The sequence below is a fragment of the Macaca nemestrina genome, chromosome 12, assembly GCF_043159975.1.
Source record: "Macaca nemestrina isolate mMacNem1 chromosome 12, mMacNem.hap1, whole genome shotgun sequence".
NCBI lineage: Eukaryota > Metazoa > Chordata > Mammalia > Primates > Cercopithecidae > Macaca > Macaca nemestrina.
The window spans coordinates 13,106,587-13,373,766 of record NC_092136.1 but is presented as its reverse complement, the minus strand read 5'-3'; the positions used below and the strand labels follow the sequence as shown (position 1 = coordinate 13,373,766).

General features: G+C 49.3%; 11 protein-coding genes and 5 long non-coding RNA genes across 21 annotated transcripts; 9 read left to right on the top strand and 7 right to left on the bottom strand.

Annotated features, from left to right (window-relative positions):
- The first annotated feature begins 15,319 nt into the window (after positions 1–15,319).
- LOC105464634 (membrane spanning 4-domains A8) lies at positions 15,320–30,935 on the top strand. Its single transcript, XM_011712667.3, has 7 exons — positions 15,320–15,567; positions 16,980–17,199; positions 19,462–19,584; positions 23,021–23,080; positions 24,789–24,920; positions 30,155–30,268; positions 30,442–30,935. The coding sequence occupies exons 2-7, from the start codon at positions 16,981–16,983 to the stop codon at positions 30,544–30,546; spliced, it is 753 nt and encodes a 250-aa protein (XP_011710969.1). The 5' UTR covers positions 15,320–15,567; position 16,980; the 3' UTR covers positions 30,547–30,935.
- Positions 30,936–49,574: 18,639 nt separating this feature from the next.
- On the top strand, positions 49,575–63,521 carry LOC105464635 (membrane spanning 4-domains A18). The gene is made up of 6 exons (XM_011712669.3): positions 49,575–50,045; positions 53,489–53,602; positions 56,610–56,666; positions 58,495–58,590; positions 60,642–60,755; positions 63,258–63,521. The coding sequence occupies exons 1-6, from the start codon at positions 49,575–49,577 to the stop codon at positions 63,519–63,521; spliced, it is 1,116 nt and encodes a 371-aa protein (XP_011710971.1).
- Positions 63,522–76,275: 12,754 nt separating this feature from the next.
- LOC105464636 (membrane spanning 4-domains A15) lies at positions 76,276–95,689 on the top strand. The gene is given in 8 exon segments (XM_011712670.3): positions 76,276–76,409; positions 82,836–83,088; positions 86,707–86,829; positions 90,135–90,191; positions 92,209–92,301; positions 92,654–92,767; positions 94,553–94,642; positions 94,645–95,689. Coding segments are annotated over 7 exon segments (723 nt in total). The 5' UTR covers positions 76,276–76,409; positions 82,836–82,863; the 3' UTR covers positions 94,666–95,689.
- On the bottom strand, positions 92,660–124,582 carry LOC105464638 (uncharacterized). The gene is made up of 4 exons (XR_011610537.1): positions 124,032–124,582; positions 111,334–111,522; positions 94,164–94,306; positions 92,660–92,748 (listed from the first exon to the last, which is right to left on the bottom strand). It is a non-coding gene; the product is annotated as an uncharacterized lncRNA (long non-coding RNA).
- Positions 109,102–119,088, top strand: LOC105464637 (membrane spanning 4-domains A10). Its single transcript, XM_011712672.2, has 7 exons — positions 109,102–109,527; positions 109,985–110,104; positions 111,280–111,336; positions 112,901–113,032; positions 114,477–114,587; positions 117,352–117,470; positions 118,778–119,088. The coding sequence occupies exons 1-7, from the start codon at positions 109,348–109,350 to the stop codon at positions 118,857–118,859; spliced, it is 801 nt and encodes a 266-aa protein (XP_011710974.2). The 5' UTR covers positions 109,102–109,347; the 3' UTR covers positions 118,860–119,088.
- Positions 124,583–127,280: 2,698 nt separating the features above from the next.
- LOC139357314 (uncharacterized) lies at positions 127,281–130,834 on the top strand. Its single transcript, XR_011610282.1, has 3 exons — positions 127,281–127,548; positions 129,591–129,704; positions 130,276–130,834. It is a non-coding gene; the product is annotated as an uncharacterized lncRNA (long non-coding RNA).
- A 2,811-nt stretch (positions 130,835–133,645) lies between these two features.
- Positions 133,646–144,017, bottom strand: LOC105464642 (uncharacterized). Of its 2 annotated transcripts, none has more exons than XR_011610535.1 (4): positions 143,986–144,017; positions 137,737–137,888; positions 136,755–136,939; positions 133,646–135,701 (listed from the first exon to the last, which is right to left on the bottom strand). It is a non-coding gene; the product is annotated as an uncharacterized lncRNA (long non-coding RNA). The 2 variants fall into 2 exon arrangements; XR_976902.2 differs by lacking the exon at positions 143,986–144,017 and adding an exon at positions 138,995–140,176.
- On the bottom strand, positions 141,566–143,914 carry LOC139357438 (uncharacterized). The gene is made up of 3 exons (XR_011610536.1): positions 143,081–143,914; positions 142,768–142,976; positions 141,566–141,786 (listed from the first exon to the last, which is right to left on the bottom strand). It is a non-coding gene; the product is annotated as an uncharacterized lncRNA (long non-coding RNA).
- A 12-nt stretch (positions 144,018–144,029) lies between the features above and the next one.
- Positions 144,030–154,422, top strand: LOC105464641 (coiled-coil domain containing 86). Its single transcript, XM_011712680.3, has 4 exons — positions 144,030–144,873; positions 149,935–150,064; positions 151,983–152,057; positions 152,248–154,422. Exons 1-4 carry the CDS (start codon positions 144,116–144,118, stop codon positions 152,365–152,367), a joined length of 1,083 nt encoding a protein of 360 aa, XP_011710982.2. The 5' UTR covers positions 144,030–144,115; the 3' UTR covers positions 152,368–154,422.
- Positions 154,423–154,479: 57 nt separating this feature from the next.
- LOC105464640 (prostaglandin D2 receptor 2) lies at positions 154,480–183,613 on the bottom strand. Of its 2 annotated transcripts, none has more exons than XM_011712679.2 (2): positions 183,040–183,613; positions 154,480–155,776 (listed from the first exon to the last, which is right to left on the bottom strand). In XM_011712679.2, exon 2 carries the CDS (start codon positions 155,765–155,767, stop codon positions 154,577–154,579), a length of 1,191 nt encoding a protein of 396 aa, XP_011710981.1. In that variant the 5' UTR covers positions 155,768–155,776; positions 183,040–183,613; the 3' UTR covers positions 154,480–154,576. The 2 variants fall into 2 exon arrangements, with proteins under 2 accessions (XP_011710981.1, XP_011710979.1); XM_011712677.3 differs by lacking the exon at positions 183,040–183,613 and adding an exon at positions 157,900–157,996.
- On the top strand, positions 167,698–178,329 carry LOC105464639 (zona pellucida glycoprotein 1). 3 transcript variants are annotated; one of them, XM_011712674.2, is made up of 14 exons: positions 167,698–168,007; positions 168,980–169,482; positions 169,594–169,782; positions 171,186–171,307; positions 171,556–171,919; positions 172,403–172,546; positions 173,031–173,218; positions 173,289–173,386; positions 175,228–175,355; positions 175,441–175,630; positions 175,698–175,839; positions 177,359–177,440; positions 177,555–177,674; positions 177,940–178,141. In XM_011712674.2, the coding sequence occupies exons 3-14, from the start codon at positions 169,728–169,730 to the stop codon at positions 178,086–178,088; spliced, it is 1,782 nt and encodes a 593-aa protein (XP_011710976.2). In that variant the 5' UTR covers positions 167,698–168,007; positions 168,980–169,482; positions 169,594–169,727; the 3' UTR covers positions 178,089–178,141. The 3 variants fall into 3 exon arrangements, with proteins under 3 accessions (XP_011710976.2, XP_011710978.2, XP_070930636.1); XM_011712676.2 differs by lacking the exon at positions 167,698–168,007 and having other exon boundaries at positions 169,277–169,482; positions 177,940–178,329; XM_071074535.1 differs by lacking the exons at positions 167,698–168,007; positions 168,980–169,482 and having other exon boundaries at positions 169,548–169,782; positions 177,940–178,144.
- A 4,895-nt stretch (positions 183,614–188,508) lies between the features above and the next one.
- On the bottom strand, positions 188,509–204,307 carry LOC105464643 (pre-mRNA processing factor 19). The gene is made up of 16 exons (XM_011712681.2): positions 204,081–204,307; positions 201,470–201,619; positions 201,217–201,293; positions 200,494–200,635; positions 200,337–200,410; positions 200,158–200,220; positions 199,260–199,301; positions 199,056–199,130; positions 198,615–198,690; positions 198,343–198,452; positions 196,918–197,073; positions 196,595–196,664; positions 196,277–196,362; positions 195,838–196,008; positions 195,581–195,686; positions 188,509–189,039 (listed from the first exon to the last, which is right to left on the bottom strand). The coding sequence occupies exons 1-16, from the start codon at positions 204,097–204,099 to the stop codon at positions 188,942–188,944; spliced, it is 1,515 nt and encodes a 504-aa protein (XP_011710983.1). The 5' UTR covers positions 204,100–204,307; the 3' UTR covers positions 188,509–188,941.
- Positions 204,308–210,923: 6,616 nt separating this feature from the next.
- Positions 210,924–212,117, bottom strand: LOC105464645 (uncharacterized). Its single transcript, XR_003014102.2, has 2 exons — positions 211,983–212,117; positions 210,924–211,205 (listed from the first exon to the last, which is right to left on the bottom strand). It is a non-coding gene; the product is annotated as an uncharacterized lncRNA (long non-coding RNA).
- A 104-nt stretch (positions 212,118–212,221) lies between these two features.
- On the top strand, positions 212,222–221,842 carry LOC105464644 (transmembrane protein 109). The gene is made up of 4 exons (XM_011712682.3): positions 212,222–212,355; positions 218,091–218,335; positions 219,287–219,389; positions 220,173–221,842. The coding sequence occupies exons 2-4, from the start codon at positions 218,099–218,101 to the stop codon at positions 220,562–220,564; spliced, it is 732 nt and encodes a 243-aa protein (XP_011710984.1). The 5' UTR covers positions 212,222–212,355; positions 218,091–218,098; the 3' UTR covers positions 220,565–221,842.
- Positions 221,843–222,816: 974 nt separating this feature from the next.
- Positions 222,817–235,703, top strand: LOC105464647 (transmembrane protein 132A). 2 transcript variants are annotated; one of them, XM_011712685.2, is made up of 11 exons: positions 222,817–223,081; positions 225,563–225,777; positions 225,999–226,217; positions 227,170–227,501; positions 229,058–229,207; positions 230,235–230,430; positions 230,527–230,670; positions 232,100–232,302; positions 233,035–233,311; positions 233,797–233,988; positions 234,407–235,703. In XM_011712685.2, exons 1-11 carry the CDS (start codon positions 222,982–222,984, stop codon positions 235,448–235,450), a joined length of 3,072 nt encoding a protein of 1,023 aa, XP_011710987.2. In that variant the 5' UTR covers positions 222,817–222,981; the 3' UTR covers positions 235,451–235,703. The 2 variants fall into 2 exon arrangements, with proteins under 2 accessions (XP_011710987.2, XP_070930634.1); XM_071074533.1 differs by lacking the exon at positions 233,797–233,988 and having other exon boundaries at positions 222,876–223,081.
- On the bottom strand, positions 235,628–250,272 carry LOC105464646 (solute carrier family 15 member 3). Its single transcript, XM_011712683.3, has 8 exons — positions 248,947–250,272; positions 244,997–245,286; positions 242,186–242,333; positions 240,549–240,659; positions 239,633–239,801; positions 238,014–238,172; positions 236,412–236,567; positions 235,628–235,917 (listed from the first exon to the last, which is right to left on the bottom strand). Exons 1-8 carry the CDS (start codon positions 249,502–249,504, stop codon positions 235,763–235,765), a joined length of 1,746 nt encoding a protein of 581 aa, XP_011710985.2. The 5' UTR covers positions 249,505–250,272; the 3' UTR covers positions 235,628–235,762.
- Between the last annotated feature and the right edge of the window lie 16,908 nt (positions 250,273–267,180).

Sequence of the window (267,180 nt, the reverse complement as noted above, 5' to 3'; positions counted from 1 at the left end):
GTAACCAAATTACCAAAGAAGCTACTAATGCCTAGGAGAGAGCTTCTCAGAATTGAGTGGCTCTTAACTGGCCAGTAAAAGCTTCCACATACTTGCCTAGGTTAGGAATATAATCCACAGAAAGAGAACTATATTCTGACATGCAAGCTCATTTAATTTCATTTAATTTTAAAAAAATAAACGTTGTTTTTATATGTATAAAATTTGTCATTTTATAGGTGTATTTTAAATGTGCATATTTTAATTTATCATAATTGTATAATTTATATGCATATTTTAAATATGCGTATTTTGTAACAATAATTTTTAAAGTCTCTGCTGTGAACATTACATATTGAATGTATATATTTGGGTTGCCTGTTGTTTTTCAGTCTTACTCGGATGTTATCTCCAGGAGTCCACCATACAATTTCTCCAGAGCCTCTGTTACAACTACCTTCTTCCAATCCATCCTTGATACACTTTCAAAGATAACAGCACCCAAGATCATGTTAAGTACTAGAGACTGAACATATATCTCAACAGATAGTGGGATCTGTCATAGTTCAAACTTTGTATGGGATACTTTTCTATTTCCCCATTCCATGAAATAACAAAAGAAATTAACACTGTATTTGCCTCGGTTAATTATGAGACTATTTCTCATTTTGTCTACTTCAGCACTCTGTTATTGGCCTCAGCCTGTTCTGCCTACACAGATTAACATTATATCCTCCTTTCTCCTGTATTAGATGAATAAGTTTGTTCTTTCTCTTATTCTGTTCTTTATTATTTATAATAGTAATTCCCACTAATACCTCTGCTTTTTATATATTTTTTGTATATATGACTTCTGATCTTTTTCTCTTACAAAGTATTATTATAAAAATGTACAGGCATCAAATTATTATGTATTCAGTATATTCAGGTCTGAAATTTTATATAATAAAATGGATATTTTATAATAAATTTACTTGCCCTTTATATTACAGTTAAGCATTATATTGATCTCTTAAATTATGTAGATCTTACTATTTGTGGTTTGTATCTCAGGAGATGAAAAATATTAACTCTACACTTATTTTACTGAGAAATTTTTAAACCACCTAGATTTTGACTAAAAGTCTTAGTACAGACTTCTAATTACATCCAATGTGAAATAACTGATATCAGATTTACTGAAACCAGCTACGAAAACTGGAGAAAATGCATAAAACATCAATTTTTAGGCACTGTACAAAAACCAACAGAAGGTTTCCATTCTTTGGAAATGAGGAAGCATAGAAGGTGAGGCCCCACATTCACCCAGACTTCCCTTTGGAAACATCTTCCAGGCCATGCGGTAGGAAAGCAGAACCCAAATAGTTACAGTGGTCTTGCTGGATGGAAGCAGAGATTAAGTTTGAAACTGCTAAAGTAGCTGGAATTTGATGAGCATACCTACAGAGATAGGGAAGCTATGGAACAGATACCTCAGAAGTTTACAAAGAAATTTTCCTTAGGTCCTTAGCTGAATCCTGGCCATATCCTTTAATACAACTTCAGAAGGCCTAACAGAAAGTAAATTCGTGGCCGGGCGTGGTGGCTCACGCCTGTAATCACAGCACTTTGGGAGGGAGGCCGAAGAGGGCAGATCACTTGAGGTCAAGGGATTGAGACCAGCCTGGCCAACATGGAAACCCCGTCTCTACTAAAAACACAAAATTGACTCGGCCTGGTGGTGGGCGCCTGTAGTCCCAGCTACTCACGTGGCTGAGGCAGGACAATCTCTTGAAACAGGAGGTGGAGGTTGCAGTGAGCCGAGATCCTGCCACTGCAGCACAGCCTGGGCAACAGAGTGAGACCCTGTCTTGAAAAAAAAAAAAAAAAAAAAGGAAGTAAATTCCAGGGAGACTGAGAGCTGAGCATAGATTCTTGATCCTACACAATGTGGTGAGTGGTGAAGTGCAGGCGCGGCCGAAAGAGAGAAACCTTCTCGATCGTCCCTGACATTCAAAGGATACTCCAGAGATGCTACAGCTTCTAATGACAAACGATGAACTAGGGGTACACGCTATACCTTGGAATAAGAAAAAAGGAGAAAAAGACCTACCCTAACAAAGCCTAAAATCAGGATGCAAGATGATCTGCAGAAATTGGATGGCTCGTGTGCCTCCTCCAAGGAGAGGAAAGAGAATAGTACACAGATCCTCCCATTTTGAACAGATCATCTAGGAAAGAACACTTGGATGCACCAGAGAACAGACGAGAAACACCAGCAGTAAGAAAGGACATGGTGTGAGGAAGCTTGCCCAGCCAGTAACCGACCGAGACCCAAGAGAGGCTCCCGGACCTAGGGAAACAGGAAGAGAGAAATCCCTAGAACTCCAAAATGGGCTTTTATGATCTTGGCTATGGGAGAAAGCCTGTAGTGGATTCACTACAGCATCAGGCCTGGCATATGGAGCTTCCTAAAGATTGCACAGAGATGTTGCCCCAGAAAGGGAACCCACACAGACTCCCACAAGCTTCAGCACCCAGAGCAGCCTCAGCTGGGAGCCATTTTGAGAGCCTGGATACTGGGGATCTACAGACCCAGCTGCTGCCACTGAGCAGCTCCAAGGAGGGCGAGGGAAGAACAGGTGCTCCTACGCACCAATGGGAGGGTACCTGCCGCCCTGCTATGGGCTGCAGTTGAAACTGAGACATAAATGAGCCACGTTCCCCACAGCTTCTTGCTCACACTGCTTGCCTGGGAGATGCCCCACCCTCTCTGGTCTTAACCCCAAGGCACCATCTTAAGAGTTGAATGCTGGACTGTGCCCCGCCCTTGGGCTGAGGTTAAACTAACACAATTACAGCTGCTGCCTAGCCAAGGAGTGACGGAGAAACCAGGCTGTCTCATGCAAATGGAGGACAACACCCACTGATCTGCAACAGGCTGCTGTGAGACTGAGAGGTGAGGGGATGACACTCCCCACAGCTTCTTACACATGCTTCTTGCCTAGGAGGCACCCCACCCTCCCTGGCCACAGGCCCAAGGTGCCATTTTGAGAGTTTAATGCTGGGCTATGCCCCATGGTCAGGCCAAATTCAAGTTGACATGGCTGCAGCTACTCCCTGGTCAAGGAGGGATAGGGCAGCCAGGCTTTCCGATGCATACCTAGGATAATATTCAATGCCCGGCCACAGGCTGCTGCGAGACCAACACTCAAGTGAACCACACTTCTCACAGAGTCTGGCCCATACTGTTTGCCTGAGAAGGGCCTGACCCTCTCTGGTCACAAGCCCACAGCTGGCACCATTTTGAGAGTTTAACACTAAGCTGTGCCCCACCCTTGGGCCAAGGTCAAGGTGATACAACAGCAGTCGCCAGCCAACTGAGAGAGAGACAAGGAAGACTAAGGTCTCCAAAGAACACTTAGGACAGTACCCACTGCCCTGCTACAGGCAGCTGTGGGACTAGGGAATAAACCACCCAATCCACTGCAGCTTCCAGCAACACCAACACAGATGGCACGGGTCCCTGTGGTTTCCTCCACCACTGCTACTGCCATTACCCACAGCACACCAGCTTCCCAGGGGCCTGAGACTCCACCCACACACCAGGCCCACTGCTCCCACTGCCCACTTTTAAGCAGCTTGGAGGCCCAAGAATGAGCCCAGTAGGACCACTAACACAAGGGCCAGTATAAGCTACTCTGGAGCCTTAAAACAGGCTCACTCACCCCACTGCTGCCACTACTAGGGCCCAAAGACTGGCTCCGTTGGTGTATTAGTTTGTTCTCACACTGCTATAGAGAAATACCTGATGGCCAGGCACAGTGGCTCATGCCTATAATCCCAGCACTTTGCGAGGCTGAAGCGGACAGATCACTTGAGGCCAGGGGTTCAAGACCAGCCTGGACAACATGGTGAAACCTCATCTCTACTAAAATACAAAAATTAGATGGGCGTGATGGTGCACACCTGTAATTCCAGCTACGTGGGAGGCTGAGGCACAATAATCGCTTGAACCTGGAAGACAGAGGCTGCAGTGAGCTGAGATCACACAACTGCACTCCCACCTGGGTGACAGAGTGAGCCCCTATCTCAAAAAAAGAAAAGAAAAAGAAAAAAAGAAAGACCTGAGACTGGGTAATTTATAAAGAAAATAGGTTTAATTGCCTGGTGGTTCCACAGACTATACAGGAAGCATGGCAGCATATGCTTCTGTGGAGGCCTCAGGGAGCTTTTCCTCATGGCAGAAGGCAACGTGGGAGCAGGCATCTTATATGGTAGGAGCAGGACTGAGACAGAGGGGGGTGGTGCCCCACACTTTTAAACAACCAGATATCACAAAACTCACTCACTATTGTGACACAGTACCAAGGAGAAAATCTGCTCCCATGATTCAATTGCCTCTCACCAGGCCCCACCTCCAACACTAGGGATTACAATTCAACATGAGATTTGGGCAGGGACACAGACCAAAACCATATCAGTTGGCATCTAAGTCCCCAGCTAAAAGTCACCACAACTTTAACTAATAACTGTACCATAAGTCGCCAAGGCAATCACAGAGACCACTGACTATGTATACTGCAAAAGAAGTCATACAAAGATCACATTACTGCCAGCACATAAAATCAAAGTCGAAGTATCTTAATCAACAACATGTACACATCCTCAGAAGAAAAAAAAATCCCCTACCAAAGCAATTTCAAAAAACTGAAACAAGCAACTGCTACACTAGATGCAAAGATATCAATGGAAAAACACAGGAAGCATGAAAAAGCAGGGAAATTGGGCACCATCAAAGGACCATAATTGTCCAGCAACAGATTCCAATAAAAATGAATTCCTTGAAATGCCAGATAAATAATTTAAAATATTGATTTTTAAAGAAGCTTAATGAGATGCAAAGGATATCTGAAAATTAGGCCAGACATAGTGTCTCGTGCCTGTAATCCCACTGTAATCCCAGCACTTTGGAAGGCCACAGCAGGCAGATCACTTGAGGCCAGGAGTTCAAGATTAGCCTGGGCACCATGCTGAAACCTTGTCTCTACTAAAAGTAAAAGAAAATTGTAAACTAATACAAGAAAATCAGTAAACCAATTCAGAAAATGAAAGAAAATAAAATCTCAGTACCTGAAGACATGTCTTTTGAAACAATTCAGCCAGACAAAACTAAGGAAAAAAGAATTATGAAGGATAAAAAAGCCTTCAAGATATCTGAGATGATATAAAACAACCAAACTTAAAAATGATCAGTACACCCAAGGGGGAAGAGAGATCCAAAAGTTTAGAAATGGCCAGGTGTAATGGCTCACATCTGTAATTCCAGCAATTTGGGAGGCCAAAGTGGGAGGACTGCTTGAGATCAAGAGCTTGAGATGAGCCTAGGCAAGAAAACAAGACTCTGCCTTTACAAAAAAATTTTTTTAATTAGCAAGGCATGGTGGCTCATGTCTGACATCCAGGCTACTCGGGGGGCTAAGGTGGGAGGATTGCTTGATCCCAGGAGTTTGAGGTTGCAATGGGCCATGATTGTGCCACTGCTGTCCAACCTGGGTGACAGAGTGAGCTCTTGTCTCAAAAACAAAACAAAAGCTTAGAAAACATATTTGAGGAAATAATCAATAAAAATGTCCCAAGAATAGCAAGAGAGTTAGACATACAGATACAGGAAGTCCAGTGGTACCCAGGCAAAAACATTGCAAAAGGATATCACCATGGCAATATTATATTCAGAATATCTAAAGTCAATGAGAAAGAAATAATTTGGACAGTAACAATACAAAAGTTTCTAGTCACCTATAAAGAAAACTCCATTAGACTAACAGTAGACTTTTCAGCAGAAATCTTACAGGCCAGAAGAGAATGGAATAGTATTTTCAAAGTGCTTAAAGAAAAGAACTGTCAGCCAAGAATTTTGTGTCCTGCCAAAATAGGCTTCGTAAATAAAGTCCTCTCCAGGCAAGCAAACACTGAGGGAATTTGTCACCCCTACAAATGGTCACCCTACAGGAAATGCTCAAAGGGGTCTTAAATATGGAAATGAAAGGTCAATATTCATCATCATTAAAACACATGGAAATATAAAACTTACAGTTTGTATGAAACAATCACACAAAAGAGGAAAAGAATGGAATCAAATGGCAACATGACAAAATTTTACTAAACCACAAAGACAAAAAGACAGAAACAAAGAATCTATAAAACAACTTGAAATCAATCAACAATATGATAGGAATAAAGCTTCACATATCAATATTAACCTCGAAAGTAAATGGACTAAATGCTCCACTGAAAAGATGCAGATTGGCAGAATGGGTTTTAAAAATAATCCAAGTACATGCTGCCTACAAGAAACTCACCTTACCCATAAAAACACATAAAGGTTGAAAGTAAAGAGGTGGAAAAGATATTTCAAGCAAACAGAAATAAAAGCCAGCAGGAGTAGTTATACTTATGTCAGATAAAATAGACTTTAAGTCAAAAACAGTAAGAAAGAACAAAGAAGGGCATTATATAATGATAAAGTGATCAATTCAGCAAGAAGATGTAACAATCCTAAATATATATGCACCCAACATTGGAGCATCCAAATTTACAAAACGAATATTACCACAGAAAACCAAATACCACATGTTCTTACTTATAAGTGGGAGCCAAATGATGAAAACTCATCAACACAAATGGAACAATAGACACTGAGATCTATTTGAGCATGAAGGGTGGGAGGAGGAAAAGAAGCAGAAACGTAACTATTGGGTATGGGGCTTAATACCTAGGTGATGAAATAATCTGTACAACGAACCCCATGACATAAGTTTACCTATGTAATAAACCTTCACATGTACGCCCAAACCTAAAAAAAAACACACACACAAATATTACTAGACCTAAAGAAAGAGAAAGACAACACCACGCTAACAGTGGGGGACTTAACCACCCCACTTGCAGAACTAGACAGATCATAGGGAGAAAAAATTAACAAAGAAACATTGGACTTAAATTGGACTTTAGACCAAATGGACTTAACAGGTTTTTATGCACTGGTGTAATCTTGGCTCACTGCAACCTCCACTTCCTGGGTTCAAGAGATTCTCCTGCCTCAGCCTCCCAAGTAGCTGGAACTACAGGCATGCACCACCATGACCAGCTATTTTTTGTATTTTTAGTAGAGACAGGGTTTCAGCATGTTGGTCAGGCTGGTCTCGAACTCCTGACCTCAGATGATCCACCCTCCTCGGCCACCCAAAGTGCTGGGATTACAGGCATAAGTCAGTGCACCTGGCCCAGAATGTGCATTATTTTTATCAGCACATGGACCATTCCCCAAGATAGACTACATGTTAGGCCACAAAACTAGCCTTAAGAGATTTTTAAAAATTGAAATCATATCAACTATCTTCTCAGATGACAATGCAATAAAGCTGAAAATCCATACCAAGAGAAATTTCAGAAAGTATACAAATACATGGAAATTAAACAGCATACTCCTGAACAATCACTGGGTCAATGAAGAAATTAAGACAGAAATTTAAATTTTTTGTGAAATGAAAAGAAAAACACATCATACCAAAACCTGTGGGATACAATGAAAGTAGTTCTATGAGGGAAGTTTATAGCATTAAATGCCTACATCAAAAAAAGCAGAAAGATGACAAATTAACAGCTTAACATTGTACCTCAAGGACGTAGAGAAACAAGGAGAAATCAAACCCAAAATTGGCAGGAAAAAAAAAAAAAGGATCAAGGCAGGTCTAAATAAATCAGAAACGAAAAAAGAATACAAAGGATCAACGAAATGAAAAGTTTGTTCTTTGAAAAGATAAAATTGATGAACCACTAGCTAAACTAATAAGAGGGAGAGAAGATTCAAATAAACACAATCAGAATTGAAAATGGGGACATTACAATTGATACCACAGGAATACAAAAGGCTCTGGCATAAGCATTTGGGTGCCTACTTGGGAAGTGACCCAAGACTCACTGTGAAAACAATGGAAAAGTGATACAAGAAAGTCAATGGGCTATGTATTAATGAATGACTTCTGTTATGGGGAACTGGTGCTCAATGCTGTTGGGGACTTTCTAAGAGACGGATGAAACACACTTCAAAATTATCTGTCTTAGGGGACAGAGAAGCTAGGCTAGTTATCCAGCGTATGCACATTACGCTGGTTAAGAAAAATTCTTGCAGTATTAAATTCCCAGTACCTATGGCCTGCCCATACGTATGTATCCTCAAAAAAGAAAGGAGTTATCCATAGATGTGGAGACTGGCTGAAGATGGGGCATCAGTAGCATTTGCTGCAGAGTTTGCTGGGAGTTTGAGACTGCAGTGAGCTATGATCACATCACTGCACTCTAACTTGAGCAAGACTCTGTCTTAAGACCTCCAGAGTGGATCAAGGGAATATAGACGCTGCATCAACAGCATTTGCTGCAGTAGGTTTGGACAATAATAATCTCCTTGTTATGTCTCTGGTCCCTTCTAGAAAGTTGGCACCATTTCTATAAACTCAATTAAAAGGTGGCAAATTTCACCTTCTACAATATCTGGTTAAACCTAGTCCCGAATAGCCCATGTGCACTAGGGCTTCGCCACCTACATGTCCTCATTCAGATGCCTCTTATTATTTCTGTCAGTACAATTTGGTTCATGTTACTTGTCTTTACAAAAAGCTATTGACTTACTTTATAGAGTTAGAACAATGCTAAAGTCCATTTGGAAAAACAAACATGCAAAAATAGCCATAAAATATAATGAAAAAGGAATAATTACATGGGAGACTAACTCTACAAGACATTAAAGTACACTGTAAAGCCTCTATAATTAAAACACTGTTGAAATAACACATGAAGAGACAAACAGACCAATAGAAAGGAAGAGAAAGAACAAAATTAGAACCAAATGCATATAGAAATTTAGGCTGTGACAGAGGTGGCATTTCAAATGCCACTGGAGACAAGATGGACTATTTAGTAAATTGCCCTGGGGCAACAAGGTAGACTTTTGGAAAAATATCAAATCAGACCCATATCTCACAGCATTCACAAAAAAATACATTTTACATATATTAAGAATCAAAATGTAAAAAGTAAAACGATACAAGTATTAGAAGAAAACACAGTTAAATTCCTATTTAATCTTAGTGTTAAGAAAGGCTTTCAAACAATGACTCAAATTCATAGGTAATAAAATGTAGGGACCAGCCCTATAGGGTCTGTGGGTTTTTCTCCCCATGTGCAGAGATGAGAGATTGTAGAAATAAAGACACAGACAAAGAGATAAAAGAAAAGACAGCTGGGCCCGGGGGACCACTACCACCAAGATGCAGAGACCGGTAGTGGCCCCGAATGCCAGGCTACGCTGTTATTTATTGGATACAAGACAAGGGGGCAGGGTAAGGAGTGTGAGCCATCTCCAATGATAGGTAAAGTCACATGGGTCACGTGTCCACTGGACAGGGGGCCCTTCCCTGTTTGGCAGCCAAGGCGGAGAGAGAGAGAGGAGAGACAGCTTACGCCATCATTTCTGCACTTCAGAGACTTTTAATACCTTCACTAATTCTGCTACTGCTATCTAGAAGGCAGAGCCAGGTGTACAGGATGGAACATGAAAGTGGACCAGGAGCGTGACCGCTGAAGCACAGCATCACAGGGAGACGGTTAGGCCACCAGATAACTGCAGGCAGGCCTGACTCATGTCAGGCCCTCCACAAGAGGTGGTGGAGTGCAGTCTTCTCTAAACTCCCTTTCCCGGTCTGCTAAGTAGCGGGTGCTTTTCCTTGGCACTGACGCTAGCGCTAGACCACGGTCTGCTTAGTAGTGGGCGCCTTCTAAGACCATTACTGGCATTACTGCTAGACCGAGGAGCCCTCTGGTGGCCCTGTTCGGGCATAACACAAGGCTCACACTCTCATCTTATGGTCACTTCTCACCATGTCCCCTCAGCTCATATCCCTGTATGGCCTGGTTTTTTTCTAGGTTATGATTGTAGAGCGAGGATTATTATAATATTGGAATAAAGAGTAATTACTACAAACTAATGATTAATGATATTTATATATAATCATATCTATGATCTATATCTAGTATAACTCTTGTTATTTTTATTAACTAGGATCACCATTGCCATCATTGCTTGTCGTTGAGTTTGGACTTGTCTTCGGACTCCTTGGAGGCATCTGCAGACTAAAAGTAGACAACATAAGCATACCAATATTAATAATGCCAGTGACAACAATGATCCTCCAAGGGGTTTGATCCGTTTAAAGGGATTAAGATCAGATAATTCTTTAGTTATCCTTTCAAAAGTATCTGAGCCAGGAACAGTGGATAAATGAGCCTGTGAAGCCTCAAAAATTTGTGGCTTAAGTTTTGAAATATCTAAGGTTAAGTTATCATCCCAGGCTTTTAAATGTCCTTTTCCCAGCTATGTTGATCTTTATTATAAGCATAAGGCATTATGCAGTAATCAGAAGTATTCTAATCACACTGTAATTGCATACAGTGTTCCAAATTCATAACTCTATCTCCCAGCCATATTACACTTTGACAGAGATCATTAATTTGATTAGCTAATTTTTGATCAACTTGAGTCTGAGAATTCCAAAGTCTGGAGGAGTTTTTCTGCCGTGCTTTAACATATTGAGCAGTTTGAACAGAATTGTGGATCGCAACTCCAGTGGTTGCTGCCGTTGCAGTAACCGCAATTAGACCTGCAATGACTGCAATAAGAGTAAAAATAAATCTCTATTTTTTTTTTAGGATACCTTCAAGAACTTCATTGACTGTGTGTGTGGAGGGGGAAGACTCCCATGGACGATGTAAAGAAACTGGTATCCATACCTCCTCCCTAGCCCTTACCAAGAGAATACTTGTGGAATTAAAAGTAGCATCAATGCATGTGAACAGCTTACAATTATCACGTTCTATAGTTTGTGTATTGGGAATGATAATTATATTTCCAACCAACAGCATGTAAGGGGGTTTGACACAGCTCCTGATAGGTATCACCTGTTCAGACATCAAGGTAATGTTGAATGGTGTTTTGGTATTAGTGGGAGAGAGTTGATAGGTAGCGTTCCATATCTTTATTCCTGTCATAACTGCAGCTAATTTCCATAATTCAGGATGTTCTGGGGTAACAATGGGATGAATCATTTTTGGTCTAGGAGGAACAATGCCTGCATCCATCCATTTGAATGGGTAAGGAGACACCCATTCTCTCAACCTGTAGGACTGCCATCCGTCATCTACATATTGTAACAAATAATTTAACTCTGAACATGTCGTATTTTGGCCGGAGCAATCCCGCCAATAATGCTTTGGAGCCCAATCAATAACAATACCCATAGCTAGGCTTTGGAACACTACAGCCTTGGGAGCATTACAATCATTCCATAAAATTGAATTCACTAGAAAAGGTCCCTTTGTAGGTTCCTTTGGGCAGTCTGGCAGTCCTTTTGTTTTATTGCTGTTAGTAGGGACAGAAACCCACCATTCCTCATGTGGATTAAGTTTAACAGTCAGAAGTTGAAAAGAATTGCAACTGAACACATTATGTACTTGATAAGAATCATTTGTAAAGGACAGTACTGTCCACATCCAATTCTGATAAAAATAAGCTGAACAACCAGGTGACATCCCAATGCATAGTGCTGGATATTTATAGCCAATTGACAGATTAAAGTGCATACCTTCTTCTTTTGGTTGAACTGGAAACCTATCATCATTAGGGACCAGCATGAATGCACTACTATTAGTGTAAACTTCGACTGAGGAGTCCATCCAGGAGACAGACCGAATTAAAGGGGGAAAAGGAACATATGCCCAGTAGGTATAATTTTGAGTTGCCCCAACTAGTGGTATACTCACTGCTGCACTACCATAAAGGCAGCCAGAATTATATTACCCATCATTTTGGGGATTCCTTTTTCTTTTAACAATTTTTCTGTTCGATGGGATAAGACCTTTATTTGACCCCATGTTGGTGGAGTTGAACGAGTGGTGTTGTAGGTCACACAGCGAGATTTTGTCTCAGTGTCGAGGTCATGACGTTTATGTGTCAGGCGGCGAAACTTGCTCTTTGGTTTCTGAGGGGTCTTTGCCTTTTGTTTCTGGGAGCGTTTTATCTTTGGAGTTATGGTGCGATTTCAGTTGTCAGGAGGGAACCCACACGGGCTGTTGTCCTATTCTTTGAGGTAAGACTTTCCAATGGTAATGTGCTGCAGGAGTGATGTTGCTAAGGGTTGGAAATGTGAAAGCAAATTTTTCAAAGTCCTGAGGGGACAGAGGAGTGTCAAAGAAGCAGTCTTTAAGGTCAATGATGATCAGTGGCCAATACTCAGGAATCATAGTGGGGGAGGGCAAACCGGGTTGTAATGTCCCCATAGGTTGAAGGACAGTGTTTACTGCCCTGAGATCAGTGAGCATTCTCCACTTACCAGACTTCTTTTGGATAACAAAGACAGGTGAATTTCAGGGAGAAAAAGAGGGTTTGATATGTCCCAATTTTAACTGTTCAAGAACCAAAATATGAAGTGCCTCCAGCTTACTTTTTGGGAGCGGCCACTGATCTACCCAAACCAGTTTCTGAGTTTTCCAAGTCAAAGGGATGGGATCTGGAGGCCTGATAGCGACCACTTCTAAAAAGAATAACCAAGTCCTGTAGAATCTGATTTATGGGTAGGTATAATAGGCTCGGTGATGCCTTGTGCTGATTTTCCTAAGCCCATACCTTGAACAAATCCCATTTTGGTCATAATGTCTTTACTCTGCTGACTGTAATTGCCTTGTGGAAAAGAAATCTGTGCCCCTCCATTGATATAAAAGATCTCTTCCCCATAGGTCAACAGGAATGGGTGTAATGAGGGGGCAAATAGTTCCAATCTGTCCTTCAGGGCCCATGTTATGTAAAATTGTGGAACTTTCATAGACTTCTGAAGCCTGACACACGCTCCTTTGGCCAGTGTCGGGGCCATTGATGTAAAGTGATAATAGAAACATCAGCACCTGTATCAATCATTCCCTCAAACTTCCTCCCTCGAATATGCATGGAGCACATAGGAAAAGTGTCAGAAATTTTGCTGGCCCAATAAGCTGCTTTGCCTTGATAATCTGTGCCACCAAAACCTCCGTTTCTCATACAACAACTGGATCCTAAAGGAATGTAAGGGAGTATCAGAAGTTGAGCAATGCACTCCCCAGCTGCCGCATTCCAAGGGACTGCAGAGCTAATGACAATATGAATTTCACCTGAATAGTCAGAATCAATTACACCATTATGTACTTGAACACCTTTTAAATTTAGACTTGAACGACCAGGTAGCAAACCGACACTGCCAGTCGGCAAGGGACCAAAAACACCTGTGGGAACTGCGGCTCTCCAGGCAACAGAGAAATATCTCTGGTACAACAGAGATCTACTGCTGCTGAGCCTGTGGTGGCAGGGGACAAGCATTGTACTGAGATTCGTGCTGGGGCTGAGCTGTTAGATCCCGTGGCACAAATTGCTGAAGTGGGAATTGGGTTGGAGGTTGAATGGATTGGACTAGGAAGGCACCCATCTGGCCGGACACCGGGGGCTGGGAGTTGAGGAATGCCCCGTTGTTTAGAGGGGCCTGGGGCTGGCGCCTCGTCCCGTTTCCCTGGTTGTTAAGAGACTGTAAAGGATTACCATCAATATCAAATCTCAAATGGCATTGAGCAGCCCAGTGATTTCCCTTTCGGCATCGTGGACATAAAGTAGAAGGTGGGATTTTTGTTGCTGAAAAATTTTGTTGTTGTTGTTGTTGGTGGTGGTGGTGGTGTTGAAAAGAACGGCGACCTGTACACCGGGAACAATTTCTTTTAGCATGTCCTGTCTGACCGCGTATAAAGCATTGGCCAGAGAATCGTCCGGGCATTCGAATAGAGGCCATGGCTTGTGCCATGATCATTGCTGTGTGCAGAGTTCCTCCCACCCCTTCACAGGCTTTAATGTAGGAGGTAAATATACCACCCCCCGGTGGAATTTTGCCTTTAATGGGGCAAATAGTTGCCTGACAATCTGGATTTGCTTGTTCATAAGCCATGAGTTCTACAACAAGTTGTTGGCAGTGGCTATCAGGGATAGCTTTCTCCGCTGCGTCTTGGGGACGGGCAATAAAGTCTAGGTAGGGTTCATGGTGTCCCTTTCTGACGGCCATAAAGGATGGGCATACTTTGCCATCCCAAGCATTTAAGCAACATTTTCGCAGTTGTTCAATAACCTCATCACTTAGGTATAGTTTGGTTTCGAATTGCAGCCCACTGACCCAGTCCCAGTAACTGGTCAGCTGTAACGTTAACAAGATGATTGGAGCCCTGATTAAGACGAATGCGTTCCTGGACAGCATCAACCCACCAAGTCCTGAATTGTAAATACTGGGATTTAGATAAGACTGACTTTGCTAAAATTTCCCAGGCATAGGGCACTAAATGTTTATCTTCTGCCAGGGCTTTTAATGTGGAAAGGACAAAAGGAGAGTTGGTGCCATATTGCTTTACTGATTCCTTGAAATCTTTGAGGAATTTAAACGAAAAACTTTCCCAAGTAGCAGGAAGTAGCTGAACCTGACCTGGATGTATGGGGTCAGGTTGAACTACTGCCTGAACGGCTGGAATACCAGGTACTGGCTGTGCCCCAGCGGCAGGCAGTAGTGGAGCCTGATTATTTCCCTGAGCAGCCTGATTGTCGGGCTGAGGGGCTTGATTATTAAGCTGTTGATCTTGATGAGCTGCAGGGTCAGCCGCTTGCTGAGCAGGATCAATGGGCTGTGGGTGATTTTGTGCCACTGGGGTGGTGGGTACTGGAGGTTGTAAAATTACAGGAAATTGCCAGGCTTCAGGATCACCATATTCCCTTGCCTGAGCTACAGCCCTCATAAGCGGAGTGTCATTTTCAGGAATGTATGTAACTTGTTGCTTATGAGCGGCAATGTTAGTGTTGGCAACAGCAGTAGCAGCTGGACCAGGAGCAGAAAAAAGGTTGGAATTTTGAATGGAGGAAGAGTTGAGAACTTGAAGGCCAGGATGAGACCAGATTACCTGCTGAGCTGGTCTTTCATGGGCCTGAAATCCAGGCTGCCATGGCAACTGCAGACCAGGCTTCAAGGGAACCTGAGGCTTCAAGAGAGCCCGATTTGTAGAAAAGGAACCAGGTTTCAAGGGAGCCTATGACTCCAAGGGAGTCCGATTAGCCAAAAGGAACCAGGCATGAGAAAACTAGGCTGTGGAGGGATAGGGTTGAGGGCCTCATTACTGGGCGAGAATTGTTATGTCATCCTGTCTCATGTTACAGCTAAATACAGCGCATCCTGGGTGCCCAGTTCATTCTGTGTCTCCCAGAGCAACCAGCCAACCATATTTCACTGTCTCATTAACCAAAACAGGAAATAAATATGAAGGAAACTGAGCTGTAAGCAGCACGTAACCTGGCCTGCATCCAGGAAATAGAGGACTTTGGATCCTTCTAACCCTACCACCCAACTGGTCCCAGTACATTCGTTCTCTCAGGAAAAACGCAAGGTCCCGACAGCAAAGAAAAGGGAATAGGATCAAGAGATACGTGGCTGCTGGCAGAGCAAGGTGAGTCTGCTTAATCTAGTGGTTGGTAACTGGGAATTGGTGATAAGGTTTTTCTACCAAATGATACTTATGGCAAACCAGTGTGGGTGAAGGATAGGCAGAGTGTATTGTACTAGCTTTATTGGGTCTGCTCCAAGAGAAAGAAAGACAAAGACGGGAAATGGAGGGGGACGGGAGAAACAAAAAGAAAAAGAATTTTTTTTTTTTTTTTTTTTTTTTTTTTTTTTTTTTTTTTGAGACGGAGTCTCGCTCTGTCGCCCAGGCTGGAGTGCAGTGGCGCGATCTCGGCTCACTGCAAGCTCCGCCTCCCGGGTTCACGCCATTCTCCTGCCTCAGCCTCCCGAGTAGCTGGGACTACAGGCGCCCACAACCGCGCCCGGCTAATTTTTTGTATTTTTAGTAGAGACGGGGTTTCACCGTGGTCTCGATCTCCTGACCTTGTGATCCGCCCGCCTCGGCCTCCCAAAGTGCTGGGATTACAGGCGTGAGCCACCGCGCCCGGCCCAGAAAAAGAATTTTTTAAACCACATCAGAATTTCTAAGTAGCCTAGAAAATTGAGCAGTAGAAGCCACCCAATGAACATACACTGCCTTGGCAATGGGGCTTCCCTTGAGGAGGATAATCTCCATTTAATTAATATTGACATAACTGGGACCTTGGAGGATTCTTGTCCACTCTCTCACCCCGTTTCCTTTTCCAGAAAATAAGAGAATTGAACTCGATGTTGTCCAAGAGATTTTCTAGTTCCGAAATTTTGCTTTCAGCCAGTACTAACATATGCAAAGCAGCACTCTAAACACTATGAGAGACCAGGCACAATAGTTCACGTCTGTAATCCCAGCACTTTGGGAGGCCAAGGTGAGCTGATCACCTGAGGTCAGGAGTTCGAGACAAGCTTAGCCAACAGGGTGAAACCCCATCTGTACTAAAAATATAAAAATTAGCCGGGTGTGGTGGCAGGCGCCTGTAATCCCAGCTACTCAGGAGGCTGAGGCAGGAGAATTGCTTGAACCCAGGAGGCGGAGGTCGCAGTGAGCCAAGCTCGTGCCACTGCACTCCAGCCTGGGTGACAGAGCGAGTCTCTGTCTCAAAAACAATAAAAAATAAAATAAACACTGCGAGAGACACAAAGATGGAAAAGATGGACCCCTTGCCCTCCGGTAGCCTTTACCCTCTTTGAGTCTTAGTTCTCTCATCTGTAAAACCGGGTGGGTAAGAGGATGAAAGGAAATGTATTTGTAAAGCACCTTTTAAGTGCCCTATAACTGATGTCTATTATTTGTAACGTGGGATTCATAAACTTGTAGAGGGTTAAGATGCTCCAATGAGCTAGAAGAAGTAAAAGTCCTCTTTAAATGTAAGTACAAGTCCATACGTGAGGGGCAAGTCTGTCGCATTTATTTTTTGGCAGCATGAATTCAATGACTTCAGCAGTTCCAGTGGCCAATTCTGTGTTGGTGGTGGCGCCCCACAATGGTTATCCTGCGACCCCAGGAATCATGTCTCAGGTGCCCCTGTATCCAAACAACCAGCCACAAGTCCATCTAGTTCCTGGGAACCCACCTGGTTTGATGTCGAATGTGAATAGGCAGCCTGTGCAGAAAACTTTGAAAGAAGGCAAAACCTTGGGGGTAAGTGGGATTTCCCTTTGCAGGCCACGGACTACACAGCTGGACTGACAGCAGAGGGGAAGGGAAGGCCTGGGAAATACACAAACACTACGTCTCGCAAGTGAGGCTGAGCTGATGGCGCCTTGCCAAACACAGGTCTCTTAGAAAGAAAGCTCAGCTGCACAACATCATGGGGGAGGCCTCTGTACAGGCCTTGTATTTTCTGATTTAGGCATTTTAGGAAAGAGAAAGAAAAGCAACAAAAAAGCAGTGTGCTTGAATGTTGATCCTGTTGCCAGGCTCCATGCCCAGCCCAGTGGCCTCAGAAGAAAGGAAAGGGGTCCCAGCAAGACCAAAGCAGACCACAAGGTGGAGTCAGAATCCAGTAAGATCGAATCAAATAGTTGCCCAACAGGAAACAAAGCAGGTTAGGCAATCAACAACATAAATGCTCACAGTAACCCCTGAAAGGCTGTCCTGCGCAGGACAAGGAAAGGCCCATTTCACTGTGTAGCCAAATGATGATGAGCATGAATTCGGATGCAGACTGCCCGAGCTCCGACCCTAGCACTACGGGAACATAAATTGATACAACCCTTAGGGAGGGAAATTTGTAACTGTCAAATTTGCAAAATATCCAATAATTCCATTACTGGAACTTCATCCTCCAGATATGCCTGTATCCACAAAAACTGTGATATGTATGAGCTTATTCATTGCAGCGTGGTTTGTGATAACAAAAAAATGGTAATATACCATCAATATGATACTGGTTAAGTCAGTATATTGTGCATCCAAAGAATAAAATGTAGTGGAGCTATAAAAAGCACAAGAAAGCTCTTTATGTAATGATAGGGACACACCCCGAGATATGGAGTTAGTGGAAGAAAGAAAGGGGCAGACACTGCGTATTATTTGCTGACATTTATGTGAATTTATGGAAATAATATATTTGTATTTGCTACCACGTGTGTAATATACAAACATACACAGATGTTCTTTCATTTACAATGGGATTATGTCCCAATGTACCCATCATAAATTTAAAATATCATAAGTCAAAAATACATTTAATACATGTAACCTACCAATCATCGTAGCTTAGACTCACCTACCTTAAACATATTCAGAACACTTAGGCTAGCCTACAGTTGGGCAAAAATCATCTAACACAAAGCCTATTTAATAATAAGTTATTGAATATCTAATGTAATTTATTGAATATTAGACTGAAAGTGAAAAGCAGAATGGTTGTATGGGTACTCCAAATACGGTTTCTACTGAATACATGTCACTTTCACACCAGAATAAAGTTGAAAACTCTTTGTTTTTTTGAGACAGAGTCTCACTCTGTCACCCAGGCTGGAGTGCAGTGGCACGATCTTGGCTCAGTGCAACCTCTGCCTCCTGGGTTTAAGCGATTCTCCTGCCTCAGCCTCCCAAGTAGCTGGAATTACAGGCACCTGCCATCATGCCTAGCTAATTTTTGTATTTTTATAGAGACAGGGTTTCACATGTTGGCCAGGCTGGTCTTGAACTCCTGACCTCAGGTGATCTGCCCATCTCAGCTTCCCAAAGTGCTGAGATTACAGGTGTGAGCCACTGCGCCTGGCCCACATGGCACTTTTTATAAGGATACCAGTCATATTGGATTAGAGACCCATTCTACTCCAGTGTGACCTCATCCTGGCTAATTACATCTGCAACAACCGTATTTCAAATAGAGTCACATTCTGAGGCACTCAGCGTTAGAATTTCAACATATGGATTTGGAAGAGGGTTGGGAGAGGGGAGCATAATTCAACACATAACAATATCCTAAAGAAATAAGAGATGAAGGCAAATTTTTACATACAAGAATGTTTATCACAATGTTACATATAATAGAAAAAAGTAAAAATAATCTTACCTGTCCAATAACTCTGTCTCAACTACTCCACAGACCATCCATAATGGGATCTGAGCAGCCCCGAAAAAGCATATGTTCCAAGAATACCATGAGGACACATTCATGATGAAATATTAAGTTAATAAAATTCAGGGCCATGTTGTGCTATCAAGGTATATATTCGAAAAGAATAATGGGAGAATACACCAAAATGTAAACAGTTGTTTTCTCCAGGCGGCGGGGAGATTATACGTAGTTTTTATTTCATTTTTGTATTTCCCATATTACTTTTTAGGCCATGAAAATAAAACACATATTAAAATTAAAAGTAGGCTCATAGGGGAGGCAGGACCCAGCCTCAGAAACAAGACTTCAGCTTGTGGCTCTCCTGACAGGCCATCCAGATCATCATCGGCCTGGCTCACATCGGCCTCGGCTCCATCATGGGGACAGTTCTCGTGGGGGACTACCTGTCTATTTCATTCTACGGAGGCTTTCCCTTCTGGGGAGGCTTGTGGGTGAGTAATGCAAGTACTCCTGCAGATGAGTCCCCAGAAGGTGCCAAGGCACTCAAGGCCACCTTGCCAAGTTGTGCAGCTGTGCCCTGCAGAAGGTTCCCAGCCACCCAAATGTGGGGGATAGGAATCCAGCCAGCCCTGGCCTTGTTCCACAAGTATATGAGTTTGATAGGGCCGCCCCAACAAAGTGTAGTACCACAAGTTGGGTGGCTTTAACAACAGAAATTTGTTATCTCACAGTTCTGGTAGTTGAAAGTCTGGCATGGAGATATTAGCAGAGCGGTTTCCCCTGAGGTCTCTCTCCTTGGTTTGCAGATGGTCTTCTCCCTGAGCCTTCCCACGGCCTTCCCTCCATGCCTGTGTCCTAGTCTCCTCTTCCTACAAGGACACCAGTCATATTGGATTAGGGTCCCCCCGATGACCTCATTTAACCTGAATTACAGTTTTAACAACCCTATCTCCAAACACAGTCACATTCTGAAGCACTACAGATTAGGGCTTCAACCTATGAAATTTGGTGGGAGATAGAGGGTGTGGACACAATTCAGCCCATAATATCAAACTACAACCCCGTAAGGTGACTTCCCCTCAAAAGGGATGTATTTTCTTTTTTCTTTTTTCTTTTTCTTTTTTTTTTTTTTTTTTTTTTTTGAGATGGTGTCTCATTCTGTTGCCCAAGCTGGAGTGCAGTGGTGCATTCTCGGCTCACTGCAATCTCCCCTTCCCGGGTTAAGCAATTCTCCTGCCTCAGCCTCCCTGGTAGCTGGGATTACAGGCGTGCGCCACCACGCCTGGCTAATTTTTGTATTTTTAGTAGAGACAAGATTTCACATTAGCCAGGCTGGTCTCAAACTCCTGACCTCAGGTTATCTGCCTGCCTCAGCCTCCCAAAGTGCTGGGATTACAGGTGTGAGCCACCGCACCTGGCCAAAAGGGATGTATTTTCTTAATTCACAAAGAAAACATCCATATGTAAAGAATACACTGGGAATAGCGCCTGGCGTTGTTGAACACAGGCCCACAAGCCTGAGCTCCAGGAGGAAAACACACAGCAAGAGTGAAGAGTGGCTTCCCAGCTGTAGCACAGCAAGGCTGTGAGTGTTTCAGCAGCAGGGTCTCAATCTAGATCTGCAGATGGGCTTTGGGTGCTCCATTTTGGCAAAATACCTAATATGTTAAAGGTGCATTATTTTTCTGGAAGGGTCCATAGCTTTCATCAGATTATCAGAGTGATCTGTGACTCCATAAAATGTTAAGAACTACAGTCCTTCCACGTCAGTTTATTACCTTTGTGGTTCCTTTGCAGTGTCCCCCTGCCCACACACACACATACACACACACACACACACACTCTCCTTCTTCCCTCTCCACCTTCCTTTCTCCTTTCTCTCCCTTCTATTACAGTCTTTCTCCTGACTCACACACCTACCTATGACACTAATGCAACTTTCCTCATAAATGGCACAACTCCAGAGTAACCTAGGTGCCAGTCCAAGTCACTCTACCTCGTAAGAGTTAAATAAAATAGCCTAGAGCTATCTCCATCCCCCACAGCCACACAAGGTCTGCAAATGAACAGGGCTCCTCTAGCGAGGCTCTGCACACACCCAAACTCAGAACTCAAGCCCCTTTTCCTTCCCATAACCACTCACAAGATACCTGTTCCTGTATCTCCGACCTTCGTGGAATGCGGGGCTGCGGAGAGGGCTAGCATCACGGCCACCCAGGCCTACCATTGAGCACACAATGCCTGCCACTGAGCACTGGATTCCAGCAAGTGCCGGTGAGCAGCAGGCAGTTGTCCTGACATCTCAAATGCCTCACTGACCACGCCCCCTCCCACCAGGCTGCTGCGTCCCTTCAGCCCTTGTGACTTTCCTCCTTTTGCTCTTCTGCAGGGCAGTTGTGCTCTTTGCTGCTTTCTTGATCCCAGGACTGTCTTTCTATTTCCCAAAGATCAATATCCTCTTCTGAAACAAAGGCCCATCTCCTCTGGCACCTCAGAAGGACTGAGAGGGACATCGAAAGTCCAGCCCTTCCTCCCCATCAAATCTCTACAAACAGAAGGGTGTGAACCTGAGATTTGTTTTTCCACTCATAGGAGAATATGGCCTTGGCCTTGGAAGGCAGAAGCTGCTGGAATAAGTTTTCATTGTAAATAACTATTTCCACTCTATGGCACATGCACCTGCCCTGGGTGGGAGGGAACATGGGTTGAGGGTTAGGAACATGGAGTCTGAAATCAAGCTGCCTGGATTTGATTCTCAAATGCATGTGCCATAGAGTGGAAACAGTTATTTACAACGAAAACTCTGCTGGATGATGTTGTGTGAGTTGCTTACAATCTCCAAGCCTTAGTCTCCTCGTTGATAAAATGGCAAGAGTAATAGTGCTTGATGGGCCACCATGTGGTTAAATGAGGCGAGGTTAAATAAGCACTTCGTGTGTTGGCAGGAGGGCGGTGATGGGTTGCTAGTCAGTATGCGGCTTCTTTTGGGAGTGATGCAAATGTTCTAACTTAGATTGTAGTGATGATTGCACAACTCTATAAATATACTAAAAATAATTGCATCATGTACTTTAAATGGGTGAATTACATGATATATGAATTATATGTCAATGAAGGCTTTTTGTAAAAAGAATTTTCTATAGTGCCTCACAAATGCTAGCTCCTATTAAATCATAGCTCACGCCCTCTCATACCACTGTTGCTAGCCCATTGGGCCAATGATGGCAAGCAATCCCATCAGCCACAGTGCCTGCAGAATACCAGTGTTGGATGAAATGCACACAGTCAACATCATCATCCTGTATTTGATGTTCAGCATTGTAGGAACACAACGTTTATCTGAGTAACTAAAAGTTATTTGTCCAGATATGCAGACAGGCAAGGATTGATTTCAGGCTTCTCTCTAAAAGCATCAGAGAAGACGCTGGTAACCCCTTCCTTCTTCCCTCCAGAGACACCAAACCTAACTGAATCTTGATATAAAGATTGGAAAACAATAGGGTGTACATGTGGGAAAATAAAATACAGGGAAATAATCCAACATTTATTGAGCATCTACTATATGCAAAGATATGCTAAATGCCAGATATAGGGCATAAGTTATCTCATGACAATGACTCTTGGGAAGAGCTAGAAATTTTTCTATTTTGAAGATGAGGAAATAAAGATTTAGAGAACTTAATAACTTACCTAAGGTCAAGAGTTTCTAGCTAGAATTTAAAACCAGGTTTGCTGGGTCCTAGAATATATATTTACCCCACCCCAGGGCCCTTTCACGCAGTACAGAACAGCTCATTTTTTCTGTTCCCCATGTTGAGCTGATGGTTCCAGCAAAGGTACCCACTGTGTGTGACCAGAATCACAGAAGCCTGGGGAAGGGCACCCTAGCCCCTGACCACTTTCTAAACCCACTCTGTTCTGCACCAGTTTATCATTTCAGGATCCCTCTCTGTGGCAGCAGAAAATCAGCCATATTCTTACTGCCTGGTAAGTTACACTCTGAGACCAGCTCTTCCAACTGGAGACTTACAGAATGGTGTCACAAGGGGGAAAACAAGGTCACATATGATTCCTCCCGCAGCCTTGCACCTACTATAACCAGACACAAGGTGCTCACATACATTTCTGCTCAGGCAGACTGGCCACAGGAGCCTAGCCCTGGAGTCACATGTAGAAAAGTCCCAAGAGGATGCAGAAGTGAGAAGGGGCAATACAGTCACCTTAGCTAAGGCATCAGAGTATGGAGAGCGGGAGAAAGAGAGAGGTAACAGCTTTCCTAAGAAACCCTGCCATGGAGAGGCACAGAGCTCCCAGGGGCCCAGGGCTGCCCTCTAGCAGAACAAGGAGCCAAGAATACCTCCAGTACACAGAGCAGGGCTCCGGGGATCTGAAGGAGGCTCAGTCACTTGCTTCCCTAAGGAATCCAGCCGACAGAGCTCTGATAATCAACACGGACAGAGCTTTGTGCTCCCCTAGTAACAGACCAAGAAAGTACCTTCATTTGTCTCACAAGCAGGGTGAGGGTACCCTTTATGAAGGGTAAAGGGACTCAAGGTGACCAGGTCCCTACAACCAGATGAGATCTATTTCAAAGTCTTCAAAAGAAAGCTCAAAATATCAAAGCATATCTTTCTGCACATGACCCAGAATCGTGGAGTATCTGAGCCTATCACAGCCTGAGACACTTGAGCTGAGGCTCTATTTATCCTATGGGACAAATAGGTCAAGTGTTTCCCAGAAACTATTCTTTTTTCTTTTCTTTTCTTTTCTTTTCTTTTCTTTTTTCTTTTTCTTTTTTTTTTTTTTTTTTTTTTTTTTTTTTTTTTTTGAGATGGAGTCTTGCTCTGTCCCCCAGGCTGGAGTGCAGTGGTTTAATCTCTACTCACTGCAGACGTCGCCTCCTGGGTTCAAGCTATTCTCCTGCCTCAGCCTCCTGAGTATCTGGGATTACAGGTGCACACCACCATGCCCAGCTAATTATTGTATTTTTTGATATTTTGGTAGAGATGAAGTTTCACCATTTTGGCCAGGCTGGTCTTAAACTCCTGACCTCAGGTGATCCGCCTGCCTTCGCCTCCCAAAGTGCTGGGATTACAGGTGTGAGCCACCACGTCCAGCCCCAAAGATTATTCTTGAGAACATTTCTCCCGTGCTATGCTCAATGAAGATAGTTAGATGAACTTGGGAAAATCTCCATGTATTGTCCTCTCTCTGAAAGATCTAAAAGATCTAAAATCCTCATTAAAGGCTCTGAGATCTAAAAGATCTGAAAGATCTAAAATCCTCATTAAAGGCTCTGAGATCTAAAATCCTCATTAAAGGCCCTGCCATGATGATCTGTTTACCTTTGCCCAACCCAACTATTTTCAAAGCTAACTTACCCCCAAAACCTTTCTTGCACAGAACACCTGTTTACTTGCAGTGGAAATAGGGTACCTGGGATTTGCATTAAGAAACATTTATTGATGAAAAGAGTTATGGAGATGGATGGTGGCAATAGTTTCAGAGCAGTGCCGATGTATTTAAAGCTACTGAACTGTAACACTTGAAAATGATTAGGATGTTAAATTTTACATTGCATATATTTTAACACAATTTTAGAAATGGGGGGGAAAGAGAAACACTTGTTGGGTCTCCATTCATCTCAGTTATAACGGTTTTTCTTGCCCACCCTGACCCTCTGTGTCTTCTTCAGCTGTCTGGCAGTTTGGGCTTGAACATCGTCAGTGCAATCTGCTCTGCAGTTGGAGTCATACTCTTCATCACAGATCTAAGTATTCCTCACCCATATGCCTATCCCAACTATTATTCTTACGCCTGGGGTGTGGTGAGTATCCCTCTCAACCAAAGATCCTCTAAGTTCTGAATTAGCTCCATTGAGAAAACTCCCAGAAAGGACCTGACAACCAAGCTTCCTCATTGAACATGGTAGGAAAAGGAGGTGCTTTCAGAATAGGAATAAAGTTTAAAGTCCTTGACCCATAGCTTTAAGCACATGACCTTTCTCAGTTTGGGTCTCCGCCTTTGTAAAACAATACCTACCTTGTGGCAGTGTTGAGAGAATGAAATGCAATTTTACAAAGAATACATATGTACCCACCAACCAGCACCTCTCCTCACATTCTCTGCCTTCTTGCCCATTACTATAAGCAAGAGGTTAGCAAACTTATTCTCTAAAGGACCAATAGTAAGCATTTAGGGTTCTGCAGGCCTACAGTCTCTGTCATGCAGCTATAGCTGCCTAATAGCAGCCACAGAAAACACTAAACAAATGAACATGTCTGTGTTCTGAGAAAACTTTATTTACAAAACAGGCAGCAGGCAGGATTTGACCCATGGATCATAATTCGCCAACCTCTACTACACACTAGCACTGTCCAATAGAAATATGCAAGCCACATATGTTATTTTAATTTTCTAGTTGCCACATTTAAAAGAGAGAGAGAGTGAAAGCAATGGGTGAAACTGATTTTAATAATCTGTTTTATTTAACCCCGTATATCCAAAATATTGTCATTTCAACGTGTAATCAGTATAAAAACTTGGTTCACTATTTTGCATTTGGGGAACTAAATCTTTGAAATCCAGTGTATATTTTGCACTTATGGCACATCTCGATTTGGGACCAGCTGCATCTCGAGTGTTTAAAAGCCAGATGGGAATTGTGGCTGCTGAATTGAACAGGGCAGCTACAGATGAGCTACCTGTGTCCCATGTAAATTCAATCCTCCATCTGCACAACTGAGTCCATCATCTCCTACCTGCTGAAGTTCTCCTCCCCTCTCCCTCACCCCATCTCTCCTCTACATCATCAGTCTTTCCCCCTTTACTGGGGCTTTTGCATCACATTAAGCATGCTTTTGTTTCTTAAAAAACAAACCAACCAACCTCCTCTTCGTTCTACTTCCTTTACCCGCTACCACTATATCTCTCTGACCCTCTTGGCAGACAAATTCTTAAAAGAATTGTCTACACTTAGTGACTCCAATCCTCTTCTCTCATATTCTCTCTGAACCTGCTCCAATTAGACTTTCAGCCTTGCTTCCCCCAAACACCTGCTCTTCTCCAAATCCCCACTGGGGTGATTGGTCCTTCTTCTCCGAGGGACTTTGCTTGACTTCCGGCCTCCACCCTCACTGGTTGCCCTCTTCTCTGTCTCCTCTGCTAGTTCTCTTTTTCCCAATCTCTTAGGCTTAATAATTGGTTCTCTGGTTTTCTCTCTCCATTCATTTGTCTATCTCATTTAGTCTGGCAACTTGCAACACCTTGTCTATGATAATTCTTCCAGAATACGTGGCTCCAGCCAAATCTTCTCCCCTACACAGCACTCTAGCATGTCCAATAGTCAACTCAACAGCTCAAAGTTCATACGTCCAAGTCTGATCTCCAGATTTCACTTCCCAAACCTTCTCTACTCAGTTTTCCTGATTCCAGTTGATGGTAACTCCATCCTTCCAGTTGCTCAGGACAAAACCTTGGAGTCATCATTGACCCTCTCTTTCTGTTACACCTCACAGCCAATCCCTCGGGCAATCCTGTTGGTTCTACTTTCAAAATGCATTCAGAATCCTGCCATTTTCCCCCAGCCCCTCTACTCCCACACTGGCCCGAGCCACCGCATCTCTCATCTAGTCATGAAAACAGCCTCCTAACTGCTCCCCTTCTCCTACTCTGGCCTCACTGCCGCTGTTGATAGCATGGTCACCAGAGGGATCCTTTGGAGACATAAGATCACATCACTTCTCTGCTGGCATCTTACTCAGAAAAAAAGTCAGTGTCCTTCCAGCAGCCTAAGATGCTGGCCCTCTGGTGCCCCCAGACCCAGGCTCTGCTGCCATCCTCTGGCTCTGCTGCTGAACCATGGGAACCTCCTTGATGTTTTCTCCAACACTCCAGGCATGTTTCCACCTTCAGGCCTGGAATGTTCCCTTTGACTGGGGCACTCTTCCCTCAGATGTTCCCACAGCTTCCTCCGTCCCTTCCTCACCTCCTTCAGATCACTACTCTGCAACCACCTTCCCAATGAGGCCCACCTTAAGAACCCAACACCCACACTCTCCCAGTAACCCGCTTCCCTTCCCCTCATCTATCTTTCCTGTAGTCTATACATCTAACACCCTCTGCAACTGACTTATTTACTACATTTCATGCTTACTGCCTGTCCCTAGAATGAGCTTCTTAAGGACAGGGATGTATTCTGTTTCACTCACTGTCATACCTCAAATACCTAGAACTGTGCCTGGCACACGGTTGACACTCCATAAGCATTTGTCAAGGAATAAATGAATGTGCCAGCTGTGATGCATACTCAGTAAACATCAACAGCCATTAACTGTTGTTTATATTCGATCGGATCTTTTTATCTGCAGGAGACGTAAAGACTTATCTTTCCAAGATTCTTAGGCAAAGCCCCTCCCTAGAGACCCTATGGACCAAGTCCATGTCATTTATCAAAAGTACCTTGAGTCTCTCCCCTCCCAGAAACATTTTATGACTCCCAGATACTGTAGGATTAAAGTCCAAATTCCTCAGCCAGGTATTTGCCCTCTCTGGGGGATCTGGCTCTGTCTCACTGTGCCCTACAGTTCACCTCCCTTCGACTCTCTCACTCACCCTGAACCCCAGCTACTCCCATCCACTGGGAGAGGCAGCCACACCAAGTATGTGGGAATTTTCCTGCTGGGAAAGAACCAATCAGGGAGGCATGGACTGCCCAATACAAGAAATTAAGAAGCAAATGCTGGTGGAGGAACTAAGGGAAAGGAAGATGGGAGAAGAGTTTAGGAAAGACTAACCCCAAGCAGCATAGCTATTTGCCCTGGATTAGAGGGAGCAGCAATTTTTGATTCAGAAAACTTGGCTTTTAATCTTTGTTCTGCCAATGATTGATCTTGGAATGAGAACTCGCCCCATGCCCACCACCCATTCCAACTTCAAGCCTCAATCATCCTATCTGAATGTGGAGGGTCGGGCTGCATCCGAGCTTTACAAATAATGACCCAAGGAATGGAGAGGCTCCAGGGTTTCAACAGCAGGAATTATTTTTCATCAAATAACAAATATCTCAGATGCTTGAGGGACCCCTTTTCCATGATAGATTTTATGTGTAAAAAAATTTTATTTAAAAAAAATTGAAGAGGACCAGCATATTTTGCCCGGGCCATTCTACTCTAAGTCTCTGTGATCCGTTGACTTGGACATCATTATCCTGCCCTCCCCTTTTCTTGGGACAACTGCCTCTACCCTCACCCTCTCTAAATCCCTTCATGAGAATGAACCTCTCACTCCTCAGTGCCCTGAGATATCTTTTTGCTGTTCTGTAGCTCTTACCCCATCTGATGTGAATTATAATTATCATCTGCATCTGTTTTCCTACTAGCTTGTGCCTCCCAGGATGCATTTCTTAGCAGCTTCTACCAAACCACTTGCTAAATAGAGAGGAAGGAGAAGAAAAGGGTCTAAGGAGAGGCCTCTCCAAAAGAGAGAATTCTCCAAGCATCTGGCTGTCACCAATACTGTTTTTAAAAGTCATAATTGAGATAATTGAGGCTGGGCGTGGTGGCTCACACCTGTAATCCCAGCACTTTGGGAGACCGAGGCAGGTGGATCACTTGAGCTCAGGAGTTCAAGACCAGCCTGGGCAACGTGGCAAAACCCCATCTATACAAAATATACAAAAATTAGCCAGGCATGGTAGCGTCTGCCTGTAATCCCAGCTACTTGGGAGGCTGAGGCACGAGAATCACTTGAACCCAGGAGGTGGAGCTCACAATGCTGAGCTCATGCCACTGCTCTCCAACCTGAGTGGTAGAGCGACACTCTGTCTCAAAAAAATTTAAAAATCATAATTAAGAGGCATTTATTTTGTACTTACTGCATGCCATCCACCTTCACTATGAAATATTCTCATGACACATAATTGAAACCCAAATGGCAATGGGAGTCATTCCTGGACCTTTTAGATTGAAACTCTCTTCCTAGACACTCTGGGCCGGGCGCGGTGGCTCAAGCCTGTAATCCCAGCACTTTGGGAGGCCGAGACGGGCGGATAACGAGGTCAGGAGATCGAGACCATCCTGGCTAACACGGTGAAACCCCGTCTCTACTAAAAAATACAAAAAACTAGCCGGGCGAGGTGGCAGGCGCCTGTAGTCCCAGCTACTCGGGAGGCTGAGGCAGGAGAATGGCGTGAACCCGGGAGGCAGAGCTTGCAGTGAGCTGAGATCCGGCCACTGAACTCCAGCCTGGGCGACAGAGCGAGACTCCGTCTCAAAAAAAAAGAAAAAAAAAAAAAAAAGACACTCTGGAAGGCCCCATTCTCCTGGGTATTCTTGGGTAACAGCAAGTGAGGTTTTTTTTTCTCCTGGTTACCTCCTGCTATGGTTAAATTACTTCAGTTTGGGGATCCTTTCACTGACTCTCCTTCCCAAGCCAGAGAAACAGCCCCAATTCCTCCCCTCCACAAAACACCACTGTCACAGTCAAGAAAGTCTTCTCAGACGCTGACTTTTTCCCAAAGGTTCAGAGGGATGGTGGAGGTTTACCTCAGAGCCCAGCAAACCACCGATTACTGAAGATTAGACATCCTTGCTTTGAGAAGTCTTCATTTTTCACAGGAAAAATTCATTTTCCTGTGGCCTCCCCCGTCCCACTACGGTGTTCTGCTCCTTTTTCCTCTAACCATCTCCCTGTTCTCTCTGTGGCTTGTCCATACCCTCCAATTCCTATCCACGGCCTCCCCAGAGCAGTGTCACTGCTCCCCTGTCTGACTCCAGAGCACGCCCTCAGGTCTCCACACCCGAAGCAAACTCTCAAGGGGCTTCCCTAAACATGGTCATCCCTTTTCTCAGAGGAATACTACCAAGTAAATGTTGCAATAACAATTCTTTTACTCCCACACTTGATCCTTACAAAAACCCGGTGGGAAATTTCCCCCCGTGAGTCTGAGAGAGGATAGGGGACTTCCACAAAGCCATAGAGAGTCCATGGCAGGGCCCCAGTGAGAGGTCAGTTCGGACCCCAGTCCAGTGCTCCTGTCCTCCCCATCTGCTCTGCCTCCAGAACCCTGGATTGGCGATTTCTGGCGTGCTGCTGGTCTTCTGCCTCCTGGAGTTTGGCATTGCATGCACATCTTCCCACTTTGGCTGCCAGTTGGTCTGCTGTCAATCAAGCAATGTGAGTCCCAGGGCTCCTCAGTGGGTGGAACGATGCCCCCAAAAAGGTGGAGACAAGGGAGCGCTTTGTGCTTTCCACTGCCTGCTCAGGAGCAGGAGTAGTTCCTCGGTGCCCGAGGCCTTTGGCACATGCCCGTCCTTCTTAGCATGCCCCCGTGTGCCTGTGTTTTCCAGGTGAGTGTCATGTATCCAAACGTCTATGCAGCAAACCCAGTGGTCATCCCAGAACCAGTGACCTCACCACCAAGTTATTCCAGTGAGTTCCAAGCAAACAAGTAAAGCTACAGATTCTGGAAGCATCTTTCACTGGGACCAAAAGAAGTCCTCCTCCCTTTCTGGGCTTCCATAACCCAGGTCGTTCCTGTTCTGACAGCTGAGGAAATGTCTCTCCCACTCTTCGTACTCTCACCTTCATTCTTCAATCAGTCTAGTAAATCATGCTGTTTCTCTATCAAGAAGAAGACAGAGATTTTAAATGGATGTTAACGAAGAGGGCCTCCCTAGGGCGCATGCACCTGCACATATGCGGGCATCCAGCCTGGGGCCTTGGCACACACACATTCATGTGCTCTGCTGCATGTGAGCTTGTGGGTTAGAGGAACAAATATCTAGACATTTAATCTTCACTCTTTCAATTGTGCATTCATTTAATAAATAGATACTGAGCATTCAATGTGTTCAAGGCTCTCTTCATGGCAGGAGGGGGCTGGACATTGACATGACACAGTCTTGGACCTCAAGGCACTTCTGACCTCAGGAGAGAGGACACCAGGACATCCGGGGAGCAATTTTCACTCACAAAGGGCAACATGGGGGAGAGGCAGAAGGAGTACAGAGTGAAGTATGATTTATTCTGGCTGTGATGCAGAAAGGAAGGAATGAGGAGAGCAGAGGACAGGTCTGGTTGGGGGAGCAACATCTGAATGCAGCACTAAAGGACAGTGAGGATTTTCAGTGTAATAAGGGACCACATGGTTTGGGAGGCCTTTGGAGAGAATGATCTGTCCTTTTAGATTCTGTTACCAATAATGCAACCAAATTCACAAATGTGCAAGAATGTAGAAGGAATCTTCCAGAGACATAAGGCCAGGACATCATTATCCATAAAAGGACTAATTCCAAAGAGAAATGGCTGTGTCATTATGGTTACCACTTCTGCATTTACAGTGGCAACAGCATCTAAAAGGACTAATCCTTTCAGCAGATGACTCACTCTCTCCAAAGGTCTCCCAAACAGCATGGTCCCTCATTACACTGAAAATCCCTCACTATCCTTTAATGACCCACTTAGATGTTGCTTCCTGAACCAGGCAAAATTTAAATATTGTTGTGTATGATAACCGATGGGCATCCAAGAAGTTGCATTCTGAGGGGTTAGAGCAATCATCTCTAAAGTCCAGGTGTTGTCAAGCTTTCCTTAGCTGCAGAAGCACTGCAAGAATTTGTTTGTTTGTTGTTTGTTTTGATTACTAAATACAAAATGTGATTTTGCTCTTGTAAATAACTTTGTTCTTGGGGTTATCTAAGAAGCTTCTTCTAAATGGCATGCAGTTAGAGATCTGTCACCTGTACACTTGCATCTTCTCATCTTCTCTGATCAGGGATCCTTCTGATGCCCATCAGCTAGCCAGGAACAGGAGAGTTTTCATTTGCTAGAACTAAATGGGCCTTAGGAATTACAGACCTCCCGAAAAATTGATTTCTCAAGTGAAATATGAGGCATGTAATATCCTGGTTCTAGATCAGTCCTTCACATATCTGTTTTGTAAGCCATGAGATTAGGACATTGAGCTCCCCAAAAGGGATCCATCTGTTTGCACCGTTCTTTGAGGGCTGGGTAAACAGAGCAAGCCTGCCCCTCTCACCACCTCCTTTCTTATTGCTGCCTCTTGCTGCCCCATCTAACTCCACACCTGCTTCTCATTCTACAGAACTCTACCCCTCAACCCTGACCCTCCATTCTGTTCTCAGAGCCTCCTTCCTGATATTTCTGACCTAGGAGTTAACTCAGATATTGCTAACATAGCTCACTTCCTACAGTGTAGGTCATCCCAGAGAAAGCATTTCTAACACATCTGGTGCCTTCTCCAGATGGGGGCACCTGACCCGCCCTCCTGAAGTCACCATGGGGCTTGTTGGAACAGATTCTTTCCTATCTTATCACCTACTATATTAGTCCTGTGTTCTAGGCCCTTGTCCCAGGGGGACCAATTGCCAACGTAGGGTGACAGCTCACTGCATAAAATGCTATGCATTCTCTGCACCACCCCACAAGCCCTCCATCCACAGGGCTCCATACCCTCCCTATCCACTCCATAACAATGGAACATAAAACCCAGAAAAGATCTCAGAGATCTGTGGCCCACCCAGCTATTTAACCATAGCACTGTGGTAGTGCAATGGTTTAAATCTGCCCTCCAAAACTCATGTTGCAATTTAATTGCCATTGTAATGCTATTTAAAGGTGGAGTCTTTAAAAGATGATTAGATCATAAGGCCTCTGCCCTCATGAATGGAGTAATGCCATTATTTTGGGAGTGGGTTAGTTATCACAGTTGTGGGCTCCTGATAGAAGGATAAATTTTGGCCCCGTCCTCTCTCCACCTCATGTGCTCATTTGCCCTTCAGCCATGTTATGATGCATCAAGGCCCTCAGCCAGATACTGGCACCATGCTCTTGGACTTCCCAGCCTCCAGAACTGTGAGAAATAAATTTCTTTTCTTTATGAATTACCCAGTCTCTGGTATTCTGTTATAGCAATGTAAAACAGACTAAGACAGGTAGAGATAGAAATTTGCCCAAGGTCATCAACCCAGTTAGAGGTATAGCCAGGTCCAGAACCAGAACTTCAGATGGCCAGTTCAGGACTCCTTGCAGAAGGAGGAGCATGTGGTTTTAAAAAAAAAAAAAAAAAAAAAAACCGGGTGATTAAGATTAAAACACTGTCTTCACTTCCTTAGCTTGAAATGACACAGGATCCTCTGGGTGCCACTTCACCAGTCAGAGACCTCCACAGCCAGCAGCACCTCTGCTAGAGTTTTGCTCCTGACTGCTGGGCTGGCTCCTCCCACTTGGCCCAGCAGGCTGTGCTCAGCTCATGCTACTGGCCTGGATCTCACACCCACCATGGGCAAGTTAGGCATGGAGCAGCAAGGGGTGTGTGAGCAAGTGAGCGAGAGTGGGGTCTGGCCATGGTACACCTGTGCTGGCTGCTGCGGTGGGGCAGGCAGCTCCAGGGGCCAGCACAGGCACAAGCTCTGTGCAAGGCTATAGCTGGACCAGGCATGTCTTAAGTGGCTTCCACCTTGAGCACTGGCATCTGGATGAGGGGAACGCATGGTGCCTGAACACTTAGAGATGCCAGCAACTGCAGAGCCCCAAGTGGGTGTTACAGTATGTCACAGCTCTGGCTCAGGGAGTACCAAGATCTGGGCTCCCAGAAGGGTCACAGCTCTTCTCTCATAATCCGGCGAATGAGAGCATGTCACCACCCAAAACTCGGCAGTCTGGCCAGAAACGTGTTTCAGCTTGGTTATTTTACAGCTTGTTTGATACTGCTGCCCTGCTCCAGCCCACAGCTCCTGGGCTGGCCTGGCCCTGCCCTGCCCTGCCATGTGGAGCAGCTGCCCAGTGCCAGTAAAGGGCAGGAGGGCTACAATGTTACAGCTCCTTTTGCAGCCGCCATTCCGTGGGTCCTGGGTTTTTGTCCTGTGTCCAGGAAGAATGAAGTTACATGGACAACCAGAGAGTGAGCAAGGTAGAGAAGAGTTTTACTGAGCAATAAAACAGCTCTTAGTGGAGAAGGGGCCAAAAGCAGGTAGCCCCTACCCAGAGGTGGGTAGTCCCATGTGGCTGAGTTCAGGGTTTTTATGGGCTCAGAATGGGTGAGTGCATGCTCATTGGTCCAGGGCAGGCCTGGAAAAAGCACCACTTGATTGGCTAAAAGGCATCAAGGAAGTTCTCACTCCAGGTCATGGACTTTACCTGGAACTGGCAGCCCAGTTTTCAGGCTTCAGGCTCTTTGGCTTGAGGGTCATGTTTCACTGAGGACCCACCCCTCTCTGCCTTGGAATTTGGCTACTTCCTGTGGCTATCAACACCACTCTCCACTGGCTTTCTCCCCCAATTTCCCATTCACCGAAGATACCATTCTCACGAAAGTCACCAATGCCCTTCATGTTCCCAAGCCCAGTAATTCTGTTTCCTACCTTACTGACATCTGCAGCGTTTGACCCAGCAAACCACTTCTTAGAACACTGTCTTCTGGTTCTGCTCTGGCTTCTCCAGGTGTCCTCTTCATTCTCCTGCATGAACAACTATTTTTCCTTTTGTGCCTCCAATATGGCACTGCCCTTGACCTGCTTCTCAGTCAATGTACTCAACCCTGTCTCTCGGAGCTCTTGTGAGGCTCCAATATGCTAGTAAGTGCATGGAAATGCTGCAGAGTGATTATATCAATCAAACCTAAGCCTCACCATCCTCCAGTTTTGGATTATTTATGAAGGAAGTCATGCTATTTTTTTGTGCAAGTTCAAGTGCCACTTCCACAGGGAAGCTAAGAGTCTTTATAAGATAGGGGAAAAAAAAAAACAAGTTGATGGTCCTATCTTAAGCTCAACGTGTGCAAGTTTCAATGTGTGTTTTTCCTAATCTCACATTCAGCATGTCTCACACTCAACAAAATGTGTGGGGATTTTTCCCACGCTGACCATTTCTCTGGTGGACATCAACTGGCTGTCCTATAATTCAATTCACTTCTGACATTATCTACCCAGAGTTAGCGTCAGATCTCACAGCTCAAGGGCTCAGTCCCACAAAACTGCCCCTACTTCAAATGCCAATCATGAGTCTGGATCACTGGAACTTCTGACCAACTGGCTATAAATTATTTTTTAAAAAAAAACCCACTCCCTCCTGGGTTTGACTGTGTTACAGCAGCTCACAGAACTCAGGAAAGCCTTTACTAACATTCACTTATTCATTATAAAGGATATTATAAAGGATACAGGTAAACAGCCAGATGGAAACATACATAGGGCAAGGCATGTGGGAAGGGACGTGGAGCTTCCATGATCTCTCCAGGCATACCACCTCCATGTGTTCAACAACCCAGGAGTTCTCCAAACTCTGTAGTTCAGAGTTTTTAGTGGAGGCTTTATCACATAGACATGTTGGATTATTAACTCAATTTCCAACCCCTCTTCCCTTCCCAGAGAATGGGAGTAGGGTTGAATGTTCCAAGCTTCTATCCATGACTTGGTTCTTCTAGTGACCAACTCGCATCCAGGAGCACAACAAGAGTCACCCAATAAGAACAAAGGTGCTCCTATCACCCAGGAAATTCCTAGGGATTAGGAGCTCTGTGTCAGGAACCAGAGTCAAAGATCAAATATTAGAACAAAAGATTGTCCTAGCACCCCTATTGCTTAGGAAATTGCAAGAGCTTTAGGAGCTCTGTGCCAGGAGTCAGGGGCAGAGAACACATATATACTATTATTGTAATACAGGTTCCCATAGTCAGAAGCATCCAGGGTAAAGCAGACCTGTAGTGGAGTGAGGTTGGGGTCACAACATGATCCACCACTGTTGACGCCGAGTGCAACCTGGAGGACTGTTTTTTAGTCTTGACTGAAAAAAATTCTGGTTTTTGTATTATGGCTAAAAAAAAAACAGAACTGTGCCTTTATGTTTCACAGTAGCCAATTCACACTTGCAGCGTTTATAGCTCTTTCCAACCTCCCTAAGAACATTGGCACATCACATTGGGAAGGTATGTTTACGCTTGGAAAGGTGCATTTCAATGTCATGGGTATGTCATGTCAAAGAAAGACACAAGATTCCCAGAGCCCCCAGTCCCAATACCATGCTGTGACCCACACAACCCTGACTTTCCCTTCCCAGGACTCTCTGGCCACAGTGTATAGCATTCATGTTGCTGCACTGGCTGCTGACGGTAATTTCAGTCTTCCGAGGTGCTGACACGATGTCTTCAACAGCTCCTAGCTCTCTGCCAGGGCCAGGATAAGGTATGGCACATAGCAACTACTCACTGAATATTTGCTAGAATAAAAAGTAGTCTCTTACTTCCAGAAGAGAAATCCCTACATATCCATGCCCTCAGTCATTTGGCAATATGAGGTGCCTACTGTGTGTCTGGTGTGGGGCATACAGCAGTGAATAAAACAGATGCAGTTGTTGTGCCCTCCTAGAGATTGCATGCCAGTGTGTGACAGGCAAGCTGCGTGTCACTTAAGTGAAGAAAAGTGAGATGAGGGAAATGAACAGGATGCTTGTGTAGATGTTATTGGGGAGGGGAAAAGTGGGACCTAGTTTTAGATGGGAAGGCCTCTCTAAATAAAGGCATTTAAATTGCAGTCTGGAGGATAAAGGCTAGCTAGCCACACCAGAAGTACAGTGAAAACCGTTCCAAGGGCCGGGCATGGTGGCTCACGCCTATAATCCTAACACTTCGGGAGGCCAAGGAGGGTGGATTGTTTGAGCCCAGGAGTTCAAAACCAGCCTGAGCAACACGGTGAAACCTCGTCTCTACAAAAAATACGAAAATTAGCCAGGTGTGGTGATGGGTGCATGTAGTCCTAGCTACTCAGTAGGCTGAGGCGGGAGGATCACCTGAGCCAGGGAGGTCAAGGCTGCAGGAAGCTGTGATTGTGCCACTGCACTCTCGGTAACAGAGTGAGACCCTGTCTCAAAAAATAATTAATAATAAAATAAAATAAGAAAACTGTTCCATGCTCTTGCACTGTGTAATCACATGACAGAGACCACACAGCTCACAAAGCCTAAAAACACTTTCTATCTGATGTGTTTTACAAAAAAACGTTTTCCAACCCTGGAGACTGATGATCACGATGACGATCAAGTCGCTGTCCTTGGTGTACCAGGATTGTGATGTCCCATGTCACTCGCTCACGGTGGGGATGAAATACCATGACCCACATCCCCTCCTGCCCTTGACACTCAGAGGCTCCCCTGGTGAAAGCAGTTAAGATGGACTCTGTGCCCACACGATCATGGTTCAGGGAGGTGGTACTCAGGACATAGGTGCTGAACATCTGGACTCGGAAGAGACAGTGGACACAAAGGGGCAGCTCAGGGAACATGGTTTGGAGCTGACCACCCTAGGGCTCATGGATGGACTGGATGGTATGGAGGAAGCTGAGAAAGAGGGGCAAATTGAGGATGAGTTTTCTGGCTCAGGTAACTGGGTCATGGTCCTTTACTGAGATGGAGAAGACTGAAATATAAAAACCAAGATTTTAGTAATATGTCCCTCAAGAACTTTGTGAAAGGAAAATATATCTTGGGACTCCAAAATCACTAAGCCAAGGGAAGAGTCAAGCTGCGAGCTGAGTCAGGCAAACCTGCATCTGTTTTATTCCTAAATAGGATAGCTACAAAGATTAAAAAGCTGGCCAGGTGCAGTGGCTCATGCCTATAATCCCAGCACTTTGGGAGGCTGAGGCAGGTGGATCACGAGGTCAGGAGATCGAGACCATCCTGGCTAACACAGTGAAACCCCATTTCTACTAAAAAAAATACAAAAAATTAGCCGGGTGTGGTGGCAGATGCCTGTAGTACCAGCTACTCTGGAGGCTGAGGCAGGAGAATGGCGTGAACCCAGGAGGTGGAGCTTGCAGTGAGCCGAGATCGCGCCACCGAGCTCCAGCCTGGGTGACAGAGCAAGACTCCATCTCAAAAAAAAAAAAAAAAAAAAGCTACATACCTCCCTCACAATTTGCCCACAAGGAAGTTCCTCTTGGACAAAGGATAAACAGAACTCAAAGTCATACCTCTGTTTACCTGAGACAAAAGCACATCTGATGGCTTCCTCTACCCTATTGTTTCACTAAGCCAGACTAAGGCATAAATGACTATTTCCTCTACTCTAAATTGTGTATTCAGTTAAAGGCTAATCAGAGACTCAGAAGAATGCAACCATTTGACTTGGCACAGTGGCTCACGCCTGTAATCCCAGCACTTTGGGAGGCCGAGGCAAGTAGATCACAAGGTCAGGAGTTCAAGAACAGTCTGGCCAACATGGTAAAACCCTGTCTCTACTAAAAATACAAAAATTAGCTGGGCATGGTGGCGAGTGCTTGTAGTCCCAGCTACTCAGGAGGCTGAGAGGCAGGAGAATTGCTTGAACTCGGGAGGCGGAGATTGCAGTGAGCAGAGATCATGCCACTGCACTCCAGCCTGAGTGACAGAACAAGACTCCATCTTGGAAAAAAAAAAAAAAAGAATACAACCATTTGTCTCTTATCTACCTACGACCTGGAAGCCCCTGCCTTGAGTCGTCCTGCCTTTCAGGACCAAACCAACGTATGTCTCACATGTATTGATTGATGTCTCCTGTACCCCTAAAATGAATAAAACCAAGCTGTGCCCTGACCACCTTGGGCACATGTCCTCAAGACCTTACCCTCAGAGGCTGTGTCATAGGCATGCCCTTAACCTTGGCAAAATAAACTTTCTAAATTGGTTGAGGCCTGTCTCAGATATTTTGGGTTCACAACTTGTAGTAACATAGAATTTCAGAGGTGGTCAGAAACTTAAAGATAACATACTCTAACCTCCATTTAGTGCTTGAGTATCCGCTATAATTTCCCCTGGATTTATATTATTAACATCACCTGGGAGCCTGTTAGACTTGCAAACTCTTTGGCCCCATCCCAGGCTTTCTGAATTAGCAAATCTGGGGACAGGATCCAGCAATCTGTTTCTGAACAAGCCTGCTGGATGTTTCTGCTGCACACTCTCAGGTTTGAGAACCACTGCTCTGCAGCTTCTTCTCAAATGACTGTTTTTCTCCTTTTGAGTACCTTCTAACATGACAGCGTATGTTCTGACGGTGTTTACAGAGGTATCCCATGCCATCTGTAGACGATTGTACCGAGAGGCTCTTCTTAAGAATGAACTATGTCAAAGCGGAATAAACTATGTCAAGTTTTCATGTGGGAGATTAAAAAAAAGAAAAAAGGCCGGGCGCGGTGGCTCAAGCCTGTAATCCCAGCACTTTGGGAGGCTGAGACGGGCGGATCATGAGGTCAGGAGATCGAGACCATCCTGGCTAACACGGTGAAACCCCGTCTCTACTAAAAATACAAGAAAATTAGCCGGGCGAGGTGGCGGGCGCCTGTAGTCCCAGCTACTCGGGAGGCTGAGGCAGGAGAATGGCGTGAACCCGGGAGGCGGAGCTTGCAGTGAGCCGAGATCGCGCCACTGCACTCCAGCCTGGGGCACAGAGCAAGACTCCGTCTCAAAAAAAAAAAGAGAAAAAAAAGACCTTTAGACTTGAGGAATCAGAGTATTAGATAAGACTCTGTCTCAGCCCATCCACTTGCTGCCAGTCTCTGGTAGGTTACGTCCCCCATATTCCCTTTGGTCAACCTTCTTCCCCTTCTCACCCCAGCAAGGCTAGTATCAGGTACACTTTTTATGTCTCATAAAGTTGAATCAACAACCAGGAATCAATAGAAACTATATAGGTACAGAGGGCAATAAAGGCAGAAGCAGCAACATTAGACTTCACCCAGGTAAGAGGGCAATAAAATGCCATAAAGGACAAACCAGCAGGCCAGTCCACAGACTGCCGGAAGCATCAGGCAATTGAAAACTCCCCACCTCCACTACTGAACGCTGCCTGTGTGCTGGCCACGGGGCTGGTAGTGCTCAATAAATGCCTGTCAAATGAACACAGTCTTATGAAAATGGAAGTAATTAACATTTATTGAGTCTTTAATGTCTAACAACTCATTCTGTTCAATGCCCTTTGATAAAAGAAAAACTTCAGCCGAATTAAATTTAAAGGAGTTTAACTGAGCAATGAACAATTCACGAATCAGGTAGCCCCCAGAATCACAGCAGATTCACAGAGACTCCATGAGGGCCTCGTGGTCAGAACAAACTTATAGACAAAAAGGAAACATGATGTACTGGAATTGGAAGTGAGACACAGAAACAGTGAGATTGGTTATAGCTCCGCTTTTGCCTTATTTGAAGGCAGCTTGAATACTCAGTGGTCTATGAATGGTTGAAGTATGGCCGCTGGGATTGGCCAATGCTCAGCTATTGTTACTGACGCATACTACTAAGTTAGGTTTTCAATTTTGTCTGACTATTAAGCTAGGTTACAATTCATCCACAAGGACTCAAATATAGAAGTACAGAGTCCTTCTCAGGCTATATTTAGTTTGCTTTAACACCTTTCAGCTGCATGATCTCATTTTGTATTGCAACAATACAGAGTAGCATTATCTATACTTTAGGAAACAGAAATATGAAAAATCTGGGGCTCAGAGAGGATAAGTAATTTGCCCAAGTCTGCACTGCTAGTAAATGATCGAGCTGGATTTTAATCCATGTCTCCTCACTCCAAATCCCATGCTCTTTTGCCACTGCAAAATGTATCTCTCACAGTTCTGGAGGCTGGGAAGTCCAAGACCAAAGTACCAGCAGATTTGGTGTCTGGTGAGGGGCTGCTTCCTGGTTCATAGGTAGCAGTGCTCTCACTATGTCCTCACATGGCAGAGGGGCCAAGGGAGCTCTCTGGAGTCTCTCTTTCATTATATAAAGCCACTAATCTTATTCATGAACCCCTCATGATCTAATCACCTCCCAAAAAAACCCACCTCCAAATATCATTACATTGAGGACTAGGTGTTAACATACGAATTTTAGGATGACAAAAACGTTTAATCTATAGCACAGAGTACAAAAAGCTTATTGATACAGCTTCAGATTCCACACTGCAAGTAATCTTTCGGGAACTAACACTTGATTTTGGTGTATCAGGGGTTCTCAAGAAGCGGGAAGAGGTGAATTTGGCAATGTCTGGATGTATTTTTTGTTACCACAACTGGAGTTGAGGGAAAGGGAGCTACTGGTATCTAGTGGGTAGAAGCCAAGGATAATGCTGAACATCCTACAGTGCACAGGACAGCCCCTTCATCAAAGAATTGTCTAGCCCAAAGTGGCAATAATGTTGAGGGCTGAGAAAGAAGACTGCCCGTAATTATCTGAAAAGGCTATTAAAATACTCACTTTTCCAACTACCTATCTGATTTTCTTCATATACTTCAACCAAAACAACATACCAAAACAAACAATATATAAGCAGATGAAAAACTCTAGCTCTCTTCCAGTAATCCAAACAGGAAAGAGGTGTACAAACCTGATAAGGTTCAGGTCACACAGCCACAAAATGTGGAGTTCTGGCATTGGTGAAAACAGCAGAAACAGGAAGGTCATGCTCACCTTTCCCCACCACTTCTTCCCTGAAGCAACTCATAAGACCCTAATTCGAAAAGCACCCTCCAGGCCTGGGGCGGTGGCTCATGCCTGTAATCCCAACATTCTTGGAGGCTGAGGCAGGAGGATCACCTGAGGCCAGGAGTTTGAGGCTGCAGTGAGCTATGATTGTACCACCAGACTACAGCCTAGATCACAGATTGGGAGCTCAAAAACAAAAACAAAAACAAGGTAGAAAAGAAAAGTACCCTCCCTACACCCAGAGGAAAGGAACATCCTTATCTCTGAATACATGTGGTTACAAAGTTACATTAAACAAATAGGCCTTGCTAATTTCACCCCAGTTTATTACCATTAAGTCATGGTTTTTTGTTTAATCATACTTCACAATTATTCACGTCCTCAACAAACCTAGCATAAAAAGTACACAAGTTTATCTCTTTCTTCAGGTCTTTATTTCCTTATGAAGGCCCTCACGTCAAGCAAAACTTACATTAAATAAATGTGTGTGCTTTTCTCTTGTTAATCTGTCTTTTGTCTTAAGGGCCTTGGCCACAAATGTAGTGATGGGTGAAGAAAAGGTATTGCTCCTCTCCTACGAACCTATGAAACAATACCATTCTTCTCACTCATTTTTTTTATTTTGGAAAATAGAATTATTTTTTATTTAAAAGTATTTATTTATGGTAATATGTAACAAATATTTTTATTTTAAAATAGATCAATAAATAATTTTAAGTATCTCCATTTCAATTTCTAATATAGTATAAATATCAACAAATTTAACCCACATAAACAAGTGTTCTTTGAGAGTCCTTAATAACTTTTAAAAATGCAAAGGACTCCTGAGACCAAAGAGTGTGGGTCCTGAGACCAGAGTTTATGCTGTTATTCTCCTCCTCAAAGCCCTGCAAGAGTTCCTAGCAACCACAGAATAAAGTTAAATTCCTAACCATGGCATTCAAGACCCTATTCAGCTGCACTTCAGACCCTCTTCCCACAGCGTCCAAATCCCAGTCATCCAACCTCTCTGTCAATGGCTCCTGCCTTGAACTCACCAAATTCAGTCATCCATTCACTCATTCATCAAACGCCAAGCACCTGCCTCTGCAGGTAAGAACCAGATCCCACCCCTTAGGAGCTCAGAGGCTCATAAGGAAGGATACACACATACACGGATAACAGTGGGGCAAGGATGCAGGAGAGGTTCGGACAAAATGCTATAGGAGCCTGTAATTCCAGCACTTTGGGAGGCCAAGGTGGGTGGATAATCTGAGGTCAGCCTGGCCGACATGGTGAAACCTGGTGTCTACCAAAAGCACAAAAATGAGTCTGGTGTGGCAGGCACCTGTAATCCCAGCTAACCTGTAATCCCAGCTACCTGGGAGGCTCAGGCAGGAGAATTGTTTGAACCTAGGAGGCGGAGGTTGCAGTGAACCGAGACTGTGCCACTGCACTCCAGCCTGGGTGACATGAGGCTGAATGAGGGTGAATGAGGCTCTGTCTCAAAAAAAAAAAAAAAGCCATGGGAGTTTGGAGTAGAATGCTGTCAAGGGACAAAGCACTTATTTTTTTCAAGTGGCAGCAGGTTTCCTTAGGGAATAACTGTTTTTGACTCTTTTGGTGTATGGGAAATGAAGCCCTCCTCCCATCCCAAGGAATGGCCAAGTTGGGGAGGGAAAAACAGAATTGTTCTGCACAATATTGCAGGGAGCGTCTGGAGATTCTGAGGGCAGCTCTGCAGGGGCCGGAGGACGAGGCCCTAGGATGGGAAGAAAAGGAAAGTGAGGAGAGGAAAAGGATGGAGCCTGGAAGCATGGAGGAAGTCCAAGGTCCTGGAGAAGAAAGGGTCCAGCTAAAGTTCTCTGTGACAGGAACGAGCAAGGGACTAAGATCAGAGACATCCAGCACTTGATTTTTAGTTCATTGCTCTGCTTTGGGGCATTGGCACCTTTCCCAACCCCTAAACTTTAGTAAAATTCTGCTACACAGAACCACTTCGTGTTTGAGTAAAGCTGTAGGAAAATCAAGGAAGAGGGAGTTTTCTAGCGCTGCCGTAACACAGGACCACAAACCGGGTGCTCTGTTAATGTAACGTACCGTCTCCCAGCTCTGGAGACTGGAAGTCTGAGATCAAGGTGTCAGCAGGGTGGGCTCCTTCTGGGGCTGTGGAGGACTCCATTCCTGGCCCCTCTCCAGGCTTCTGGTGGTCCGTGGGCATCTTGGGCACTCCTTGGCCTGTAGATGCATCACCCCAGAGTCTGCCTTCACGTTCATGCAGCCTTCTCCCTGTGTGCAAGTCTGTGCGACATTCCCTTTTTACAAAAACACCAGTCATAATAAATTAGGGCCCCTTTTAACCTCATTACTTTTGCCATGAAACTATCTCGGAATAAACTCACATTCTGAGATACTAGATAAGGGGTTAAGATTTCAGTCTATCTTTTTGGAGGTTCCCATTTCAACCCACAGCTGGAGCTGTGTTCCAGGACTGAGTTCATGTGGGGTGGACAAGCAGCTGTAAAAGGGGAGATGTGAGGGAGATCAGGAGCGTATAGGCAACTGAGCAAGGAAATTGACTACGTAAAGCATAATCTACATGAAAAACTCCTCCAACTTATTGGGAATGGAGCCACTATATATAGAATGGCGGCTTTAGCCAGTTCATGTAAACTAAAGGAAAGGGTGATTCTATAAGGCTGGAAAAAATTGGAGACACACACACACACACACACACACACACACACACAAACATCCCAGGCAGCTCACATTTGGGGCATTTGGGTTTCAAAGATACTTCGTTTGACTGGAAAGTTCAGGGAAGGCTTTGTGGAGGAAGAGTCTTCAGGATGAGTGTTGGAGGATGGGATGAATCTGAACATGCTCCCACGCCTCTGGTTCACACTCTTCTGGAATACACTGTGCCTTCTGTGCAGCTTTGATCCAATCCTTCTTTCGATGTCCAATTTGAGTTACATGTCCAGTTCCATGTCCAGCCACTCGGCAAACCTCCCAGGACCAGCCCAGCCCTTTGACACATCTCCCAACTACGTTATCACTGATGTTCTGACTGAATATTTGTTTGTTCTATCCATGCTTGTACTAGAATTATCCCAACAGGGGTTATATTCTGTCTCGTCAAATCCTTGCAAATTCTAGAGCACCTCTTATCCTAGCATACCACCCAGCGCACACACCAGACACTCAATAAATGCTCACTAATGGCTCATAAGAGAAATCTATTGGCTCATGAAATCTTAATGACCCACTTCTGGATTTCTCACTTTCTCAGAGAGAAAGTTTTGAAGAAGATCCCATGGAATCCTACTTTAGCTAAGGCCATAAATACTCTGAGGGGCAAATAAACTCAACATAGATGCCAGAGATCACGTATTGACTCCAAATGAAACTGCAAAGAGGACTTTGGAACTTGAAAGAGAAACCTAATTTGAGTTTATTTTCTAGATGATTAACATTAAATAGTGCCAATCCATCAGCTAGCACCGGTATTTCTAGATCAGGCTGCAGAAGCCCACAGAGCCTGAAGAAAGAGCATCCAAAGACTTCCCAGGACCACAAGGTAAGACTTCTGTGAATTCTTCTGCAAGACTGACAGAGCCTGGATAGCACCAGCAGAGACGTGGACCTAGGCAGTCCCTGGGAAGTGTCTCTTGGTAACCACAAGGAATCAGGGGTTCAGACATACAGTAGTGCCTTCCAGCAAGATAGCCGTGCAGCCACCCATCCTTGGAGGTGCTGGGAGTCTGGGAAGTAACTGAAGAGTCACAACAGAGAGCTCCTGTCTCTGCATGGACACAGCAATATTAAGATAGAAGGCTGGAGACTGTGAGGCCTCTTCTGGCGGTCCTGCTCCCTGAGCCCAGCTGTAGGCATTGTAGGCATACTGCGATTGGGTCTACTTAGGACCTCAGTCTAGAAGTGGTAGAACGGCTTCTGATGGAACCACTCTTTTTGTTTTGTTTTGTTTTGTTTTGTTCTGTCGCTGAGGCTGGAGTGCAGTGGCGCGATCTTAGCTCACTGCAAGCTCCACCTCCTGGGTTCACGCCATTCTCCTGCCTCAGCCTCCCTAGTAGCTGGGACTACAGGTGCCCGCCAACACGCCCGGCTAATTTTTTGTATTTTTTAGTAGAGACAGGGTTTCACTGTGTTAGCCAGGATGGTCTCGATCTCCTGACCTCGCTTCAGTCTCCCAAAGTGCTGGGATTACAGGCGGAACCACTCTCTTTGTTCCTGACATTTTCCTGACAGGAGGAAGAATCTCAGGGGTCCCAGGAGCATCCCTCACAAGGCCCAGCTGTTTGTGCCAATTGTCGGGTCTACAATTGTATTGTTTTTCATACATCGAAGAAGGAGTCCTGCTCTGGAAAAAAGGAAGAGTGAAATGATTCATCTTTTAATATCATGAAGCAGAGTATAACATTTAGCGCAGTATTCATTATGAAAATTGAAGGCAGGCAGACTTTCAATTCTTGTATTTCAAATCTCAACTTCAGCATTTCCTAGCTGTGTGATTATGGTCAAGGTACTTAACTTCTCTGAGCCTCAGATAGTTTGTCCAAAAAATAGTAATAATAATAATATATTGCTGGGGGAACCGCCTTATATCTATAGGGTTGTGAAGCATCCACATCCAAGAATGCTGTAGTTATTATTCTAAACCACCCTCCTGGGAAACCTGTTATTCTTCAAGAAAGCAAGGAATGCCAAGGTCTAAGGCAGATGTGGCTCACACTGCCTGCACGGCCTCCATTCATGCAGCTGAACATTCCACCGTCCCTTTGTCACTGGTAGAACATTTCTTCCGGGAAATGAAAACATAGTGAAATGTAAATAGCAGTCAGAAAAAGGTAAATTTGAGTCTCAGATCTATTCCTGTGGGTTGCATAATTGTAGGGAAGTTATTCCACTTTCAGAGCCTTGGTCTCCCTACTTTGCAAAGAGGCAGGTCAGATCAAAAGGAGTGAGAAGACAAGGGTTGAGTGCCTTAGCCGTCAGGTGACAGACCAGTGACAGTTATTTTTCCTATGGAAGAGTAGCATGGAAAGGGGCCTCAGAGATCAACTAGATTTTAAAATAAGGAAAAAGCTAGGAATTTCCTGAAGCTTTATATAACCAATATTTTGAACTGTTGGGATCCAAGGAAAGAGAAGTGAAACCACAAAAGAGAAGTGTACGGCATTTCTGCATGGAAGTGGTTCTCAAACTTCAGCAGCATGAGAATCACCTGGAGGGTGTGTTGAAACACAGATGGCTGATCCTTGCCCCTGGACTTTCTAGTAGTTCTGGGGAGGGGACCAAGAATTTGACTTTCCAACAAGTTCCCAGTGATACTGATACTGCTAGTCCAGAGACCATACTTTGAGATCCACTGCTATTAATACTAAATCAAAATAGTATGGGGTCAATTAGGAAAAATATTCAAAACAGTAGCCCTTCTCCTTTTTAAGATTGAGGTAACACTTATTATATTATATTTTATTTTATTTTTATTTTACTCTAAGTTCTGGGATACATGTGCAGAATGTGCAGGTTTGTTACATAGGTATACATGTGCCATGGTGGTTGGCTGCATCTATCAACCCATCATCTAGGTTTTAAGCCCCACATGCATTAGGTATTTGTCCTAATGCTCTCCCTCCCCTTGCTCCCCACCCTCTGACAGGCCCCAGTGTGTAATGTTCCCCTCCCTGTGTCCATGTGTTCTCATTGTTTTACTCCCGCTTATGTTTGGTTTTCTGTTCCTGTGTTAGTTTGCTGAGAATGATGGTTTCCAGCTACATCCACATCCCTGCAAAGGACATGAACTCATTCTTTTTTATGGCTGCAATGTGGTGTTCTATGGTGTACATGTGCCACGTTTTCTTTATCCAGTCTATTGTTGAGGGGCCTTTGGGCTGGTTCCAAGACTTTGCTAAACAATGGCCCTTCTCTTATGGGTGGTCTCTACCTTTCAACAAAGAACAAATGTTAACTGTTCCCTCTGTGCCAGGTTCCATGCTGGCAGTTTTCTCAATCTTCAAAACACCCTTTGGAGAAGGTGCCATTATTATGCACCTTTTATAGATAAGAAACTGAGAACATATGCAACTTGCTCAAGGTCGTACAACTAATAAATGAAGGAACTGAGAAGTGGACTTAGGGCTGTCTAAGGTCTTAACCCTGATACTGTCTTGCTTTTGAGTTTATTTTACAGATGATTAATCTTAAATAATGCCAATTCATCAGCTAGCACCAAACTCAAGATGACCATTGACAATTTGGAGTGTTTCTCTCACTCAGGATGCAGTTGGGACAGGGGGATCAATTTATGCTTGTGATCTAGAGAGGACAGAAAGCTTCCTGAGAACACACTTCTGGGGTCCTGCACACCTTATTTTGCGCCATAGGATTTGGTGTCTTGCCAGTAAGGAGTGTATAACTTAAGTAAAGGGATAAGCCCACCAGCCACAACAGTTAATAAGTACACGAGTAACCTTATCTCTCATCTGAATGGGATATCTTTCCATCTAATAATATCTATAATGTTCTGAGGGCTACATGCCTACCTCCTCCCATTGCACACTTGCTCACCAGCATAAAAAGAATTAAGCAAAGCTCTAAGTCCAGCGTATCAGTCTTTATCAAATTGGAACAATATCCCAGGTCTCCCTCCAAGTGATTCCCTTCTCAGCTTTTTCTAATGCTCAAGATTGAGTAGAAGCTGCAGGCTGTTAAGGGCTTGACACTATCATAATCTCTAGGACCCTGGACCATAATGGTTTAAACACAAGGAAAATACAGGAAAGTTTCTACGTGGTCCCAATCCCAACACCAACATGCACAAGACCCATGAAGAGATTGAAAGGGATGATCATTCCCAGGCCACTTGGTCCCTGGTTCCTCCTAGGATGTCAACAGCACCCAAGAAGCCTCGGAAAGGCAGTCTGTTTTTTCACCCTGGAACCAATTAATGTTGAGAAATCATACACGAAATACCTTAATTAAATTAAACCCATAAATGAGTTAACTAGTTATAGACTTCAAGGACAGAAGTACAGCTGAGGCAAATGAGAACCTAGAACAAAGAGTCAAAAGGACATCAAGGACCAAGGTAGTATCTGTGTGTGTGTGTATGTATGTGTGTGCGTCTGTGTGTGTATCTGTGTGTGTGTGTCTGTCTCTGTGTATCTGTCGTCCTCCCTCCTTCCCTCTGTCTCTCTGTCTCTCTCTCTCTGTATGTGTGTGTGTCTATGTCTGTGTGTCTGTCTTCCTCCCTCCTTCCCTCTGTGTGTGTGTGTCTGTCTGTCTATGTCTGTGTATCTGTCTTCCACCCTCCTTCCCTCTCTCTGTGTGTGTGTCTGTCTGTGTCTGTGTATCTGTCTTCCCTTCTCCTTCACTCTCGCTCTCTCTTTCTCTCCTTCCCCCTTCTCCTTTCCCTCTCTCTCTCCTTCTCTCCTCTTCTTTTATCTCTCCCTCTCCCAGTGCTTCTCAGCTTTATTCTCTTCACTCTGCTAACTGGTGTTCTCTGCTCCCCCTGCACAAACATAAATGTGACCCGTCCAGCTCTGCATAGCCTCCCATCCCACAGTAGTCCTTGGGTCCAATTCCAGATTCCCAGGAGAAAGAAGTTACCAGAGCGTTTGGGGTTAGTTGTTCACCCCCAGATCAATCAGCTGTTGCCAGAGCAGGGGGCAAGATGGGGAGGTAGCCTGTGCCCACTCAACAAACTCAAAGCATGTAGGTTAAAATGCCAACTGCAGGGGTCTAAGCAAAGCCACCACCCAGACTGTGAACGAAAGGTCTACAAGGAGCTAAGTAGCCTTGGGAAACTTAGTCTTGCAAATCCAAACCCATAAAAGGAAAACAGCATGTTCTTGCCAAGAAAGGCAAGAAGTTTATTTTGTCTGGTACCACGGTAGGTGATTCTTATTTTAATGAAGATGAAACTAAAGATAAGAATGAGATAAGATGCATTATTCATTTTGTCAAAAGAAGGAAATGCATCTTCTCATGTATTTTGCAGCAGTTGTGCACCATGACCGAACAGGCGATTGGAGCCAACAGTGTACCCGGCATTATTGCCCCAGGCAGTGTTCACATCATCCAGCCCAGCTACCCCGTGGCCTCTGGAAGTCATCTGCAACCTTCAGGGGTGACCACTTACCCAGTCTCACCAAAAGTAATCCAGTGTGATACAGGAAGAGCAAACTTACAGAATCTACTCGTGGTGAGCCAGAACCCAGTGGCAGGTGCACAGAGTCAACCCATTGGGTATCACCAACCGTATCCGGTGGGAACAGCCAGTTTGCAGACTGTGCCTGGAGTGATCCAATACACACAGGGAACAACGAATCTCCAGACACGGCCTGGAGACCCTCAGAATCCTCCAAATGCTAACCCTGGGCTGACACACACCTCAGACTCATCCCAGTGGAACACATCATTTGCATCATTTACTGCATTTAATCCCAAGAAATTCATAAATGAGGAGGTCAGAACATTAGGGGTAAGTGTGATTTCTCCTTCTCTCCGATTTGGGTCACTTCATAAGCCCACGTCTAGTGCTCTGGGATGAGGAAGGGAATGTGTTCAGAGGGTAAAGCGGAGATGGTGTGGGTGTGGGGGGTGGTTTCTAGAGGCTGGACCCAGCACAGTCACCCAGATGCCGGCCCCTCTCCCTTGTCTTCCTCCCACTCCCCAAGGAGACCCATGGTCTTTGGAGGAGGCCGAATAATCAGTGAACTTTCCCCCCTTGCCCAGTTATCTATCAGGGGCATGGGTCAGCAACAGTTCCACTGAAAACACCACCGAGCGGGGAGTCAGGCAGTCCAGGTCTCAGGCCAGCTAGATTTGCTGAGTGGCCTTGCAGACATCTCTTCCTCGCTCTGGGTCCTCATTTCGTCATCTTTAGAATAAGAAGATTCAGCTTTCTTAAATTCCTTCCAGCCCCGAGGTTTTGTGATTTCCTTTTCAATCAAGGGGGCCCCTGCCTCTTTCCTGCCTCCTCCAGTTTCATTTAGCACCTTGCAAAACTCAGTTCAATTCTGTTTTTGAGGCAGAAGCCAGATCCCACTGGATGCCCGACCAACTCCTAGTATGGAGACTGGCATGTCACAGATGCCCATACTCTATGCACTCATCCATTCAACACGGCAGACACCCTGCAAGGAGCTGGAGACTCCGAGATAACCAAGACATGATCCATGAAGACCAAGGAGGGTCTTTGTTCATGGCGGCTGTCGTAATTACAATTCCTTCTGGCAATTGCCGTGAGACATGCATAAGTTATTGGGGGTGCCCAAAGAGCAAATTGTCTGGCTTCTTTGAGAAGTTACAAACTGCCTCCTGGAGGCAGGAAGACAAAGGCAGGTTCAGGAAGGGGACCCATTCCTCCTCATTTAACCCAGGATCCTTCAGGAGTAGACAAGTAGATTGTACCAGAAACAAGGCATTGTTTGCCTCCCAAACAAATCAAAATCAAATCCGGAACTAAATTCTATAAAACAGCGATCAGGAATAGAAATCCTGGTCATGAGCATCGAGTGAGATTATAAATGTGTGTGGAAATCCTCCAAAAGGTAAAGCTGGTCTATGATATTGCGTAGTAATTATCATCGTGTATTACAATGACTATCCTTATTATTAATTAATACTGGGTAAAGGCTTGTTAACTTTGACTCCCAATTATTCTAAGATATTTTGGAAGGATTTGAAAATTTGTCAAAACAGAATTAAGTCAGAGCAAATGTCTGGGGAACCTGGCCAAACAAAATGAAAAGCCAAAAAGCCAAAATGTGAGCTATCTTGAATCAATTATAATTTTGATTTGGGAAGGAAACCATGCCTGCCTCTTAGCCCTTTTCCCGTTTGCCCCAAGAATACTCACCAGCAGCACTTGCGGCTGCAGTATTTACCCCAAGATAACTTTGCCATGCAATATCTCCCTTTTATTATAACTTTCACATTGCTCTAGCATATCGACCTTGGAAACAAGAGACGTCATTCTATTTATAGCATTCTGGTTTTAGTAGTAGTATTCCCATTTACAAAATACAGTAATTCTCAATTGCTAAAAATGTCAAGTCCTGGAAAATGTAGCATTCCTACTCATGGTGTTAACATTGTTCTCGAACGGTTCTTGGCCAAAGATTCATTTGATGAATCCAATGTTTCCGAAGTAGACAATTTTGATGTTAGTTCTGTTTAGAAATCACTCGAAGAACCATTTTTATCATTTATTTTCACACTGAAAATCAGCCAGATTTGCTTCAGCCTCAAGAGTGTGTGTGTAAAATTAAATGAGTGTTGACAGCAAGTGGCACTATTTTTTTTTTCTAAATGGGAAAGGGGTTCATTAACATACTGATAAAGTGGGCCTATAGACAGAGTCAAGCATGTCGTCTTAGGAAGGGATGTTCGTATGAAACCCAGGTCTGTCACCAATTCATAGACTCATGGACCAGGAGGGCAGAGAGCCGCTGCCCTACACTGGTTATTTGATCCCTGAGGAAACTGAGGCCCAGAGAAGCCAGTGGTAAACCCTGTAGGAGCCCCAAATGAGAGGGGATTCATCCTGGATCAGGGATCAGAAAAAGAATCTCTCTGATTCCCTTAAGGTAAGGGTAGGATTTCAATAGGAGGAGAGTAAAGCAAGCAGATTTCAGACAGTGGCAACAGTGGAGGAAAAGCAAGGAGGAAGGGGGAAAAACACAGGACTTGCAGGAGACAGAGGATCTCCTGGTGTGTACATTGCCAAGGGGAACTGTGGGGACGTCATAGAGAAGGCCACAAAGAGAATATCGGTACTGGGAAGATGAATGGTGTCAGCAGAGGGCATTGAAACACCTACTGCATTCAGGGCGGGCGCGGTGGCTCATGCCTGTAATCCCAGCACTTTAGGAGGCCGAGGCGGGTGGATCACCAGGTCAGGAGATCGAGACCATCCTGGCTAACATGGTGAAACCCATCTCTACTAAAAATATTTTAAAAATTAGCTGGGCAGGGTGGCAGGCACATGTAGTCCCAGTTACTTGGGAGGCTGAGGCAGGAGATTCACATGAACGCGGCAGGCAGAGGTTGCAGTGAGCCGAGATCACACCATTGCACTCCAGCCTGGGTGACAGGGCGAGACTGACTCAAAAAAAAAAAGAAAAAGAAAGAAAGAAAGAAACGCCTACTGCATGCTAGGAACTGGGCTGCAAGTTTCATAGACACTTTTAATCTCCACCACAGCCCTACAAGCTGGATACTGTTACTACCCCCATCTTGCAAATACGTAGCCTCTCATAAACATGCTCTGGAGGCTGAAGCAAATCTGGCTGATTTTCAGAGTGAAAATAAAATATAAAGACCTTTCTTTGAGTTATTTCTAAACAGAACTGACACCGAATGGTCTGAATCGTCAGAATCGTCTATTTTGGAAAAATCGGATTCATCACATGAATTTTGGCCAACAACTGTTGGAGAACGATGCTCACATCACGCATAGGAATGCTACATTTTCTAGGATTTGACATTTTCGGTTTCCCTGCAAATAAGGAAACCCTGAGGCAGAGAGGATATTTGCTGGAGACCACACAGCCGGCCGGTGCTGCAGCCAGGACAGGAGTCCAAGCAGTTTTCAGCCACGACCCGGGCTCGGCCCGTGTCTCTGCACACTTGTGGGCTCAGTCTAAAGGAAAGACATTTCCTGCTCTGTTATAGGCGTCTTACCTTTCCTTTATGCCTGTGGTTTTCAGCCTGAGTGCAAATTTGCATCACCTGTGAAGTTTTTAAAACACACCCAGGCATGGACCCCACCCTCAGAGATTTGTATCCAGTTGGTCTGGGATGAGTCCCAACACCAGTCGCACCTGGGGTGATTCTAGGGCACAGCCAGGATGCAAAGCACAGCTCCGCAGCCCACAGGCCCCAGTTCTGCTCTCTCACAGTGACTTGTTCTCCCTGCAGGCCATCCAGATCCTCATCGGCTTGACGCACATGTTCTCTGCAATTAACCCTGTGCTGTATCACTATTTTTCTGTGACCTGGGTGTCAGGCTACCCGGTCTGGGGAGGATTATCCGTGAGTACAAGGCCATATGGTCTCCTTCCTGGGTCACCAGACTGGGACAAGAAGGAAGTGGAGGAAGAAGGAGCATGGAATCCCATTCCCAGTAATATGACTCCATAGACTAGAGCCAGCCTCCAACCTGCAGATACGGCAAAGGGTTGAAGATCCAACCACCCCTCCATCTCCCTGCCCCAGCAACACTCCCTCCCACCACCACCCTCCCCATCTCCCATACCCCCCACCCAGCCTCTAGGGAACTATTGGCCACAAAGACTCATTATTATGTGCTTCACCACTTCCACCCTCTCTAGGTTCTCTTTTATGAAATATTTATCTGATATGGCCAGGCAGGGTGGCTCACGTAGGTAATCCCAGCACTTTGGGAGCCCGAGATAGGTGAATTACTTGGGGTCAGGAGTTTGAGACCAGCCTAGGCAACATGGCAAGACTCCCCATCTCTACAAAAATACCAAAAATTAGCTGGGTGTGGTAGTGTGCGCTTCTAGTCCCAGCTACTTGGGATGCTGAGGTGGGAGGACTACCTGAGCCCAGGAGGTGCAGGATGCAGTGAGCCATGATCACACCACTGCACTCCAGCCTGGGTGACAGAGTGAGAGCCTGTCTCAAAGAAAAAAAAAAAGAAATATCTCGTATGTAACTCAGAGTACGTAAAGTTGTGTGCTATAGACAGCATCTACCCACCATATCAGTTATGGGAGCCAATTGTAAAACTTCCAGGAATTATGTAAAATGATTGTCAAACCATTTGGTAGCAGGAAGTTAGCCATGTTGGGTGTATATACAACATGGAAATCAACACGTGCTCCAAATCAGGGCCCTTTCCTGCACTGCTGCCACCTTATAAGGCAGATGTTAATCATTTACCAGCAGGCCATTGAGTGTATTTCATCTTGCAGAGCTTAAATATTAATAAACTGAACACCCACATGTACGCTTCCACTTAGATGAGGTCCCTAGGGTAGTCAAATTCATAAAGATAGAAAGCAGCATGGTGGTTGCCAGGGGCCGGGTAAGGGGGTAATGGGGAGTTAGTGTTTTATAGGGACAGAGTTTCAATTTGGGATGATAAAAGGAGTTCTTGGGGTGGCTGGTTGCACAACAATATGAATTTTCTTTTCTTTTTTTCTTTTTTTTTTTTTTTTTGAGACAGAGTCTCACTCTATTGCCCAGGCTGGAGTGCAGTGGTGCCATCTCAGCTCACTGCAACCTCCACCTCCCGGCTTCAAGCAATTCTCCTGTCTCAGCCTCCCTAGTAGCTGGGATTGCAGCCGTGCGCCACCAGGCCAGCCAAATTTTTTATATTTTTAGTAGAGACAGGGTTTCGCCATGTTGCCCAGCCTGGTCTTCAACTCCTGACCTCAGGTGATCTGCCCACCTTGGCTTCCTAAAGTGCTGGGATTACAGGCATGAGCCATCCCACCCAGCCTAACAATGTGAATTTTCTTGGTGTTAGTAAACTGAACACTTGAAGGGGTTTGAATGGTAAGTTTTAATTTGTGTGTATTTTACCACAATTAGAAATAATAAATTGAAGTTTTAAAAAATGAACACCTGTGTGTCCACCACCTAACTTAAAAAACAAAGCATCACTCACAGTTTTTAAATTTTTAAATCCCTATGAGTATCCTCTCTATGCCCCCGGAGGTAACCACTATTTTCAATTTAATGTTTTAATTCCCTTGTTTTTTTTTTTTTTCTTTTTCTTTTTTGAGATGGAGTCACTCTGTCGCCCAGGCTGAGATGCAGTGGCACAATCTTGGCTCACTGCAACCTCTGCCTCCTAGATTCAAGCGATTGTCCTGCCTCAGCCTCCTAACTGGGATTACAGGCATGCGCCACCACGCCCAGCTAATTTTTGTATTTTTAGTAGAGATGGGGTTTCACCATGTTAGCCAGGCTGGTCTCGAAGTCCTGGTCTCAAGATCCGCCCACCTTGGCCTTCCAAAGTGCTGGGATTACAGGCGTGAGCCACTGCGCCCGGCCTCCCTTGCTTTTCTTTATGGTCTGATCATATTTACCTATATGCCTAAGCAACGAGTGACTTGGCTTTGCGTGTTTACAAACGCACATATATGGAATAATTCTGTATCTGCGTGCAGCTGTCTCTTTTCCCCCACTAGGCATTTTGTTTGGGAGGAAGTGAGTTCCTTTGAGGGGCAGCTTCAAGAGAGCTGGCAAAACCCCTGAGTGCCCCTATTCTCCCCCATCAATAATCCCACCCTTGTTCTCTCACTTGAACTGCATGGCCCACTTGTGGATAGAGAGGGCCGGAATCATGATCTATGCCCATTTGCCAGACGAGGAGACTGAAGCTCAAGATCTTCCTCTTGCACTTTCTGGCTATGAGGATGACACCACCACATCCTCATAGCCAGAAAGTGCTGGAGCAACGTCCTGAGCCCAGGCCCCCTCAGTTCCGGGCTCTCATAACTGAACAGAGCTCTTACTGCTTCTGATGTTCATGTTTCCATCACCTGCCTAGCAGCATCAAGGGCTAAAGAGGACCCTCCAGCTGGGTCCAGAACCACAGCAGATGAGGCCACAGCCCAGGTCTCCTATCTCCCAGCCCCAAGGCCCCACCCACCACACTACTCAGCCCCTGGTTTTCCAAGCTCACAGTTGAGCATAGGGCAGCGTGAGGCCAAATGAGTAATAAATGCATTTGGGCGATGACATGTCCAGACAGTGGACTCAAGGAGAATCAGTCAAAAAGTAATAATAATGAGACTTACAGCATCCTGGGACAAAATTCAGGTTTTTAGGGGGAAGGAAGATGTTAGCCTAGACCCACAGGAGTTTGAGTATCATGGTATTTAGTATATTCGGTGCCTAACCATTGGGATAGTAAAAACGTTGGGAGGAAATAAACAGATTTACACATTTTGTGAAACAAGGTGCATAGAACAAAAGATTGAGAAATGTGTCTCTGGGTGGACAGCTGTCTTTTTTAACATGTTGCACAATTGGTCATTCTTTTTTTTCTTTTTTGTCTGCATAGTATATTATATCTGGATCCCTCTCAGTATGGGCTGCAAAGGATCCCAGTCCTTGTGTGGTGAGTCACAGTGCTGTCTTTGATGATTCCTGAGTGTTGGAATTTGACTCTCTACCATGGAAAAAGGGGACTCACAGTAGTGGTGTGGCCTGGCCCTGGCCCTGGCCCTGGGTACAGTGCGTTTCCAAACCTTATTCCAGTCAATCCCCACCACTCTATGAAGCTGTATTATCCCCATTTTTCAGAGGAGAAAACTGAGCAGCAGAGAGGTCAGGTGGCTTGTCTAAGATCACACAGTGAGTACATGGCCGAGCTGGGATTTGACTCCAGAGTTCTCTGATTCTGAAACTGTTCCTTTTTAACTATTGCATTTTACTATTGAAAAACTTAGCTCTTCAGGAAACTCGTGAGTATTTACATGCAGTGCCTTATGGGTGCTCTGAATTAAGCCAGGCGTGAGCCAAACAGAAATGGGTGTGCATTTCGGCCATCTCTTTAAGATATTTTCCACCATCCTCTTTGTGTGGACCTAGAAAAGTGAGAGCAATGCCTGCCTTGAACAATTTAAAGTCCCAGCCAAGAGCACAGGGCCCAGAATTCCCTTGTACCTTTGGAGCATTTATTCTCTGTCTCAGCATCCAGCAGAGTATCTGGTCATGTTTTGATGATTTTTGTTGCGGTCTCTAAGAAGCTTAGGGATAAATTTAGAGCTCCACAGTGGCTCTTCTCTCATCTCCTTCCTTCTCAGGTCCTCCTTCCCCTCTCTACTTTCTCTACATGGCTTGTCGTCTTTCTTCTGCCTTTTGATGGGAAAGCAGTGGGTCAGCTAGGGGCTGGGTGTCTAATGGAGGGTTTCCCAATTACCAATCTCCAGTCTACAAGGCAAACTCCTGTGGCCCCACGGTCTGCCTTGCTTCACCCCCTTTAGGAAGAGTGGAGTCCTCCAGACACCCCAGCATCAGCCAAGCTCACACCACCCCTTTGTATCCCAACAGAACTGGGAAGTTCCAGATCCCCTGGGAAGTCAAATGCTCTCCCCAAGGTGTCTGCTGACCCCTGGGGATCTCCTAGCCCTCTCTTGCTCTGACGTCTGACTTTCTATTGAAATCTCAACTTCCATTTCTACTTTATACATCTTACAGCTGTCCCGGCCTCAGCCCAAATGTAGAACACCGTCCCTTTCTCTTTCATCTTTCTCTGTCTTCATCCCCATAACCCTCTTAAAGGGAAGCAGCTTGAGTAGGGAATGGATAATGAAGCATTAGAGGATTTCAGCTCCTCAGCACCGAGCAGCAGACCCCTCAGAGTTGAACATGAGACTTTCCAGTTCCGAAAACCTTCCCCAGCCAATCCTGCCAGCATGCTGGCCCCAGCCTTCCACCACCGGGAGCAAGTCTCCCCGACTCCCTTCCCTCAATTCAAGCTTGGGATCTCTGCCCATGCCTTATCTCTTTCTGAATCTCATTGCCTACCCTCTGCTGCTCAGCAAGAAATTTTCCCAAACAAATCCAATCCCTGCCATAGAGGGACACTGCACATTGATTAAGGAATGATTTTGGGTGGAGATTTGGAGGAAAGAGAGGATCAGGTAAAAACAACTAACAAGTACTAGGCTTAATACTTGAGTGATGAAATAATCTCTACGACAAACCAACATGACACAAGTTTACCCATGAAACAAACCTGGACTTGTACCCCTGAACTTAAAATAAAAGTTTAAAAAAAAAAAAGCAATGATTTCTCAGGGTGGAGAATGCTTCTCCACCCTGCCTGGCCATTTCTTTTCTGCCCTGCCTTCTCTCTTCTCTGACTTCCCAAGAGTCCCCACAAGCCGGGTTTCAGACTCTTCACACTCAGCTCCCTGTCTCCTCTCCCTCCTCTCCTGCAGGTGAGCAGCAGCATCAGCTTGAACATCATCAGTTCATTATTCGCCCTTGCCGGGATCTTCATTATCATTACAGATCTGATCCTTTACCATGTGACGGTGAGTATTTGACTGCCAGGGCCCCGTGCTGCCAAAGGACCAAGAGGGCTTCTGAGGTTGCTTCCAGAGCAGAATGGAATTGCCCCAGAATTCCATCCTAGTATGACAACCACTACATCCATGAGCTATTTAACTATCACCAAAACCCTGTGCCCTCTGAGGTGGCTGTGATAAACCCCATTTCACAGTGAGGACGCTGAGACTCAGGGAGGTGTAGCCAGTTGACCCCTCCTCATACCTATCCTATTCTCTGCTTGGAGGTAGCAGGTGACCAGGTAAGTGGCCTACGCGGCTGCCACACCCAGACTCACAAGATCACCTGCCCCTAGGGGTCTCTCAAGGGATAGCCTTTCACACAAGCAGGAGGTGCTGATGCTAGTTCTGGTCTTTTGGTGGGGGGACCTCAAGATGCAGATGCAAAGACAAGGATTCAGGTGCAAGTCATGTATTTCAGAGGTTATTCTAGGAAACCTCTCTAGAGGAGGGAAGAAGTAAGACAAACAAGGGGAGAAAGTCACACTATAAACAAACGTATTATCCGGCAAGGACTCCTGGAGATGAGCCTGCCGGGGCCCTGGTAGCCAGGGAATGATATGCTCCTTAGCTACACCCTGTCCTGGAGTGAGGGAGCTGGGGTATTTATCCACCAACTCCCCTCAATCATTGATCAAAAACTGCCCCTGAGGGGCATCAATTCCCTAGTGCTTCCAGTCTGCCATGCTCATGGGCAGAGGAGTTTTGTGGCCAAAGAAAGCCCTCAGGTAAAGCCATGCAAATGAAAGTCAGGAAGCAGGCATGGAAATAAGGGAAGGACATCAGTAACACTGACACAGTACTTAAGGAGGCCTGAAGAACAAGATCGAGAGTAGCTAGCTCCACAGTTGGCTGCAATCTGATGCTCTCTTGGGACTAACCAAGTGGGCAATGGAAGGCTGGCAGGACACAGGGTCTTAAACCAGACGTGTCTACAGGAGTGAGGGCAGTCCCTAAGGGGAGCGCTCCCTGAAGGCCCCAGGAAGAAGCCTGATGCGCAGGGTGTAACTTGGTATCTAGGGGATGTGGCAGCAAGGTGCTGGCCTCTTGAGTCCAACACGATGCAACAGGATGTCCCAACAAGGGAGTGGATTGTGGTCATGTGGAACCAAGAGCACAACAGTTATAAATCCTAAAGATGGTCATTTGGCAATCAGGACCTCTGTCATCAAGGAGCATACTAGTTCAGTGTAGCACAAAGGCACTGGATTCCAACAGGCATTCCAAGCCCTGGGCTCCCCACCCTCTGCTCCAGAGAAAGAGTGTGTAGCAATGAGAGGAACTCCGTGACCCCCTCTCACCCTACTATGGGCAGGGACCAGGCCCAGAGCACACTGAGCTCTGTAGGGCCCCTTCAATCCTGCCTTAGCTTCTGTCTTGGCAGAATCCCTTGAAGCTCTGAGGACCCATCCCAACCTGTCAAGGGCAGTATGAGGCAGGGATACTGGAAGATGGCTGAGAAAGCCAGGAGCCAGGCAGAGCTAATGACCCTGACCTAGCTGGTGTCTATCTCCTTTCCAGGCAAGGAGTCCAGACCCTCACACACAAGTGCCTTTCCTAGCCAGTGCACTTGTTGAAATGTCTCAGTTTGGGTTCCTCCCAGAAGCAGACATTGATACAAGTAGTTTACCTGGGAGAGGAAGCAAACACCAACCTAAGGGGTAAAGGAGCTGGGGTATTTATACACCAAACCCTGACAGTCATGGAGAGAGGGCTGTTCTCAAGAGACACTCATTTCCTGGAACTTTGAGCCTGTGCAAACAGCAAAGTAGGCTCCAGAGGCCAGAGGGAGCCCTGAGGCAAAGGAATGTAGATGCTGGCAGTTGGAAGTCAGGCCAGTGACTAAGAGGGTAAGGCAAGGGCATATAAAATGGGTGACCCAAGCATCTGCTCCAAAGGGCCACATGTAGAGAGGGTCTCAGGCCTTCCAGGTGAGGTGTGTGGCATTCCAGATGTGGACTGTCACCTAGACCATCAACCCGAAGGACTAAAAGTCTTCCATTACTCCTTGCCTTTAGACGTATTCAAAGGCAATTTCTGGTGGTCTTCTCCCCTTTGCCCTCCTGGAGTTCATCCTCACTTGTGTGGTCTCACATTTTGGGTGCCAGGCTACCTGCTGCAAACAATTTGAGGTAAGCATTGGACTCTGTTCCAGCAATCAGAGTATGCTCTGGGGTTGGGCATGGGCTGTAGCAAGAAGTAACCAGAGATCTGGAGAAATGAGGCCTGAGAGAGGATAAGTTTTGCTGCATAGCAACCTACCCCAGAACTTAGTGACTTCTGGTTATTTAGCTCTATTTATTCTGTGCATCATCAGCTTGGGCTATGATCAGCAGGTAGCTCTTCTGTTGGCCTCAGATGAACTCACCCTTGTATCTTAGCTTGGGGATGGTTGGTTTCCAGGGACCTTCGTGAAATAGTTCACCTCTGCTCCACATGTTATCTCATCCTCCAGTGTGATCACCTGAGCTTCTTTGTGGGGAGCTGGATTCCAAGAGTAGCAAGACACAGCAAGCCCCTACAGGCAAGCACTTTAAGTCACTGCTTGCATCACATTTGCTAATGTCCCACTGGCCACAGTCAGTCACACGGCTGAACCCAGATTCCACAAGTGGAGCAACAGCTTTACCTCTTGATAAGAGAAGCTACAAAGTCACCCAGCAAAGGTTGATAAATATAAGGATTCATAACCAGTATTGCAGTCTACAATACTCTTTCCTCTGGCCACAAATTACTCACAGCTGTCCAAGATGCAAAGTATGCTCAGCCCATACTTTGGATGCCCAAATGTCCCATCTAATCATGGCATCAGGCTTGAAGTCTAGGATCCAAATCAGATCTAGACGTGATGGAGGATTTGGGTGTATTACTCTTCTTGACTCAGAAACCTATGAACTAAAAGCAAGTTCTGTCCCCATATATGCAACATACTTAAGTGACAGAAAAATAGGATACATAGAATTATGGTATTTCCCCACTCAATAAGGGAAAGAACAGAAGCACAAGATTGTCACTGCTCCATAATAATTCTGAAATCCTAAGGGACACATATTGTCTTGCCCTGGGGGCAGAGAATGTTTCTTGATTAGGAGTCAGTTTGACTCTCTGGAAGATTCTGCCCATTCCATTGTTCTCTATTGCTTCCTGAGAAGAGCTTTCTAATCCATTGTTCTCCAAGACCTTGACTCCACCCTCCGGACTCTTGACTCCACCCTCAGAAACATGTTTTCTTTTTTCATAAGAAAAGGCCTATATTTTCCATCTTGCTTTCTCAATCTGCTTCCCGTATTAAGAGTGATCCCCAAAGGTCTTTTTGCAGTTTGAGCAATTTCAGTCAGATTTGGTCCAAGTTGGTAATCCTGTTACTAATACAATTCCCTTAAAAACTCCAACGGTGTTTTATATATCAGATTATGGCTTTCACCATCTGACAAGAGCCACACCTGAGACTGTGTTCTAGACACACTTCTCACTCTAAATCTACCAATGTCTGTTTTGGGATTAGGCTTCTGTGAGACCAATACCTTAAGATTCTTAGAAGCATTTCTGTCTAGCTGAAAGGGTGTAATAAGCACTGATTAAGCCTTTCAAAGGTCTTAACAAAGGGCTGTGTAGACACATCCTTGTTTGATCTTTGTTCTTAGGCCTAGTTTTACTTTGAATGTTATTTATCCATTGAGGACCTTGGAAATTAGAGATAATCTTGTTTTCTAACTCATCAAGTCCTGGGCGCTCTACTTTGCCTCTAAATACCACTTGCAAACTACATAATTCCTTCTTTATCCTCTCACTTTCTCACAGTATTTTATCATATGCAGCCAGAAGCACCCAAATGACATTTTCAATATTCTGCCTGATTATCTCCTTAGCCAAATCCAAAAGTTATTAGATACATATTTTTGTCTTCTAAAGTACAACAGCACTCCACCACTACATAACATGGGAAAACATTTCTCCAGTCTGCTGTGGCACTTTCCTCTCCCCTTTTCCAGACTCCTCCAGCAGTGAGATCACCACTTTTCCAGCCTTTGCTAGAGGCTTACTCACAGCTTCTCCAGCCCTACCTGCTACCTAGTCCCAAACCCCATGCATGTGTTGAATTATTGTTATCTTACTTCTAGCTACCAATTTCTATGTCAATTAGCTTTTGCCCCATATCAAATAACCCCAAAACTTAATAGCTTACTCAACAACCACTTATTTAGCTCCTGATTCCCTGGGTTTGCTGGGCAGTTCTTCTGACCTCTGCTGGGCTTGCCATGGGTCTGCAGTCAGTTGGTGAGTTGCCCGGTGGCTGGATGATATTGGGCAGTCCCACATGGGTGTCTGGCTGTTTGCAAGCTGGCAATCAATAGGGACAACTGGGCCACTTGTCTTGCATTATCCAGAAGGCAGGCCACTCTTTATGTTCAGTGTTCCAAAGAGCAACAAGAGAAAGCAAGCTCCAATGGGCAGACACTTTACAGGTCACATCTATTGTTGTCCCCTTGACCAAAGAAAGTCACATGACCAAGCCCAGCATTAGGGAGAGAGGGTCTACCTAAGGGTATGGAAACAGGAGGGAGAAAAATCTGTGGCCATTTTTGTTGTTTACTACAGAGGAAGATAATGACCACATGTCCTTTGTCTTTCAGAATGTGACAGTGATTCCAACCGTATTCAGTTTCAACCAAGCCAATACCACCACCAGCCCTGTCAATGTTAATGCTGGTCCTGTCAGTGCTACTGCTGGTCCTGTCAATGCTACCATCGGCCCTGTCAATGTGACAACTGGCCCTGTTAACACTACCACTGGCCCTGCCAAAACTACCACCAGTTCTGTCAATGCTATCCACACCAACAATGTACCCCCTGAACCCTCATACCAAGAAATAGCTGATTTGCACAGAGATAGATGACATGGGATGCCTGTCTCAATGACAAGTGGAAACACTGCAGCAGTATCTTTCCTTCTCCCTGAAACTTCCATGACCATGACCCTAGCCTTGTTACCAGATTGAAATGAACAAGCATTTCCTCTCCTCTTCACTCCTAAGCTTCATTTTTGCTTGTTATTGATGTCTTTTTTTTTCATTCATAAATAATTTTCCTTTGGCCCTCAGTATCTTTTATCCTTGGCAAAATGCAGGGTGCATTTTGGTTCTATAGTTCCTGATGTATGCTCACTGTTGAAAAACCAGTTCTAAATCAGTGCCTCAGCCATGGAATTCTTGTAGGTCCAACTTTTACCCAGTCCCCAGCTCTAACTCTGACAGTTCTCCCCCACAGAGAAGGGGGAGCAATGTGGAGTGTGTTCGGTATTCCCAGGTATGGGGGTGGAGTTGACCTACAATTTCAACTAGACACCAAAAATACAACTCACAAAGGGAAAAAAAATCAATAAATTGGACTTAGAATTAAAAACAGTTGCTCTGTGAAAGAGCTTGCTAAGATAAAAAGTCACAGGCTGGGAGAAAATATTTGCAAATCATATATCTGACAAAGGATATGTTTCCACAATATATAAAGAACTCTCTAAACTCAACAGTATTAAAAAAAAAAACCTAATCACAAAATGGACAAAAGGCTTGAACAGAGGTTCTAACAAAGAGAATATAGGGTTGCAAATAGGCATATGAAAAGATGTTCAATGTCATTAGCCGTTAAGTACAATGAAATACCATTACACACCTATTAGAATGGCTGAAATTAAAAATGCTGATAATACCAAGTGCTGGTGAAAACAGAGCAACTGGAGGTCTCAGATGTAACTGGCACTGCTACTCCCGAAAACAACTTGGCTGATTATTATAAAGCAAAGTATACACTTACCATGTGACTCGGCAATCTTGCTCCTGGGTGTTTATCCTAGAGAAAATAAAACTTACTTCCACATGAAATGTGAATGGCAGCTTTGTTTGTAATAAACACAAACTGGGAACAACCTAAAAGTTCTTCACTGAATAAATAATGGAAAAGCAAACTGTGCTACATCCATACAATAGGATACTTCTCAGCAGTAAAAAGGAACAAGCTATTGATGCTGTGGGGGAAGCAAAACTTTACCTCTACCTGTCTTCATTTTCTTTTTGTTGTTATTGATGTCTTTTTTTTTTTCATTCATAATAATTTTCCTTTGGCTCTCGATATCTTTTAACCTGGCAAAGGGCAGGGTGCATTTTTGTTCCGTGCTTCCTGATGTGTGCTCACTGTTGAAAAACCGGTTCTAAACCAGTTCTAAATCAAGCTAAAATGGGTTTTCAGCTGCGACTGTTTAACAACAAGACAGGTTAACAAGAGAAACAAGTTTAATTAGCCCACGCAGCACACATCACCTGCGAAAAACCTCAAGGAAAAGTAACTCGGAGCGGTGACTTAGAATCTGCTTACATAGCATCTTCCCCAAAGAACAATGGATTTGTAGAGAAATGACAGGACAAAGGAAAGCAGTTTTGGGCTTCCAAAGGCAGGAAACGGTGGGAAGTTAAATACATGGAAAGAAACTAATGGAGTAAGGTTTGCTTACAGTTTCCTCTGGAGCCATTTCTGGGCTAGAGTCTAGAGTCTTCTCCAGCAAAGGAGAATTTATATCCTGCCTTTAGGCAGAAAAGGAAGAGGATAGAGGGAACTTCTCCTGCATTTGCTTCTTCTTAATTGCCTTCAGCTTGAAATACTTTTTATGTCAAAGAGACATATTTGGGGGTGACATAATCTGGTTTCCTTCAATACACACAACAATTTGGATTTCAAGGACATGACTGAAAACCCCAATCTCAAAGTATTGCATACTGCATGACTCCATGTATATAATATTCTCATAATGACAAAATTATAGCTTAAAAAGGAACGAATTAGAACATCAAGAATAATAGCAGTGGCCGGGCTCAGTGGTTCACGCTTGTAATCCCAGCACCTTGGGAGGCCAAGGGTGGGGGGGGGGTGGATCACCCAAGGTCAGGAGTTCGAAACCAGCCTGGCCAACGTGGTGAAACCTCGTCTCTACTAATAATACAAAAATTAGCTGGGTGTGGTGGTGTACGCCTGTAATTCCAGCTACTCGGAGGCTGAGGCAGAAGAATTGCTTGAACCCAGGAGAAGGAGGTTGCAGTGAGCTGAGATAGTGCCATTGCATTCCAGCATGGGTGACAAGAGTGAAACTGTCTCAAAAAAAAAAAAAAAAGAAGAAGAAGAAGAATAGCAATCACAATAATATAGCAACAACATCTGCAATGGATTGAAACACATGGCTCATCATGTTAGAAAAAAACAATCTGTGATCATCTTTGGAGATTGCTAGGGCGCACCTATTGTTTTAAAAACTTGTAAATAACAGGAAAGAATCGAGCATTCCAAAAAAACAAAAGCAAGGAAAGAATCACTCAGCCTATGGCAGCCAATCACCAAGGAAGATAAATAGGTTATCAGCTGGGATAGCACAGCAATGGGCAAGGAGAGGGTAGGGCTTAGTGCTGGGCTTAGAGTCTGGACATTTCCATTTTATCCTGCTGCTCCTGTTCTTAAATTTCAGCATGCCTTGCTTCGTCTGGGCCTACAAGGGTTGCTGATGTGAGCAATGATCAAGCCACCATAAAGAAATGGACTGTTGCACTTAGCTATTGCCACAAAAGTTCTGTAAAACCTCAGTGGCATCCCACAAGAAGCATTTATTTTTGCTCACGAGTCTATTGGTTGACTGGGCAGCCTTCCTGATCTGATCTGGGCTTGGCAGGACTCATCCATGTGCTTGTGTTCAGCTGAGGGTTAGCTAGGTGGCCCTGCTGACCTTGACTGCATATGTGGGGCCTCAGCGGGGACAACTGGGCCAGCCTGGCTGCACTCCATGTGTCTCGTCCTGTAGCAGGCTGGTCCAGGAGTAGTCCATGGTGGTTGCAGAGCTCCAAGGGAGAACAGAAGCAGCTCAGACCTGACACATGGCCACTTCTGCCTCCTTCTATTGGCAAAGGAAGCCACAAGGCAGCTCAGTTTCAAGATTTAGCAAAAGAGACTCCATCTCTAGCTGCAAGAGGTGTGGTGCTGGTTCAGCTGAGAGCTGGTCCAGCCATGGGCATCCAGACCATTCCCTGTGCCATCCTGAGTCCTCAGGTCCTGTGTCATCTCCCTGACTGTATTGAGGCATGAGGGGCAATTTTGGTGAGAACTTGAACCCAGAAACTGATGAACAAATTGCTCCACCTGCATGTGCCACTCCAATATCACTCCATGTGTACACTCACACTAACGTGTGCACAAACACACGTGCACACATTCACACACACGTATACACACACTCATGTGTACACACAGGCACATGGGTGCATACAGACTTACACGTGTGTGCACACTCACCCATGCGTGTTCTCACACACGTGTGTGCACAGGCACGTGTATGCACAATCACACATGTGTGACACACCTTACTCTCACATGCATGCACATACAACCACATGCTCATGTGCACACGCACATGTGCACACACACTCACCTACATGTGCACACACATTCACACTCACATCCTCACATGCATTTATGTGCACACACATTCACGCCCACCCTCACACATTCACACACCGCCACACACATCCACACACTCACACACTCACATCCACACACATTCACACACATCCACACTCACATGTGTTCACACACACATGTGTGCACATGCTCACACCCTCACACACACCCCTATGCTCCTGCCCTTGGGAAATTGTGGGCTCCCTGGCCTCCAATCTAACATTGGACAAGTCCAATTGAAGAAAGCCAGGTGGCCTCTGATTACTCAGTTTCCACCTCTCAGCGGCAGGAGGATGAAGGCCAGTGTGGATCCCCGTCCCAGCTCTGACGCTAACTGGGGGACCCCAGCAGGCAACTTGCCTCTCTTGGCCTCCGCTTCCCCTTCTGTAGATTGTAGGAAGGGATCCAGATGCTCTCCCTGGGCCCTTGTGGCGTGGCGGCCGATGATTCCACAAGCGGCTTCCTCCGCTCCCTCAGTTGGGCCACAGGACAGAGGCCTCTGAGCCAGGAGGGACCTGAGAACTTCCCAGAGGTGGCAGCTCGCAAGCAGAGTGGATTTCCAAGCCCCACGCGCATAAAAGGATTTCACATGAATGTGTGAACTCAGGAGAGTTGACTGCAGGAGAGCAGAGGCAGCCGGGAGCAAGCGGCGGCACAGCAGCGGTGGCAGCACGGTGAGTACCCTCCGCCCTTCTAGGGGGGCAGTCCAGGCCGCCCAGCCCCGAGGCGTAGCAGGGGAACTGGTGCAGGGGCACCTGGGATCCCCGGGAAAGGAAAGAAGTAGAGCTGCTCATCAGAGGAGGGTGCGGCCCTCCCCGTGCGTCTTATCCCCCACCTGGCACTAAGGGACTGGAGGGCTTCCGGGGCCCTCTGAACTCCTGGCCTCCCACCGACAGGGAACCACCAGCCCAGAGCCTATGGGCCCCATTGCACAGGTGAGTGGGGTAGAGGAGGGGCCTCTGTCTTCTCTCCTCAAAGCCAGCGGCTGAGAAGACTCAGGCATCCCCTAGAGACCCTCGGACCCTAACCATTCTCCCAGGGAAATGGAGTGCACGGCCTGGGCAGAAAGGTGATGCCTGCTCAGATGCAGGCACCTTGCAAGAAAAAGAGAGGGACCCGGCAGAGCTTCTTAGCTGGAAAGGCGCCGAGGGGCAAATTGTTTCACCTCTCATTTATAGATGAGGAAACGGAAGGCTGTCCCTGCACCTGGCCCTTAGTGAGGATGGAGAGCACAGTGGCATAGAGGAGAACCCGGCCAAGGGGCCAAGCTTGGGGAGTGGGAAGGGAGGGGAGGCCTGTGTCCACCATCGTGTGTTTGCATCTGTTGGCATCCTTTCTAGGCCTGTGGGGCAGGTCTAGGCTGTCCTGGAAGGGCTGAGATGGGAGGAACTCCGGCCCAGCCTCCTGGCTCTGGCATCCAGATAGATGCCATGGGGTCAGACTTAGACAGAAGGGGTGAATTCCTGCCTGATCCACAAAGTGGTGGGGCCACAGCAACCAATGGGCAAAGTAGATGGAGCATCTTCAGGAGCCTGGAGCACCCACCACCCTCACAGCCACCCATCTGGCAGAGGGGGAAACTGAGGCCCAGAGAGGCTAGGCAATTTGCCCAAAGTCATGCAGCTGGTTAAGCTCATTGAATAGTAGGGTGGATTCTTACCAAGCCGATCCCAAGGCCTATAGCTTAACCACTAAGCAAAACTGCCTCTTCTCGGACGTGCAGATGTGCAGGTCCTCCGCACCCAGATGTGCTCCTGTGAATTTTGTACAAGACACTTTCTCTTCCAGCCGGTAATGCCGCATTCCAGGCAGCAGCTGCAGTCCAAGAGCAAAGCTGCTTCTGGCTCCTCGTGAATAAAAGTGATAAACAGAGATGCTTACCAGACAAGTGCTGGCTGCTCAGGGCGGCTCAGCCTAGGACTCTGGGGCAGCCTGTCACTGAATATCCTGAGCTCAATTTCCTCATCCGCCAAATGGGAATACTAATAGTACCAACCTCATAAGGTTGTTAACAATAATAGAGGCTAAAAGGCATGGCATGCCTCCTGTGTACCAGGCACTGCGCTAGGCGCAAGTTTGGGTGTTAACTCTTTTAAAACTCACAGCAACCATAGAAGGCTGAAATTGGGGCAGTCCAGTGGCTTTTCTGACTGCACTCAGACAAGACAAAGAGCTGTGATCTAGTAATTAAAGTGTTCAATCTTGTGTTATGTCACGACCTGATTTGGGGCCCCTCTGTTCTCAGCTCAGGCACATGGCAGGTGAGAAAGGGTGTCTGGTGGGCTTCCTCTCCCTTTTCCCACCGGATTTCCCTCCTCCTCCCCGGCAGCTAACTGTGGTTTCTGCCCTCTCCAAGGCTGAATAATGGGGAAAGGGGGGAACGGGGTAGGAATGCGTACTTGCCTGATACTGTTGGAAGCTAGCGTCACCTCCCTGAGGCTGGCAGAGGAAACGCTGACTTCTCTGCAGGAGTTTTCATGGGTTCTATGGAGATGCCCCTCACACATGGGATCCCTCTTCCTGTGTACCCCCAAAAAAATTCCTCCCTCAACTCAGGAATCTGGCAGGTCCACTATGCAGGCTGTACATTGAAATCTCTCCCAGGAGTCTCCTTAAAGCCAGACTCTCTGCCTTGTCTTAAGATGAAGAAGGACGCATTCCCCTCCCCAATATACAGTGCTCAAATGATTCTGTAAGTGCTTTCCTAAAAGCCCCTCTCAATCCCCACTCCCAGCCCCATGGGGGAGGTGCAAAAGGCATCTAGCAGGTTCTTAGCCACCTGCTTTCTGCACGTCCCACTGGTCCGTCTACAGCACAGCTCACTTCATTACCTGGTCTCAGCTGAAACCTCCCTTTAATATCTCTGACAAATACATCAGCCTTCGAGGTCCACAGCCTGTCTCATCCTCCCACACTGCTATTTCTAGCCCTTGGTTTACTGGTCTGCAAAATGGGCTGAATAACACTTACCTTATAGGGCTACTGGATGGTTCTGTGGTCTCATACAGGTGACGGCTCTTTATAAACTGTGAGAGGACTGTGCCTAGGAGGGGCTGTTACTACCACTGCTCCTTCATTGGGTGATGACATGCGTTTTGGTGATGTCTGCGTATTTTCTGTGTCTCTGCTACAGGCAACTGGTCCTCTGGTGGGTACCTTGCAGATTCCTAGAGGCAGGGGACGGTGGCTTTCCCTCCTCCACCTGTCCGTCCCTGACACACATGCATTTGTGTTTTGGGGCATGCTGACTGATGGGTTAGTAAGAAAAAGAGAGTCCTCCTGGGTAGCACAGAGCCGGGGCATGGGCCAGGTAGCCTCTGGAATGTGGCGGATGGGTTAGTCCCTGGCCTCAGGGTGCAGAGGTGCTGGTGGTGGCTGCAGAGGGCTAGGAAGAGAGAGGAATTTGCAATCTCAGGAACTATGTGACGCTTTCATGCTCATGATTTCACTTAACCTGCCTGTTGACAGGCAGGTTATTTTTGTAGGTGTTTTCTCCTGAGGATCACAAGCTCTCCATTTTCTCAAATTTCTCACCACTTGCCCAGGAGAGATGTTGTTAATTACACATGTGCTCCCTTCTGGGGCTGTGCAGGCCCCGTCTGATCTGAAAGCCCAGGAAGAGCTCAGCTGAACCACATGGGGCTGGTCCTTCCCCACCCCAGAAGGTGCACAAACCTGCCCACACACCACTGTGGGTCTCAGACGCAGTGTTCACCTGTCCCTAGTGAAATGACAGCTATACGGGCAGAGTGGTGAGGGGCTCACCAAGTTAAAATTGTTTCATTTAGATGTTAAGGTTTTGTGTTTGTATCTTTTTCTTTTTTTCCTTTTTTTTTGAGATGGAGTCTCGCTCTATCGCCCAGGCTGGAGTGCAGTGGCACGATCTTGGCTCACCTCTGCCTCCTGGGTTCAAGCAATTCTCCTGTCTCAGCCTCCTGAGTAGCTGGGATTACAGGCATGTGCCACCACGCCCAGCTAATTTTTGTATTTTTAGTGGATATGGGGTTTGACCATGTTGGCCAGGATGGTCTCAATCTCTTGACCTCATGATCCACCCACCTCGGCCTCCTGAAGTCCTGGGATTACAGGCATGAGCCACCGCACTCAGCCTGTATCTTAAAATTATGTCCTTTCTACTTCTTTGGTGTTAAATATCTTTTCTAGATGATGGTGAAAACATGGATGACTTTTTGCACGAACTTACTTGGGGAAGTAGAAAACTGGCAGACTCGTTTGGTCCCAATTTGTTTATCATTTGCTGATCTGTGAACAACAAGCTTTTCAGAACCATTACTCCAGCAGTGAAGTTCAAACATTTGTTCCCTCATCTGACAAAGCCAGGACTCAAACCCAAAAGTATAGGAATTCCATAACGTCAGCGCTCTTCCTACTGAGAGATGGGAGTCTGGGTCCATTCCAGTTCTGCCACTGAGGTGCTGTGCAACTGGAAGGAAAATACTCGTCCTCTCTGAACTTCTGTTTTCTTATCTCTAAATCACACTTAATAATCCATGCCTGCCTCTCCCTTAGAGCGAGAAGTGGGCTGTAAATATTCATTATTACATCTGAGGAAGGGAAAGACCTGTGGGCAGGGTGGGCCCCCCCACCCCAAATTCTTCATCGTTCTGCCGTCTGTCTCTCTTGTCCAGTGTTCATGGACTCCCAGCCAAGGCGATCTTTAGCAATGTCCTCAGAAACTGTAGCGTCTCCTCAGATATGTCCATTCTGTGCTGCTATCACAGAATACTGGGTAATTTATAAAGATCAGAAATGTATGCCTCACAGCTCCAGAGGCTGAGACATCCAAGATCAAGGTGCCAGCAGGTTTTGTGTCTGGTGACAGCCCCATTGCTCACTTACTTCCTAGGTGGCGCCTTGTTGCGGCATCTTCCGTGGGGGACAAATGCTGTGTCTTCACATGGTGGAAGGTATAAGGGCAAAAAGACCTAAGCTAGTTCCCTCTCTCCCTTTTATAAAGCATGAATCTATTCATAAGGCAGAGCCCTCATGACTTAACCATTTTCCAGAAGGCCCCACCTCCTAATGCCATCATGATGGAGATTAAGTTTCAACATGAATTTTGGAGAGGACACATTCAAACCACAGAAGGTGGGGGAGGAGGAAGAGATTGAAGAAGAGAGAAAAAGGAAACAGAAGGAGTGTGGGGCAAGGGAGATGGGGACAGCAGGGGAGCAGGCTGAGGACCCTTGTTTCGGGTCCACGTTCTCCCTGATGATATCCCTGAGTTCCACAATCAGGAGCACTTCTCCCTCCCCACACCAAGCCTCCTCTCCCTTGCTAGTCTCTGAGAGCAGGACATCTAGCCTTAATTCATTCTTGCATTCCCAGCCCCGGAACTTGGTGCTCATAGTAAACACTCAACAATTGTTTGTCGGACTGAATTGCAAACTTCTCTTGCTCCGCCTACTAAACTCTAAGTCCTTTGAGGGCATGAACTTTGTGTTTCACTCCTGTATGTGTTCATTCCTGGAAAATATAACAATCAGGAGAAACAAAGCTATGCTGCTATAACAAACAGCCCAGTGGCTTAACACAACGAAGGTTTATTTCTTCCTTCTGTTCTGTCTCCTGGGGGCTCTGCTCACGCAGGGACCCAGATGAATAAGGCAGCCTCTGCCTGTAACACTGATAGTCACTGTGACAAAGGGAAAAAGAGTCCTGCAGAGTCACACGCTGACACCTAAATGCTCCACCCAGAAGCTATGCGTTTACTTCCACTCCCATTGGTTTAACCAAAACACGTCACATGGCCCTGCCAAACTTGAAGGCACCTAGAATGTAATGGCTGGAACAATGGGGAGATAACAGTTGTGTCTGGCACTGGAGGTGGCAATAGGCAGCACAGGTGCAGACTTTGGGGATGGCCAAACTTGGATTTGAATCCCAGCCCAGCCATTTCATGGCCATGTCACCTTGAGCAAGTCCTTTCACTGCCCTGAACTGAGGTGATCACATCTGTAAAACAAACTTACAGGAATTATCAAAGGACCATTGTGAGTATAAGAAATAACTTATTTGAAGTGCCTAGAAAGGAGTAAGTCCTCAAAAAATGTTTATGATAAGCTCTTATTAACCTGGCACCAGTACAGAAACAGTGTGGGGCTCTATCACTGTGAATTGATTTAGAAAGTTACAGAGAGGTCCAGGTGTGGTGGCTTACACCTGTAATCCCAGCACTTTTGGAGGCCAAGGTGGGTGGATCACCTGAGGTCAAGAGTTCAAGACCAGCCTGCCCAACATGGCCAAATCCTGTCTCTACTGAAAATACAAAAATTAGCTGGACGTGTTGGTGATGCCTATAGTCCCAGCTACTTGGGAGGCTAATATAGGAGAATTGCTTGAACCTGGGAGGTGGTGGTTATAGTGAGCCAAGATTGTACCATTGCACTCCAACCTGGGTGACAGAGCGAGACTCTGTCTCAAAACAAAAAAAAAAAGAACTTTCCAGAGAGGTGAGCGATGAGGTAGGATCATTAGCAACATCATCTTGAAACCCTCACCCAGAAGTGAGCCCCGACACATCCACAGCACCTCGCCAATTTCCAAGGACTTTCTCATCCATTTTTGACCCTCGCAATAAACTGAGGCATAGTGAACAGCCTTCAGTATCTTTATTTTATGGAAACATAGAGTAGCTCAGTGCCATTTCACATTTTGCCCAAATTCACAGCAAATAATCAAAATAAACAACTAGGCTAGGCAATCTTTAGCAATGTCCTTAGAAGCTATGTAGTCTTTCCAAATACGTCCATTTTGTGCTGCTATAACAGAACACCTGAGACTGGGCAATTTATAAAGAACACAAATTTACGCCTCATAGTTCTGGAGGTTGAGACACACAGTTGAAGCAATAGCTAAAATTTACTGAGAGTTTACTATGTGCCAGGCAGTGTTCTAAGAATGGGGTTGGCAAACTACAGCCTGCAGTTCAGACCTGGCTCACCATCTGTTTCTTAAATAAGTTTTTGTTTTGTTTTGTTTGAGACAAAGTCTCGCTCTGTCACTCAAGCTGGAGTTCAGGGGCACAGTCTCAGCTCCCTGCAACCTTGACCTCTGGGGCTCAAGAGATCCTCCCACCTCAGCCTCACAAGTAGCTGGGACATGCATGTGCCACCACACCTGGCTATTTTTTTTGTTTTTTTTTGTTTTTTTTTTTTTTGGTAGGGACGAGGTTTCACCATGTTGCCCAAGCTGGTCTCAAACTCCTGAGCTCAAGCAATCTGCCCACCTCAGCCTGCCAAAGTGCTGGGATTACAGGCATGAGCCACTGCACCCAGGCATAAATAAAGTTTTATTGGAACACAGTCACACCCGTTTGGGTATGTATTGCCTATGTCTGCTTTGCACTACAGTGGAAGAGTCACGTGGTTGCAACCAAAGTTATATGGTTCCCCAAAGCCCTAAATATTTCTATCTGATTCTTGACAGAAAAAGTTTGCCAACTTTGCTCTGAGTAGTTTTCGTGTCTACTAATAATCAGGTTAGTGTCAGATCCTGGAAATGCGAGACCCAATGGAGACGGTGCTATTTGGGAAGTCACAGCATAATCCCTCCGGAGATCTACTCTGACCTTCACGTGTTGGTCACACCTCCTAGGCTGAAGGGAGCCATGCTAGTAATCCCTGAAAAATGTCAAATGGCTTCCCCCACCCCTTTATCCTATCCATTAGATGGCACCCATCTAATGCCAGCAGATTTTTATCCTGTGTTTTCTCAACCACCTCCTTGGAGGTGCCTCCAGTCACTGAAAACCTTGCTCAAGAGCCTCTGTGTCCTTTTCCCTCTGTTCCTCTGCATTGGAACCAACGCTGTCCCTTGCCCACTTTGTCAACCAATATAGGTCAGACCTACCACAAAATAAATGGCACAGAGGCTTCCCGAAAGACACACGTATTTTGAACACAGAACAGTGAGGCTGAGCCCTTATCAGCCAAGAGCGCTTGCAGAGCCACAGAGAATCTGCTGCACAATCTGCAAGCTGGCGCTCTCCCAAACATGCACAGTAGCTGTCAGAGCACTGGGAAGCAATGCACATCCACGGTCCATTGTAAGTCACTGACTTAGATATGTTATATTTAACAAAACATCTCAGCCGCATCATGTTATAACAAGTCACGTTGTAAGGGATGGATTTTATCAAGTTGGTGTGTGTTCTTTCAGTCTAGTTTACACTAAACCCTGTGAGATTGGTACCAGTGGTATTATCCCCATTTCACAGGTAAGGAAACTGAGGCAGAGGGGTGACCCTCTTGCTCCCATGCCTCACAGTAACCAGAGGAGCCAGAATTCAAACCCTGGCTTCCATCTCAGACCCCTACACTGAACTGCTAAACTCCTCACCCACCCATGCCAACAAGAAGGATGACTGTTTTCGATTTCATTGTAAAATCTGGCAGATTCACCACTCTGTTGTTTCCTGGTAAGCTCGTCTCCTGACACCTGGGTAATGGGTGTTTTTTCCCAAAGTGTTTGCCCAGGCCAGCCACACCTAAAGTGTTGGGGTGCATGGCAACACAGTCAAGCTTATGTACATGGCATTTGAGGTCGGGACATGGAAAAATACGAGGCACTGTGTGCATGTTATTTGAGCATGAGAATGTAACTCCTTGGCCTTAAAAACAGGACAAGGAGTGAAGTGTGTAATAAGGAACGCTGAAAACGGCCCCCCAAGAATGCAGTTTGAGTGCTCTTACAAGGCCACAGGTGTCTCATGAGCCCACCTCAAAAAGCCGTCTAGTGGATGTTTGTGTTTTTTTTTTTTTTTTTTTTTTGAGACGGAGTCTCGCTCTGTCGCCCAGGCTGGAGTGCAGTGGCGCGATCTCGGCTCACTGCAAGCTCCGCCTCCCGGGTTCACGCCATTCTCCTGCCTCAGCCTCCCGAGTAGCTGGGACTACAGGCGCCCGCCCCTGCGCCCGGCTAATTTTTTCTATTTTTAGTAGAGACGGGGTTTCACCATGGTCTCGATCTCCTGACCTTGTGATCCGCCCACCTCGGCCTCCCAAAGTGCTGGGATTACAGGCGTGAGCCACTACGCCCGGCCGGATGTTTGTGTTTTAACAAGCCCTTTCAATAAACACTTGGCGGAGGGATCCTGGGGCAGACTCTCTCAGAAGAGCTGCCCCCACCCCGCCCCCAGCCCCGTTCAGCTGAAATTGTCTAAGAACCCATTCTTGGCGTTCACTGCAAGCTATAAGCTCTGAAAGTGCTGACACCGACGTGATCGCCTTGAAGTTACGCGTGAAGGAGGAAAACTCATCCATTTTCGGGGAATCCCGGTAAGGGACAGTCCTGACTCCCATCAGGAGGATGGGACCCACGCGTGAAATATCAGGGGTTGGGTTATCATGGGTCAAGAAATGACCAAAGAACAGAAAGTAAGTATTTTTTTAAAAACAGTGCAACAGCTACTTAAGGCTAACCAGTGCACTGTAGAGCCTGGAGCTCTACACACGCCTGTGATTTTAATTCGGCAGGAATGCCCTTGGTTTCCTGATCAAGGAACCTTAGAGAGTTACGGGAGCAGGTAGGTCACTGCCTGAAAAGAGGATATGAGCAAGGTCATTTTACTAAGGTTACTATTTTGACCACCTGGACCACCTGGTACACTGGATGTTGTATCCTCTTTATCTGCCAGATTGCGGTGGGTCAGACTGCCCATCTTCTCTGCCTGAAGGGAATTCAGGAGGTTTAAAGGAGAAGGAAGAACAGGAATCAGAACAGCGGGAGGCGGCCGAGGGCAGGGTGGATCCTCTCTCTACTTCATTCCCTTCCGTAGGGCACAAGGAGGATATTTTTTTCTAGTGATGAGCACGGACGGGAGCCTTTTCCTCCACCTATAGAAAAGCCATTGCCCTCCTTTCCTCCACCCTTAAAGGGACCTGCATTCATTGGCCCCGTTCAGGCAATGGTGCCTCCCATCCCCCTTGAGGAGACTGGAGGCTGCCCAAGAGATGGTTCTTGGATAAGACCTCCAGTCAGTGAATACCTATGTGGTCGGGTGGCCGTGTCCTCAACGCCGACTACTCGTCAAACTTCCTCAGTAGAGGGGTGCCTCCAAGAGGGACTTAGGACGGCAGACTCAGGCGCTTTTTGGCGCGTTCCCTGTTATTGTTCAAAACAAAAGGAGACGGCATGACAGTTTGCCTTTTACTGTCTTTAAAGAGTTAAAGGTGGCCGGGCGCGGTGGCTCAAGCCTGTAATCCCAGCACTTTTGGAGGCCGAGACGGGCGGATCACGAGGTCAGGAGATCGAGACCATCCTGGCTAACACGGTGAAACCCCGTCTCTACTAAAAAATACAAAAAACTAGCCGGGCGAGGTGGTGGGCGCCTGTCGTCCCAGCTACTCGGGAGGCTGAGGCAGGAGAATGGCGGGAACCCGGGAGGCGGAGCTTGCGGTGAGCCGAGATCCGGCCACTGCACTCCAGGCTGGGAGGAGCGAGACTCCGTCTCAAAAAATAAAAAAAAGTTAAAGGAAAGTATCCGTGAAAACAGTGTACATTCATCCTTTACGCAGGGGATGATTGAGGCTCTGGGAAATGGCTATAAGATGACTCCACATGATTGGAAAACTTGGGTGAAAGTTTTGGTTTCAGCTGCAGAATATACCGTGTGGGGGAGCGAGTACAGTGAGTTAGCCATGCAGCAGTCCTTGCAAAATCTGGATAATAATATCCCAATACAACTTGAGGTACTATCGGGAACAGGGCCTTTTGCTTCAGCCCAGGCTCAGGCTCAAGCAGATGGCCATTTATTTCCTCAATGCTCACAGCTAGCAATACAAACATTAAAAAAAAAAAAAAAACTATAAGACAATCCCAGGGTTCCTTTTTAACAGTTAAACGGGGTGCCACAGAAACATACATTAAATTATCAACCGATTGCAAGCAGCCATTGAAAAACAGGTACCCCATCCTAAAGCTACCAAACTTCTTATGTTACAATTGGCTTTTGAAAATGCACATAGGATTGTCAGACAGCAATAACTCCAGTCTAAGCCACTGCCACTGAAATCAGTGTGTTTATTAAAGTATACCAAAATATAGGCACTACAACTCATCTGACTCAAACTTTTGCTGCAGTGATGACCGGAGCCACATATTATAATTGTGGCCTAACCAGGCATATGGCAAAAATAACCCTGCTACTGTTTTCCTACCTCTAAGCAAAAAACAATTTCATACTCTTCTAGCTTGTGATCTTGACTGGCAAGTCACCGTAGCTGGCTTTATTGGTAATATCAGCTTCCATTTACCAGCCTCTAAGCTCCTGAACTTCTTACAAACTGTGCCTGTTAAATTTGTATCTATTGTTGTTTCTGAGCCCTTGCTTCATGCCACTACTGTCTTAACAGATGGTTTAGGAAAAACTGGAAGAGCAGCTATAGTGTGGCAAGATGCCACACAGAAATGGCAGCACAAAATCCAGGAACATTTTAAAACTACGCAACAGGCAGAGTTAGGTGCCCTGATATTGGCCTTACAAATTTTCCTTCCCAAGACATAAATATAGTTAGTGATTCCACTTATGTGGTGTGTAGTATTACTCATTTAGATCTTGCACATGTGAAGGGCATTACTAATGAACCCCTACTACCTTCATTTCTTGCAGTGTAAGAGCTCCTCTGTGCCCATCATTGTGGGAAAAAGAAAGATAGATCAGACTGTTACTGTGTCTACGTAGAAAATGAAGACAAAAGAAACTCCATTTTGAGCTGTACAAATAAAAACTGTTATGCTTTGAGATGCCATTAACCTGTAACTTTAGCCCCAACCCTGTGCTCACAGAAACGTGTGCTGTATTGAATCAAGGTTTAAGGGATTCAGGGCTGTGCAGGATGTGCCTTGTTAACAATGTGTTTGCAGACAGTATGCTGGGTAAAAGTCATCGCCATTCTCCATTCTCTGTTAACCAGGGACACGATGCGCTGTGGAAAGCCTCAGGGACCTCTGCCCAAGAAAGCCTGGGTATTGCCCAAGGCTTCCCCCCACTGAGACAGCCTGAGATATGGCCTCATGGGAATGGAAAGACCTTACCGTCCCCTAGCTCGACACCCATAAAGGGTCTGTGCTGAGGAGGGTTAGTGAAAGAGGAAGGCCTCTTTGCGGTTGAGATTAAGAGGAAGGCCTCTGTTTCCCGCGTGTCCCTGGGAATGGAACGTCTCGGTGTAAAGCCGACTATTCGTTCTATTCTGAGATAGGAGAAACCCGCCCTGTGGCTGGAGACGAGACATGCTGGCAGCAATACTGCTCTGTTGCTCTTTACTAACTGAGATGTTTGGGTAAGGAGAAACGTAAATCTAGCCTACCTGCACATCCGGGCACAGTACCTTCCCTTGAACTTATTTATGACGCAGATTCCTTTACTCACATGTTTTCCTGCTGACCTTATCCCCACCATCACCCTGTTCACCCTGTTCTCCCGCCACACTCCCTGTGCCGAGATAGTGAAAATAGTAATCAATAAATACTGAGGGAACTCAGAGACTGGTGCCGGTGCAGGTCCTCGCATGCTGAGTGTGCCGGTCCCCTGGGCCCACTGTTCTTTCTCTATACTTTGTGTCTTATTTCTTTTCTCAGTCTCTTGTCTCCACTAGACAAGAAATACCAACAGGAGTGGAGGGACTTCGATCATCACCTTCTTTACATCACATATATTCACTCTTATCCTGGCCTACCTGGTCCGTTATCAGCTAATGCTCGAGCTAATGCTCTGGTACAAACACAGATGTGGTTTGCAAACTCTCCTGCTTTTTTGTGAGTTCAAGCTGATCATGCTGGTTTTTTTCATCAGAATGCATGCAGTCTTAAACAACAGTTTCACTTAACACTTGCTCAAGCTCACATGATTATTAAAACTTATCCTGATTGCCAACGGCATTCTCTGCCCCCTTTTTCCTTAGGGCTTGGTGGCAACCCACGAGGTCTGGTGCCTAATGCTACCTGGCAAACTGATGTTACTCAGTATACACCCTTTGGACATTTTAAACCTCTCCACATTACTGTGGACACTTATATAGGCCTAACACATGCTACCCCCTAGGCCGGAGAAAAAAACTAAAGGTGCAATGGCTCATTTGTTTGAATCTATTATGACTCTAGGCCTTCCACAAACTCTAAAACTGATCATGGCCCCTGCTATCTTAGTGCTCACTTTGGCTATGCATTACAACTTTGGCAATAACATCAACATACAGTGCAAGACTGGGATTCTCTATAACTCAACTGGTCATCAAACTCTTAAAGTATGTCTTAATAAACAAAAAAGGGGGACTATGGGGCCCTCTTCTTGAGAACAGGACCTGTCGTTGGAGAATCAACCAACAATGATGATGATGACTCAGAAGGCACCTGACATTACCTGGGGACAGCTAAAGAATATGGATCAACAGGCAACTATCAGGCTTGCCGCCATAGAAGCCTCTGTAACTGCAGGGAATCAGTTTCTTATGTATCTGGCAGTAATTGGGAAAACTTCTGAGAAAGTAAGACAGACGTAGATGTTGGGGTGGCTGGTAATTCTTGTCCTTTGCCAAGTGGGATCAGCCCAAGAGCATGTTTACTGGAGTCATGTTCTAAGTCTCCCTATTTTTAATGTTATTTCATGGTGGGATGCTGACCCGCCTTTGTCATCTAATGATACTTCTTGGACAAGAGGTCAATGGATGCCCCCTAAAAGAAACAAGCTTTAAGCCCTGCTCATACCCACATTTGGAGATTAGGACTTCCTTTTTTTGAACGGGTTTTCTCACATGGTGAGTATATTACTAGTGGTGGCAACTATCCCCTCTCTTTCCATAATAATGTTACTGACACAGTTATGACTTGTACTACGCACCCTTATACACTTTTGTTTGGGCGAGGTATTCCTAACATAGAGCAGAATCCATCCTTTTATAGTACTAAAGTCTCTTCCAGTAGTTGGTATGCTGCATGCCTGTCTCATCGAAATGTTACATCGTTAAATATAACCTATGTCATGATCTTAAAATGGCATGCAGAATTTTGGCTGCCCATAAATTTAACCTGGAGCTGGGAAAGAGATTTGACCCTGTAGCTATTTAGAAAAGCACCGTCTCATACTCAGAAAAAAAACACTTCTGGCCACTTTAATTGCTTTTTTTAGTCTCAGCTATTATTATATTAGCAACTGCTGCTACTGCAGCTATTTTTCTAACAAAACCTATTCATACAGCTTCAGTGGTGAACCACATTTCAGAAACAGGTAAATATTCATAAAACTACTCTGTCTCGCCCGGAGGCTCTTAGAGCCACTGTTGAATGGCTGGGAGATCAGCAGCAGGCATTCATTACCCATCAAAATTTATATTGTAACTGGCAATATAATTCTATTTATGTCACACCTCTGCCGTATAATAGCTCCCAATATGCTTGGGAGAGAGTGAAAACAGCCACAAGAGGCTTATCACAACCATTCGTCTTCTCAAATCTCCACTCTTAAGTGTAAATTTAAAAAGCAACTTAAAAAATGGCCGCAGCAATTATAAACAAATACCCTTCAACAATTACAAAAAGGCTTTCAATAGTTAAACCCAAACACTTAGTTATCTGGGTTAAACATACGCATTTGGGTAATGGCCGCTATACTTATTCTTTCTTATATTTGTTTGCTAGGTATGTACAAATGGCTCTGTGCTGCCACTCAGCGCATCTGTAACCAAGAAAAAGCAGTAAAAGCTTACCTCTCGTTAAATAACCAACACACTCTAAAAATTAAAGACGGGGGAGATGTTGAGGGTGCACAGCAACATATCCAAGCTTATGTACATGGCATTTGAGGCCGGGGCACAGAAAAATACTGAGGCACTGTGTGTATGTTATTTGTGCATGAGAATGTAACTCCTTGCCCCTAAAAACAGGACAAGGATTGAGGTGTGTAATAAGGAACGCTGAAAACAGCCTCCTAAGAAGGCAGTTTGAGTGCTTTTCCAAGTCCACAGGTGTCTCATGACCCTCAAAAAGCCATCGAGTGGATGTTTGTGGTTTGACAAGCTCTTTCAGTAAATACTTGGCGGACAGATGCTGGGGTGGACTCTCTCAGACGAGCTGCTTCCCCACCAAGCCCCGCTCAGCTGGAACTGTCTAAGAACTCATTCTTGGCGTTCACTGCAAGCTATAAGCTCTGCATAAAGTTCCATATCTACACATATCTTGGCTACATCAATGGTAATTGCTTGGGTGGCCAAATAGAAACCTTCCCACAGCAGGTGGGAAGTTCCCACACCCAGGGGAATTATTGATACTAGCTCAATAGTCATGAGCTGAGAGGCAGGAAGTGGCGGTGCGTCCTGGTCTAGGGGAAGAAACCAGTGCTCTAGCTAAGCTCTACCTAGCACTAGCTGTGTGTCCTTAGGTAAGTCACTTGCCCTTTCTGGGAAAAGAAGGGCATTTAAATATACACTCCTCCAAGAGGAGCTTTCCACATAATATAGCTCGGAGATTAAGAGAAGGGCCTGTGAAACCAGAGAGACTGGAATTCAAGTCTCAGTCTTACCCCACCTAGAGGCCGTTGACCTCAGACATCCTTCGCTTCTCTGAGTCTCAGCTTCCCCAGCTTTGATAAGAACATTTGGGGCCATCCTCACAGGGCTGCAGTAAGCAAGGGCAGGTGGGCATGCTGCTTATCAACTGAAAAGCTTTATGCACATGTGGAACAATCATCATTACCATTGTTATCTCCCCAGCCTCTGTTTTCCAGGCTCTCTGAGCACGATGTCTACAGCTCCCACCAGCAATGGGGTGTTTGTCGTCATCCCGCCAAGCAATGCCAGTGGCCTCCGCCCACCTCCAGCCATTCTGCCCACATCCATGTGCCAACCTCCAGGGATTATGCAGTTTGAGGAGCCACCGCTGGGGGCACAGACACCAAGGGCCACACAGCCACCTGACTTACAGCCAGAGGAGACATTCCTGACAGGAGAGCCCAAAGTTTTAGGGGTAAGAACAGCCTCTCTGCACAACCTGAGGCAGGTAGTGAGTATCCCAGCACCGGAACATTCATGCATGTTTTGGAGAGGGGAAAAGGCAGTTAGCAAATACTTAGTAGTGACTCCAAGATTCAACCATGCACCAGGTAGACAAGCACCCTTCCCGCATAAAGCCCGCAGAGAGTAAACCAGTAAAGAAATGACTCAGAAACCTCCAAAGAGAAAAGTACGGTTGAAAAGGATGACTAGGACTAAGGGGAATACTAGCGAGGGTAGACAGAAACTTCTCTCCAGGGAGATGACATTTAAGCCAAAACTGGCTGTTAGATTGAAGCCAGCCAAGGGAATAGCTGGTGGAGGGGTTGGAGAGGGAGGGTTCACCAGGTAGAGAGAACAGCAGGTGCAAAGGCCTTGGGAATGAGTGTGGCTGTTAAAGGAAGAAGTGGAAGCTTGACATAGCTGGAACGTAATGAGCAAAGGAAAGGGGGAGATGAGATGGAGCGAACGTGGTAGATGAAAGTCAGCCCTGACAAAGCTGACAGTGCATGAAGGATTTCAATCTCAGATGGCCTTGAGCTATTGGTCTCGATAAAATACTGAAGGCATAAAATATCGGATAGAGATAGAAAGATACATACACACATTTGCACGTGTATATGTATACATGTACTGTTACAAAGAAAAACTTTAGGCCAGGCGCAGTGGCTCACGCCTGTAATCCCAGCATTTTGGGAGGCTGAGGTGGGCAGATCACAAAGTCAGGAGATCAAGACCATCCTGGCCAACATGGTGAAACCCCGTCTCTACTAGAAATACAAAAGTTAGCCAGGCGTGGAGCCGCGTGCCTGTAATCCCAGCTACAGGCACTGTAGGCACAGGAGGCTGAGGCAGGAGAATTGCTTGAACCCGAGGGGCGGTGGTTGCAGTGAGCTGAGATCGTGCTACAACACTCCAGCCTGGGCGACAGAGTGAGACTCCGTCTCAAAAAAAAAAAAAGAAAAAAGAAAAAGAAACAGAAAAGCTTTAAACAAATTAAATTTAACAGAGTTTATGTGAACTAAGAATAATTCAGCAATCTGGCAGCACTCAAAACCAGAAGAGGTTCAGAGAGTTCCATCCAGCTGTGTGAGCAATAAGCTCTTATAGGGCAAACACAGAAGTGAAGTGGAGAAATCTCCCCATCGGCTACAGCTAGGTGTCTGCCTTATTTGGGCATGATGTCATGAGGCGTTTGCCTTATTTGGGCACGGTCTGATCAGTTGGCTGAAGCTGTTTGTCATTAGCTGAAACCCAGCTATTTGTTACAAAAATATACTCCTAAGTTAGGTTTCAGTGCATCTGGTTGGGTTGCAGTTCGTTATGTAGGAAGTCAAATTATGGAGACAGGCTAATGGCCTCCTGCTATTTTAATTATACACACACATATGTAGATTCTTCAGTCTGTTCCTTGGCCTCAGTTTCTCCAGGTGGAAGATGAAAGCATAGATTAAGCAATGGTGATGATAATGAAAGTGAAGATGATAACAGCTCTTGCTTATGAAGCGTCTCTCAGAGGTGCACGTACTGTGCTGGGGACTTTGCATGCATCGTCTCGCCAGATTCTCAGCACCACCTTGTAAGAAGGGGATCATTGGTCCTATTGGACAGATTAGGAAACTGAGGTTTCTTAAGACTAAGTCATTTGCCCAAGGCCACATAGCTGATAAATGGCATCCTGCAAACTAAGGATGGCTGGCCCTAAAGTTCTGTTTTCAACGCCTCTGCTTTGTGGCATCCAGGACCTCTGGCTCAAACATGCTGGAATTCTACCCTAATAGCTGCACCACGTCCATTGGTGCGGTGGAGGGGCGGTACTGGACTGGGGGCACAGACACCAAGGACCGCACAGCCCCTGACTTGTGGCCCATGGAGACAGTGGACAAAGAGGGGATCAACAATTGCTGAAATTTCTAAACCAAAGCAGACCCTGGGGACCAGTGCTCTCCCCCTCCAAAAAAAAAAATATATATTGATGAGACAAACTGCTGAAAAGCACAAAAAAGTGGAAAATAGAAATAAGAGTTATGGAATGCCACCCACTGAGAATACCACTGCAGACTTAGCTGGCCTGCCGCCTCGTAGCTGGGACGCTTCGGGCAAGTTACTGAACATCTCTGAGCCTCAGTTTCCTCATCTCCAAAATTAGGATAATAATAACCTACCTCTGGCCGGGCACGGTGGCTCACGCCTGTAATCCCAGCACTTTGGGAGGCCGAAGTGGGTGAATCACCTGAGGTCAGGAGTTTGAGACCAGCCTGGCCAACATGGCGACATCCCGTTTCTACTAAAAATACAAAAATTAGCCAGGAGCAGTGGCAGGCGCCTGTCGTCCCCACTACTCAAGAGGCTGGAGAATCACTTGAACCTGGGAGGCAGAGGTTGCGGTGAGCCAAGATTGTGCCATTGCACTCCAGCCTGGGCAACAAGAGCGAAACTCCTCAAAAATAACAATAATGATAGTAATAACCTACCTCTTCTCATTAGGATTAAGTGAGACCACATCTGTAAAACCCCCAGCACAGTGCTTAGCATTGACAGGCATTCAATAAGCGGCAGCGGGTGTTTCCCAAGGCGTAATGGCAGTGACTGTGGTGGGCTACCCGCAGGGGAAAGGTCTACCAGGAAGGGGAGCCACGCTGGCGCCTTGGACGCCATGCCATGCTGTGCCCTGTGAGGACACTGAAAAGATGAAAGACAGGTCGCTGAAGAGAAAAAGAAACTGAAGAATCAGGGGCTCATGCCCATGGATATCCAAATTCTTGGCACTCATGTTAGAAAGAAATATGTATTCCACGTGACGCTGAGATGACAATTCTAGTTCTTCCCAGTCAGAACTGACATAAAAGGACCATGCTGGTTTGGGTAGTGGTGAGTACTGGTCACTGGAGTCCCCGTGGAAGTCCTGGAGCCGGGAGGGGCTCCTGGGCTCCCAGGGCTGGATTCCAGTGGTCTTCAACATCTCTTTCCACTCAGTTCCAGAATTCAATAGTCACCCAAAGCATTGCAATCTTTCTGCTATGTGGCAGACCTTACTAGAAGCTCACACTTGGGAAGACCATCCCACCTCTGAGCATAGACTAGTAGGATGCTGGTAAACCAACTCTTAGAGGGGAAAAAAAAAAAAAAAAAAATCCCAGTGGAGATTTCAGCAGGCTGAGAGGCAGGGCTGGGGCGATCAGTGATGGACACCGAAATAGAAAGATGCTGTTAGGAGAAGGTGCTCGCTGCAGGCTGAGGGGGTGCTGGGGAATGAGGATGGGCAAGGTGAGGCATGCGGTGCAGGGAATGTTGGCTCATCGAATGGGGTCCTAAGAAAGCCAGGTATAGCGACACGGCGATGCTTGAGATCCACGGATCAGAGCAGAAAGCAGGAGGCAGGCCGGCTGAGAGCTGGGCTTTGTGGGTCCGGTAGGCTGCGGGGAACTAGCTTTCTCCTTAAAAGTGTCTTTATTGGTTGCTGTAATAATGTCGCCTCTAAAGAACAGGATCTGAGTTTCTTTCCCAGTCGCCAACAAGCTAGAGGAGGGCGGGGCCGGCAGGGGGCGGTGTGGAACAGGGCCCGCAGCACTGAGCCTGGGGCTTCCCGCAGACGGTGCAGATCCTCGTGGGCCTCATCTACCTGGGCTTTGGCAGCGTGCTGCTCATGGTTCGCCGCGGGCATGTGGGCATGTTCTTCATCGAGGGCGGTGTCCCCTTCTGGGGAGGAGCCTGTGTGAGTGCTGGGGCCATGGAGAGGGAGGGTAGGGGGGATGCTGCCCAGGCTCACGTCTCCCCCATGAGCCCACCCCCACCATCCTCCTGGGCACAGCCTCTCCTAGGTGGGGGCCTGGAAGCACTTCCTAGAAGAACTAGTCTAAATCTAACTCCTTCCCCCAAACCCTCACCATAAACCTGAGCCTGACCCCACTCCTGCGGATGAAAAGCTCCCAGCAAACAGCCAGAGAAGCTGCCAAAAAGGACCGGAAAGGCCGGGGCACGGTGGCTCATGCCTGTAATCCCAGCACTTTGGGAGGCCCGCCAGATCACTTGAGGTCAGGAGTTGGAGATCAGCCTGACTAACATGGTGAAACCCCGTCTCTACTAAAAATACAAAAATTAGCCAGGCATGGTGGTGCACGCCTGTAATCCCAGCTACTTGGGAGGCTGAGGCAGGAGAATCACTTTAACCCGGGAGGGGGAGGTTGCAGTGAACTGAGATCTTGCCACTGCACTCCAGCCTGGGCAACAGAGCAAGACTCCATCTCAAAAAGAAAAAAAAAAAAAAAAAGGATGGCGGTCATCAGGGCTGGGTCCAAACCACCCATACTACCCAGATCCTAAGCCTCACCCCACATCTAAACCCCTCCTGCAGAAACCCTCTAGCTCCCTGAGCTGGGTCCCAGCCCTCCATGAGCCCCGCCGTCCCCTGGGAGTCCAACCAGCACTGAAGCCCCTGAGCCCATTCCTTTGACCTCCGTCTGGCCAAACTGGCCACTCACCCCTGCCGGACAACAGGCAGGTGAGTCCTTGTCATTGCCAACATTAAAGGGCACTTGAGTGTTTGCAGTGAACCCTGGTGTTTGCACCCCCATCAACACATCACCAGAGCCTCCAGCCACCCCAAGGAAGCACAGGCCTCAGGGTCAGACCAGCGGGGTCTGAGTCTCAGCTCCACCGCACGTTAAGGTGGAGTCCCTCGGGCATGTTGCTGAATCTCAAGATTCAACTTCCTCATCTAAAACTTGGGCTCATAGATCTGGCCCTGCCTACCCCATAGATTTGCAGAGGACATCAAGAGATAATGTGCATGGTGAGTGGATTACTAACCCTAAACTTCTGTACCAAATGGAGACTGTTGAGTGATTCCCTTTTTGGAGAGAAAGCCAGAGATTTGCATAAAGGGGGTCTCCATTGCGTGAGTGTTGGTTCCAGAACCAAAGCACAGCGACTTTCTTCCCCTGCCCAGGCTGCCTCCAGCAAGAGCACAGAATCCACCAGAATGGGGTTCAGGGAGGACAAAGTGGCTGACATATCACAACCAGATCAGGATGGTCACCTGGCCATGCTTGGGGACAAGCTCTGGCCCTTTGAAAAGTCCGTAGTGACCTGAAGGTGGAGGAAAATTTTGCAATCGTGAGAGTCCATGGGGAGACATCACAACAGGAAGAAACAAACGGGTCACTTTCCCCTCTGAGCCCCATTCCACCGAACTTTATCACAAATATGCCCAGTAAAGCTTCAAAAATGGGGGAAGGAACAAAAGCAAAAACTTGATTTTCGATCTCAGGAGACATCAGGGTCAGGAGTTCCTAGCAGGACATGTGTGAGCTCCAGCATTTAATCGTTGTGTTGGATCTTCACATCGCTGACATCTGGGGACCCCTGAAAGTACAGAGGTATTATGTGCATTTTTCTAGAAAGCAGGCTCATAGCTTTTCTTGGAGGCTCAAAGGAGTCCTTAGTTGAAAATTCCCAGAATTCCAGGATGGGGGAAGACTTGGTCCAGAAGGAAAGAGGCAGCCAGCAGGCATGCGCGTGCAGCCAGGCCTCCTTCTCTGTATGAACCTGGGCAAGTCACTGCCTGTCTCTGAGGCTTGACTTCCTCATCAATAAGACATGGTGCCTGTCTCTAGCCCAGAGAGGTGGATTCTAAATCCAGCTGTCCTCTTGACAACTCAGTATATCAAAATGAAACTCTTGATTCCTGCCATAGGCTTATCTCCAACCCTATTACTCCTATCATCTCCTCATCTCAGCAAATGGCACCTCCAGCCATCCAACTGCCAAAGCAAATCCTAAGGGTCATCCTAGAGTGTTTTCTTTCCCTGCTGCACATCCACTCCAGCGGCAGGTCCCGCTGGCTCGTCCCCCAGAGCGCAGCCTGAGTGTGTCCCCTTCTTCCCACCCCCATGGCCAGCATGTGGGTCTACACCTACTGGAGACCTGTAGTGACTCCCTTCTGGTCCTCTGTCTCCATGTCCCCGCAGGGCCTCCTCCACGCCCCGCTGACCCTGTGGTCTCCCCAGCATGGCAGCCGAGTGCCACCTGCAAATTGCAGACCTGCTAAGTTGCAGGCCCAGAGTGAGGTGGCACTGCTCAGCTCCACCCTCTCAGCTCAGCAGATGCAGGGCCAGCCCCATCTCAGTGTGTCAGGCGACTGCCAAGTACATAGGTGCCATGATGCAGGTTCCTGGGCTATCCTTATGGGCAGCTTCATGCCCGGCTGTTGTCATCCCAGTTCACAGAGACAACCCTGATCCAACCTCGAGTAGCCCCAGTGAGTGCTATGACTTCATCACAGCTCTTAACACCACTGTCTGTACTTTCTTCACTGTTTGCTAAGTGTCAGTCTTCCCCAGTTAGAATGTAAGCTCCATAAGGGCAGAGATCTGGTCTGCCTTATTCAACTCTGTTATGTTCCTGGCACATAACTGCCACTCAGAAAATGTTTGATTTTTTTGTTTTTTGTTTTGAGACAGAGTCTCACTCTGCCCCCCAGGCGGGAGTGCAGTGGCGTGATCTCAGCTCACTGCAACCTCTGCCTCCCAGGTTCAAGTGATTCTTGCTCCTCAGCCTCCTGAGTAGCTGGGATTACAGGTGCGCGCCACTATGCCCAGCTCATTTTTGTATTTTTAGTAGAGACTGGAGTTTCATCATGTTGGCCAGGCTGTTCTCAAACTCCTGACTTGAAGTGATCCTCCTGCCTCGGCCTCCCAAACTGCTGGGATTACAGGCGTGAGCCACCACATTCCGCCTCACTCAGTAAATGTTTGATGAGTGAGTGTTTGAAGGAACAATGCCTTCCCCACAAGGCCCTGATGATATGGCGTCAATGAAAACACTCACCTTGTAAGCCACAGCCCCAGTTCCCTGGACAGGGGACACCCCTACTGAGGGACCCCAAGGTGCCTGCCTGGCAGAGAAAGTGGCATCAGGAGGCTGTTCTCTCTCCCTGGCACCTCCCAACAGATCCCAAGCAGGGTGTGCCCTGCCCGGGGTCCTGGATGAGGCCTCACTGGGTCCCCTGTCCCCACACAGTTCATCATCTCCGGATCCCTCTCAGTGGCAGCCGAGAAGAACCACGCCAGCTGCCTGGTGAGTCTGAACAGGGGGACCCAGGGGCGGGGATGAGGCCACGGCTAAATCTCACTCTACCCTGCCCCTCCCATCCACTCACTCCTTCAGCTCATTCCCCAGCACTTCCGGGGAACCCGCTAAAGGCCAAGGGAGGAGCACCACCCAGGCAGACCAGACGCAGACCAGTCATGTACAGGAGAAGAAGACAGGGATACTCTCAATACACAAGCCGGAGTGGAAAGTGAGGTCCACGGATCACATGCTCATGGTCATTCCGAGAAAGGAAAGATGCTAGAAGATCTCCTGTAAGAGTCCTGCTGGGCCTTGCTGAGCAGAGAGGACTTAGAAATGCCACAGGGAAAGCTGGAGAATGCACGGAGGGGCGTGGGCGGGGTCGCCGCTGAAAACACGCATGGCTCCGTCCAATGAAAGCAAAGGTAGGGGAAGGAAAGTGGAAAGAAATTAGACGGAGAGATTTAATCCCATGATGGGGCTGGATCGTGGAAGGCTTGGTGCCTCCTGCAGGCGCTGGGAGCTGACGGAGGCTTTGAACAGGAGGGCGTGAGCTTTATGTCAGGCTCAGAGAACACAGCAGTGAAGATCATGAACACCGCAGCGAAGGCCGTGGCACTTACCTTTCAGTGCCTGGTAAGACGCCCATAAAGCACACTCACAAAGAAGGCAGTTGCCAAGCACGAAAAGTGCTGAAAGGAAGCAGGCAGGATAATTCTAAGCTCAGCTGGGACAGTCTGGGGTCCCTGAGCAGGGGTCACGGAACAGTTCAGAGGAGGACAACCACGGAAGAGCCCAGCCAGGAAATGCCATGGGCTCTGGACGGGGGACCGGAGTGCGGGACCATCACAGGCAAGGGGTGGGCCGAGAGGGAGAGGCCGAGGAGGTGACTCAAAGCCTAAATGCGAAGTTCAGGATTTATTTTAAGGACAACGAGAGACCACGGAGCCTTCAGCAGGGGATTCCTTGCCCTGTTTCCTTACTTGAGGTATCCCAGGTGCGGGGCAGAGAATGGATTGTGGAGGGGCGGGACTAGAAGGGAGGACTCTCCGGACCAAACTCAGGGTCCCCCAGGCCATGAGCTTCAGGACGACAAGACCTGACTTACTCTCTCCTGGACTCACAGCACTTTGCATAGTGCCTGGCATGCAGTAGGTGCTCAATAAAAGCTTTTGGCTTAATCAATGAATGGATTTCTTGTGAGGCTGTTCTGATCTCAATGACCTCCTGATTGCCATTTAAAAAGAAGAATCAGGAGTCTTTAAACCTGAAGAGGTCCTAGAGTCCCCAGTTCACCCACGAGTGTTTCCCCCTTTAATCCTGGGGCAGTTTAACCAGAAGGCTCCAGCTATGGGTCATGAGACCGTCAGGTTCTGGCTGCATGGGGATGCCTGGGTGACTGCCTGGACCACCCCGGGAGTCACTTCCTGCACGCTCTTCAGACCCTGGAGTCCCAGGCCTCTCAGCCCACCCAGACTTCAGACCTTCAGCTCCTGCCTCTCCTGTCTCCCCTGCCTGGTTCCCCACCAGTGTCTGCAGTGCGTGCCTCACTCCACCAGCCACTTCCTGGGACCTCATGGAAATGAACTCAGCCTCTCTCCCAACCAGGCCTCAGCGTCCACAGCAAAGGGCCTCACCCAACTCATGCCCCTGAACAGGCCTCAGCTGCAGCTGCTCCTGCAAGGCGCTGGGCCTGGGGGAGAGGGAGCCACAGTACAGGATAGGCCGAAGGCTGCAAACTCCACCCAGAGAGGTTGTAAAGGAGGTGCTGCCCTTCTCCCTAGCAGCTTCCAAGAAGACGAGAGAAGGAAAGAGAGACAAGACCTCCTCCCGAGGTCCCAGGGGAGGAGAATAGAAAAGGAGAGCCGTCAATGAGAACACAGCTGCGTGCAGGGAGGTGCGGCCAGTGCCTCCTTGGCTGTGGGAGGCGGCGTGCTGGGGGCTGGGCAGCTGAGCCACGGCCCCTGCCCTTTCTCCTTCTCTTTGCCTTTTCCCTCTGCTCCTGTCTCTCTGCTCTCTGCAGGTGAGGAGCAGCCTGGGTGCCAACATCCTCAGCGCTATGGCGGCCTTTGCTGGGACAGCCATTCTGCTCATGGATTTTGGTGTTACTAACTGGGTGCGTTGTCAGATGGTCCCCGGGATAGGAAAACTTGGAAAATGATGCAGCCATGTCCAGGAGGGCAGGGGGGTGAGAATTTGCAGTGCCAGGACGTTGGCAAGGCCTGCCAGTCCCTATAGACCCCACGAATCCATGGATCCTCTCAGCCTTCCCCAAGATGGGCATCAGAAGGAGCAAGGAGGCAGCCTGCAGGGTGAAGGGGAGGGTGCAGGACTGGCAGCAGGGGTACTGGCTCTAGGCACAGCTCTGCCCCCAACTAACTGTGTGACCTTGGGCAAGTGGTTCTCACTTGGGGGACCCCCTTCCTCTAGAACTCTGGACTCACCTTTTTGTGGGTTTTGGTCCCCAGGATGTGGACAGGGGTTATCTGGCCGTGCTTGCTATCTTCACCATCCTGGAGTTCTTCATCGCAGTCATTGCCACTCACTTCGGGTGCCAAGCCACCTGCGCCCAGGTCAACGCGGTGAGTACCCCCACCCCCACGTCCACTAAACCTGAGCCTCTGTGGAACACAGTTGGCTGGGAGCGCGCTCTGCCTCCAGCCCTCTCCCTCTGCCTCCAGCCCCCTCCCTCTGCCTCCAGCCCCTCCCTCTGCCTCCAGCCCTCTCCCTCTGCCTCCAGCCCCCTCCCTCTGCCTCCAGCCCCCTCCCTCTGCCTCCAGCCCCCTCCCTCTGCCTCCAGCCCCTCCCTCTGCCTCCAGCCCCTCCCTCTGCCTCCAGCCCCCTCCCTCTGCACTCTGGGAAGCAATATGAAGAGACAGCGCTAGCAGGGGTGTCCTATCCATGTCAGGCGGCCCAAAGAAGTATTTGGGCTGGGCACGGTGATGCATGCCCGTAACCCCAGCACTTTGAAAAATGAGATGTGAGGATCCCTTGAGCCCTGGAGTTTGAGACAAGCCTGGGCAACATAAAAAGATCCTATTGCTACAAAAAATATATATATTTTTTTTTTAATTAACCAGATGTGGTGGTATGCACCTGTACTCCTAGCTAGTTGGGAGGCTGAGACAGAAGGATCGCTTGAGCCCAGGAGGTTGAGGCTGCAGTGAGCTATGATCACACCACTGCCCTCCAGCCTGGGTGAGAGAGCGAGGCTGTCTCTAAAACCAAAACAAAACTAAAGACGTCTTCACAGGTCAGTGAAGACAAGACTGTTCTCCCAGTGGAACTGGGTGGCACCAGCACCCACAGGGCCACTGCTCTGTGCAGCCCTGCAGGGAGCCTTGCAGAACGGAAATCCTGGGCTGGTGGCATGGGGGCCGTGCTGCACCCAGAGGAGTGGGACTTTTTGGGGTTCCCAGGCCACATGGGAGACAGGGGCATCAGGGAGGGCAGCATGATGGAGATGGAAATTAAGCTTTGATTTCCAAAAAGAACGGAGAACAGTGATGACAGAAAGGGGCTGGAGTGAGTGTTCAAGGCAGGGAAACCGGATGGATCAAAGGCTGCCTTGGGCAGGCGAATGCAGGCCACAGGGTGGGGTGCTCTTTGCAGGTGCACGATGGGGTGCACTGAGGGTGAGGGGATCGAAGGTCTGAGCAGGGGAGTGAGCTGGTTCAGGGGAAATCAATCAAGAGGCTTTGTCCAGTGCCGGGAGGTGGAGAGGGTGGACAAGCAGGGGCTGGAGGCCAGGAAGCTGCAAGGAGGCTGGTGCCTTGGTGCAGGCAAGAGAGAGCGAAGTCCTGAACCAGGCCAGGGCAGTAGGGAGAGAAAGAACGGCAGAGCCGGGCGCGGTGGCTCACGTCTGTAATCCCAGCACTTTGGGAGGCTGAGGTGAGTGGATCATCTGAGGTCAGGGGTTCAAGACCAGCCTGGCCAACATGGTGAAACCCCGTCTCTACTAAAAATACAAAAAATTACCTGGGCATAGTGGTGGGCGCCTGTAATCCCAGCTACTCGGGAGGCCGAGGCAGGAGAATAGCTTTAACCCAGGAGGCGGAGGTTGCGGTGAGCCGCTATCGCGCCATTGCACTCCAGCCTGGGCAACAAGAGGGAAACTCCATCTCAAAAGAAAGAAAAAAAAGAACAGCAGAACGTTAGCGCCTGGAGAAATGGGACTTTTGTCTGTTTTGTTCACTGCTGTACTCCCAATGCCTGGATCATAGTTGGCCCCAGTAAATGTTGTTGGAAATATTTGCGGAATTCAGTACCAGGGCGCTGTTCTCAGATTACCCACAAGGGGGCACTATTGCGACACTACCCTGAAGCTCCAGCGTCCTCCGGGACGCTCAGTGCTGTTTTCTTTGCAGCCTGTGATCTTCCTGCCAAACGCCTTCAGCGCAGACTTCAACATCCCCAGCCCGGCAGCCTCTCCACCCCCTGCCTATGACAATGTGGCATATATGCCCAAGGAGTCGTCTGAGTAGCAGATGTGGCACCTGTGGGTGGAGTCCAGCCTTTTCCCTCTGGGCCCAGCCTCTCCCCACCCCCACGTTGTTCATCAGGGGCCAGCCCCATCCCAGCTGCCCTCCCTCACCACGTCCACACACACTCCGGCATCTGAGTGAAGCATGCCTAGGGACGTCTCTCCCACACTTTCCCCAGTGGTTTCTTTCTAAAAGACACCAAGCTGACGTCAGGGGTGTGCGTCCTTCAGCTCCCCGAGCCCCATCACCCTTCCAGGGGACACCCGCCTTGTGCATCTAAGCATTTCTCTGCTCACTGGGGAAATCCTGGCCTCATTGGAGACTCAGGTTCGAGGCCTGCCCCCGACCCTCAGGCCTCGGGGAGGTCATTAAATTCAGAGAGCCGGGAAACCTCCAGAATGGAAGAGTGTGACTCTGGCATTCCACAGAGGTGCAGATACCAGACCAAGGCCTCACAGCAGGGCAGTGGCCTGACCGCAGCTCTCCCGGCCCCAAAATCAGCTCTGTCCTTTGTCATCTGTTGCCACATCCGTGGACCTCAGATTTCCCATTTGGAAACTAGAATGCTGAACCAGATAAGGTTCACCAGGCCCTTCCAGCTCCCCAGGCTCCCTGAGGTCCTGGGTCTAGGCCAGGCATTGTCCCCCCGGTTCCTGGAAACCCTCATCTTCCTTGTCTGTAATATGAAGTCAGCATTGGCCCCGCCCCCACCACCATCTCCCAAGGTAGGGGAGGTTGCAGGGGAGAGCTGGCGCCAGCCCACTCCTGAGGCGCCATGACAGTCAGCATCGACAGGGGCATAGCAGTGGCAGTTCGGGACCTCCCTGTGCCTCTCAGCACTCCCTTCCCCACCCCCACAGCCCAAGGACAAGGCTACCACGGAAGGTTACCACGGGACCTGGGCTTCGTCTCCAGGGGACAAGGAGACACGTCAGCCTGGTGTTCACCAGCCCTGGTAGATGAGATGGCTTGTCTCATCCACACCACAGAAGGAAATAAACCATGTGGCTTAAATTTTGAGCTGGTCTTGTTGCAATGACTTTTTCTTTTTAACCTCAGGGGCTTCCAAGGGTCATCCACGTTTATCAGAGGAACTGGGTAACTGTCCCACTGTCACAAAAGGGCACCTCTGGGTGCCTCGCTCTGTGTAGTATAATCCTTACACTTACTCTGTCCCCATCTTAGTTCAGACAAACATGCATCCATATCCCTACTCCACAACTAAGGACACTGAAGCTTAAAGATGTTAATTTATATGCCCAAGGCCACCGAGCTAGTTAGGAGCAAAACTGGGATCCAAACCTAGTTCCATGTGACGTCACAGTCCGTGTTCTCACCACTTGGTCTCCCCTTAGTACAAACCTAAGTGCTTCCCACCAGCCCCTTTTCCTCCTTCCATTTCTTCATCCCAAAAACTAAGGCAGGGCTGCATTCCTCAACACACTCACTTCTTCACCCAACAAACTCCCACTCCTCATTTAAGACCCTATTTAAATGTTGCCCCTTCTGTGAAGTCTTCCCAAAGGAAGGGTGATCCACGAGGTGGCTCAGTGCTATGACCACACACTGGAGCGAGGGTGGGGCAAGGGAGGTGCCATTCAAGGGGGCATTCACTCAGGATCATGCCAGTGCAGAGTGGGGATAAGGGGTACAACAAGCTTTGGCTTTTACAATCAAGAAGGGAGAATCGAGGATTTAGAGCTTCGATTTGAAGATCATTAAGTACAGAGTTGGAGGAAATGTACTTGAAGATTTAGGACCAGTTTTCTTGCCATATAAAGGAGACTAGAGACATGTCAGAACCGAGGGGAGGAGTTGTGGGAGAGAGAGGCAGAAAAAGAGAGAAGTTAGCCCCAAGCTGGGGTTGCTGCCCTCTCTCCTCTGCTGATCAAATCCCTCAGGAAGTGTGTAGGCCAAAAACCACAGGTCCATTAAGAGGAATTAAAGACTACAAGGTCCCTAGAGATGTCCCATGTCCAGACAGCATGGAGCCGCACATAAAGATGGCCGGGGACTGTGCCTGGTGACACAATAGTCCTGCATTCCCACGTAGTATATGAGTCCAAGCATGAGAAAGCTCCATGTGTTTCCTGAGCTGGCCAGTGGCCAGATGTGCAATGTGGATTATGTGAAACTATAGCTTTATAACAAATATGAGCAGCAGATAAGAGCGGGGACAGTGGCCACCACTGAGAGACCAGCAAGGACAAACTACACCTCAGCAGAGGCCAGCAAGGACAGATGAGGACTGAGGGCTTATGGACTGGAAGTCATTGGAAGTGACTGAGTTATCCTGAATTGGCAAAATTAAGTTTTCTACCACTACTGGGAGTAAATGGGAGGTAGAGATATAATTTCTGTGAAAAAGAACGCAGAGAACTACAAAACGTTACTAAGAGAAATTAGCAAAGATCTAAGTCAATGAAACTATATCCCATGTTCATGAACTGAGACGCTCAAGTTTGTTAAAATGGCATTGATCTCCAAAATTTATCTATAAATTCAATATGATTCTTCAAAATTTTAGCAGTTTCTTTTGGGGAAACTGATAATTTAATTCTAAAATTCATATGGAAATTCAGAGGATCTTAAAAAACACAAGAAACCTTAAAGACAAAGTTGAAGGATTTAAACAATCTGATTTCAAGATTTACTACATAAGAATAATTAGGCAGCATAGTTTTAACACAAAAATAGACAAAAGACCAATGGAATAAAATAGAGAGCTCAGAAACAGACCCTCACATATAGTCCTTTTATCTATGACAAAGGCACTCATAATTAAGTGGATAAATGACATTCTTTTTCATCAATGGTACTGAAGCAATTAGAAATTGGCATAGAAAAAAAATGGACTTTAATTCCTACCTCACATAAAAATTAATTCAGGCTGAGTCACAGACCTAAATTTTATAACAAAGCAAGCTTCTAAGAGAAAACATAGGAAAATATTATTTGGGGATAAGCAAAGATTTACTAAACCAGAAATGCAAAAAACACTAACCATAAAAGACATAAAAACCATAAAAGAAATTGGAGTTTATTAAAAATTAAGAGTCTGTTTATCAAAAATCACACTATAAGTGTGAAAATGCAAAACATATACTGGGAGAAAATTTTGAAATACATCATATCTGACATAGGTCTCACGTGCAGAACATATAAATAACTCCTAAAAATAATAAGTAGACCAGGCACAGTGGCTCATGCCTGTAATCCCAGCACTTTGGGAGGCCAAGATGGCTGGATCACCTGAGGTCAGGAGTTCAAGACCAGCCTAGCCAACATGGTGAAACCTCATCTCTATTAAAACTACAAAAATTAACTGAGTGTGGTGGCGTGCACCTGTAATCCCAGCTACTTGGGAGGCTGAGGCAGAAGAAACACTTGAACCTGGGGGGACAGAGGCTGTAGGGAGTTGAGATTGTGCAACTGTGCTCCAGCCTGGGCAACAGAGTGAGCCTCTGTCTCAAAAAAAATAAATAAATAAAATTAAATAAATAAATACATAAAAGATGGAGAGCTAAATTTAAAATGGGCAAAGAACTTGAGCAGACATTTCACAAAACAGGATATAGAAATGGCCAATAAATGGCCGGGCGTGGTGGCTCACGCCTGTAATCCCAGCACTTTGGGAGGCCAAGATGGGCAGATCACAAGGTCAGGAGATCGAGACCATCCTGGCTAACACAGTGAAACGCCGTCTCCACTAAAAATACAAAAAATTAGCCAGGCATGGTGGCAGGCACCTGTAGTCCCAGCTACTCGGGAGGCTGAGGCAGGAGAATGGCGTGAACCCGGGAGGTGGAGCTTGCAGTGAGCCGAGATCGAGCCACTGCACTCCAGCCTGGGTGACAGAGCGAGACAACATCTCAAAAATAAATAAATTAAATTAAATAAGAAATGGCCAATAAATGTGCTCAACATCATTAGCCCTTAGAGAAATACAAATTAAAACTACAATGAGATATCACAACACACCAGAATGGCTAAAATTTAGAAGACTGACTATAGAAGTGTTGATTAGCTTAGGAAGCTAATCTTCTTATACATTGCTGGTGGGAGTAAAAATTGATACAACCACTTTGGGAAAAAATGTTTGGCAATATCTACTAAAGCCAAACATACACATTCAGTATAACCCAACAATTTTATTCCTGGATATAGACCCAACAGAAATGAGACATTTTTCATTATAAGACATGTACAGGAGATTTTGATGATAGCTTTATTCATCACAGGCAAAAACTTGAAACAGCTCAAATGTCCATCAACCATAGAGGTAAATAAACTGTTCTATATTCATTAAAAAGAAATAAATAAAAAGAACAAACTACCGATACATCTAACACATGGATAAATGTTGATGTGAAAGAAGACAGATATAAAAGGGCACATCCTGCATTATTCCACTGATAGGAATTTCAAGAATGGTTTAGATAAACTAATGGTAGTAGAAGTCAGCACAGTTGTTGACCCTTGGGAGCAGCAGGGGAGGGGAGTGTGAGGTCATCTCCTGGGGCAGTGCAGATCTCCATATCTTGATCTGAGTTATGGCTGCATGAATGTATACATAGATAAAAATTAACCAAATTGGACACACCTATGCACTTTACTATATGTTATTGCCTCCATTTTTTTTAAGTGGAAAAAAATAAATTGAAAAGTTACTATATTAGCTATCTATTTCTGCACAATAAATGACCACACACTTAATGACTTAAAACCACACACATATATATTACCTCACAGTGTCTGTGGTCAGATCCAGGTGCATCTTGGTCAGGTCCTCTGGTTAGGGCTTCACAAAGTTGCACTCAAGATGGTGGCTGGGGCCGGGCGCGGTGGCTCAAGCCTGTAATCCCAGCACTTTGGGAGGCCGAGATGGGTGGATCACGAGGTCAGGAGATCGAGACCATCCTGGCTAACACGTTGAAACCCGGTCTCTACTAAAAAAAATACAAAAAACTAGCCAGGCGACGTGGCGGGCGCCTGTAGTCCCAGCTACTCGGGAGGCTGAGGCAGGAGAATGGCGTAAACCCAGGAGGCGGAGCTTGCAGTGAGCTGAGATCCGGCCACTGCACTCCAGCCTGGGCGACAGAGCTGACTCCGTCTCAGAAAAAAAAAAAAAAAAAAAAAGATGGTGGCTGGGCTGCACTCTTATCTGGAGACTCAACTGGTGAAGAATCCACTTCCAAGCTCACTCAGGTTGATGGCAGAATTCATTTCCTTGAAACTCTGGGACTGAGGGCCATAACTTCTTTCTGAACGTCATTACCCTCAGCCCCTAGAGGCTGTGCTAAGCTCCTTGCCAAGGGAGCCTCATAACATGGACGTTTACTTCTTTGAAATCAGCTGGGACAATCCCTATAGCAAGTTGGCTAGCAGGATGAAGACTTATATAACAACATAATTATGGAAATACCATCCCATCACCTTTGCAATAGGCTACTGGTTAGAAGCAAATCACAAGTGCTACCCACACTCAAAGGGAAGGGTTACTGGGACCGCCTTAGAATTTGTCTGCCTTAGTTACAGTTCTGCTTATTTAAATTTGTAATTTTGAAAATGCAAATTCAATGTATTTAATTCTCTCCCAGATTAAAAAGCCCTATCTATACCCCCTAAAACCCTTCAGCTGCAGGTTAATTCTTCTCCTCTCCTTTATTTTCCTCACTGCCATTCAACCCATTGAAATCACTCTCTCTAAGGTTATTGCATTGACCTCGTCACCAAAATCAATGGACTTTTAAAAATCCTTGTTTTAATAATAGCTCTCTCCATTTCTTAAATATTGCCTACCCATAGACTTTCCTCCACGTACACGACGTACTATCTACACGATCTCATCCACCACTTCGGGTTCATTTAATCTTTTATTCAGCAAGTGTTGATTGTGTGTGTGCTGTGTAAGCTCTGGAGACACCAGACATTAACCAAGAGCCCCGTTTTCACAGAGCTCACATTTGCCATCTACCACCATCCTGACAGTTTTCAAATCACTATCTTCCACCCAGATCTCTTTTACTGAGACAGCCTCAGCATCTACTTCCTTGTCTCACCAAAAAGGAATTTACATCTTCTCTTCCAACTCAAGCCATTTCCCCTCCTGTGTTCCTGAGGTCAATTGATGCCCATATAAGACTTTGGGCCACCCAAGACTGAACCCAAGCATCATTCTTGGTTTCCACCCTCTCTAAGTCACACAGAATCATCCTCCACTTATTCTCCTTGCTCTGGTTTCTCAACTGAGTCCGCTGTCCTCATCCTCCTCCTTTGAACCACGCCACCCCTCACTTGCATCCGGCATCAGCCTCCTGCCACGTCCCCAGCTCTGAGCCTGCCCCATGCATCTCTTGACTAGATGACAGCCAGAGGGATTTTTCTAAAGTACAAAGTCATCATGTTACTGTTCTGCCTAAACTTATTCAGGCTCTCCTTTGCCCTTGGGCTAAAGTCCAAATGCTTTAGCAACGCTTACAAAGCCCTGGAGATGAGCAGCTCACCTCTCCCGCCCCATCCCTCCTCACCCTCCTCTTACACTTGATCCAGAGACATCCAGAGCCTCTGTGAGCTCCATCTGCCTGGAAGGCTGCTCTCTGCCTGCTTCCCACCCTCCTATTTGTCCTGTTTAGCTCCCAACCCCACTTCAGACCTTCATTTAGATACCACTTCCTCCAAGAAGCCTTATCTGGTCTCATCTCCCCAACCCCTTCTAGATTAGGGGACCTCCTCCAGGCTCTCACCACACGCACATCTCAGTATCACATCACTCACCCATCCACAGCACAGTTACGTGTCTCCCTGTTCATCTTATTCAATGGACTTCATATTCATTCCCTAGTGCTGTTGTAACAAATTACCATGAACTTAGTGGCTTAACATAACACTGACTTATGATTAGACAGTTCTGAGGTCAGAGGTCCTAAAATCCAGGTGTCAGCAGGGCTGAGTTCCTTCTGGAGGCTCCAGGGAGATCCCATTTCCTTGCCTTTTCCAGCTTCTAGAGGCCACCTGCCTTGCTTGGCTTGGGACCTTGGCCTCCACCTGCCAAGCTCTCCCACTAACTCTGACCCTCTTGCTTCCCACTTGGGAACACATTGGGCGCGCTGAGTAATCTCTCCCTACCAACAACTTTGACTTAATCACATCTGCAAAGCCCTTTTCACTGCATAAGGTAACATATTCACAGATTCTAGGGATGTGGACATTGTTGAGGTGCCATTGTTCTGACTACCACAAATCCGAGCTCCTCAAGGCCAGGGGCAGCCTTTTGCCCACTCCTGAATCCCCAGCATGTCGCACGGTACCTGGCCCAAGTAAGTGCTCATTAGCTGTTCTATCAATTAATGGGTCAGTTAATGAACAAGGGTATCGGGGCTGTCTTCTTAAACTCAGCAAAAAAGCACTGGTCCTGGGAAAACACTCACCCCATGTCTGAGAAGCTAAAGTCGTGGGTGATGAATGGGTGCAAGGCAACCAATGACAGTGATTATTGGCCTCACGTGTCTCAGCATTACAGTGGGCAGGTGAGTGCCTTCAGAAGAAACGGGTCTTTCCCAAAGCTACCAGCTCCTGCTCAGCCTGGCCCCTCACCCTCAGGAGAAGTCTGCATAGTCCAGCAGCAACGAGAGGGGCGAGTGGCCTCTCGCCTGATTGTGTGTGTGACATCGAAGTCTATACCACATGGAACATGCATGACAGCTGAGCACGAGCGACCCTGAAAGCACACAGCAACTAAAATAATTAGGCAAGGCCACTGACACATGTGAGGCACTGCTTTTAAGCATTTAACATATTCTAACTCATTTACCCTCCAGTAAGTTTATGAGTATTATTATGCCCATTTCACAGAGGGGAAAAACTGAGCTCCACTGAGGTCAAATAACTTGCCCAAGGTCACACAACTATTAAGTGGCAGAATCAAGATTGGAACTCAGGCATCCCAGATGCAGAGTCAGCTCTGAAGTGCTATGCTGTGCTCAGCAAGTCCAAGTCAGTAAGTCCCAGCATCAGGGATGATCTGCACAGCCACTTGGCTCTGCCTCGCGCTTCCCTGTCCACCCTCAGCATAGCAATGTGGAGAGAGAAACCAGATGGAAAAGGAAGAGTCCAAGGATCTGGGGGGTCACTGAATCTGGGGGTTACTGGATCTGTGGGTCACTGGATGTGGGAGTTGTGGGATCTAGGAGTTGTTGGATCTGAGGATCGCTGGATCTGGGAGTCGCTGGATCTTGGGGTCACAGGATCTGGGGGTCACTGGATCTGGGAGTAACTGGATCTGGGGGTTGAGGGATCTAGGGTCACGAGATCTGGGGGTCTCTGGATCTGGGGCTCACTGGAGCCCACTCCACACCTCCTCCACCAGAACAGCCTCACGGAAGACCTGCACGCTTCCCAGAGCGGCACTGTGCTCATGGAAAGATCAGGGCACAAGATGTGGCAACTGGTTCTGCCCGATGCGATTTGTGGGCCATGCCTGGATCCTAGATCCTGATTTGAACAAATCAAAAGTAACAAGACATTTGTGAGATGATCAGAAATTGGAGCTCTGACTAGTGATTTGATACTCAGTAAGTATAAAAACTAGATAAGAACAGGTTTTTCTGCCTCCTACGGTTAAACTTGTGCCCCACAACAGAGGTCCCCAACCCCCAGGCCATGGATCTATACCAGTCTGTGGCCTGTTAGGAACTGGGCCTGACAGCAGAAGGTGAGGGGCAGCAGGCGAGCATTACCTGCCGCCTGAGCTCCGCCTCCTGTCAGATCAGCCGCAGCAATAGATTCTCATAGCGGAGCGGACCCTATTGTGAATTGCACATGTGAGGGATCTAGGCGGTGCACTCATGAGAATCGAATGCCTGAGATCTGAGGTGAACTAATTTCATCCCAAAACCATCCCCCACCCCCATCCCGGCCCATGGACAAATTGTCTTGCACGAAAGGGGTCCTTGGTGCCAGAAAGGTTGGGGGTCACTGCTCTACAAAAGTAGTTTCTTTTTTTCCTTTTTGAGACAGGGTCACACAGCATCACCCAGACTGAGGCGCAGTGGTGTGACCACAGCTCACTGGACTCAAGAGATGCTCCCACCTCAGCCTCCCGAGCAGCTGGGACTATAGACATGGACCAAGACACCTGGCTCATTTTTTAATTTTTTAATTTTTGTAGAGATGAGGTCTCGCTATGTTGCCCAGGCTGGTCTTGAGCTGCTGGGCTCAAGTGATCCTCCCACTTTGGTCTCCCAAAGAGCTGGGATTGCAGGCATGAGCCACCGCCCAGCCCTTTAAAAGACTAGTTTTCAAATGTTCAGCAGAGCTCTGTGGGGCTGCTGGGTTAAACTCTGAGCGTAAATAGGCCTCGGTGAGTACCAGGACTCAGTTTTAATTTTTTCGTTCTGATCATGTGGTCACAGTTTTTTTTAAAGAGTCCATATCTTTTAGAGATAAATATGAAAATGCTTATAAATAAAATGGGAAGATGTCTGAGTTTTGCTTACTTTTGGGGGAGAATAAGATTGGCCAAGAGCTGCTGATGGGGGCTCTAGCTTGGGGATGGGCACCGGGGGTCATGGGACCATTCTCTCTACTTTTGTGAGTGCTTGAAATTTTCCAAAATTAAAAGAATTCTTTCAAAAGGTTCAACTTCTTACTCTACTCCCAGGATCTAAGGAGATTACAACCACCTTCACTCCATCAGTCCTGCTCTGAAAACAGATTAAATTATCAACATTTCCCTTGCCAAAGGATATTTGCAACTGTCGAGGACAGACATAAAGAACGGCACTAAGATTTTCACCTGCCGGGGCTTGGGGGAGGAGGAAAGACTTTGACAGCTTCCGTGCAACTGGGGCATGAAGCAGGGGGTGGGTCCAGGATGGAGAAGATCCAAAGTCTAACGTTGTAAAGATGTGCTGATTTCCCAGCGCTGTCTCTGGGGAGCTCTGGCAACACCAGAGGGCAAAGCACAGCTGAAAGCTCAGAGCTGCGGTCCCAGGCCCTGGGGTGAGTGGTCCCCCAATGGCAGGAACAGAGGGGAGTGATGTTGTGTCTCCATGTGGAGTTGGGGGGTTGCTCAGGTGTACGGACCTGGTCCCACTTTAAAGCCAGGGGACCGGCCTCTTATACCCTTAGCCAGTCAGTTGTTAGCTGTAAGGTTGGGGCGGTGTAATTTAAACTCCCAGAAGAGAGCGGATGTGAGCCTTTAGCAATAAACAATTATAGCAGCTGGAGAATGGATGGTCCTCCCAGCAGAGTGGATCTGGGAAGTAGCGGACACCATCGGCCTCTCCCCTGGGGAGCCCCATCCTGCTGCCAGTCACTGACCCTTAGAGCTAGAGGAGCCCCAGACACTTCTCTTGCAGTCTGGAAATGCATACACACAGAGGGACTAGTTCAAGAAGACAGAGGCCCAGAGAGGAGAAGGGACTTATCGAGGGCCACAAAGGGCCAGGACTAGAATCCAGATTCTTGACCCCATCCTTGGACGGAGGCCTCCGTTTCCTGCAGGTCTTCCAGCTGCTTGGGGGTGAACTCTGTTTACACCAGGCACACTGTCTGGAAGCACCAGGAGGAGCCTGGTTCAGTACGGTCATAGGAGGTTTTCTAACCGGCATTCACTGAAACACTGATCCTCGAAGGGACCCCACTCCCCAACACCAGCCTGCCTGTCACTCAGCACCTCTCAGTTCCTGCCTTTCTGTCCTTAACATGCATGCACACACATGCACACACATGCACGCACACACACACACACGCACGCACACACACACACACCCTGAGAGGCTCTCTCTGTCCTCTAGGGCTCCACTGCACAGTCTGATGAGGGTCACATTATTCGTGCCACGTTTCCTCTGCGTGCTCACCTCCCATGGACACATCTTACTCACTCCTGCCTCGGTCCCTGCAGCGTCCGGTGTAGAAACTCCATGAACAAATCCATGAATGACAGTGCTGGATCTCGGATCACCAGCTCAACACACTCAGCGCCTTTCTTCCCTCATGACCCCGTGCCCCCACCCCAGGGCCCCCAAGCCCTCATGGCTCTCTCCCTCTGTAAGCAGGATGGGGATGGAGGCAATAAACTCACCACCCCAGATGACAGGGACGGGGTGTATCGTGTCTTAACCGAGAACCCGACGAGGACAAGGTGGAGGCTTGCTGGTGGGATTCTAGACACACAACAGGCCAGTGGCGACTGTGGCTGACATTGATTGCTATATGCCAGGCCCTGTCTGTTGCAAGCATTGTTTCAGCTACTCCCCACCACCTACCCCCCAGGGACAGGCAGTGGCCCTCCCCATGAGAAGGTGAGGGAAGACTCAGATGCTGAGGTGTAAACAACCTGCCCACAGTCAAAGCTCCGGGGAGCAGAGCCAGGACTTTGCACAGGGCACCCGTTCTGGCCGACAACGTCCAGGGCTCATGGCCGGGCCCACTCTGCTGCTCTGCTGGGGGCTTCTGGAGGGTCCTACCCAGCTCTGTCCCTGTCCTACCTCCCCTCCCAGAACTGAAGGAACAACGAGAATACGTACGGGACCAAGGCATCGCGTGGCCCCGTGCAGAGCATGGTCCTGAGCTGGCTGAGGGCACTGGCGGGGGGCAGGGCAAGGCTAAAAAAGTTCTTCCATGCCCCCAAGCAGCCTGCTGCCTGCCCTCGTCTGTCAGCACACTGTCACCTCCTAGCAGCCCTGCACAGGTCCTGGAGGTGGGCCAGGACAGCAGGGAATAAGTGTTCTAAGGAATCAGAGTTCATGCTTTGTCTTGAAAAAGCAGACAAGAGAGTCAGAACAAACTTTTCCCCATGATGACTAAGGTCTGCCCTCTGCAACTCCTTCCTCTCCTGGTTGTATAAAATTCCTTGTAGCAGCTCCCTATTCCGTGAGACAAGCATTACATTAAAGTTGGAAGGGACCCTAGAGACCATCACTCAATTTCCATTCCCACTGTGATACGCACACGAGCAAATCACAAGCGGAGAAAAGGCCAAAAACCAGAGCCCAGGACCAGAAATTCAAACCTTCAAGGCCACTTTGCCCAAAAGCAGACCCCATAGAATACCAATTGCATAGAACCACCAGACTATGAGAAAAAAGATTCTATGGCCAGCCGAGTGCAGTGGCTCACGCCTGTAATCCCAGCACTTTGGGAGGCCAAGACAGGCAGATCACCTGCAGTCGGGAGTTTGAGACCAGCCTGACCAACGTGGAGAAACCCCGTCTCTATTAAAAATACAAAATTAGCTGGATGTGGTGGCACACCCCTGTAATCCCAGTTACTCGGGAGGCTGAGGCAGGAGAATCACTTGAACCCGGGAGGCGGAGATTGCGGTAAGCCAAGATTACACCACTGCCCTCCAGCCTGGGTGAAACTCCATCTCAAAAGTAAAAATAACAAATAATAAATAAATAAATAAATAAATAAAAAGATTCTATGGCCAATTAAGTTTGGGAAATGCCCTTAATACTAAGACAGGGTGTGCCACTTGTAGAAAATCTCAGCACCTTTCATATGAGAAAAAGGGTGAAGAGGATATCCATGGTTTCCCGAACTTATTTGACCATGGAACCCTTGGACTGCAGATCCATCAGGACCAATGTTCCATGGAATATACTTTGAGGAAGGTTATTCTGGATTCTTGAATCCAACACCCTAGTGGATATTTGACCCATTCCTGCTGCCACAGCTCTCACAAGTGAATGTCTAGGTGGAGGTGCAGCTCCAGTGCCCAGGCACTCACTCTCCCCGTGGACAACCAGTTCCATCTGAGGCAGCCCTACTAAGAAGCCTCTCTTCTCCTGTTCTTTGCAGCGGAGTCCAGGCCTGGGTCCAGGGATTGTCCTCCCAGGTATGCAGAGTCTAAGCGAAGCCGGTGGCTAATCTGGTTCAGGCCTCTGCCACCAGATACATCCCTTAGTCCAGCCAGCTGTGTCAGAAGGACTCCTGAAGGCTTGGGAGCTGACAGAGGGACAGTTCCCAAGCATAGCTGGGCAGAGTCATGAAGAGAGTCATGCAGCACTGTGTCTATGAGCTCAGCTTCTGAAGCCCATGAAAGAGGGACACCCTCTGCCCACTCGCCCCACTAAATCAGGGGTTGTCACTGCAGGCCCATGGAGATACCGATCAGGGGGTCCCACCCAGCAGCCCAGGCCCAGAGCACTGGTGATGGAGTAAGACCGCGCGTGGTTCCAATTCCAGGCACTTCCTCACTGTGTGACCATGGCCAAGGCAGGCAACCTCTCTGAACCTTGGTTTCCTCTTCTGTGCAGTGGTGCTGACTTCCTGAGTATTAAGGGAGGTTGCCCGGCAAAACTGCCGCCTGGCACAGCGCCCGGCAAACAGCGCTCACCCAACTGTGAGGCCCCATCTGGCTCTTTGGCTCTTGGTAATGTCCTTTCCTTTCCCCTCTACCCAATCCAGGATATAGTCACCTGGGCTATTTGTCCCTCCAGACTTCCCGAGGTTCTTTCCCTGCACCCCTGTGGAAAATGTGGATACTCAACGGAACTTCCTGGATCCACAAGTCAGACTTAAAAGTGAGAGGAATGCCCCTCCCTTTTCATTCATCCAGGAGAGAGTCTGAGACCAGCCCACTCTCTCTCAAGGATTTGTTCATTAGCCCCATCCCCATGGAGAAACCATCTCTGACCTCAGTCCCCACAAGCCAGCTCCCTTTCTTCCCTGCCCAGCTCTCCACTTTCTGGGACAGAAAGGCTACACTGGATTTTCTCACCAAGTCCCCAGGCAGCCCCCAAGCCCTCGTGCATCCCGCGGCATCAGTATACACAATACCGGGCTCTGTCTGCAGGTCGTGTGTCCAGCACCCTTCTAAGTTTTTTTCCAACTCCTTTCATGCCCATGAGAACATCCAGAACCTTCATTTTCAATTGTTGAGCCAACAGTGCATGAAGGACTTAAGCCCCAGGCTCTGGAGCCAGCCTGCCATGCTTCAAGTCCAAGTCACTTATTGGCTGTGTGACCATGGGCAAGTGGCTTAACCTTTCTGAGCCTCATCTGCAAAATGAGAGTGAGGACAGTATTTACCTCATAGGGTTGGAATGAGGACAAAATCAGGTAATGCATGTAGAAGGTTTATCTCAGTGCCTGGAGCAGGGAAAGTATTTGTAAATGCTAGCTTCGCTAATTATGGACTTCCTGACTCAGTGTTGGCTCATAAAAAGTCCTTGGTGGAAGACATTTTCTTCCCTTCTCTCCAGGAGGCATGGGTACTACCACAGGAGGTAGGACAATTATTTCCCACCTGCCTTCAGTCACTCATCTTGGACCAGTGGATGGAGACTGTTTACAAAGCCCCTCCATCAACCCGCACCTCCCGCACCTCCCAACTCTTCCAAACTGCAGTCTGGCCACTTTGGGTGAGCTGTGGTCTTCCACTGGTTGTGAAGTTTGCCTGGTCCTTGTTTTACTGCCCCAAAAGGAACTGTGTCTCTGCAACCCCAGAAAGGCTGTAAGCAGCAATTACTCCCATCCTCAGGGGCCAGATTATTCCAGGTCAAATCAAGACCAGGGATTGCTGGACAGGGCAATCACAGTTCTAGAAAGATCCAATCCTGTAAACAGAGGTGATTGGCAGAGGCTCACCCAGCCACAAGCCTCAAAAATGAGATGGGTTCTGATGGCCTTTCTCCCTGTCCTGCAGCCAGGACCCCCAACCAGCGTCAATGAAAGCAGAAGCCACAGTTATTCCCAGCCATTGTGCTAGGGGGCTCCCGTCACGGCAAGTCCTCAGCCCAGTCCAGCCCTGGCAGACAAGTCTACCCCAGAGCACAGCCCAGCCCAAGCTCCTGGCTCGTCGGCACAAGAAGTCCCAGAAGAGGAGCAGCCTTCTCAAGGAGCTGGGGGTGAGCATCCACTTCCCAGGGTCCCAGCAGTGGGAGGAAGAGGAGAGGGGGATATGAGGAGGATGCTGGGGGACGCCAAGAGGAGAAATGGAAAAGAGAAAGGCTCCAGCTTTCCTGCTGAACATTCATCTGAGCTGGAAAAGGCCTTGAGGATTGGAGAGAATCTGCCCACACCTATACTGCCTTGTGAGGTTCGGACAGGGCCCCGTCCTGGGGAGAATGGCAGGAGAAGGCTGCCAGCTCCAGGATACACAGCTCCCACCCATGGGGCCCTTGGCAGCTTCAGCTCTTTCTGCAGGAAATCCTGGGGAGTGGTCCTTCTTAGAGAGCCTGGGCTCTGGGATCCCTAAGAGGACGGAAGGGACTCAGCACAGCCAGTAGGTCCAGGGCACCAGTGGCCTCAATTAGAGCCAGCCACCGATGCCCTCACCCCAGCCATTCTTTCTTCCCTACCCAGGCCTTCCACATCACCATCGCTCTGCTGCACCTGGTCTTTGGGGGCTACCTGGCCTCTACAGTCAAGAGCCTTCACCTGGTGGTGCTGAAGTCTTGGTATCCATTCTGGGGGGCTGCCTCTGTGAGTAGAAGGCAAAACACAGACCGGGTATGGGAGTCTGCAAGGCAGGCCTGCAGGAGGCCCTGGCATTGGGGACAGGATGCAAGATGGGACAGAGACAGCTAATAGAAGTGCGGCAGAAACCAGGCCCTTTCTCCAGTGTTCCTATCTCTGCTTCTCTTATCTCAGTCACCATGGAAATAGCTCCTTCCAGGAAGCCCCTGTCAATTCTGAGTCCCAAGAGAGCATTCGGAGGCTATCCACTCTCCTATAATTGAATATGTGCATTTGGCAAAGAGGAGGGTGAGCAGGACCCAGGGACAGCTTCATTCTTCCCCGGCCTTCTGAGCAGCCAGGCTGCCCCTGGATCCAGCTACAGGTGCCCTGTTGGGGTTGGGCTACAAAAACACACAGGGTGTAAGGTGTGGCTCCTGTCCTCCCAAAGCCATCAGCCAGAATGGGAGATGACACTGGACCAGTGCATGTACCATTTCCCGGAAGCTCTACATTCCTTCAGGTCTCCAGAGAGCCCACCCCATTCCTGACTCCCAGGTGGAGTCCTGCCTATGTGCTAAGTCCAAGCTCCACGGCACTGTCTTGGGCAAGTATCCCAATCCACCTTTCACATCAGTCCCCTGTGCCCACTGCCCACAGGATGGGGCTTTCACTGCACAGGGATAGAACTTTCTACACATGCAGTGTTTATTCACCCTGTGCTCCCAGGGACTAGCCCATAGTAGGTGATCAGTGAACATTGGAAAGAAAGATTGCAGAGGTGCTCCCAGAGACCTTGGAAGCAAGAACTCATATCCTCCAAACTGCAAGATTCAGGAAAAGAGAAAGGGGTCGGGGTAGAGGGGATAGTGCCACTGATCCCAGAGGGACAGTTTGGGTTTGTAAAATGAGGGAAGCAGGAGGGGCTAAGAGGGAGTTCTAAGTGCAGGGCACAGCTTGGTCCAAGGTGTAGAGACAGGAGCAGGTACGGCGGTTTATGCACATTGGAAGACGTGAGGTGGGGCAGCGCCTGGGATGGGCCACATGGCAGGCAAGAGGAGCTCACTTTGCCGGAGGAATAGTATTCTCCGCCCCACTGGCTGCCAAGGGTTGATTTTCTTGGAGAATAGGGGTAGGGTGGGAATTTGTGGGTTTTGAGGAACCCCGGCTTCTCTCCTTTGACTTTCAAATCTGTCCTGCAGTTTCTCATTTCAGGGATCTTGGCGATAACAATGAAGAACTTTTCTAAAACTTACCTGGTGAGTGGGTGCACTGAGATCATTCTCTTCCATCCGAGCATGGGGGAACTTTGTTAAGGGCATCTGTGTGTAGGGGTGATTGTGAGGGTACTTCTCCAGGACTTGCTAAGAGCAGGCTCTTGCCTTCAGGACAACAGAGGATGTCCAAGCAGAAGGGTCCAGATGCAGACAGGCCGACAGATTTGGCTGTGGGAGGAAAGGAAGCACGATCTGAAGCTTCTCTCTTTCCAGTGCAGTGAAGCAGAGAAGGAAATGGCTCCCAGGCACCCTGATCCGTCCGTCTAGAACATAACTTTTCTTCCTCTCAAATCTCCTGAGTTTTAACATTAATCACCACATAGCCTGCAAGCCCTAGCCTCCAGCTGGATTTGCATCTACTTCTCCTCTCTAAGAGCCAGGCAGATGGAACTGTGGTCCTCCCTGTTCTGCCTGTGCTGGCCACTGCCCAAACACCTGCACACATGGCTCCCGTGTTTGACTTACTCCGGACCACTCAAGACAATCTGTATGTCTTGTCCTGCCGGAGGTCTTCTCTGACCTCCATGGCTGCCTTCCGTGCTCGCACACTCTGTGGACTTACCTGTCTCTGCCATACACTAAGTTCTGTGTGGGCAGAATGTGTCTGAGCATCTTGGTAGCCCAAGGTGGCCCAAGTAGGCACAGAGTAGACACCTAGCACAAGACTGGATGGGTGGAGGTGGATGGATGATGGAAGGAACATCCCTGCAAATCACAGCCCACACCCAGGTCTTCCCACCGCCCCTCCTTCTGCCCCCGAAGCCTGAGCCAGGTCTTTCCCTATTTGTGTCCCTCAGCCTGGCTAGGCTGTGGTTGCTTCCTGCTTTCTCAGAGGGCACAGAGAATAGAACGATGGTTGTTCATTTTACCCAGCAGAGGCAGGAGACGCTTGACAAAGATGTGCCCATTCCCCAGACCTCACCCTCCTGGGCTGAGCCCCTTTTAGAACCACAGGCCTCCTGCTTTGTATACCTGCGCATAAGGACACTCCTACTGTAAAGAAACCCATTCCAGTATGAAAGGCTACAGATTCCATACGTGCATAGTCTTTCCTCACTAGGATGCTTAACTGGAGAGGACGATGAATACAGGCATTTCAGGGACCATGGCAGGTGGGCAGAGAAAAGGGGCTGGCACTGGGATATGTGAGGATAGGGCACTTTCAGAGCTCCTCCTGCCCTTTCTGGTGGGGAAGGGGCTGGATGAGGGGTCACTTGTTTGTCGAATCCCTGACACTTGGCATAGCTGATGTAGGATGGTCGGGGCTGGCTTTGAGCGGGAGAAGGCAATGGGGCATCCTTTATTGCAAAGCTCTTGGATCTGAAGGCAGCTCTCAGGTTCTCCCAATTTGTCCCACAGAAGACAAGGGCCAGCTGGGCCCTCCTCAGTGGTCAGTGGCTCAGCTCCTGTGTGAGGGGCTGAGGGGCCAGTGACAGGCAGAGTCTCCCCTGAGGCTACAGAGGAAGCTACTGGCAAGCATCAGGGGAGGACCTAGCCCCAGGTCTCCACCCTTTGGACAGCTGTTACCTTTATTTTTCACCTATAGAAGATGTTGTGCCTCATGGCAAACCTCATCAGCCTCTTTTGTGTGCTGTCTGGCCTCTTCGTCATCACCAAGGATCTCTTTCTGGAGAGCCCATTTGAGTCCCCGATCTGGAGAATGTACCCCAACTCCACGGTGAGTACCCAGGCCTAGAGCATCCTCTGACTTCAGTGAAGGTGCTGCCTTGGGTTTGGCCAACAGGAGGTTTCTAGCTCACAGAAAGCCTCTTCTGGAGCCCAGGTGTGGGCCGCTGAGCCCTTGGCCAACCCATCTCTGTCCTTCCCAAGGTGTGGTGGAAAGGGGGGTGCTGGGCTGCCCACTGATCAGCATCACTGAATCCAAGTCCACTTTTATAGATGGGGAAATGGGGCCAGAGACGGGGAGGAGCCTGCCTGAGGTCAAGCAGCAACTTGGCCGCAAATCCAGGACCACAGCCTGAAACTGCTGATTTCCCAGCCAGGGCTCTAAGCATGGTGTCCCTGGTGGCCCCTGTGATCCGGGAGCCTCCCAGCAGCCTTGCAAAGCTGGCCAAGTCCACTTTGTTACCCTCAACTTCTGGGAGTGAACACTGAGGTCCAGAGAGGCTAGGTTAGTGGGTCTCGGACTCCAAGCCTGGTGCTCTTTTCACCATGCCACTGCTGCCTCTGAAGCAGAAGGCAGACTGCTGGGTGCCTCTGGGTCAGGCTCCAAGAATTATTTATTTATTTATTTATTTATTTATTTATTTATTTATTTAGAGACAGAGTCTCACTCTTATCATACAGGGTGGAGAGCAGTGGTGTGATCTCGGCTCACTATAACCTCCACCTCCCTGATTCAAGTGATTCTTCTGCCTCAGCCTCCCGAGTAGCTGGGATTACAGGCGTCCACCACCACACCCAGCTAATTTTTGTATTTTTAGTAGAGACGGGGTTTCACTATGTTGGCCAGGCTGGTCTCGAACTCCTGACCTCAAGTGATCCTCCCTCCTCAGCTTCCCAAAGTGCTGGGATTACAGGCCTGAGCCACCACACCCACAGGTGTTCTGACCATAGTGGTTTGCTATTCCTTATCTCCTCCCAGCACATACACACCCGTGCATACACATGCACATCACACGCAAGTGTGAGCATGCACGGACACACATGTGCGTGCGCACACACACACATACATATGCTTCCCCGTCAAATGCATGTGATACTAGATGTCTCTCAGCTGCACAGCTCTTCCCCTCCCCTGCTGTAAAATATGCTCCCTCACTCTGGGACTAGGTATCCCCATCTGTCAAGTAGGCTTAGATCAGACGACCCTAAGGCTACTTTCAGTCTTACCAGGGACCCATGAGATTCTCTAGCCGTCAAACATCAGGCCAATGCTCACCAAAGACCTGTAAGTGCCAGGCATTGAGTGTAGGGCAGTGACCAAGACAGACCCACTCCCCATCCCACAGAGACCCACCCTGCCCTCCCCACGCACACCTGCGAGCTGAAGCCCCAACTGCCTTCTGCTGTGGATCTGACCCCTGCCGGGCTAAGCCCACGTAATGGGTGCAGACACCCAGAAAGGTCTCGCCCTGCCTTCCATCCCTCTCCCCTCTCAGGTCCACATCCAGAGGCTGAAGCTGGCCTTGCTCTGCTTCACGGTCCTGGAGCTCTTCCTGCCAGTGCCCATAGCTGTCACAGCCTGGAGAGGGGACCGTCCATCTGCAAAGGTAAGACAAGGGTTTGTCTTCCCAGGAAGACCAAAAAAAAAAATGGGGGCACGAGGCAGCAGAGGGCTCAGAAAGGAAAGAAATGTGAAGGTTACAAGAGGAACGTGTTTCGTTCATTCCTCACTTTGCTGAACATTCATTAAGTGACAGCCCACAGTCTGGTAGGGGAGCCAAGGCATGGGGGCAAGAGAGGAGGCCAATCCAAGGAGAAGAAGGTGAGGCTGCCTGAGAGGAAACTCCGTGGGTGCCCAGAACAACAGGCTACTGTGCTACCAGCTCTGAAGGCCCTGGGGAAATTGCATCACAGAGGCCTGTGGTGACTGGGCAGGGTTCAGACCCACAGGCATAAATGGAAAAGGGACTTTCAGCAGAGCAACGACAGCACGAGCACTGGCTTGGAGACAGGACAGAGAAGGCCTAGGGAAGCTACAGTGTGTGTGGAGTTTGGCTGTGGTGGAAACAAGTGAGAGACAGAGTCATCAAAGATTGAGCATTTAAGGAATTCCAGGGACTCTGTTAAGCACTATATTGATGCATCAATCAATGCATCCATCAATGGATGGATGGATGGATGGATGGATGGATGGATGGATGGATGATGGATGGATGGATATAGACGTGCAGATATACAGATAAATATAGCTGTATTTAACTTTATCTTCTCAACAACCCTTTTTATTTTGAGACTGAGTCTCACTCTGTTGCCCAGGCTGGAGTACAGTGGCAAGATCTCAGTCCATTGCAACCTCCACCTCCCAGGTTCAAGCAATTCTCCCACCGCAGCCTCCCAAGTAGCTGGGACTACAGGCACGTGCCACCACATCTGGCTAATTTTTGTATTTTTTTAAGTATGGATGAGGTTTTGCCATGTTGGCCAGGCTGGTATCAAACTCCTGACCTCAAGTGATCTGCCAGCCTTGGCCTCCCAAAGTTCTGGGATTATGGGCATGACCCATTGTGCCCAGCCCTCAACAACGCTTTGAGGTACTTAAATTCCCATACTACAGACTAGCAAGCTGAGGTTCAGAGCGGTCACATCACTTCCCAAGGCAAAGCAGCCAATCAGGAAATCCAGGACTCAGCCTGAGCTATGTCTAACCCACAGTCTCGCCCTCATCTACCCACGGGGAAGGCAGAACGGCCGACTGGGGCTAGATATATTTTAAAATAGAAGGCAAGTCTCTCCTCACCCCAAAGATCCTCAGCAGTTCAGGGTAAGGATATTTTATAAAAGAAATCAATAAATAAAAAATAAAGACCCTGACCAGAAGTGATCTCCAAGGTTCATTTCTTTAAAGAAAAAAAAAATCATATTACAATCTCAACTTTAGAACACTATTTTTAAAAGTGCCAAATCCCCCATAATTCTGCAAGTTGGATGCTGATTTTCGTGTTAGTGACATCACACACCGAGTGTTCATGTAACGCATATATAAGTTGATGGCCTCTGAGTTTCATTTACATCAAGCAGAGAAGTTGTCTTTGTGAATTCCTGGCTGCCTGACAGGAAGTCTTCTCATTAAGACATCAGAAAGCCAGATGGTGGCCTTGAGTCACTGAGGCCAACCCCACTTTTAAGGATAGGGAAAACTGAGGCCCCACACCTAGCTGTAGCTATGAGCCGTAATTGTTCCTATTTATTGACCTTTGCTGTGTTCCAGGCACCATGCTAGTGCTGCAGGTGGCTGTATTCATTTTCTATTGATGTTGTTGTAAATTGTCACAAATTTGGTGGCTTAAAATGGCACCTATATTATCCTACAGTTCTGGAGGTCAGCAGTCTGAAATGAGTCTCAAGGGCTCAAATCAAGGTGTGTCACCAGGACTGCATCCCTTCCGGGGGCATCGAAAAGAATCTCTTTCCTTGTCTTTTCCAGCTTCTAGAGGCTGCCTGCATTCCTTGGCTTGGGCCCCTTCTTCCACCTTCAAAGCCAGCATCACAACACCCTCCAATAACCCTGTCTCCCTCTTCTACCTTTAAAGACCCTTGTCATCATACTGGGAGAATCTAGGAGAATCTCCCCATCTCAAGGCCAATTGGAAACCTTAATTCCATCTGCAGCCTTAATTCCTCTCTGCCATGTGACCAGAGATTAGAACATGGACGTCTTTTGTGGGCTGTGCTTCTGGCTGAGACCTCCTTGACTCTCACAGCCATTCTGGGAGGCAGGTTCTGCTTTTCCATTTTAAAGAGGAAAAAATGAAGCTTAGAAAAGTTAAGTGACTTCCCATGGTCTCAAGCCAGTAAGCAGCCATGCTAGTCTCCCAGTGGTCCCTGTGCCCTCCCCATCAGTAAGGACGGTGCCAGGGACAGGCTCTCCAACACTGAATTGGTGCCACCCTCACCGCGAATCGGGGATGGAGGCGTGGCAGGAATCACTGGTGGACACTTTTGGCATCAGACCTGCCCCTAGAGTGTATCCTGGCTAGAAGGGACTTGGGCCATTACCTGGCCCCGCCCCCCTCAGGAAGCCCAACAGGGTGAGTGACTTGTCCCTGGTCACCAGGACACTGGTAGCGGGACAGGAACCAGGGCCCCATCCACTGACTCCCATGTGGGCCTCCCCTTCTCCCTTTTCAAGAACAAGGAGAGTGGAGGGAGTCACACGTTGGTCTATGGAAGTCGCTTCCTCTCTCAAGCCTCAGTTTCCTCATTTTCATGGAGAACTTGAGTCTTCAGAAGTGAACTAGCAGAGAAGTGTTTCGGAAGCAGCCAGTCGCTCCACAGATGTGAGCAGCAGGGACGGTGACTTTTCTTTTGCAGAATGACGACGCATGCCTTGTTCCGAACCCACCATTGCATCTCACAGGCCTGCCGGTGGAGCCCCCGCCATCCTACCAGAGTGTGATTCAACAGGACACACAACACAAGCAGCCTCAGAGGTGAAGAGGTTTGGCCCCGGCTCCCCAGACCTTCAGAACCCACACGTGGCTCCTTCTCCCTGGCATGGAGAGAAACCAGTTCCCAAGGGAGCTGTGACGGGCAAGGGGCTAACAGTGCTGCAGCTAGAACTGCCTGGCCTGGGAGTGGTAGCCGAGGCAGCAATGGTCCTATATACTCAGGCACTAGAGGAACTCCCAGGACCCCCCAGGAACATCTCTGCACCTGACTTGGTTGACCAGAGCTACCTCAGCTGAACCTGGGCACAACCAGGACCCATCACCCTCCCTGCCAGCCTCCAGAGCAAACTCCTGGGCTTGCAGACCCCAGGTGCCCCCCATGCCCTCTGACCTCCCTTGTCTGCCTTCTCTGATCAATGGTGGATGCACAGGAGGATATAAGGGGAGCCAGGAAGGAAGGTCTCCAGAGCGGCACAGGCAGGGGCTTCCCTTGCCTCAACCTACTAAGAGGTCTCTGGGGGAGCCTGTGTATCTGAATCCCTGGATTTAGGATGAGGGCAGCTGGGAGTTGAGTCCCATAGAAACTGTATACAGTTCTTCCTTCTGAACAAGACCCTCTGCATGAATCTTTTTGCCTCCCTGGGCCTCAGTGTCTCCAACTGTAAAGTGGGGGTGGGAGGATGACATGATCCAGGAGTCTCCCAGCTTGAAAGCTCTGAGGTCAGGAGAATTCAAGATCCCAGTTGTGACATCGAGGTTGCCAGTAAAACTTCAGCCTCGGGATTTCAGACCTCCTTGTGCTAAGTAAATAATGTGAGGGAGCGACCTGCCTTCCTCATTTTCCAAATTTTGGTCATCTGAGGATAGTCTTCAGGAGTTTTGCTTATTTGTGAGCTGCAATGTATTCTGGGTTTTTTCCACACTGGTTCTTTTTTCTATATTATTTTAAAGGGGCACTTTGTAGCAGCAAGATACGGGAAATCAGTATCCTTCCATAAACAGAGGCGAACCCCAGAAATAACAAACACGTGAAATAAAACGCAATTTTCCCCTCCAACCCCATGGTCTCACCCACTGCTTCCCTTCCTCTTGCTAGCTCTGCCCCAGCCACCATGGCTTCCTTGAGGTTCCACAGGCACCCCAGGGACACCCCTGCCTCTGAGCCATCACCCTTGCCCTTCCTCCACCCGGACTCTCTTTCCCCACGTATTTGCAGAGCTCACTCTTTGAATCTTTACTGGGCCACCGACTCTGAGCCAAGTAAATGTTATTTAATCTCAATGTCATTTAATCCTCCCATCAATCTGTGACCTAGCTGCTGTTACTATTAACATCTCCATTTCATGCAGGATCAGAGAAGTTCAGCAAGTTTCCCCGGACATATGGGTAGTCACCGACGGAGCTGGGATCTGGACCCAGACTGCGAACTGAAGACCACTGCCTGACAATGCCCCAACTTGGTTGGAGCATAGCCTCCGCTCTCCTGAAGTTGCACTTTCACTGGGAAGATGAGATTTGTACATGCAAAAGACTAGTGCGATGGTCTGTACAGCAAAGTCAGCCCTCATAGCTCCTGGGAACCCTGTCCTCTCAGATAAGCCATTTCTTACCCAGTTGACAGCTCGATACATGTGGTAGCCCAGATTTTTGTTTTGTTTTGTTTTGTTTTGTTTTGTTTTGTTTTGTTTTGTTGAGATGGAGTCTTGCTCTGTTATCCGGGCTGGAGTGCAGTGGCACGATCTCAGCTCACTGTACCCTCCGCCTCCCTGGTTCAAGTGATTCTCCTGTCTCAGCCTCCCAAGTAGCTGGGACTACAGGTGCCCACCACCACACCCAGCTAATTTTTATATTTTTAGTAGAGACGGGTTGCACCATATTGGTCAGGCTGGTCCCAAACTCCTGACCTCAGGTGATCCACCTGCCTCGGCCTCTCAAAGTGCTGGGATTACAGGCGTGAGCCACCACGCCCGGCCTGGGACAGCTGTATCTTTAACACCTAATACTTGTTCTTCCTTCCTTTTACCAAGACAGCAAGCCCAGCGTGCAGCAGGCAATCATATAGAGCCAGAATTCCACAACACTGTTTTGTTCCCATTGGGTTTACTTTTATGTGTATCTTCCATTTATGGCAAGTGATACTGAATTTCTGTTTATGGTAGTGGTATCAAGTGCTCTAATATACATATGTAAGCTAAAACGGTGATAGTGGATATGGGGTTTTCTGAAGGAGTGATGAAAATGTTCTAATATTAATTGTAATGATGCTTGCATAAGTCTACCTATACTAAAAATCATTGATTTAAAAAAGAGGCCTTTTAAGGAAACATATTAAACAAATAATGACACAAAACACAAATGTTTTAGAGTCATGAACTTAGGCCAGGCGTGGTGGCTCACACCTGTAATCCCAGCACTTTGGGAGGCAGAGGTGCATGGATCACCTGAGGTCAGGAGTTCGAGACCAGCCTGGCCAACGTGGTGAAACCCCGTCTCTACTAAAAATACAAAATAATTAGCCGGGCGTGGTGGCACATGCCTATAATCCCAGCTACTCGGGAGGCCAAGGCAGGAGAATCACTTGAACCCAGGAGACAGAGGTTGCAATGAGCCAAGATCTTGCCATTGTACTCCAGCCTGGGCAATAAGAGTGAAACTCTGTCTCTATAAAAATAAATAAATAAAAATTAAAAAATAAAATCATAAAGTTAGATCTTGAAGGACTGAAGTCTAGAAAACAAAGAAAGTCGATAGAAGGGAAGTGGAAGGGTTTGCATTCTGCAGTTGAGATTAAAAGTTTACTGTAGCCCTTGAACCTAGAATTCTACTTCCTAATCTCGTTGAACTCTGGTGTTGGAAGAATCTTTGAGGATCATCTCACCAAACCCATCATGGAACAGATGGAGAAACTTGGCCCAGAAGGAGCTCACTGAAGTTACCTGGCAGACCTTTCATGGACATGAGGCTAGAACCCAGTCTTGAGCTATCGCTGCACTGCCCATGACATCCTTCCCCAGCCTGCCCCACCTGCTTTCCCAGGAGCCTTAGAGCAGAAACAAGGCCAACCCCTATCTGCATCTAGCACCTGAGTTCCTGGCTCCCAAATTTATCATCTCCCCTAGCCTATGAGATCAGTCTGCAAACTCTAATCCCAACCCCACCCCAGAAGCCTTAAAGAAACCCCAAAGTCACACCCTCTTCCTTCTCCGTCTCCATGACCTTAAGGCAGGTTAAGGAAGGCAGGACGGCATTGCACTCATTTATTCCTTCATTCATTCCACAGGTAAAGACTGAGTCCCTACAATGCTACGTCCAGGGGCAAACCACCATGAGCAAACCCCAGCCTCTCAGAGCTCAGACTGTGGTGGCGGAGGAAGGCACTAATCCAACGATTGCATCTGAGAACGTATAACTACCATAAAGGGAAATTGAGGGGCATTATGAGAGAATGTGATGGGGGACCTAATCTGGAATACAGGGCATGGCCAAAAGGAGAAGCTGTGTGAGAGGAGGCCTGCGGGTGTCTGAGCTGCCCTGCCCCTGACATTTCTTCTGCACAGAGACTTAGCTCTTCCCAGGCCAAAACCCTTAGCCTGCCCCTCACCACCCGATGGCTGTGATCACTTCCTCCCCACCTCCTCACTTCCTTCCACACAGTCTGATTGCCTTGCATCCGTTCGGGAGCAGATTGCCCCCGCCGTGGGTCAGGCCCCTGCCAGGTGCTGGACGCTCTTATCAGTTAGTGTCCCCCAGAGAAACAGAATCAGTGGGACATATAGACTAAGACTCATTGCAAGGAATTGGCTTCTACGACTGGGGGGGGCTGCAGGAGCAAGTGTACGATTGGCAGAGCAGGTGCTTGGGAAGGCAGAGAAGGAGGGACATCAGGAGAGGTGAAGACGTGTCCAGGCTGCTGGACAGAGAGCCCCCTGACCAGGTGAAGGCCAAGAGCTTCAGGCCTTAGGATCCCAGGGTCCTCCCAGCTCTCTATTCCTGAGTTCACTTGGAATTTGAGGCACGTTTTTGGTTTTTTGGTTTTGTGTTACTTTTTATTTTCCTTTTAATGTCTCTCACTTTTGCTTAGGGGAGGCAGCATGAGGCAGCGGGATGAACACTGGACAAGAGTCAGAAGCCATAGGTTCCAATACAATACAGGCCCAATTATTTATAGCCTCTCTGACCTGAGCCAACTGGAGGGTTGCTCCCGGGCCTCGTCACACAGGAGGCTTAGTAATTAAGCACAGGACCATGTGTGAAGACTCTAGGTAAGTGGTAACAAGCCATACAGACAGGTGTAGGCTGTGGAGTTGGTGGTGTTATTAACTAGCCTGGCAGACTGGAAGGGAATGACCTGGGAGACAAGGGGGAGATGCATCAGAAAGCAGGAAAAACCCAGGTTTTCTAGTCAGCTGTCTTGGATTCAGATCCCAGCTCCACTATTTATTAACTGTGTGATCCAAGCAAGTTACTTAACCTCTCTGGTCCTCAGTTTGTATAAGAGTGAAATGGAGATTGGGCATACCAAATTATAAATGGATGCTGGTAAGCATGAGGTTGTAGTGGTTGTCACCAGGTCCAAACTTCTTCCCTTACCTCTGTCTCATTAACTTACTTCCATTCCCCACAGCCTTCCAGCCCCAGGTAAGAACTTCAGCGTGTTTTAATGCATGTCGTGTTACAGGATGTTAGTGTGCACATATTTAACTTGTGTATATGGTATTGTTTTGTCTCATTTGGGTTCTGTTTTTCCCCCTCTCAGCCCTGTGTCTAAGATCCATCGTGTTGCTCTCTGTGGACATCCTGACCTTTGCTTTTAGCTGCTAAGAATTACACACAATCCATGTTTTACCAGTCACTCCTCCTGGTGACGTAGCTTCACTTTTCAGATGGGAAAACTGAGACCCAGGAAATGGGGATCTGCCTGCGAATGTTCCTCCTCCTCCTGGGACCCCGGTTATGTGTGCTGCAGGTGTCTGAAATGTCAAAAGCAAGACTCAGGCTCCAGCTCCCTCCAGGAGACTTGAGGCAGCCCAGCCCACAGTTCACCTGCCTTCTGAAGCCAGCTCTGACAGGGCAGCAGCAATCAGTGAGGGTCCCTCCTTCCGAAACCCCAGGGGTGCCACGGCAGAGCCCAGAGGAGACACCCTGGCAGGCTGAGACCCTGAGCAATGCCCATCCAGCAGAGAGGGGCTCTTTTTCCGGGGACAGCCAACCATCTTGGGAGTAAGTGGACCACCCAGTCTCCACAGACCCGCGCCCTTCCCAGGGCAGATCCCAAACAGCCACTCCCAATCCCAACAGTGATGCAGTCAGTAGAATTTACGGGGCCAAGGGTACATATCAGGGGAGGGATCGTGGAGCAGCAGGGAGGCCAGACAGATCTGCTCGGGTTTTCCTCCCTGGCCTCCAACTCTGAAAATTAGCAGCAAAGGGCTGGAGCTGCCACTGCCCAGGAAAGCATTGCTTGAATCCAAGATACGGAAGCAAACCTACGTCCCCCTTGCTAGTGTCCAGGAGCTGGGTTCCATCCCTCTAAGGCCACTTGGGTGAACAGGGAGCTTTCCTTTTCTGATGCCCCACCCCTGCACCAAGGCTCTTCTCACCGTAGTCGAGCGGGTCTTGGTCAATGGTGAGACCAGCACGTGAGGGCAACAGTCTGTGCCTGTCTCCCGCTGATGCCAATGTGGACAGCTGAGCGGAGAGCATGGGCCAAGCCAGGCACTGGAATCCTAGATCCTCTGCATGTGTGGCTCTGGGCCCCAGTTTCCAAAATGAGGTCTCATTTACCTTGCCATTGAGCACAAAGCAACGGGAGGAGCAGAGCCTGCTGGAAGACGCTACTCCCCTCGGGTGACAGTCAGAGAGGTGGAGTGTTGAGGGCGAGGTCAAAGTGCTGCTCTCAGGATCACAGAAGCCTTTTTGAAACAAATGACCACAAACTTCTGGGCTTCAGCCTAGGCTGAGTCAACCCTGTGCCCTGGAGGGAGAGGCTTGCATGTGCAGTATGGAGGCGTCGGGAACGTGGGCAGAGGCAGCCTCCGATCCCACTCTGAGACCCCAGCTTCCTCCCTAGAATGCCACGAGCAGGGCGCCGCTCCAGGCATGGGTGTGGTGAGAGCTAAATGACTCAGTGCACAGACTCGGGTGCACAGGGCAAGCTCAGTGCCCTCGGGGCCAGCACCTTGGAGATAACCAATGTGTTGGGCTGGATGCCTGAGATGGCCCTCACCCAAGCTTTCTAGCGTTCTGCAATCCTGCCATGCCCGGGGACGAGGAGACCTGGTTCCGCCCCTCCCTAGCTAGGGAAGTTGGCAAGGTTATCATTCTCTCCAGGCCTCTGTTTTCTTGGCTGCCAAGGAAGGAGGTGGATGGGGAGTTTGTCTAAGATCCTTATCGGCAGAGACATCTGCACAGAGATCTGCCCAGCCACTCAAGTCCCTGGGAGACACAGCCCCGCCCTAGAAGGCGCAAGGCTTTAGCTCTGCCTCCTCCCACCTCCACCCCCAGGCCCTGCAGATCATTATCAGCTGTGAGTGGGGTGCGGGGGGATGGGGGACGTGCATCCTGGCTGCCTCCTCGAGCTCCACCAAGTTCCCCACCACTTACCTGTACCTGCTGGCAGGAGTGCTCCTGAGGACCCTGGAGATCCCACTTGGTGGTGGCCCAGAGACAGGGAGGGCTGCAAAGACCGGGACTGCAGATCCTCCGTGCACCCTTGGGAGGGCGTTTGAGTCTGTGAAGTGGGAGTGAAGCGGCAGGGTGTGGAACTGTTCTGAGCTTGAGGGGGAAGCTCCAGGCCCACGCCGTGCAGGTGCCCACACAGGATTGGATGGCCCAGGGGAGGCACGGGGCTGCTGAGGCGGCCAGCTAAAGAGCTGAAGCTGGTTCACAGCATGTGGTGCGGGGAGTCGTGGCAAAGGGCCTCTGCCCCGATAGATGCAGCCAAGGAAGGAGAAAGGTGGTGTCCCTGGGGGCTTCTCCTAAGGGTAACACTCAAGTCAAGGGCTCAGCCACTACAGTGAAACAAAAGCCCCCAGGACTTGATTTCTAGTTCCAGATCTATCACTTAGCAGCCCTGTGACTTAGGCAGGTTGCCTCCTTCTCTCAGCCTTAGTTTCTCCATCTTCAAAATAAGAGACTGGCCCCTCCCACCTCCAAGCATGGGCCAGGGACCATCTTTGGCATCCACTGGGAGCTTATTAGAAATGCAGAGTCTCAGGCCAGGTCCAGTGGCTCAGGCCTGCAATCTCAGAGCTTTGGGAGGCTGAGGCGAGGCTCTCTTGAGGCCAGGAGTTTGAGACCACCTGAGCAATATAGCACAACCTTGTCTCTACTAAAAATAAAAAATGTTGATATGCAACAAGATATAAAAAAGGAAAAAAAATTAAAAAAGAAAAACTAGCTGGGTATGGTGGTACATACCTGTAGTCCCAGCTACTCAGGAGGCTGAGGCAGGAGGTTCACTTGAGCCCAGGAGTTGGAGGCTGCAGTGAGCTATGATGGTGCCACTGCATTCCAGCCAGGGCCAGAAAACAAGATCCAGATCCAGTTTCTTTTTTTTTTTTTTTTGAGACGGAGTCTCGCTCTGTCACCCAGGCTGGAGTGCAGTAGCCAGATCTCAGCTCACTGCAAGCTCCGCCTCCCAGGTTCACGCCATTCTCCTGCCTCAGCCTCCTGAGTAGCTGGGACTACAGGCGCCCGCCACCTCGCCCGGCTAGTTTTTTTTTTTTTGTATTTTTAGTAGAGACGGGGTTTCACCGTGTCAGCCAGGATGGTCTCGATCTCCTGACCTCGTGATCCGCCCATCTCGGCCTCCCAAAGTGCTGGGATTACAGGCTTGAGCCACCGCGCCTGGCAAGATCCAGTTTCTTAAAAAAAAAAAAAAATGCAGGCCAGGCACGGTGGCTCATGCCTGTAATCCCAGCACTTTGGGAGGCCGAGGTGGGTGGCATCACAAGGTCAAGAGATCAGGACTATCCCGGCCAACAATGGTGAAACCCCATCTCTACTAAAAATATAAAAATTAGCTGGGCGTGGTGACACACACCCGTAGTCCCAGCTACTCAGGAAGCTGAGGCAAAAGAATCACTTGAACCTGGGGGGCAGAGGTTGCAGTGAGATGAGATTGCGCCACTGCACTCCAGCCTGGAGACAGAGCAAGAGCAAGACTCCGTTTAAAATAATAATAATAATTAATTAATTAATTGAAAATAAATAAATACAAAAATGCAGAATTGGAGCCCCACAGTACATAGGCTGAGTCAGTCTGCAGCTTAACAACATCCCTAGGCTGCTCATGTCCTCTGTCAAGTTTGAAAAGTACTGGACCGGGTACCTAGGCATCTTTCGGGCATGCCCGGCTAATTTTTGTATTTTTAGTAGAGACAGGGCTTTGCCACGTTGGCCAGGCTGGTCTTAAACTCATGACCTCAGGTGATCCATCTGCCTCGGCCTCCCAACGTGCTGGGATTGCAGGCATGAGCCACCACGCCTGGCAGCTACCTAGGAATCTTTAGTGGTCCCCTTCCAAAATCCTATCTCACCAACCTATGCAGAGCCCAGTTGGGAGAGCTAGATGCCTTTCTCTGTTCCCATAAGCCCATTACTCCCTGGTGCATGGCCCACTGTGCCAAGCCATAAATGCCCATAGCAATCCTCCCCTGCGTGAGGGTTTCCAGGAGGCAGGTGCCCCTGGGCTCCCTGAGACCATCATTCCTGCCTCTCTGTGCAATTCTTCGTTTCAGGAGCAACCACCCTGGTCATCTCAGCAAACTGCAGTTCCCCGGGTGAGTTTCACAGGCATTGCTTCTGCCTCTGGGCATAGCTCATCCTGGAAGACCTTATATGAAAGTGGATGCTTGTGGAGCCTTTCCACAGGATGGTGGGTGAGTAGGGAGTGGGACTTTGTCTGCAATCCTACCCACTGGTGGGTCTGAGCTCCTGACCATCCTCCTGTCCTCTAGGAGCCTCCTGTATCTAACTTGAGTCTGGTTCTAGTCTCCTCTCCTTTACCACAGCTCCTCCATGCCTCTAATACAGCCTGGACCTCAGCAAGTCGCCCCTAATCTGACAGGTTGGATGCAGACCCAAATGGCATTAAATTTGCCGAACCTCCTGGTTAGGCCTCCAGAAAGGGGACTCCATCCCCGCCAGAGCCGTCTGTTTCGAGGAAACTAGAAACCTACGGCTGCTGTAACCAATTACCACACACTGGGTAGCTTAAAACAACAGAAACGTGGCTGGGCCTGGTGGCTCATGCCTGTAATCCCAGCACTTTGGGAGGCCAAGGCAGGTGGATCACTTGAGGTCAGGAGATCGAGACCAGCCTGGCCAACGTGGTGAAACCCCACCTCTACTAAAAATACAAAAATTAGCCAGGCGTGGTGGCAGGTGCCTGTAATCCCAGCTACATGGGAGACTGAGGCAGGAGAATTGCTTAAGCCTGGGAGGTGGAGGTTGCAGTGAGCTTAGATCGTGCCACTGCACTCCAGCCTGGGCAACAGTGAGACTCCGTCTAAAGAAAAAAGAGGAAACAGAAACATGATTCTGGAGGCTGGAAGCCCAAGGTCAAGGTGCTGGCAGGATCGCGTTCTCTCCGAAAGCTCTCAGGCAGAATCCTTTCTGGCTTCGTTCCAGCTTCCAGTGGTTGCTGGCAACTCTTGGTGTTCCTTGGCTCACAGACACATCCTGCCAGTCTCTGCCTCTGACATCAGGGGCTGTTCTCCCTGTGTCCCTTCGCTTATTCTAAGGACACCCAGTCATAATCCATTATGACCTCATCTTAACTCGATTACATCTGCAAAGACCCTATTTCCAAATAGATCCCATTCACAGATACCAGGGTTAAGACTTCAACATATCTTTTGGGGGGATACGGTTCAACCCACAAAAGATGGCAAATAGCTTTTCTATCGATGTGACCCTGGTGGGTTCTGAGGATTGAGGGATGTTGTCTGCCATGGGCTTGGCAGGAAGAAGTGGCCACACATATTGTTGTCTGTGCACCTGCAACAAATCCATCTCCTGTCTGTTAAGGCTGACGTAGCCTCTGTGGCCCATGGGCTCCAGCAGGTGGAGAAGAGATGCTCTCACCTTGGTCACTGGTTCCTGGCTCCTAGGGCAGGTCAGTGGTTCCTCCAGGATCAAAATCCTGCGAAGGAAGCCCACGATACAGAGGGCATGTGAACCAGCACCCTCCCCTTCCAGCTGGGTAGTAACACGGGCTCCCGTCTCCTTAGTAGATGAAAGTCGGCACAGTGCCGAACCTGGTCAGCTTATGTGTGCCGGCCTCTGTGCAGTGTGTGCCTTTGTGGTTGAGCTGGCTGCCGGCAGCAACTATACCCAGATGAGTGTCTCAGGCCCAGAGAACCAGCATCCACTCTTTGGGTACCATTTAATCCTAGAAACCACCACCAAGAGATGTCTTCTTATCCTCTATTGTCAAAGTGAAAATGGGGAGTGGGATTTATGTATTTATTTTTTAATACAGACAGAGCCTTGCTAAGTTGTTCATGCTGTTCCTCAAACTCCTGGGCTCCAGCGATCCTCCTGCCTCAGCCTCCTGAGTGGCTGGGACTCCAGGCAGGTACCATGACATCCAGTTTTGGGGAGTAGGGTTTAAGTGCTTTAGCAATTAGCTCCAGAGCCCCTGAGGCAGAACGCCACCAGGATCTGACAGTCCCCGCTGCTTCCCTCTGGACTAGTGTTTCCTATGTGAATGCTGATGTGGTGGCTCTTTAGGAGACCAAGGCAGGAGGATCACTTGAACCCAGGAGTTTGAGACTAGCCTGGGCAACATGGTGAGGCTCAATCTCAACAAAAAATATATTTTTAAAAAAATTAGCTGGGCATGGTGGTGCACGCCTGTAGTCCCAGCTACTTGGGAGACTGAAGGGGGAGGATTGCTTGAGCCCATGAGTTCGAGGCTGCAGTGAGCTATAATCATGCCACTGCACTCCAGGCTGGGCAACAGAGTGAGCCCCTGTTTTTAAAAAAATAACAATAGTTTGCATGGAGTAAGATATTCCAGCTCCTTGCCTCCTACCAAGGACGTTCCCCTCTAAGAACATAGAGGTCAAGGGGACATTAGGAAGACTGCCAACATAATGGTACCTAAGATTTATCAGTGAGCCCTGCCTTCTGGTGCCATTGAGGTCAGATCTTTTCAAAGACATTTGGTTATGTCATGAGGTTGCTACCAGGGACCTGGATTTGGCAAAAATGGGCTGGGAATACTTGGGGAGGACTTTCCTCTGCTCACATCCTAGGGAAAGAGAGGAAAGGAGGAACATTCTCTTCAGTTGGGTCTGACACACCATGCAGGGGCGAGGGACACACTGCCCACTGCTGCCCACATTCTGACCACTTCAGTGACCCAGCTGCCCCAGAGTCCCTGACCCTCCCCTGTAGCCTAGGGTCCCTGAACGGCCCCAAGACTCAACTTCCTGTCCGTGACCTCACATGTAACTGACCTTCACCCAGCCCCTCTCCGCGCTTTCCTTATCGGTAGAGGATAAATCATTCCTCCTAGGCCCCCATGACCCTAGTCTACTGTGTTCACCTTCCCCGGCTGTTCTCTCCTCCATCCATGCCTCTCCCTCTCCTCTGGCTCCAGAAACTGAAGTCCTGGAAACCCCGTGTCCCTCTCTGACTGGGGTCTCCCCTCTCTGCCCTTTCACAGCAACGATCTCCTATGGACTCCATCTCCTCCTCTCCCATCTCCACAGACCTTAAGCCCTCCTGAGGCAGCCGCCAGTAGCTTACTGCCAAATACATGCTTTTCCATGTATTTTCTTACTTGACCTTTCTGTACTTTTTTGCTGCTGGATGTCAGTCTGAATGGTTGACCGCATGGGTCTTGGAATTGGACGGGTCTGAATCCCAGCTCTCACTTACCAGCTGCGTGGCTTTGGACAAGTACCTCAATTTTTCTGAACCTCCATTTCATCTTCTGTGAAATGGGGCTAATCAGAGTACCTATCTAATTAGGCAACTAAGATTAAAATAAGCACATAACAGGTGCTTACTAGATGACAGGACACTCCCCTTCTAGCAAGTTTCCCTTCTTTTATCCATCTCCTTGGTCAGAGTCTGCAGACCGAGTCCAGGACTGGCTGGCCTATAAAACTGCCCAGTTTTTGCAGGTTTTGCACCCTGGTTTCGCAGGTACCCTGGAAGAGTCTCTCGGCGCTGCTGCTGTTCTTCACCATCCTGGAGCTAAGGCATCACCTTCTTGTCTACCTTCCTGGGCTTCCATGCCACCTTCTGCTACACCGGCTGGTGAGTGGGTTGGCAAGGTCTCTGCAGGACAGCCAGGCCCTCACTCGACCCCCAGAGCCTGGACGGGGGAGCCGAGGGAGGAGGGACAAGAGGGCTGTGTGGGGAGTGGAAGACAGAACCCCTCCTGCCCTCCTAAACCATCTGTACCGTGGCCGTGCTGAGTGAGCCCCACTTGGTCTACACTGGGGAGATGCTGTGCTGAGGGGTGTGTGAATACAGGGAGGTGGCTAGGGAAGAAGATGTTTACAAAAGCTTCTAGCTCAGCGCAAGGTGCCACTGGCTGGGGACAAGTGCGGCATGGCGCCGCCCGACGCTGGTGGTGGCAGCCGATGCTGCAGGAAGGAAGGGCAGCAGTGAGGCTTCTAGATCCCGGCTGACAACTATAGCCTTACATGCGCTGGGACGCGGTGGTTACAGCAGCTCCCTCCATCAAGGGGCTTCCACAAGCTCCTTCCCCTGACCCTCATGACAGGCCTGAGGGGGCAGGGAAGAGACTGACCCCATGTCACAGATGAGGAAACTAAGGCCCAGAGAACTAAGGTGACCTGGCTGAGATCACATTCATCCCCAGAATCCAGGTACGACTCCTGGGCAACCTTCTCCCCAGGGAAGACCACAGATACGAGAAGGACTCAGCCCAAAGCACAAGGTCTGGAGGCTCAGGTCACCGCCGCCTGGTCTGTGGAGGACTGTGGGCAGAGAGGAAAGCCTGGATCACCAGAGAAAGCAGGGAAGGAAAAACCTAAAGGGATCACGGGGTCACACGGGCTTCTTCTGGGTTGACTAAAGGCGAGTGGCCTTGGCCCTTCCTTCTCCTCCCGACTCCAGTACCTGAACCCAGCTCAGGAAGTTCCCACGGCCACAGCAGCCACTCCCGGGATCCACCCACACAGGCGTCACACCCCCCAGCCACGGCCTGCCCTCGAGGAATCTGCTGCTCCTGGGAGCTGAGCTCCTCCCAGCATCTGACCTCTGGGGCTCTGCGATCTTCCCCTTCTGCTGGCTGCAGGGTTGGCCCTCCCTTTGTAACACCCAGCCCCAGAGATCACTATCCCCACCCGTCATACATGCCCCAGCATGGCCGCATGGAGAAGGGTCTGCTCTTTCTGTCTAAGAAACATTCCTCAATGTCGCTGTTTTGCTATCAATAAAAAGTTGACATGTGGCTCAGGTCACATCCACCTGGATTTAATGACTAAAGTTGCATAGCTTGTCCGTGTGTGTGCACAGCAGGGACCCTAGGTGTCTCACATCCATATGTGTGGATGGACAAGTGGGCAGGAGTATCCCCCTGTTCCCAAACTTAACGGATTCGTTACTGGAAACCCTGCTGCTAAATGAGAAGCTATTAAATAAAAATATTTTCATGAATATGGCCGGGCACAGTGGCTCACCCTTATAATTCCAGCACTTTGGGAGACCGAGGCAGGCAGATCACTTAAAGTCAGGAGTTTGAGACCAACCTGGCCAACATGGTGAAACCTCGTCTCCACTAAAAATACACAAGTTAGTCAGGCATGGTGGTGTGCGCCTGTGATTCCAGCTATTCAGAAGGCTGAGGCACATGAATTGCTTGAACCCAGGAGGCAGAGGTTGCAGTGAGCCAAGATCGCACCACTGCATTCCAGCCTGGGTGATAAAGTGAGACTCTGTCTAAAAAAGAAATATATTTTCATGACTGCAAATGGGAAACGTTATGTATTCCATCCCAACCCAAGGTACCCAAGCAATTCTCAGAAAAATGTTCAATGCAGACAAGTGTATAGATAGTAAGCAATCTGAATGTATTCAGAAGTCCCCTCCGCATGAGGTTCCACTTTCTGTGATTTCTGTTATCCATGGCCCACCACAGCCCAAAAACAGCTGGCCGGGCGCAGTGACTCACTCCTGTAATCCCAGCACTTTGGGAGGCCAAAGCAGGTGGATGACCTGGGGTCAGGAATTCAAGACCAGCCTGGCTAACATGGCGAAACACCATCTTTACTAAAAATGTGAAAATTAGCCAGGCCTGGTGGCACGTGCCTGTAATCCCAGCTACTTGGGAGACTGAGGCATGAGAATCTCTTGAACCTGGGAGGCAGAGGCTGCAGTGAGCCGAGATCATGCCACTTCACTCCAGCCTGGGCAACAGAGCAAGACTCTGTCTCAAAAAAAAAAAAAAAAAAAGTTGAGTACAGTATATTTGGAAAGACCACATTCATATAACTTTTTTTTTTTAGATGGAGTGTCGCTCTGTCACCCAGACTGGAGTGCAGTGGTGTGATCTCGGCTCACTGCAACCTCCACTTCCCAGAGTCAGGTGCTTCTCCTGACTCAGACTCCCAAGGAGCTGGGATTACAGGCTTGTGCCACCACGCCTGGCTATTTTTTTTATTTTTAGTAGAGACGGGGTTTTGCTATGTTGACCAGGTTGATCGCAAACTCCTGAACCCAAGTGATCCGCCCACCTCGGCCTCCCAAAGTGATATAACTTTTATTACAGTATATTTTAATTCTATTATTTCTCATCTCTTACTGAACCTAACTTATAAATTAAACTTTATCATAGGTATGTACATGTTGGAAAGAACATAGTCTATGTATAGATGAGAAAACTGAGTCCCAGAAGACATGATGGCTAAGAGTGCCAACTCGGGGCCAGACCGTCTGGGTTTGACTCTTGAGTCTTTCCTTCCCTAGCTGTGTGATCTTAGGCAAATTTCTTAACCTTTCTGGACCTCCACTTCCTCAAATGTAAAATGGGGCTAATGCTAATTCCCACCTCACAGGATTGTGGTGAAGACTATCTGAGTTAATATATGTAAAGCTCTACCTTAGAATAGAGACTGCGTCTAGAAGACACTCTGAAAGTGCTGCCTTATTGAACACCTTGCCCAAGGCCTCACATTAGCAAATCGTATATCACTGATTCAGAAAGAAATGACATAACCCAGACACCTCGCCCTGGAGGAGCAGGAGGATTATCCAGCCACTGACAAACATTCAGAGAGCACCGCTTCCTGGTTCCCACCGCTGTCACATGACAGCCTATTGCAGAATGCATATCCCAGTAACTGGGAGACTCCAAAACAGTGACCGTATGTCCCTGTGGCATAGACCTAGTTTGCACCCAGTTTCCCATCTAGACAGATGTTCCTGTTTGGAGGATAAACCCTGGGAGAGTGGCTCTCTACACAGGCAGCTCCAGAGACTTGCAACATAAGGCCACCAGGTGGCAGTGAAGCATCGAGCATGGAACTTGAGCACCTGCTCTGGGCAAAGAATTCATGAATGCCCTGGCCAGGCAGATACCAGTCTCAGATATTTGCGGGCACCTGCTGAGGCTACTGGTACCAGCGGGGTCAGTTCCACTCAAGGCTGCATTTGGAAAGATATTTATCTGCAGAATGGAACAGAATTGGTCAAGGAGGGAACAGCCAGGAATGTCATGGTTCAGAGATACTAAGCTGGTAGCTTTGGGCTTCCATTGACACCTGCTCCTCCAGTTGTGGTTACCCTGAGCTCTCCTCACTCCAGGTGCTAATCATGGCCTTTGGGGCATTTCGAGATTATTCCACATGAATTCTTAGTCTTATGTCACCAACAGGATTGTGTGGCCTGCCACAGGTCCTGCTTGGAGGACAGATCAGAAACACTCGGGCGCCTGGGGGCAGACTAAAAATTTGGCACCCTTCCAAATTGATAATCAAATATGTTTCATTTCAACTGAGTGAGGATAGCAAGAAGTCATTTTCACATTAATAAAAATCATAACCCCCTTTCTTCATGTTCAAAATGGAGATGTATTACACACACCAACAGGAATTGTCAACAGGAATTGATTTTGGAATTGTCTTTCCCGATTCTTCCCTGACTCACAACTGGAAAGCATTGCTCACCCACTCTCCCTCATTTGTAAATAGCAGAAATTACTGCAGAAGCAATAACATGTCTTATTCTAGACACATTTATTGCTTGTTTTCAGGCGTTTGCGGTTACAGCGACAGTGTCTCACTTGGTTGCCCAGGCTGGTGTGCAGTGATGCAATCATCGCTCACCACAGCCTCAAACATGTAGGCTCAAGCAATCCTCCAATCTCAGCCTCCCCAGTAGCTGGGACTACAGGTGGACAACTTTTTAGGAGATATTTTTTAAGGCTTGCAGATATCTTCTTGGTAAACAGTTATTTGCAGTGCATTAATTGGTTTCAGAATTCAGGCTGCCCAGCCATGTCCACTGCCGGGGCTGCCAGCTGGCTGATCTCACAGCCAGGCTGGCCAGTGGATGCAGCAACTTGCAATGCACATTGCAGAAATACCCACACAGAGGTAGGCTGGTGCTGGGGAGGAGTAACTTTTCTTTCTACTTAGGGGCATTGTCTATTTTGGCAAAAGGGACGTCAGTTTCATTTCCACCAGCTACGTGAGAATCTGCAGGTGGAAACCTGAGTTAACAGGCAGCAGATTTCTGATGGATCCCTGTGGTTTCAGTGTTCCTCTGATTAGTGTATCAGGAAGCTGCCCACCTGCCCAACCCATTAATTCCCTTTAACTTGCCTCCTCCAGGAAGTCTTCTTTGACATTCTCTCACCCTTGGGGGCCTCAGCTGGTGAAACCCTATCAGTTTCACCACTGGACCTAGCTTGCCTTATTGGACTATCTGTATATAGATTCCAATCTTATCTCTCCCCAGCTGGACTCAACACAGTTTGAGGACAGCATCTACATCTTCCACTTTTTTGTGGTCCCTATGATAGCCAGCATATGCCAGGCAACAAAGGAAGGTTGACTCGAATCACTCCTTGAACAAACTCCTAAGTACGGACCTGACGTGCCCCTAATACTCATCATACCTTTCCTAATGATTCTTTTGTGTTCTCTATTTCAAGAAAAAGTGGGAACATTTAACTATTATTCTCCAGAAATTCCCACCACAATGTGAACTTGTCCTTATCCAGAAAGTAATTTCACATTATCATAACAACTAGAACATGGCAATGTTAGCAAAATTCTCTCCAGGAATCATTATCAAAGCGTTTGCCCACTTGATGTTTGTTTTGTAACCATTCATCTGACAATTATTTATTGAGCAATTACCAAGCACAAATGGTCCTCAACTTAAGATGGTTCAACTTAGGATTTTTCAACTTTGTGGTGGGCTTATTGGGAGGTAACCGCATCATAAGTTGAGGAGCAACTGTACTAGTTTGGGTTTTGGGGATATAGGAACAAACAAAATGGGGGAAAACTTATCACAGGGAACTGATATTCTAGTCAGTAGGAAATGGACTAGTAAAATATATTAACATATTGTCACTAAAGAACACGGAAGGGCTCACTGATCCAAATGGCCTCTGATGAAGCAATGGTGCTATGATGGGCATCGTCCCTACCAATCATATTTGCCCCAGTAAAGGGCGCAAAAATGACCATAAGACTTTCCCCCTTGAGAGAGATGCCTGCTTGTTAGCAAATAATTTCTGTACCAGTTGCTATATCACAAACCACCCCCAAAACTTTCTGGTGTAAAACAATCATGTTATCATGCTCATAGATTTTACAGCCCATAACTTGGACAAAGCAGAGCAGGAAGAGGTGATCTCTGCTCTATGATTTCTGGAGCCTCTGCTGGGAAGAATCCAAGTTGAGTGATCTGATGAGAGGGAGCTAGAATCATCTGGAAGCATCTTCACTCATGCCTGGCAGCTGATGCAGGCTGTCAGCCAGGACCTCAGCTGGGCTGTGAGCTAGAGCACCTTCACATGCCTCTCCATGTGGGATGACTTGGACTTCCTCACAACATGGTGGCTGAGTTCCAAGAGTTAGCATCTTGTCCATGAAAGCCCGGTGGAAGCTCACGACATTCTTATAATCTAGCCTCAGATGTCACATGGCATGCTGGGTGTGCAGTGGCTCATGCCTGTAATCTTGGCACTTCGGGAGGCTGAGGCAGGAGGATGGCTTGAGGCCAGGAGTTCAAGACCAGCTTAGGTAACATAGCAGGATCATAGCAGGACCTCTGCAAACAACAAACAAACAAAAAACAAACAAAAAAACAATAATAATAATTATCCAAGTGTGGCAGTGTCCACCTGTAGTCCCAGTTACTCAGGAGGCTAAGGCAGGAGGATCGCTTGAGCCCAGGATTTTGAGGCTACAGTGAGCTATGATCTAAGTAGGCTGGGCAACAGAGTAAGACTCTGTCTCTGCAAATAACATGAAGAAGTCACATGGCAACAGTCCTGCCATCCTTGTCCAGGGCAATCACAAAGATCCGTGCAGGTTTGAAGTGTAGACCCCACTACTGGAGGGAAGGGAGTATCTAGGTCACACGGTAAGAGCACATGGATAGGAGATACTTTTGAGGCCAACTTGGGAAAACGCAATGTTCTACACGACCTGTGTCTAATTTCCGAACAAGTGGGATATCTTCATCTACCCAGAGTCATCTTGAAAGCAGAGAGCAAAAACCACTCAAGCAGAAGATAATATCTGAGTGTTGCATAATCCTTGGTTTGGAGCAGAGAAGAAAACAGCAGCAGAACAACACTTCAGTTGATCAGCCCCTGCCCTGTAGAGCAGGTACTCGTAATGATCTGAAATTTCTGCCTTATTTTCAAAGAATAGAAAAATTAGGCCTGGGCTAGAGAGGAGACTCATTCTTGATTCAGGTCAAGTGCCTAAAACACAGAGGCAAAGCAGTGTGGGTGAAACTGTACACACTTTGGAAGCACAGTGCTAGATTTAAACCCTCACTGTGCCACTTACCAGCTGCCCGTCCCTGGGCAATTTCTCCACCTCTGAGAAACAGTGCGGCAATATTAACTTCCCCGTGAGGTTGCTGTGAGGATTAAATGGGGTCATATCTGCCAAAGCCTTTGTAGCTACCCTGGAAAGAATCTCAGAGAATTAAATGGGGTAATATCTGCCAAAGCCTTCGTAGCTACTCTGGAAAGAATCTCAATCATTTAAACTGCCAATGGAACTGATCCATTTTTATGATGTTTAATTCACTGCAATAAAATGTGTTCTCATCAAGACTGCGGACCACTCCTATGTCCGGAAAGCTTACCCTAAGTGACGTACCTTTCCATCGGTAAACGTGGGAATGGGCCTTTTTGGGGAAATGATCTGCTTGTTTCTATAACCGTCCTTTGAAAGAATGCGCCATGGCATCTGAGATCCAGAAGAACAAGCCTTGTTGATCCAGTGGGGTCCAGGAGTTGCTCCGTCCTTGGGGGGCTCACGTTCTGTTTGCTCCATGAGAACAGAGAAGGGAGACTGTTGACTCAGGGGAGGGCTTACCTCACCAACCTGGCACTGTATGAGCCCACTGAATCAGATTTGGGGCTGGTTTTGGTCACCACTAGAGTGTCAGAGAAACTCAGTGGTAGAGAAAGCAGAGATTTTCCCTATCACATGGTCAACAGAAACCAAGGAATCAAGAAAGCAGGACCCAAGCTGATCCATGCTTCTGGGAAGGTCTCATAATTTGCTCCCGGTATGCTCCTCCTTGGTCACCAAGGCAGGGTCTCCAGGGGTTACCACTGAGATGAAGCCATCATATTGATTGGAAGGGATGACCATTACTTAGGCAGATCTCCCACTGTGCAAGGTCACAGCTTTAGAGGAAATGAGAGAACAGGGAGGAGTGAACAGAGAGGAAGCCAAAGATTAGAGGAAATGAGAGAATAGGGAGAAGTGAACAGAGAGGAAGGGAGGGGAAGTGACTCACTATGAAACTGTGATTTTTCAGGTCTTAGGAACTGAGAGTCCATATGTATGGGATGTAAACATGTGTGCCTACCCATCTGTCTGCCTAAGCTCTTCTTCCACACACGGGAAGGAAGCCCACAGCTTTCACCCACTGGCAACATAATCACAAGGTCTATAGCTCTCCCATCTAAATGCAGCCCCATGAAGCTGAGATGGCTCATAGCCAGGGAATAGGGGCCAGATTCTGAGTTGAGAAGTCCTGAGTTCAAGTCCTGTGACTTAACATTTAGGTAACTTTCAACAAGTCAGGTAACTTCTCTGAGATACCATCTCCTCACCTGTAAAATAGGGGAATTAATCCTTGCTCAGCCTTCCTCAAAGGATAATTTTCAGATTCCGGTGTTTATTATCTGTGCCTCCAAGATCCCGTAAGATCCACAAAGGCAGGGACCATGATTGCCCTCTTCCCTGTTGGACCTCTTCGTGACACCTGTCATGAAGTAAACATTCAAAAAAGACTGGTGAATAAATGAACGATGGTATGGTGAACTCAGCCCCTGCCCTAGACAGAAGGCAAAGAAAGCTCTTCTTGCATTGCTCATTCCTTCCCACCAGATACTGCTCCTTAAAGTGTGGTCTGTGGACCAGCAGCAGCAGCAGCAGCACCTGAGAGCTTATTAGAAATGCAAATTCAGTCCTGGCATGGTGGCTCACACCTGTAATCCCAGCACTTTGGGAGGCCAAGGCGGGCGGATCACCTGAGGTCAGGAATTTGAACCCAGCGTGGCCAACATGGTGAAACCCCGTCCCTACCAAAATTACAAAAATTAGAATTAGCTGGCGTGGTGGTGCATGCCTGTAGTGCCAGCTACTTGGGAGGCTGAGGCAGAAGAATCGCTTAAACCCGGGAGGCAGAGGTTGCCGTGAGCCAAGATCACACCACTGCACTCCAGCCTGGGCGAGAGAGTGAGACTCCATCTCAAAAAAAAAAAAAAAGAAAGAAAGAAAGAAAGAAAGAAGAAATGCAAAATCATGAATCTTAATTTGGGGGTGTTGGAGCCCAGGAATCTGTGTTTTAACACACCCCCTCCATGATGCCAACATTCACTGAAGTTTGAAAAGCATTGCTGTTGGACACACTGGGGTGAGGTTAGAATGGGGTATGAGATGCCACGCCCCCTTCTTAAGTTAACTACTTTCCATCTGGTTCAGGTGTTCATTACCCAACCCACCCCACCTCTTCTTGGCCTGCCTTGGAAAGGCTGTGGAAGCTGGCAGGTGCCTGAGGAGGGCGAGGAGGTCTTGTCTCCTCTTCCCCCTCCCCATGGTGACCTGGGAGTAGCAGGTCTGGCCCCTTCCTGTTTCAGCAGAACCTGCAGATACTGTGAGAGGATCAGGAGATAAGCTCTGCTCTCCTCAGCCCTGAGCAGGGGCAGATACATGAGAGCTTTGCAAAGTGGGCCTCTCCCAGGCCAGGCAGCTTCTCTGTACCCTGGCAATGCCCTGTAGGGGCAGCTGGGAGGTCTCAAGCTGGGGTCCCAAGTACCATTTCATCCTCCCCCATCTTTTGGCCCCTCTACTGAGGTCTCTTCTCACCTCCTCTCAAGGACCTGAAACTGATAGTGAGCTGTTGGAAGCGTGCAGCACAGATGAGCCTCTGAGATAAGCACACACGATAAGAACTCACACAATCACCCTGGTCCTGTTCCATGTTCTCAGTGGCACCTGATTCAAGGTACCTAGAAGCAGCTCTTCACACGTGCAAAAGAGAAAGTGGGGGTAACTACTGAAGGAGGTGAGCTGGACTCCCAGAGAGGTAAAAACAAAATGCAGCAGGGACAGATGAAGAATCCTGCACTATCCAAGAAAGCCACAGTTCATGTCCAAGATCAGAGCAAGGAGGTGCTGGGAGCAAGGGAGCCGGACAGCCACGGGAACCAGACTGAGGGTTTCAATCAGATGTCCATGGGGTGGCTTGAATGCAATCTTGGCCACACTGATACAGATCATGGAGGAGGGAGGTGACAAATCCACTCAGCTGTCCATGGGGCAGTTAACCTTAGTGCCAGAAGGAGCTCTGGGCCCCACATTCTGGAAGCATTGTAGAGAACTGGTGTCTTTCCCAAAGACTTATCATGTTATGGGAGGAACGGGAGATGCTTAACCTGGATAAAAGACAATTCTGGAAAAGCTACAAGAAAACTGACTTCAAATATTTGAGAGAGCTCTGAGCGAAAGACAGAGCAGCTTGGATCCTTGCGGCACAAGGAAGATTAGCTGAGGCCCAATTGCACCTCCGTGCATCTGGGTCCTGCCTTCACTCCTGCCATGCTCAGCAACATCCTGGTTGCCAATGACACCCCAGACTGAGTCGGCCCCATGTCCCAGTCCTGGGCCTGGTGGAGGTAGAGGTTTAGGGCTTAGAGTCAAGAAGCCCTGAGCTCCGGACTTCACCCTGGACCCTCTCCTCGTGTCACCCTGGCCCTGAAGCGCAGCCTCTCTGGGAGTGGGATTTCCTGGTCAGTAAAATGAGGATGGTCACCCCAGCCCTGTCAGGTCATAATGAGGATCGATTCATTCAACAAACACATATCGAGCACTGCGCTCCTGCTGAACATCACCCTCCCGAACCGCAGGCTGGTCAGTAAAATCAAAAAAACAAAATGTGTTTGTTGAATTGGCCAGGCTGGTCTTGAACTCCCGGCATCCACTGATCCACCTGCCTCGACCTCCCAAAGTACTGGGATTACAGACGTGAGCCACCGCACCCAGCCTCTCAGTTTCTTTATCTGTAAAATGGGAGTAATACCAACTGCACCTGCCTCACAGGATTATTGGGAGAAGCATTAAGACATGGATTTGTACTTGCAGAGTGCTTGAAACAATGCATGGTAAGTGCTCAGTTAACGCTGCCGGTGACCGCCAGGGGCCCTTTCCCTGTCCTTCTCTCAGAGTTGGCTTCTGGAGAAACCCAGCCTGAAACACTGGGGCAAGCAGTGATTGGTCCAGGCATTGTTTCAAGCACTCTGCAAGTACACCACCACACCAGACTCTTCTGAAAACTTCAGGAGTCTCCTCTGGGCCTCTGCATACCACGTATAATGACAATGACAAACTGAGCTCAGGTGGGAGTAGGGGGTTCTGGGCCAGAGCCCACCTGATGCTGAGGCTGACAAAGTGCCTCCAAGTGTTTGGGGACCCACCCAAAGGCCTCCTCTAAAACACATCTCCCTCTCTCTGGTGAAAACCTGAGATCACCCTCTGAAGTATCTCAGGCAAGGCTAGGCGTTGAACAGAGAGCCTTGGGGACCCAGGTCCCTGACATCTGGGAACTGTCAGACCCTCTCAACCGCAGCACCCCTTAGCTGAGGGGAGGTCAATGACTCAGAGGAGAACACCTGATTCCTATCTTCCGTCCATCTGCCAGCGCTTGGTTTCCGTCAGTCAGCAGATCTCAGGTTACATAAAAAAGCTGGTATTGCTGATTTGGCACATTCTGCACGATGGTGTGTGCCAGGTGGTACCCAGCACCTCCCAGCACACAGACCAGGATCAGTGTGAGGAATAGGTGAGCAGGGCCCACGTGGGGGCAGCTGCAAGGCAGCTAAGCATGCCACCTCTGGAACCACAATCCTGGCTCCTGAATGTGTCGCTGTCTGATTTGGGGCAAGCACCTTAGCCTTCCCATGTCTGTTTCCTTGCCTGGGTAATAGACAGATTTACTGTTAAGAGTTGTGGCTCTGGAATCAGACAGTCTAGTATGGATTTTGCTTCCACCACTTATTTGTTGTGTGAACTTTACAAGTGTCTCAGCCTCTCTGTGCCTCAGTCTTTTCGTTTCTTTCTCTCTCTTTCTTTTTTTTTTTTTTTTTTTTTTTTGAGACAGAGTCTTGCTCTGTCGCCCAGCTTGGAGTGCAGTGGCATGATCTCAGTTCACTGCAACCTCTACCTCCCAGGTTCAAGCAATTCTCCTGCCTCAGCCTCCTGAGTAGCTGGGACTAGAGGTGCCTGCCACCACGCCCAGCTAATTTTTGTACTTTCAGTAGAGATGGGTTTTGGGATATTGGCCAGGCTGGTCTTGAACTCCTGGCCGCCAGTGATCCGCCTGCCTCGGCCTCCCAAAGTACTGGGATTACAGATGTGAGCCACCACACGCAGCCTCTCAGTTTCTTTATCTGTGAAATGGGAGTAATAACAACTGTACCTGCCTCACAGGATTGTTGGGAGAAGCATTAAGAAATGGATTTGTACTTGCAGAGTGCCTGAAACAACGCCTGGACCAATCATGGCCGGCACCAGTGTTTCGGGCTAGCTTTCTCCAGAAGCCAACTCTGAGAAGAGGATTAAGTACAATATTTGCCTCCTCTGAAAATGACCCCAGCAAGCATCTATAAGAAAATGGGGAAATGAGACAGGGATGAAGCCAAAAGAGGGTGCATGAGCAGGTTACCTTTGTGGGCAATACAAGTTCAATCCTGCTGGGGGACTCTGGGGGCTGCAGAGAAGCTCCTCAGTATCCTACCACCCAAAGGCAAGAAAGCTGGGATGTAGAAAGCGGCAATAAAAGCAAAGGAGCGGCCAGGCACAGTGGCTCATGCCTGTAATCCCAACACTTTGGGAGGCCGAGGCAGGAGGATCACTTGAGCCCAGGAGTTCAAGACCAGCCTGAGCAACACAGGGAGACCCCGTCTCTGCAAAATATAAAAATAGCCCGGCATAGTGGCATGAGCCTGTGGTGCCAGCTACTCAGGAGGCTCAGGAGGATTCCCTGGGGCCTCGGAGGTCAAGGCTGCAGTGAGCTGTGATTGTGCCACTGCACTCCAGCCTGGACAACAGAGCAAGACCCTGTCTCAAAAATAATAATTTTTAAAAGAAAGCAAAGGAGTGTAAGGGGACAGGGTCCCAACAGCAACCACCACACCAGGCTCTTCTGAAAATTTCAGGAGTCTACTCAAGGCCTCTGCACACCACGTATAATGACAATGACAAACTGAGCTCAGGTGGGAGTAGGGGGTTCTGGGCCAGAGCCCACCTGATGCTGAGGTTGACAAAGTGCCTCCAAATGTCAGGGGGACACCCAAAGGCCTCCTCTGAAAAACATCTCCCTCTCTCTGGTGAAAACCTGAGATCACTCTCTGAAGTATTTCAGGTTAGACTAGGATATGATCCAGTCGGCACTGGAGAGTGATCCCTCCAGCTGGGGACAAGAGCTTAGGAGGCAGGGCAAGCCTAGGGGGACTGGAGCAGGGCAGAGGGGCATACAGTCTCCTCCAGCACCCTGGCAATGCCTGCCAGGCTTGGTTCTGAGTGTCGGATCATTGGGATCTCTAGGCAGGGGCAGGGCATTTAAGGAACTGAACAGAACTCACTCCTCTGACAGTTGAGGGGTGGAAGAGCTGGGCGAGAAGGTGTCCCAGCTGCTTCTTCTGTGGACAGAGCTGCATGGCAGGGGAGGAGTAGCAAGGCAGGCGAAGTCCCCCTGCAGGGGTCTCCTTAGCTCGGGAACATGAGGAAGTTGAGGACACTCTGACTCCTGATATTCTTGGACAATTTCCCAGGCCCTCTCGCAAGCCCCCAGCTGGAGAAACAATGGAATGGTTTCAAAAGAAACCACTGGAATGTTGGACAGGGGCCCTGGGACCTCTAATAGCCAACCCCAGGCAGTCCCAATAATCACGCAACTGGGCCGCTTCCAAGATGTTCTTCCTAAGAAGCATGCTGTAAGAAAATCAAAGCCTCACTCCTAGGTCTCACAGGAAGGTCTACACAGCCCGACATTTCCCAATCCCATCTTCTCTAGGCCCTGGGAGGTCCAGAAGGCAACACCTGCTCACTGGTGAGGTCCCAAAGTGCTCAGTAAGCAAAGTACATTTACAGTTGAATAGCAAGGGAAGGGAGGGGAGGCGAGGCAGGTTGACACACGGGCAAAAACCACTGTCTGGGCTGAAAGGAAGATCAGAGATGATCCAACCTGTTTCTAGAACTGGGGCAGAAAAAGAGGGACGTGGGAGCGTACGCAGCTGGTCGAGGGCCCAGGTGAGCCACAGGACAAAGGTGCTGCATCTTATTGGTACCTCAGCTTCACTCATAGACGTTGAAAAGGCTGAAAAGGGAGAGCCATGGATTATATACGGAAGCACAGGACGGGAGAAGCAAGAGTGTGAACAATTAACACAGAAAAGACCGATCTTCCACCTCCACGACCCCCAGGTAGCATTCCCTCAGGCTGCTGGGAGGAGGACTCCGACAGGGTCATTTGGGATGCACGAAGCTAGTGCAAAAACAGGCCCAAGGAGGGCAGGACCCTGCCCAACTGCACCGGAGTTGGCCACAAAACTTCCATCGGGCCTTGCCTAAGGCTCCTCGGACCTTTTTTCAACTCTGTTCTCTCCCTGAAATGGGTCCTCCCACTTTCCCTTTCCTACGTGCTCGCTCTTCTTTCCCCAGGAAACTTTGCAAGAAAGGCAAAAGCGAATCCTAGAAAAAAGACTGGCTCATCAATCACTTAACGAAACCCGCGCGAATTGCGCATGCGCAAGCTGAGCCCCACCCCACCCCACTCCCAGTCCCGCCTCTGCATCCCTCACCAACACGGCCGCCTCAGCAACAGCCCCTCCTGCGCGTCACGGACGTGGCGACTCATGACGTCATAGGAAGGCGCCGGTTGTCGGCGGGGTCTGCACGTGTGCAGGGGTGTGGAAACTTACCCGCTAAGGCATGGATACACCGCTAAGGCGCAGCCGACGGCTGGGAGGCCTAAGGCCCGAATCCCCCGAGAGCCTCACCTCAGTTTCGCGGGTGAGACAGGCCCTTGTGGAGTTGCAGTCGAACCCAGAAGAAACGAGGGAGCCTGGGTCTCCTCCTAGTGTGCAGCAAGCTGGCCCGGGGTCCCCGGAAAGACCGCCGGAGACAAGCCCAGGATCACCCCGTCTGCAACAGGGTGCAGGCTTGGAGTCCCCCCAAGTGCAGCCAGAGCCAGGCCCAGGGTCCCCCCAGCGTCAGCAAGACCTACACCTGGAGTCGCCTCAAAGACAGTCGGAGTCCCGTCCTGAATCCCCACGATGTCAGCCGAAGTCAAGTGAGGAGGCATCAAAGTGTTCTCAGGACCAGGGAGTACTGGCCTCGGAGTTGGCCCAGAGTAAGGAGGAGCTGACCCCGGGGGCCCCCCAGCATCAGCTACCGCCGGGCCCAGGATCACCAGAGCCTTACCCCGGTCAGCAAGCTCCCGGTCCGGAGCCCTCTCAGCCACTACTGGAGCTGACACCCAAGGCACCTGGCTCCCCGCGGGGTCAGCATGAGCCGAGCAAGCCACCTCCAGCTGGGGAGACGGTGACAGGCGGCCTCGGGGCAAAGAAGCGAAAAGGTTCTTCATCCCAGGCCCCAGCGTCCAAGAAGTTGAACAAAGAGGAGCTTCCTGTAATCCCGAAGGGGAAGCCCAAATCGGGGCGAGTTTGGAAGGACCGCTCCAAGAAAAGGTGAAGTAAGGGACAGCTTGGACAGGGGTGGCGTTCTCTACGGTGTTGGGACCCCGCCTTTGCCCTGCTGCAGCCTGGAGAATAGCCCCAGGGTTAGAGAGAGCTCACGTTAGTGAGGGTGTCAGCAAACAGGTAATTACAATCAGAATGTGGTAAAATGACCTGGGATCCCGGAGGGGGGTGGCCAGGCCCTCAAAGATCAATTTCTCTGATGCCTTTCCTCTTCGGGGTCCCTATGGGCCTCTCCTGTAGCACCTCAGTTGTGTATTCGTTCAACAGACATTTACCGTTGTCTGCCCTCTCTAGTGAGTGAGGCAGAAGCAAGTAAACCAGCCATTGCTTGATCAAAGCAGTGAAGTCTTCATCCAATATAGTCTGTTACAGTTATTTGCCTTTAAGATGAAAAGTATTACTGAGCACTGATTATATACAGCCTTTCAAACATGGAACAGCACGTATCATCACACTTAATCTGCACATCAGCTCTGTGAAGCAGGTGGTGGTATTCCTGTTTTTTGTGTGAGGAAACCGAGGCTAAATGAGTGGTAGGCACAGGATCTGAGCACAGATCTGATTCCGAAGGCTGTGTGCAAAACTCCTTTACCCAATCCCTGTAGATCCACCTTGAATTGGATTGCAACCTTCTTAAGGGGCAGGCACGAGATCTTTCTTGTCTTTCTGGGCCAAGAGCATAGTAAATGCTCAATGAATGCTTATTTAAGGAAGGAACGAAGTGGCTCGTCTGAAGAAGGAAGAGTTTAGGCCGCCGTGAAGGAGAGGTGTGGGGTTCAGTTCCAATTCAAGCTAATGGGAGCCACAGGGGAGAGTCCGGGATGCATGCCTGTGAGGGGCCATGAGGAAGGGGGGTGTTTTTAGGGAGGAAGCTGACTCTGTGCCAGGCTTCGTGCTAGGCCCTTTTCTTGTACCCTTAAAACCCTAGGCTGTGGGTATTATCCCCCCACCCCTGATTCAACAGAAGAAACTGAGGCTTACAGAGTAATTTATTGCAAGTCTCCCATGAGAGAGACTTTGAAGCTAGAGTGACTGTAGCTGTTGGAGAAGTGGATGATGGCACTACCCCTCTGCCCTGTCCCAGCGGGTCACAGGAGAATGGCCGGGCCATTGATGGCCATGTGGAACTGGAGGAGGCTGGTCCAGGTGGGAAGAGGGTGATGAGCAAGTTGAGCGAGTGAAGCTTGGGTCCTGGTACTCATGCTGCAGGTGAGATGGGCTTGCTGAGCTCAAGGGGGCCCATGCACAGGTGAGAAGAAGGGAGGGGCCCGCACAAGACACAGAATCAGCAGCTGGAGCAGAGTAGGAGGCCACAGATCACTTGACCAAGAAGTCTGGAGAGAGGGTTTGTGGTCTCAGCTCCCTGCCCAACTGCAGACCCTTCCTGACTCGCTGTTGCCCACTCAGAGCACGCACTCCAGCCTCCTTAATGAGGCCGGCAGGCCCACCCTCCTCTCCCCTCCATCACTAGAGCTTCCACACCGACGTCCCCTCCATGTTTCCCCCGTGTGTGATGCTGCCTCCTTCCTCAGCGCCTTCACACGTGCTGTTCCCACTGTTTGAAAGGCTCTTCCCTTGGCCAGTCCCCCACTCATGTTTCAGGGCTCAGCTCAAATGTCACCTTCTCTGAAAAGCCTCCCTGGCTTATCCAGCGAGGGTTAAGTCCCCGTGCTTTATGTTCTCATCGCGTGCTGTCCTTCTCTTTTGTGACACCTCTGTTTGCACAAATGCTTATTTATTTCCGTGATTCTTATTGACTGCCTGTTATCCTTTAAGCCAGAGGCTCCGTGAGAGTGTGAGAGTGGGGACTTACCTCTCATGACTAGATCCCCCAGAGCCCAAAGCCGGGCAGGCACTAAGCTGAACAAGTGGATGAATGAGGACAGAAGGTAGTTCGTTCATTCATCAGCCAGTTGCTCAGATCTGGGGTAAACATGGCTGTGAACCAAAAGCCTCTGCTCTCCTGAAGCAAACGTTGTAATTGTGGGAAACGGATCAAGAACAAGTCCACACATGATATGTCTGGAAGAAAGACTTTCAAGAAAAATAAACCAGGATAGGGACCAGAGAATAACAGGGAGGGCTGGGTATTGTCACATGGTCAGAGATGGCCTCGCAGATGAAGAGGCCTGAGCAGAGGAAGCCAGGCAGAGATCTGGGGAAACAGTATCCAGGCAAGAGGAAAGGGAAGTTCAGAGGCATTGGGGCTGGAGCAAGCTCCCGCTTGAGAAGTATTCCAGAGGTCTTGCCGCTGGAATGAGGGGGAGAAGGGGAAACAGTAGGAGATGAGGTCAGAGAGACAGCAGGGCCTGGTGACCCCTGCAGGGACTCCAGCTTTCCTGAGTGAGCTTGGGAGCCATGGAAGGGTGTCAAGCAAAGGAATGAAATGACCTGACTTGTGAGATCAGCCTGGCTACTGGACACAGACATAGGCCGGCAGGGGTGAAGGCAGGGAAACCCACAAGGAGGCTGTTGCAAGAGAACTAAAACAGCTTCAGAAGCTGCAGGCAGGTCTGTGGAGAGGGGCCCCGTAGGGCCACTAAATGAATGTTTAGGATCTTTGAGGGAGCAGCTTCAGTGGATGGTGAGTGAACCGGGAGATGGATGGGAAGCAGCTCCTGCTGCAGGGAGGAAGACAGCCACAGCTGGGAAAGCGTGTGTGCTGAGGGAGACCTGGCTGCAGCCCTGCCTTCATGCTCATGCCAAACGCCACCTTCTCCGTAGTGCCCCTTGGGCAAGCTGTCTGACTTCTCTGAGGAGTAGCGTTTATGGAGCACCTATTATGTGCTCCATAATAGGTTTAAATCTCCTACCACCCTTTGGGTTAGGAATGATTCTCATGTCCACTGGAGAGGATGCTGAGACTCAGAGAGGCTACCTTGCTCAAGGTCACCCAGGTGGTAAGTGGTTGGACTTGGAACCCAGGCCTGAGTTCCTTCAGTACACAGGTAGAACCGATGGTCTGGAACTGCCCTGCCTCAGTACCTTAGCTGCCAGCCACATGTGGCTATGTAAATTTAAATTAATTAAAATTAAATAAAATGTACGATTCAGTTTCTCTATCAACACCAACCACATTTCTAGCGCTCAGCAGCCACCCATGACTAGTGGCTACCTTATTAGACGATGTCAATGTGGAATGTTTGCACCATCACAGAAAGTTGTTTGACAGCCCTGCTCCACAGAGATGCAGCGCTGTGTCCTGTGGTTCTGTGTGTCTCTAGGCTCCCACCACCTTGTCCCTTCAGGGTTCTTGTACCCCAGCTTGGGAAGCCCAGCTTTACAGTATGGGGGAGGTCCATGTGGCACCCCATTCTTAGTGCTTAGGAGGCCAGGCCTTCAGTGGCAGGGCCCTGGGAAGGGGAGAAGGAAATCAGGGAGCTGGTGGCAGGACTTTGAGAAGGGGAGAAGGAAATCAGGGAGCTGGGGCCAGAAGTCGGCCGAGGGACACCAAAATGGGCCTTGAATCTAAAAGAGAAAGGCCTAACTTCAGTATGCGGAGGCCACCAGACACTTCTTTGCATTTCGTTTTTACTTTTTTTGAATGGAAATTTTCAAGCATACAAAGAGAGAGCAAAGCTCTCAAGTCCCCATTATCAGCATCAACACAGTTCAGCATTTTACTAGTCTAGTTTCATCTTTGATCCTTGGCTCTTTTTTTTTTTTTTTTTTTTTTTTTTTTTTTTTTTTTTTTTTTTTGAGACGGGGTTTCATTCTTGTTGCCCAGGCTGGAGTGCAGTGGGCGATCTCGGCTCACCGCAACCTCCGCCTCCCGGGTTCAAGCGATTCTCCTGCCTCAGCCTCCTGAGTAGCTGGGATTACAGGCATGCGCCACCATGTCCAGCTAATTTTGTATTTTTAGTAGAGACAGGGTTTCTCCATGTTGGTCAAACTGGTCTCGAACTCCTGACCTTAGGTGATCCTCCCGCCTCAGCCTCCCAAAGTGCTGGGATTACAGGCGTGAGCCACCACGCCCGGCCGATCCTTGGCATTTTTTTTCCCTGAAATATTTTAAAGTACATCCTAGATATATCATCCCATTCATAAATCCTTATAGTATGCATTCTTATGGAGATGAGCTCAGTTCTCCTGTAACTCTAAAATCATCGTCGCTCTTTTCAGATTTCCCTGAGAGCCCTGATGCACACTCTGTCTCCAACTGGGGGAAGAGATTCTTGTTTTCCTTTTTCTTTTTTCTTTTTTCTTTTTTTTTTTTTTGAGACAGAGTCTTGCTCTGTCACCCAGGCTGGAGTGCAGTGGTGCGCGCTCTGCTCACTGCAAGCTCCACCTCCCAGGCTCAAGCAATTGTTGTGCCTCAGCCTCCCAAGTAGCTGGGATTACAGGCGTACACCATCACATCCAGCTAATTTTTGTATCTTTAGTAGAAACTTTAGTAGGTTTTAGTAGGCTTGGTAGGTTTTGCCATGTTGGCCAGGCTGGTCTCCAACTCCTGGACTCATGTGATCCGCCCACCTTGGCCTCCCAAAGTGCTGGGATTACAAGCATGAGCCACCGCATCCAGTCTTGGCGGGGAAGATTCTGAATCATTACCCAGAACTCTAACCACTCACATTGCTCTCAAATGGAATGGGCCGCCTCCATAGGGGGTGAGCGCCCCACCTCCAGAGGCATTCACATCCGGGCCAAATGCGCTTGGCGGAAGCAGCAGAACTTTACAGCAGGGGGCGCGTAGCCTGGACTCTGCAGTCGCTGACAGGGTTCGAGTCCTGACTGCCACTTAGGAACAAGGTATCTTTAGTCAGCTATTTAACCTCTCCGCACCTTGGCCTGCTCTTCCGTAAGTGGAGAAGACAGGAGTACCCACCTCAGAGGCATGTAGCCAAGGCTTGAGAAATGGCAGCCAGCACAATCCGGGTTCCCTCCCACCCCAAGTTTCTGCAGACCTGGAGGGCTGCCTGTCGGGCCATCAAGGAGGTGGTTCTGCCTGGCCTCTGGGGAAGAAGGTCCAGAGCCTACGGCTGAGAAGAGACAGGGCATGGGTGGCGCTCGCCCCACAGACCCTGTACGCACCCACTCTCCCCCTTTCAGATTCTCCCAGATGCTTCAGGACAAGCCCCTGCGCACGTCGTGGCAGCGGAAGATGAAGGAACGGCAGGAGAGGAAGCTGGCCAAGGACTTTGCCCGTCACCTGGAGGAGGAGAAGGAGAGGCGCCGCCAGGTGAGGGCCCAGCCAGGCTGAGCTGGTGTCTGCTGGTACAACCTGAGGCGGGAGCTTCCACGGGTGCCTGGGGGAGGCCGACTTGGTTAAGAAACGTTCTTGAATCTGAAGGCCCCAGGGAGGAAGGGCACCTGGCCAGAAGCAGAAGTGCAGTCTGGGACCACAGGGCAGGGAGGCCCAGGGGACCATCCAGTTTAGCCTGGGCTGCTGAGAGATCCTCAGGGACAGGGACGGAGGGGGAGGACCAGCAGCAGGCCATGGGGAGAGGCCCAGGAGGAAGCCCTGGGGGGTAGGGCCATCAGTGAGATGGGGTCGAGGGCCCTTTGCTGGAACCTACTCACTTGGGAAGGGCTTGCAGATTGGAAATCCATGTCCCCGGTATGGCTGCTGTCATTCTCCAAGCAGCAGCCCCCACACCTCTCCTCCACTTCTGTCCCCTGTCACCCATCCCGGAGCCAGGAAGCCCCTGTAAAGGGTCACAGCCTCACCCACATCTCCCAGGAACTTTTCAGCGGGGGGCGGGGGCGGGGGTGGGGGTGGGGGGTGGGGGCGGGGGAGGGGGCAGGGGGGGGCGGGGGTGGGGGTGGGGGGAAGAGGCCATGCTTAGCAGGCAGCATGCAGAGAAAGCGGGGTGGCATTGGTCAGCACCTGCCCCCCAGGGCAGAGACATCAGTGGGAGGTTCTTCCTCCACTCCTCTAATGACCCCAGGGGTGTAGGAGGAGTGCTGAACGGGATTCAGACAACTCATCCCTAGCCCGTGCTCCCAGCCTGGCCACTGAGGAAAGCGGTGGGCCAGTCACTCAGTCTCTGTCCCCTGCTTTAAGTCACCCCAGCTCAGCTTACAGCTGACATCCGAGGAACGGTGTGTCTGCCACTGTATACTGAGGCCTTATCTCTTTTCCTGTGTGGCCCTGGCTCCCTCTTGGGCAAGAGAGAGCTGCCGTCTCACTTCTCACGGTCCTCTGCAAAGGTACTCCTGCCCAGCCCAGGCCTGCCTTGACCACAAGAGGCCACGGCTCACTTCTCCTTCCTCCCCCAGGGCCTAGGCCACCCCTGCTACCCCAAGTCACCAAAGCCAGCAGAGACACCTAACCATGCAGCAGCCTTGGAGCCGACGTCCCCACCCTGGCCTTGCCGAGGGACACAGTCAGCATGGCCAGAGAGCACTGGGCTTCCCCTCCCAAGACAGACTCCATCGAGAGTCTCAGTGTGCCCAAGGAGCTAGGGGCTGCTCCAAGCCCTGCATGTGCATTCCCTCAATGATTTCTCAAAACTATCTTACAAGGTAGATACTGTGGTCACTGTCACTTTAAAGATGGAGAAGCTGAGGCACAGACTTTGCTAAGGTCATCTGTTTAGGAAATAACAGGATCAAGATTCGAACCCAGCCCAGATAGCTCCAGAGCCTTTTCTGTGCAGTACAGCCCCTCCCCAGCCCCACACCTGCGAAAATCTCAGGGACCCAGCCCTCACCCCTACCTGGCATTCTGCTGCAGCGGGACTCCAGGGGAAGAGGGGGGGACCGTCCAAGAGGGTGGGAATGGGGGAGGGGCCAGCACCCCTTTCTCCCTTGGCAGTTGATGAGGGTGGCCCAAGGGACCACTGTCTGCATGTGCGTGAATCTCTAGGTGGGCACCCCCCATGTCTCAGCCCCTGTTCTCAGTTGCCTGTCCCGTACCCACCTCCCAACGTGCTGTCAGGAGCTTGCACCACAGTGGGCCCCTGGCACTGGCCCCTGGCACTAGACCGTGGCACAGGATTGCTCCTGCTGGCCCTCCACCCACACATCACCAACCTGGATCCTGGTTTAGAGGGCCTTTCCCCTTGTGGGAATTCTGCCGGCTCGCACTCTTCTGGGGTCTGGGAGACCAGGGCCGCCTCCGCTCCCCGACTCAAATCCCCTTCTGCATGTTCCAGGAGAAGAAACAGCGCCAGGCCGAGAACCTGAAACGCCGCCTGGAGAATGAGCGGAAGGCAGAAGTCGTCCAAGTGGTGAGTGTCTCGTTTTCCCCCCTTGCCTTTCTGCCCCGCTTGGGGGTGCAAACCAGGGCCTCGACCCCTGCCTCATGTGCCCCCACTGTCATGCTGTGACCTCAGGCCCCTGTGGGGCAGCTTCCTCTCCCTTGGGAATTTGGACCAAGGCTACAGCCACACTAATGCCCTCCCCTCATACCATCCCCAGATCCGAAACCCCGCCAAGCTCAAGCGGGCAAAGAAGAAGCAGCTGCGCTCCATTGAGAAGCGGGACACCCTGGCCCTGCTGCAGAAGCAGCCGCCCCAGCGGCCAGCAGCCAAGATCTGAGCTCAGGACAGCCCGAGGCCTTCCATGGCCAACAATCATGTCAGACACAGCACCTCAGGCCGCTGCTCAGACGCCTCTGCTGGAGGCAGCACTCCAACCCCGTGGCTGCAGAACAGGGACCCCACCTCGACCGGGGCTCCTCGGCTTTTGAAGGCTTCCAGGCAGGTCTGTGTGGGACAGAAGCCCAGAGGGGACCTGGGACCTGGCAGAGATGGGGGCGGGAAGAGATTCAGCCCCCATCCCTCCTTCCTCTCCTCCAAGTGCCTTCAAACCAAGAACAGCAATTCTTCTGGTTCCTCAGTGAGTTGGTGGCTGGCAGGTGACTCCCCCAGTGGTGTATGCCCTTTCTCAGCATGCTAGGTCCATCCCAGGCCTGGAGGCTGGCAGTTGGGAACCCAGCTTCCCCCCACACCTTCCCAAAGACTGCTCTGAGCACCTCCACACCCCACTGGCTCTGTCCCCAGCAAACTGAATCCGGCTCCTCTCCACTTTTCAACACTGAAAGATTAAAATGGTGAGGTTGCGGGGAGCAGAGTTTTTCCCCAGTACCTCCTTTTCCAAACCAGACTCTGCAGAAGCCCCAGAGAATCTGACTAACTCATGCCTGTCCAGTCTACAGCAAAAATGTTTATTGAGTGCCTATTGCATACAGGCACAATCCTAGGCACCAGCAAATACAGACAATAGACCAAAGTCCCTGCCCTCGAGAAGCTTTCATTCTAATGGAGAGGAAACATAATAAACAAACAAAATGCACCACGTGTCCAATGGGGGAAGTGCTATGAGTAAAGGGGGAAGGGATAGGAGGGAGCAGGGGTGAGGTGTCAATACAGGGTGTCAATACAGCTAGCTGGGCACCTCACTGTTCCCTTTGCTCAACGCCTGCTGTGGGCCAGGCCTTCAGTGACCCTGGCTTTGGTGGCAGAAAAAAATACAGGACCAAGATCTCAAGAGTTTCTCATCTGCTTCTTCCACTGACGTTTCATCCACCAAGCAGAATTCACTGGCGCCAGTTTTTCAGTCCCTGGGCCGCAGAGCTCACACCCAGCAGTTTCTGACCCCAAGTCCATGGCAGATGGAGGAATGAGACGCGGTGCAGTGGAAGTGGTAGGTCAGAAATGCAAGTTACCCCTTCTACCCACAAATGGGAAATGGTAGCTGCCCAGCCCCATGCAGCCTGGAGGCGGGGGCTGCACAGATCTTGGGATTACCAGTGCCCAGAGGATACCCAGTGGTATCCCACAGAATACCAGGCCTGCAGGGAGGCTGGTCAGCTCAGCTAAGAAATGACACGTGCTGTAGTCTCGGAGTTGCTGTGCCCATTCAAATTCTAAAGACCGAAGGCTTAGTCATTTCCCCGGTTGGATTTGATTAGCCCCAGGTTTCCCGAGTGCTTGACCACGCCATCCCCTGCTGCTTCTGCCTTGGAAGCACTTTGGGCAGTGCTGGGTCGCAGGGTAGCATCTTAGGTCCCTCCAGTAAGTCAGAGAATGTCCTCGCTCACCAGAGTCATTGAGCATGTGATGCCTAGGGTTACAGTGCAGACCCCTGTGGTCCTTAGTCCTGAAACTGGGCATGTCACTTAACCTCCCTGAGCCAGAATGTGCTCAGCTGTAAGACTGGCTAATAGAAGCTGCTCCTTAAGATTGTGGGATAAAGCGTCTAGGGCAGTAAGCACTGGCTAAATAAAGAGGGCCGACTGGAACAGTGCTTCTCAAACCTTGCCTCTCTCTTCTCCAAAAATGCATAGCTGGTTTAACATAAGACTCCCTCTCCCATCATCTGGTAAAACTGAGCTCCAGGGAGACGCCCGTGTGCCCTTCCGACTCCACAGCCCTAGTGTGGGAAGTCTATTACGAGTTTCACTTTGTGTTACTCCAGGCCTCCTCTGTGAACCTGCCGCACTGGCTTCGCGGCCTGGGAGCTTGTTAAATGCAGACTCTCAGCACCCGGCCCCGGCCTCCTGAATCAGCCTGCACTTAACAAGACCCCCGAGGTTTTTCACAGGCTCATCAAAGTTTGAGAAGCACTGCTTTAACTCACTGTTTCTGAAAAAGATTCAGAGTCTCCCGGGGCGCTTTAAAATGCATATGCCTGGGTCCCGCCCCCTCCGACTTTGATCACTACGGCTGGAGTCCGGATATCAAGTTGAACCGCAGTGCCCTGGTGATGCTTTCGCGTGTGAGCGCTGCCCTACCCGGGCCGGGTTCTAACTCGAGGTGCTGCTCAGCGCCCGGTTCAGGGGGCCCCTCTGCGGGGACGCTGCGCAGCCGCCCAGCAGCCAGCCGAAGAGGCGCGCGGGGCCCCGCCGTTCCTCGGGGCGGCTGCTGAGAGCTAAGGAGGAGGCCGAGCGGGCCGTGGAGGGGGTGCGGCGGCGGCGGCGGCTGCTTCCCGCGCCACCCAGCTCGCTGTCGTCCACCAGCACGCTCTCCAGCACCGTGCGCAGCGAGCGCCGCAGCTTGCGCAGCATGTCGGGGCAGGTGAGCACGTAGAGCACCGGGTTGGCCACGCTGTTGAAGAAGGCCAGGCTGGTGACGAAGGGCAGCCCGCGCCACACAAGCGGCCGCAACCCGGGGTTGGCGTGCGCCCGCGCCTCCAGCAGGCTGAACACGTGGTAGGGCCCCCAGCAGAGTGCGAAGGCCGCCACGACGGCCGCCACCAGGCGCACAAAGCGGCCGGGCCGCCGGCGTCCGCGGTGCTGCAGTCGCAGGCTCACGGCCGCATGGCTCGAGGCGATGATCGCCAGCGGCACCAGGAAGGCCAGCAGGAACTTGCTGACTGCCAGGGCCGCCTGGCGCGAGTTGCACGTGGCGTCACGGTCAGGCCCCGGGTTCAGGAGCAGCACGTTGTAGTAGCACATGATGCGCCCGTCCAGCCGTGAGATGGTGTCCCGGAACACGAAATAGGGCACCGTGTTGAGCACCGCTAGTGCCCAGAGCACCAGGCAGACTTTGTGCGCTGCGGCCACGGTGCGGTGGTTCTGCGCCCACACCGGCCACACCACCTGCAGGCAGCGGTCCAGGCTGATGGCGCTGAGCAGGAAGCCGCTGGCAAACATGTTGAGAAAGAAGATGGAGGAATGCAGTTTGCAGAAGGTGGTGCCCAGCTCCCACGAGTGGCCCACGGCCAAGAAGTAGGTGAAGAAGGGCAGGGAAGCAGAGGCCAACAGGTCAGACAGTGCCAGGTGTAGCACCCAGGTGGTGACCACGGTCTGGCGCATGCGGCAGCCCACCACGAAGAGGATGACTCCGTTCTCCACCAGGCCCAGCAGCGAGGCCAGCCCGTGCAGCAGCACGGTCGCGTGGTCGATGTAGCGGATGCTGGTGTTGCTGTGGCTCCGGAGATGGCTCATCTCCTCTAGGATGGGGCAGAGCGGCTTCAGCGTGGCGTTGGCGGACATCGTGGGGTTCTGCAGTGGAGGGAAGGAGGTGCCTAGGTTGGCAGTGCAGGGGCCACGGGGGAACCAAGAGAGAGGCCTGGGGTGGGACCGTCCCCAGGAGATGCCAATGTGACCCATGAATATATTGGGCAGTGGGGGCGGGGGGAGTAACATCCCAGCATTGCTGTGCCTGGGCAAGTCATTTAACCTTCCTGAGCCTTTTTCTGAATCTAAAACTTGGATGTCAGTCATAACAGCACCTAGCTCATAGAGTTACTGGGAGCATTAAATGAGTTACTACATAAAAGCATTTAGAACATGGCCTGGCACACAGCAAGCGCTGTATCAGTGTCATTGTGATGACTATGAAGCAAACGGTCTAGGATCACACAGAGAAACAGGAACAAGGTCAGGCCCACAGGACTTCTTTTTCCAATCCCCAGAGCACTGGCGGGTGAAGGAGTCCCCACAACTAGGGCAAGAGGGTCCTGCTGGCCTGGGGGATGGAGATGCTGCCCCTTCCCACCCACAGCACCCCCAGACCTTGCTCCGTGCAGCTCCCCGCACTCAGTGGTGGCTGGTTAGATGTGTTGACTGTGAACAGTGGAACCAGCCCCTCCTCTGATAGTTGGAGAGGAAATAAGATAAGAGCCAGGAGAGCTGGGTAGGAGGAACTCCCACATGGGGCTCTGCAGGCCCAATGGGGCCAAAAGATCTCTCCCCGCTCAGGAGCAGCCACAGCAGCGCTCTCTGCCCTGTTCATTCACTTACTCCCCCGCGCACTCATCCAGAAATAAGACGTGCATGCTCACATCCTCATTGAAAGCCTGAAGACCATCTGATGTGCGGCTGGTCAGGGTCAGTGAGGGCTGAAGAAATTGCATGAGGCCCCATGCAGGAGGCAGGGGGCAAGTAGCCAGGGACAGGGACTCGGGTTGTCCTGGGCACCAGTGACACTCCAGGTACTATGGTAGGTCCTTCAATAGGTGCTGTCTTTCTGGCTCTAGAAGAATGGTGCTAGTACTCCATCCCATTTTACAGATGAGAAAACTGAGCCTCAAGTGGTTAAATAACTGGCCCAGAGCCACCCAGACAGCACAAACATGTGGAGGAGCAAGTTTCATGCTCAGCCTGTGCTCTTTCCTCTTCCCCTGTTCCAAGGAAGAGAGGATGGAGGAGGAAGAAGGAAAGTGGGAGAGGGGAGCAATGGTCTTTAGTACTCATCTTTCTAGGGAAAACACTGTTGGCCAGGATGAGAAAACCCACTCCCTTCTAGAGACCACAGTCCTCTATAGGGTGGGGTCCTGGGTTATCAAACTAGAATTTTGCTGGCAGATGAGCCCCTTGGAGCTGGGAATCTGCAGGTAGATGGAAAAGGAGCCTGTGCTACCTGAGAATGGGCACTTCCTAGGCTTTAGAATATGCAGAGCAGTTACTCTTGCAATGGACCTATGAGACCCCATTTTTCAGAAGAAACTGATGAAGGTCAGAAAAGCACAGCAACTTGCCCCGCATTCCTCAGCAGCAGCGGTGGGGCTGGGACTTCACTCCCAGCAGACAGCCAAGTGCTACCCACTGTCTGCCCTGAAACATTCCCTGCAGACCAGCTGCTGCTTTTCCAAGTCCCATGGGGATGATCAGAGAGCACAGTCCTGCCATCCTTGGGAACCGCCAGATCAGTCCTTCTGACTCAATAGAGACAGCCCCCGGCCTCCCAAGATTCTCAGGAGCCCAGCAGCTAAGGTCCAGCTTTGGCAGGTGAAAAAAAAAAAAAAAAAAAAAAAAAGAGGCGGCCAGAGAGTGCAAGCTGTGGGAGTCCAAGACCTGGGTTTGAATCCCAGCTCCTCGGCTTCCTGGCTACGTGACCTTAGGCCAGTTACTTTAAGCCTGCTGGTGTCATCTTCCCACCCAGACTGCTTGTGAATATTGACAGACAGTTGAGTGGTTTCTCCTGGTACCTGACATCTAGTTAATGCCTCAAAGAAGCTAGTCCTTCCCTCCTCTGAGCACCAAGTCCCCCTCCAATCTTTGGTAAACTCAGCCTTCTGCCAATCTAGCTGGTAACAGCCCTCTCACCTGGTAAAACTTTGCCTTCTCCTGTGGGTCCAGAGAGGGCCCTAGGCCGCTCAGCCCCTGGGCCACTGCCTCCTTACCTGGGTACAGAGGGAGCACAGGATTCCAGCCCCGGAGGCAGTCAGCTCCTGACAGCAGCTAGACAAGAGGCAGCAGGCAGACAGAGGTGGGAGACGGAGGCTGAGAGAGGAAATAGCTGTCAGCCCCAGTGCATGTGTGTTTAGGGGTGGGGTGTGGGGAGGCGGGGACAGCTAGAGAGTGAGTTGTCACGGGAGTTCAAGTAGCATCAGTCTCCATCAGTGCCGGCAGCCCCTGCTCCACCCACCCCTGCTTCATGAAAGAGACTGCAGAAGCCCAGAGGGCAATGCAAGTGCACGTGAAAAAATCAATGTGTGCAAGAGAGTGTGAGCCCCAGTGTGCCTAGGGCTGTGCTTTTGAGAGTGACCAGCGTGTAGGATAAGTGCGTGAGAAGGAGAATGTCTCATCCATCTGTCCACTGTGCCTGGGCTGCCATCTCCTGACACCAGAATCCTCAGAGAAGAAACCCCTCCAGTTCTGCTGCGTTTCCCGGGCAGTGTGGGGGCCTGTCCATTAGGGACCCGAGGGCCCTAAGGCCAGGAAAGCACAGTGGGGTAGTGGAGGCAGTGGGAAGAACGCAGGCCAAGAGGTCAGTCATTTCTGTTTGCTGAGCCTGGGGTTGTCATCTGTGAGCGGGAGCAGTGACATCTGCCTTACAGTCTATGGTAAGGGTTGAATGAGGTGGATTCCGCAAAGCTCACGGCACACAGTAAGTGCTTATAAAAATCAGCTTCCTTCCCCTCTGAGGGAAAAATGAATGTAGGCTCTAAGGCAAAGGTCATATAGCTTTTATTTAAAACAGGCTCAATTTTGAGAGGCCGAGGAGGGTGGATCACTTGAGGTCAGGAGTTCAAGACCAGCCTGGCCAACATGGCAAATCCCCCATCTGTACTAAAAATACAAAACTCAGCCGGGCGTGGTGACATAAACCTGTAACCCCAGCTACCTGGGAGGCTGAGGCATGAGAATCACTTAAACCCGGGAGGTGGAGGTTGCAGTGAGCCGAGATCACGCCACTGCACTCCAGCCCGGGCAACAGAGTAAAACTCCATCTCAAAAAAAATGGAAATTTAAACAAAACAAAAAAAAAACAAAAACAAAAACAGAAAAAAAAAAAAAAAAAAAAAAGGCTCAAAACCCTAAGATAAGAGAAGTTTACATTTCATTGTTCCCTAACTCCTTACTCTCATTTGCTGACCAAGCCTCCTGGGGTCAGGACCATCCCTTCAACCTCAGCATCTCAGCACCTAATGGATACTCATTAAAACATGTTAAGAACTCAATATCCCTGTATCAAGGCAAGGGCACCTCCCATGGGATGGACCGCACAAGCATCTTCCATTGAGGCCTAGGCTTAACGCAGAACCTGATGCGTAATACACTCTCACTGAGAGGCTACCATCATGAGTGGAAAATGAGTCAAATTCTATGCCCTTGTGATAGGGATAATACATCTCATTGGAGCCCAGTATGGCAGATCAGTAAGAGCCTTGGTGATCCAAATCATTAGCAATATGAAAACGTTTCCTCTCCCCCAGGTCCAGGAGGGCTTGATTTCCAAAGACAAATGCCTGCGGCCCTTCAGAGAAAATAGGTGGGTGATTCCATTCTGCTTGGGGAAAGGGCCCTCTTTTCCACCCACCCCCGATGCCCAACCCACTGAAACACAGACAAGGCCATGTGTGCCGTGTCTGCGCACGAAGAGTGTCAGGCTGTGGTTAAGCGCAGGGACTCTGGGGCCACTGCCAGTGTCTGGATCTGGCACACTCACTCCCCAGCTATGTGATCTTGGGCAAGTAACTTCACCAGTAAAAGATGAACTTTAAATGGTGGTCCTTCTGCACAGTCCCACCCTCAAAGGACGGGAGTTGGAGCCCAGATTTCTCTTTGGACTAAGAAAAAGAATCACCCCTTCCCCACCACCCCACCCCACAGACACATCTCAGCACCAGGGCATCAGGCTTGAGATAAGGCACAGCCCTTCCTCTGGATCTCAGTCCACCCTTGCCCCCTCCACTGGTACCCTTGTGCAGTGAACATTCTGCACAACCTCTCCTGGCAGCCCTGCTGAGGTTCTTCTTTTCTGGCTAAAAAAACCCTTACTCCTCTGCCCCTTCTCAGTCCTTGTTTCCAGTCCTGTAATCACTGTAGTGGCTCACGTCCAGACCTCTCTAAAGAAAACTTATTACTAAGTAAACAAAAAAAGCTACTAAGCTTCACAGAGTTACCAAAACAAACCAAAAAAGGTATTCCACATAAGCAGGGCCCAGAGGAATTTTCTGAAGAAGGCCGTGTCCTGCCTTATCCCATGCGCTGTGTCCCCCAGGACTGGGAGAAAGATGCAAGCTACGCTCAGGCTCAGGCCTTAGTCCCTAAAGCACAGCCTCCTCCAAGGCCTGGAACTTAACGTCAGAGCCAGTAAGAGCGGAAGTCGGGTCCCTCGCTGCCTCAGCACCACCTTCTGCCGTGGAGGAGACGAATCTGAGCCTGTCGCTTCCCGCCACACGGACCTCTGCTGCGTCTCTGCTGCCCATGGGAGCTGTCCAGATTCCCAACCTAGCAGGATCCAGTGCACCAACCACCAGTCCCTGCACCCCCTTCCTCATGTCCACAGCTACCCCATCCTTTCTTTCCCCACCTCCATGCCTTGGCACGTGCTGTTGGGAGTGCTTCTTCCCCTCCATGATTCATCCTGCAGGGCCTCTTTCTGAGACCATCAATGTCACTAGATACTCAGAGGATACTTACAGCATCAGTGTTTAACAAATACAGTCAAGAGAGCAAAGGAACGGAGAAGGGGCCAATGGAGCCCTCAGGCATAGGCCCAGCCCAGATGGGCTCTCTTCTCCCTCTAGCCCTGCCTTAGGAGGAGGGTTTTTAATGTTCCCTTCTGGCCACTTTAAAGAAGTCAGTCAAACAGGAAGTGAGATGCAGGGCAGGAAGCAGGGTGAGGCCTGCCCTGGGATCCTCCGGCCGGCCGCTTGCTCGGAGGCCCTCAAGCCACCGACACCCAGTAGAGGAGTAGCATGGCAGGGCCCCACATGATACCTTGAGGAGGCCCAGGTTGAGTTCCCTGGTGCCACCATCACCTACAGGACTCCTCGCATGGCCAACAAGCTCCTCGGTGATCCGGTCCCATCCAAGCCTCCCCCCGTATTGCTGCCACTCCCTAGTGGCATCCTGTCATCAGCCAGCACCCATCACTGTCCCCTCCTGTCCTGTGCACACCAGGCTGTTTCTGTGCCCTGGCTTATGCTGTTTGTGCTCTGCTCTGGAATGGCTTTTCTTCCCTTGGACTCTCAGTGAACTCCTATTCATCCTTCAAAACCCTGGTTAGAGGTTGCCTCCTCTGGGAAGACTTTGCTGATTCTCTCAGACAGACCCACATGCTGTCCCTCCCTCCCACATCTCCACTTCACTTGACCCATAGCCTCCTTGTCCTCCCTGGTAACTCTTGTTCACACAACTGTTCACCACCCTTATGAGCCACCTGAAGACAGAGACTTACTCCGATTTTATCTCCTCACCTCCAAAGGCAAGCAGAGGGCCTGACACATGAGAGGGGTCCCAAAAAATATTTGCTAAACAGAATGAATCTCTAAAATTGGCTTCCATGTGCAGACCCCAAAGCACACCCAGTCCCTCATGGTGATCCATTCTGGGACCTTTACTTTTTTTTTTTTTTTTTTTTTTTTTGAGACTGAGTCTCGCTCTGTTGCACAGGCTGGAGTGCAGTGGTGCTGTCATGGCTCACTGCGACCTCCACCTCCCAGGTTGAAGCGACTCTCTTGCCTCAGCCTCCCAAGTAGCTGAGACTACAGGTATGCGCCACCACACCCGGCTAATTTTTGTATTTTTAGTAGAGAAGGGGTTTCACCATGTTAGCCTGGCTTGTCTCGAACTCCTGACCTCAGGTGATCCGCCTGTCTCAGCCTCCCAAAGTGCTAGAATTATAGGCCTGAGCCACTGCGCCTGGACCCATGCTGGAACCTTTCTTACCCACGGTCTGGTGCAATTCTCCATGGCTCTGTCTTCACCTGCAGTGGGTACAACCTCGGGGACTGATAGCTTTATAGTAGGAAGGAAGACAAGAAGGCAGAGCAGGCAGAGGCAGCCCTGGCCTGGGCTCAGGCCCACACATGTGCCAGGCAACCTTCACAGAAACAACAGTGGTGTATTTGTTTCCTAGGGCTGTCAGAACAAACTACCACAAACATGTCGGTTTTAAACAACAGAGACTTATTCTCTTACAGTCTGGAAGCCAGAGTCCGTAATCACATGTCAGCACTTCCTCCAAAAGCTCTAGAAAAGGAGCCTTTCTTGGCCCTTCCAGCTTCTGGTGTCCCCAGGCGTCCCTTGGCTTGCGGCTGCATCACTGCAATCTCTACCTCCTCTTCACCCGGCCTTCCCCCTCCCTCTTTTCGTGTGTCTCTCACAGAGTACTGGTCACTGGACTTAGGGCTCATCTGGATCATCCAGGGTGCTCTCATCTTGAGATTCTTAAATCAATCACATCTGCAAAGTCCTCTTATCCAAATAAGGCCCCATTCACAGGTTCCAGGGGTTAGGTTGTGGACATGTCTTTTGGGGGCCACCATTCAACACACTGAAAGCAACAATAGCTGCTGGGTACGGTGGCTCATGCCTGCAATCCCAGCACTTTGGGAGGACGAGGCAGACAGATCACTTGAGGTCAGGAGTTCGAAACCAGCCTGGCCAACAGGCAAAACCCCGTCTCTACTAAAAATACAAAAATTAGCCATGTTTAATGGTGCATGCCTGTAATACCAGCTACTCGGGAGGCTGAGGCAGGAGAATCGCTTGAACCAGGGAGGTGGAGGTTGTGGTGAGCCGAGATCCCACCACTGCACTCCAGTCTGGGTGACGGAGCAAGATGCCATCTCAAAAAAAAAAAAAAGAAAAGAAAACAGTAATAGCTTACACTTATGGGGCACTTACTATGTGCCAGCGTAAGACTGAGCCTTTCTCATGGATGAGCTCATCAAATATTCATGCCAACCCTCTGAGTTAGGTACCATTGTCATTGTCACTCACCAAGGGGAAAACTGAGGCTCAGAGAGCTTAAGCAGCTCTACCAAGGCGCTAAGCTGGGCAGCAGAGGAGCTGGAGTTCAGAGCCATGTGGTCCAGCAGCAGAGCCCAGCTCTTCCCAGCTGACAAGATTCTCTGAGGTCCTTTGTTCCTCAGGGGAAGCAGGGCTGCCTGTCTTCGGTTAAATGCACTACCACTGGCCTTCTGGGAGCATCTCTGCAGTGAGCATAATCCATACACACACACAGCTGGCGCTGCCCTTGGGTTACTCTGCAGGCCCCAGAGTGAGGCAGCCTGCTCCCTGCTGATTTCCTGGCATGTGTGGATCCCCTGAAAGGGGATCTTGTCTCTCCAGCCAAGAGAGGCTCCATCCTCCTCCAGTGCCCTCCCTGGGCTCTATTTGCAGAGGAGACAGGGCAAGCAACTGATGCTTACATCTCACGGCGCCCCACTTAGGTAGACTGTATTCTTAGTTCCATTTTACAGATTAAGAAACTGGGCCTGGCTCGGTGGCTCACGCCTGTAATCCCAGCACTTTGGGAGGCCGAGGTGGGCGGATCACGAGGTCAGGAGATCGAGACCATCCTGGCTAACATGGTGAAACCCCATATCTACTAAAAAATACAAAAAATTAGCCAGGCGAGGTAGCGGGCGCCTGTAGTCCCAGCTTCTCGGGAGGCTGAGGCAGGAGAATGGCGTAAACCCGGGAGGCGGAGCTTGCAGTGAGCTGAGATCTGGCCATTGCACCCCAGCCTGGGCGACAGAGCGAGACTCTGCCTCAAAAAAAAAAAAAAAAAAAAAGAAACTGAAGTTCCATTTAAAAAAAAAATTCACAGGTCAAAAAGAGAAAGAAATGAACAAACAGGTTTACGAAGAAGCCAAGTGGCCAGGTGTGGTGGCTCATGCCTGTAATCCCAGCACTTTGGGAGGCAGAGGCGGGCAGATTGCTTAAGTCCAGGAGTTTGAGACCAGCCTGGGCAATATAGCAAGACCCCATCTCTAAAAAAAAAAAAAAAAACAAAAAAACAGAAGCCAAGTGGATAAAGCCAAGATTCCAAGTCAAGTCCCCTCCATCTGACCCTCTCTCCTCATCAATAAAAATACTCATGGTTGTAATGGCTATCATGTTCAAACAACGACCATGTGCAGACCCTGTTCTGCCTGCTTCACATGGATTCTGTCATTTAGTCCTCAAAGCAACCCTACAATTTAGGTCCTGTTATAACCCCATTTTATAGATGAAGAAAGCAAGTCACAGAGCAGGGAAGGGACTTTTCCAGGGTCTCCAGTGGGTGAGCAGAGGAGCTTGGATCCTCCCAGGCCGATGAGCCTTGGTGGCCATGAGTCTTTGCAAGAACGTACAGTCATAACCGAGGACTCAGAGTGCGCTCTCTCTCTCTCGCTCTCTCTCTCTGTCTCTCTGTCTCTGTCTCTCGGATAGTCTGGCACCCTTTCCCCAAAGGTGTTCTGCCCTTGGCCCTGAGGAAGCCCGACTTCTCTTTCCCTGCCCCTTTCCAGCACCTTGGGAGACGCACTCTCCCCATGGGTCCATGACCAGTAGGGAAACGCCTCTCTATGTCTTATCTAATTGCATTCCCACCGTAATAATTCTCATCCTTACTCTCCAGATAGAGGAAAAAAGCCGGTAAGTGACGTCCCAGGGCCCTTGTGCTCATAAACACTGAGCACCAGGCAAAATCTAGGCCTCTCAAAGACTCCAGCTGATGCTCTCTCTGGCCCCTAAAAGCCCCCGTTAGAAAAAGTTCTCTCTTATGATAGAAAGCAAATAAATGCAGAAGGAAGGGTGGAGTTAGAGAACCACCACCCACTTGGCAACCACCACACTAGCCAGTGAACATTTGAAGAGGAACAGGATTAATTACATCGTCTCAAAGTATCTCCCTGTAAGATACTCATGAATTACAAAGAGAAACATCATTACTTTATGGTAGACAAACCTGGCAGACACCACCTTATCCAAGTTATCAAAGTGACATCAGCAGTAACAGGACAAGCCAGCGGGGTGTGCCTCTGGATAGGATGCACTGAGAAGGAAATGACATCACTTCTGGGGTCCTCCTGCTTGTTCGAGCTGAATTGTATCCCCCCAAAATTTATATGCTAAATCCCTAATCCCCCACCCCCATTCCCCAGAATGTGACTATATTTGGAGATAGAGATTTTAAAGATGTGATTTAAGATTGAGGCCCTTAAGGTGGCCCTAATCCAATCTGACTGGTGTCCTTAGAAGAAGAGGAAGTTGGTTTTTGTTTTTTGGGATGGAGTTTCACTCTGTCTTCCAGGCTGGAGGGCAGTGGTACCATCTAGCACTGCAACCTTCACCTCCCAGATTCAAGCGATTCTCCCACCTCAGCCTCCTGAGGAGCTGGGATTACAGGTGTGCGCCACCACACCAGGCTAATTATTTTGTATTTTAGTTGAGATGGGGTTTCACTATGTTGGCCAGACTCGTCTCAAACTCCTGACCTCAGGTAATCTGCCTGCCTCAGTCTCCCAAAGTGCTAGGATAACAGGTATGAGCCACCGGGCCAGGCAGAAGAAGAGGAAATTTGACCATTCAAAGAGACACCAAGGATGCAGCAGCACAGGGGAGGAAAGACCACGTGAGGACTCCGTGAGAAGACAGTCGTCTGCAGGCCAAGGAGAGAGGCCTCAGGAGCAACCAGACCTGCCGCCACTTTGACCTAGAATATCCAGGCTCCAGAGCTGTGAGAAACTGACTATTATTTAAGCCACTCAGTCTGTATTTTGTTAGAGCAGCCAAACTGACTAATACAAGGCCAAGATGCATCAACTAAATCTAATGTAATCAGGAGAAAACACCAGACAAACCCAAACCAAGGGCCATTCTGCAAAGTTATCGGGCTGTACTCGAAAATGTCAAGGGTATGAAAAACAAGAGAAGATAGAAGGGCGGTCCCAGGTGGGAGCAGGCCGAGAGGCACGCCAGCAAGACTCAGCCTGGATTGGATCCTGCAGACTTGCAAAACCATTGCACTCCTTTGCCATGAAAGTCACGGTTAGGACAGTCGGCAGATGTTGAATAACTGCTAGAGCAGGAGCACCGTCATCTCGGACAAATACTGCCACTTCAAGCTCCTGCTCCCTTTCTAGCCTCATACATTTCAAGGCAATCACTTCTCTTCTAACTACAACAGCCAGAAAGAGCAGACAGTAAAATACAGAGAAGACAGCTCCGGCACAGAGAGGGGTGGAGGGAAAATCTCTTTGATAACTGCCAAACTTCATCCTCACACAGTGAGCCCCAGTCAAACAGTGGGCCTTAGTAAGCACCTTCCTTTCCCTTCAGGTGCACTAAGATAGGGAAGCAAGAAGCAGACTCGGGGGATACGCCTGCCCCTGCAGAAAGATGTATGGGAACAGACACACGACTCTCCCTCCCAGATACGCACAGCAAAGAGACACGGAAGCAGTCCCAGCCTCTGATAAACTCTTCCACCCTAAATCCTTAAAAACTCTTAAGTCTGTAACAGAGTGGGGCTCTGACCTACCTCGGCCAGCCGCCCCTCTCAGGTTTATTCAAAATAAACCTGTCCCTGTTGCCTGTGGAATCGCCCTTTCATGTTTCTTTCCTCTTTAATTCTTACAATAATGTCTGCAGATTACATCGTTGTGTTTATACCAATGTTGGTTTCCTGATTTTGATCATTTGACTATGGGGGTGATTTGGTTTTTTTAGGAAATGTATACTGAAGTAATTAGAGGTAAAGGGGAGTCGGTCATTTCTGCAACCGACTCTTGAATGGTATGGAAGAAAGCGCGCGTATATGCGTGTGTGTGTGTCTGCACACACATGCACAGAGAGAAAGCGGGAGCTACGGCAAATGTAAAAAGTGAACAGTGAACATTTGAGGAATCCGGAGGAGGCTATATGGAAATTCTGCAAATCTGAAATAATTTCAAAATTAAAAGTTTAAAACTTCCACATTGTTCCTCAGGAAAAATCCATCCCTCTCCCCGCTCCTGCCTGGCTCCTCTCCCTCCCCTCCTAGTCCTTCCCTCGACAGCACCCCCAGCCTGCCTGGAGTCCCTGTCCCAGACCTTTATGTGACCTGCTTCCTCCCTACTCCAGCCCTGCTCTCCCCAGATCCCCATCGCACCATCCCTGTCCTCCCCGCGTCCTCCCACCTCTGCTTAGGACCCCTTTCCTCCAAAAACGCTTCCATGTCGCCCACCCTCGATGCTGTGTTGAGTGTCTCTTCCCACTGTGCTCCCAGGGAGACCCCCAACCCGCCCCACCAAGCTTTCCCAGCTGAGCTCTAATCACATTAGAAGTGAATTATTGCCAAGCATTAAATCATTACTACATCTGGTGCCCATGACTTGTCTCTGTGTGTCTTCCTGTCCACCATGCAGGCAAGGAAAGCATTATCATCCCCGTTTACAAACAGGAAACCTGAGGCTCAGAATAGATAACGCGTCTGAGTCACAGCTAAGAAAGTGGTTGGGGCACCATTAGAACCGACTTTTTTTGTTTAAACTTTTATTTTAGGTTCAGGGTTACTTATGCAGGTTTGTTATACAGGTAAACGCATGTCAAGAGGGATTGTTGTACAGATTATTTCATCATGCAGATACTAAGCCTAGCACCCAATAGTTATTATTTCCACCCTTCTCCCTCCTCTTACCCTCCACCCTTCAAAAGGCCCCAGTGTGCACCGTTCCCCTCTATGTGTCCATGTGTTCTCATCATTTAGCCTTCAGTTATATGTGAGTACATGTGTAAGTGGGAACATGTGGTATTTGTTTCTGTACCTGCATTTGTTTGCTAAGGATAATGGCCTCCAGCTCCATCCATGTTCTTGCAAGGGACATGATCTCATTCTTTTTTATGGCTGCATAGTATTCCATGGTGTATGTGTACCACATTTTCTTCTTTTTTTTTTCTTTTTTGAGACAGAGTCTTGCTCTGTTGCCCAGGCTGGAGTGCAATGGTACGATCTTGGCTCACTGCCACCTCTGCCTCCTGAGTTCAAGCGATTCTCCTGCCTCAGCCTCCGAGTAACTGGGACTACAAGTGAGTGCCACCACACCTGGCAAATTTTTGTATTTTTAGTAGATATGGGGTTTCACCGTGTTAGCCAGGATGATCTCGATCTCCTGACCTCGTGATCCGCCCGCCTCAGCCTCACAAAGTGCTGGGATTACAGGCGTGAGCCACCGCATCTGGCATGTACCACATTTTCTTTATTGAGTCTACCATTGATGGGCATTTGATTCCATGTCTTGGCTATTGTGAATCGTGCTGCGCTGAACATATGCACACATGTTCAGTGTCTTTATGATAGAACAATTTATATTCCTTTGGATATATATCCAGTAATGCGATGGCTGAATCAAATGGTAGTTCTGTTTTCAGCTCTTTGAGGAATCACCACGCTGCCTCCCACAATGGTTGAACCAATTTACACCCCCACCAAGAGCGTATAAGCATTCCTTTCTGCAACCTCACCAGGACCCGCCTCTTAGCTATCAAGGCTCTCCCCTTCCAGCAGCTGCTAATTATAATAGCCGCGTTTTCTAATGTTTGCTGAGCTCAGTTTCCTAATGTTTGCTGAGCTCAAACGCTGCTAGACCCTAGGCTAATCACTTGCAGGAATTAGTGCCGGGATGTGGGGCTGGTGACAGTCCCTCCCTCAGAGGATGGTCAGGTGGTATAAGGAGCGAACACAAGCAAGGCCTGGCACTGTAATCATGGCAGACCGCAGGCCATTCTTGTTGTTTCCAGCCACTTTTATGTCTTAGAACTGTTCTAGATATACAGAACTGACAAGATAGTACAGAGAGTTCCCATACACCGCAGGCCCAGTTTACCTCATGAATGATCTTACATGAGTATGATCCATTTATTGCAATTAATGAACAAACCAATGTGGGCACATTATTATGAACTAAAATCCACTTTCTTCACTTTTACTTCCTTTTTCTGCTCCATGATCCCATCCAGATGACACATTACATTTAGTTGTCCTTGTTATTTTTTTATTAGTCATAGTCATCATCATACTGACCGGCTGAATCCTCAGGAGAGCCCTTGGAGGTGCTACTGGTCTGTTTACTCACCTGCAGCCCGCATTCCGCTGCCAGCTCTGAGGGCCATGTCTTCCTGGTCTTGCTCTACCGGCCCGTAAAGCCCTGCCTGAGGAGCTGTGACTGCGCTAACCAGGCCTGCAGCTCCCAGTGGTCCTGAGGCCTCAAGGCAGGAAGGAGGCCCTGGAGAGCCTGTTGGGGCAGGGAGGGAATGTGGAAAGGCTGGGGTGGGAGGGAGACAGCGGAGGGCCTGAGGTCTGCAGGGCCACCTCCCAGCCTTGGATCCCTTCCCACAGCCCATCTGCAGCCTCAGTTTCCTGGGAAGCTCCCTCCTCCCTTCCAGAGCCACAGCTGTGGGACAGAAAGCCAGGGTCAGGGGCCACGTGCAGCTTTCTGCTTCCCCCAGCCTTTGGGGCAGGAGTTTCACCACAGTCCCTGGTGGCCAGTTGGGTGCTCCTCCAGGTGGGCCCCCTTTGCCCTTAGAGGCTCCCCTTGCCACCTCCTCCATAAAAGGCCTGGGCCCCGCTCTGGTGGTGAGGGAGTAAGGGGTGTGTCTGTGGTGTCTCATGGCAGGAGGCTCAGCCACTACCTGGGGTTGCCGTGTGGCCCTACTGCTGCTGGTCGCCACCCTGGGGCTGGGTAGGCGGCTCCAGCCTGACCCTGGCCTCCCAGGCCTCCGGCACAGCTACGACTGTGGGACCAAGGGAATGCAGCTGCTGGTGTTCCCCAGGCCAGGCCAGACTCTCCGCTTCAAGGTGGTGGGTGAGTGCTGGCAGAGTCCTGGCCCCCACCTCCCTGGCCACGGGCTGCTGCCAGAAGGGAGCTGGGCCCCTTCCCCTGGAGAAGGAGCAAGAACAGAGGACTCCCTCCAGCCTGGGGGTGTCCAGCCCCCCACCTCCTCACCACAGAAAAGGGCAAGGAGGAGAATCATCACCCAGGGCAGCTTCTCCCACGTTAGTGTGCGTGGGAAACACCTGGCCACCTTGTCGAGGTGCGGGTTCTGATTCAGTGCGCCTGGGGCAGGGCCAAGCCTCTGCATTTCTTTCCTCTCTCTCTCTTTTTTTTTTTTTTTTTTTTTTGAGATAGATTCTCACTACTTTCACTCTGTCCCCCAGGCTAGAGTGCAGTGGCACGATCTCAACTCACTGCAATCTCCACCACCCGGGTTTAAGCAATTCTCCTGCCTCAGCCTTTTAGTAGCTGGGACCACAGGTGTGAGCCACCATGCCCAGCTAATTTTTATATTTTCAGTAGAGATGGGGTTTCACGATATTGGTCAGGCTGGTCTCGAACTCCTGACCTCAGGTGATCCGCCTGCCTCGGCCTCCCAAAGTGCTGGGGTTATAGACGTGAGCCACTGCACCCGGCCTACGCTCTGCCTCTCTAACCACACTTGGTCAATACTGAGGCTGAGGGTCCATAAACCACTTTCAGCAGCAGGACCTAGTGAGCATGGCCTGGTGTAGGTTTGGAATTGGGGTTTAGATCTGCAGCTTCTAAACAGTGTGATCTTGGACAACTGACCTGACCCATAAGCCTGTTTCCTCATCTGCAAGGTGGGGAAGATGAACCTGGCTGTGCTTATGGAACAAGCACATGGGGACATGCCCACACCCAGAGAGTGCCCAGGCTGTTCTGGACCAACAAGCAGGGTGGACACCTAGGGAGTGTCTCCGAGCGACTGCAGCAGCCACAGTTAACCTGGGAAATGGGTTCAGATCTTTCTACAAAGCCCAGGATTCAAATCCTCATTCTGGCCCTCATTGTGTGCACCTGAGAAAGCTCAGGCACCCTCCCTTCCTCAGCTGCCTCAGCCACAGGATGCGGATAACTAAGCTTAAAAGAAGTGATATGAAATAGCCCCGTGCCTGAGACCCTGTGTATCCCTTCTCCACCTCACCTTCGTGCCTGCCTGCTGCCGTGTGCTATGAGCAGGGAACCCTAGCTAGAAAGATCCTAAGACCCCCCCCCCCATCCTCTTACAGCTGTGGAAGCTGAGAGCAGAGAGGGGAGGGGGATAGCCTGAAACCACACAACAAACCAACAGTAAAGCTAAGGCGAGTACTCAGGTCGTCTGGCTGCTGAGTGGGAGCTCCTTCCGAGACCCCAGCAGCCTCTCCCTGCACCCTTCAACATCCCTGGCTCCTCCCCTTCCCCCACTGCAGATGAATTTGGGAACCGATTTGATGTCAACAACTGCTCCATCTGCTACCACTGGGTCACCTCCAGGCCGCAGGAGCCTGCAGTCTTCTCAGCTGATTACAGAGGCTGCCACGTGCTGGAGAAGGTAGGGGTCCGTGCTCTGGTGCAGGAGCAAGCTTGTCCTAGTGTCACTTCAGGCTGAAGAGGCCCCTCATGGAACCAGAGCCCAAGATCTGTTGAGCTGGTGGGTGGGGGAAACTAAGTCCTGGAAGGTACTTTCTGGGATCCACCATGAATCCAGCTCCCTGCCTAACGGCCAGCTCAGCTCTGGTGGGCCCGTCCCGTGCCTGGGTGGCCTCACCTTGCTGCTCCCTGCTGGCCTCTCACCTGCAGGATGGGCGTTTCCACCTGAGAGTGTTCATGGAGGCTGTGCTGCCCGATGGTCGTGTGGATGTGGCACAAGACACTACCCTGGTCTGTCCCAAACCTGACCACTCCTGGACTCCGGACTCCCAGCTGGCACCACCCACCATGTCCTCTGTCTCGACTCCGCAAACCCTTCCCTCCCTCCCCACCTCTGGCCACACCTCACCAGGCTCTGGCCATGCCTTTCCCAGCCCACTGGACCCAGGGCACAGCTCTGTCCACCCAACCCCTGCTTTACCATCCCCTGGACCTGGACCTGCCCTCGCCACCCTGGCTCAACCGCACTGGGGCCCCTTGGAACACTGGGATGTGAACAAACCAGATTACATAGGTACGCAGGACATCTGAGTGTCCTTACCCTCTGCCTGGGGCCTTCTGGGGTACAGGGTGGTCTAACAGCCTTTCACTGGGCTCTAAGAAGCCATTTCTTTTTTTGTTTTTTTCTTTTTTTAGGAAAAGATGATTCTTTTATTCCTTTGTAGTATTTGGAAAACAGCTTTAAACATGTACAGGTATACTAAAGCTAGAAGAAGTCTTGTAAAATTGTTTCCTAACTTTAGGCAGAAACTCACTGAAACCATTGCCAGCAACACGTGGTTCTCAGAAAACGTTCTCTAGAAATGTCAGTAATATGCAGTCTTGAGGGAGGACATTTAGTGTGCTGAGCCATCTGGGCTCAAACCCCGGCTCCGCTGTTACCTGGCTATGTGCTGGCTAAGAGCATACGCTCTGGAGCAGGTGCCCAAGATTCAATTCCAGGGCCACGATTTGCAAACTGTGTGCCTTCAGCCTCATTGCTCTGTCCCAACCCTAGGTACCCATCCGAGCCAGGAGCAGTGCCAGGTGGCCTCGGGGCACCTCCCCTGCATCGTGAGAAGAACTTCAAAGGAAGCCTGTCAGCGGGCTGGCTGCTGCTATGACAACACCAGAGAGGTTCCCTGTTACTATGGCAACACAGGTACAACCTCCTACCCCAGCACGATCCTGGTCCCCTGGATTCTGAAGCGGAAGGAGAGCTGTCTCCTCCAGCTGGTGGAAACTGCTTCCCATCCTCCTCCTGGAGAGCCCAACTCCCACAGCAGATGGCAGAGGAGACCTTTAGATGGGGCAGTCACAGGTCCCAGCTGGCCTTATAACAACTATCCCAGGAAGTATTAATAGATCTACCTTTACACACATCTGTACCTTCAGATCTAAAGCACCCTGGTTTGGATAACAGATTATATGGTGAGCCTACTTTTAGAGTGTAGTTCAACTCATTTGTCTCATGGATGAGAAAAATCAGTCCATAAAGGGTTTGCTGGGGTCAACACCAGCCTAAGTAGACAGTAAGCATCCAGACTCCTGGGCCCGCACTTAAAGCCTGGCTGTCATCCAGACATCCCCTGTCTCTGTGCTGGATGGACACCAAACCCCAAGGCCCTCATCTACCTTTGTCCCAGCTACTCTCCAGTGCTTCAGAGATGGCTACTTCATCCTTGTGGTGTCCCAAGAAGTGGCCTTGACACACAGGATCACACTGGCCAACGTCCACCTGGCCTACGCCCCCACCAGCTGCTCCCCAACACAGCACACGGAAGCTTTCGTGGTCTTCTACTTCCCTGTCACCCACTGTGGAACCACAGTGCAGGTAGGAGCCGGGACCACAGGCTGGGGCCTGGTCCCCGCAGGAAAGCTTCACCAGCTATCTCTTCACACAGGTGGCTGGTGACCAGCTCATCTATGAGACCTGGCTGGTGTCTGGCATCCACGTCCGAAAGGGGCCACAGGGTTCCATCACACGGGACAGCACCTTCCAGTGAGAGCAGCCCTCCTCCTATAGGCGTGGCTCTGTGCTAGGGTGTCAGGGGGCACAGGAGAGCTCAGGACAGGCTTCGAGCCATCTGGGCTCAAACCCCGGCTCCGCTGTTACCTGGCTATGTGATCTTAGGCAAGGGGCCCGCCTCTTCCCAGCCTCCCCTGATAGGCAGGGGAAATATCCCTCTGTCAGGGCAGACATGAGTGTTAAGTGGGGGCCTTCTGTGCCCGGCCTGCAGGGTTTGGCTAGAAGCCCATGACCAGTCCTGAGAGGGCTGGAGTCCTGAGAGAGCCCTGTCTTGGTCTCTCTCAGAACCAAGCTCAGAGCAACTGAAAGCATCCCCTTCCAGGTCCCAGGAGGAGGCTGAGGCTATGGCTGTTGCCCCTCCTAATGTCAGGTTAAGAAGCCACAGATGAAGTTGAAGATACCTCTCTGAGGATGTGGTGGGAGAGGAACTGGGTGGGGGAGGAACCCCTCATTGTTTAGGGGCCTCCTGGACCTGCTGACTCAAGAGGCAAAAGCAACCCAGGTGCCCAGGATGCCAGTGGGGGTGAGCCGAGGGAATCTGCCTGTGACACCTGGCTCTGAACCTGTGTGACCAAGGGCAAAGCACCTCACCTCAGCCCGTTCAGCCTGTGGGACAGAGCCAGTGCACTAGCCAGTGGGTTGTAGAAATCCTGTGCTTGACACTGCATGGATGCCCGTTCCCGCCCTGCCGTGAGGGTTGGGGAGCAGGGGACTGTGTCACAGTTCAAATGAATTTGGCTTTAAAGCTCTAAGTACCACAGAGGCGGTAGCTCATGCCTATGATCCCAGTGCTTTGGGAGGCCTAGATGGAAGAACTGCCAGAAGTTCAAGACTAGCCTGGGCAACACAGTGAGACCCCATTTCTATTATTATTTTTTTTATTTTAATTTAAAAAACCCTGAAGTTCTTATGGCCAAATGGTGGGGGGCAAGTCTGTGTCATGCCTTAGACTCTCTGATGTAAGAGCTATGGGAGTCAGCCAGAGGTCAACACAGAGTGACTGGGGATTCCTGAAGGGAGGCAGAAGTCAGGGGAGCAGCTGCAGCCGGCAGGACTAGGCCAGAGGGCTCAGACACAAGTCCTTCTGAACAGGGGTGAGCCACTTCTACCTACTTAGCATCTCCTTGGTGCCAGGCCTCTGGGGTGCTAGGAGGATGCGGGCCCCGCCAGAGTGTGGAGGAGCGGCCACATGGCCCTTAGGCTAGTGAGGAAGATGCTGGACACTGTGGCCCTTAGGCTGTGGCAGACCAGCTGCAACTACAAGGACAGTGAAGACACAGGTGCATCATCTTGTGATCTCAGGCAGCCTCAGCACCCTCAAAGGGAGGCAGTCACAGCCATTTTACAAATGAGGACACTGAGGCTTAGGTTAAAAGACTTGCTTGTGGTCCCAATGCTAAGAAGACTCAAACCCAGGTCTGTTGGGAAGCAGAGCGCCTAGGCTCGTCTGCCAGCCTCAACTGTCAGGCTCCAGGGGCCTCGAATGGCACAGCAGGCAGTTGTGGGTATCCAGGCCAGACCCAACAAGGTGCCAGCCCCCCAAGGGCCCATCTCTATCCTGATGTATTCTCCCACCAGGTTCAGGGCCTGGCATAACAGGCTTGAGCCATCCCAGGGAGACCAGATGGACAGAGGATGGGGCTGGGTGAGCTTCCTGAGCCGGCCTTGGAAAAGTGCTGCTTAAGTAGCATCCATCTGCCCTGCTGGACAGTACCCTGTTTGTTGCACCCACGGAGTTGGTGCCTAGTTTATCACGTAAACAGGATGCCCTGATTCTGTGTCTTCTCCCCCACCCTCTTGCATGTGGACTTCAGGCTTCATGTGCGCTGCGTCTTCAATGCCAGTGACTTCCTGCCCGTTCAGGCGTCCATTTTCCCACCCCCGTCGCCTGCCCCTGTGACCCAGCCCGGCCCCCTGCGACTTGAACTGCGGATCGCCAAGGGTATGCTATGCTATCCCTGCTCTCTTGTGGCCCCCACTCCCCCGACGCACAGTCCACCCTGGCTCATGAGTCACCCTCCCTGCAGACGAGACCTTCAGCTCCTACTATGGGGAGGACGACTATCCCATCGTGAGGCTGCTCCGAGAACCAGTCCATGTGGAGGTCCGGCTTCTGCAGAGGACAGACCCCAACCTGGTCCTGCTGCTGCACCAGTGCTGGGGCGCTCCCAGTGCCAACCCCTTCCAGCAGCCCCAGTGGCCCATTCTGTCAGACGGGTAAGTGTCCCCGTGCTCCCCCCACCTGCTCTGCCTCCTGTAAACAGCCTCTGACTTCTCTTCTCAGATGCCCTTTCGAGGGCGACAGCTACAGAACCCAAATGGTAGCCTTGGATGGGGCCACACCTTTCCAGTCTCACTACCAGAGATTCACTGTTGCCACCTTCGCCCTCCTGGACTCGGGCTCCCAGAGAGCCCTCAGAGGACCGGTAAGAAGCCCCGGCTGCTGCAGGCCTGGCCCCACGTGTTAATTGGGGAGGAGCTGGTTGCCAAATCCCTCTGGCACCCCGTGAACTTATGTGGACAAAGTTCTGGGATGGGGCTTGGCTTCTACCAGGTGTCGTGGAAGGCAGCGGGCTTTGGGTCAGCAAGAGGTAACCCGTAGCCACCACCAGGAGGAAGGAAAGCGCTGCCTGTGCTGCAATCAGCCCTAAATCTGAACTCTGGTCATGATGTTCTAGGGTAGCCTCGCCTCACTTCTGATTCCAGAAATGATAATGTGTTCCATGTAATTCTGCTTTGAATTTTCTTTAACTTAGCAACTTCTCCAGAAGGTAAACGTAGATAAACTTAGGGTATATTTAGGTTTTCTGTGTAAATATACAGATGGCCCCAGAGGTGACAGACACACTGTAACTCTTGTCCTGTTGAATAACCTATCTTTCACACATCACATACCCAAATCTCTAGATTTTTAAATCACTGCCTGTTATTATGTCAGATGTAGACTGATTTCACAGATGTAGACTAAGCACTGGTTAGGGTGGCTTCGTTCTCATCTCTGCTGTGTGCTGCCTCCTGATCCAAGAGACGCTGACCTACCTGGATGAGGGGTGCCCGTGGGTGAGGCCTGCTGGGTCAGCTCAGCTCCTCCTGCTTCTGCTCCCATAGGGCACTGCCCCTGCCCTTGTGTATCTGGAAGCAGTGGTAATCTGCCCTCCCTTCTTCCCCCGGTCACTGGTCTTGGGGGTCACAAACGGAGGGCAAATATCCATTCTCCTGCTGCCTGGCCAAGCCCCACCTCCTTGGAATTTGCTGTCTCCCTCAGTAAGGCAGGTGGAAGGGAGAGATCCAGCCCTCCTGGGGGCTGTGCAGCCAGAGGCAGCATTGGTAGAGCAGGCCTGCCAAGGACTGGGGCTCTTTGAAGTGCGGTGGTCCCTGCCTGCAGGGCACTCCACTACAGACTTGGACCTTGGGGATGGGGGAAGGTGCGGATTTCAAATCAGGAAGGAACACATTCAGCTCTGCATTCCCTCAGCATGGGCAGCAGTCGTCTTCTTGGTCAAGAAGTTCAGATTTCGGCCGGGCGCGGTGGCTCACACCTGTAATCCCAGCACTTTGGGAGGCCGAGGTGGGAGGATCATGAGGTCAGGAGATCGAGACCATCCTGGCTAACACGGTGAAACCCCATCTCTACTAAAAATACAAAAAATTAGCCAGGTGTGGTGGCGGGCACCTGTAGTCCCAGCTACTTGGGAGGCTGAGGCAGGAGAATGGTGTGAACCCGGGAGGCGGAGCTTGTAGCGAGCTGAGATCGGGCCACTACACTCCAGCCTGGGCAACAGAGCGAGACTCTGTCTCAAAAAAAAAAAAAAAAAAAGGTTCAGATTTCTCCCTGCCTGAACAGCAGCAGCCTAGACTTGGCCCAGCTTGGGGATCCCATGTCCCTGTCTCTGCTTCCTGCCCGGTGGCACCGAGCCAGCCACTTTGATGTTCTCTTCCCACCAGGTTTACTTGTTCTGCAGTGCCTCTGCCTGCCACAGCTCAGGGCTGGAGACTTGCTCCACCGTGTGCAGCGCTGGGACTGCAAGTGAGTCTGGGGTGCTAGTGGCATTTGTTCCTTCATACATCTTCGGGCCCGTGCCCGGCTTTTGGGCCACAGGGGCAGGAGACCAGGCCAAGATTTCATTCTTCCCTTGGGCAGGACAGCGACGATCCTCAGGTCACCGTAATGACACTGCCAGGCCCCAGGACATCGTGAGCTCTCCAGGGCCAGTGGGTTTTGAGGATTCTTATGGGCAGGAGCCCACACTTGGGCCCACAGGTATGAGGGCTTCTGGATGGGCCCCTCAGGCCTTACCCACTCCCAGCCCTCAAGACTGTGCTGACAAAACGGGGATGCTCCGGCCATAGCTGAGGGCAAGAGATGGTGTCACTGCAGTCAGTGGGGAACTAAGTGAAGACAGACATAGTCCACCTCATCTGCAGAAAGGCAGCTTCAGCTCTGCCCAGTGTGATACAAAGTTCTGGGCTGGAGGGCAGGGTTGGAGGGGCCTCAGCCAGTCCCGCCAATCCCTTCTCTCTGACAGACTCCAATGGGAGCTCCAGCCTGAGGCCTCTCCTTTGGATGGTCCTTTTGCTGCCAGCTGTTGCCCTGGTCCTTGGGTTTGGTGTCTTTGTGGGCCTGAGCCAGACCTGGGTCCAGAAGCTCTGGGAAAACAGTGAATGGGCTCAATAAACAATCATTTCAAACCTACTGAAACCAGGTGTGGAGAAGTTTTTTGTGACCACTAGAACAGAACTCTTTCTTATGTGAGAAACGTCCTCCAAGTCAGCTCCGTCCTTCCAGAACTGTGATGTCGATTACAAATACTTCATATGTGCCACACCCTGCACAGAGGCCAATGTCCCCCAAGGCTTAACTCGGGAGCCTCTCCCTCTTCACAAGGAATGGTGGCATTTCAGGCAGAGCAAACAGGAAAAAGATACCGGAGGTTAAGATGTTGGCAAAGAACAGCAACAGCTGGGCAAATGGCTTGTGAAGGCTTGTCACCTCCTCACAGACACAGGGGTTCTGGCCAGGGCATCCTCAAAGCACCCAGAGCAGCTGCTGTTGTGGAGAAGGGGAACTCTTAGGCTGAGTTGAAGGAGCACTTCACAGACCCCCTGAGCCTGCCAGCCTACTGTAAAAGCTGCATTTCTGGCCACAGCCTCCCATCCCCTCCCCTGGCCTCCCAAGACTAGTCCATGTGGGAAGGGCTGGCACAGGAGGAATGGCAGCCTGCTGGCCCTGACACTGCCTGCCACGGTGGGCATGGCCACCAGACAGGTCCGTACCAGTGCTGGCTATGCCGCTGAGCCTGGTTTGCCCATACACGGCATGGGCCTTCATCTCTGACTTGGCAGCAAAGCCTTTTCCAGACATGTGGATCCTCTAGGTGGAGAAGGGGGCAGGACGCTAGGGTTTGGCCTCAAGGGGACAGGGAGAAGAATCTGGTAGGGAAGGCTGAATTTGGGTTCAGACACCTCTCCGGACCAGGTAGAGCACGAGCTTAGAGAGCTGTTACAAGGGGAGCTAACGTGCTCAAGTCATGCCTGTGGTCTTGATACTACATGAACCCTCTACTCGGCTCTGGCCTACTCAGCCTTTCCTGTCTTCAGAATACTGGTCAAGCATGTGGACCCCAAAGCTGGCTTCTTACTAGCTGTGTGATAATCAGTAAGTTACTCAACTTCCCTGGGCCTCAGATTTCTCATCTGTAAAATGAGGTTAATGTCTATTCCAATAGAAGTATTGGATAAAATGAGTTAATAAATAAGAATGCTTAGAATAGTACCTAACAGCCAACAGTAACTGGGTGCTATTAACTACTGACTAGAATTTCATTTCCTCTTGCCCCAAGCCTAATGCTTACCTAGTTTTTGTTGTCAATGTTTTGGTTTGGTTTTGAATGTACAAGTTTACAGGCCAGTACGAAGAGGGGCTGGGGAAACTGCTGTCTTTTGACTCTTCTAGCTAGAGGGAGAACATGAGAGGCAGGAAGGCCCAAACATTTGCCATGGAAGCTAAGTGACTTCCCTTCTCTGGGCCTGTCTTCCCATCTATGGCTAGCAACGGCCAGTCTTGCCCTGCCCAGCTTCCTGGCATGTACGGGGGACATAGGATATATCCTGCAGGCTCAGTATGGCATAGGTGAGGATTCTTAGCTTGGCTGGTTGGAGGAGCCAGGCTGACTTGGTCTTAGGGGCCTGGGTTCTGGTTCCTTCCAGCATTAACTCTTCCTTCTTCCCCTCCCTCCATCATACAAGCTCATGTGAGGATTTCAAACTTCCAGAGGTACCAATTGGAATAACGCTGTGTAACTGAATTTGCTTTGTTTAACACAAGGGTAGACGTCTTGTATCATTTCCTATCATTTCAAATAGATGTATTTTCTAAACTGTGGTTGAGCTATGGCATTTGATCTGTTGATACAGACCAAGTGGGTTAAGGATGACAAGTGTTGAACACAATTACTTAAGCATATAGTTCTTTGTATACTATTTTCTTGAAAGACAGTCTTAGAACTGCTGGGTCAAGACCACACCTCTTATGACCATGGGGCTCGGGACTGTCTGTCTCCCTGCCCAACGCCACTGTGCAGGCTTGCCACCACAGGCCAGTAACACTCTAAACCTTTGCCTATCTGAGCATCATAAGGCAAATGGCATTGGCTGTTTTGAAGGGGCTCTCTTTGATTAGAAGTCAAGCATCTTTCTAGCCACTCATGTCACATAAGTTACCCTTCATGTCTTTTATCTACTCTCCACTATTTCTCTCCTCGTCTGTAAAGAACTTTCCCAAATCAAGGGGCCGGCACCCTCATTTTATAAATTTTCCATCTAATTGGCCATTGGCTTTTCTCTGCCAGGTTATCTTAGAAAGGATTATGTAACAATGAATTTTTCCCTCTCATATTTGTAGTTTTGAGTATGGCAAAGACTTTCCCCTATCCCATATAATCATCGAGGTATCCATTTGCTTTATTGTGATACTCCAGTAACAATGCAATTGTTTATCTCCTACTTCCAAGTGTATATAGGTACATGATTTTGGCAACTGATAAATTGTTCATAGATTTTGTCAATAATTCCATGTCAAAGGAGTCTGTTTACTGAAACAAAGGTACAAACTATATGAACGATGAAGTTCATTGCAGCACTAGCTTTCTCTCGGGGGAAGCAATCTAAACTTTGGCTTTCCTAGGTACCAAAATCTAGTCTAAATGTTGCCCAGTTTCTCTCTTCCTCCCTTCTTACCGCCTTCTGATGTGAGCAGGCCCCTGCTGGGCCTTGAGAACAATTCAGCAGACCCGCTGGGAACCATAACCACTGTCTCCGACCTGTGGCAGGAAGCAGAGCTGCTCAGGGCCCGTCAGGTTTTGTCTCTTCCTGCCCTTTTGGGGAGGTGGGGACGGGGGCAGAGGCTGTGGCTGTATCTATATAAGACCTCAGGGTATCCCCTGCCTTTCCATTCCCCACGCCCCCACCAGCTCCCATAGATTTACATTACACATTGAGAGCAAATTAACTTCATGCTGCTTTGTTTTTAACAAAGGGAACAGAAGACTTCACTGCCTGTTAGTTCAGCTGAATTCAGCTCCCTGTCTGGACGCTTACGCAAGAGCATTTCATGGAAAGGTGCCACTTCTGCTCCAGCAGTAGGAACACTAGATACTCGGATGAACCTGAAGTAAACAACTGAAATACCAGATGATAAATATTTTAAAATATCCTTAGACTACTGCTGAATTAACATGGGGAATGAGGCATGCAGATAGGCCAAAAATAAAAAGCAGAAACTCTGGGAAGTAAAATCAGCTTCTATTCCGGGAAGCACTGCAGGACCCTGGAGACCCTGGCCTTCTGCTTTGATGAATAAAGAGGACTGCAGATCAAGCCCGGAGACTGCAAAGGCAACAACTTCAGATGCAAGGCCTCCTCCAAAGCTGGAACTCCATAGGGCCCTGTCCTCAGTGTAAGTGAAGGAGAAACAAGCCTCTGACATGAGTGGGCAGCTAGGAATCCTGCCTATTTTTATTTTGGGGCTGGATGTATTGAAAAAAAAAAAAATCACCCTGAGAATGAAAAGTGTAATACCCTCTTCTCTGGTGTGTGCAGTCAAATCCTCAGACTGAAGGAGAGAAGAGAAAGGAGAACCCCTCAGGTTCAATCTAGGAACAAACCTCAAGGGCTGAATTTAATTTAAAGTGATCCCAGGTGAGGCGATAAAGAAAGTGATTCCCAGGCTTCAGGAAGAAGCAAATGCAGGTCCTGTCTGAAAGGTGATTTCAGCCAAAGCCTCAGAGAATTCTGACAGATCAAGTTACAAACAACATGAACACCTCACAAGAAGTCACAAGATACAATAAATAGTGAAAAGTCAGCACACAAAGTGAGAAGACAGTTGCAATACATTCTTGACAAAGGATTACTATCCCAAAAAAACACGTTTAAAACTGCTACGAATCAAGAAAAAGATAACACAAATAGAAAATTAGGCAAAGGACACTAACAGGCATTTCACAAGAGGAAAAACTCAAATGGTCTGTAAGTGGCTGAAAAGATGTTCAACTTCAACAGTAATCATTGGCCGGGGGCGGTAGCTCAAGCCTGTAATCCCAGCACTTTGGGAAGCTGAGACGGGCGGATCACGAGGTCAGGAGATCGAGACCATCCTGGCTAACATGGTGAAACCCCGTCTCTACTAAAAATACAAAAAAAACTAGCTGGGTGAGGTGGCAGGTGCCTGTAGTCCCAGCTACTCGGGAAACTGAGGCAGGAGAATGGCGTAAACCCGGGAGGCGGAGCTTGCAGTGAGCTGAGATCCGGCCACTGCACTCCAGCCTGGGCGACAGAGCGAGACTCTGTCTCACAAAAAAAAAAAAACAAAAACACCCAGTAATCATTAATGTGAAAAATTAAACTTCAAGATAATATTATATACCCACCAGAGTGGCAAAAATTAAAAAGCCAGAAAATACTAAGCATTGGTGAGGGTATGAAGACAGAACATTCTACCAATGTTAATTAGAATATAAACTGGTATACCTATGTTGAAAAATTGTCATTCCCTAATATATTTTAAGTCCTCTCCTAACCTAGAAAAACCCTTGCAACAGAATGTTCACAGAAACACTATAATAGCAAAAGAAAAATAAAAAACTAGAAACAACCCATATGTCCATCATGAACACTTGAACATATAAATACATTCTGCAATATTCCTACAGTCATATTCTACAATGAATGAGAGGTAAGAGTTAACCTGTTTGTCCCTTGCAGGCTGGCCTCCCGGGAAAGGAGTTGGCCCCTTACAAGGCTCCATGGAATCTAGCCATTGCTAAGTGCCTAAGACACTGATCAGTTACAAGGTTTGGACCCCAGCCCTTTAATCATGTCAGAGGAAGGGCTGATGCTTCTCCAGCCACGAACACACTGCAGTAAATCCTGCTGCTGGCTGACCACATCAAATAACTGCAACAGCAAAACTCAGACCCTAGAGCCCTGGTCACAGCAGGAGGAGGAGCTGAGCTTCCTGATCATGCAGCTTAACAGCCCCATAGCCCAGTGGCCAGGATCCCTCTCCCGGCGTGCAGTCCTAGAATGAACGCGCCACGCAGGACTGGCGTATCTGCAGCTGCTCCTACCTTCAGTAAACGCTGTCACAGTACCCTGGGTGAGTTCCGCTTGGCCATTTTCCTTCGTTTTCCCAGTAGTGAACGAACTAGGGCTACGTGTGTAAATACAGGTAATTCTCAAGGACGATGCTGAGAAGATGAAATCAAATAAACTAGATTGAATGACTTCATTTACATAAAGTTCAAAAATCAGTTCCCAAAACCCCAATGTAGTAGTCAAATTGTATAGAAAAACAAAGGAATGATCAGCACCAATTTCAGGGTAGTGGTTTTCTCTGCAGGGGCAGGGAGGGATGCATTCATTGAGGAACACGCCGATGGCCCCTTATGTTTTCTTCAGCTGGCGGGTGGATACAAAGATGTTTACTATTCTTTAAACTGTACAGGTACACTTTTAGACACTTTGGGGTGAATATTTCAGAAAACTTTTAACCTCCTGGCCTGCCTTACTACCATCTGCTGGGCCTGTCTCCAACCACGGTGCTGCTGCTCCTTCCCCAGCTGCCTGTTCCCTCAAACCTGCTTTCTCACCGAGGCAGCAGTCAGTAGTCCCAGGTGTCCGAAGGGAAATTGTTTGGTGGTGTAATCAGTGCTTACTGCATCCTTTTTTTTTTTTTTTTTTTTTTTTTTTTTTTTTTTTTTTGAGACGGAGTCTCGCTCTGTCGCCCAGGCTGGAGTGCAGTGGCGTGATCTCGGCTCACTGCAAGCTCCGCCTCCCGGGTTCACGCCATTCTCCTGCCTCAGCCTCCCGAGTAGCTGGGACTACAGGCGCCCACAACCGCGCCCGGCTAATTTTTTTTTTGTATTTTTAGTAGAGACGGGGTTTCACCGTGGTCTCGATCTCCTGACCTTGTGATCCGCCCGCCTCGGCCTCCCAAAGTGCTGGGATTACAGGCGTGAGCCACCGCGCCCGGCCAAGCTTACTGCATCCTTTGTGCACTTGACCCTCTGAGGATCAAACCCTGCCTAGGCGTGGGGGTGGGGTTGCCAGCGCCTTTGCTCACACCAGACACCCCTACTCTGTTCCTCTGTCCTGTATCCACCTAGGGAACTTCCACTTCAAAATGTGGCTGTGTCACCTCCCCCAGGTCCACCTGACGTCCTAAACTGTTGCACATCCTGTCCTCTGTGCTGGCACCTCTATCAGAACTCTAGCGTCATGTCTGTATTGCTCTGTTGACTCCTGTCTCCGTGCCTGGATTATGTTCCAGCCACTTTGTGTCAACAGAGCCTTAGTTTATTAATGCAGCAGAGAAGGCAGTCAGACCATGCCTTTATACGATAGGTGTCAAGTGTCAAGGACCACCATGACCTTGGCTATGTGTGTCAATACAGTTAAATCTCAAGGGTAATGGCAGTGCAGGCAGAGCAGGGAAAATGTACAGTAGTCAACATTTACTGAGTGCCTCATCTCTACATGAATCAGTTCACTTAATTCTCAAGAGCCCTACGAAGAACTTATTTTTCTGATGAAGAGCCTCAGACATAAAGATGCACATCACAGAAATGTGCACAGCTGGGATTCAAACCTGGGCTGCTGGCTCCAGAGCCTGCATTTAACCATGACAGACACTACCTCCTGGAAAGGTGTGCAGTGGGTCATCAGCTGCCCGTGCCTGTCTTCATCAGCTTGGTCTCTAAAGTCACATGGCTTAAAAACTCTAGCTGCATTATTTACTGGGTGGCCTAAACAAGGCACTTCTCTGAGCTTGTCTTCTCACCTGTAGAACGGGGACACCACCACCTGTCTGGCAGGGTCATTCTGTGGTACTCACTGTGAGGAGCTCCATCACAGCATCAGTGTTACTGGGGAGACGGGTATGACTACACTGCCCCCAGGTGACCTCCTTGATTAGTGCTCCAAGCTCAGGAACAATACAAATGCTTCCTCACCTTCAACAGCGGAGGCGAGGCAGGGTTTGATCACCAAAGGCTCAAGTGCACAAAGGATGCAGTAAGCGCTGATTACACCACCAAACAATTTCCCTTCGGACACCTGGGACTACTGACTGCTGCTGGGTCCTAAACACAAAACTCACTAGCTAGACAATGTGGGTGAGTCCTTTAGAATCCACCCCCCGCCAACCAAGATCTGCTTCCAAAAGGTTCACCTACAAGGCAGCTGGGCCAACATCTGGTGAGCTGTGGCAGGAGGTGATAGCTCTTCATTTTGGTTGATAAAACTAACATTCTGTCAAGCCCTCTGTGTTTACTTATCAAAGAAAGAGACAGACGTTGTCTGGGCTTTGGACTGAGCCCCAAGGTTGAACCTCTCAATCTGCTACTTAGCAGCAGTGTGACATGAGCTGAAGAGATAAATGACAGCAACGGATACATGGTCCTGCCCTTAAGATTAAAATCTAGTTAAGAAAGACAAATGCGCAAACACCTTCCAGGTAACAGCACTATGCTAAAGGCATGAACCATGGGCTCCAAGAAAGCTTACTGACCTGGCAGGGCAGCAATGGGCTCCAGAGGCTTCCTGAAGGACTTGGCCTGTCTCTGGGGAGGGCAGACTCCAGGGACAGGGAACAGTAGGGTGGTAACAGTAATAGTAGCAGCAGCAAGTTTAAAAACATATATTATTTATGATGTGCAGTCCCTATTCTAAGCACTTGTCACATTCATTTCATCCTTACTCTATCTCTAGTAAGTACACTACCCCCATCTGCTGGATGAAGAAACTCAAACAGAAAAAAAGTTAAATAATCTGTCCAAGGTCTTGCAGCTACTAAGTGCCAGAACTGGGTTTCAAAGCCAGACAGTCCAGTGCCAGGACTATGCTCCCACCTTCTGCTCTGTTCTGCAAAGGAAGAGCGGTATGAAGTCCACATGGTATGCAGGGACCAAGAGTCTGCTGAATTGCTGGACAGCAAAGGGCAAGGTTGTTTTGGTTTTTTTGAGATGGAGTCTCGTTCTGTTGCTAGGCTGGAGCATAATGGCGCAATCTCGGCTCACCGCAACCTCCGCCTCCCGGGTTCGATTCTCCTGCCTCAGCCTCCTGAGTAGCTGGGACTACAGGCATGCACCACCACACCCAGCTAATTTTTTGTATTTTTAGTAGAGACGGGGTTTCACCATGTTGGCCAGGATGGTCTTGATCTCCTGACCTCAGGCAACCCACCCACCTCGGCCTCCCAAAGTGCTGGGATTACAGGCGTGAGCCACCACACCCGGCCAAGGGCAAGGTTGTTTTAAGAATTAAATGAGTGGCTGGGTGTGGTGGCTCACACCTGTAATCTCAGGACTTTGGGAGGCTGAGGCTGGCAGATCACCTGAGGTCGGGAGTTCGAGACCAGCCTGTAATCCCTGGTGGTGGTGGTACATGCCTGTAATCTGTGCTACTCAGGAGGCTGAGGCAAGATAATTGCTTGAACCTGGGAGGCAGAGGTTGCAGTGAGCCGAGATCGCGCCACTGCACTCCAGCCTGGGCAACAAGAGCAAAACTCAGTCTCAAGAAAAAAAAAGAGAATTAAATGAGCAAACGTAGGTAGCGGGCATGGAGCTCTTCTGCTGATGCAACTGCACAGATGGAAGGCCAGATGAGATGCACTGCGGAGCCTTAGGACCCAGACATTAGGCTCCCGGACACCAGGACAGCACCAGATGTCAGTTCTAGGGCAATGGTTCGGAACTGGTGAGGGACAGATTAGTCTCTCCGAGATGCATACTAGGGCTCCCCTTCTCTAGAAAAATGTACGTATGCATAGACATACACCATGCTTCACAAAATTTTAGTGTAACTATAGCGTCCCCCCAACCCACGGATCCCCCAAGAACCTTTGTCCTTCAGTATCTCCTGCTTAGTTTTCCTGGAAAGGAAGGCAGGTCTGAAACACGCACATTATAGTTCCCTTGGCTCAGCCGCTCCTAACCAGAAACTGTTGGCTTTAGTGCTGTACCAGCCCTGAGGTCCAACTTAGCCCAGCACGTCCCCCAGTCGTGCCCTCAATCCTCTCCCACTCAAGTAACGCACTCTACTACCTGCAAACCATAGCTGTTGTTAGCCCACCTTGTACTAGGCAGTTGTCCTAACCTTTAAGTATGTCCTGCCTTGGAAGAACCGTATGATTGGTCTTTTTTTCCTCCCACCCTAAGATGGCATCTTGCTCTGTCACCCAGGCAGTACAGTGGCAGAATCTCGGCTCACTGCAACCTCCACTTCCCAGGTTCAAGCGATTCTCCTGCCTTAGCAGGAGTAGCTGGGATTACAGGCACCTGCCACCACACTTGGCTAATTTTTGTATTCTTAGTAGAGACGGGGATTTCACCATGTTGGCCAGGCTGGTCTCAAACTCTTGACCTGGTGATCTGCCCACCTTGACCTCCCGAAGTGCTGGGATTACAGGTTTGAGCCACCAGACCTGGCCCAGGTCTTTTCTTAATAACAAACACTTGTGTAAGTTAAATGGTTTATATTCAACTTATGTATAAGTTAAGTGGTTTCTTTACTGGGGGGTTTTTCAAGTTTCCCTAGCTAGTAGGCATCCTGACCCTCCCAGCAGATACGGCACACCCAAGCTTCCCTGACAGCAGAACACTGCCCCAGCAAAACATGCCCGGAGGTCTCCTGTTACGTCCACAGTATGGCCCACCATACTTTGCCCCTAAAGCTCCCCACCTGGTAACACCCCATTTCTCAGCTCCCCTTCTCAGCACTATCTTTTGTCTGTAATCACTGACTCCCACACTTCCTCACCTCATGTCCTCTTACCCCACTCCAGGCAGGCGGCCAGCCCCGACCTTCCATTGGGATGGCCCTTGTCAGGGGACTGTCAATCACCCCAGCCTGCACACCACAGTCTCCCCCTTAGCCACCATGACCTCCTTCCTGTTCCTCCATACATCTGGTTCAGTCCAGCCCTAAACCTGCTCTCTGCCTGCCAACACTCCTCCCCTCTTAGGTCCCTGTCATTCCGGCTTCAGCTTCATCATCACCACTTCAGAGGCCTTTCCTGACCTGCAAGCTAAAGCAGTCACATGACCCTACAGGAATTCCCTATAAGGCACATTCATTATTGGATCTTTGTCCCAAAACCAGTCCTACCTCAGCTTTTCAATCGCCATAGTCAATAAAAAAATCTCCTTTTTGACTTATGCCAGCTGAGGGCAGGCTTTCTAGCACCACAACTAAAGAACCCTGACGGAGATGCTCGGACCTCTCCACCAGCAAGATCCAGCTCATCCTCCCTGCAGGTCTCCCTCCCTTCCAGGCTTGTGTGGGAAACCAAGTCCACAAGGCAAGTGGCAGGACTAGTGACTTGAGGCCTTGAAACTCAAGGTCAAGAACCGCAGGGACATGGCAGATTTCAACTGCAGATGTGTTTTTATCTCTGCTGTGCAATTTAAAAAAGAGGGTAAGAGCTGTGAAAGGAAAGGAAGACGGGCTTCCCGGAAGCCAGTGCCCCAGTGTGTGCTCCCTCCCCTTGACCTTCCCAGCCCTGGGCGCTCCTGGTGCACACAGACACAGGCAGGTGGTTATGTTTATTGTTTTCTTTTTTTAATGAAACTAGATCGCTGCTTACAAAACCCTGCACAGCCCTCCTGCCCATCCCCTTCACAGTTCCCTTGGCTCAGCCTCTCCTGTCTCACAGAACTGCAACAAAATGGGTGTGGAACAGCCACCACCGCGTCCACTGGACGACAGGAAGGGAGAGGCCCTGGGCCTTTAGAGGGTGACAGTTCTTCCTTCCACATCCGTTCCCATGGGGCCTGGAGGTGCATGGAGGTGCATGGATGAGGGTGGTCCATGCCACCATGGTTCTCAGGCCACCACTCAGACCAGAGTGAAATGATGTGAATGTCCCACCCCACAGAGCCCCCTCCCCCCACAGATTCCCCCCACCCCCCCAAACCCTAATTCTACCCCTCTACTGAGATGAGGCCCAGCTTCCATCAGAAGGGCCAGGGCCTACAGGCTGTAGAACTTGAGGCTTCTGTCCATGCCTGTTGAAGCGATGAACTTGGCGTGATGCCCGAAGGCCACCCCTGTGGTCAGGCCGCTATGCTCTGAGGAGAAAGATAAGAGGCAACTGTGAGAAGGCTTTTCCTCCTTTAGTCTGAACACTGATCCCTAATAACATGTTCCCAAACAATCAGGCCTTCCCTAATTAGTATTTATCACACCGCAGGCTCCTGTGTTTCCCCTAGGCTGACCTGCACACTACCCCCAGTGCCTCCCTCAGTGCCTGTCATTTTTCACCGGTAGGATGAATGAATAAAGCAATGCCAGCCCCCTTCTCACCAGAGCTTTCTGGGCAACTGCAATTCGGCTAGGTTTAGCTGAAAACCTCAGAGCTCAGCTTGTTTATGCTTAGGGCTCACTCCTTGCTCGTAAGTGGAACAGTCCATCGGCATGTTCTAGCTCATGGGGTTCCAACCCCAGGGCGCTCAGGCCCCTAACATAGAGCAGGACCTGATAAGGGGCAGATGGGGCTGGGCAACATTCCTCATGGGACTCAGGAAATTCATGAACATCTGGCCAAATTCCTTCTAGATTTAGGATCACACCTGGAGTCAATGAACTCCCCATTAAAAAGTTCACGCTGTATTTTCAGCTACCTAACTCAGCTCCGAATCAAAACACCAGGTACAGTACGGGATGAAAACTGGTGAGTTATACTGTTAGGATGGACACGTTTGTTACACAAACACACTGAGCAGGGCTCGGGAGAATACGGGGCAAGAAGAAGTATCTTGTATCCTGCTCACAAACTGCTACTGAGGACGAGAATTTCATCAACACACACAGCAGTAGCTCCCATTCACGCAGCATCTTAAGTGAGCATCAGGCACCCTGTTAACCAGCATATTAGCATGCCACCTCCACAACACCAGCTGTCATACTCTGCAAAGCTATGCCAATATTCCCATTTTCTAGATGAAGGAGCTAAAGCTTTGAAAGGGAAAGTCACGTACCCAGGGCCACATAACTGCTATGTTAGAAACCCTGTTATCCATTCTCTCACCATCTCATACTTTTCTTCTCTAGCACTTATAATTGCAATTAAATGTGTATGTGTGAAATTAATCTACATTTGCCTTTCTAACCTGACTATAAATTACATCAGTGCCCAAATCGGATCTGTCTTATTCACTGCTCTGTCCCACAACAGACTAAGACCCAATGCTGAGTAAGTACAACTGCAAATCCTGACTATGTGCCAGACACTGTTCTGACCTATGTATTCACAGACAGTCCCCGATTTACCATGGTTTGACTTGCAGTATTTTCAGCTTATGATGGATTTATCAGGATGTGGCTCCACCGTATGTCAAGGAGCACCTGTATGTATTTTCATCTAAACCTCAACAACCCCACTGAGTCTGTACTGTTACCACTCCCACTTTTCTGAGGCTCCAGAGAGGTTAAGTAATGTTGGATCTCAGAAAACAATACCCCAAAGTATGGTGGTTTGACATGCTGAGGGCTCTGAACCAAGGTCTCTCTGACCATGTCCTGCCCTCCTGTTTCTTGCCCCTCTTTCTCTATCTAAGGGCAGATCATCTGAAAGGAACATCATGAATCCCCTCCCTGGGAATCGCAACCAGGGAAAATGAACTGGTCTCAAAAGAGAGAAGACTAGATGCCGGTCTTTGTCACATACTATCATGCATTATTGATCTAAGGTCTGCTCTGAGACAACTTTTATTACCTGAGAGACTCTGTAGTGCACTTCCTCCCCATCCCCCTACACAACTTGTGTCACCACCACCCCCTAGAAGCCTTAGGCCCCTACTCCCTTCTACAGCTCAGGATGCCATAGAGTCATGTGTCACATAATGACATGTCGGCGATGGACCACACAATGGTCCCATAAGATTACAGTGGAGCTGAAAAATTCCTATCACCAAGTGATGTCATAAACATCTTCATGTCACTGTGCAATGCATTACTCACGTTTGTGGGGATACAGGTATAAACAAAACTATTACACTTGCAGTTGTATAAAAGTACAACAGCTGGGCGCGGTGGCTCACGCCTGTAATCCCAGCACTTTGGGAGGCCAAGGCAGGCAGATCATGAGGTCAGGAGTTTGAGACCAGCCTGGCCAACATAGAGAAATGTCGTCTCTACTACAAAAAAAAAAAAAAAAAAAAAATTAGCCAGATGTGGTGGCACATGCTTGAACCCGGGAGGCGGAGGTTGCAGTGAGCCAAGACCGAGCCATTGCACTCCAGCCTGGGTGACAGAGCAAGACTCCATATCAAAAAAAAAAAAAAATGTATAACACAATTAGGTACAGTACAAATAACTACGTTACTGGTTTATGTATAAGCATATCTCAGGGATATTGCTGGTTCAGCTCCAGGCCACCAATAAAGCAAATACGCAATAAGGCAAGGCACACAAATTTTTTTGGTTTCTCAGTACATATAAAAGTTATGTTGGCCAGGCATGGTGGCTCATGCCTATAATCCCAGCACTTTGGGAGGCCAAGGCAGGTGAATCACTTGAGGTCAGGAGTTCAAAACCAGCCTGGCCAACATGGGGAAACCCCGTCTCTACTAAATATACAAAAATTAGCCGGGTGTGATGGTGCACACCTGTGCTAGAACCCAGGAGGTGGAGGTTGCAGTGAGCTGAGATCGTGCCACTGCACTCCAGCCTGGGCGATAGAGACTCCATCTCAAAAAAAATGTTATGTTTACACTATACTGTAGTCTATTAAGTGTGTAATAACATTATGTCTAGTAAACAATGTACATACCTTAATCAAAAATACTTTATTGCTAAAACATGCTAACAACCATCAGACACCTCAGAGAGTTGTAATCTTTTTCCAAGACCCACCAGCGGGGTCTTGCCTTGATGCTCATGGCTGCTAACTGACAAGGGTGATGTCTGCTGAAGGCTGAAGTGGCTGTGGCAATTTCTCAAAATAAGACAACAATGAAGTTTGCCACATCGTTTCATTCTTCCTTTGACAAAAGATTTCTCTGTGATGGATGCTGTTTGATAGCATTTTACCCACAGCAGAACTTTCAGACTGGAACCAATCCTCTCAAATTCTGCATCTGCTTTATCAATTAAGTTTATGTAATATTCTAAATCCTTCATTACCATTTCACCAATGTTCACGGCATCTTCACCAGGAGTAGATTCCATCAAGAAACCACTTTCTTTGGTCATCCTTAACATCTCCTCATCCATTAAAGTTTTAACATGAGACTGCAGCAATTCAGTCACAGCTGTAGACTCCATTCGGATTCTAGTTCTGTTACTATTTCCTCCACATCTGTAGTTACTCCCTCCACTGAAGTCTTCAATCCCTCAAAGTCATCCAAGAGGGCTGAAGGGTTGGAATCAATTTCTTCCAAACTCCTCTTTATGTTAATAGTTTAACCTCCTCCCATGAATCACAAATGCTTTTAAGGGCATGTAGAATGGTGAATCCTTTCCAGATTTTCAATTTACTTTGTCCAGATCCATCAAAGGAATCACTATCCATGGCAGCTATAACTTTATAAAACATATTTCTTAAGTAATAAGACTTGAAAGTCAGAATTACTCCTTGATCCATAAGCTGAAGATTGGATGTTAGCAGGCATGAAACATCTGCATCTGGGCTTTAGGGTAATGAGGTGCACTGTGATATTTTGAAAGGACTCTATTTTTCTGAACAGTACCTTTTAATGGTGGGCTTAAAAAACATTCAGTAAACCATGCTGTAAACAGACGTGTTGTCATCCAGACTTTGTTGTTCTATTTACAGAGCACGGGCAGAGTAGATTTAGCCCTGCATTCTTAAGGGCGCTACAATTTTCAGAATGCTAAATGAGTTTTGGCTTCAATGTAAAATCACCAGCTGCATGAGTCCCTAACAAGGGAATCACTCTGATCTTTGCAGCTTGGACACCAGGCATCGACTTCTCTCTAGCTGTGGGAGTTCTAGACATCACCTTCTTCCAATATAAGGCTATTCCATCTACACTGAAAATCTTTTGAGTGTAGCCCCCGTCAATGATCTCAGCTAGGTCTTCCGAATAACTTACTGCAGCTTCTACATCAGCATCTGCTGCTTCACCGTGCACTTTTCTGTTATGGAGATGGCTTCTTTCCTTAAACCTCATGAACCAACCTCTCTGTTAGCTTCAGACTTTTCTTTCAGCCTTCATAGAATTCAAGAGTTAGGATCTTGGTCTGGATTACGGTTTGGCTTAAGAGAATGTTGTGGCTGGTTTGATCTATCCGGACCACTGAAACTTTCTCCGTATCAGCAATAAGGTTGTTCTGCTTTCTTATCATTCGTGTGTTTACTGGAGTAGCACTCTTAATTTCCTTCAAGAATTTTCCTTTGCTTTCATAACTTGACTAACATTTGGCATTAAGAGGCCTAGCTTTTAGCCTATTTGGCTTTTTGCATGCCTTCCTCACTAAGCTCAATCATTTCTAGCTTTGGGTTTTAAGTAAGAAACATGGGACACTTTCTTTCACTTGAACACAGAGAGACCATAATACGGTTATTAACTGGCCTAGTTTCAATATTGTTGTGTCTAAGAGAACAGGGACGTCTGAGAGGGAGAGAGATGGGGAACGGCTGGTGGGTGGAGTGGTCAGAACACACACACCATTTCATTTATCGATTTCGTATCTTATATGGGCACATTTCATGGTGCCCCCCCAACAATTACAATAGCGACATCAAAGATCATTAATCAGAGATCACCATAACAGACACAATAAATCATGAAGTTTGAAATACTGTGAGAATTACCAAAATTTGACACACAGACACAAAGTGAACACATGTTGTTGGAAAAACGGCACTGACAGACTTGCTCGGGGCAAGGTTGCCAAAAACCTTCAATTTATAAAAAGCAAAGTATCCACAAAGTACAATAAAGCTAAGTGCAATAAGACAAGGTATGCCTATCCTATACTTTTTTGGGTATTATTTTAAGCATACTCTTTCCACTTATAAAAAAAAGTTAATTGTAAAATAGCATCAAGCAGGCCCTTTCAGGAGGTATCCGAGAAGGCGGCATTATCATCCATAGGAGATGACAGGTTTACGTGTGTTAGTGCCCCGGAAGACCTTCCGGTGGGACAAGATGTGGAGGTAGAAGACAGTGATGTTGGTGCTATGGTTAGGCTTCGTGCCCCGACCCAAATCTCGTCTTGAATTGTAGTGCCCGTAATCCCCACGTGTTGTGGGAGGGAGCCAGTGGGAAGTAATTGAATCATGGGGGTGGTTACCCCCATGCTGTTCTCATGATAGTGAGTTCTCACGAGATCTGATGGTTTTATGAGGGGCTTTACCCGCTTTGTTCAGCATTTGTCTCCCCTGTCACCATGTGAAGAAAGATGTGTTTGCTTTCCCTTCTGCTATGACTGTAAGTTTCCTGAGGCCTCCCCAGTCACTGGGAGTCAATTAAACCTCTTTCCCTTATAAATTACCCAGGCAGTTCTTCGCAGCAGTGTGAGAACGGACTAACACAGCTGGTGATCCTGATCCTGCGTAGTCTAGGGTAATGTGTGCTTGTGTCTTCGTTTTTAATAAGAAAAGTTTAAAAAGTAAAAAATAAAAATTAAAAAAATTAGAAAACAGAAAAAAGCTTATAGAATAAGAATGTAGAGAGACAATATTTTTGTACAGCTGTACAATGTGTTTTTGTTTTAAGCTAAATGTTATTACAAAATAATCCATTTTTTTAAGTTTATAAAGTAAAAGTCAGTTAAGGCTTATTACTGAAGAAAAAGCTATTTATGAATTTAGTAAAACCTAAATGCACTGTGTTTATGAAGGCCACAGCAGTGTACAGGAATGTCCTAGGCCTTCGCATTCACTCACAACTCACTCACTGAACGCAACTTCCAGTCCTGCAAGCTCCATTCATGGCAAGCAATATACCAGTGTACCATTTTTTAAAAATCTCTTCTACCTTATTTTTACTGAACCTTTTCTATGTTTAGATTGGTTTAGATACACATATACTCACCACTGTGTTATAACTGTACTCACTACATGTAATATGCTGTACCGGTTTGCAGCGCAGGAGCAGTAATAGACTACACTAAGGTTATAGCAACAGCCTTGGTGTGTAGCAGGCTACACCATTCAGATACGTGTGAGTTCACCCTACAATGGTCACACATGATGAAATCACCTAACAAGACATTTCTCAGAACATATCCCCATTATTAAAGGATATATAGACTGTATAAGCTTCAATCATCTGACCTTTCTGCAGGTCTAATATAATGTGGGCCTCCCATGCATATGCACGTCATTAAAATGGCTTTCCTCCTGTCACTCTGCCTAATGTTCATTGATTTTAGATTCAGTTATCAAACCTTCAGAGGGAGTTTTCTCTCCCTTCAGTAACCTGCCCAATGCCACACGGCATGAAGTGGCAGAGCGACTACTAGCATCCACTGCCACGCAGTCTGACTCAGTCTGCTTCCTTAGCCATAAAGCTCTGCCTCAGGTGGTAACCGAAAGCTGCTTAGGTAAATTCATGCAAGTCCTAGAAATTCCTAACCCAGTGAGGCTTCCCTCCGGGCCTGGGCACCTAGAGACCCCAGGAGCCCAGGACCAGCCTCTACCTGTAAAGTGAAGAATCTCCGTCCATTGTTTGCAGATGTAGATCTGGACATCCGTGCCCCCAAGGGCTAGGTAGGTACCACTCTGGTCGAAGATCAGTGACTTTACCTGCCAGAAACAGAGAGAGAGAAGGTCACACAAGGGGAACAGAAACTATGGGGCAATTGCGGATAAGCAGAAGCAATTAGATTAATTCAATAAATAATCGACAAACAAGGAGACACAATGGAAAGCTGGGTGGGGCGGGGGAAGGGCATACCTCGAAGTTGTTATCCAGCTGCAATGTCTTAAAGTTCTTAAGCTTGCGCAGATCCCATAGCTTGACAGAGGAGTCATCAGCCGCTGTAGCCAGGTAGTAACCATTCTCAGAGAAGGCGATGCTAGTGATGGGGCCCGAGTGGCCAGGGAAGTTGGCCACATTAGTACGTTCCTACAGTGGTGGTGGGTAGTAAAACACGTCACCCACAGATCATGAGAGGAAGAAAATGGAGCTCACCAAACCCCTACCTGAGATGTCCCTCACTGTCCTTCCAGGAAGGCCAGCCAGCGGGACCCCGCAGACCACACCATCATATCACACAGGCATAGCCAGCGATGGCCCCTTCAGTGCCAGGTGCCACAAGCACCTCATCAGCACCACGTTGTCACAAACACCCGCTCTGGCCCTGGGCCTCAGATGGAAGCCCACCGTGTCCTACCTTCAAGTCCCAGATCTTGATCTGAGAGTCCATGGTTCCTGTGCCAAAGATGAGTCCATCAGGGTGGAACTGTGCACAGGTGAGAGCTGTGGAGGAGGAAGACGGACCTGTGGTCAGAGCCCACCAGGGAGAGACTAAGAGCAGCAAAGTTAGGTTCCTTGTTCTTCACGGTCCTCAGTGCACCCAGCACAAAGCCTGCACTAGGCAGGTGCTGATGGTAAATGTATCTTTAGAACAAATAAGCAAACGACTAAATAAAATGTAAAAGTAAATAATAAATAGCAAACAAAAAGGCTGAGCGCCTACGAGGCAACTTACAGCAGCCAGAGGTCTCATCTGTCACCTTGGTGAGCACACGCCCTGTCTGGATGTCAGAGAAAGCCCAGTACTGGGGGGAAAAAAAAAGAGAGAGAGAGAGAATGGAGTCAGTGAGAAAGTGGGTCCCAGGCTTTGGTGGCCTTTCAGGTAGACAGAGCCCCTGGTCTGGTAAACCCTGGCAAACCTAGCACCTCCCAGCAGAGAGGAAACATTCTCCTTTGAGGTTCTGGGGAAGCAGCTGGGGTGGGAAGATGTTCCCGCCACCCAGGATGTTCAAGCTTGGGGACCAGCAAGCCTCTCCAGGGCACTGGCTGGGACCGCACCTGATCATCAGAGGAGCTCAGGAGATAGTCACCAGTGGCGTGCAGGCTGAGGCCTGTCACAGCACTCTCATGGGCCCGAACCACCTGTACACAAGAGGCATTGGGGACCGACCAAATCCTGATAGTGGCATCGGGGGAAGCAGAAAACACCAGGTCCTACAAGGAAAACAAAGACAGAGTATCAGAGTCAGAGAAGAGACACAGATCAAAACAATGTTATAAAAGGGGGCAGGGGATGCCCAAAACTACCAACAATTGCTTCACCTTTCAGCCCTGCCCTCCCTGGAACCACCTACCCACCCAAAGGTGCCCACAACAGCCAATGGTAAACGCTATTAAAGTCGTAACTCATACATCATCAGGGCTTGTGGAGGCGTCCGCGCCATCTAGTGGTAAAAAGGCTAACTGCAACAGAGAGCAATTTTCCCATTTCCAGGACCAAAGGAAGAATGTAGCTAGTACAATTGAGGGACTGAATTTTTTATTCTATTTCATTGAAATTTAAGTAGCCACATGTAGCTAATTGCTACTGTACTGTATGGCACAGGTCTGGGCAGTACTGGGACTCGAAGGGGCTGCATGGCTGTATTTCAGTGCATCCCACATTTATGGATTTCCAGGGTAAGTTAGTTTTCCAAAAGATTTGGGGCAGGGAGAGAATTTCGTATCACTCACTCACCAATTTTTTGTTTAGTTAGGATATTAAAAGCCACAAGGCAAAAATAACTACCATCTTTATCAATACAATTTCATGAGACCTAACTATTAATACCCCATAAGCAAGAAAACAGTGCCCTCGATTTGAGTAATTTAGTCATGAAAAATTCACCATGTCATTCTTACATTTCTCATTTCCCTAAGGTCCAAGGGAAAGCTCGACTGGGAAGCGCTAAACCAACCACTGTCCTGCAGCCCCAAACCCAAACTGTCTTAGGCTTGAAATTCGAATCCCATAATATCATTAATCCAGTCCCATGAGTTACCTTTACCCTATAAACCAGAGGTTCTATTTACAACCCACACCACTTTCAATAGTCAACATGACTTTTACCCATCTCGGAGGGTCATGAGAAAGCAAATACATCTGTCTTCCTCATACCTGTGAGTTGAGATTGAGTTGAGCTTTGTTTTCTGTAGTTTATATGACGAACACTGTAAGATTTTTTCTTTCCCTAATATAAAACTTTTCAATGAATATGCTTGTCAAACTACACATTTCCCTTCTCTCCCTGGCTGGAAGACCACTGCTTTAGAAGGTCTCACGCAGAGTGAAGGGCAATCTCCACAACTCCAAAGTGAAGCCCTTCCAAGTGCCCACTCAGGAGTCAGCGCTCTTTCTCAGCCCCACTTCACAGAGACAGCAGGGGGGCGAGGGACAAACAACAGCCAAGGAAAGAAGATCCAAAGGTGGCAAGAACCCCTTACCTGGGAAGGGTGAAACACCACGCTGGTGACCTTCTTGGTATGGCCTTTGAGGGTAGCCAGGATTTGTTCCGAACTTTTGTCAAACACAACGACATTTTTATCTGCCCCACCTGGAGAAGACCCAAAGAGACCATACAATGAGTCAGGCCCACCCAGGCCCTTTTGCTGAAGGAAATGCTTTTGTCCCCATGCCCATGAAGAGGACAAGGCGCATGCAAATTCCCCGCTGCCCCTCCCCACCTTGGCCTGCTGGGCTAGGCCCAGACTCTCACCAGTGAGGATCTTGTTAGTGTCAGACGGGCAGAGGTCCAGGGCCAGGATCCCAGGAATGCTGGCACTGTGCAACCCCTTTGCAGAGAGACACACCAAACCCTGTCACAGCCAAATCACAGCAGGCCACAAAGCCACAGGTCTCCCCTACTGCCATCCCCAGTCACCCATGTTCTCAGGGGAGCAAGAGTTACTTCTACTCCTTATCCATATCTCTTGGCTATCTGCCTGCTGCGGTAACTCCTTCACTGCATCACTGGGAAACCCACAACTGGGCAGGAAGAGGAGCCCTGACAGCTCAGCAGCCCAGGCAAGAAACAGCGCCAGGAACAGTGCCAGGAGCCCGGGACAGCTCTGTACTCAGCACTCCCCATGCTGGCCCGCCCACCCCAGACACAAAACAGGAGGGCTGTCTCCAAGACAGTGAAGACCCAGACACTCACCACATGGGACGCCACCTGCCGGTATTTGCTGAGCTCTTCTGGCTTCACCAGCTCCTCAGGCACAGTCTTCCCTCTCTGAGAAAATGAAAAAGCCCCCAAAGTACAGCAGCAATGAATCCAAGATCAGCCAGCCCCCTTTCTCCTAAGGGGTCAACTGCCTCCCACCAGGCCAGCTCCTTCTCCTGGCTTCAAAAGAGAACTCACCTTCTTGCGCTCCGTGGTTAGCACAGTGGCTTTGTCTTGAAGCTGGGGAAGAATAGGCTCAATGTGAGACAAATTATCTTGCAAGGAGAAAAGCACATTGGATGCTGGTCACATCTGTGCTTTCACAAGCAACACCCAGAACTTGCTATCTGCCAATTTCCACATTACAGGCTTAAAGGCATTCTCTCTTCTTACTTCCATCCCAGCTTTATAAGGGGGGTGTTGATGACCTTATTTTACAGCTGAGGACACTGAGCCTCAGAGAAGTGAAGTCAATTGCCCAAGGTTGCAGAGGTGATAAATAGCAGAGCAGGAATAGAGGCCAGGACTGTAGAGCTCCCATAGGTCTACATGCCACTCAGCCAAGGGCTCAGACACATGCTGACAATTTGAACTGCTCAGAAAGACACTAAAAAGCCCTGCAAATGAGAATCCCACTGGACTTGCAATCAGGAGCCCAGCTCTGCCTCTATGTGTCTTTCATCTGTAAAATAAGGATTATAATTCCTGTCCTATTGCCCTCATAGAAAAAAAGCAAGAAAATATATAAAAGTAGTTTACTATCTGCAAATAATACCCAAAACAATAAGGGCTAAAAGGTGCACTTATCAGTAATTAAATCGTTTAGATTCCCACATCAAGCCTATAAAGTGGATATTATTATATTCTCAGTTTAGAAGCTACAGAAATGAGACTTGGAAATCGGCTAAGGAAGCCAAGGTCATGTAGCTTACAAGTAGTGGCATCAAAATACAAACCCAGGCAATCTGGGCCCAGAATCCACGCTCTGCACCACTCAACTCCCAAAAGCATAGCGATTTTAGTCACGATGGACTCTAGACAGATGGGGAAAAGTAAGGGCCCATCAGCACTCCCACCAGGTGAGAGCAGGACTTACCTTCTGAATAATCTCTGGGGTCATTCCCACCAGCTCACCCAAATCCATTGGCTCACCCGCACCCTGAAGAGAAGAAAGGTGAGGGTGAGGGGCACAGAGCACCAAAGACACCTACATAAGGACAGCTCTGTGGGCCACTGCACACAAATGGGCTGTGGTAAGGGAAGGGGGACACTTACTACAACACTTGGTTGGGAACTTGGCACAGCCTGGGGCACAATGAGACCAGCCTGTGGTTTCAGGGTAGCCAGAGCTGAGAGAAAAGACGATGTTAGAAATGGGATATTACAAAGCAGAACCAGCTCAGGGTGGGGGATGGCAGGGGGCAGGCTGCACCTTCTCGGGCAGCAGTGACTTCCTTGGTGAGACGGGCAATGACACGGCAGGCGGCATCGTGCTGGTACAGAGCGTGCGACAACTCTTGGCGGGTTGTCTGCAGCTGCTGGCGCAGAGTGAAGCTGTGCAGCATGACTGCATCCTGGGAGAGGCAAATATTACTGTGAGCTGAGGCGGGGGGCGCAGGGAGCACCCAGTGGAGCCAGCTCTTGGGGAGTGGATGCTGCCTCCTATCCCACAGCCTAGACCAGTATCAGTGACCCAAACAATATCCGAGCACCATGAATATGCCAGCAGACACTCTTGAGCTCCTACCCCAAGCCAAACACTGGGCACACAGACAGGAGTGGCAGTCAGCTCTTTCCCATCCCTGCCTTCCCTAATTTACTGGCAAATTCCAGCTGTCATGCCGTCACCTCTCTAAAAGAGGATAACAACACTGCTGCTGCTGCTATTTATTGATTGCCCTCTTTGTGTCAGGCACTGTGCCAGACAGTCCTGCAGGATGTATTCAATCATTCAGTTCATAATTCTAGAGCACCTACTACGTACCAGGCGCTCTCAGTGCTGGGGATACAACAAAGAATAAAACAAAACCCTGATGTCACAAAACCCTGATGATGATTATCTAAATAATTCTCCATCCTTCCCACCCCCAAGTCCTAACTCAGCGATGCATTCTCTTCAAGTGGGGAAGATGCTAATTCTCTTGCAGGAACTCACCCACTCATCCTGCAAGGCTTTCAGAATGGCCGGGATGCTGGTGGCTGAGGGAGGCTTGGGCCGGATTGGGTGAGCAACTGCCGAAAGGGAAAGTAGGTATGAAGAGCATAACCCAGGGACCTCCCCTGCCATCACATCTTTTCCTTTTAGCCATAAACAGCCCACCATCTCCTCCTCCAGTGCATTGGCACCACCTCCCATCCTCTCAGGCTCTGAGCTAAGATGGCCCTAGACTAAGGCAGCCAATAGGCACCTTTGATGTCGATGAGCTGCTCCTCGGAGAGAGGCTGGTTGTTGATGGGGTCGGTACCATTCTCTGCAATGTACTTCTCAATGAGCCGCCGCTCATAAACATGATTAGAGACAGGGGACACACATGGGTGCTCCGGCACTTCATTAGAGACTGTAGAGAAAAGGCCGGCAGTGAGCTTGGAGTGAAGGCAATCTTGAGCCTAGAGGATTCCTCATCTGCTATTAGCCCCAACAAGACTAGGCATCCTCACAATCAACTAGCAAAAAGCAAGACATCTGACCCTAAGCCAGTTCTGTACTGGCCCCAGAATGCTTTCCAGCTGTGGAACTAGCTTTTCCTTTAGTCTCCTGACAATCAGATAGTCAACAAATAATTATTAACAACTACTATGTGCCAAGCACCTAGAGAACAGCAGTCCATTATCGCCACCTAATATCTGAACAATGATTGTGTACTCTATGAATACAGTTTACTCCATGACATGGAGACACACATGAAGCCATTCAAATCCCTTCCATCCATCTTAGTCTATAGCTCCAGAGGGATTATCAAAGAAATTATAAAGTCTGAGAATATAGGAATAACAAACTCAGTTTCTCCTATTCTCTCACAAAACAAAATACTTCTGTGACCTCAGATGTGACCATCCGGGTGTCCTCCAATTCAATTCTGACACCAGGTACCTGGAGATACTGTCAGATCACACGGGTTGAGGTCTCAGTCCCACCAGACTCCCCCACCCCTTCAGATGCCAATCGCAAGCTCCAGGTTGTTTGACCTGTTCTTCTGATCTACCAGCTGTAAATCAGGGTTCCCATGACCCCCTTTTTGGGTTCAATTAATTTTCAACAGTGACTCACAGAATTGTGGGAAACACTTATGTTGACCAGTTTATTATAAAGGATATTACAAAGGGTATAGATGAAGAGGTGCATAGGATGAGGTATGGGAGAAGGAGTACAGAGCTTCCCATGCCCTCCCTGGGCACCCCACCCTCCAGGAACGCCCACATGTTCTGCTATACAGAAGCTCTTTGAATCCTGCCCTTTTGTATTTTTATGAAAACTTCATTACAAAGGCAGGATTCAATAAATCACTGGTCACTAGTAACAACTTCAGCCCCTCTCGTTCCCCAGGTAAGTGGGGGGTAGGACTGAAAATCCCAACTTTCTAATACCCTTTAGTCTTTCTAGGTGACCAGTCCCCATCCTGAAGCTATTGACGTCTGCCAGCTACCAGTCAACTGATTAGGATACAGGCAGACACTTATCACCTGGAAGATTCCAAGGAGCAAAGTGGCAATCATTACAATAAAAATATTTACATGGCACATGTCTATGTGCCAAGCACAATTCTAGGCATACAGTACAGTAATTCATGTTCACAACAACCCGCAATAGAGGTATCATTTACACTCTTGCCTGCATAGACTGTGCGCCCCTTGAGGATAAGGATTACAGCTGGTCTCTCACTTCCAGTACAATGCAGATGCCCCCGGGGCACTCGGTAAACATCTAACGAATGAGTGAACCCTGCCAGGAAAGATAGTGCTGGGGAACGTAAAAGAGAGCTTTCCCAAGACTGGAAGGAAACAATGAATGTGAAGGTACTTTGCGAGCTGTAATTTCTTCAATGTGAGGGATTCCTTTTCCATCATTTCCCTTCCTTCTTCCCCCTCTCTGGATCAACGTACAGGTTCTGAGAAGAGACGGAGGTGAATAGCAAAAGGGAGGGGAAACGAGTAATCTGATGAAACAACGAAAAGGGAAAGGAAAACGTATGTACGTCATGATAAAATATCAAAGGGAACGATAGTGGAAGGTATGGAAAAAGCAAGGATTCAGGCTCCAAACTCCGTGTCACCTAACTACGTCACCCAGCTCTGCCATTGACTAGCTACGCATTCTTAGATAAGCCCCGCTCTTCCTGAGCCTTGCCTCCTCATTTGCAACACCAGGATCTTTTCTCCTTTAGGGAATTCTTGTGAGGATAAAATGAGATCCTAGACTTGGAAGCGCGTTGTAAACCAATAAGGGCTTTATAAATGTGCGCTGTTTTTAATTAGTCATACACTGTAAGGCTGGGAGCCATATACCTAGCTGCCAGCCTTGCCTACCTCTAACTCATCATGTGACCTTTACAAATTGCAAAAGCTGCGACTATCCGAGCAAGGCCTCACAAAATATCCAGTGCAATGCTCTCAATTTTGCAGATGGGGAAACCGAGGCACAGAGCCTTAAGCCAATTCACAAAGCCAACAGGAGGCGGACCCTGGACAAGACCTCGGGTTTCCTGACTCTTACATCAAGGCTGTTTCCCCTGCACCAGCTCCCTCTGTCCAGGCCTGTTTCCACTCGGTAGAATGAGGCGACCTGCCTCAGTAATGCCTGCGACAATAAACCTCCGGCACTATGTAAACTGCGGAGCACTGCGCAAATGCACCCCGCTCCGAGGGGAGGGCTCCGGGGCTGACAGGCCGCCGCTCTGCCTCTGGAGCGCCCCATTCCCGCCTCCACCCCGGCCCCGGCCCCGGCGCCGCAGTGGCCCGCACACGCTCCCGCGCCGCTCTCCGGCCTCCTGCGACCCGCGCTCGGCCGCAGGCAACACTCACTGGAGCAGATTAGGGACATGGCGCCGTTGCCGCGCTCCCAGGCGCCACACGCCGGACTCCGGGACTGGCTTCCGAGCCTCCGCGAGCCACTTCCGGTCCCCCGCTGCTGCCGGGACTGCTCAGCTGCGAGCTGGGAGCCGCCAGTCGAGCGATGCTCGCGTAGCGCTTCACGTGGGAATGGGGACAGCCGCGCGCCACTGCCTCCAGCACCTAACGGAAATAGACCTTTCCCAGAATGCAGCCGGGCAGGAAAGGGCCCGCCACGAACACTCGGTTATTTCCGGATTGACTCGGCTCGTTCCGTAAAGCGCCCGGGGATTGGCGGGGGCGTCGGAAGAGAGGAGACTCGAAACTACATTTCCCATGATGCAGTGAGAACTTAAAACCAAAGCAATTGGACAGCACTTGTTTTGACAACTGTGCGGCACTGTGTCACGGGACCCTGGTCTTTGAAACCTTGGTGTGCGCGAGAATTTCCCAATTTCCCATTGTTAAAATGCAGCTTCCTCGGATCTGCGTAGACAGACTGCGCCCCACGCTATTCTAAGTCAGGTGTTTCTCGGGCCACCCTTTAAGAGACACTGCTGGATGGCCTGGTGGTAAAAATACAGAGGCAGATGGGTACAGGAACTAAGAAAACGGCTAAGACAGCGTTTTGGTCCTGACTACTACCGTTTCGCTCTGTGATTTGGGGCAATTCACATTGGCTTCCCTGCCCTTTCTTCTTTGTCAAAAGACAAAATCACAACAAATTTAGTTTAAAGTTTTTTGTTTGTTTTTGTTTTTTTGTTTTGTTTTGTTTTTGTTTTTGTTTTTGTTTTTAAGAGACGGACTCTGGCAATGTTGCCCAGGCTGGAACGCAGTGGCTATTCACAGGTGCAATCGTAGCAATCATGGCTATCACAGGTGCATCCTGGAACTCCTGGGCTCAAGTGATCCTTCTGCCTCAGCCTCCAGAGTAGCTCTGGGACTTAGGGTGCAATTCTATAAAATTGGGCAGCGCCTTACACTATAAAATCTAATGGTTGTTCCAATGAGCTGAACAGGGGAGCTTGGTTTTTTAGACAGAAAAGGACTGAGGAAAACAGAAACAGAACAAAAATGGGATTGGTCATTTGGTAATCTCAAAATTACTTTTCTTGTAAAGGTTAAAGTGGAGGGTACTTCTTTATCATGCCATGTAAAACTTGCCTGTTTGGGAATTTAGCTCTCCCCGCCAACACACATGCACACACACACTCTCTCTCAGAAGGTCATAAAGATCTTAGTTTCAGCTCATTGGGATGGAACTTCAGCAGGACTCTTTTTAGCTTGGTCTGTTAGGCCTAGCGCAAGAACTCAGTCCAAACCAGTGGCCTCTTATCAATTTATTTTGTATTTTCTGTTTCTCTTCCAGCTCAGATAGTGTATGATTCTTTGTGGATATCTGTAAGATAAGATACTCTCAGGAATCATGCAAAAGACATGTGGTGTGGACTATAAGGTATCAAGACAAACGGGCAGGATGAACAGGATGTGTGAGTGAGAGGGACTTTGACAGGTGGGCAGTATTCAGAGGAGAAGGAGAAGGAAAGGCATTCCAGAAGGAGAAACAATGTAAGCAAAAGCTTGGAGAGAAAAATAAAAGTTACAGGTACAAAAGGTAGTATGGCATAGTGGCCAAGAGCATGGACTCTGAAGTCAGACTGTGTGCTCAAATCCTAGCACCACCCAGGTGATTGACTGTATGAACTTCTCTATGCCTTAGTTTCCTCATCTGTAAAACAGAGGGAGTGATGACAGGGGTAGAACTAACTCGCTGAACTCTTATGAGGAGTTAATATGCAAAAGGGCATTTCATCTCTCTCTTGCACCAACAAAGTAGCTTGCCACTTGTTCCTTGCTTCCAGCCTGGCCTCCTCCTCCTAATCTACTTTCCACAGAGCAGCCAGTGATCCGCTTTGAATGAAATATCGATTCATGTTATTCCCCAGGCATTTCATTCATCCAACAAATATTGATTGGGTACTTCCTATGTGCCAAGCCCTATTCTAAAAACTGGAGATAGAAAAGGTCAACAAGAAAGACACAGTTTCTGCTCTTTTGGAGCTTACACTGTACTGGGAGTGGTGGGAGCACAGAGACAATCAACACTTAAGAAGAAAATTCCAGAGTAGTAGTGCTATGAATGCAACAAATCAGAGCAAAGTAGACAGAGGTGCTGGGGATTGGAGGAACGGCTGCTTTAGACAGGGCACTTAGAGAGTGCATCTTTGAGGAGCTGATTTTTTTTTCGCTGAGAACTGAATGAGGGTATGGAGCAAAAAAGTTTCTCCTCTGCCCTCTAAAGATTTGCTGAAATTAACTGACAAACGACAGAATAACAGGAGAAACGACATACAAGTGTATTAGTGTGCAAGTGTGCACAGCAGTCATACAAAATATGAGGCTCAAAGAAGGAACAGGTGGCTGATGCTTACTTAAATGGCACCCAGGAAAGAGGGAGATGGGGGAAATGTAGGCAATTTTGAGGGCTAGCAAATAATTTTTAGGGGAAATGAATGAGCCCCAAGAACAGACAATGCCTTGGGACAAAGTTCTTATGAGCTCTGGAGGAGGTGGCAACAAATTGTGGGAAGGTGAGGGGCAGAACTCCATTGTGAACAAAGGTTGTCTTATACTCATAAAGTCTCCCAGGTAATCTGTTATAGCTCCCTCAGAAGAATAGATTAAAAGTCTCTCTAGGTGTAGTGGTGAGTTGATGACTTTTAGTTTTTATTCTTCTCTAGTGGTTAATCTTTCCTGGTTATTTGATGAGTTTCCTGTGAAGAGGGATTTGAGACAATTGCACTTCTTTTGGAAGAAATTTTCTGAGATAAGGGAACTTCTAGAGAGAGCTTCTACCTGCACTTAGGATGGGGGTCAGTGGGCAAGAGAAGGTTAGAAAGTCCTTGGTTCTAAGGCAGCTTCTAAGACCTTCCCATTTCTTTTCATTCAAAAGTGCTCAGCATGCTGTAACCTCAGGACCAATCCAAACTGGGCCTACTCTTTTGATAATAGAATGTCATGTTCTCTTGTAGGTATGACAGAGCTGAAACTCCAAGTCATGTCAGCAGGACATGCACAATAGAAAATGCTTTGACATCTAACAACACCCAGAACCAATGATTCTTCCCTGTAGTACCAAGAAGACCTAGACATGAACAGAACCTAAATGCTAGAACTGTTTCAGGAGCAAAGGGTCTATTGACGAGAAAGATCCAGGGCGAAAATCCACCTCAACATACCCGTGTAGTCAAATTTGAAGCCCTCCAATCAGACCCTGCCAAGCAAAAATTCCTAATTCTTTTCCTTGCCCTCTGTATTAGTCTGTTTTCACACTGCTGATAAAGACATACCTGAGACTGGGCAATTTACAAAAGAAAGAGGTTTAATTGGACTTATAGTTCCACGTGGCTGGGGAAGCCTCACAATCATGGCAGAAGGCAAGGAGGAGCAAATCACGTCTTACATGGATGCCAGCAGGCAAAAACAAAAAGCTTGTACAGGGAAACTCCTGTTTCTCAAAACCACCAGATCTCATGAGACTTATTCACTAACACAAGAACAGCACAAGAAAGACCTGCCCCTGTGATTCAATTACCTCCCACTTGGTCCCTCCCTTAACATGTAGGAATTCAAGATGAGATTTGGGTTGGGATGCAGCCAAACCATATCACCCTCTGACCCCTTAAAACTTGCCCCAGTTAGGGAAAATTAGGGAGACAGATTTGAGCCATGCCTCCAGTCTCCTTGCTGGGTGGCCCTGCAATAAAGCCTTTCTCCACTCAAAAGCTGGTACCATAGTATTGGCTTCTATGTGCATCAGGCAGTAAGCCTCTATTTGCTCAGAAACAATACTAAAGCACCATACTTTGGGGTATCATTCTCTGAGCCCCAACCAGGGGTCATTCCTGAGGCCATGAATGAGAGAGAGAGTTTCTGGATGAGGAAACTTGACCCCAAGTCTTGTACCATCTGGCCCATGCTGACCATCATGGTCTCACTTTATCTTCTCTTCAACCACATTGGCCTTTCAATTCCTCAAACATACCCATTCTGGCTGGTTTCAGAACTTCTGCCCGGACAACTTTCCTCTCCTCCCTCCCTCTTCCCCCTCCTGTCTCAAACCCTCCAATGTAAACTTCAGTCTCGCCTTAAATGTCACTTCCTCTGGAGCCCTTTTCATGGTCCCTGGTTTACATTTAGTCCACACAGCAAACTGTAATTGTCCTCCAAACCACTTCAAAGAACTGTAATCATTTAATTATCTATTTATAAGTATCTGATGTCTGGGTTCTCCACTAGAGTGTAAACTTCATGATGGTAGGAACCATCATTGTTCTGGTTACTTTTGCTCTCAGAGTGTAAGAGTGCCACATTGTGCCTGGCACGTAGCAGGAACTTTGATTGTTGGTTGAAAGACAGGTTGCCTGACAGGCCACGCATCTCAAGTACTGTACTTGGATGTGTGGTAGGAAATAAAATGGATCCGTTTAGGAGAGGCCTTGAACCCAAGGTGGTTAAACTTGGGTGGTGATTGGGCTGGCAGCACAATAGCATGTGTTTGCATTTGAACTGTGGAGTGATAACTACACTTTTAGAGGTTTCCTCTGGAAGACACTTACTGGATGGGTTGGAGTGGGACAGACTAGAAGGAGGGAGACTCAGTAATTAATTGTTGAACCAGTCTTTATTGAGTACCCATAGTGTGTCAGCCAGGCATGATACTAGGTGTTGGTAATATCACAATGAGCAAAACCAGAGGTGCCCCTCTGCTGGGGAGTTTATGGCTATGACAGCAGGATGCAGGAAAAAGGAAGTCCCTTCAAGGCTTTTCCGTTTCATAAGCCAGTTCACAGGGAATAGAAAAAATTCAGGGCACTTGATTTTGGAGAAACAGGGAGACTTAAGGGAAAAGAGATACATGTATTGGTGCTGGTGGGTCCCTGAGGAAGGAACTCTATGCCTTGTTCCCCCAGACCAATGCTGCTGTTGCTGCCTGGGGAGTATGGGGACACATCGGCCAAAGACCCAGAAGAAGCTCAATTTCCCAGGTATCTTCAGTGGCAATCTGTGTGGACAAGTGACAGAAGATTAGGCAGGGAGAAGTTGCCAGCTTAAACGACTGACAGTGATAATTAGATGAATTTTCTTTTTTTCTTTTTCTTTTCTTTTCTTTTTTCTTTCTTTCTTTCTTTTTTTTTTTTTTTTTTGACATGGAGTCTCACTCACTCTGTCACCCAGGCTGGAGAGCAGTGGTATGATCTTGGCTCACTGCAACCTCTGCCTTCTGGATTCATGTGATTCTCCTGCCTCAGCCTCCTAAGTAGTTGGGATTACAGCACACACCACCACACCCGGCTGGTTTTGTTTAGTATTTTTAGAGACACAGGGTTTCATCGTTTTGGCCAGGCTGAACTTGAACTCCTTCACCTCAAGTGATCTGTCTGCCTCAGCCTCCCAAAGTGCTGGGGATTACAGGCGTGAACCACTGCCCCTGGCCAGGATTAGATAAATGTTCTCCCCCAATTTTGGCCCTATGTTCATTTTCCAAAAGGTGTATACAACCTGAAAATCAAGGATGGGAAGAACCCTGAGCTGTCTGAGATTGTTTCTGCTACCCACATGGAAAACAGAGTTGAAAAGAAATTAATTTGTCATAGAAAAAAAAAGGTTACATTTCTTTCCCAGGAAAGTCTGTGACCTGAGATTGGTAATCCTACACATCAGAAAGGATCTAACAAGCAAATGTAAAATTGAAACTGTTAGAAAAGCTGGAGAGTGAGGTTCAGGATGCTACCAGAGCCTGTTCTGGAAGAAGGACTCTTAGCTGAGGGGCAGGAAGTGACAAGAGCTCAGATGAAGATGGATGTGTCTGAGGAACATTTGATGGAAAGAAACAACTGGGTGAGGTGACAGATTGGGAGCCTACAGAGTGTGTATTCTGGGAGGTAGGCAGAATTAGAAGGCTGAATGATTGGGGGTGGCAGGGAAGAGTTACGTTTTAGAGGGCTGAGTTTGAGAAACAAGTTTTAACATCAAAAGGAAGCTCTCCTATGACAGCTCTTGATGGTTATAAAAACATTCGGTCAGCACCGTGGATTTTTTTTTTTTAATGTTCATGATTGTTGCTTCCTTGAAACTTCACACCTACTGTGAAGTGGTATTTTTAGGTCCTTTATAGTTCTTGAACGTCAAGCAGTGAAGGCCCAGAGAAATGAAGCTGTGTGCTCAGGATCACACGACAGGCAAGGAATCACCTCATTCAGAAGCACTATTCATTCCCTTAAACGGTGCTGCTGAAGCAGGATATTGCCCTGACCCTTTCACAGGACTCACAACAGGGGTGCCCCGTTTACTCAGCCCGCTGCTCTCAACTTCTCGTAGGAGGGAGTACGCAAGTGAACGAGGCGGGAACTGGAGTGCACAAGCGCTGGAACAAGCCAGCCGTTCTTCGGCTGGTAGGATCACACTCCACTCACTCAAGATTCACTGCGTTCCACCCCTCATAGGAGGGAGCATGCAGGTGAGCGGGTGCAGGAGCCAGAGTGTGTGCTTTCGGGCACCGGCAGGAACGAATTCCGTGCAGCCCCGTGGCAGCGTCCAGGCAGGGTGCCTGAGGCTCCCGAAGCCCCAGAGGGCATGTTACAGTGCTCTTTCGGCTCTGCCGTCCGTGGACGGCTTACGTGTTAACAGCTCAGTGGGCCCGCGGTTGCCCTCCACCAGCGAGGGCAAAGGGCCAGCGTGACAGCCTTTGTATCCGCACTGGTGGCTCCCCAGCTCTTGTCCAGCGTCCAAGAAAAATAAAGTTGCACGAACAAATTAAAGGACAAATGCCTGGGATTTCATTGCTGATGAAAGTGGATTTCAGAGGGAAAGGGAGCTGAAAACAGATGGGTGGGACAGGCGGGTATGTAGTCTTCCCTTGAAGCCCAGCTGTCTCCGGCCAGATTCGTCTCCGAAGTTATACCTCAGGCTGTCCCTCTGAAGACAATCTCTGACATCCAGCCATGGTCGTCCCCTCATCCAGCTGCTTCTCCTCTCTGCCAGATGAGTCTGGAGTCTTTCCAGGCACAGGATGAGGCAGGGCAGAGACATGGGTGGCTTAGGAAAAGGGAACATTCAACCAGGAAAACATGAATAGAAGTTCTCACTTTGGGCCACGGTTTCAGGCTTTTTGGCTTGCGGGTGGGGTTTCCCCAGGGACCCGCCCTTTTCTACCTAGCATTTATCTGCCCCCTGTCCCTATCACTGCCTTTGTGGCAGAAAAAGGAGAGCGGGAGTTGGTTCCTCTCCTTCTCTAAAATTCTGAACTAGCATTTGGGAGCCGTCGAATTTTACGAATTTTCTTTTTTTTTTTTTTTTTTTTTTTGAGACGGAGTCTCGCTCAGTCGCCCAGGCTGGAGTACAGTGGCCGGATCTCAGCTCACTGCAAGCTCCGCCTCCCGGGTTTACGCCATTCTCCTGCCTCAGCCTCCAGAGTAGCTGGGACTACAGGCGCCCGCCACCTCGCCCGGCTAGGTTTTTTTTGTTTTTTGTTTTTTGTTTTTTTTTTTTTGTATTTTTTAGTAGAGACGGGGTTTCACCGGGTTAGCCAGGATGGTCTACGATCTCCTGACCTCGTGATCCACCCGTCTCGGCCTCCCAAAGTGCTGGGATTACAGGCTTGAGCCACTGCGCCCGGCCTACGAATTTTCTCTCTGGGGGAGCGCATGCGTTTTCCTAGCGCAGTGTGCCTTTAATTGCTCCTTTAATGCCTTTCTCTTTCGTGCCTTTTTAGCGCGAAGCTTCTAGGAAGACCAGGTGCTCGTTAGCAGCCCGGTTAGAACAACATTGCCCACAATGCCCCAGGGAACATTTGTAGCTCGAGAACTACATTACCCAAAATGCCGAGCGGTGGCAAGAGGGGGATTAGCTTCCACTCCGATTTCAAAGATCCAGTTTACCCACTCTGCAGCCCACATATAGTCATTTATTTCCCCTTTCCAGCCAGAGACTTCCGTTCCCTGCTGGAACTTCCGATCCCATTCTTCTCTCGGTGGGAATGCTTGTGGGGAAAAAAGAAACGCAATAGATAAAGCGGGGCGCATGCGCTCCCGGCGTGGGTTTCGATTGTGAGAAAGGCCGGCTAGTTTCCGGGCTCATCCCGCCTTGCGCATGCGGAGAAGGCAAACCAACCCCCGGAGTTGAGGCGCGTTTTTGGTGGCGCGTTTCAGGGAAGTCGCACGTGAAGGATAGCAGTGGCCTGAGAAAGGTGAGTGCGGGCCGAGGCCGGAATGCGGGGCAGCGCACGGGAAGGGGAGACAGCAGCCGCTGCAGGCGGCACCAGGCAGAGCGGCGAGGCCTGGAGAGTCCGAGTCGGGAGGGGTCCGCGCGCCCAGCGGGCGAAACAAACAGGGGACCCGGATCCTCGTTGCTATGCAACCGGGGGCGTCGTTTCCAGGCAACCCGGGAGGCGCATGTTTCCGGGGAGAAGAGGGTTGCAGCAAGGTACCGAGGTCCGGCGGAGGTGGAGCGGCTCCCGGGCGTGGGGACCAGGCTAGCGCCAAACCCGACCCCCGAGTCCCGACCCACAGCCCAGCCTCCTGCAGCCTCGGCTCGAGCCCCTCGGGGGGCTCCCAACTCATGGGTCGCGCCACGTCCCTTGCCAGCGACGCCACCCCTCAGCGCTTGGCAGGGGACGCGCCGTTCGAAATAGCACATGCCACTGACACCCTGTCTCCGGGAGGCTGGGCCCTGGGGAGAGCGCGGAGCGGCCGGGAAGCTGCCCCTTTGCCGTCGCCCTGCCCCCAAACAGTTGCTGGGCAGCAGCTGTCAGGGGTTTAGTGGGAGCTGCCCCCAACCTGCGAGGGCGCTGACTTCACAGTGGCGGCTTCGCCCTGTTTAGGACCTTCCTTTAGACTCAGCTGTGCTTCTCGTGTGGCTGCTGTATATTTGGATCTACTATTAAAATAATCTCCCTCCTCACCTCTCCATGGCTTTCTGGTTCTACCCTCACGATTTCTTGGCAGGTTGCTAATATTCATTTAACAAGCATTTATTAGTCATCTTTCCTACTAGGCGCTCGGGATTCCAAGATGTCAAGTCTAACCGGGAGGCGCTTGGTGTAATGGGGAAGGCAGGTTGATAAACTGCTAAATTATGCTACGATATATAGTCAGTGGTAATGTGTGTGCTGCAACATTTCTATAGATGTTTAGTTTACAAAGCGCTTGCTGAAGAAATATCTTAACTCCTTACAGCAACTCTTCACCCGGCTTCACTCACTTTTACGTTTGAGGAGACTGCAACTCAGGCAGGTTAAGTAACAGGTGTAAAGGTAGTGACTTCTGGTCTGTGGCACACTTGAGCCTGGGACGGAAGTCTGGGGTCCTTTGTGCACTGCTGCACTTTTGAAGCTTTGCTTAGACTTTTCCCTGAGCTGCTGGCTATGCATCAGAAATTCCTAGGGAGCTTTGCAAAACAAAGGGCTGAGTCCCTCTCTGGAAGAGTCTGAGTGAGTAGCCCTGGGTGGGGCAGACATCCTCGTTTAATAGGCTGCACAGGCAGTTCCGATGGGCAACCAAAGTTGAGAACCCCCGCTCCTCAGGGGCAGCTATGAGCAGCAGCGGGACAGTCAGAGCCGGTAGAGGGCACTTTTTGCCGCCCCTCCTGCCACCTGGTGATTCATAGCATGAAATGAAACTAACAAAAGGAAAGAGAAGAGGAGGAAGGAGCCTTGATTGGGAGGAGGGGCGTGAAATGCCCCATCCTACCCTTGTAGCAAACCACAGCTAAACATAAGCAGTGGCGCCCCCTCACTAACACAGTAAGTAAAGCTGTTTCCCCAGCCCGGGTGGGCTCTCCAGACCCACCTGAGCCATATTGCAGCTGCCGAACAGAAGTGGCAGATTTTGTCCCCCACCTTTTGCTGTCCTCTCATACCTCTTGGTACAAAACTATGGCCTATAAGCCCAGAAGGCAGATGATCTCCTGGTATGTGTTCCCTCGGAGGAGTCTGGATGTCCTGCACTTTGAGCTTGTTGATGAACTTCAGCTCCATAAGGGCAGGGGCTATGTCCTATCAAGGCAGCATGTGGCTGTGGGACAAGCAAAAAGGCAAGATGGAGATCCTGGGTACTGGAGCCAAGTCCCAGCTCTGCTGTGTGATCTTGGATAAGTCACTCAACCTCTCTAAGCCATACTTTTCAGAGTAAAATGAAGAGGGTAATAATATCTTAAAAGATTGTTGTTAGAGTTAAAAGAAGTGATGAAAAAACAAGCACTTTGTGAATTATAAAGCACCACACAAAAATTCTTATAACATATGTATACATATAGATATGTATAAACTTTGTATTATTATGAGTTGCTGTTGAGTGCCTATTATTTGTCTGACGCCAGGCCTTGCAGAAGGTGAAGAAGTTTTAAGACATGCTTCCTCCTCACAGAGTCTGAGACTGTTTCCACGCCTTTAGTAAAACTATTTGATTAGGCCAAAGTGAGGAGGCCTAATAGCAGTGATCCATACTGCCTGAGATTCACCTGGAAAAAAATGAGGAGTCCTGTTAAAGAAAACAATTTGAAAAAGCAGACCAGCCAGCCAATCTCTGCACTCATTATCTCCAAAGGGTACACTACACAATCCTATTAGATTTGGTTTCTGGTGCACTTCAGATCATCAGCTGGCATGACAATGCCAGCCTCACTGTAGAGGGCTTATTTCAAGGTCTCCTAGCTCCCTTTGACTGGGGCAGACGGCCACTGGAAAGTTGGGGCTGGCACAGAACAAGACAGGCTGCTGTGGGAGGAGCTGCTCATGGCACCCTGACCTCCTAGGGCTGAGGAAACGACATTTGATCCCTCCTGGTGGAGGTCCTTGGATAAAGGATCTGACCCAAGATAGCAACCCTGCTCTTTAAGTCCCCAACATGGTTATGACCTAGATAACTCAGGAACTGACCTGTGCTTTCCTCATCTCTGACCACTGGCAGGCAGGAACCATCTGGTTCTTGATTTGTGCCAAAGAGAGTAGAAGGCTTTCCCAGCTTGAGGGCCTTGAATTGCATGTTTTTCAGCCCTGCTTGACCCTCCAGGCTTCAGGAAGGGCTTAGAGCAGCTGTTTCTGGACCAAAAAGTACCCTAAATATAGTATTTTTTAGAACCCTTTCCTAGACTCCTCCTTCCCACTAAGCAAGACTGGGACATCCTTCTCTTCTCTCTCGTCCATCCTCAAGCTCTGGGTTTATGTTCACCTCACTGAGTGCCTGCGTAACTGCAAAAACTTCAAAAACCTGACTGCTCCTACCTCAGGGGCATGGCTTAGCCTCTGAACATCAGGTCTGAATCATGAAAACTCCTGGAGGTACAGGTTCATTTCTGAGCCTCTGGAGGAGAACAGGGAATTTGCTGGCACTGTCTGACATTTCTCAAGCACAGTGGCAAATAGAAGTTGAACTTGCATACTTTTTTCTTGGCTGATCTTTACCTGCTTCAATGAGTTGGCACTTGTTGGATCTTAACTTGTCTGTGGCATTGTGTTACAAGACCAGAGCACAAAGCACAAAATTGTTAGGTAATTTTCACCAGTAATTCACTGAGATGAGTGGTAGATGCCATGTTTATTTTAACTCATGAATAATCTGTGGTGTGACTTTTTTTTTTTTAAGAGTCTTGCTGTCTCGGCCAGGATAGGGTACAGTGGCATGCTCACAGCTCACTGCAGCTGTGACCTCTTGGGCTGAAGTGATCCTCCCCCCTCAGCCTCCCAAATAGCTGGGAGTACAGGCATGCACCACCACACCTGACTAATGAATTTTATTTATATTTTTGTAGAGACAGGGTCTCCCTATGTTTCCCAGGCTGCTCCCAAACTCCTGGGCTCAAGCAATCCTCCTACTTCGGCCTCCCAAAGTGTTGGGATTACAGGAGTGAGCCACCGTGCCTAGCCTGTATGACTTTCGAAATCACTTCTGAGAATTAGTTGGAGACAATACAGCAGAGTTGTTGTGTGTGAGGGGTCCAATGTCAGAAGTACCTGGATTCAAATGCTGGTTTCCCCACTTACTACTTAACCTGCCTCAATTACTTCATCAGTAAAATGGGGGAAAATAGCAACACCCAGCGGATGGGCTGTTGTGACAGTTAAATGAGCGATGTGGTACATGGCAAGACCTACCTGAATGTTAGCTTTTGATTAATAGTATCTTTCTTTAAAGATTGTTTATTATACCCTTGCCCACTGTCCTCGTCCCTTTTCTGCTTGCTATAACAGAATACCACTGACGGCGTAGTTTATAATGAGCAGAAATTCATTAGGGTCACAGTTCCAGAGGCTGGGAAGTCTAAGGGCATGGCGCTGGCATCTGGCAAGGGTCATCCTATGGCAGAAGGCAGAACCCAGCACATGAGACAGAGAGGAAATCAGACCAAAGTAATCCTTTTTATCAGGAGCTCCATTCCTGGGATAACTAATCCACTCCCAAGAAAACGGCATTAATCCATTCATGAGGGCTAAACCCTCATAACCTAATCACCTCTTAAAGGTCCTCCCTTTTAATACCATCATCATGACAGTTAAATTTCTTTTTTTTTTTTTTTTTTCCATGTTGGAATTCATTTATTTGGAAAGGAAATTCAATTGATATTTAATCGAATTCATAAAATCACAGAAAATGTTTAGACATGAAAAGTGAATCTAGTACAATCTACTTATTTTACAAAATGGAATTTTTTTCCCCAAACTATGGAGAGTCTAATATAATTTTTTTTTAAATTATACTTTAAGTTCTAGGGTACATGTGCACAACGTGCAGGTTTGTTACATATGTATACATGTGCCATGTTGGTGTGCTGCACCCATTAACTCGTCATTTACATTAGGTTTATCTCCTAATGCTATCCCTCACCCCTAAATTTCTTTTTTTTTTTTTTTTTTTGGCGGGGAAGGGGTCAAACTATTTTACTGAGGGGAATGGGGTGTCAAAAAAGTACTGAGGATCATGAGATCCAACATCCTTGGCTGGGCCGGGAGCTCCCAGGCTCTGCAGGTGGTGCAGGGACAGTTAAATCTCAACATGAGTTTTGCTCTTCAAACTACAGCACCTCCATTGGGGGTGGGGAGGTGAGATCACTCTGTATCAGTGGTTCTCAACTTCATACAGGGGAACTGCCTAGGGAGCTCTTGCAGGTCTAAGGCTAGGCCACACCCAGACAATGATATCAGAGCCTCTGGGCTTGGGACACAGACATCAGTACTTGTGAAGCTTCCAGGTGATTCCAGTGAGCAGCCATGGTTGAGACCCACAATATAACTTGACTCCTAATGAAGATGGGTGGAAGCAGAAGCTTGGGTTCAAATCCTGGCCTTTCTGTGTAGCCCAGTGACCATGGGAAAATGCTTAACTTCTGAGTTGCAGTTTCTTTCACCTGTACTTGTAGGGATGAGGAGGATAAAAGCCACCTCACATGATGGTCCTGCAGAGAAGATGACATATGTGCAGTTATTCTTGTTTGAGCACATAACTGAGCACTTTTCTTTATACCATTATATGGCAGTAATCCTACTTGTGTGCTATTTTTAAGTTGTTTTTTATACCAGCTTTATCTTAAGTAGATTATAAGCTCCTTGGGACAGAGCCTTTATAGAGTCTTATAATTCTTTTATGCCTATAGCACCTACGATACAGGGACAGGCCTTCAGATTTTTAGAACTGGCACAAACCTGAGAGAGATCTTCTCACCCACTCTAAAGTGTTGAATAATATTTGCTGGTTAATTAACATGCAAGTGGTAAAGAATGTGAAAGAGGAACCTGTGAGTCAGATGGTTGTACCCAGCTCCAGTTGGAAGTCCCAGTCCTTCCTCTCCCAGCTAACAGCACTTTCTTTCCAGGGTTAGCTTGGTGCTTGCTGGAGGTAGGGGCGGAGAAGGATGTTGGGATAATGAGAGCTGGGAGGGTGAGTGTGTCTACCATGGCACTCAGCTCATGCTGTGCTTCTCTCCTGGCAGACCCAGTCATGGCAGCCTCCAGCATCAGTTCACGATGGGGAAAGCATCTGTTCAAAGCCATCCTGATGGTCCTAGTGGCCCTCATCCTCCTCCACTCAGCATTGGCCCAGTCCCATCAAGACTCTGCACCACCGGGCCAGCAGAAGAGAGAGGCGCCAGTTGATCTCTTGACCCAGATAGGTCGATCTGTGCGGGGGACACTGGATGCCTGGATTGGGCCAGAGACCATGCACCTGGTGTCAGAGGTAAGGAAGGTAGTCCCTGTGTGACTACACACATTAAGGAAAAGTAAAAGAGAGGTTGGTAATGGCCAACTCATCTTAGTTCCACATCTTCTCTGGTGCAGAGAGCCCCAAATTCCACAAAGAGAAGCCCCACAGCACTTGTCTTTGAATTCCTCGTTATTTGATTCCTGTCCTAGGGCCTTTTAGCTCCACCCCTATCTTTTCCTGGCTCCTGCCCTTTCCTTGCCAGAAAGGCTGGAAAATGAGCCATCTTTATAAACCCATGTTACTGGGTGACCGTAGAGTCTCACTTTGGCCTAAATCTGACCTAGAATCTCGAAATGGCAAAATATCAAGCCCTGAATCCATTCCTTCACCTGTAGAAGTGGGTTGGGCTTATTGGGAGCCTAAGGCTGGGTTATCTTTTTTACCTAGTGGCATCCCAAGCGTGGTATCACATAATTTTGATAGGCTGGACTGAAGGGCTGAGACAATCATTTTTTAAATCCATAATATAGTATAGCTGATAGACTCCTTTTTCACTGAAACATCCTATCCCTTTACAGATGTTCTCCACACACCTTCATGACTCCCTGGAAGGCTAGCAGGGCTCCACTTTTACAGGGTGACTACTAAAAGTATTTAATTGTCTCCGTCATTCACACACAAGTACACCTACTACTGCCTCCAGAGTATCGCAGCAAAGCAGTTAAATTATGTCCCAGATGCCCTGGTTTCCGGTTCAGGAAGGAGAGACGGCCTGTTGGCCATCCCTGTACACTAGAAGGTGGGTGTGGAAGGGACCCCTTAGCCAGCCCCAAGGCGCCTACCCTCTGACCCAGGCCTGTCACCACTGGGTGAGAAACAGGTCTGAGACATTCCTGCAGTCCTTGCCTGGACAGTGGTGATCAGGTTTGAAGGCGAGGACCGTTGTTAATTATGAACTCATCTCGCTCCATGCTTTTTCCACAGTCTTCGTCCCAGGTGTTGTGGGCCATCTCATCAGCCATTTCTGTGGCCTTCTTTGCTCTGTCTGGGATCTCCGCACAGCTGCTAAATGCCTTGGGGCTGGCTGGTGAGTGTTGGAGCACTGGGTAGTCAGCCAGAGCTTTGCCTGTACTTTCCTACTTGGGGGAGTTCATCTTTGTCAGGGTCTAGCCTTTTCCCCAAGCTGCTTAACCCTTCCCAGGATCCTGCAGAGACACGGCCAAAGAGCAAGCCAAGAACTACCATGGCCGGGTGTGGTGGCTCCCGCCTGTAATCCCAGCACTTTGGGAGGTCAAGGCAGGAGGGTCACTTGAGGCCAGAAGTTTGAGACCAGCCTGGGCAATATAATGAGACCTCGTCTCTATAAAAGATTAGCCAAGCATGGTGGCGTGTGTCTGTGGTCCCAGCTACTTGGGAGCTGAGGTGGGAGGATCGCTTGAACCGAAGAGGTGGAGGTTGCAGTGAGCCGGAATCACGCCACTGCACTCCAGCCTGGGCAGCAGAGCAAAACCCTGTCCCACCTGGACCCCCTAAAAAATAACTTCCACCCCCACGTGCCAGTTGTTCACTTCCTATCAGGCATCGTGCTGAGCTGTAGTATCTCATTTAATTGCCAGCCACAGTACAGGGAGGCAGTAGAATTGTTCCCATTTAGTAAATGAAACTGCAGCTCAACAGAAGCAAGTAATCTACTCCAGTCCTCACAGCCAGCAAGAAACAGAGCTGAGATTCCAACCCATATCACTCTGAGTCTACTAGAACACCTTATTCCTTTGCAATGTGGCTAGCACCTCTCACCCTTTTAGCTCTTGCCCCGCTCTCCCCTCACCACTTCTCCAGGTTGGCTGACTCTGACTCTTTTGGCTTCCAGGTGATTACCTCGCCCAGGGCCTGAAGCTCAGCCCTGGCCAAGTCCAGACCTTCCTGCTGTGGGGAGCAGGGGCCCTGGTCGCCTACTGGCTGCTGTCCCTGCTCCTCGGCTTGGTCTTGGCCTTGCTGGGGCGGATCCTGTGGGGCCTGAAGCTTGTCATCTTCCTGGCCGGCTTTGTGGCCCTGGTGAGGTCGGTGCCCGACCCTTCCACCCGGGCCTTGCTACTCCTGGCCTTGCTGATCCTCTACGCCCTGCTGAGCCGGCTCACTGGCTCCCGAGCCTCTGGGGCCCAACTTGAGGCCAAGGTGCGAGGGCTGGAGCGCCAGGTGGAGGAGCTGCGCTGGCGCCAGAGGCGAGCGGCCAAGGGGGCCCGCAGTGTGGAGGAGGAGTGAGCAGAATGCCCCACGCACCTCCAGTGTCATACCAAAGAGCTGAGCTGCTTCGGGGCAACACAGCCCTCCTGCCAGCCCCCTGCCCTTTTCTTGCCCTGTCTCAGCCTTCAGAACCTTGATCCCTGCCCCAGCCCCACCAGCCAAGAGAAACAGAGAAAGGCCATTCCCCCTGCCAGTCCTTGCGGCCCTGTCTTCTGAGGTTCTCTGTCTGGAGTTGCTCTCTTAACCCTTTCTCTGCTCCCAGCCTGCCTCACCAGGGAAGGTTGGAGGGGCCTCCCTCTGGCTTCTGCATCTGCACCAGCAAACATCACTGCCATTGGTCTCTCATGACTTAACTGGCTTCCCTCTGCTGCTGCCTTGGCTTCCTCCTAATGCTCTTGCTCTTCTGTCCTTCTGAAGTTGCTCCTTGGCCAAATCTCCAGCTCCCTTCTTGTTTTCCTCATCCTTCTACCTGTACTCCCACCAAACCATGGTCCTGTAAGGCACGCTGCTGTCCTCTTCATTGCCCAGCAGTGGGGAGGGGCAGGGGTAATGGGACCCAAGGATAAAGGGTGGGGAAACAGGGTCCCCTGAGGCCTGTGGGGGCTGGAGGGGAGGAGGTTATACCTTGTGTCTGTTTCAAGTGCCTTAATCCGAGCCAGCAGGGCCCTCTGCTTGCCCGCTGCCATACTGTATGTAGGAAAGTGCTCTGTGGCTGCTTTGTGTCAAGAGAAGAGCAGTCACTCTCAGAATCTTGATTCCCCATCAGCCAAAACAAAAGATGGCTGCTGCTTTGTAGGCATGTGCTTGCAAGTGGGACCTTGCTGGGCATTATATGCCCTATGGGGGTTTCAGAGACCCTGAAGGAGGAAGGAGGACCCGCCTCCTTGTTTGCACAACTGCATGCACTTCTGTCCCCATCGCTCCACTCCCTGAAACCAAGAAGGAGTTGCTGACCAGCGTCCACCCTGGCAGCCCGGGAGGAACACAGGCAGCTCCTTTCCCTTCGCGTGGTCTGCGAAGAGCAGGGTGAGCTGCCAGCTGCCCCTCTCCACCAGGGTGCCCCATCTTGGTGGTTAGGGGCCACTTTTCCTTTGAGGCTCTGGTGGAGGTGGGTATCCTTCTCTGCCAGGCCTGGCACATGATGTGAAGAAAAAATGCCCAATTCTTACTGTTCAGGTTTGATGTGGAATCACAGCTGCAGTGATATATATATATTTTTTATCAGCGCTTGGTTGGTTTTAAATAAAATGCACGCTATTTTATTATCTTGTTCTGAATAAAATGTATTTACTCCAAGTCTGGATTGCTTCGATGTCTCCTCTACTGCTGAGCCCATTTCTGTAGTGCAGCTCCGCCTCCCGACTTCTCCCTGTGGGGACAGTGTGAGGCCGGCAGAGGGGAGAGCTGAAAAGGCAGGCTGGTACCAGGTACCCTTCCCTCCAGGGGCACGAGGAATGAGGAAGGTGTGCCTCCATTCCAAACGTAGGAACGCACTGCTGGAAATGTGTGTGCTTGCTGGGCGGAGGTGGCACCCCTTCCCTGCGGTGTGCTGAGGTGGGTGGGCAGCCTGGAGAAGACTTGCCTGCCCTCCCCTTCACCACCCACCTGAGGACTTTCCTGTGCCAAGGTTTCCACTTGGCCCACAGGCTGGACCAATTTTGCGGAGGGCGTCAGACATGTTTTTCTTTGTAAGCTGCCCAGGGCATGAGAGTGTGCAGCCAGGGCTCCTGTTCTGGGCCTCTCCCCAAACTGCCTGGTAGGCAACGCTGGGTCAGGACCCTTGAGGCCGGCCTTCCCTCGGGAGTGCAGAGCAACCCTCACCATTCCTAGGCTCTGCAGGGTGCTCCCCAGGTGGAGCTGGTCAAGAGACTAGAGCTGCCCGCACCTAGAGCCCTTCCTCCACGGCGGTGGCCTAGGGCTGTGTCAGGGCAGGCTCAGGTGGTTGGCATCTGGCCCCGTTTGACTCCCTCACTCTTTTGCTGTCCCTGCAGCTCCCATCCCATATGTCCCTGAATTCAGGTGTCAGATGCCTTCACAGGTGAGCTGCTTGTGGGGGTGGGTGAGGCAGAGGAAGTGGCTTTTTCTTCCCTGGTCAGAAGCTTCCGAGAGGGAGAAACACAGAGGCGGCCGTCCTCTGTTGCTTCCTGGGACGTGGACCTCTTCCCGACCTCGGTCGCCGGAGCGCGCAGGGGTTGGGAATCCGTAGGGCACTAGGACCCGGCGGGGCGGAGGGGGCAGCCCATGTGCTGCGATTCGCTCCCTCCCACCCCGCTGCTCCCGCTCCATTGTCTGGGAACTGCAGCCGCGGGGCGGGCGGCGGCGGCGGCGGGGACCCAGCGGGCCAGGTGTGGCTGGCGCGGAGCGGGTGCGGGAGATGCCGGGTGGGACCAGGGCCACCTGAGCCGCCCGCCTGGTCCCCGCCTTCTGTGGGAAGGATGTGCGCGCTGATGGCCGGGCGCGCGGCAGCGGCCCCCCGGGGGCCCTACGGCCCCTTGCTCTGCCTCCTGGTGGCCCTCGCCGTGGACGTCGTGAGAGGTCAGCGGGAGGGGAGGGCCGGGCCGGGGCGAGTGGGAGCGAGTGATACCCGGGAGCCACGAACCTTCGGGTTCTCGGACTGAACCCTGAGCGGGGTCGCCCCGCAGCGCCCTGAAGGTCGGAGAGGTCTTGCCCTCGGGAACATTTCCCCAGCCGCTCGCCCCTAAGGTTTCCTTCACCTTGCACGACCCGGCAACTCCTTCCTAACCCGCGGCAACCCGGGGCAGCCCGGCGCAGGAGCTTCCCTGTCCCGCACCTTCTGCGAGGGGCCCCTCAGCCCGGGCATCGAACCCAGTGGCCCCGGTCCCGGGCGCACTAACGTCATGCCCACTCCCTCATCTGTGGTCTGTAGCGCTGCACCCTCCTAGCCTCCTTCCGCCAACACCAACCCACCCCCCTCGGGAGTGGAAAGCAGCCCCTTTGCCTGGGACCTGCAAGATACGCAAGCCCTCCCTCCGCCTTCCTCCAGGGGCTCCCTGACTTTGGCGTCTCCAGGGATGGCCGCATCCTTGCCTTCCAGGGCCCTTGGGAGGATTCCTGTCACTGGGGGAAAGGGCAGCAACTTCCCTGTTCGGGGTGGGGGTCGGACTCCCTTGACCTGAGCTAGCTGGGCTGTGGCTGCAAGGCAAAGGATGCCACAGAAGACCAGGGGGACAGTGAAACATTCTCTGCCCTCCTCCCCACCGAGAGAACCGAGCGCTGGGTGATGGGAGTCCGTGGGAGTCAGGCTAAGAGCATCTTGTAATTACGGAGGCAATGGAGTAGGAGGCAAATCTGAAGCCAGTGGCTGCCCCTAGGGAGCAGTAGTCACCTGTTACGCTTGGGGCAGGGGGCAGGGGGCAGGGGGCAGGGAGAGCCTCTCAGTTATATGCTCCTTGGTGGGGAGGGCCAGGAAGGAGGTTGAAACCAATTCCCCCACCCCCACCCACAGTCCAGCTGTGGGGCTGAGAGGGAGCTAGCTGTGGGGTTGCTTTCAGCCACCTGCTCCCCAGCCCGAGGGACCCGGTGGGAGTCCTACTAGAGAGAGGAGGAAAACCTTGTCAAATCCATTACACAGCAGCAATAATGCCTCCCCCCTCCAGACAGCACTCCACAGTTTACACAGCCCTGTCCTGTCCACAGTGTCACCTAATGCTTCTGCCCGTTTTACAAGTGAGGAAACAGGCTTCAAAATGTTAATGCCTGACCCAAGGTTCATCAATTTAAGTTCAGGTCTCCAGGCTCCCAGGAAATCCTCTCTAGGGAGAGCTTCCTAGTTTGGGGGAATTCCAGGATGAGCACGACAAGGTCCCTGGTTGATAGGAAGATTACTAATTCAGAGGAGGCACCCAGCGTTGCAAAAGACAGGAGACTGGTGGGAAGGCGAGTAACCAAGGAGGGCTTCCTTCAGAAGGAGGCCGTATTCACTCATGGCCCTGAATGAGGAGGGAGGTGCCACCAGGCAGAGCAGAGGAGAGGAGGTGTGCTCTAGGGCATGAAGCCTGCAGGGTGCCCGGTGGCAGTGAAGAGTGGAGAGAGAGGTGGCAGGTAGAGAGGCCGGATGGGCTAGTGGCTAATGCCTGGGATGAACTCCTAGCTCCTTCACTCTCCAGCTGTGGAACTACAGGCAAGTTCCTTAACCTCTCCGCCTCATTTTCTACATCCACAAAATGGGATTCATCATAATAGAACCTGGTTCACAGAATTATTACAAAGACTCAAATAGTTCATACACATATAGTATTTAAATTCTCACCTGCATAGAGCATTCACAAAATGCTAATTATTATTATTAGTGCTCATAGTTAGGGCAAACCAATATGGCCTTAGTGGTCCTTTGTCCTTCTGATGATTGATTATTTTGACAGTCGCCCCAGGCTCATGGTCTCCACCCCACCCCCAGGGCAAGCAAGTGCCTTCACAGATCTCTTCAGCACCTTCCGCACCTGCCCATCCCACACTTGCACTCGACACCAGTCGGTTCAGAGAAGAAGGGAGCAAGCTTGGAAAGATGCTTCAGGTTGCCATGGCAATGATGGGGGAGGAGGGGTGGATGCCCAGCAAAGCCTGGCCAAGGATTCAGGGCAGAGAAAGCTCACTTCATTACCATCTTTTACCACACTGGCCCAGTCTGGGGAGAGTTGTACCCCAGAAGTGCCTTGGTGTCAGAGGCGAGTAGATAGAGGGCAGGAGCTGGAGAAAAGCAGACATTGAGAAGGCTATTGGAGAGAAGAAAGCCAAGGTCTGTGGAAAGTAGAAGGAATGGCTGGGAAGCGTCCAGTCCTGGACTCAGATTTGAATCCTGGCTTTGCTACATGCTACCTGCATGAGGCTCTTTAAGCCTCAGTGACGTCATCTGTGAAATGGTGGTGAGAGGGGAAGGGACATTTACAGCCCTTTTCTCCCTCCCCTGCCCACAACTACTGTGCCCCAGCATGGCGCTCAGGTCAGCCCCTGCCAGCTCTGAAGCTGTTGCCATCTCTCCCTCTTATCCCTCTTCAGTGGACTGTGGCCAGGCTCCCCTGGACCCTGTCTACCTGCCGGCAGCCCTGGAGCTCCTAGACGCCCCTGAGCACTTCCGTGTGCAGCAGGTGGGCCACTACCCACCTGCCAACTCCTCTCTGAGCTCCCGATCTGAGACTTTTCTGCTCCTGCAGCCCTGGCCCAGGGCCCAGCCACTTCTCCGGGCCTCCTACCCACCTTTTGCCACTCAGCAGGTAAGGAGGGGGCACCAGGGACTCTCAGGCTAACAGGACTCAGGGCCTGAGGTCTGCTGGGTATGGCTTGGGAGCCTTCCCTAGCCCCTGCTGTGCTCCTCATAGTCCAGAGGGGGAAACTGAAGCCCACAAAGGTTCTCTTCTGCCAAGCTGGGATCCCATCTTCCTAGATCTTGCCCCGCAACCTCCTCTTTTGTTAAGCCCTCTCATTCTCCCTCCAGGTGGTCCCTCCTCGAGTCACTGAGCCCCACCAACGGCCAGTCCCATGGGACGTGCGGGCCGTGTCAGTGGAAGCGGCCGTGACTCCGGCGGAGCCACACGCCCGGGTTCTCTTCCACCTCAAAGGGCAGGATTGGCCACCAGGGTCTGGCAGCCTGCCCTGTGCCCGGCTCCATGCCACACACCCTGCGGGCACTGCCCACCAAGCCTGCCGCTTCCAGGTGAGTAGACAGGCCCCACCTAGGCTGGTCCTGCTGCAGCTGCATCAGCCAGGTGGTGGGCCCACCGCAGAGAGGAAGCCCCCACTCTTGGGACGCGTGGGGGTTGTGGACCACCGACTCCATTTCTGCCGCCACTGCTTTCAGTGCTGTGAAAAGGTTATTTAGGGCCCCAGAGGGAGTTCAGTCCTTGGTGTGACTTTGAGCAAGAGACTTAATCTCTCTGAGATTCAGTTTCCTCATCTGAAGAATGGGGTGATAACAATTCCTACCTCATCTGGAGTTGGAGGAAGGAATAAGTGAGATGAATGTAAGGATAGCTTATGGCAGAGTAATCACTCAGCCAGTGTGTTTGCATTATTAGTATTACTTTTATAATTGCTGTTTCCACTATTTTGGAGTCTAGCACAGGACTCCATGGGAGAGGCATCTCTTGGGCTTTAGGATTCTGAGAAGAAGATTAGATTCTAGGCAGGATAGTCCTGGGCTTGGTTAGGGTGAGGCACTGGGATTGGCTTACTTTGTAATGAGACCTTTCCCAAGGTAATGGGCTCTTGCTCCAGTGCCCCAGAGAGAGATATTTGCCCCAATCATGTTCACCTACATGCTCTCCCTCCTTGCCACCCTTGCCGTAGGTCCCTAACCTTTGGACAGAGCCCGCTCTTCCCCACAGGAAGGCCCTCATTCTTTGTGTCCTTTTCTGTAATAAGTTCCCGCAGAGGTCTTTCCCAAGGTCTGAAGAGTGGTCTGCGGACATGCTCTGAAACCTAGACCTGGTTTGAAGCCCCAGCCATGTCGCCGGTTTGCTATGTCACCCAGGCGATGTCTCCGGCCCATGCTGGGCCTTCCTTTCATGAGCCCCTCCAGCTCTGGGTTTCCTGCCGTGGGTGCTGAGAATCCTGTTCCTCGCCCTGCGCCCACCCGCATGCCAATTACTGCTGTCGTGTCTTCACAGCCATCCCTGGGCGCCTGCGTGGTGGAGCTGGAGCTTCCCTCGCACTGGTTCTCCCAGGCCTCCACCACACGGGCCGAGCTGGCCTACACGCTTGAGCCTGCGGCCGAGGGCCCCGGGGGCTGTGGCTCCGGTGAGGAGAACGACCCGGGGGAGCAGGCCCTCCCAGTGGGGGGTGTGGAGCTGCGCCCAGCAGATCCCCCGCAGTACCAGGAGGTACCACTGGACGAGGCTGTGACTCTGCGGGTGCCTGACGTGCCAGTGCGGCCTGGCCAGCTCTTTAGTGCTACCCTCCTGCTTCGGCACAACTTCACAGCCAGCCTCCTGACCCTGCGGTGAGCACCAGGCTGTGGGGATGGGTGAGGGTGGGAACCTCTGCGGGAAGACTAGGGACAGGTACCTGCTTCTCTTGGGGTCCTTGCTGGAATCCTTGACCTCTGCAAAACATGTGTCTACCAAACTCCTTCCAGGTAAAAAGCCATGATTGTGCTGGTAGGAGCCCACCGTGGGCACAGCCCTGGAATTAGAGTCAGAAGTAGGAAGCTGCCCCTCTCCCTGGCACCTCCCTGAGATTCCTTTATCCAATGGGGCTAACATGGTCCAGCTTCAGGGCAGCTGCAAGGCTGCAGGGAGGGGAACCCGCAAAGGGCTTAGAGACTGGAAAATGCAGTACCTAAGCGTGGGCTCTTGCTCCAGTGCTCCGGAGGGATATTTGCCCCAATCACGTTCACCTACATGCTCTCCCTCCTTGCCACCCTCGCCATAGGTCCCTAGGCTTTGGACAGAGCCCGCTCTTCCCCATAGGAAGGCCCTCATTCTTTGTGTCCTTTTCTGTAATAAGTTCCCCCAAAGCAGCCCCCACCCACCTACCCAGTTCACCGGGCAAGGGCTTGCAGAGTACGACTTGCTTTTGGAGTCTAGCGCAGGAATTCATGGGTGAGACATCTCTTAGGCTTTAGGATTCTGAGAAGCCTGAGTTCTAGGCAGGATAGTCCTGGGCTTGGTTACGGTGAGGCACTGGGACTGGTTCACTTCGTAATGAGACCTTTCCTGAGGGTTGAAGAGTGGTCTGCAGACATGCTTTGAAACCTAGACCTCGTTTCAAGCCCTGCCTGGGTGTGTGCTTGTCCCGTCTCTGTGTCTCCCCATCTCCTACGCCCTCCTATTCTCACTCTTTATTAAGCAGATCTTTCCTAGACACTTGCGGCCTGCCAAGCCCTGTGTCTTCACTCTGCAGATCCAAACACGAGCAAGGGCCAGTCCCTGTCTGGCAGAAAGGGGCCCCCAGTGGTAGGGAAGGGAGCTGGATGGGCATGAATTGGATTAGAAGGCATGTGGGTGTGTAAGCACTGAGGGAGGTTCGCAGTGCTGTGGGAGCTTGGGTCACTGGGTGCGGTAAGGGGGAAATGCATCCCACCACTGGAAAAGCTTTCTAAAGGAAATGGTCTGTGAGTTGTTGGTGGCTTAAAGCATCAGCAGGTAAAGTAAGAAAGGGCAGAGCAGACTGAAGGCACAGACTGGGCAAAGACTTGGAGCCACGAATGAGTGCTGTGTGTGTGGGGAAGAACTTGTGTGTAGCTGAAGCAGAGAGTGCATGGAGAGATGTCACAGCCAAAGGTAAGGCTGAACCAGACCCTGGAAGGCCCCCGAATGCCAGGCTAAGGTTTGACCTTATGGGAAGTGGGGAGGCGTAAGTGGTCTTTGGGTGGGGGAGAGCTGGAAGGTGTGAGCTGCACTGAGGCGGGGTCCTTCTGGGTTGGAGGATGGTGAAGAGGAGATTCAGACTGGAGCTGGGGAGGTCAGAGGGCTTCGGCCCCTTGTCTTTCCCCTTCAATCCAGCCCACACTTCAGCATCCACCTTGCCAAACTGAGCCTATACCCTCTTCCCCAGGATCAAGGTGAAGAAGGGGCTGCATGTGACAGCCGCCCGCCCAGCCCAGCCCACACTGTGGACTGCCAAGCTGGACCGCTTCAAGGGTTCCAAGCACCACACCACCCTCATCACCTGCCACCGTGCTGGGCTCACAGAGCCAGATTCCAGGTGGGCAGTTTCCTTCCACCCAGGGGGCAAGGGAGGGAGGGCTGGTTATAGAGTGCAGGTGGGCAGACTTGGGAGCTGCCATGCTGCCTCTAGATCCCCAGGTGGGAGACACAAGGACAGACTTTTTCAAGGCACAAAGCACAAAGCAGGCATCATTCATTCATTCATTCGGCCACTATCTTCCCAGCCCCAGTCATGTGCCAGGCATAGCAAGTGTCTGTGAGTGTTATTCTAAGGGATGCCAACCAATCCTGTCCCCCAGGTACAGCCCTCATAGCCACTACTCCATCCCTCTGCTGTCACCAAATGGTTCTTTCTCTGGGCCATTCACATTCCCCCAAAAAGCCCAGCTGCAGTTCTGAATTGCAGTTCTGCAGTTGTGAACTCTTTTTATTCATGCCCTGAGCCTGGGTCAAGGCCATGGACTCGGTAGCCCCAGTTTGAATTCTAGTTCTGATGCTTTTGGGATGGGCAAAACCTGGGGCAAGCCAGTGAACATTCCCCTAACCAAGCCTCAGTTTCCTCACTTGTGAAATAGGAATAATAATGCATCCCTTAGCATTTTTGAAAATAAAGTACTGCATATCAAGCACCCAGGACGGTTCCCAGCACATAGATGTTTGTTTGATCAGAGGAAGCTTATCATTCAGAGGGTCGAGTGTTTGGTCCTGGGACCTGGAAGTGAATCTCCCGCATGCCACCTCAGTGGCTGTGGAAAGCAGAGGTCTGGGGGAAGCGGGCCCCGGCAGGCAGGGGAGCAAGCCACCTTGCCGGGTGGGAGGTGGTTAAATGGCTTCAAGGATCTTAGAGAGGCCAAGAGTGGGTCAGAGTTTGGGCTGCAGCGAGGATGCTTGGGTTTAGATCCCAGCCCTGCTACTTTTTGCTGTGTGGTCTTAAGTGAGCTATATAACCTCTGTGCCTCAGTTTTCTCCTGTGTAAAATTGGGATAATCATGAATGTAGGAACAGCTGAGGCCATACTTGGCAGCTAGCGAGCACTTGGCTTCTCTCTCTCTTTTGGCTGGCAGTCCCCTTGAACTGTTTGAGTTCCTGTGGGTGGACTTCGTGGTGGAGAATAGCACTGGTGGGGGCGTAGCGGTCACTCGCCCCGTCACGTGGCAGCTGGAGTACCCCGGCCAGGCCCCTGAAGCAGAGAAGGACAAAATGGTGTGGGAAATCCTGGTGTCAGAGCGAGACATCAGAGCCCTTATCCCACTGGCCAAGGTAAGGAGACCTCCATCTCTGCCGGGGAAGGCTGGAGGCCAAGTCCCAGGAGCCCATGCTGAGGGACCTGGGGCTGAGCCCCTCCTCCACCCCCAGGCTGAGGAGCTGGTGAATACAGCACCACTGACTGGAGTGCCCCAGCATGTCCCCGTGCGCCTTGTCACTGTGGACGGCGGGGGGGCCTTGGTGGAGGTGACAGAGCATGTCGGCTGTGAGTCGGCCAGCACGCAGGTCCTGCAGGTGAGTGGCAGGTACCCAGCTCATGTGAGTCTGCATTTGTGTGGGCACAGTTACACACACACCCCTTTCCTCCTTCCTCATGTGGGTCCCCAAGAGAACAGCTTCTTCTTGAGACCAGAAACCTCATGGGAGGAACCACAGCTTCAATTTCTTTTGTTCCAGCCACCTCTTTCCCAAATCAAGTGGGAGCCAAGTAACCCTAACAGTCCCCAACCTTAGACACTTTCATGCTCATTATTGCATGGGCAGGTGAGCTGGCCTGAGAGTTGAGAGCACGTACTTTGTGATCAGAAAGTTTTAGTTTGAAACACATCCTTGTTGTCAACCAGCTGTGTGATCATGGGCTGATCTCCTAACCTCTCTGAGCCTCGTTCCCTAAACTTTAAAATGGGAACATATCTTTGGGTTGTTGTAAGAATTAAAAGCACCTTAAGACAATATTCGGCAGACAGCAGGGGCTGAAACAATGGCGCCTATTGCTGTTATAATATGATGTAATAATTATATAATGGTAAAAATTATTATTATTATTTCTGGTGATTGTGAAGCAAAAAAAGGGGGGTGGGTAGAGGAACTTTCTTATCTTGAAGTTCTAAGACGGGAAGCATGGAGCCTGCATGTATGCAAATCGCAGCCACCTGAAGGGAGAAGGTGCCTTTCCCCACTTGTGGCGCCCTTTGCTCAAATGTGTGTGGTTCCTGCTGGAGGGCCTTGGTGGGGAGATCTGCTTTGCCCCACCTCTGCCTACCTGGCTGTAGCTGGCTGCCAGGGGGCTCCAAGAGCAATGTCAAAGGCCAGCACGAATAAGGAGCCAAAGTTTTGGGTTCACACCCCTGCTCTGCCAGGAGGCAGACTGGTATGCAATGGCCAGTTCCCCTGACTGAACCCCAGGGAAACTCAAGGAATGGCCCCTACAGTAAAATCTTACACAAAGAACAGGGGCTTAACCAACAGTCCTGTTGCAACATGCATTCCCGTGAGACACAGAGCCGAACTCAGTGGGAGCCCATCCTATGGCCTGAGGTCCGGGCTGCTCTCTTCTGGCCCATGCCTTTTTTTTTTTTTTTTTTTTTTTTTAATCTGTTTATTTATTTATTTGAGACAGAGTCTCACTCTGTCCCCAGACTGGAATGCAATGATACAGTCTGGCTCATTGCAGTCTCAGCTTCCTAGGCTCAAGGGATCCTACCACCTCAGCCTCCCCAGTAGCTAGGACTATAGGCACGTGCCACCACCCCTCGCTGATGTATTGTATTTTTTGTAGAGAGGGGGTTTTGCCATGTTGCCCAGGCTGGCCTCAAACTCCTGGACTCAAGCAATCCACCCACCTCGGCCTCTCACAGTGCTAGGACTACAGGCATGAGCCACCCACCAGGCCCAACCTCACACTTATCTTTAGCCCGCCCGCCTGCCCTCTGCCCTTCCACAGGTGTCTGAGGCCTGTGATGCCGTGTTCGTGGCTGGCAAGGAGAGCCGGGGCGCCCGGGGGGTGCGGGTGGACTTCTGGTGGCGCCGGCTCCGAGCCTCGCTGCGGCTGACGGTGTGGGCCCCGCTGCTACCACTGCGCATCGAGCTCACCGACACCACCCTCGAGCAGGTCCGCGGCTGGAGGGTACCTAGCTCTGCCGAAGGGTGAGTGGAGGCCTGAGGAAGCTGGCAGGGCTTGGCGAGTCACACTAGGACGGAGAGGGCGCAGGGGACACAGCCATGGGCCCAAGTCGGGGTCTGAAAAACTGCCGCATTGCTTGCAGTTCTTTCTGCCCACCTCCACCCTGGACCGCCCAACCAATGACAGCTTTCTGTGAAATTGCTGACCTCCGCATCCCTCTCCTTCCCTGCCTCATTTCTCCCGTAGCACCCTCCACTTCCTAATCTACATCAGTACTGGTTACTATTGCCTGTCCATCCTTTCCACGCTCCTCCCCCGAGAATGTCAGCCCCTTGAAGCCGGGGTCTGTCTATGCTGGTCACTGCTATACCCTCAGAGCCTAAGATGACACAGAGCTCACGAAATGAACACCCTTGGAGGGGGCTCCCCAAAACCCAGGGCGGGGTGGCCCACGCCTCTGGAATCTAGCTTCCAGGCCCTTCAGAGATTGAGCGCCCCCCGGGTCCCCGAAAGAGAGTGTCTCCCCTGGGGTCCACTTGGGAGCAAGAGCGGTGATCGAGGCACAGCGCTGTTCCGGAGTGGGCTGGGGGTCGAAGGGCCTGACCCCAAGAGGGGCGGATGTCTGCCTTTGAGAAACAGGAGCCGCTGGCGATTAGGAGCCGCCGGGGAGGAGCTGGGGATCTTCAGCAGCTGGGCCCTGGGCAGGCTGGGGCCGGGCAGCCCTGACAGCCAGTTCCGGCCTCCCCGCCCTGCAGGCCTGCGGAACCCGCCGCAGAGGCGGTAGATGAGACTGAGCGGCGCGCCCGTGGCTGCCACCTGCAGTACCAGCGCGCCGGTGTGCGCTTCCTCGCCCCCTTCGCTGCCCACCCGCTGGATGGCGGCCGCCGCCTCACGCACCTGCTTGGCCCCAACTGGCTGCTGGACGTGTCCCACCTTGTGGCGCCACATGCCCGCGTGCTGGACCCGCGTGTAGCCTCGCTGGAGGGCGGCCGCGTCCTGGTGGGCCGGGAGCCCGGTGTCACCTCCATTGAGGTAAGCAGCCGGGGACCAGGAGAGCAGACCCCCTGAGAAGGGTGGAGGGGCCCCCAGAATGCCTGCGGGTGGGAGTAAGAGTGTGCCAGGAGTCCAGAGTGTGTGGGGGAGTTGTGAGGTCTAGGTCTGAGAGCAGTGGGATTGGGGATGGGTTCAGAATGGGGTGGCCGCATAAGCGAGGAAGCCCTCTAGCTATGGAGGGCTGAGGTGTGGGTGATGTGGGGACCAGGTCTTGAGGGAAAAGGGAACTGTCCCCTAGGTGTGGGATTGGAGTCCAAGTATGCACTGGGGTGCAAAGAGTAGAGGGAGAGTAGCCAATGAGGCTGCTGGGAGCTCCTTTATCCCTCTGGGTGGGGGCTGTCCGTGGCGAGGACCCCCCACCTCTGGAGAGCAGCCTGTAAGGGTGTTGGGGGCACCCAGTTCCCTCTGGGTGGGGGCTGTCTGTATGGAAGGCTCCCCCACCTCCAGCTCCTTCCCACCCTCAGGTGCGTTCCCCGCTGTCTGACTCCATCCTGGGGGAGCAGGCCCTGGCTGTGACGGATGACAAGGTCTCAGTGCTGGAGCTGAGGGTGCAGCCAGTGATGGGCATCTCGCTGACCTTGAGCCGGGGCACTGCCCACCCCGGGGAGGTCACAGCCACGTGCTGGGCACAGTCAGCCCTTCCCGCCCCAAAGCAGGTGACAGTTGGGGGGTCAGGAGGATGAGGTCAACATCTCCAGATGGGGGCTCATGGTAGAGGGGGATGGGAGGAAGGGGAACCTGGCAGCTTGACCCCTTAGGGTTTTCAGAGTGAGGACTGACTCTGTGAGGTAGTGAGCTCTCTGCAGCTGGAGGTGATCAAGCAGTGGCTGGAGATGGTGGGAGGTTGGTTAGATGGCTCTAACTGAGGGACCCTCCCAATAACTCAGACCCTAGGACTGAGTGGCAGACAGGTGATTGACACGCGTCCCCTCTCTCCCTGTGTTTTGTCTATCTGCCTGTGTCTCTGTTTTCTCTCTGGTCTCTCTTCCATGTGGCCTGTCTCTGTGGGAGTGGTTTCTCTGTGCATGCGTGCATGCCCTCGCGTGTCTCTGCCTGTGTCTGTGTGCCCCACAGGAGGTGGCCCTCTCCCTATGGCTGTCCTTCTCTGATCACACTGTGGCCCCGGCTGAGCTCTACGACCGCCGTGACCTGGGACTGTCCGTCTCAGCCGAGGAGCCTGGTGCCATCCTGCCAGCTGAGGAGCAGGGCGCCCAGCTCGGGGTGGTGGTGAGTGGGGCAGGCGCCGAGGGGCTGCCGCTGCATGTGGCTCTGCACCCGCCCGAGCCCTGCCGCCGGGGCCGCCACCGTGTGCCTCTGGCCTCTGGCACCGCCTGGCTGGGGCTGCCCCCTGCCTCCACTCCAGCCCCTGCCCTCCCATCCAGCCCTGCTTGGAGCCCACCAGCCACAGAAGCCACCATGGGTGGTGAACGGCAGGCGGCAGGCAGTGTCGGGGACAACATAGGTGTGAGGGGCAAGTTTGAGCGGGCAGAGGAGGAGGCCAGGAAGGAGGACACCAAAGCCAGGGAGGAGGAGGAGGAAGAGGAGGAGGAGATGGTCCCTGCCCCTCAGCGTGTCACCGACCTAGAGCTGGGCATGTACGCCCTGCTGGGAATCTTCTGCGTGGCCATCTTCGTCTTCTTGGTCAATGGTGTGGTCTTCGTCCTGCGCTATCAGCGCAAAGAGCCTCCCGACAGTGCCACTGATCCCACCTCCCCCCAGCCCCACAACTGGGTCTGGCTGGGCACTGACCAGGAGGAACTGAGCCGCCAGCTGGACCGGCAGTCCCCTGGCCTGCCCAAGGGGGAGGGGGGCTGCCCCTGTGAGAGTGGGGGAGGAGGGGAGGCCCCTACTCTGGCCCCTGGCCCTCCTGGGGGCACCACCAGCTCCTCAAGCACCCTGGCCCGAAAGGAGGCTGGGGGGCGGCGGAAGCGAGTAGAGTTCGTGACATTTGCGCCAGCCCCTCCAGCCCAGCCACCTGAGGAGCCTGTAGGGGCCCCTGCTGTGCAGTCCATCCTTGTGGCAGGCGAGGAGGACATCCGCTGGGTGTGTGAGGACATGGGGCTGAAGGACCCTGAGGAGCTTCGCAACTACATGGAGAGGATCCGGGGCAGCTCCTGACCCTCCACAGCCACCTGGTCAGCCACCAGCTGGGGCAACAGCGGTGGAGGTCCCACCGAGCCTCTCGTCTGCCCCCCGCCGCTCGTCTGGTGCTTGGTGATCCAAGTCCCCTGCCTGGTACCCCACAAGGACTCCCACCCAGGCCCCCTCTGCCCTGCCCCTTGTCATGGACCATGGTCGTGAGGAAGGGCTCATGCCCGTTATTTATGGGAACCATTTCATTCTAACAGAATAAACCGAGAAGGAAACCAGAGCCGGGACTGCTGCTGTCTGTCTGGTGGAGTGAAGCAAGGGGGCTGGAATGGGGTGTGTTCAGCCCCTGTCCCTGCTGAAACAGCTGTGGGAGGCTGGGCCCTGGGACACCCTCTCATAGCGTCCAGCGATCCAGACAAATAGGAGAGCCGTGACAGCCTGAATGCCAGCCAGCAGGAAGAAGTAGAGGTCCATCCGGCAATTGTTGATGTTCCCTGGGGAAAGGAGGGGTTAGATTTGGGTCAGGACAGGGATCTTCTGACTTGCACCCTGTGCCTGCCATGTCCCAGCCCTGGGGCTGGCAGCTGAGGCCATGTGGGCAGTGGTGGGATCTGAAGACGCTGGACAGATACCCGCTAATGTCTGGCTTCCTGAAGGTCTCCGGGGGTATCTACAATTCCTCTTCAGCTATTCAGAAGGGGGTGTGAAATACAAACGCCACGAGAAAGGTAACCTTTCAGCCAGAAATGGCAGAGTTCCAGAAGCAGTAAGGAGCCTTGGAGGTCCACTAAGTTCAACAGTTGGGGAAACAAAGGCCCAAGGAGGGAGGCCATGCTGTGGGTGACTGGCCAAGCCCAGACTAGAACCCCATTCTCCAAGTCTAGCCCACTTCTTGCTTCTGCCCAGAGTCAAAGCACTTAGCAGTTGCCACCTCCTTTCCAAGCCTCCCTCCACCCATGTCCCACTCCTGGGGAGGCCCCATACTCACCGAAGTCCTCAGGGCAGTGCAGCCAGCCCCCAGGCAAGGACAGCAGTGCCACTAGGCTGGAGCCCAACAGTGAGCCCACCCCCGACAGGCAGAAGAAGATGCCCATGATGGCGCCTTGCATGGAGCGCGGGGCCTCCGAGTAGGCAAACTCCAGGCCTGTGGAGAGGGAGCAGAGATGATCTCAGGGGCTGGTGCAGGTGCAGAGAACAGGCTCAGGCCCCTGCCTGCTGCCCCCACCAAGCCACCCTCCAGGCTTCCCTTGGATGCCTGTCCACTCAGTGGCAATGACAGCACCTATGCATCAATGCCGCCTTTCCCTCTGCCCTGCTCACCTGCCTCCTGGCTGAACTCCTGCACCGGGGTGCTCCATGCGCTGCCCCAGGAGCTCTGTCTCCCCTCCTCCCCTTCCTGCTAGGTCGCTCATTTCAGTGACAGCACCATCTTTACTTCCTCTCTCTCCCCACCATCTCTGCCCACCTTCAATGTCATCGTCGAATCGTTTTGATATAACCTCTGAAATCTATTCTAAATGTATGTCCTTCTCTCTGTTTCCTCTTCTCTGGGTCCAACCCCAGTCCTGGTCACTTTCTGCAAATGCCTCTTAAACTCCCCTGACTCCTGTCCTCCTCACACAGCCAGGAGCATCTGTCTAAAGCATCTCGGATGGGGTCCTTTCCCGGCCTAAACCCCCTGGAGGGGAGGGGCACTGTTGCCTTCAGGAGAAATCCCAAGGTGCAGGCTCAGCCCACAAATTCTATACCTCCACTGCATTTCCCTTGCCCCTCCAGTCCTATCCCCCACACTTCCCAAAGGCTTGGGTCTTTGCTTATGCTGTTCCCTCAGCCTGTAAGACCCCTCCTCCTACCCACTCACCTGCCTGCCTCCCCTCCATGCTTAAGGGCTCCCACCACACTCTGCCCTGACTTCCACAGCACTCCACTGGCTCACTGTTTGCCTGACTCTCTCCCCATCTGAGTGAGCTCCCAGGGTCAGTTTTTTCATTACATCGGACCCAGCCTAGCCCTGGGCCCGCAGCTGAGGAAGCTCTTGGGTTTTTTTTTTTTTGCTGCCTGAAGGGCCTGCCCCAGCCTTGCAGCTCTAGCTCCCAGCCCAGGGAAGGGGGTTGGGAGGGTGGGGAGCGAAGGACATAGAAATCCATTATTATGACCCAGAGTACTGTGTGCTATGATAGAGAGATGAACACGGGGCGGGAAGGGAGGGCCCCTTCCTCCCAAGGACCTTGGTATTTAGGCTCAGAATTGAAGGGGAAATCAGAGTTCACCTTCAATCTAAGGTAGAGGGAATAGCAACTTCAAAGACACAGAGGGTGGAGAACCTGGCACCAGGGGAATACGTGGAGAGCTGGTGTGGGAAGTGCCTTGCTTGCCTCCAAATCCCCAGTGCCAGCGCCTGTCACAGTGGCTGACTTGAACCAGGTGCCAATACTAGATCCCAGTTGAGTGACAGAGCCCTGGTCAGAAAACACTGCCTTCCTCCATGCAGATGGGCCCTGGAGGCTGCAGCCCTGGGGCCCCTGACTTTGAGGTGCCACTGGGCAGAGCCCGTCACTGGTGTAGGAGCAGGGGAGGGGATCCAGGGTACCTGGGATGCTGGCAAAAATCTCGCTGATCCCAATGAGCAGGTACTGAGGGATCTGCCACCAGATGGACAGTGGTGCTGCGTTGTACAGGACCTCCCCAATCTCCTGGGACACGGTTTGGTTGTGGTGGATGTAGTGTAAGCGCTCCATCTCCAGGACTCCTGGTGGAGGAGCAGAGGGGGATTATAGTCAGGCCCACCCCAGGCAGCTTAGCCTACAGCAGAGCTTGTACATGGCAGGGGTGGGGTGCTCATGAAGTAGCCAAAGATTAAGCATCAGGCAAGGAAAAGAATCCTGGACTCAGGGTGTGACCAGCTCTTCCCTTTTGGAATTGGCTGCTAGAAGCTCCGAGCTGAGTTTTGCACTCATTAACAACTCTCATTAATGGAGAACCTGTTATGTGCTAGGCATTTACTATGCATCCTTGCTGGTGAAAAAAGTGCAACAGGTTAAACAACCAGCCCACAGTCACACAGCTGATAAGTAGTCAGGGCTGGATTTGAGCTCTGGTATATCTGGTTTCAAAGCTGGCCTACTTTTCACGATATCACATGACTTCTCTACTGCAACGTCAAGTACTGCTGTAGTGTTTCTAACCTGGCTTTCAAATTTAATTATGTTATCTCCTTCTCCTGCGTTGCTTGGGAGATAGCTGTGCTCTAGTGGAATGAACATGGGACATGGAGTTGGGGGACCTGGGTTCCCAGCCTGGCTAGCTGTGTGACCTTGGGCAAATCACTTAACCTCTCTAGACTCAGTTCCCTTATGCAAGAAGCAGGAATAACATCCCCAGGACTATTGTGAGGGTAAAATAGGACAAACTGCTTTAAGGATATAGCTGGAATAAAATCTAGTTGGGTTTTCACGCTTTCAACACAGTACCATTTATGGAGGTTTCATTTCTCCAGCTCACACTTGTGATCCAGGCACACTACTGAGTGCTTTACAGACTTTATCTCCTTTAATCCTCACAACAACCCCCATCAGACTGAGTTCCACGAGGGCAGAGCCCTGCTCAGGGCCCAGATGATACCTGTCCCCATTTTAGAGACCTGGTCTCTAAAACAGGTGAGTTTAGAGACTCACCTGTTCCCCCTCAGAGACTCTAAGGAACTTCAGGGTTATAAAGTTACAAGTAAAAAGGGTTCAGGTTTGTGTTGTGAAAGCCTTCTTTAGCTGCCCCCTCCCACCCCCACCCTCAACCCCCACGTTGTAACAAATGGCTCCAGATCCTTTTAAAACAAAGAAGGAAGAGAAACTTTTTTTAAGCCTTCTTTTGCCACTAAGTGGAAAATTCCTTCAACACATTTATGGAGGGCCCACATGCATGTTCATAGCAGTGAATAAAAAAGAATAACAATCCCTGCCTTCAAGGAACTTATAATTCACTGGGGAAAATATTTGTTCCTCTCTTGGCCTGAGTTTCCTCTTCTGCCAAAATGAGGGGCAGCTGGACTAGATAGGAGGGTCTCTTTCAGCTTGCACCTCCGGGAAGCCAACACGCACGCCCACTGGGAGAGGCTGAACTTGGCCCAGGCTACCACTTCAGCATCAGCCCATGGTGGAACCAGACTTCCCCAAGCCCAAAGTTCAGCCCCCTGCCCCACACCGCTCTGCACACCTGCCACAATGACGGAGGTAAAACCAAAGAACATCCCCAGAGCCATCTTCTGCAGAGCAGATGGAAGCAGCTTGCACCGCAGCAGCAGAGGGTCGATCAAGCGGTCCTTCAGAGGGACCAGAATCAGCACCACCACGACGTTGGCCAGGAGGAGCCAGGCTTCCGGGATCTGGGCGGGAGGAAGTCAAGAGAGGCAGGCTAGCAGCGTGGAAGGAGCCTGGCTGCAGTCAGGAGACCTGGACTCTAGACTGGCCCTGAGTGACCCAGGGGTCCCGCTCCTTCCCCTCTCTGGAACTCACATTCCTCAGTTGTGTAGCCAGGGAGTGGGAGTATATAGAGATGGCAGATAGGTTCCTCTTGTATTCTAACTTTTATCAGTTGGTAGTGGCTGATTACGGAACATTTATGGGCTCAGCATAAAAAAAGTCATGATTGACTAGTGATGTCTGCCATAGGCACGGAAATGGAGTACAATGGCAAATTTCTCATTTATCTGCCAGCTCTGTAGATCATTCATTTCTTGAGTCTCTGAAATGCCAAGGAACTGGTTTAGAAAGCTCTGGGAAAGGCAGAGATCTAGGTATCTAAGGGTCCCAGAGAAACAGGAGACAAGGAAGAGTTGAAAAGGGACCTGAGTGTGCTTAATCTGAGGCTGCAGATTCGGCACCGAGGCCTGCTTCAGAGCGGCAGCATGGCGGTGTGCAGCCGGCCTGAATTCCTTCAAGCAGGTGAGCGTCTTGGCAGGATCCCTGCGCTGTGACACAAGTTCTCCCACCCTCCAGGTGCTTTTCCTGTATCCCAAGGTTGCCTTGCAGCCAGGAAAGGGGAGTGTGAAGGCAGTTTCATTTGCTCCTCTTCTCAGAGGAAGCTGCTACCTGGCCTGAATTGGGTGCTGAACACATGCTTTATCTCTCACCGTATAGCTGCTGCCCTGGGCTCTCAGGGCCATGGAGATGTTGGACGGGTTGGCTGGGAAAATGTTTGGGATGTGGAGGTGAAGACCCTGCAGGACGTAGGTGGACTGCATCTGCCAAGAGAGACGGGGATGAGCCTGGAACAGAACTGGCCGTGCCCCCTCCCAGCTCCCAGGTGGCATTCCTCAGCCAGAGCACAGGGCAGTGGGGCAGCTGTCCCCTCTCCCAGTCTCAGGGAGATAGTCACCTTCCCGCCCTCCTTTCTCCTGCATAGCCGGGCTGAGCAGGGAGCTTCCTGCACTCTGCTCTCAGGCCTGTAGGCAGTGCGTGCGGCCTTGTCCCGGAGCCCAGGCACAGCTGGTCTGACTCGTATTTGTGTCCCCAGGGCCCAGCACAGGGTAAGCATGGATAAATGTTTGTTGAAATGGGAAAGGTAACGGCTGCCCCCGCAGGGAGTTCTCATCTCACACTGAAACCAAGCTGAGTCCCACAGGTTGACGCAAGCACTGCATAGACATGGACTTGCCGGAATGGCTCTGGACACAGCTGCAGGAGCAGGGCCCAGGGGCCACGTCCCATACCAGGCATTGCCCCTTTAGTTGCTACATAATGGAGTAGGATCCAGGAGACTCCCACCGGAAGCGCCAGGGCAGGGGAGGGCATGTGGGCTGCTCAGGGCAGCAGCCATTTACCAACTGGTATGGAAAGAAGTCAGTATCCGATTGGTATGACTGAGAATCAGCCATGGACACCCTCCCACCACAAGCCGCTGTCTCATCATAGACATACTCTGTGTGACCCTAAGTAGCAGGCTGGGAGCTCCAACAAATGTTCCTGTGAATGGGACATGAAAGGCAATGATCTTATGGCCTGGGGGCTAGCATTAAGCTGCTGCCCACCCTCCTAACAATCACACACACACACACACACACACACACACACACCACTGACCTCCCCACTGGGAGTAATACGGTGAGTGGGAGGCAATAGTTCTCAACTCTGAGTGTCAGTATCATCTGAAAAGTTTCTTAAACTAGATACTTCCCCAGCAATTCTGATTCAATAGCCTAGGGTCGGACTTGGAATCTGTTTTTAAAACACAGCATATTTTTAAAAGCTCTGCCGGTGATTCTGAAGCACAGCCAGGTTGGGGAACCACCGTTGCAAAGTACCCACTTTTGTGAGCTTGCCCCTCACCTGCCTGCCGTGGGGCCTTGGGTGACTGACACAACTTCTCTAGGCCTCAGCTACCAAGTCGGACAATCTGAATGCGGCAGAGCTGGAAAAGCCTCTCGTTTAAGCCACCCGTCGTACATGTGAGGAAACAGGCCCAGAGAGATGAGGTGACTTATTCAAAGACCTAGCCTGGCACAAAGCCATCCCAGTAATTCAATTCCCGCAGGTGGTGTAGCAGGAGGAAGCCGTCTCCAGAGTTCCTCTTACCACACCACGCGAGGGAGTTGGGTTGCTGAGATGGCTTTGTGCCAGGCCCCATGCTGGCTGGTACGGGGCAGCACCTCACTTTATTCCCAGACTTTCCCCCTTTCCACATGCCCTGGGCCTCTATGATGAGAACCAAAGCCATTCAGGTGGTGAGTGGGGAGCCAGGCCCCCAGAGAAAAAGGGGAGGGGTGCTCACCTGAAAGTAGACCATCCAGTAGGGCACCAGGGTCACCATGACGGGCAAGATCTTCACCAGCACCTGGAAGTTGGCGATGTCCTCTTGCGGGGAAGCCCCAGGCTGGGGAGACCTCTGGTCAGGCAGCAGGCGGGCACCTTGATGGTCTCTGTGGGACCCCAGGGACAGCAGATAAAACAGCAGTCGAGGCTTGGCTTGGTGGCTCACGCCTGTAATCCCAGCACTTTGGGAGGCTAAGGCGGGTGGATCACCTGAGGTCAGGAGTTCAAGACCAGTCTGGCCAACATGGTGAAACCCTGTCTCTACTAAAAATACAAAAAGTAGCCGGGCTGTTTTGGTGTGCACCTGTAGTCCCAACCCAGGAGGCTGAGACAGGAGAGTTGCTTGAACCTGGGAGGCGGACGTTGCAGTGAGCCAAGATTGTGCCACTGCACTCCAGCCTGGGCAACAGAGCCAGACTCCCTCTCAAAAAACAAGCAAACAAACAAACACAGCAGCCATAATCTTTCCCACCACCTCGGCCACCGTTTTCACTCCCACCATCACCCTGTAATTTAATCCTCCTCTCAGTATCAGCATGTCCCTGAAATCAGTGCCCTCATCTCCTCCACCCCACCTTCGCCATCATCACCACCATCGCCAAGGCCAGCATCCTTACTATCATCACCTTTAGTAAGGTGGCTGCTGTCAGCAGAATCATCCTCTCCACAGTTTCCATTCCCATCACCATCACTCTTTTTCAGTGTTGGCACCACCACTGCCAATATTATTCTATCCTCTCTTTTGTTGCAAACGTGCCTAGCCAAGACCCATTCCACTCTAGAGCTGTGGCCCCTCTGGGTCCTGAGGGAAGTAAGACCAGAGACTGTGGAAAACAGTCTGGAGGGATTTTTTGGCTCGTAGCATCAATTTGCCACAGGAACCAGGGGAGTCCCAGTCCAAGCCTGACTGAGAGCGAGAGATGCTGTCACAGATTTGATATACCAAAATTCCCCCCACTTGCTGTCTCAAGTCCATCCTCCTCAACAGTCAACATGACAACCCTCTCCCTCCACGACAAGGCATAGAGAGTGGAGAGGTGGGGGTAGAGGGAACATCAGTCGGCGACAGGATTGATCAATCACTGCTGCAACCTTTACCCTTTGCCCTTTGTCCTGAGAGCTTTCTGACCTCTTTTTGTCCAAGAGCCTTGCATCGTCCTTTGAGATTCCAAAAGGGACAATACTAGTGTGGTCATCTTCAAAGACAGTCACTGTCAACCCCACCCTTCCCAGCGTGTGCTGCCATGTTGCCACCAACAGGCAGAGTTTACTTTTCCTGCCATTGTTTCCCTGCCGGCCCTGTGAGGCCTTTGACCTGTTAGAATGAAGCAGAAGTGGTGGTCTGGAACTTCAGCGCCTCTTAAGGGCCTTAAGAAGACCTGTAACTTCTGCTTTCTTCCCTCTTCTGCATTCTTGGAATGCTCCCTCCTCCTGCAACCCTCACAAGATGCTGTGAGAAGTTCAAGCCACACGGTAAGACCACATGAAGGGGAACCAAGGTGCTCTGGTCCACATAGTCCCAGCTGAGTTCCCAGCCAATAGCCCACATTGACCGCCAGCCATGTAAGTGAGCAGACTCAGATGTTCCAGCCCTTTCCAGGTCCCAAATGACTGCAACCCCAGTGCCATCATGAGAAACAGAACTGCCCTACTGAGCCCAGTCACTCAGAACTGGGAGAGGAGATAACAAGGTCATTTAAATCAGTAAGATCTGGTGTGGTTTGTTAGGCAGTGATAGATCATGAAAACCACCACACTTCTTGGCTCCCGACAACTTACAAATCTCTAGCAATATGCCAGATTGGGGAAAGCATGTTCTTCACCTTTTTCATCTAGATCCTATTGACAGGAGCTATAACTGGTTGCAAGGTCTGGAGATAGATTTGCTTAGCATAAGTAGACAGTTAATTTAGGAAGGCGAGGAGCAAAAGGAAGCCATGGGACCTAAGGTCATTCAGAACCTTCCTCCCTTGGATGTCAGCTAATGGGGAGGGAGCGAGTTTGGTCGATTTCCTAAGACGCTGTGATGGTTAGTAATAGGGTAATGTGGAATTATTCACATTATATCCCAACAGCCTTCACTGGAACCATCATCCCTCATCCCCTCCTTTAATGCCATTGTCATCCCCATTGCCAATGTTTGTGTCTTCAGTGTAGATACCAATGCCATCATCCTTATCCTTACTACCATCTTCACTGTCAAGACCCCGATCATCCTCACACTTCCTTTTCTTTCTTCTTTCTTTCTTTTTTTTTTTTTTTTTTTTTTCTGTTCTGTCACCCAGGTTGGAGTGCAGTGGCACCATCATGGCTCACTCCAGCCTCAACCTCCTGGACTCGATTGATCCTTCTATGTCAGCCTCCCGAGTAGCTGAGACCACAGGCACACGCCACCACACCCCACTCATTTTTGTAATTTTTTTGTAGAGATGAGTTTCACCATGTTGCCCAGGCTGGCCTCAAATTCCCGGGCTCAAGAGAGCCGCCAGCTTCAGCCTCCCAAAGTGCTTAGAGAGATAGCCACTGCCCCCAGCCCCATCCTCACACATTCTATACGTAGATGCCAATAATACCACCACCACCACCACCACTACCTTGACCTCCGTCCTCAGTCACAGTGGGCAGCTCTGACCCACTGGAGAGCAGATCATCATAAAAAGCTATCACTGTAGCTGAACCAGAACATCTGCAATCCAGACCATCCCTCCCCAGAAGCAGTCCAGCGCTTCTCCAAGCTTGGAGGCTCCTGGCACCCAGAGCCCCTCCTTACCTGGCCAAGTGTCGTTGCCACAGCTGGGGGCAGCAGTTTTGGAGAGTGAGCTTAAGCATTGAGGACACTTGGCTGCCCATGGGGGGCTTGGTGATGAAGACAGGGGTGGCAAAGAGGAAGATAAAAAATGCCAGGCCCACACAGCCCACAGGGATGCTGTAGCCCAGCAGGAAACTGATGTTCTGCTGAATAAAAGCCACCACCAGCAGCGACAGCACAGCACCCAGGTTGATGCTCCAGTAAAACCAGTTGAAGAAGCGGCGGGTGGCGTCGCGGCCGAGATCCATCACCTGCCATTCAGGAAGGGTTGAGAGTGAGGGCCAAAGGGGTTCGGGGCACTCTCTGTACCCTACCCCTCCCTCATACAGAGACACTTCTTGGGGTCAGTGGGTGGTGGGCGTTCCGACACTTTCCTAGTCTCTGATCACTAAACAGATACTCAGTAAATATTTGCTGAATGAATGAATGAATCCTTCTCTTGGGAGTCACTTGCTAAAGATCAGGACATTTGGCCCAGCTGCTTTTGCATACCCATGACACACATTGCTTTTTTATTGTCGCAGAGGAACACATACAACAGATGTCTCGGATGCCACTTGTTCATTTCTGGTTGATTTATCCCTTTGTCTTTGACTGAGCAACCTACACTATTCATTACTTCTGTAATCAGAAAAAAGCCAATAAAGATCTCAGTTTTGTTGCACATTATTAAAAATGTTGTATGCATATTATTGGAAGAGCAGAAGTCTGAGTGAGAATTTCCTCTGCAATTCAGAGAGGCAAGCAGAGAAACCTGTTGTGACTCATCCTTTCACCCAATTTGTCCCTCTGATATGCGGCAGAGGTGGTCCCAGGCACAGCCCCAAGAGTGAGTTCTGGCCTGGTGAAAAAAGCATTTTTTTTTTCAGGCCTCCCAGCAAGGGTAGATGGGCTGAAAATCTTTACCCAGGATTTGGATCAATCAGCAACCGCCAGGCCCCAGGCCCCTTCTGGTCTGTTGGCTCCAGTTAGCTGCACTGGCTGCTCCCAAATCTCCTAGACCCAGGTCCCAGATTCTGACTCAGCAGGTCTGGGACAGGACCTGGGTATCTGCATTTTTAAAAAAAGCAGTGAGGACTTGGGGCCGTTTCAATGGAGAGACTAAATGCTTCTCTACATTGCTAAACCAGTCACCCTTTTGATATCCCTGCAAATCTCAGGATCTGTTACTGCCTTTCACCTAGAGATTTAAATTTCCACTAGCTGGGGAGATTTTGTCAAACTTTACTTTCTGTAGTTGCACTGAGGAAAATATAAGTATTTATTTTTCCTTTTTCAAAAGTGAAATTATAGTCCACATGGATGCACTTAAAACCACATTCCATTGGAGATTCTGGGGGTCCTCTTGGCAATGGGAAGGGAGGGGCATGCCAGCTCCCTGATAATTCTCGCTCTAGACTTTCAAGTAGAAAATTGAATAGGTCCCATTAGAAGCAGCCGCTTCCATTTATTAATTGGAAGTAAATGAATATGACTATTGTAACTCTAAGGGGGAAGACCAGGAAGCCCATTCAGGATATAAATGAGTTCTTTTAGAATGAGCAGACACTTTGTCAAGAGTGATGGATGGCCCTTTCTGAAATCAGCAAGTGTGTGAAACACGCAGCTCCTGGGGTATAGCTATTGCCAGATGGTGCCAGTCCCACCCACCCCCACATCCCCCGTCTGACTGCCCCCCTGAATTCTGCAGCAGCTTCCTGCCTGTTGTGAAGTACCCGCTCTTGTTAACCCATACGCTGTCTACACTGCAGCCAGAGTCATTTTTGAAGACCTCAAATCCAGTGATGTGCATTCCTGCCTCAAACCATTTCGGTGTTTCTGCACTGTCCTAGGGATCAGGTCCCGACTTCATGAGGCAGCCTTGTGGCCTGCCTTTGCTCCACCCAAAGTTCATGCCCAGCCAAGGGGAGAATGTACAGGAGCTTCTATCACTATTGGTGCCACGGGAGGCTCTGCTCAGTGGCCTGGCCTCCAGAAGATCAATTCTGCCACAGGAGGTACTGGATGGGTGAGGCTCTCTGGAGGTCAACAGGGTCAAGGACACAGGTTAAGGGTACTGGGTTGGGGGTGCTAGTGGGATATCAACGAAATAACAGGATTAAAGGAAGATGAGAGATTCCCATTGACAAATATTGGGGGTCTCTAAGTCTGAAGGAATGTCAACAACAAGTAAGAAATGGCCAGGGTTGGCCGGTCGCAGTGGCTCACGCCTGTAATCTCAGCACTTTGAGAGGCTGAGGCAGGTGGATCACCTGAGGTCAGGAGTCAAGACCAGCCTGGTCAACATGGCAAAACCACATCTCTACTAAAAAAATACCAAAATTAGCCAACATGGTGGTGGGCATCTACAATCCCAGCTACTTGGGAGACTGAGGCAGGGAGAATTGCTTGAACCCGGGAGGAGAGGTTGCAGTGAGCTGAGATCGCACCACTGCACTCCAGCCTGGGCAACAGAGCGAGACTCCATCTCAAAAAAAAAGATAGAAAGAAAAAGAAATGGCCAGGGTTGTCCTGGGGGCACAAAGTCATCATCAAAGGATCCTAAACAAGCTGGACAAGTGACTCCTTGCCAAGGACACTGGAAACTGCTTAGGTGCTGAATTGTGGGTGCTAACTGGATGAAATGATCCTTTTGAAAAATGTCCCCTTTATGAGTATAATATATGCAATCAAAGAACATTTGAAAAACTGAGACAATTAAGAAGAAAGTGCAATGAGTCCAGTGGCCTGATCATACTACTGTGACAATGTTTCTCCCGTTTCCTTTCATTGACATCTCGTCTTTCCACATGGCTGCAGTCCTATCTGTATACAGTCCTGCATCTGGCTTTTGCTCATATACACCATATGTAGTTATTTTAATAATATTACATTTTAGTCTAAAGTATTGTCTGATATTACACTGGGAACAGCTATCAAAATATAGCCGTGTTGTTGGGCATTTACTCATTCATTTAGCAAATAATTATTAAATTTCTTCTACGTGCCATGCTCTGTCCAAGGGGGAATGGAGAAAGGCTCAGAGGTTGAGCTAAGGGAGAAGACCAGGCAGCCCATTCGGGATATAAATAAGTTCTTGCCCATGCGCCTTCAGCTAGTGATGGGCAGAGCTGGGATCTGAGCAAGTCAGCCTGACAACCTCCAGCACTGCTGGTAGGAAGAGGCTGGCTCAATCCTGCCCTGCCTGCACATCCCCATAACACACAGAGGAGGCTCATGGGACCTGGAGTCCAGCTGCCCTTACTCGACTGCTTGACCCTCCATGTCACCTTGGACGAGTTAATTAATGCCATGAAACCTCTCAGTGTCTTTCTCTGTAAAATGGGCATAATACTTCCTACCTCCTGGGTGGTGAAGAGTATTAAATCAGTTAAACAGTGAAAGTGCTTAGCATAGGGCCTACAAGTAGCTCAAAGACGACCAACCCTTCCGGCGTGGTGGCTCATGCCTGTAATCCCAGCACTTTGGGAGGCGGAGGCAGGTGGATCATCTGAGGTCAGGAGTTCGAGACCAACATGGTGAAACTCCATCTCTACTTTAAAAAAAAAAAAATTAGCTGGGCCTGGTGGCAGGCCCCTGTAATCCCAGCTACTTTGGAGGCTAAGGAGGGAGAATCGCTTGAATCCGGGAGGCTGAGGTTGCAGTGAGCTGAGATCGCGCCATTGCACTGCAGCCTGGGCGACAGAGTGAAACCCCGTCTCAAAAAATAAAACCAACCAACAAACAAAAATAACCATGGTTATTCCCACTGCGGTTGCCATCGGTTCTGCAAGGGCTAGCACCCCTCTTCTTTCAAATCAGGAAACTAGGCGCAGGCAGGGGACGTGGTTTGTCCCAGGTCACGCTGGGGGTCAGCCCTCCTTCCCTCCACACCCGCCGGAATCGGCCGGGGCAGGCCTCCTGCCACTCACCTGGTCGGCACCGAAGGAGGTGAGGTTGCTCCGGACGGAGCTGGCGGCCAGGCCGATGAGCAGCAGCCCCGCGTAGAGGACGGGCGCGCAGTAGGGGCTGGGCGAGGCGCGCGGGCAGTCGGGCGAGGGGCAGGCGGGTCCCAGCGGCGACGCGGGCATCTCTCCGCAGAAGGAGCTGCGGCCGTCGGGGAAGGCGGTGGCGGGCAGCAGGCCCGAGGCGGCCAGGTAGAGCAGCAGGCTGAGCGCGACCGCGCGGTAGCGGCCCAGGTACACGTCGGCCAGCCAGCCGCCCACGGGCGCCAACAGGTAGGAGGCGCCCAGGAATACCAGCGCGGCGCGCGACGCCTGCTCGCCCGCCCAGTTGAAGTTGGTGCTGTTTAGGTAGAGCACGAGGTTGGCAGTGATGCCGAAGAAGGCGGCGCGCTCCAGCATCTCCACTAGCAGCACCGCCGCGCCCGCCGCCCGCCGCCACCGTCGAGGGCCCTGCACGCCGCGAGGCAGCAGCGGCCGGCGCTCCCCGGGCACGCGGGGCTGCTCCCGGGTGCGCGGCGCGGGCATCCTGGCTCCGGGCTGGGCCCCCCTCGGCTCTCCTCTCCCCGCCTCAGAGCCCTGCACTCCTGCCCCCGGGCCTCGGCCCTCTCCCCCACCCAACTGGCTGGCCCTCCTTTCTCACCGCTTTGGCCTACCCTTCCCTCCTGTCCCCTCTCCCTTTCTTGCCTTACCCTCCCTGTTCCTCCGCTCACTACCCGGACTCTACTACCTAATTTTCAACTCCTTCCCCTACCCCTAAACCTTCCTCCCCGTGCCTCCCCCGCAGCTGTTTCTCCCTAACTCTCCCCTCTCCTCCCTCCACCTTGACCCTTCCTCCCCCTCCCCTTGTTCACACTGCGACCCTCCCTGCTCCACTTCGCTGCCCCTCCGCCTCCCTTTCCTCCTCCCCGTTTGTTGCCCCTTCCTGTTGTCCCCTCTCCTTATGACTCCCGGCCTGCCCTGGAGTGGGTTGGGGGCTCCTTCTGCCCCAGTTACCCTGCTGCCCCTGCTGTCTTCTCCACCTCCTCCCTGTTCCCCTCACCCCCACTGCCTCCACTCCCCTCCCAGTCCCCTGCAGCCCTCCCACCAGGCTCAGGTTGAGAAACTCTGGGCTCCCCTCGCTTCCCCTTTCACTGGCCCTATCCGCAGTCGCCTGCCTGCATCACATGGCGCAACTGGGTGTTTAGGAGAAGTGAAAGCCTGGGTCACAGGGCTCCTGCCCTGTCAGCTTTCTAAAAACCTCCCTCCTCCTCTACCTCTGCCTGCTACCCCAGACCGCCTCTGCTGGCCTCCCTAGAGCCAGGAGGAATTTTTTCTTTCAGTTTCATTTCTCGCCAGGATCCCACTTTTGCTTTATCCTCTTCCAATCAAACTCCAAGGCGCCACGAGTAGAAGGAAGTGGAAAGGCTGCCTGCATCATTTGGTCACACTCAGTCACTTCACAGATGCAGAGACTGAGACCCAGTGGGGCTAGGGCAGGAAGGTGGAGAAAGACTGGTTCCTGGTGACTGAACTAGGGGTGAAGCCCTGCCCGGGCTCCTGAGTGGCGGGGAAATTCACAGTGCAATTCGGATTGCGCAGAGGCTGCTGTAAGGAAGGAAGTGGGGACACTTTCCACAAGCCTGCGGGCCATAGAGCACCACAAGTGAGTCGGGATTGAGAGGGACACTGACCTCAGACTAAATCAGAGTCAGCCTCAGCACTCCTAAGAACCAGCCCCACCCTGACCTAGGAGCCCAGGGGGATCTGGCCTCTGCTCTCCTCTGACCTCATCTCAGCCCCATGTTCACTCGAGTCCAGCCAGCTGGCCTCCCAGGTTTCCCTCCCATGCTAAGCTCCTCCCTGCCTCAGGACCTTTGTCTTTGCTGACCCCTCTGCCATAACTGCTCCCCTCCAGATCCTTGCATGGCTGGCTGCTTCTCTTTATTGAGGTTTCAGCAGATATGTCTCCTTTGTAGGGACCTTCCCTGATTTTCCCATCTAAGTAGTTGCCCACTGGATTCTCAGCATCCTCCATCACATTGTCTTGTTTTAACGTCTTCAGAGCACATACTGCTTGTTCAGTTACCACCAGTAGAATAGGCCCTCCATCAGATCAGAGACGTTTTCTAACTTTTCACTGTTTTATTCTCAATGGCTGCCCAGTACTTGGCAAACAGTAGGTGCTCAATAAGTATTGGCTGAATCAATGAATAGAAAGAGTGTCCCAAGGCAAAATTCGTACGAATAATATCAGGAAGGCTAAAAGCTAAATAAACTGAGTCTCACAAAAGCTATAGATACCAGCAAAAAAAAAAAAAAAAAAAAGCGCTATAGGTACTAGCAAAAAAGTGAGGGTTTTTTGTTGTTGTTGTTTGTTTGTTTTGAGACGAAGTCTTGCTCTGTTGCCCAGGCTGCAGTGCAGTGGCACAATCTTGGCTCACTGCAACCCCTGCTTCCCGAGTTCAAGCGATTCTCCTGCCTCAGCCTCCTGAGTAACTGGGATTACAAGTGCATGCCATCATGCCCGGCTAATTTTTGTATTTTCAGTAGAGATGGGATTTCACCACATTGGTCAGGCTGGTTTCTAATCCCTGACCTCGTGATCCACCCACTTTGGCCTCCCAAAGTCCTGGGATTACAGGCGTGAGCCACCGTAAGTTTTTAACATGTTAGAGAAGCCAGGCCGAGAGGATGGTGAGAAAACAGAGCTCTCCACCCCAGGTCTTCCTTCAGTTGCTGTGGTCAGGACCACGTGCTCTCCTGAGGTGGGCAGAGCCTGGAGGTGAGAAGAGGAGGCTTCAGTGGAGCTGCACCACCCCTCGACTTGGAGGAAGCTTAGGTCACCAGCTGTGACGGTATGGTGACGAAGTTCGGATCACATCAGATCCAGTTCCTTCCTCTCTTGGCAAGATCGCTAGGCTGGCAGATGAGCTCAGACTCAGCCCAGAGAGCTGAGTCTTACCCAGACAGCTGAGAGAGTGCTGGCCTGCTGCCAGTGATGTTCAGGGGGTAGTAGATGAAGGAAAAGGCTTCTAAAAGCAGTGTGGCCTGCAGAGAAAAACTCAGGAGAGGAAAGCAGCGGAGAAAAGAGGAGTACAGCATCTTTTTTTTTTTTTCTCTGAGACAGAGTCACGCTCTGTCGGCCAGCCTGAAGTGCAGTGGCATGATCTCAGCTCGCTGCAACCTCTGCCTCCCAGGCTCAAGCAGTTCTCCTGCCTCAGCCTCCTGAGTAGCTGAAATTACAGGCATGTGCCACCACACCTAGCTAATTTTTGTATTTTTTAGTAGATACGGGGTTTCACCATGTTGGCCATGCTGGTCTTGAATGCCTGACCTCAGATAATCCGCCCGCTTCTGCCTCCCAAAGTGCTGGGATTACAGGGTGAGCTACTGCACCCTGCCCAGCGTCTTTCTTACTGCCCAGCCTCCATCTCCAAGGTACAAGGGGGCCAGGGCCTGGGCTAGTTCACTGGAGAAAGTCCCAGGGACATGTTTAGCTGGGGAGAAGGTAGGGGTGACTTGCCTCTTGCAGATAGGGGAAGTAATGTTCCAAAAGTAGACATGACTGTCACCCATGGCACGAGTCACCACACTGATGATCAGTGGGAGGGAGCTGGAGAGCAGAATCTTAGAACTGAGGAGCCCCAGAGCTGGTGGGCCATGGCCGTGACCCACAGACCTATGTAGTTTGGCTCTGATAGTGTTTAGTCACGTGATGTTGAGATTTTATTGTAGCCTTTGTTATTGTTTCTCTCTCTCTTTTTTTTTTTTTGAAATGGAGTCTCACTCTGTCACCCAGACTGGAGGCTGGAATGCAGTGGGGTGAGCTCGGCTCACTGCAACCTCCGCATCCTGGGTCCAGGTGATTCTCATGCCTCAGACTTCCAAGTAGCTGGGACTACAGGTGCCTGCCACCACGCCCAGCTAATTTTTGTAATTTTAGTAGAGACGGGGTTTCGCCATGGTGGCCAGGCTGGTCTCAAACTCCTGACCTCAAGTGATCCACCTACCTCGGCCTCCCAGAGTGCTGGGATTACAGTCATGAGCCACTGTGCCCAGCCATATTGTTTTTTAATTTAAAAACATTTTTGAAGTTTTAGTTATCTCCTTAAAAATTCAGAAGTATTGGCCGGGCGTGGTGGTTTATGCCTGTAATTCCAGCACTTTGGGAGGCCGAGGCGGGTGGATCGCCTGAGGTCAGGAATTCGAGACCAGCCTGACCAATATGGAGAAACCCCATCTCTTCTAAAAATACAAAATTAGCCGAGCATGGTGGCGCATGTCTGCAATCCTAGCTACTCGGGAGGCTGAGGCAAGAGAATCGCTTGAACCCAGGAAGCGGAGGTTGCAGTGAGCTGAGATTGCGCCATTGCTCTCCAGCCTGGGCGACAAGAGCGAAACTCTATCTCAAAAAAAATAAAAAATAAAATAAAAATAAATCAGAAGTATTGGCATGAAGATCCAGACTTTTGGCTACTCCTGAAATTGCAGAGGGTCTGGCATCTCTGGGCCTGCATGCCCACCGAGAGCCAAGGGCAGCAATGCTGTCTGGTGTAGTGGCATGCTGAGGTGCCCCTGCAGATGCCTTGGTTGGAGGCTGGTGAAAATGAGCCTTTTTACCTGTGCATCTAACACAGCTATTGTTGAGTGTGAAAAGCACAGGTGCTGCATCATTCGTGAGCATTCTTAGATCACAATGAGGATGTTAGGTGAAGTGGCTTCTCGAGTCTCCTAGATTCTCCTGATGGCACTCTGCCAGGGCAGGGTGAGCGACGTCGGATTTTAGGAAGTTCAAAAGTAGGACTTGACTAACCTCTGAGGCCCCCAGCTCTACCTTTTAAAACCCAGCACGATTACTTTATGTGGTTGAAAAAAATGAAGCAATGAAACTTTGATCCAACTTTCACTTTCCAGGTACAATGTCTTAGTAATGCCCTGGCACCATCCTGCTACACTGCCCATAGGTTTTATAGTCACAGGTGAGCATCAAATACGCACAGCCTCATCAAGACTCTGCAAGGAGGACCGAGAGGTGGCCCCTGCATTTGAGGCAAGGTTATCCCCCAGATCTAGCCAAGGTCTGCCTCACACCTGCAGAACAATTTGGATTTCTCTTATACCTGGCCAACATACTCTCTACACCTATAAGGTGATTCTGGGCTTGACAATAGGTGGAATTTAAAAATTGAGCCACCTGGATAAAAGCATAACAGCCACAGAATGAGGAGAGGTAAAGCAGAGGGAAGGACAGTGACAGAATGAGGAATTTTTGGACTGCTATGCAGGCATTCATCCACAGCAGCTTCTTGTGCTGCAGTGGCCAATCTCAACATCCTGCTCACGCCAGGGTGGTCAGTCCCAGCATGCCCCAGTGTGTAGCAGGTACACCAGGAATTGCAGGTAACCTACCACTGAATTGTCCACACATCGTTCCCATTTCCGATGGAGACACGTGGCTGCCCGTGGAATATCATTTACTTGTGGTGCAGCAGGACAAGGTTGAGAACTGTTGTTTGGCTCCATGCCCATGACTACCAGGACAGCTAGGTGCCTTGAAAGGAGCTGGACAAAGCAGACACCTTTCCAAGCATATGGGGCCAGAATGAATCAGCAGGACATTCCCAAGGCCACAGCTGAGGATGAGACATAGACTGTGGACTGGCCTGTGGAAGGCCATGGCCCCCAGTGGGGAGGATGACAGTAGAGGATGCATCCTCATATTGTCTTCCCTGTCCCTTAGCATCTGGGAGGAGTGAGGCCATCCACAGACTGAGATCTGGAGGGGGAGGTAACATTTTGCCGAAGATAGCTTTTTCTTCTTATATCATTTTATTAAGTGTTCATTCTCACCAACCTTTTAGAAAACTGACTGTGGTCATGCCTGCCCCCTGTTGCAGATATCCCCAAGGGTCCTGCCCCTAAGTTCCACTGATGTTGCCTGGCAACTGTCGTTTGTGTCCACCCATCTCTCTCTCATCCCCACAACACTGCCCTGTTTGGGCAGCCAGCATTCCCTTCCTGGACCACTGCAGTAAGACCTTTCGGTTCACATTCAGCACTGAAGCCAGCGTGCTTAAAACCCTGCAAGGGCACCCTCCTGGTTCTGGATTTTCCGGGACAAAGTCTCAACATCTTTGTCCAACTTTGCAGGCCCTTCAGGATTAACCTCTTCCAGACCAACTCCTAAGTTCCTCTCTGACCGCTGTCTCTCCTTGTCTCCTGCTCCCACCCTGCCTTCAGCCACAGTCAGCTTCCAGCTGCCTTTCATCTGGAACTTGGCACAAGTTGCTCCTCCAGCCTAGAACTTTCCATGACTCATGCATACTGATCCCTCAGGACTTGACCCAGATGTCACCTCTTCTGAGTAGTCTCCCCTGATTTCTCAAGGCTGGGATCCTGTGTTAGTCTGTTCTTGCATGGCTATAAAGAAATGCCTGAGGCTGAGTAATTATAAAGAAAAGAGGTGCTGGGCGTGGTGGCTCATGCCTGTGATCTCAGCATTTTGGGAAGCCGAAGCGGGTAGATCACAAGGTCAGGAGTTCACAGCCAGCCTGGCCAACATAGTGAAACTCCATCTCTACTAAAAATACAAAAACTAGCCGGGTGTGGTGACGGGTACCTGTAATCCCACCTACTCAGGAGGCTGAGGCAGGAGAATTGCTTGAATCTGGGAGGTGGAGGTAAGAGTGAGCCAAGATTGTGCTACTGTGCTCCAGCCTGGGAGACAGAGCAAGACTCTGTTTAAAAAAAAAGAAGAAGAAGAAAAAGAAAAAAAGATTTAATTGGCTCATGGTTCTGCAGGCTGCACAAGAAGTATAGTGCCAGCATCTGCTTTTGGTGAGGCCTCAGGAAGCTTGTAATCATGATGGAAGGCAAAGGAGGGGAGCCAGCATGTCACATGGCAAGAAAGAGAGCAAGAGAGATAAGGGGGGGGGGGGGCCAGAGTCTTTCAAACAACCAGATCTCCCACAGACTAACAGGGCAAGAACTCCCTGTTACCATAGAGGATGGGGATGGTGATAAGCCATTCATAAAGATCTGCCACAATGGTCCAGTCACCTCCTGTCAGACCCGCCTCCAAAACTGGGGATTACATTTCAGCATGAGATTAGGAGGGACAAACATCCAGACTGTCTCAGTTCTCCCTTATCATCCCTCGTGGCAACTCATGTCACACGGGCCTGCTTACTTCCCTGTTTCTCCCATTGGACTAGTGACTTTTTGAGGACAGGGCTCTTGTTTTCTTCCTCTCTGTTTGCTGGCACCATGCCTGGTACATAGAGGTCACATGGTCTCCAAGGGAATACTCTGGAGTTAGGTCACCAGAGGAAGGACCCTGGCTTGACCTCTTAAGAGCTGTGTGATCTTCAGCAATTACTTAACTTCTTCAGTTTCTTTATCTGAGAAATGGAGGAGAAAAATTATACTTAACTTAGAGGGGTTTTGTTGAGTATCAAAAAGAGATAACCCAGCATGGTGGCTGGCATAGAGTAAAGGCTCAAGAAATGTCTGTACCTGCCAGGCGTGGTGGCTCATGCCTATAATCCCAGAGCTTTGGGAGACCAGGGTGGGAGAATCGCTTGAGCCCAGGAGATTGAGATCAGCCTGGGCAACGTGGCAAAACTCCATCTCAGGCCTGGTATGGTGGCTCATGCCTGCAAACCCAGCACTTTGGGAGGCCGGGGAGGGTGGATCATCTGAGGTCAGGAGTTCGAGATCGGTCTGACCAATATGGTGAAACCCCTTCTCTACTAAATACAAAAATTAGCTGGGAGTCGTGGCGTGCGCCTGTAATCCCAGCTATTCAGGAGGCTGAGACAGGAGAATCGCTTGAACTCAGGAGGCGGAGGTTGCAATGAGCTGAGACGCGCCGCTGCACTCCAGCCTGGGCGACAGAACAAGATTCCATCTCAAAAAATAAGATAAAATAAAAAATCCATCTCTACAAAAAATTTAAAAATTAGCCGGGCAGGAGGCTGAGATGGGGGGATCGCTTGAGCCTGGGTGGTCAAGGTTGCATTGAGCCATGATTGTGCCATTGCATTTCAGCCTGGGTGACAAAGCAAGACCCTGGAGGCAGAGAGAGAGAGAGAGGAAATAACTGCACCATTATTAATTAATAAATAAATTGAGAATGCTCACGATGTGCTGAGTGCTGTTCAAGGTGCTGAGGACACAAGTGAATGAAACAGACAAAAATCTCTGCCCTTGTGGCTATGGGAAAGAGAAAACAAGCAAATAAGTATAGGATAGAATAGATTTAATGTCACATGTAATAAAGGTGATCATGAAAAAGAGTTAGAGACAGGGATGACAGCAGTTGCTTTTCAGATAGAATATACTATAATGCTAATTTACTGTAAGTCAGGATTTCTCAACATCGACACCATTGGCACTCGACTAGATACTTCTTTGCTGTGGGGAGCTGTCCTGTGAACCGCAGGGTGTTCAACAGTGTTCCTGGCCTCTATTCACAGATGCTTGCTGCATTCCATCCCCCATAGTTGTGACAACCGAAAAATGTCTTAGACATTACCAAACATCCCCTGGGGGCAAAGTTATTCCTGTCTGAAAGCTGCTGCTGCAAATAAATGTCTGCTGAATGGTGCCTCTCCCACAAAAGTGTATGTCCACATCTTAATCCCTGAAACCTGTGAATATTACTTCGTAGGCTGAAATATTTGCTTAAAGATCTAGAAGAAGGGAGCTTATTCTTGATTATTGGGATGGACCCTAACAGCTGTCAGAAATGCCCTATGAAGTGACACAAGAGGTTTGGGAAAAAATTAAAATATCAAGTGACAGAACAAGAGAAAGGCAGAGTGAGATTGGACAGACCCTCACAGAAGAGAGGCCACAAGCCAAGAGATGCCAAGGAACTCCCAGTGCCACCAGGAGGTAAAAGAGGCCAGGAACAGATTCTCCCCTAGCGACTCTTGAGGGAAGGCAGCCCTGTTAGCACCTTCATTTCAGACTTCCAGCCTCCAGAACTGTGAGGGAAGACATTTCTGATGTTTTAAACCACCGTGTTTGTCGTAATTTGTTACAGCAGCCTAGAAAATGATATAGAAGGGATGCATCATCAATGCGGGTGGTTTCACCATCAAGAGCTGTCATCCAAGATTCCCACGGGGTGTGGGGGCACCAAGGGGAAACTTCCCTTTTGCCCTCTGAAGGTTCACTGAAAAATCTCGGAGAAGAGGCAGATAAATCGGAGAAAAGGCATACAGACGTATTTAATGTGTATACACGGAAGCCTACAGAGTGAAGACCCAAAGAGACAAGGAAACTTGTCCACTTTGATGCTTAGGTTCCACAAAGTATGGACAGCCGTGTAGGTACAGAATTGAACAAAAAGGGTATGATCTAATGCTCTACTGACTGAGCTATCCAGGCTCCCTAAGGGTATGATCTAATGCTAACGGACTGAGTGGGGAAACCCAGCAAGGCCTGTCTGTCTAGATTCTTCTTGGCCTCTCTGTGCTGCATTCCTTCCTTCTGGGTGTATGACGGGGTTCTCTCTGCAATGGGAGTCTTACGACCTACATACAATCAAACAAGGCCTGTCTGGCTAGATTCTTCTAGGTATTCTGGGTTCTAGATTCTTCTTGGTATCCCGGGTTCTAGATTCTTCTTGGCCTCTCTGTGCTGCATTCCTTCCTTCTGGGTGTAGGACGGGGCTGTCTCTGGAATGGGAGTCTTACGACCTACATACAGTCAAACAAAGCCAAACCAAGATAATTTCTTGATGGCCAGGTTTTATACAGAAAGGTGGAGGGAAACTTAGAGTACAGTAATATAATTAGGCTTCATGGATGACTTTGGGGGAAAAGGGTTCTGTTTCTATGATCTGCCTTGGGGAAGAGGGATTCCAGTTTCTATGGCGAATCTTAGGGGAGAATGGGACTGAGAGACAGGAGGGCAGAAGGTTAGAGAAAAGCAGTTGCTTCTGAGGCTACTGTGGAGGACTTTATTTGGGGTATCGTTTTCTAAGCCCCAACAGGGAATTTAGGAAAGAGCCATTGACATGGATGTATTCTATGTGCAGATCACATGAAGCTAGAAGCGTTAGTCCATTTGGACAATGGATTCTGGACCACTGACAGGGGACCTCTATATGAATGAAGTGGACAGATCTGAATTATCAGGTCCCCCTCTTGGGAACCTAAGACCCAACTGGAAAGGGCCAGAACGATGTGGCTTAGCAGCATCAAGACAAAAAAATAGCCTTGGGATTTTTTCAACAACAGTAAGTTCAGGAAGAGTCAACCTTTAGGCCACCCTAGGCTACAGCATGATAGTGGTTGTCAAGGTAATGTGACTATAGGTGACTTTTTTTCTTTTCCTAATTTTCCAGAGTTCCTCTAATGTAGTTCGGAGGCTTTGATTGTTATATAAAGGTTAAATTTGGTATCAGGGACCTCACTCTGCTAGACCCCAGGCTGATTAGTTCCTTCCCAGACTGTTGGGTTCAGTGGACACCACACGTCAATGGAAACTGATCAGGCACCTTGGAATCCTATACATAAGGGGTAACATACAGCTGGGCTGCCCCTTGAAGAGAGCATACGTGTCTCAGGTAAAGCTTAGGAGAAGAACTAGGTCGGATGTTCAAGATGCTAAGTTTCAGCTCTGAGCACCATAGTTCTTCTTGCCCTTCTCAAAATGAGGTTCATGAACCCCTAAGGATCCCTGAAACCCTTTCAGTGGTCCATGAGTTTAAAATTATTTGCATATAAACTTAAAGATACAATTTGCCTTTTTCACTGACATCATTTGCCTGGAGCAAAAGCAATGATGAGTAAAACCACTTGTGCCTTCCCATGAATCAAAGCCTTGGCACCAGGCTGGGCGCGGTGGCTCATGCCTGTAATCCCAACACTTTGGGAGGCTGTGGCAGGCGGATCACTTGAGGCCAGGAGTTCGAGATCAGTCTGGCCAACATGGCTAAACCCTAAAAATACAAAAATTAGCCAGGCATGGTGGCACGTGCCTGCAGTCCCACTTCTCAGAAGGCTGAGGCAGGAGAATCATTAAAACCTGGGAGGTGGAGGTTTCAGTGAGCCAAGATCACGCCACTGCACTCCAGACTGGGCTACAGAGTGACACTTTGCCAAAAAAAAAAAAAAGCAGTGGCATCAAGCTGCAGTAGTAGGTGTTGGATTTTTTCATCCTCATGCATCCAGAGGATGCGTTCTTTTACTTAAGAATGTCCTCAATGAAGCAGTTAAAATTATTAATATTATTAAAGCACAATCTTTATTCTATGTGACAAATGAGAAGTAAGCAAAAATCACGCCTGCTGAATACTACAGTATGAAGGTTGCTCTGGGAAAAAAAAAGCACTTGTGCTATTTTTGGATTTGCCAGTTGAACTAGAATATTTCCCCCCGGAACACCATTTTTACTTGAAACTATGGTTATTCAGACTTAAAAGTTTGACTGACAATTGTTTGAAAATGAACACAGTGAGCCTGTCACTTGAAAGACAATGACAGTATTTGTTGCCAGTGATGAAATCAGAGCTTTTAAGTAAAAATTCAAATGTTAGAAAACCCGTGTCATGATCTTGACATCTTCCCAATACTCAAAAGTTTTCTGATGGGATCAGAGATGATATCGATGAATGTGATTTTCGATACTGTGTAAGGAAATATTTCAACATGTTATTACAAAATCATGCCTGGATAAGAGATCCATTCAAAGTACAAGATAGAACTATGCACTTTAAAAATGGACTGTAGAGCAGTATATTCTACAATGACTGAGGCATGTTATTACAAAATCATACATGGATAAGAAATCCATTCAAAGAACAAGATAGAGCAATAGACTTTAAAAATATATGAAAGGTCATTGATATGATTTCAGATTTCATATTGGAGCTAACCTTTAGAAACTATCACTTGTGAACTTTTCTTGTAGTATCAGAGAAGAATATCTACAATTATTTTTAAAAGCTTATTAAAATGCTCCTCCTTTTATCTACTCCATATTGTGATATCAGATTTTTTCCCATATACTTCAACCTAAATAACGTATCTCCACAAATTAAATGAAGAAGCAGATATGAAAATCCAGGTGGGTTCCACAAAGCTGGATGTTCAAGACATTTTCAAAAATATAAAATAATCATATCCCAATAATTTTTTTTTTTGAGACGGAGTCTTGTTCTGTCATGCAGGCTAGAATGGTTGACATCTGGCTCCATCTTGGCTCACTGCAACCTCCACAGCCTCGGTTCAAGCCTTTCTCCTGCCTCAGCCTCCCAAGTAGGTGAGATTACAGGTACCCACCACCACACCTGGCTAATTTTTGTATTTTTAGTAGGGACGGGGTTTCACTATGTTGGTCAGGCTGGTCTTGAACTCCTGACCTCAGGTGATCTGTTCCCCTCAACCTTCCAAAGTGCTGGGATTACAAGAGTGAGTCACCATGCCTGGCCCCCAATACTTTTGTGGGGCTTGAGATATATAGTAATTTTTCACAGAAAGTGTTATTTATATTGACATGTAATGAGTTTGTTGTTTATATTTTAAAATGTATTAAATTGTATTAAATAAATATTTTAAATATCTTAGTTTATTGTTTAAACATTTTTTATTTTTAATTTTTGTGGGTACATAGTAGGCATGTGTATGTGTATATATATATGTTTATGGAGTACATTAGATTTTTTTTTGAGACAGTCTCACTGTCACCCAGGCTGGAGTGCAGTGGCACTATCTCAGCTCACTGCAACCTCCGCCTCCCAGGTTCAAGTGATTCTTCTGCCTCAGCCTCCAACGTAGCTGGAATTATAGGTGTGCACTACCACACCTGGCTAATTTTTTTGTGTTTTTAGTAGAGATGGTTATGTTGGTCAGGCTTGTCTCGAACCCCTGAGCTCAGGCAATCCACCCGCCTCGGCCTCCCAAAGTGCTGGGATGACAGGTGTGAGCCCCCACGCCCGGCCCCATATTTCTCTTTTAACTCACATCTATGGCCTTGAGAAAGCTCCTTCTGATAGAATTGGAAAACTTCAGACCTGGTTCACAAATGGGGTGGCACAAGAGGTTGTTACTAACCAGAAATGGACAGAAGCTATAGTCTCACTCAGAGGTGGCTCTGAAGGACAATGGTAAAGGGAAATACTGGCAGTGGGCAGAGATGGGATAGTAACTTTGTTCATTCACTGTACATGGAAACGAGTAGAGATATGGATATCCATGGACTCCTGGGCAGAGGCCTGGAAGGAACAAGACTGGAAAATCCGAGGCAAGGATATCTGGGGTAGAGGCATGTGGATGGACACGATGTATGTTAACGCCCAGTAGAGAAGCTCTACCACAGGGAGGCCTATGACTCTCAAGAGGACATTAGCCAGTTTCTCTCCATTTGCCACATCAGTGCTGGTGCAATGGGTGGTGGGAATGGAGACCACGTATGAGCAGACAGTTACAAGAACCATTTCAGAAGTCTGAGATGGAGTACTAGTTGTCCATAGTGTGGTCAACTCAATGAGACGTCCTTTTATTGACTTTCCTTCTTTTCCTATTTCTCTTCTCTTTATTCCTCAACCTGTTCCCTCGGATCACATTCACAAATAACCTGTCGCCAAAAAGCCCTTGTTCTAGGCTCCATTTGAGGGGGAAGAGGCTAAGCTAAGCTATACTCATTTACAATAGTAACCTCTGTTCAGCACTCCTAGCCTCTCTTAAATGGCTGTTTCTTTTTATCCATATAATCTATTTATTGTGTCTATTGTTTATTACGTTTCTCTCCCACTAAAATGTAAGCTCTGTAAAAACAGGGATATTTGCCTGTTTTGGTCCGCATAGTGTCTCCAGCACCTAGAACACATGATAAAGTTGTGTTGAATGAGTGACTAAGTGATTAGAGTTAATGTATGTACATTTAGATGCTAAATATTTGGAACATGCTAGAAAATCCGGGGCCTCAGGAAACACAAGGTTTGTCTGAAGCTGGTTTGGAAACTGTGGTCAGGACTGAGAAATTTCAGGATTCAAGAGACTAAGGAGTGGGTTTGGCTTGGCCCAGGAGCAAGGCTGGTCCAAAATTTAGAGTCTGATAGAACCAGAGCCTTTCCTGCCCGTGGTGCCATGTTTCAGCCAAAGCCTTTATGTTTGTGCCACAATCCACCCCTGTGGTTAAGAGCCCAGGGTCTTCATCCAAACAGACCTGAGTTCAGAGCCTAGCCCTACTACTTCTCAGTTGTGGGATCCTGAGCAAACTACCTCCGTAACTTCAGTGTCATTATCTGCAAGGCTGTGCTAAGGACACAATGTACTTGGCTGAGTTGTAGTGAGAACTGAGGGTTAAGATTCCATGTACAGTGTCTGGCACAATAGGAAGTGCTCACTAAGTACCCGTCAGCGTTAAACTTTCCCCTGTGCCACATGGTGGGGGTGGCGGCCTTTCAGTTCTAGTTCCTCTCTTCCTTCTGGTGGGAGAGTCGGGCTTCCCTCAATAATGTTGCTTATTCCAATTTGCTGGGCCAAGGTCAGGAGAGAGATACAGTCTGGATGAAAAACTCCTGAGCTCTCCACAGGATGCAGAGCCACTGGGTGTCCCTTGCAAATTGAGTTCACAAGGTCCTGCTCCAAGAGTTCTAAATAAAAATGAGCTCATTGATTTGCACACCCAGCTGGGTGCACTTTTCAGCTTCATTTTTGAAGCTTCAAGTCTGTGAAACATGGGCGGCTTGGGGTGTATCATGTCAATCCAGCCCCAGCAACACCCACATTATGCTGTCTTGCCTCTACTTACCCTGTGCCCTGCCAGGAGCACCCTTCCTTCCACCCTACAGCTGAGCTACCTGCCGAAACCTACTAACCCTTCAGTTTATCCTATTCTCCCTTTCGTTTCTTTCTTTTCCTTTCCTGCCCTCTTTGGCTTTATAGCAGGCTTCTCTCCCCAACAGTTTCCATTTTATTGTTCAGCTAGTTTAACATGCATGTTTAATTGAAAAAGCTCAAACGCTAGTCAATATTTTGCCCTCCCACCAAATAATAGACCTTTCCCACTGTGATCACTCCTCACCAATTTGTTATTGTTTTATGGTTCTTTAGTTTTATCTCATTTTTTTCTTTTTTCTTTTTCTCTTTCTTTTTTTTTGGGGGGGGGCGGGGGGGACAGAGTCTTGCTCTGTCACTCAGACTGGAGTGCAGTGGCGCGGTCTCAGCTCGCTGCAACCACCACCTCCCAGATTCAAGCGATTCTCTTGCCTCAGCCTCCTGAGTAGCTGGGACTACAGGCACGAGCCACCATGCTTGGCTAATTTTTGTATTTTTAGTAGAGACAGGGTTTAGCCATGTTGGCCAAGCTGTTCTCAAACTCATGAGCTCAAGTGATCCAACCACCTCAGTCTCCCAAAGTGCTGGGATTACGGGCATGAGCCACCAAGTTCAGCCTATTTCATTTTTTCTCTAACTCCATAAATTGGACATTTTTGTAATTATTTTATGCAATCAGTGCTTATTTAATCCACTTCTGTGTTTACATATTTCTTTGCTCACCATTCTTACTTGAATCCAAGACCTTTTCTTCTGAGATTATTTTTCTTGTTTTTGAAGAACGTCCTTTAGAATTCCCTTAGGTGAGAGTCTGTTAGCTATAAATGTCTCCAGTTTTCATCTGAAAATGTGTCTTTTAAACCTTATACCTGAAAGATAGTCAGGGTTGACAGTTATTTTTTATTAGTACTTTAAGATGTTGTTCCATTGCCTTCTGGCTTTAATTGTTGGTATTGAGATATTAGCTGCCCATCTACTTCATAGTTCATCCATCTTCTGTCTAGTGATCAGCAGTTTTGCTACCAAAAGTGTTTGGTGTAGATTTCTTTTTATTTATCATGCTTGGGTTGGGGGAGCTTCCAGAATCTGAGGATTGTGTCTTTCATCAATTCTAGAAATTTTCCATTTTCTTCTAGATCTCTAATTAGATATTTAAATCCTTGTTCCTTGTCTATATCTCTTAGCCCTTTCATATTTTCTGTCACTTTGTCCTCCTGTGCTTCATCCTGGGTAAATTCTTCAAATCTATTGTTCACCCCAGTAGTTGTCTCTTCAGCCATATTAATCTGCTGTTTATTTTTATGTATTTATTTATTTATTTATTTGAGACAGAGTCTCACTCTCTCACCCAGGCTGGAGTGCAGCTCTGCCTTCTAGATTCAAGCAATTCTTGTGCCACAGCCTCCCGAGTAGCTGGGATTACAGGCATGTGCCACCCCGCCTGCCTAATTTTTGTATTTTTAGTAGAGATGGGGTTTCACTGTGTTGGCCAGGCTTGTCTTGAATTCCTGGCCTCAAGTCATCGGCCTGCCTCAGCCTCCCAAAGTGCTGGGCCTTAATTTACTGTTTAATCTGTATACTGGGCTTCTATTTTCAAAAATTATGTTCTCACATAACTGCTTGCTTTTTTTCCCTCAATCTTCCTGGTCACTTTTAATAGTCTCTTGTTCCATATCTATACTTTCAATTACCAACTTCTAATTCTTGAAGCATATGAAACATCCTGATTCTACATCATATATACCATAATTCCAACATCTAAGATGTGTTTGAAGGTCTGCATTTTTAGTTTATTGCTTGGTGCCCCTGTCACCTAAAGCACCTCGTGTCCTGTGTTTTACGATTTTTCTGTTTTACAAATATGTGAACTCATGTTCCATGGAAGTTTCTCTGTGGGACTTCTTTGAGTCATGAATATAGGATGAGTTACTCCAGACAGGATTTTCACCATATGTTTCTGCCAAGTGTCTAAGAAGCTATTGTTTACCTCACTTTAAATTCTTATGTAATCTTCTGCTTATTTTTTCTGTGATTGTTTTTGCCACACAGGCACCATGAGTTTCACCTCCAGGTCTATCAGTGGGTAGACTTGTGGTGAGGGGCATTCAGGGTTGACATTTTTCTCCCACTCAGAGTCCATGCTGAGTTGGGCAAGCTCTGTGTCAGCTCGCTTTAAGGAATTTTTCTCTCCGAGTTCTTCACTGTGGATGTTGTATTTCAGTGACCTTTGTTTAAGGCAGAGATTTTGGATTTTGTTGTTCACTCGATTTTGTTTTTCAGCTTTAACTTTTGTCCATGTTCATAAGACTGAAGCTCTTGGTCAACTGGATCAACAGATACTTCTCTGCTGGCTGTGATCTCTTTGGATTTTTGTTGTATTTATTTATTTATGTATTTTAATTTTTTTTTTTTTTTTTTTTTGAGACGGAGTCTCACTCTGTAGCCCAGACTGGAGTGCAGTGGCTCGATCTCAGCTCACTGCAAGCTCCACTTCCCGGGTTCACACCATTCTCCTGCCTCAGCCTCCCAAGTAGCTGGGACTACAGGAACCTGCCACCATGCCTGGCTAATTTTTGGTATTTTTAGTAGAGATGGGAATTTCACTGTGTTAGCCAGGATGGTCTCGATCTCCTGACCTCGTGATCCGCCTGCCTCGGCCTCCCAATGTACTGGGATTACAGGCGTGAGCCACCGCGACCAGCCCTGTTGTCTTTATATATTAACATATACAGGGTCTCACTCTGTTGCCCAAGCTGGAGTGCAGCGGCACAATCTTGGCTCATTGCAGCCTTGACCTCCTGGGCTCAAGCGATCCTCCCACCTCAGCATCCTAAGTAGCTGAGACCACAGGTGTGCGCCACCACACCTGGCTAATGTTTTGCACCTTTTGCAGAGAGAGGGTTTCACCATGTTGCCCAGACTTATTGTCGTTTTTGATCTCTGATGATTTTCTTCATTTCTCACCACCTCAGCTACACATTTTAAAAGATGGTTTACAATATTTTTGTGGTGTTTTGTATTACAGGAATTCTTCAGCATCTGCTGTCTACCATATTGTCAGAAATGGAGTCTAGCTATCCTTCCCGGCCCCATTTCAAACGGGTTTCTCTTAGGACCAGGAGACCTCACATTATGTGTGTCCTACCCTGGCCTGTGGTTTGGTCACGTGTGTGTGAACTCCATGCTCCTTGAGGGCAGGAATATGGTTTCCTCTCTTTCGCTTCCACAGAGTCCTGTCCAGAGTTCTGCACACCAAGTCTCTGTAAATGAATGGAATTGCATCTGGGAGCTTGAGGCACCCATGCAAACCTGTGCTGTCAGTGACTTCCACCAGAGGGCAGTGGCAGCAGGTGCCAGCACTGGGGCAGGACTGGGCGGGGTCTAACTCTGGGGGCACCTGGCTCCCCGTGGCTCCAATACTTGCCAC

Coding starts and splice junctions, on each gene's coding strand:
- LOC105464634 (XM_011712667.3), top strand. CDS start 16,981: ATGAATTCAATGACTTCAGCAGTTCCAGTGGCCAATTCTGTGTTGGTG. Junction 19,585..23,020: donor CCTTCTGGGGAGGCTTGTGG/GTGAGTAATGCA, acceptor GTTCTGCACCAG/TTTATCATTTCAGGATCCCT. Junction 24,921..30,154: donor ATTCTTACGCCTGGGGTGTG/GTGAGTATCCCT, acceptor CTCTGCCTCCAG/AACCCTGGATTGGCGATTTC.
- LOC105464635 (XM_011712669.3), top strand. CDS start 49,575: ATGACCGAACAGGCGATTGGAGCCAACAGTGTACCCGGCATTATTGCC. Junction 53,603..56,609: donor CGGTCTGGGGAGGATTATCC/GTGAGTACAAGG, acceptor TTGTCTGCATAG/TATATTATATCTGGATCCCT. Junction 60,756..63,257: donor CCTGCTGCAAACAATTTGAG/GTAAGCATTGGA, acceptor TTTGTCTTTCAG/AATGTGACAGTGATTCCAAC.
- LOC105464637 (XM_011712672.2), top strand. CDS start 109,348: ATGAAAGCAGAAGCCACAGTTATTCCCAGCCATTGTGCTAGGGGGCTC. Junction 111,337..112,900: donor ACTTTTCTAAAACTTACCTG/GTGAGTGGGTGC, acceptor TTTCACCTATAG/AAGATGTTGTGCCTCATGGC. Junction 113,033..114,476: donor GAATGTACCCCAACTCCACG/GTGAGTACCCAG, acceptor CTCCCCTCTCAG/GTCCACATCCAGAGGCTGAA.
- LOC105464641 (XM_011712680.3), top strand. CDS start 144,116: ATGGATACACCGCTAAGGCGCAGCCGACGGCTGGGAGGCCTAAGGCCC. Junction 150,065..151,982: donor AGAAGGAGAGGCGCCGCCAG/GTGAGGGCCCAG, acceptor TGCATGTTCCAG/GAGAAGAAACAGCGCCAGGC. Junction 152,058..152,247: donor AGGCAGAAGTCGTCCAAGTG/GTGAGTGTCTCG, acceptor TACCATCCCCAG/ATCCGAAACCCCGCCAAGCT.
- LOC105464640 (XM_011712679.2), bottom strand. CDS start 155,767: ATGTCCGCCAACGCCACGCTGAAGCCGCTCTGCCCCATCCTAGAGGAG.
- LOC105464639 (XM_071074535.1), top strand. CDS start 169,587: ATGGCAGGAGGCTCAGCCACTACCTGGGGTTGCCGTGTGGCCCTACTG. Junction 175,356..175,440: donor TGAACTGCGGATCGCCAAGG/GTATGCTATGCT, acceptor CCCTCCCTGCAG/ACGAGACCTTCAGCTCCTAC. Junction 175,840..177,358: donor AGAGAGCCCTCAGAGGACCG/GTAAGAAGCCCC, acceptor TCTTCCCACCAG/GTTTACTTGTTCTGCAGTGC.
- LOC105464643 (XM_011712681.2), bottom strand. Junction 200,221..200,336: donor GTTCCCAACCAAGTGTTGTA/GTAAGTGTCCCC, acceptor TCTTCTCTTCAG/GGTGCGGGTGAGCCAATGGA. Junction 196,665..196,917: donor TGAGCTCCTCTGATGATCAG/GTGCGGTCCCAG, acceptor TTTTCCCCCCAG/TACTGGGCTTTCTCTGACAT.
- LOC105464644 (XM_011712682.3), top strand. CDS start 218,099: ATGGCAGCCTCCAGCATCAGTTCACGATGGGGAAAGCATCTGTTCAAA. Junction 218,336..219,286: donor CCATGCACCTGGTGTCAGAG/GTAAGGAAGGTA, acceptor CTTTTTCCACAG/TCTTCGTCCCAGGTGTTGTG. Junction 219,390..220,172: donor AAATGCCTTGGGGCTGGCTG/GTGAGTGTTGGA, acceptor TTTGGCTTCCAG/GTGATTACCTCGCCCAGGGC.
- LOC105464647 (XM_011712685.2), top strand. CDS start 222,982: ATGTGCGCGCTGATGGCCGGGCGCGCGGCAGCGGCCCCCCGGGGGCCC. Junction 225,778..225,998: donor CACCTTTTGCCACTCAGCAG/GTAAGGAGGGGG, acceptor TTCTCCCTCCAG/GTGGTCCCTCCTCGAGTCAC. Junction 232,303..233,034: donor GTACCTAGCTCTGCCGAAGG/GTGAGTGGAGGC, acceptor CCCGCCCTGCAG/GCCTGCGGAACCCGCCGCAG.
- LOC105464646 (XM_011712683.3), bottom strand. CDS start 249,504: ATGCCCGCGCCGCGCACCCGGGAGCAGCCCCGCGTGCCCGGGGAGCGC. Junction 238,173..239,632: donor TACCTCCGTCATTGTGGCAG/GTGTGCAGAGCG, acceptor CTCCTCCACCAG/GAGTCCTGGAGATGGAGCGC. Junction 235,918..236,411: donor GCACTGCCCTGAGGACTTCG/GTGAGTATGGGG, acceptor TCCTTTCCCCAG/GGAACATCAACAATTGCCGG.